At 31.2% G+C, this 277,288-nt stretch overlaps 1 protein-coding gene across 1 annotated transcript; it reads right to left on the bottom strand.

Annotated features, from left to right (window-relative positions):
* Positions 1-36,813: 36,813 nt before the first annotated feature.
* On the bottom strand, positions 36,814-210,984 carry LOC129005230 (lachesin-like). The gene is made up of 9 exons (XM_054434066.1): positions 210,864-210,984; positions 55,471-55,577; positions 44,652-44,859; positions 43,470-43,631; positions 41,866-41,994; positions 40,375-40,659; positions 40,026-40,085; positions 38,596-38,742; positions 36,814-37,378 (listed from the first exon to the last, which is right to left on the bottom strand). Exons 1-9 carry the CDS (start codon positions 210,931-210,933, stop codon positions 37,296-37,298), a joined length of 1,251 nt encoding a protein of 416 aa, XP_054290041.1. The 5' UTR covers positions 210,934-210,984; the 3' UTR covers positions 36,814-37,295.
* Positions 210,985-277,288: the final 66,304 nt, after the last annotated feature.

The raw sequence follows: 277,288 nt of genomic DNA, 5'->3' as shown, positions 1-277,288 counted from the left end.
TAAAACGGTTAATAAAACTTGTTTTAAAACAAGTTTTTCAATTGTTTTAATACAAGTTTTAAAACAAGTTTTTCAATTGTTTTAATACAAGTTTTAAAACAAGTTTTTAAATTGTTTTAATACAAGTTTTTCAATTGTTTTAATACAAGTTTTAAAACAAGTTTTTCAATTGTTTTAAAACAAGTTTTTTAACTGTTTTATGCTTAATAAGGCTTAGGGAATGATGGAAACAGGTTTACGACGTATAGGAAATGGAGGGAAGTTGCAAAGGCAAAAGGTGTGGAGTGTGGTAAATGTCAAGTGACTATGGAATTATACAACGCTTTGCCTTAACAGGTTTAACCCTTTATTAATTAGGTTATTTTGAATAATAACACAATAAGAAAATATAAGAGAAAGATAAATCCCGGTATTTGTAGTAAACATTAAATGAAACTTAGTTTTTGTTGTAATTTGTCTGGTTTTCCTATAAATTTTTATGTTCTGATAGCATTATTTGAAACCGAAATCTCATAAAATCAATAGACATATAGTTTACAATGTAATATTGAATTTAACCTTGATTTAGTTAGACGAGGTTATCGTAATATAGCAATTTTAGGGAAACTAATGTTTTTCAGTAAAGTCTCGGGAACACATTTATGATCACTGTTGTGTTTAAACTAAAAGATTTTATCTAAATAGTCCGTGACTAAATGGTGCTGCTACCTAGTAACGCATTGAACAACCATCTGCAGCGCTATCTGTTCGCAATTGGTGGCCTCAGCCTAAATACCGGTTTTTGACTCCTCAGTCTTCAAGCACAGATAGCCGAGAAGGCTAGGGCGTTTTTATAAAATGTCCAAAAGATATAAATATAAGATAAATCCCGGTATTTCTAGTGAACATTGAATAAAACTTAGTTTTTGTTGTAATTTTCATGGTTTTCTTATAAATTTAAGTAAATAATAAATGAAGTTGTAAGCATTTTTTACAATGTCCCTTAGCCTTTTTAACCATGGCCATGTATTATTCTCTAGTTACTTGACATTTCCCACGCTAAAGACTGTTTGCCATTTGCAACTTCCCTTTATTCCTCTACGTCGCGGACCTGTTTCAATCACTCCCCTAGCCTTTTTAAGCATTGCATTGTATTATTCTATAGTTACTTGAAATTTCCCATACTCCAGACAGTTTGCCTTTGCAACTTCCCTCCACTTCCTCTACGTCGTGGACCTGTTTCCATTATTCCCTAAGCCTCTTTAAGCATGACTTTGTATTATTCTACAGTAAATTGACATTTCCCATACTCCAGACCCTTTGCCTTTGCAGCTTGCCTCCACTTCCTCTACGTCGTGGACCTGTTTCCATCATTCCCTAATCGTTTTTTTAAGAATAAAACATTTGTAAACTTGTTTCATAACAGTTGTAAACTTGTTTTAAAACTGTAAAAAAACTTGTTTTAAAACAAGTTTTTCAATTGTTTTAATACAAGTTTTAAAACAAGTTTTTCAATTGTTTTAATACAAGTTTTTCCCATATTATTCCATTGTCACTTGACATTTCCCACACTCCGGACCCTTTGCCTTTGCAACTTCCCTTCACTTCCTCAACGTCGTGGACCTGTTTCCATCATTCCCTAAGCCTCTTTAAGCATGACTTTGTATTATTCTACAGTTAATTGACATTTCCCATACTCCAGACCCTTTGCCTTTGCAGCTTGCCTCCACTTCCTCTACGTCGTGGACCTCTTTCCATCATTCCCTAATCGTTTTCAAGCATGGCGTTGTATTATTCCATAGTCACTTGACATTTCCCACACTCCAGACCTTTCCAACTTCCCTTCACTTCCTCAACGTCGTGATGTCACTTAGACATTCCTCTATATCCCTTAGACATTTTATAAAATGTCCGGAAGATATAAATATAAGATAAATCCCGGTATTTCTAGTGAACATTGAATAAAACTTAGTTTTTGTTGTAATTTTCATGGTTTTCTTATAAATTTAAATAAATAATAAATGAAGTTGTAAGCATTTTTTACAATGTCCCTTAGCCTTTTTAACCATGGCCATGTATTATTCTCTAGTTACTTGACATTTCCCACGCTCCAGACTGTTTGCCTTTGCAACTTCCCTTTACTTCCTCTACGTCGCGGACCTGTTACAATCACTCCCCTAGCCTTTTTAAGCATTGCGTTGTATTATTCTATAGTTACTTGACATTTCCCATACTCCAGACCCTTTACCTTTGCATCTTCCCTCTACTTAATCTGTGTCGTGGACCTGTTTTCATCAATCCCTAAACCTTTCTAAGCATAACTTTGTATTATTCTATAGTTACTTGACATTTCCCATACTCCAGACCGTTTGCCTTTGCAACTTCCCTCCACTTCCTCAACGTCGTGGACCTGTTTCCATCATTCCCTAAGCCTCTTTAAGCATGACTTTGTATTATTCTACAGTAAATTGACATTTCCCATACTCCAGACCCTTTGCCTTTGCAGCTTGCCTCCACTTCCTCTACGTCGTGGACCTCTTTCCATCATTCCCTAATCGTTTACAAGCATGGCGTTGTATTATTCCATAGTCACTTGACATTTCCCACACTCCAGACCTTTGCAACTTCCCTTCACTTCCTCAACGTCGTGGACCTGTTTCCATCATTCCCTAATCCTTTTTTTAAGAATAAAACATTTGTAAACTTGTTTCAAAACAGTTGTAAACTTGTTTTAAAACTGTTAAAAAACTTGTTTTTAAACGAGTTTTTCAATTGTTTTAATACAAGTTTAAAAACAAGTTTTTCAATTGTTTTAATACAAGTTTTTCCCATATTATTCCATTTTCACTTGACATTTCCCACACTCCGGACCCTTTGTCTTTGGAACTTCCCTTCACTTCCTCAACGTCGTGGACCTGTTTCCATCATTCCCTAAGCTCTTTAAGCATGACATTTTTTATTATTCTACAGTTAATTGAAATTACCCATACTCCTTTTTTTTTAAGAATAAAACAGTTGTAAACTTGTTTTAAAACAGTTAATAAAACTTGTTTTAAAACAAGTTTTTCAATTGTTTTAATACAAGTTTTAAAACAAGTTTTTCAATTGTTTTAAATAAGTTTTTTAACTGTTTTAAAACAAGTTTTTAACCGTTTTAAAACAAGTTTACAACTCTTTTATGCTTAATAAGGCTTAGGGAATGATGGAAACAGGTCTACGACGTATAGGAAATGGAGGGAAGTTGCAAAGGCAAAAGGTGTGGAGTGTGGTAAATGTCAAGTGACTATGGAATTATACAACGCTTTGCCTTAACAGGTTTAACCCTTTATTAATTAGGTTATTTTGAATAATAACACAATAAGAAAATATAAGAGAAGGATAAATCCCGGTATTTGTAGTAAACATTAAATGAAACTTAGTTTTTGTTGTTTTTTCTGGTTTTCCTATAAATTTTTATGTTCTGATAGCATTATTTTAAACCGAAATCTCATAAAATCAATAGACATATAGTTTACAATTTAATATTAAATTTAACCTTGATTTAGTTAGACGAGGTTATCGTAATATAGCCCTTTTAGGGAAACTAATGTTTTGCAGTAAAGTCTCGGGAACACATTTATGATTACTGTTGTGTTTAAACTAAAATATTTCATCTAAATAGTCCGTGACTAACTGGTTCTGCTACCTAGTAACGCATTGAACAACCATCTGCAGCACTATCTGTTCGCAATCGGTGGCCTCAGCCTAAATACCGGTTTTTGACTCCTCAGTCTTCAAGCACAGATAGCCGAGAAGGCTAGGGGGTGTGTCACTTTGCCAGTGGCATTCGTCTGCTCGGGTTCGAATCCCGTCCTGTGTGGCAAATAGTTGGTGACCTGTGTGTTTGTAGCGATATACTACAACCACTGGGGCATAGTGAGGTGTTCATAATCCTTGGTTTAGACATACACCTCGAAATCATCGGATTGGGCGAATCTTTTAGCTAAGTGGTTGATAGTGTATCCTATGAACATACAGGTCACCAATGGCCGTTTTGCTATTTTTTTTTAAATAACCTTCAAATTTTCAGATTTTTATTGTTCTTTAGTCTATGTATGTTTCTAAACATCATTTCGTCCAGTATACACTTGCCTTTAATGTGGAACGTGGTTAATTTTTTTTTTCAAACCCTTGCAAAGTAGGGAAAAGGGACCTTAACTTCCCCAATGCTATTTATATGGTTGGAAGTTAAGGTCCCTTTTCTTTGAGCGTCCTATTACACAGTATTATCAGTTAAACTCTTTAGAAACAGCTGTTTTGGCTTCCAGCCAACTATCTCATCTTATCTTTCTTTTCCTTATCTTGTCTAGTGTGAGACTTTGTTTCCATTAGTCACTGTTGTCCTCTTGCTACAGTAACATTGTTCTGTGCAACTATGGAGGATAACATAGCAAAAATTGCTAATGATAGTATTTTTACTGGCGAAATAACTGATGATTTACGTCAAGTATGTAATGATTATTTTGCTAGCAATGTAAGTTCTGATTAATCAGATTCTGAACCTGAAATCCAAGAAAATGTGGAGAAATTATTTAATAATGATTACGTCATGGGAAAATTACATAATTTACAATAACTTTTGAACCAGACTTTTTATAAAAATGGGAGTCATACCATTTTGTTCAGAATTTAAAGGGAGACAACATACTAAATATTTAACAAAATTGTTTGGGGCATTTTCGAGAAAATCCTATTTCTCGTAATTTTTTAGAGCGCTGGTCCAATTGAAGCTACGCCCCCCCCCCCAAAAAAGGACCAGAAGGGCGAAAAAATAAAATACCCCCGCCGCAGCAAACCTGCCGACTAAGCGAATTTCCATTTGTCTGAATTGATTTTCAATTAAATATATATTAATAACATTAGGTTTAACGAGTACCTAGGTTTGCTGCTACAAGGAACCTAATAAAGTGTGTTTATGAGTAAAATATTGATAGCTTAGTACTGTAACCCGCTTCCGGGTGTGTTTCGTTAATTTGTCGGGTCGGGGCGTTACGCGTCCCTGATAGCCTAGCCGAGCTGGGTTATTCCGGGGGTCAATTTTGGTCGAGTTTCCCGCTTTTGTCTCCTAACGTCGTTTTCCTGGCTCAGGCGGGAATATTTTGCCTCTTGGCTTTATTCGTGCCTCATCATTGCCAGGAAACGAGTGAATAAAAAAGGGAGGGCGATATTTTGTTTCGTAGTTATAGCTTCGTGCGCGACTCTGTTCACAACCTCCTCGGTGGAGTGTTAATTATTTATTTAATTTAATACCCTACGTCCATGCGCCACGGACCGAGCAGAATTAGTTTAGATGCGTCTTTATTATTTAAAATAATACAATGCGTTTCGGGCGAGTGGACTAGTTCAAAGCCCCGTGAGAGAGTAGGAATATGGAAAGGTGCAAACGAACATACAGAGTAGGGCGGAAAAGGGTCGTTATAGAAAGAGTAACATACGAGACACACACACACAGACAGATTGAGCACACAAAGACTTATTTCAAATAGATTAAGCCTAACTAAAAACTAACTTATTCCCAGATTTTCCGGGATAGCTTACGTCTAACTTATAAATAACTTATTTCCGGTGTGCCCGAAGTAATTAAAGCTAACTTATAAATAACTTATTTCCGGGTTTTCCGGAATAGATTAAATCTAGCTAATAACTAACTTATTTCCGGGGTTTCCGGAATAGGTTAAAGCTAACTTATGACTAACTTATTTCCGGTGTGCCCGAAGTAATAGAGAAAGAAGAAAAGCTACTTAGCAAACTACAGCTAACCAAAGCAGTTAGCTGCACACACACAACACATACGATACACAGATCACTCAATTAGCAACAGTCCAGGAATCAAGGAAATGGTAAAGAATGGAAAGAGAAGTTGGGGCTTAACTGTCTAACGTCACGGCGAATTAAAATTCCCAAAGCCAATACGAATCCTCAAAGCCTTGGTTAAGCGTTAATAGTCAAAGGTTAAGCAAAGGTTAAGCGTTATGCTAAGATTTGAAGCAATTTCTAAGGTTAGTGTGTTAGTAGCGGTGTCGTATCATAAGTTAGAATATTTAAATGCATATGGTTCAACACATCAATAATTAGTGGAAGGCTACATGAATAATTAATAATGAAGTGGCAAATATAGTAAAGCAACTACATAGAACATTAACACTTAATAGCGGCTAAGCAACGACATAGAACATAACTACTGTGCACTGGTTCTAGTATAAAAGATAATGAATAGCTACAATGGTTAGTACAGTTCTGAAATATGTACAAGCAAATTAAAGCGTGTTAGTTAGTAAAGAAGCCAACAAAGTATTAAAATCACTCTAATAAATCCACTATTAATTAACTCTTATTTAAACGATACCCTTCAAGGTATGGGCGGAATTTCCGAGTGGCCCACACTATACCTAAACATTCCTTCTCCACAGCTGAGAATTTCTTTTCACTGTCAGAAAGCAATCTACTAGCGTATGCTATCACCACTTCTACGCCTCCTTGCTTTTGAGTCAACGCGGCTCCTACTCCTTCATTGGATGCGTCTGTACTCAATTGAAATTCTTCCCTAAAATCAGGGCATGCTAAAGTTGGTGCATTGGTGAGATTTTCTTTCATCTCATTAAACGCTGACTCTTGTTTGTCAGTCCAGTCCCATCGAATATTTTTCTTCAGTAGTTTGGTCAGTGGGGCAGTAAGTTTAGCAAAGTTTGGTACGAACCGGCGATACCAGGACGCGAGTCCTAGGAAACTCCGCAAATTCTTTACAGATTTCGGCCTGGGGAACTCTAATACGGCTCGAACTTTTTCGGGGTCTGTGCTGATACCACGATTATTAACCACGTGACCTAGATATCTAAGTTCTGTTTTACAGAACTGACATTTCTCTGGGTTGATCTTGAGGCCCGCACTACGTAGCCGTTTGAAGACCTCTGCGAGAAGATCTAAATGTTCCTCAAACGTTGGAGTTACTAGTACGATGTCGTCCAAGTAGCTAAATGCTCTTGGTTCTAAATCGGGTCCAATGACCGTGTCGAGTAGTCTTTGGAAGGTCGCTGGCGCAGAGTGTAATCCAAACGCCATTCTTTTGAATTGGAAAAGGCCTCTTCCCGGAATGGTGAAGGCCGTTACGGGTCTACTGTCAGGATGAAGTGGTACCTGCCAATATCCATCCTTAAGGTCAATAGTCGATATATACTTAGCTTCCTTGAGCTTTTCTAATGTGGCATTTATTTGTGGGAGGGGATAAGCATCCTTTTCGCTAACAGAATTGACTGATCTGAAGTCAATACAAAACCTATATTTGCCGGAAGATTTCTTTGTTAACACTATGGGGCTGCTCCAGGGACTCTTGGACCGTTCAATTATGTCCTGAGCTATCATGGCCTTAAGGTGTTCATCCACCACACCTTGCATGTGGGGGTTTAAAGGACGATGCCTTTGCTTTATTGGGTCGATTGTTTTGAGCTTGATTTTATGTTCAGCCAAAGTGGTAACACCTGGTACTCCGTCAAAAAGTGTCAACTCCTCTTTTAGGAATTCATCCAGCTCCTTTCGTTCGTTTGGTTGCAACTCAGCAATCGCGTTAAGTGGTGACTCTGAATAATTCAATCCCAGATTTTCCGGGATAGCTTACGTCTAACTTATAAATAACTTATTTCCGGTGTGCCCGAAGTAATTAAAGCTAACTTATAAATAACTTATTTCCGGGTTTTCCGGAATAGATTAAATCTAGCTAATAACTAACTTATTTCCGGGGTTTCCGGAATAGGTTAAAGCTAACTTATGACTAACTTATTTCCGGTGTGCCCGAAGTAATAGAGAAAGAAGAAAAGCTACTTAGCAAACTACAGCTAACCAAAGCAGTTAGCTGCACACACACAACACATACGATACACAGATCACTCAATTAGCAACAGTCCAGGAATCAAGGAAATGGTAAAGAATGGAAAGAGAAGTTGGGGCTTAACTGTCTAACGTCACGGCGAATTAAAATTCCCAAAGCCAATACGAATCCCCAAAGCCTTGGTTAAGCGTTAATAGTCAAAGGTTAAGCAAAGGTTAAGCGTTATGCTAAGATTTGAAGCAATTTCTAAGGTTAGTGTGTTAGTAGCGGTGTCGTATCATAAGTTAGAATATTTAAATGCATATGGTTCAACACATCAATAATTAGTGGAAGGCTACATGAATAATTAATAATGAAGTGGCAAATATAGTAAAGCAACTACATAGAACATTAACACTTAATAGCGGCTAAGCAACGACATAGAACATAACTACTGTGCACTGGTTCTAGTATAAAAGATAATGAATAGCTACAATGGTTAGTACAGTTCTGAAATATGTACAAGCAAATTAAAGCGTGTTAGTTAGTAAAGAAGCCAACAAAGTATTAAAATCACTCTAATAAATCCACTATTAATTAACTCTTATTCCCATAGATAAAATACCTCACAGCTGAAGTGCTGCTACAGTAATTACGAACAACATTGACTACAAACTAAACACCACACATTATATTTAGGTACCGGTAACACCGTGTTCTCACGGACCTACGCGATAAACAAAGCAAACAAAAAAAACACACGAATATGAAAAGCCACCTTGCGTGACCGAAACCGATCGAACTTGAATAGATTTAAACAATACAAATAAAACAACACAATTAAAACAGAAAGGAATTATAACCGGGCGGATCTCGTTCTGACCGTTACTTCTTTGAACTCACGGTCTATAAATTATGTATTGAACGAAATTAAGATATTCCAAAAATCAAAGCTGATCGTTATATATTTACAGAGTTATTTTAACAAAACAGATAACACTCTATGTTATAGTAAAACGATAAAGATATTCACCGGTTTAAATAAATCGATCTCTGTTAATAATTCAATTAAATTTAAGACGAAACTTCCCGCGGACGTTTGACTTAAATAGCGTAATTAATTAACAGGAAATAAACGATAGCGAGTGAGGTCGAGTTATCCTAGGCGCCCTAGGATATTAACAACGGCGAATGGCGTCCACTTACTTGGCGTGAGCGAGAGTGTAGGGTCGGGCGTCCGTCTTCTGCCTAATTGCTCAGGCCTCTGCTCCTGCTTCCTGCTGACTGTCGACTCTCGCCGACCCCGACTCACTGTCTCTGCGAGCGCCGCGCACATCCAGCGCTGTGGCTGGGGTTCCTGCGCAGGCGCGGGCGACTGATGCGCGGCCTGGTGGTACCGCGGTGAACCACAAGATCAGCTGTTGCTGAACTTGTGTCATCTGCTAATTTGTTTTGTTTACGTTTTTGAACTTAACTACGGCGAATTGGCGAGGTGATTATGCTAGTAAGGGTTCAGTTTGATTATAAATATTCACGAATAATATGAACCCTTACACTCCCTCCCCACTTCGGAAAAAGTAAAAAGAAAATGACCAAAAAGAAAAAATACTTGTTCTTGGGCTTAGAGAATGTTCAGTAGGATAGGTAGGCCTACTTCTATACAACCTACTGCTGGCGTGAAAATAGTGTAACGTGAGGTGCTTTATGTGTCGTGAAAAAGCTTCAAATCCTTTACATGGACATGCCCCGCGGGCTTCCCCTTTTCGTCTGTTAACATGAAGATGTTTGCGCCTATTTTGTCTGATATCACGAACGGACCCTCATATTTCGCTGCTAGCTTACCCGCAACAGCGTCTACTGCGGACGAAAGCACGTGATTTCTTTTTAAAACCCTCTGGCCAACTCTGAACGGATTGTCACGGCAGCGGAGGTTGTAGTATCGAGCTTGGTTCTGGTACGCTTTCTCCAGATTCTCCTTTACCTTCCTTATTAGCGCGTGCATACGAGCATTTCGCTCCAGTATGACCGCCTCAAGTGGGGGTTCGAGTGGATCGTTGCTGCCTTGCAGAGTATCACGATAAAGTGCCCGCGGCATCTTTATTTCTCTGTTCAGATTCAGCATTGCGGGAGAGTATTTAGTGGAGTCGTGGATCGCCGAATTCAGAGCAAAACGGAATTCGGGGAGCTTCTCGTCCCAAGCGCGATGGTCGTCTTTCACGAACTGCGATATCATCGTTTTTAAGACTCGGTTTGCTCGTTCTGTCGGGTTTTCCTGAGGCGAGTACGGTGCTGTGAACTGAAGGCGAATGCTCCATTCTTTTGCTAAATCGCGAAAAAGGTTGGAGGTGAATTGCGTCCCATTGTCACAGATGATCACATCTGGTGCCCCATACCGAAATAATACCAGTTCTCGGAAATGAGTTACTACTTGTTTAGCGGTTGCTGATCTCAGTGGTGCGACTTCTACCCATTTTGAGAAGTTATCCTGAATAACTAGGGCGAAATTGTTTCCTTTTTTCGAGCGCGGCAACGGACCGATCAAGTCAAGGGTTACCGTGACCCAAGGAGCCTGAGGTCGTCGAAAATACATTTTCCCTGCAGGTTTGCGATGTTCTACCTTGTACTTTTGACAGGACAAACATTTCCGGACGTGTGACTTGACGCTTGATTGCCAACCAGGCCAGTAGTACCTTGCGGCTACCCGTGCCAAGGTTTTCCTAATACCAAGATGGCCTGCTTCAGGGCGATCGTGGTTTTCTTCCAATACCATCGGACGAAGGTTTGGTGGAACACAAAGTTTCCACTCTGTGGTAGGGTCGTAATTATTGTTACGATTTCGCGTCGACATTTTACGGAGGAGTTTGCCATCCTCAGTTAATCTGTAGTTCTCAAAATCATCAGGGGTTTTCTGAACCTTGCCAAGAATGCGGAAGTACCAGTCTTTCTGTTCTTCGTGAGATACGGACGGTTCCTCTGGGTCTTGTGTATTAATTAAACAGGTCGGGGAAATCTGTTTTATCTGAGCGACCTCTTCACTCATTTCAGTAGTGTCGATTGCAGGGAGTGCGTTGCGAGAAGGTGCGTCAGCCACTTTATTTAGGGAACCTTTCCTGTAGCGCATCTGAAAGTCTAATTGTTGTTGCTCATCGATCGCGTCAAATGGCGAGTCTAAATCATTTAATCCTGACCCATATTCAGGATTTATTAGAAATTTCACTAATTGGAGTTTATTTACAATATCCATGCCTAATGCCACATCGACTGTTAAATTGGGTAAGTACAATGCTGATAAATCATATTCTGACGACGGAAATTCAAATGTAAAATCATATCGTCTTGTGGCAGACGTTTGGACTCCATTTGCCAACTGTAAGAGTTGACTTATTTGTTCGGGTACTATGCCGGCGTTTTGAAGATGATCTTTTACTTTTTTCCCAATTATGCTAATCATAGCTCCTGTATCTATAAGAGCCTTGAAGGTTTCACCTAGAATTTTGATATTTACAAAGGGCCTATTGTCTCGCGTGCTCAAATATCCACAGCTTGCCATTGGTTCTATCGTTGGAGTTGGTTTGTCTAATTTGACTGGTGATTGTTGGACGAAGTGGGCCCCAGCGGTCCACTCGTTGCTGGGACCCTCCCGGCGTTTCCCTGCCTACATGGGCAATTAACTGTTCGCATGCCTTCCTTTTGACAATAAAAACATTTTATTATTTTGGGCTTTGGACAATCGTTGAACCGGTGGCCGTTTTCACGGCAGTTCCAACAAGTGGGAACTCTATCATTGTTCCTTGCATTAGGAACCGGCTTTTGCCAATCCTTACGAACTGGAATGTCTGGGGGATTATTGAACCCTCCCGCGCGTGGGTTTTGGGGTCGAGGGCCGCCCTCTACGTTCCTACTTTGGAATATGTTTGTGGGAGTTTGTTTCCTCACCGGGGAAAATTGTGGTCTCTCTGGAGTGGCGACTGCGTTCACGTTTCGCGGATTCCTATTTTTAGCGTAATAAGCAGTCTCTGGTACGAGAGCTTGTGCGGGGTTCGGTGGGGGTCGGTAGAGATTTCTATCTCTAATGTAAGATTCGTATCTTTCGGCTTCCTTAATCATGTCGGCTAAGCTAGAACACGAGTCTCTTCTCAGTGTCAGCTTATACTCGGGTCGCATGTTGAGGAATAACCTATCAAGGGTTTGATCTAAGCTATAGCCACCACATCGTCGGATAAGAGTCGTCAGTGGGACAACAAAGCTGCGAAATGGTTCATTTTCGCCTTGAGTTCGCGAGCGAATTTCGTCTTCTAGATTTCTTTTGTACCCCGGGGGCAAGAATTGTACCTCAAAAGATTCTTTGAAGTCCTCAAAAGTTTGCCAGAAATCCTTATTATTTCTGTACCATAGAAGTGCGTTTCCACGCAACAGCTCAGGAAGAGCTTTCAAAATATCAGCGGGCGCTATCTCGTAACACTGTCTTAATTCTTCTAAGCGCTCTAGAAAAGATACGGGGTTACGGTCTCCGTCGTAGTGGAGGTTCCACTTTCTAGCAATGTTACAAATCGCTGCTGCGGAAAGCGGATTAGCGAAATTGGTTTCCCTTGAATACTGCAGAGGTGCGTTATTTGATTGGTAATTATATTGAGGACGTGAAGTCATTTGCACATTCGTTGCTGGGGACACACTTGTGTAAGTATTTAAGTTCAACGGGTAATGGGCCTCATGACATGTCATTGGCGGAAGAGCGGCGTTGTTTGCCATGGAAATGACTGAGAGCATTCGTTTTACCGTGTCCAAGCTCGCGTCAGGCGGCAGGCCAAGCATTTCTCTTACAACGACTGATTCGTCGCTGGTCGCGTTTCTGTCGTCGTTACTATAACTAGTAAAGTAATTATCACCCCCACGTCCGCTTGGAGGTATAAATTCACTAAATTCCGGCCCGGCTTCTGTCGCTGGCAGAGCTGATTGTCTTAAGAATTCAACAAAGCGGCTCCTGAGAGTATCGCTGTTACCCTCAGTGTCTAGACCGTATTCGCTAATCTTTTCTTTTAATTCGTTTTTCTTAAGATAATAGACCCAACCCACTTTTCGCGAGGTTGTAAGGTCTGACAAGTCGCGCCCTGATTCCATTCTTTGTTTTGGGATCACGCCGGTACTCGTAAACGTTGGTAGGGGTTGTCCTATTGAAGGTACGGAAACAGCGGTAAGTGTTTGCGTCGTGTGCGTCAACAAGGTCGTAAGTGGACCCGTAGTCGTTTCGGGCGTACTCACGGTCGCGTGCGTTACCCCGTCGTTTTTCTCATTTGCGCCTGCCATTTTTCTCTCTATTTCAAACAATATATTATGCGATAAGTCCCTGTTCGGGCGCCATTTTGTAACCCGCTTCCGGGTGTGTTTCGTTAATTTGTCGGGTCGGGGCGTTACGCGTCCCTGATAGCCTAGCCGAGCTGGGTTATTCCGGGGGTCAATTTTGGTCGAGTTTCCCGCTTTTGTCTCCTAACGTCGTTTTCCTGGCTCAGGCGGGAATATTTTGCCTCTTGGCTTTATTCGTGCCTCATCATTGCCAGGAAACGAGTGAATAAAAAAGGGAGGGCGATATTTTGTTTCGTAGTTATAGCTTCGTGCGCGACTCTGTTCACAACCTCCTCGGTGGAGTGTTAATTATTTATTTAATTTAATACCCTACGTCCATGCGCCACGGACCGAGCAGAATTAGTTTAGATGCGTCTTTATTATTTAAAATAATACAATGCGTTTCGGGCGAGTGGACTAGTTCAAAGCCCCGTGAGAGAGTAGGAATATGGAAAGGTGCAAACGAACATACAGAGTAGGGCGGAAAAGGGTCGTTATAGAAAGAGTAACATACGAGACACACACACACACACACACAGACAGATTGAGCACACAAAGACTTATTTCAAATAGATTAAGCCTAACTAAAAACTAACTTATTCCCAGATTTTCCGGGATAGCTTACGTCTAACTTATAAATAACTTATTTCCGGTGTGCCCGAAGTAATTAAAGCTAACTTATAAATAACTTATTTCCGGGTTTTCCGGAATAGATTAAATCTAGCTAATAACTAACTTATTTCCGGGGTTTCCGGAATAGGTTAAAGCTAACTTATGACTAACTTATTTCCGGTGTGCCCGAAGTAATAGAGAAAGAAGAAAAGCTACTTAGCAAACTACAGCTAACCAAAGCAGTTAGCTGCACACACACAACACATACGATACACAGATCACTCAATTAGCAACAGTCCAGGAATCAAGGAAATGGTAAAGAATGGAAAGAGAAGTTGGGGCTTAACTGTCTAACGTCACGGCGAATTAAAATTCCCAAAGCCAATACGAATCCCCAAAGCCTTGGTTAAGCGTTAATAGTCAAAGGTTAAGCAAAGGTTAAGCGTTATGCTAAGATTTGAAGCAATTTCTAAGGTTAGTGTGTTAGTAGCGGTGTCGTATCATAAGTTAGAATATTTAAATGCATATGGTTCAACACATCAATAATTAGTGGAAGGCTACATGAATAATTAATAATGAAGTGGCAAATATAGTAAAGCAACTACATAGAACATTAACACTTAATAGCGGCTAAGCAACGACATAGAACATAACTACTGTGCACTGGTTCTAGTATAAAAGATAATGAATAGCTACAATGGTTAGTACAGTTCTGAAATATGTACAAGCAAATTAAAGCGTGTTAGTTAGTAAAGAAGCCAACAAAGTATTAAAATCACTCTAATAAATCCACTATTAATTAACTCTTATTCCCATAGATAAAATACCTCACAGCTGAAGTGCTGCTACAGTAATTACGAACAACATTGACTACAAACTAAACACCACACATTATATTTAGGTACCGGTAACACCGTGTTCTCACGGACCTACGCGATAAACAAAGCAAACAAAAAAAACACACGAATATGAAAAGCCACCTTGCGTGACCGAAACCGATCGAACTTGAATAGATTTAAACAATACAAATAAAACAACACAATTAAAACAGAAAGGAATTATAACCGGGCGGATCTCGTTCTGACCGTTACTTCTTTGAACTCACGGTCTATAAATTATGTATTGAACGAAATTAAGATATTCCAAAAATCAAAGCTGATCGTTATATATTTACAGAGTTATTTTAACAAAACAGATAACACTCTATGTTATAGTAAAACGATAAAGATATTCACCGGTTTAAATAAATCAATCTCTGTTAATAATTCAATTAAATTTAAGACGAAACTTCCCGCGGACGTTTGACTTAAATAGCGTAATTAATTAACAGGAAATAAACGATAGCGAGTGAGGTCGAGTTATCCTAGGCGCCCTAGGATATTAACAACGGCGAATGGCGTCCACTTACTTGGCGTGAGCGAGAGTGTAGGGTCGGGCGTCCGTCTTCTGCCTAATTGCTCAGGCCTCTGCTCCTGCTTCCTGCTGACTGTCGACTCTCGCCGACCCCGACTCACTGTCTCTGCGAGCGCCGCGCACATCCAGCGCTGTGGCTGGGGTTCCTGCGCAGGCGCGGGCGACTGATGCGCGGCCTGGTGGTACCGCGGTGAACCACAAGATCAGCTGTTGCTGAACTTGTGTCATCTGCTAATTTGTTTTGTTTACGTTTTTGAACTTAACTACGGCGAATTGGCGAGGTGATTATGCTAGTAAGGGTTCAGTTTGATTATAAATATTCACGAATAATATGAACCCTTACAGTACAAAATAAATAAATTTGCCAAGTTTGATCAAAATATATCCATAAACAAGCAAATTACAACATTTGACAATATTCTCCTTAAGAATAACATGGGAATTTTAAATTTACAATTTATTTAATTTTCTCCGTTACTAATAATCGAACAAAAATACTTTTATATACTAAATTATTTGTTTTTTTAAGGTCTTTAAAAAGGTCTAAAGAGAAATTGGGAAATTTTGTTTTTTGAGGGTCAAAAGTGAGAAAAACCAATTTTTACCCCATAAAACCCCCCCTAAAGCCCTGTTCCCATGGTCCGATCATGCTGGTTCGCGAACTCATTCAAGTTTATCTCGCTTTACACCTTTAAACCAAATTTCATCAAAATCGGACCAAAATTACTCAAGTTATCGTGTTCACGGACGTATATATATATATATATATATAAATCTATATATATATATACATATATAAACATTTTAACGAATGGTGTTTTTGGCCTCTGGGGACATCAAAATGAAAAAGTAAATCGGTCCCAGGTCTAGGTCTTACCGTGCCACCTACGGTAATAGCTACTTCCCTATAGGGAAATTCGCTAAAAAGAGTACATAAAGCTTATATGATGTATATTAATATTAAAACTGATTTTAACAAGTTTTCCATCTCATTAGTAAGTCTCATAAATAAGTTTCACTATTTTTTTGTAAATTTATGTAGTATATACTTTGTTTTTAAAATTATCTGTCTTTTTTACCCACCCCTATCCATTAAACAGAGTTTGGACTAAAAGTGCACAGAATTTTCTCAAATATAATGGTATATTTATATTCCCCTTTAAATTTCTGACAAAATGATATGTTAAAGATGGTATATAGTACTTTGGGGCAAAAAAATATTTTTGTTCCAAAAATTGGAAACTTTGGAACGCGATATCGTAAAATTACTAGTTTTAATATTTTGAATTCAAACATCCATAACTCAGCCTTTTTTCAAGATATCTTGAAAATTCTTTCAAACCGTGTGTTTGGTTTTTAAGGTAGGCTACAGATATACTAATATCGCAATTTCGAACAAATGGAAGTTAAGGTCTCTTTCCCCTTTGGCGGGTCACATATACTATTGGTTACAAAATACGACAATATTACATAATGGTCACTCATGAGGGAAAATGAAAGACAATATATGCATTTTAAAGAATTGTAAGAAAGGAAATGCAGTGGGTATATTGTACATTTACATATTATTATGGAGAGAAGAATTGTATATTTACAAAGAAAAATTTAAAAATATAAATAAGCTAATTAATGAACAAGTAAATTTTGACAGATACACTAATAGACAATTACTGACCAGTACTTCCTGTCGTACTGTAGCCAATAGTGTTTAATGGTCGCGATTTTGATTATTGTCATTTGCCTACTGCATTAGAGAAAAAGATACAATATCAGGTAGATTTCAGCCTTTTATAGCTTTTTGGTACTTTTAAGGTTCTTAAAATTTGCCTATAAACACAAACAAATAACAACAAATCTTATTTATTACGTTAAGTATAAGCCGCTTAGTACAATTTAGTAGAACCTTACATTCTTACTATTATGTGTATAATTATCTTACCTAAAATATGAAAAAGCAATCAAGAAACTACTTGCATACTGTCTTAACTTAATAAAGCTGCTCCCCTCAAACGCTTAAATATTTAACAATGCAGTTGATTGGTCTAGTAACCTTATATTACTAAAAAAAATGCTGCTTACTTAAATTAACGCCACAGAAGATGTTCATAAATATCAACTGAAAATTCAAATCCTGCAAGTATGATTTTTTTATTTTAGATATTTTAGTAACAGAAAAGCACCAAACAGCAATGAGAGTGGAACCTTTAAGTCAATCAAATCAAATCATTTATAAGCCAGAGTTAACAAAACAAGTTGAATAAGTATATGAAGTAATGTCCTGCCTCAATCATTGACAAAGTTAGAAACTGTCCACGTTAAATAATGAATTGGTAAGAAAGCTTAAATGTGTTAGATATGTGTTAATAGTCCTTGACACCATACATAAACTGAAACATAACCAACAAACATTATGAATGATGGTTAAATGATAGAAAAATAAAATTACACGATAAATATTAAATTAAAAATTTTAATGAGCCTCATTTCGTGTAAAACATTAATGAAAATAACAATATTTTACTCAAAACCTACCAAACATAAAAGATTTTCTTCAAATATAATTTGATTCAGTTATGCTATGAAACTGATTAAATTTTGCATAACTAGCTTCGAATACTGTCAGAAATGTGTATTACATTTTAATAAACTATGAATTTACTTAATTAGTACCTTTACTTGTAAATTCGTGTTACATTTTTATAATCTAACGTTAGAATAAACAAATTTTGATCATGCAAATTATAGAAATTATGCACAAGTAGTTTTCGTTTTTAAATGTTTGTGTAAATAAATTGAATGTTCTGTTTAGGGATTTAATATCCAAAGTCTAGCAATATTAAACAATGTTTATGGATGAATTTTAAATGAAACAATCGTCTGCCTCACTAATGCCCCCACGCTGCTTCGCCACTAATGTCTGTCGTTATGTTGTTTTATGGCTTTCCAATACACAGACTCATTACTGATGTCAGACGCAATACTTTGTCATCGCCCCATACAAGCCTCATATTTCATTGGGTATTTAACTTGTATTTTTGCAAAACAATGCTAAGGGTTTGGAATTAATATCTACAATGTTTCTGTTAACCACTTGAGAATGCCATATTTGGCTAAGTACACATAGTTCCACTACATATAGTGGAATTTGAACGCTACAGAGTGAATAAGACCACCTGTACACATACTTCACCGGGAAATACAGCCACTTGTGTAACTCACTGTCTCGCTGATCAGGTATACAAAAGTTTACCCTACTTACCCTAGCAAGTCTAAAAATGTTACATTTTCAAATTACAACCACCCCCAAAAATATCCGTAAATCTCCCTTCTTTGGAGAAAAACACGTTTGTTTTAAACGGCTATTCCTAAAAGACAGTTAGAGCTAGCAAGGATTTGAAAGGATATTCATGGCTAGGAATTAAATGTTGTACAAAACACTCGTAGGACTTTTTCGAAAACGCACTCCTTCTCCTTCAAAAACCCGTCCTACTCCTATAATTTGTAAAATCTATTGGATTTTCGACCTTTTTCATTTTTTTAACTACTTTCCGGACATATATTTGCACTTTAAATGATCCCAACATTGAAAGAAAAGTGTCTAACAAGACATGTCAAAATTGTAACCCACAAACAAAATTTTAAATGGTACATTTGGAATAAAAATGTGTTTTTTAACGCTTGTTGTGATAAACCGTAGTGCGCGGGTGGTCTGATTCACCCTGTATATCCGTATATCTGTCTGTTGAACTGTAAGACGAGGTACGTCATAGCTTAGTCCTTTTTAATAACCTAAATAAGGTATACATACAAAACAAAGAAACTTGAAGTGCTTTGGAATTGTTTTTGCACTTTTTACTTGTATCATTTTCATTTTTCTATCCTTATATATAATAAGTGAAGGCGATTTCTATGAAACACTACTCCTCCGTTAATAATGGACGGAATTTTACAACCGAGGTGTCAAAATGAAGTATTTTTTTGTGTAGACGCCCGCTTTCACCAATTCCTGTAATAAAAGTCTTCGGGCTTTGCCCCACAGGTCATAGAAATCCCAATGTATTTCTTTCATTTTTCTATTTGTTTATCATACCCATTATAATAAGGTATACATAACATTATATTACTCCTAATTATAAGGACTGTTTTATAAGAACTGTGCAACATCATTGTGTGAAAAAGTGGCTCAATTAATTGAAGAGCTTTTATTATAATGAACTCCTCGGATTGTTACGAAAAGAAGTATAAAAATGGAAAATTAATCTCTTGTCAACGTTTAGACTGTAACGATTTTCTTCGTCAAACTTTGCCAATCAAAATGAACCACTTAACTTAACTTAAACAATTAAGCTTCTTACTATCCGCTATTTCAATTTTTTAGTGTGCTATTAAATACATGTTTTAGTGCATTTTAGCTTAATTATTATTCCTATTTCAAACTGTTACAACGTACTACTAATTAACCCAAGTAAAAATTAAAAATGCTTACCATCCTTATTGGTTAATTTTAGGCTGGAAAATCTCTATTAGGCTATGTACACAATACCATTATTTATGTATGAAAATTAGTACAATATACACTTAAACACAGAAATATAATTAGATTCTACTGAAGTAGAAGATAATAAACATATCATTTCATGTATTATGAAAAGGGATTGATATAATTAGACTGATATTGGTATTATATGTGTTTTTTATATAAATAACACCACAGTGGAGACCTAATAATAAGCTGTAATGCTTGGAAATATGTGTTTTAGAACATTGTTGTAAAGTAAGGTTTATTTGCTCAAGTCTGTTCAAACGTGTGAAACGTTGGGTGGAAACCTTCAGCATTAAGTCATGCCGGGAACAGGTGGCTTTTAGGCGAGCTGTGAAGAGAAGTAAAACATTGCCAGAAACTTAGGTATTTCTTGATTTTCCCTAGAGAACCATTTTTAAGAAGCCTTTGCTGTATAAATTAGCCCTAATATGTACAATTGATTTTATGGAAATTTTTACGTGGGAATAATACGTGTTGAAAATACAGTAACTTACACGTTAAAATGTTTGATTTAACTTTCGTGTATATACTTGAAGAAATTGTATTTATAATGTTAAGCAGCGTTGTTAAGCAAACATTTTACGATTTAATGGTATTGTATTAAGTTATGTTACTCATAATAAATAATTTTATATACTAACACAAGCATCTAGGGTAATTAACTAAAAATATTATGCGATTTCTATCAAATGTAATATTTTCCCAATCGTCAATAAAAAAACAATATGGGTAGATTATAAAAATTGAACCCGTTTAGTTTGTAAATAAGAAGCAGTGTATATTTTTATTACACTTTCATAAAAAAAAAACTAGTAATCGTTCAATTATTTAGACCATTTGAAGATAATAAATTAATTATATTTAAACACGCAATAAACTACAAAACTTTTATGAAAAATTACACCAGATTGATAAAATAATCCAATAAATATGAATTTTTCGAGAGGAAATCATATTCCCAGGATTATTAAAGATGATGTTTGAAACGAAATATGGAATTGGTCATTACCAAATTGAATGTTTTACCAAAACTGCCAAATAAGATTGTGATATTCCTCGATCCACGATATTGGCGGGTATTCAGGAGATAATTAATTTATTAAACGTCATGGGCTAAGTTACTTAGCCTACATTTTGCTATTCCGCCAGTGCTATTGAGAAAATAAAACAGTCAAAATGTATAACTATATATATACAGCGAAGAAAATAGATAAATCTGTATTCAAGTTTTAAAAATATAAATTTCTTAGTTATTTAAACGTTTTATAAAACCTAATGAATTGATGTTTATTATAATAATAAAAACAAAGCACCAGCATACGAATTTCAAAAGCCTGTATATAATTTAAGAACAAGTTGTTTGAATGCTCAGATCTTTAACTAGTGAAATGCTTCAGTAAGTACTAGATTACTAATTAGTAATACCGTAAATTTCATAACGTGCATCGTGAATGAATTGCACTGATAAATATTATACTGGAACGAAAAGTTATATCAGCTTTCGAATTTTAGTCTGCTTGCTAGGCTACCGACTGAGACAACGACACCCATTAAATGTCACGTCGGCTTTGCAGCACAACAAATATAGTTTTTTTTACATATAAATGCTGGCTTTATTCATTGTAAATACAATAGATAATTTTACAAACATTAAAAATATTAATATAAATAAACACTATTAACTATAATAACCTATGCAAGTATTTCCTACTAAAAAGATGCATAAAGCTATTAAGCTGGTTAATGTACAATTCTATCAGTTATAATATAATAAAAATTAATCAGTAAGACATGAGGGACGTTACTTTGGACATAATTTAATAAACATAATACTAGCATACTTTCTTTATTATCTATTATCTATTAAATTCTTACAACCTGTTTTGGTCATTATGGATGGACGTTATTAGTAGGTATTGAATTTTATTTTACTTCAATTCATAGCTGGATTCTACATCATAACAATTACTTGGATTTTTGCATCTCTTTTTTTTTCTTTCTAATTGTGTGGTAGTTTGAGAGAAGCTGCAAGACTTGACCACCAATCCCTACTTTTCTTAGTTTGCAAATGATTTTTGTGTCTATTATGTTTCAATTTATTATTTTTGTCTTACAGTATTTATAACATGAATCTTATGTGATTACATTGGACAGAAAAGGGATAAAACAAGATTGAGGGTGAAGTTTGGGTCCAAGCTGTCACATTGGATTGAGTTATTCCTTTGGTTACAAAAGCGCTTTTGTCAAGCTTTATGCTAAACCCAATAAATTGTTGGCTATACAGTTTATAACTTTGTATATGTGACTTTTGATATTATACCATTATTACTCTTATGTGGTAGGAACTGTCGAAATTATACGATTTATAATAAATTATGAGCAACTGCTGACATAATATCCCACCCTAAACAAAAATAATGCATATTGTTAGTCTTAATTTTACGCTTGGCCTTTTTTTTTATATGAAAAAATATACTTCAAATTATAACTGAACTCGGAACCTACCAAAATGTTGATGGTAGATTTAGTTTTTAACCTTGACTCTTAAGCGTAGTGTTTGTTATCACAACGTAAAAAAAATTAAAGCCTTTAACATAACTTGTGTCCACGGGTTGGTTTAGTCATATTATCGTAACAAGAGAGTTAGGGTGTGAGATCTGATTACAGAGTATTTTCTAGACTGTGAGACAATGTGTTTTGGAAAATATTAGGAGATATCCTAACATCTAAAATTACAAACAAACGGTGGAACATTCTGCAAAAGAACCTATACAATCCAATCAATAAAAACCCCTTTTTAGTGTCAAGCTTAATAATTACCACACGGTAATAACTAAAGGTTAAACTCTAATGAAATAATATAACATACCAAACCCAACCAGTAATATACAAATAGCCAAAACCTAAAGCTGCGAAGGGTAAATTGCCAGATGCCTGACGTGGAGCCAACTTGTCAATCAGTTAGCAATTATTGCAAATTCGTAGAGAAGATTGTTTGCTGATTAGGTTTGATATTACACCTGTCTAGTAACACTGTTGTTTAATTGGTACCATACAATTGTAATTGTGGCGTTGTGTATATTTGAATTTAATTTACAATATTCTAATGAGATTATTTATACCTTTATGTGTTTTACTAAATAAGAATCATTGTGGAATATTGTACTCTTTTAAATGGAATATGGAGATTTATATTTTTACGCTTAAACCTCACTAATCAAAATAAATTAATTTCAGAAATCTAAAAAAAATTGCGTTTTGAGAGATTTTAAAAGTATTTATCATAATAATGTAGGCATAGGCATTTTGTTGGTGAGTTGGTAGTACCAAGGCAGCGTTGTCATGAGTTCGAATCCTGGTACCTGCTACTACTTAATTTGATTAGTAAAGTTCACCCTCATACTGTTCTGTCACACCCCTTGCTTTGGCGTATACGTTCTACGAACACTACACAGTGCATGTGATAAAGCTTACATAGACACAGCAACAACAAGTCCAAACATTCTGATTTTTTTCAATTAACTCGCACGTAACCATAGTAAGCTTAACATTTGCAAATTGTACAACACTTGTTTAAGTTAAAACAAAAAATATATAAATATTAACTTTCACTTGTTCAAAGTACATAAAAACGTTATAAAAAATAGTGTTACTTTCCTGTTAAAGGGAACATTCATTATTAGCGATGATTTTTTCTCGATATATCGATGTTAACAAATTGAAACATATCACCAAATTGAAACATATCACCTGACAACTATGATAAATTTATTGTTCAGTATCAACAAACAATAATGGAATAAAACTGTTCTAAAAGAAACACCAAACATAACTAACCAAACTTGCTGTGTAACATTCCATGTTTAACTTACCTTTTCTGCTATCAAAAAGAATTTTTAAATAGTACAGCAAGTTTGGTTGGTTATCTTAGGTTAGCTTAGAACAGTTTCATTACTTAATCCATATAATAGACTATTTTAGCCTAAACAAGATCAGTTGTCAATATGTAATGGATCGATAAACAAAAATATCGATATATCGAAAAAATCATCGATAATAATGAATATTCCCTTTAACAGGAAAGTACCAAAATAGTTCATACCAAACAGAGACTGTTTATTAAGGGTACAGATTAAAATAGGTTAACTTTATAAGAAACCAACTGGATAAATAGGTAGGAGGTAATTGACTGGTGCTATCTTAAGGCTAAACCCCGATTACCTTGGATCCGGAGAAAGCTTTACAATGTAATTATTGTAGTCAAATTACTCAGTTAGTGACATTTCAGACTTAACACTCAACTAGGATACTTAGCTTTTTGAAATTTTCTTTTATATATTTTTTAGTTCTTAATACATATATAACTAAGTATATCTTATTAGTTTTTAGCATGTCGGTAAATATTTTAAACCCGCCTCTATATGAAAGCAATTTCGCCTTTTAAACTTCAACTTATAGTGTATGTTAATATTCAGTTATTAATCGCCATTTTACACGTAGTTCTGGAACTTAATGAAGACCTTGACATTGTTTATATTATTAGTTATTTTGATATTTTATTAATTAAGTCAAATTAGTTATTAGGAAAAAAGAAATTAATATGGCTTACATAAAAGTAGTAGAACAAAAATAATATAATCATTGTCTATCAATTATTATTCAAGGACTGACTATGTGATAATTGGGTCAATATTAAGATACAGATGAGAAAGGAATCATCCTATAACGAGGTAAACTATATTATTTTCAGAATCGAAGCAAAAAAAATTACGGACACAAATTAAATTTTCAAATTTAAAACATAAGATCTGTCTAGAAGTTGCTGATATTTAAATAGAATCCAACATTTTCATAGCTTTTATCTGACAAGCTAACTGTTCTTACAGTTTCATCACACTATGATTCACAAAATTGCTTAATTCACTTGTGAATATAGAATAAAAGGAGTTTGCATTTAAATATTGATTATATGTTAATGAATTGTTAAACGATAGCCTAAAATGAATACTAACTGGTGGTTAGTAAACATTAGTCAGTATTAGTCACGAATTGTAGTAGTAAGCCGTTGGCATAGGCGGTACTGCGACGGACTACGAAGTGTAGTAAACGATACTAATGATATGGGTACGTGTTCTGATTCCCGCAACATAATTTTATCAAAACTATATTGGCAAGGACTAGAGGTCTATTATCAAATCATTCTATAACAGATTATATTCAAGCGGCACTGTTAGGTTGTAGATCATATGCTTTAAGTTAAACGAAAATAGATTAAATATAATTGTAAAATTAATTCTTTAGTGTTGTTCTTACAATTAATTCTTGTGTCTTTATCATTAAATTAACCTTCCTTAATAACTACTACTGATTGTTTGAACGATCCTAACACACATTTAGGTAGTCGAACTATTATTTACTCTTATTACAAAAATAAATAGTTTTAATATATATATTTGTGAGCAAAGAGTATACTATTATAAAATAGGTCATACTTCTAAATTAAAGTTATAATTCTATAAGAGTCTAATATCAACACCAACAATAGTTTCGGATTTAAATTAAATGTGGTGAATAATTGTATTACAAATCACGAACAAATGTTTTTTCCAAACGTTAATAAAAGTTATACACAAAATATTTATGAACAGGTACAAATCGTAATAATGCACGAACATATGAACATACATGGAAGGAATATTCAGTCATGCCGCGTTTTAATGAAGTTGAATACCAAAAATGTTTCTCTTTGTTAAAACCAGACATGTAAGTTTATTTCACTTTCCATTTAGTTACTTGGAAACCTTTTCAACACGTCTCTTGTGTCGCGTTGCTTTGGAGAGAGTAGATAAGGAAAGCACAAAACATTTGTAGTTCGAACGCACACATAAAAACATCTGAATCATTGAATATTTATGTTTATTTTGACAATCCTAACCCCGTGCGATATAGAATAGCCTTAACCAATTTTAATATTAGGACTGCATAAATTACTATTACACTACATATTATTAATTTATAGTAATGGTACTTAAATGAATATTTTTGTAATACAAATCAAGCACTCTAAAAACTGTGCACTAGCACATTATTATTTCGGCGCCTCAAGTTTTAAAAATTGAAATTTACATTTAAATTGGAATTAAAGAATTTGAATTTAATTTGTTTCAATAAAGTTGTTTGTGGTAACAAATATTAACCCCTGAAAATGATCGTTGATCAAATCTTATCTATGTTTAAGTATTAAAATAGTTAAGAGTGGCCATCCTATTTAGATAACTAAATTAGAGCAAAAAAATTAACAACCTTTTAACCTACGAACCACTACAAAAACAATTGTATGTGAAAATCTTATAATAATCTAAATACATAGCAAGAATATAGGGTGTAAAAGTAAGCCTTGTTTGTAATTATACTTTATATAGGTAGAAATAATGCGTGAATGAATACAGTAACTAGTATTACTCGTATTTGATGTAATTGCACGAGTTTTGGGAGCATTTTTAAGAACGATAACGTAGGTATTAAGTTTTTGGTTGGGTTTGATGTTTACCTATTTAGTATAATATTTCTGGGAATGATGTATATCACATATCTCGTTACATTATCACTTATGTCAAGAAATGGAATCAAGGCAAAAATAAATAAAAAAAGAGCTTAAAAAGCAACTATAATAAATTTCAAAAAGTCTATATATATTTTCTCCGTATTTCTGTTCTTGATATGCAATCGTTATCCTGAGTTCTCGTGTTACAACATAAGTTGCATTCGGTAGGAAATTTGTAGTTATGAGCATAAACAAATATGCTTTGAATATAAACTTAATCTTTGTTCAAGTAGGATTTAACTGTCGCCTTACGGCTTATTGGTCACCTAAGGATGTTTTATTTTAAAACTACAAAAAAAGCCGAGAAATTTACTTTCTAAATATATATTTTGAGGAAATGCCAAATCTTATGTAACATTCTAGCACGAAATGAGCGAAGTCGTTACTTAATACCAATAGTGAAACATTATCACTGGCATTAATTAGTATACTTAAACCATCCTTACATATTATAACAATATAGCAGCAAAATATAACTTTTGTGTAGTTAAGTAAAGGTGAGAGTGCTTCGTATTAAACGAATTATAAACTTACCTCAAAGGTTCTTTGTGACTACCTGTAACTTTGCTACACCGTACTGATATCCATTTATGTATTGTTTCATTATTTTTACCAAGCATTGAAAATAAAAATCTATTCGTAATATAAAATTTAATATCCCTACAACCTGCAAACGCTACTCTGTTAAATAAGTAAATTCCATAAAAACACAATCATTGCGTTTTTAAATTAAGCATACAACTGTATTAATAACTAATAACTTATTGGTAGTATGCAATCAAACGTTATTTGGTTTTTAAAAATGCTACTGATTATTAAGTGCTTATCAGGGTGTATACAATGAGTAATAAAACACGGTATTATAAGTATTATAATGCATCAAGAGATGCAATAATAAACATTATTTTTAACTTGTAAAATTCAGATACAAATCTATGCAGTTTTGAAAAAATAATGTTTCTTTAGATTTTAAAGGAAAACGTATAAGAATGTTTATAAAATATATAGACAAAATAAATTTACGAACTATATGCCATTAAAAACGCTTATTTCAATAGACTATAAATTAACGACTCCGTGTGTAATCCGTAAGCTTAATTGGAAACATTTTTATCGGATCCATAAAACTATAATATGTAAACCAATTTTACAATGACAAAAATTAAAGAATAAAGATTTTGATGATAATATATCCGGCAAAAAATGATTTGCCTTATTTACTGTTCATGAAAAACTTACCTGATTTACCAAAAAATACAATATAGTTCAATAGTTATCTCTAATTGGTTTCCAATTTATTAAAGTTTTCTTTATATATTCCATCCTTCTGCCACACATGATGGTTTTAACATTTTTCAAAGTTATAAAGGCAAAGTAAACATAAAAACACTAAACAAACGTTTGCAATTTGACATACTTAAAAATAAATAAGACGATTGCCTCAGAACATCCTCAATAGTAGTCTAAGATAGTTGGTTGTTTTAAGCAATCACTCATGCTAAAATAATAAATTACATCCTGGATTGTTGCTGATTCGTTAAATAATTAAGAAAATCTACCTTTTGTGAATTATCGTAAGTTAAAACTATTTTATTTACATTTAAATATTATGGAAAAATATTGGGAAATACAAAAGGCATTAATTAATGGTTTTATGGAATTTAGCAAATCAATTGATTTTATCTGGATATTATCACTTTATTTGGAATGCGAAATAATCCTAAATTTAAATAAGCTGAAATCTAAAGGCAATCCAAAGTCCTATTTGACAGTACAAACTCTGTTACTCCCTACTTTGTTTTGTGAACTTAACAAAACTTATCTTTTGATCCCTCTCTGACACCTTACTTGAGAAACAGAAGATAAAGTAAATGAATCTAAATTGGCTTAGGGTTGGAATACAAAATGAGAAACAGACTTAAGGCTTAACTGAAATCATCAGCTATTTGCCATAAGACTAAATGCATGTAATATTTGGTTTGTGTGATAAATGTGAAAAATTAGTGAAATTTTTTACCTTTGCAGACTGTTAATACTTTTTTTCTTACTATAGTTTGGTGAAATGTTTATTCTTATACGTTAATGTTAGGGCTATAGGTATGACTGTTCAAAATTTGTATACTGCTAGACTATCAATCAGTTTTTTTATTATTTTAGAACTACGTCTGGTAAATATTTTTTTATAAAACTATTTTTTATATATTCTAACAACACTATTATAGTAAACAAAAAAAGTACTTGTGAACAACTATACTGTTTAAAAACAATTATTTTGCTTAAGTGGGAAGGCTCTCTTAGTCGTTGTGTTAAAATAGTACAACTCAATAACTATATTGAACTGATATGGACAAGCACAATATACCAACATAAATTCTTAAAATTTTTGTTTAATCTAAAAAATACCATTTATGGTTTAAAAATAAAACCCATTAAATAGAAAATTCAATATTGCTTAGCAAGTAAACGTTTTTTATAACATATTGCGATACAATTTTCTGAATTTAACGTTAAGTGCTGAGTCGTCTTAAATAGTCTGATGCTCTCTCTCTCTCTGGAGTCTCACACTACAGGCTTACCTGTGTGCGTAAATGCATTTCCCATCATTTCCTAGAAAAAAGGCTTGTAGATGAGTGAACGAAGTGAACGAATCTATGTATCGTGTATAGCGGAGTCGGAGAAAAGTTGTCCGCTTGTCTGTGAGTCCGTGAGTGTGTTCGCACCAAAAACTCAAGAACCGTTGCATTTATAGCGTTCAAATTTTGCACAAACAATTATGACACCAGTGGGAAGACCTCATTAAAATTCTAGACGATTCCGTTCAGTAGTAATTATAAAATACCTAAAAACATTTTAAAATTTGTCCCATAAGAATAACATTAGGAGCTACCTTCTTCTTCTTTTTATTTGTTTACATTTTGCGACCAACAATTTTTTGTCTACTTAAGACAGAGAGAACGACTTTTACTTTAAGCTATTTCATTCATGGAGTAAACAGTTTGGCGTCTATGAATATATATCATTATAATTTCACAGGTTTCAGAATAATGTTGTTTGAGTTAATTAAATTTCACAACTTTCTGAATAATAAATTGAACTTGAACTACAATATTAATCGGCAGTTATATACCGTTTATGTTCAGTATTAAAATTCAACTTTAAATTAAAAATATATATGTATATATTTAGAACAAAGCAGCTTTTTACATTATTCAATTTAATGTTGGCATTGAATATTAATTATCCAAAGATGTTAGTAATAATAAAATGCTATGCGAAGGGGGTTAAACAAGTCCACGACGTAGAGAGTGGTAAAGGAAGCGGAAAGGTGGGCAGTGCGGAGTGTGGAAATCCTTTGTGACTGTTAAATTAATATATCTGTAATACTTAAATGCTATGGAAAGAGATGGAAACATGTCCACGACGTAGGAAGTAGTGAAGGAAGTAGTCAAGGCGAGCGCTCCGGAGTGTGGAAAGCATTTGTGACAGTTATAATAATGTATCTACAATTCTAAAAACGCAATGGGAAGGGAGGGAAACAGGTCCACGGCGTAGGAAGTGGTGAAGGAAGTAGTCAAGGCGAGCAGTCCGGAGTGTGGGAACCCGTTGTGACAGTTAGTAAGATTAATGGATCTGTAATTAAAAAAATGCTAGAGGAAGGGAGGGAAACAGGTCCACGACGTAGGAAGTGGTGAAGGAAGTAATCAAGGCGAGCAGTGCGGAGTGTGGAAATCCTTTGTGACGGTTAGATTAATGTATCTGCAATAATAAATCTAAAGGAAGGGAGACAGATCCATGACGTAGGAAGTGGTGAAGGAAGTAGTCAAGGCGAGAAGTCCGGAGTGTGGAAAGCATTTGTAACAGTTATAATAATGTATCTACAATTCTAAAAACGCAATGGGAAGGGAGAGAAACAGGTCCACGACGTAGGAAGTGGTGAAGGCAGGCGGTCCGGAGTGTGGGAACCCTTTGTGAGAGTTAGGTTAATGTACCTGCAATACTAAAATGCCATAGGAATGGAGGGAAACATGTCCACGACGTAGGAAGTGGTGATGGAAGTAGTCAAGGCGAGCAGTCCGGAGTGTGGGAACCCGTTGTGACAGTTAGATTAATGGATCTGCAATAAAAAAATTCTAAAGGAAGGGAGGGAAACAGGTCCACGACGTAGGAAGTGGTGAAGGAAGTAGTCAAAGCGAGCAGTGCGGAGTGTGGGGACCCTTTGTGAGAGTTAGGGTAATGTACCTGCAATACTAAAATGCCATAGGAAGGGAGGGAAACATGTCTACGACGTAGGAAGTGGTGATGGAAGTAGTCAAGGCGAGCAGTCCGGAGTGTGGGGACCCTTTGTGACAGTTAGGTTAATGTACCTGCAATACTAAAATGCTATGGGAAGGGAGGGAAACATGTCCACGACGTAGGAAGTGGTGATGGAAGTATTTGAGGCGAGCAGTCCGGAGTGTGGGGATCCTTCATTAGTTAGATAAACATATATTGGATTTTTAATAATCATTAGATGATATAATTACGATATCGTTGTTTTAAATCATTATTGTAAGCCATACGATATTTTTAGGAGATTCCTTACATCGTGCTTTGGCAATTAGGTTAAGTTAGATTAGTTCAGTTTGGCTTAGTTTTGTTTATGATGGGCCTTATAACAAATATGGAAATAGGCTTCATTTAATCAAAAGACATGTTGTACAGGAACGATGGATTTACCTCCTATCGATAACTGTTGGAAATCCATTACGTATATTACCAATGACTTTGGTTAATTAATGGATGAGAAGTTAGGATTGTTGTTGACTAAGATTTGGTTGATTTGCCCATACAAATAACATTGTGTTCACCAGTGACACCGGTAAGTAGGCTAGGTGTGGGTGGACTCTTTCATTACTGCGCTCATGTTCACTCATCCCGTTACGCGCAGAATAAGCGTACTACTAGTTTATTCCTATTCTAGACTTGTTTATTGGTAAAAATATTAACTTTTCAGTTTTTACTCATGCATTGAAACTCTATAGTTATATTACTACAACACAAGAAATATATTTTATAGACACGCGTTGGAATATTAACATGCATGGGAATGTGGAATGTACAGTATAATTGGATTTTTGCAGGACGAACGATATTTGCAAAGTACTTCTATCATTTAAAAGCTACTCAGGAGAGCCCATCTGTTTCCATTAGTTGGAGTGCTCGCTGCTCGTTTTACTTGAACACTACAAATTGATTACAATTTAAAGCTTTCTTTGTTTAGAAGTCTGTCCGAAGTTTAATTATATTTTTAATGCTTATCCATCTATATATATAATACGCTAAGCCGATTTTTGTAAACAGAACTCCTCCCTCATTTTTGGACCGATTTTGATGATTAAAGTGTCAAATGAATGGCCCTGATCTGTAGTTTTGCAAAGTCTTTTTCGTTTTTTGAAATCTTTATTAGTTTGGGCAGGATCTTAAATTGATTACAATTTAAAGCTTTCTTTGTTTAGAAGTCTGTCCGAAGTTTAATTATATTTTTAATGCTTATCCATTAAGCTATATTTGTTGAACAGTTTTATCAAATTGATCATCTTGAGGTTAAATCTTACAAGTATAAGTATAAGTGATAAGTTATAAGTGATTGTTTGAAAAAAAACAAGCTATTTTTAGTGTTTAGAATATAATATGAATAATTTTTAGACGGGTTCAGCAACTGTGTAGATGTAAAGGGTTATGTCATAGATAAACAAAATAATCTCTAACCTCACAAAAAAATCACATCGTTGTTCTTAGCTAATCTTATAAATATTAACAATAATTCTTTATATGTTTAACGTTTTACATTACTCTAAACCTTTTAAAATATTATGAAACATATGTATGGTTAAAGTCTCTAACGGGTTCACCATCTCGTTTATAAAACATTTAACTGTAAAATATTTTGGAGTTTTCTATTTTCAAAAGATTATAACCTACTTTGTTTTGATATTTTATGAAAAATGTTAATATTAACACACTTTATATAAATAATTGTATTGAAACAATCCATATTAACATTTTAGGAGCAGAGCCTCAGTAGATAATTATGATCCTTATAGACAAAATGTTATAATCATGAGTTTGACTAAGTAATTTGACTAAGTAAGTTTTTTTACTAAAAACTTAAAAATCATAAAAGAAATAAAAATAATAGTTTTACAAGGGAAATATTTTCTGCATATTGTAACGGAAGGGTACAAATATTGTAAGCAAGAAGTGTTTGGCAATGTTGTGCGAGTAGGCTGGGAGTGTTGTAAAACAGTAACATGTTGTGCTGTCCTACTGAAGGCTGTTGTTTTAAGTAGGCCAATGCATTTGATCAGGGGTCAGTTTGGTGGGTAGTGTTTGTGTGGTGCACCAGAGGACGGGGTCCTGCTGGGGGAGCTGGAGCTCTGGGCCCTAGCCTTGGGTCCAGGTAAGACTATGTTGAGGGTTTTCAAAATTGGGATTCATAGTCTTTTCCAAATTGGGGATTCAGTTTCTAAATAAATTATTCATACAGTTCCAGTCTGCTCTATCTACTCTAACTTTTTGGTTCTTAGTTTATCTTTGTGTTCTTCTTTGTGTCGTTTTGGGTTTTAATAAAGTTTGGTTTGGTATGCGAGTGCTGAGTTTCTTTTTCTGAGCTACGCCACCCAAAGTAACAGTGGGTATTTCAAGGAGAGAAATGCCTACCGTTACAATATTATAGGATACAAAATTTATTCTTACTTTCTCCCCCTATACATAGTACAGTTTATTGAGAAAGTATTGTTTTCGTCAAAATTTTTAAAACTAAGTTTTGAGTGGATATTCCCGTTTTGGGTCCTCCTGGACCTAGAAGAGTGGTTTCAGAAGTGATGTTTCTGGGTGTGAGTCCGTCTGTATAGGTGGTCTGTATCGTACAGAGTTAAAGACCACGCCTGAGGTACGATTTTAGAGAACTTTATTATGCAGGTAGGTACTAATCCATGCAATAAACAGGCGTTTTGTTAAATTAGTTTTTTAATTTTGATTTTGTATGGTCATTTTCCCATCAAAACTTATAAATTAACAGACACATCGAAAGTTGATAAACATTTTGTATGCCATAGCCCTTTAAATTATGAACAAAATGGTATAACTCATATCGCTGTAAAATTACAGTTATTGAAGCTTACGTTACTGTCTCATAAAAAAACTCAATAAAAATGGAATATTTTTTCAGATTTTTTAAAAATAGCCGGTTTTGATAAAAATGTGTATGTTATGTTCTTATGGTCTAAAATAGTGCAAACCCCTATTGCTGTAAAATTTTAGCTCAAAGCTATAAGATATAGTTACTCCTACCACACATAAGAAAGGTTGTTTACATACTTAAGAGATAAAGCATGTGTCTAATTGCTGATACCTTTTATTTTGTCCTTCGAAGGTTTTTTAGCAGCTATATCTTTAACACAAATAAATATAAATTAATATTCTTCAAACCATATTTGAAATAGTACAAAAGGAATCTATTATACTGTATCTTCTTTATATAGTTAATCAACAAAAATTGTGGTTAATCGATTTTATATGTTATGAAACTTAATACATATAACAGCAAGATTAATAGTGTATACACCTAATAAAGCTCTGTTCCCTCAAATGTTAATATTTAACAATCCAGAAAGCTTGTCTGTTAAACGTCAAATCACTTCTACAATCTAGATTGCTTAAATCATTTTCCGACAGGATGTTGAAATTGTCGAGCTTGCATTACAAATCACGTACACGTAATTTATAATTTGATATTTTTTAGTATAAAAAGGCCTAACCCATCGGTAAAGTTAAGATATTACCAAAATATTTTTCTTTAATTATAGAGCGTTTTTTTTAGTCAGGGCAGGACTCTGGTTAATTCTGTAATTGTTTTCAGGAAATTTCTGAAAATTTCATAAAATGTACTCTGGATTTCCGGCCGAGGTATCTTGTTGAAAAAGTTTCCGCTAGACGATAGAGCCGTTTTACCATCATCCAGACTTGTTGTTCTGCTCAAGATGGAGTTTCCACTATCCATGGGTACGTAGGAAATGCTTGGCCTAGCCCTCAACAATTTCAGTTTTGTTTTACTTTTCAACATTACTATTGCTCAGAAACGTTTTACAGAGTTGAGTTAATGGTAATATAGTACGGTAAAATGCCATTTTCCATGAAGCCCATTTTCATGTTGTTAAGTAACAAAATCAGTTTAGCATTTATAATTATTTTAGTGTCATATAGTAAATTGTGAGCTAAGCTTGACTTTTAATGTTAACCGTTTCTGGTCTAGCAATAACTTTGCATGTGCTGAAATTTCAAAAAAGGGGATTTTCCATTATATTTACAACAATGTTTGAAACAATTTCAGTTCAATTTGTAGTGTTAAAAGATTTTATATGCCAAATATAGAATAGATTGCATAGTAACATGACGTTTATATTTTTTTAAATAACTTCTCATTTTATATCATATATGCAAGATAACTTATGCATTGTACATTTATTAGGACGGATAAGTAATATTATATAAATTTATTTTGAACTGATTTAGAGGAAATATCTTAAATAAATATATTTTATTCTACGAGATAAAACAACTGTACTGATGTAAATATGAATGTGGCAAACATGTTTAAACATTTTAACGGCATCAGGCACCGGACAGACGAATAACAACTAAATTTTAAAAATTGCTTTTAATTTTGTTTGACTGGTTATAAGTTCATCTAATCAAATAATCATGCCTACGGTTTGAAATTATTATGGTTTTATGGGGAAGAATACCGAAAATACTATACGCAGAGTATATTCTATAAGAATATGTTTATAATGTTTAACTTCTTATTCAAAGGATAAAACATTTTTACAGCCTGAACGACTTTCCGGTGTTTGATCAATTAATCATTTGTGTCTTTGTCACTATCGGATTGCAAACTGATCTTAAATTTAAATAAGCTGAAATCTAAAGGCAATCCAAAGTCCTACTTGACAGTCCAAAATCTGTCCCTTCTCCCTTTGTATTGTGACTTTACAAAACTTCTCTTCTGATCTTTCTCTAACGCCTTACTTGAGATACAGAAGATTAAGTAAATGAATCAAAATAGGTTTCAGGTTGTAATATAAAACAATGAAAAGACAATGGCTTCGATAAATTTTGAAATGGCTAAGTTATTTCTCTCGACACAGTTTTACAATTTTCTTGCATAATCACTCTGAACAGATCAAATATATAAGATTACTTAAAGCAGTTTAGGTTTAATAATATATTAACACACTTTAAAAGTAAAGTTCGCAGTTTAAAAGTAATTAGTAGTAACATTCGAAAATATTTATTCCAAAAATTGATTTGTTAAAAATATTTAAAAAAAATATTAAATTAAAGTTCACAATACTTTTTCATAATAAGTGAGAATTGTCAGAATCATAATCTTTTTAAATCGAATTAAGATACAAATGAAGAATGTATTTCAACTCATAGAGAACATTGCACAGTAGTCAATGTCAAAGGATTTGTATGATTAACCTAGTTCTCAAATACACTTTTTAAATAGTTGTATGCTTAAATTGTGTCAATTTTATCAAAGTTTACTCATATTGTATATTATATACTGTCCGAAAACATGACAAATTACAATAGATGATGACAATATTAGTTCTTTGTATTTTTCAAACATTACTTATTTTATTCAAACAAACGCCTTCCGTCAAATATTACTCGTTTTTCCAACACAGGGACTTGTAAAAGGTGCATTAAAATTAATGACCCTCAATGTTAAAGATTTTATTAATTCAATAACAATTATTGCACTAAATTAACACAAAATATTACGCACCTTAGCCTATAACTGCATTTGTACACTTATGAACAATAAATAGATTTTCATGATCATTGAAACTCTTTATCATGCAACGAATCGTAGGAAAGTATTGGTAAAATAAAGTTAGGTGTTGGCATAGTTATAGCTGGAGTAGATAAACTTGGGTGACCTATATACAATAGGTATTGTAAATATTATAGATAAAAGTAATGTGCAGTACATTTAATAATTCTTAGAGCGTTTTTATGTAACTTTATGCTTTTTAACAATGCTAACAAAATATAAAGATTTTCTGTGAACGATTATGTCATGTGAAAACAATTACTATTTCATCGAACAACAATTGATAGGAAAAATGGTTCGGTATTACTACTATTTAATATATGTTTCGTTTTAATAAAAACAAAACTCAAGAATCATAATAAATTTAAGTAGACAACTATGAAATTTTCACACAAAAATTACGATATTCCATTTTAAGGTAAAAACACATAACAAAATTTGCAATCGTTTAAAAGTTCAAAATATAAACCTATAAAATACAATAGGTAACAATAGGATTATTTCTTATAAACGATCTGTTTTCTACATCATATCTTCGTTATAATTCCCTCATTTTAATTTTTGTTTTATTTTTTTTTTCAAAATTAAGATACTTCGCCTTATTGTGTTGTTCATACGAGTAAATGTTAGTTAAATCGTAAGTAGATGTTTTAAATCACAATGTGCTGTCCTTTACAAAGAATTTGTTAATAAACCTATTTGAACTACTAATGCTTTAAGTGACAATTAAGTAACATGTAAATACTTTAATTACTCTTTTCACAAAGGTAATATTTAAAATAATATATATATTACAAATCCTTTACTTCTACACAATCAATAGTCACGTTAAGTAATGATCATTTATTTCATAGTGTTTTAATAGGAACGTTAATTTACCTAAGCCAATAATTTATAAACGCTCTACTAATTAACAGTTTACAAATTTACTACTCAATTATTTACATATAATTGTGAGCTTGATATATCGTTAGTGTCATATTGACAATTTCCTTATTTACAGAATGTACATTGTATGTACAAATGATGAATTTACAGCTTGATCACATACACTTTATAATTAAAAACGTAACAAACTAAATCAGTAACACGATGTGATGATTGTTAAAGTTGTTATCTGTAGTAAAAGCCTCCAGAACTCTGCTTTGTTGGTGTGGCCGCAATCTGAAAAATATTTAATCAATATGTAATCTTTTTGATTTCGTTAACAAATATTATTAAAATCAGTTTCTTGAATATTTCCTCGGTATAATTTATATAGGAAACATGAACTTAATGGTGGATATAAAACTAAGTTGAGGTTTAAGATTACTTAAAAGTTTTATTCTAAGATAGGTTTCTATCAATTGCCTTATGTCAGCTGTCTCTACAGAATCACCAAATTAGAAATTTTGCAATCAAATTTCTCAAGGCATTTACGTTATTTGTAACAGGTGTAAATTTCAGTAAGCATTTCCCTATAATCTCGTCTCTTTTATAGACTGTAGACTAAATAGAGATACTTAAAATATCAAGAAAATGCAGCCTAACAGGCTGCAGAGTTCCAGAGCCTTTTCCCCTTTTTATTAAATTTCAATTACATTGAAGAAGCATCAAACTGTGTATAGCTTAAATAAAGCAGCAATACCTGTCGTATTGGTTGGATATCACCTCCAAACATGCTCATACGAAAAGGGATTGAATGTTTAATAAAATATGTAATTAATTATGTAATGAGGGATTTGAACGATTAATTTATAATGTTCCTGTTTCTTTACACCCTCTGTATTTCCCATAATTTCTTTTGCTTTAACCTTTCGTGTTGAAATGCAGTTTTTGTAGTTTACGGTTGAAAAATAAATATATCTTTTGCAATATTTTGAGGTAGTATGTTTAATATGTTCATTTATTTTTTTTCTCACTCATCTACACATATTTAGAATATGTAAATATCTGCTAGTACACTTTATAGCAGAAATTAATATGATACTTTTGGTACGTTCGAAGTTAATTTTTAGCGATGATGAGTTTATTTACGTAAGAGATTAATACAGATATACTCCATCACAATCGGCAAAAAAGAATGTTGACACTCAAACTTCCCTAGTGCCCAACCCAAGTTTGCATATTTTTTTTTATGCAATATATCAGAAATAATCTTTTCAACAACATAGTTTTGTCACTCAATAACAATTAAAAGTTTACCATAAGCTCACAAACATATCTTTGAATATTTTTCTATGTTATAACGTTCTATGTAAAGGTAACTTCCTTTACCACTCAATAACACCAGGGTACAAAAGAAACTCGCTGTTTTGGGCCTGATTGTTCAATGAAATGGGAGGGGGAACTTGATGAGTCCCTGGGGAAATAAAAGCTATCCAGTGGCAATCTAGGCCTACCTGAGGCGGAGAGCTGGTTGTGGGGGGGCGGGGGCAGGTCTCGTGGGGGAAGAACTTCCTCTATGTTGAACTGAGCGGGGGTGAACGATTTAGGGGTGACTCCAAGCTGAGATTGCTTTGTGTCGTTTGAAGCCACTTGCCTCTCGACTGAAACAATGTCGTTATTTTTTATCACTTGTTTCATTTGGTGTTAATGAATACAGAAGTGGTCTTTAATTTCGCTGTGTTTAATTAAACATGCACAGTGTTGGAATTAAAAATAAACAAATTCTTATCATTTTGTGAGTTTGAAACAGCTTTGAGTCATTATATAATCGCTATGTCTTTGAGTTTTTGGATTCTTTACAAATAGTTTTAATTAATAACATGTTGTATGTGATTGTACAGGGTGATTCAAAAAGGACTTTACAACTTTGAAAATTCATATAAATCTTATTAAACAAGGTACAGAGCTGGTTTTGGTGTTGTTTTAAAGAAAAACACTTCAAGTTTTTTTTACCTTAAACTAAAGATGTTCTATGTGACTTCCGTTGGATTTGGGGAAAATAATTATTTAGGTATGAAAAAATAGTGAAAACCGTTAAAAATTTGAGAGGAATTTACAAAATTTTGAAAGTAGGGCGTTTTTTTGATTGTGAAGGAGTGCGATACACCCACTTCTAGATGTGCTAGGGAGTTGAAATTTCGCACACTTGTAGTTACTGGTCCAAACCCCCTATAAAATTCCAAAAAGTCGCATTTTCAAATTTTAACCCCCAAAAAATCCAAAATGGCGAACCTCTGAAAACGACAAAACACGTTTTTTTTCTTCAAACGGCTATAGCTCGAAAACGGTAAGAGCTAAAAAAGATTTGAGGAAAAAACGTAGGTTCGAAATCAAATTTCCTACAAGACATTAATTGTGCGTTTTTCGAAAATCGCACTCCTTCACCGTCAAAAAACGCCCTACTTTCAAAACTTTGTAAACTTCTCTCAAATTTTTAACGGTTTTCACTATTTTTTCATACCTAAATAATTATTTTCCCCAAATCCAACGGAAGTCACATAGAACATCTTTAGTTTAAGGTAAAAAAACTTGAAGTTTTTTTCCTTTAAAACAACACCAAAACCAGCTCTGTACCTTGTTTAATAAGATTTATATGAATTTTTAAAGTTGTAAAGTCCTTTTTGAATCACCCTGTATTTCAAAAACTTTGTAAATGTCTCCCTTTGGAAAAAAAATACGGAGAGCTGTTTAACAATATGCATAATATAAGTATACACTAGTTGTCTTAATTTGTCAATATATTGCCTCATTTTCTTTGCATAGCTAATATTTCTTAAATAACAAAAGCTAAAATAATTTTTCTTTAATTTAAGTTTTGTATTACACTGTACCAGATAAAGAAATTTTTACATTTCAAACTTCTTATAAACTAGAATAGTATTACCTTCTTTGGTTGTAGTTTTTTGTTCAACGCTTTTGGGTGCTACTGACGGTTGTGGTATTTCTGGAAAAAATAATATAAGCCTAGTTAGCATTTTTTATTATTAAAATATTTCCAATTTACAATAGAGTAAATTCATTGAACAGTAAATGTACGGACACATCACGATGCGGTACGTATAAATATATGTTATTTTATTTAAAATATATGTATAGTGAATAACGTCTGTAGTCCTAAATCTAGCAGGAGTAACTTTGATGAAAAGGGTATCAGTTTTACAAATTTAGGTAAATTAATTATTATATTTTTAAATTCACATAGAAGAATGTTCCGATTGTGAATTTTAACTCACCATACAGCCTGATGGATCCTTCCGTCTCCCCTAAAGAGTTCTTGCTGATGCATCTGTATGTCCCAAAGTCCCTCGGCTGAAGGTTGTTGACTGTTAGTTTCATGTGAGATCTGTAGCTGTTCTCTGAAGTTTCTGTGCCATACTTGGACGTAGGCAGGAGCATCACGTTGTCGTACACCCAGTAGCTGATGGCCCGCGGGAACGCCTCGATGTGACAATCTATGGTGACGCTGGTACCAACTGGAGCCCCCACCAGCTGGTTAGGTACCCAAATCATAGGGGAAACTGAGGAAAAAGGGGTTGTTTATCGATAAAGTTAACCATGTGTTTTTTTAATGTATATTGCGGTAATCTTACCGCAGTCTTTGAATTACATTTTAAGCTGGGTTTTTATTTGTATATATTTATTAAAATTAATTTGTTAATTTTGAGCACATTTTAATTGGAATTCGTTAGAAGTTATACTTTGGTATACTAATGGGTTATTTCTCCTCATCTGAAATACATGACAATTTAATATCCAAAATTTTCTTAAGATTGCAGCTAAACCTGGGTTTGTAATCGTGAAGTTATGTTTTTGCCACTTAGCTGACATTACAAATGTCAAGACAAGACTAATCTCTTATTAAATTTGCTAAATCCTTTTTATATTTTGTTGTCCTCGTTGCTCTTTATTGTTATCTTCGTCCTTATTGTTACTTCATTGTTATTTATTTTGTTATTATTTATTGTTATTTTTATTACTTTTTGAACTTTTATTATTAGTCATTACTTATTAACTCAATAGTTGTATCACAAAAAATTTTAGTTTGTAATGGTTTGTCCGTTAGTAAATAAATTACAGGAAATAGATGCAATTCACACTCGGGCCTCCAGTATGATTAATACAGTAGACCGCTGAGTATAAAAAAATAAATATTTATTTAAGCCTCTACATTATATACTACAAGAATCCAGTCGATAAACACTACTACAAATTGAGTTCGTTGGATTATCAGTTTATTTCTATTGGAAAAGCTATTGCAGTTTCCATGGGTTGGTTTTATTATGAATCGGTAAAAAAAATTGTAAAATTACGTATCCAAAGATTTGACATTCAGTTTTCGATTCTTATTTTTTTACTAGATCACTTTTGCAAATCTTAAGTGGCTAGCAAATTATTCTCGTAATTTTACACATTTACATTTTGCCCTTTATTGTCCTCAAAAATCTTATAAATAATTTGTTATACTTTACTAGGCATAATAATACGTTAATAATGTGTTGTACTTTGTTTATTCTTTATTTCGTGTCTAATTGTTTTTTTTATTTTGTATATTGATGTTTGCCTATTTGCACCTTACACCGTTTTTTTGTTTGATGATATCGATTATAAGTATAATGAGCTCTATATAATGAGCTCTATCAAGAAAACTAATTGTCAATTATGTCCAGAAGAATGATATAAAACCAAGCCATAGAGACAAATAAAAGATACTCCTTACTACTCACACTCAACATCTACTATAATTCTCTTGCTGACAGACGGTGGTACTCCGTTAGTTGCTATACACAGATAGGCTCCCATCTCTGTCCGGGAAATTCTTGTCAAGTTCAAGTAGTCTCCGTCAAATACATTCACTAGAACATAAAAAACATATATCGTATTATTGAACCAATTTAATGGAATTATAATTGGATCTAAGACCTTACATGAGTCTCGTTAAGGTGCCAAAATTAAACACATTTTTGAACGTCCATTATTTTCTTCTTCATTACAAGATTTTAAATATTATTTGTTATGGAAAAATCTAAAAAAGTAGTTCGCATATGTCTATCAATACACGTACATGTTTGTATGATTGTTTATCAAGCGAATCAGACTTCACCAATTATATCATTATCGTTATTAAATCCAACCTGTGGGCAGTTTACAATAAAATATAAAGGCGTTTGCACTTAAAACGATTTGATTCTTATTAAAGACTAGCTGTACCCGCGGGCTTTGCCCCGTTTAACTTCTTAATTTTCAAGATAAGCTCGTTTGAATGGTTCAATCACGTCCTGGTTGAAGTTCGTTCGCTACTCTCACTCACTTTTAGGTTGGAGCTCGTTCGCTGCGCTCACTTGCCTTCAGGTTAGCTCGTTCGCTACGCTAACTCGCCTCCAGGTTGAAGTTCGTTCGCTACGCTCACTCACCTTTTGGTTGGAAATTAGCTGTTGTTATAAATAAAAAAGAATTATAGTGCTGCACCCTGTTGGTAATCCTTGTAACTTTAATGCTATTGCACATCATAGAACAGAACCAACTTGTTTAATTGAAACAGCTGTTAAGATTCATTAATTCCATTTAAATTTGAGTACTCATAAGGTTAACATGGGAAACTCCAGAGCCACTGGGGCGGAGCCCGAGAGTCCGATCAGAATAAAAACTACTTAGTTTTCCTATTTAATGCCTAAAGAGTCAGTTTACCAAATTTCAGCCTCCTAGGTAAATGGGAAGTGGGAGAATTAGTGATGAGTGAGTGAGTGAGTCAGTCAGTCAGTCAGTCAGTCAGTCAGTCAGTGAGGGCTTTGCCTTTTATATATATAGATGTTCATGTATTGACTGATACAACCATCTCAAGAAAGGTTTAGTTTTTCAAAGACCCTACGCTATATATCAATATGTATAGTCGATAACCAGGTTTTCAGTTTTTCCAAATGAATATGCTTTCATTCCATTTCGTATTTTAATTCTTTCTCTTTCTAATAAGTAAGGATATGTTTTCATATACGGTATTGATATAAGCTTTAATGCAGTAGGTGTTTATATTAACGTATGTCGTCTTTATGTTTTTTTTATTGAAAAAAAAAACAATGATATCATTTTATTTCTGCAAATCAATGAAAAGTAACTGAAATTCTAATACAACAAAAATTTTGAAAATTCCTAAATTTAATGTAGTTAGATATTTTACCTATTGATACTTTTGACACTTGTATTGTTATATTTAAAGGTTAATTATAATTGAAGATAATATTATTGAAATTTATTCCGGAGAAGGATATATATCACTGGAACTCTTTTATATAAATACCTTGTTTTCTATCATGACCGTACTATTTACATGTACCTTTTTTCCTACGGTCTATGATCATGCTGCTCCCATCCTCTCTTCTCCACATTATCTTTGGTGCAGGGAATCCCTTAGCCCTACAGGTTAGACTGATGTTCTGATTCTCCCTCACTGCTACTGAAGACGCCGTACTGTGCTCGTCAATGATGTTCGGGGGGACTGAAAGGTAAAATAAATACCCCTGAGTTAAAGGACAAGCTGGTTGTGGGAAATGTTAGAAAATATCAGTGTTGTGTGGTTTTGAATCAGTTCCACATAACAATTTATTAAGTTATTGTGTAATTTATAACATTTGAAACATCGCGGTTAAAAAAATATTCTAATACCCTCAAAATGAGTAATCTAGTTAACAATCGTGCTCAGAAGATGCATAAATTGATTATGTATTTTTTTTACTAATCAATAGCCTTAAAAATATATATTTTTTATTTCAGAATACATCATCGGGGTTGAGTATTCAATTTATTTTTATAACAATGTATAACGATATAATAGTTTTATGGGAAATTTAAAAGCATATAAAATAAATAAAATAACAGTTCTCTTTTAGCAAAAAATTTAGTAACTAATATAACCACTTTATATTCAAAACCCGATCCAGAACGTGCATTCTAGTAACAACTGCTTGAATGCTGTAAACACTTTTTTTTTTTAAATGTCTCTTCAATTTACAACCAGGACCATACTGAAAGTGTTGGCTTGGAAGGTACATTTATCGATAGTGTAACGTTATAACTTAACAAGTTTTAAGAATTAATTGTCTCAGTATCCTCTTTAGATGATATGACAATTAATAGTTTTTTTGTTTGGTATGAGTTTTAAGGCACTCAAGGTGTCATAAAGAAAGAGATCTTTACGTGAACATCGTGTAAACTACTACTGAATCGTTTGTCTGTCCAGCTTATTTTAACCAGGGTGAAAGGTATTGTACAGTTGGTAAACATATTTTACTCCTGTTTAGCATAATTAGCCATTAAGGTAAAGAAGATATGGTAAGTCATTAATAGAAACTTTCAGTTGCACTTAGCACGTTCTTAAGTTTTTCGTAGGATTCACATCTTGGTTCGTATGCAGTAAATATAACTGCTAAGTACTATTTGCATCATTCGGTCTCTACGATTCCCATAAGACGCTTTAGTACAAAAATCTTTGTAGCGTTTTTATTTAAACAATACCTACCAACAACCTGCAAGAACCCAACTTGGCTGATCATCGGGTTTGTGTTGACTTGACACATGTAGAAGCCTCTGTCTTCTTGCTGAACGCCGCTGACGTGAAGCAGCCAAGTCTTCTGGTTGTCATGAGATACACTGAACCTGGGTACCCTGGATATGACGTGTCTGTGGATGGTGAGGATCATCTGACGATCGATGTGGATCCAGGCAACCTGTCAGAAGATACACATATTAATTTTTACAGTCAATATATGAGCCCATTACTTTCACACTGTATAACTTTCATCTGTATGGTCAACAAACAGCTGTTTTCGCTGTCTTTGATGTATTTTATGTATAGGGACAAGTTAAATCTGCAATTATCTATAGGTAGTGATGAAAATAATATTCTATACATGTACCGTTGAATTAAACAATGGTATAGTCCGAGTGACCAAGCGAATGGCATCCGAACGTGTGACAAATGCCACAACGGGCTAAGCTAATCTTCGTTTATCTTTCATCACGATGCTACTACAGACATGATTATTCTACGGGACGCATTTTTAACAAAAAGTATTTTTAATTCTATAAATTACAGCCCAAATTTTAAAATATTAAAATATAGTTTATCTTTTAAGAGTGAAATATAAATTTATCATATAATTACAAAATAGAAATAAGTTACATTTCCGTTATATAATTCCACATACAAAGGAGTTACAAGGTTACTCGGTGCATTAAACGCGTTGAAATATTTCAATTATAACATCGCAATAAATATTTGTGGGTTACGCCATATCTGATATATCATGAAGAACATTGACCCTAAAAGGACATAATTTCTCAAAGTAGTAAAAAAATCCGCTTACCACTTCATTATTGTTAGAAATTTTTTGAATATAATTTAAAGGCTAACGAATTCCAATTACTCAAATTAAGTTAAACGTTCTAATTCTTAAACGTAAAATGTACTAAATTGAAAACTGAATAAGAAGCTGAAAATTAGGTGAAAGCAGTAATGCAGTCTGCAATTTACTTAGCTTTTAAAGGCTTTTACGATTTGACAGAGTACCTACTTCCATTTATTTCCTTATTGCCATTTAAAAAATATTCCGCATGTTATCTAATTTAAAATGTTTATTATAATTTTATTAAATAGTTTTTGGTTGCGATTCAAGGTATAATTTTTAGTACACTCTTATGTCTTTTATTTTTTAAATCTGTATATGTAATTTGCATGAGCAGCTTTTTTATTTAGAATGACTAAATATGTGGGCTGTATCTAGTCATCGCACGCTGTGGTTTCTCTTTAATCTCACTTTAACTGGTGCATGGGGGGAGGGGGGGGGGGCGATGTATTCGGAACCAAAACTTGGGCCGGCCAAACTAATGTAAACCACTTGTTTAACCTATGCGGAATAGAAGAAAGTCTCTGGACGGTAAAATATAAAAGAAAATACAGATAGAGCTAAAAAGCTTAGCACAAAGTTAGTGGGCATCAAAATCGTGTACCACATAATAATTGATAACCATATCCTGAAGTTGTATGGTTTAGTAGATACTTTATACTGTATCCTTAAAACGTGAAGTCCTCAAAAATCGGACGTAATGCATAGAGCAAAAATAAATTTAATTTTAATTTTGTTATCAAACGAGATCACTTGTACTGATTTATTTAGCCGTTAACAAATAAACCACATTTACCTTTTTTATTTAAAACATACATAGTCTTTCAACTAGTTTGATAACTACAAAATGATTTATACCAAGATTATAAAAATAGTGATATTTTTATCACTATATGTGATGTTCTTGTTCTTGATCTCATTTTTTACATGTCGTTAGTTTATTTTACGTATAAATTAAAACTAACGTTTCATTGCTATGACACACTAAGTATATCCGATACACACGTGTTTACATATTTACATGAATGGAAATATTAATTGTACCGTAATTGGATTTTTGCAGGATGAACGATATTTGCAAAGTACTTCTATCATTTAAAAGCTACTCAGGAGAGACCATCTGTTTCCATTAGTTGGAGTGCTCGCTGCTCGTTTTACTTGAACACTACAAATTGATTACAATTTAAAGCTTTCTTTGTGAAGGAGTCCGTCCGAGGTTTAGTTTGATTATTGTAAATTTTGAAATTGTCTTACCACTTGACCATATTTTATTGTTGAATGAATCTATTGAAAACTATGATCGATCAACGTAGTATTTATTTTTAACTTGGTATTTTTTAGAGAATATGAATGTAAGTGAAAAGAGGGAATCAACTGTCTATATATTGTGATAATGCCATGTTTCAAAAAAATCCCTTTAAATACACATGAACACATGAACACATGAACATACAAAAATACTGAATACAATTACGATAAAAAATGAAGGTAATTTAACATTTAATAATATTTTTATACAGGATGTGGCAAAAAAAAAACTATATATTTTGTGTAGCACACTGTTTAGAAAAAAAGGTCGTCTGAGAGTGGTGGGGTTAGCTTCGGTGGAGAGCCTACATGATGCCATTATCTTTAGTCATAGAGCAGTTGTCACCTAAGCATCGTGCGTTTGTTGTCGAGTTGAATTTAAAAGTTAATGATTCAGTCATTGCAACTCAGTGGCAGTTCGGTGATTTTTTTTTTTTAAATTAGGGTGACGTCGATTCCGTCAGGTGGCACAATCATGTGGTGGGTTACAAACTTTAGAACAATGGCTCCCGAGTTTAAAAAGAAGCTGATAAGCAGTCCAAAGTCAGATCGGACGTCAACTAACATTCGATAAAGTCCTTGCTGCTGTGGAAAACAGTCCTCGTATGCCAGCTCGAATACAAACATCTGCTTAGAACATGTCTGACCGCTCAGTTACACTTATTTTGAGGTTCGATATTAATCCTTATCCCTTAAGATTAATGTGTATTATTCTGTTCAGTTTTGTTGATTATCCATACGGATAATTGCACTGGAACCTCTCCATATCGACCTAATTCAAACAATGCATGGAAATGCATGGAGTTGCAATGACTGAATCATTGCTTTTTGAAAAGACTCGATAACAAACACGTGTAAATGGCATTGAATAAGCTCACCAACGAGCCTACCTCCATCTCCCTAAGACGACCTGTCGATGAACAGTGCGCTGCGAAAAATAGATCTAGTTTTGGAAGCCGTGTCCACAACTGGAATACTACGCCCCCTAGACAAATCATGCTATGTAATTTTAATTTAAATTCGAGTAATTCCATTGGATAATAGAAAAGGCATGTGGTTAATATAAAACCGATTTTCGAAATGTTACAGCAAGTTTGGTTGGTTAGGTTAGATTAGATTAGAATTGTTTGACAACTAAATTTGAGTGTCCGTGACTGGAAAACTTCCCTTCCCCGGTCTCTGACGTCAATATGACGTAGGAACCTGTTTGGGGGGGGGGGGGTAGTTTTCCGGGGGGCAGTCTTCCGGCGAACCGTTTTTTTGCTGAACCCTGTATTATTTAAAATATTTTTAAAGCTGTAGTCCAGTTTAAATCTTTATTTAATGTTCGTGATTTTTTATTAGCTATATACAAATCTGCACATCTATTGAAAAAATAATAAGAAAAATATAAAGGTTGAACTACTGAATTGTAAAAAAATACTTATATAAAATCTCAGAAAATTTTTTTTGTCCACAAATAAACTTCCTTTTTTCTACCAAAAGGAATTTATTTTGTTTCTTTAAAATCAAATGAACATTGGTATTATCTTTGGTGACTTTATAACAAAACATTTCTAAAACCCCATTCAAATATATATTTACAGTTTAAGTGTATAATTACTTGATTCAAAATGTTAACAATGTATAAAGGAGAACAAGTAGCATACTGCCTGAACCTAATAAAGCTCAATCCACTCAAATGCTTAAATATTTAGCAATCCAGAAGATTGGTGTGTCAAACGTCAAATTACTTAAACAATCTTGATTGCATAAATCATTGTCAGAGGAGACGTTGATATCTACCAACTGGTATTTTAAATCCTGTAGACATCTTTTATCATTTGCTTGGACATTTAAGTGGGTGAAACGATTGTTTAAAATTCTTTAAATATAAGACGGATAAATTTTACTAAATCTCATTTTTCCAAAGCTCTTAACGTGAAAAACCTTTCGATTGTTGACTCCCTAAGGTAAATAAAGTATTAATTTTTATTGTGAACCATGTATTAAACAAAAAGTACCTATACTTTAAACTCCTAGTAGTTTAAAAGTAGCTTAAGAGTAGCATTAAAGTCCCATAAAGAATACAATCATATCCATACACTCATTTTTTTAAATCATTAAACATGCTATTAAACATTATATAATTGATATTTACACAAATTCCTAAAGAAATATTTTTCGGAACTCTTTTTATAACAAACAATATCAACCTTTATTTCATATTAGAAGAGTTTATTATACCAAATCCAAATATTAAACAATGATTATGGATGTACAGTATTTTAAATGAAACAATCGTCTGCCTCACTAATGCCCCCAGCAACACGCTGCCTCGCCACTAATGTCTGTCGTTATGTTGTTTTATGGCTTTCCAATATACAGACTCATTACTGATGTCAGATGCAATACTTTGTCATCGCCCCATACAAGCCTCATTTTCCATGCAGTATTTAATTTCAATACGGGATACAGCCCAGCTTGTAAACTTATACATGCAGTTGTAAATTGTAGTTAATTATTTATGGTTGGGCACATAAACATTGGCAAAGTTAAGGATCAGTATTCTTTAAATTACTTATAATTTTTAAGTCGTTTTCTAACTATCAACTCTTCTGGAAAAACGTGGTATACGTATTTCATATTTATTTTAATTTCGTGTGTTTTACGCCAATGGCATTTTTTAAGTTTTAAAAGAGAACGGTTGAAACCCTGGTCTGGTTACTAGTCTAACATCGACCTGTTCAAGGATTATCCACTTTTTATAATTAATAATTATTAGGTTCAATGAGAACTTTAGGTTTGTTTTTTACGACCCTAATACAGTATGTTCCGTAAAGAGTTAACAGCTACGTATGAAGTTAGTAAATTTGTCAAATTGGAAAAAAATATAACTACAAAGAAGCAATATTATTAAATCTTGCGTTTGTAGATTTAATTATAGTTCGGCCGCTTAGAAAGCGACCTCCTCCAGCATTGGTTTAGCATTAGCGCGCAGGTCGTTTTCTAAGCGGCCGAACTATAGTAATGAATTGCAATGTTAATACGCAGTTTTATGCAATCATGTAAATATGCTAAATTGCAATTATGCAAATATGCTAAATTGCTATTAATAATAAATGCAAACTTAAACATTTGTCGCTAAAACATTTTAATTTACCTTACAAGATTATTTTCATGTTAATTCTCTCGAGTCATATGACGTTAAAGATTTGTGAAGACATAACTGATGGCCTAATAAAGTCTCGAGCGCAGTAGTAATTCATCAACTTGACGTATTTGACGTTTTACAATTTATTAAATATATTATTATTGTATGGGAAAAATACATAACAAATAACAAGGAGGTTTTTTTATTGAAGAAATAAATTATAACCTTACGAAATTATAATGGAAAACACACATATAGGCTAAAATAGGTCAGTTTTTGTTTTTAACAAAACTATTCCATAAGTAGATTTATTCATCTACCTTAGTACTACCATAGATAAAACATAGTCCCTGAGATAAAACATGAATGTATTCAAATGTGAATTGTAACTAAATTACTTTCAATATTTATTAATTACTGTATTTTCAAAAAAGTATTTAAATTCAATTAAATATAAACTAGTGTACCTGTTGCTCGAATTCGAGCAATTATGAAGCATTACAGGCGTCATTTTAAAACGAATAACAGTCATAATTTCCGATGATTTTATAAGAGTCGACTCAAAGATTATGGAAATACTCAAGATGTACACAGCAGTTAGATATAATCAAAATATTTTGTAAATATCTTATCTTTTTTCAAAAGCTGAACTTGTTTTTTAGTGTTTTATACAAATTTTTCCCACTCATAGACGCATTAGGTTGTCTATAATAGAATGTGTTTATTATTCAACAAGAGTCATCATCACCACAACAACAAACTAAATTATAAAACATATGTTAAATGCAAAGGCATATGAATGACACTACATCTCCCCTTCCTCATTATATTTACTCATATCTTATTGGTGGTATGATAGTTCTGCTCGATCTTCTTATTCCATCATTGTGGTTTGGCTGCACCCTCCTTCCACGGTAGACATCGTCAGAATCATCATTCTCTTTTCTTGGTAGGGGAATGAGATGCCATCTGTTTCTTCTTACATCATTCCCATTACTCAATGATACTATGTAGGATCGAGGTAGATTGGTTGTTGTTCTTATGGTTCCTTTCGCACTTATATCTTTAACCCAGACTCTCTCTCCTACTGCTAAAGGTGGAAGTTCTTTGACGCCTCTTCTGTTGTCAAAGTTTTTCTTGACTCTGTTTCTGTTAATGTCCTCGATGCAAATGCTAATGGACGCCAATCCTTTCCATCAAACTGCTCGATCACTGCCCCTAAACCATAAGATGACGAATCTGCCATTACACGGGTTTTCGCTTCTCTGTTGTAGTTGGCCAATACAGTATCATTAGCTACAACCTTCTTCAATTCCTTAAAAGCTTGTTCTTGAGACTCATCCCAAGTCCATTCAACTCCTTTTTTAAGGAGACTTCTGATTGGTGCTGTTTTTTCAGCTAGATGAGAAACGAACTTCATTAATTGGTTTATCATTCCCAAAAACTGTCGAACCTCCGTTATACTCTGGGGGCTTTTCATGGCCAGAATAGCTTTAGTCTTCTCTGGGTCAATACTGACTCCCTGCGATGAGACAACGTGTCCGAGGAAAATCACACTTTCTACTCCAAACTTACATTTGTTTTTGTTTAACGTGATACCATTTTCTGAGAGTCTCTTTAGTACCAGTTTGACTCTGCTGTCATGTTCTGTTTCTGTCTTCCCCATTATCAAGATATCATCCGCTTGATTCACTACGCCTGGGATATCTGAAAGCATTTGACTCAGTCGGAATTGGAAAACCTCCGGTCCAGAACAGATTCCAAACGGAAGTCTCTTGAAGAAATATCGCCCGAATGGTGTAATGAACGTGGTGAGTTTAAATGAATCACTGTGAAGTGGAACCTGCCAGAATCCATTGGCAGCATCCAACTTAGTGAAAAGCTTACCTCCTTCAAACTTAGCTAGAGACTCATCCACTGATGGAAGCTGCAACGATTCTCTTTTTACATGTTGGTTCAATTTTGTGTAATCAACACAGAGTCTAATTCTGCCATCACTCCTTGGAACCACTACTACGGGAGAACACCAGTCAGTAGGTTCATTTACTGGTTCTATTACACCATCAGCAAGCATCCTGTCCAATTCATATTTAACCTGTTTGTGGAGTGAGAAAGCCACCCTCCTCGGTGACATAATAGCATAAGGTTTTGCATCTTCGTGCAGCCTAATCTTGTATGGATGATTCATTCTACCCATGCCCTCAAACACTTTTGGATATTGATTCTGGAGTGATTCACCAACACATTAATAACAAGATTAACGTTAAACGTAAGTAACTCCAGTTTCAACAATGAATTTCTACTCATTAGAGGTATACTTTGGGACGGCAAGACATATATGTCTTCTAATATTTGCTTATTGCCATACATAATTTCAGCTGAACAGACACCCACAACAGTCAATTTAGTCTGGCCCGGCCCAAAAAGAACTTTATGGGTTGGACGGATTACAAGTTTGAGGTCAAGTGCAAGTGTACTTCCCATAACAGAAACGTCTGCCCCAGAGTCCATCTTAAACTCTACTGGTTGACTATTTACCTTTACCACTACACTCGGACATTTACCCTGCTTAAAGTTTACTTCACCTAAATGTCCTTTTTTTGAATCAATCGAATCGTCTGAGTCAACTTCCTTAATCTCTTTTACCTCCTTTGGTTTGTTTGGACAACATTTTGCAAAGTGACCACGAAATTTGCACTTGGAACACTTTTCTCCAAAAGCAGGACATTCCCGAGGGCCATGAGTTGTTCCACAGCGACGACAGGAAAATGTTTTAGTAGTTTGAGCCACACGTTTATTATTATCAAAAGGTTTTGAACTTACCCCAAATACATCTTCCCTGGATGGTTTATCTCTAATTACAGCTTGCTGTTTAGACATTGCTTCTGCTTGACGTACTCTCGTGATTGCCTTATGAAGGGTCAATGACTCGTCTAATTGTAGAGACTCTGATAAGTTTTGGTTATGAACACCAATAACAATTAAGTCTCGTACCAAACTGTCCTTGAGCTGTCCAAACTCGCAACATTCCGCGAGTTTGTGCAAGTCATTGACAAAAGCATCCACCGGTTCACCTGCACTTTGCCTACGTTTTAGAAATTTAGCTCTTTCGTAGACCAAATTTCTTTTAAGGCCTAAGTACCTCGCAAAGGCATTTACTACATCCTCATAACTTAACTCTTTTTCTTCACCTAGTCCAAATGTTTCAAAAAGACCTTCACCTTCCTGCCCTAAAGTATATAAAAGGGTGCTTATTTGCTGGTGGTCCAGTGATTTAAATATTCAAAAGTCTGTAAAATTAACATTCAGAACATATATAAATAACAACTTATAAAGAGACATTAAGAAGGAAGATAATAACTATTCAACAGAAATTGGTAATATCAACTTCAATAAACATTTTAAAACCCATCATCAATTTCCAACCACCATCACACCATTGTGAATAGACTAAATTCAAGTGACTTTTTCAAACTAAGAACTTATAGCCTAAATATTTTTGACTATCATTATTATATCATATTATTTAGCCTACAATAGTATAACTTAAATTAAGTTAATTAGCCTATCAGAATTTCATACCCGGCACGAACCAGTCCCTAGATTAAGATCATTGCTCTCCAAATTGTTACCTAGCCCATCTATAAAACCTAGACCAAAATCAAAATCCATGAGATTGTTGTAATATAAGTTATAGAACCTAAATATATCTTATTGTAACTTTATTGGAATTTTATTATCTATTTTAAGTAAATTTTATAAAATCCACAAGTAAAGAGGAGTAGGTTGCATCCCATAGTAGGTTTCTAATCCTTATGGATCAACTGAAGGCAATTTTATCGTTTGTTCCGTCTGGTGCACTGTAGGAGCCCTTTTTGTTTACAAATTTTTTATTGTTATTTCAATAATTTAAAATCTTGTTTGACCAAATAAAACAATCTTGTTATAAACAATAACTCGTCTCCTAGTTATGTAACCAAACAGTAAAGTAAAATCATGTAATTAACCCTAAAATAATAGAAACAAAATTTCGTCTACAATAGCGGTCAGTGTCACCGGACATGAACTGGACAGGAAAAGCGATCTTCAAAATTTACAATGGGATGAGAAGTCTACTTATGTTAGTTATTCTATGGTACTGACTATGTTTAAGGATGGTTGATCCTTAAAGGATTTTACAAGTATCTCCTTTGTATGAAGCAATCTATAAATATTAGTTTCGTAGTAGTTTTTATTGTCACCAAGTATAATGAATTGCAATGTTTAAATTTTAACTAATCACTAATTAAAACTGAAGGTAAGAAACAAAGTTATATCCAAATAAAAATTCCTTTAGTGTCTGGTAGCTTAAAGCAATTTTTGTTGCACGCTATAGAAAAAAAAATAAAATTTAGGCACAGTTTGAGATACAAATAGCTATAATCATAGTTTCACTGCTTCTTAAATTAACGTTTGCATAAAATAACTTAAAACGGTAAATTTGTTTATTTGTATTAGTTTTCATAATGTTTACTTTATATTTTTCTGATCTAATTTAGCATTTCTTAGCTTTGATTATGAATGAAACTAGACATTCCAATCCCAAAATAATATTCGAGCCAGTTCTTAAAAAAAAATATATTTATTTTGAACCACAGTTATTATTCAATAATTTAAATTGATATTCCCTACTATTTCTTTCCAATTCACCATATTTTTACCGAACCTAACCAAAAGTAAAACTTAAACACTATGTAAGACATCTTATATTTCGTATTAATTTCCACGAATTTTTGGCGATTAGCACTTTATGAGTGGGTCACTGATCTTTGTTTGTTTTTTAATGAAAGCGTTACAATTGCTGGTGTGTAAGGATGAAATGTATACTTTTTCTTGCCTGTGAAACTATGCATCATAGAGACAATAGCTAGTTGCATTACAAGTGTAGTAACAGCGTTTTTACATCACGCAGGTGAATGTTGTGCAACGAGCGGAAGCGAGTTGCATAATTTTCCTAAGTGATGTAAACACGGTCTTGCGTAACGTGTAACTACAAGATTTTACCTGAGCTGACAAAATACAGGAGGTTACGGACAATATTTTTCATTATCCATTTCACTCATCTTCTAACAGTAACGTTCATTTACAAACAAAAGCTAGGTTAGGAAAATTCTTCAAAGCATAAAAATAAAATTCAAGCGCACAGCTAATTTGTAGCGTTAAACGTCGTTGGCTCCATAGAGGTATATTTTTTAAGTTAAGCACTCAATGTTTTTTAAATGGGTTTCATTACCTCACCGAGTCAGTTTTTTCAACTTTACACCACTCGTGAAGTAATGAAGTTGTATACATCACGCTTGGGATAGGAAAGTTTAACATGGTGGGTTAGGTAAAATATTTATCTTTACTGTAAAATAAGCAATTTGATTTGTCGTTGGTATAAATATCTACAATCTCTATCCAACATGTGTTTAGTGTCTAATATATAATAAAAAATAATGTATCCGACTCACCTTGTAAGTGCCAAGGTTCTCCACAACGCACGGTAAAGAAGCATCTCTACCCAAAGCCACTGTCACATTCGGTATAGGTTCAACGAAACGTGGCTCATCCGTCAATGCTGAAACAAAATTTAACATTTAATAATTGTAAAATCTTATAAATATCTCGTTTCGGAATAATACCTATGATACGTTTCCAACTTTATATTTGTTGATAATGGCAGTTAGATTGAAATTGAAGCTGTTTAAAGGCTGTATTTATTTCAATCAGATAATTTGGATTAAAAACAAGGAAAAATAGATCACTTGAGTAACAAAAAAATCCCGATTCTAGTTATATTATTTTATAAGAAGAAAGTTGTGCTTAAACTGCAAAATTTAGTTTTAGAACAAAATAAGCTAATACGTGTTATTGCAGAACCTTCCGTATACCTTTTTATATCCATACTAATAAAACTAACTTTCAAAAAATCTATTGAAATTTGGTCCGTATTTAAATTATGTTTACTAAAAAGGGTTAAGCTTTGAACCTTATTTAAAAGAGATGACACAATTATGATACACTTTTCCTCGCAAAAACAAATAATAGAATACATTCTGAGTCCTCTACTGGGGTCCCTTATGAAATAGATATAAGTAAGCTATTTTGTAAAATCTTAACTTATACACTTTAAATATAGTACGCTTTGGCTCGTCGTGTGTTGGTCCTCTTGCTGTTTCCCATAAATCCACAACTATATAAATACTTAAAAGACCGAAGCAACCCTTGCTATCTACTTTTCCAAAGTTGTTCAGTCCTCACGTCAAGAAACTATTCTTAAAAACAATAATAGCCTTTCCTAAAATGAACAAAAGCTAAATTTTCTCCGACTCGCTACATACATAACACCAGATCTAGAGAACGCATAGGCATATCCGTTCCTAAATTAAACAATAAAATGCAGCTTCTTACCCCTCACTATCTGGCCCACATTATACGCACTAATCTCCATATACAGATAAGAGAATAGTAGGAAGACAGTGTCGCTGTTTTCAGCAGGAAGATCGTGCGTTGGCTTCTCTGACTGAGCGATGATGCTGCCGAAGAGCTCATCAGATCCCAGTGCAGGACGCACAATTTTTATTTCAGCTGCAGTTACTTTAATAAGAACAAAATGAGAGCATTCTATTGGCTGAGGGAACACCATTATCGCAATAAAACGGGTTGAAGCCATCGGCCTCGGTGGTCTAGTGGATAGCGTACCGAGCTTCGAAACTTATTGTACCAGGTTCGAAACCCATCGTAGGCACAAACTTTTTGTCTAAGATTTTTGCATTATCAGCAAGTTTGGTTAGTTTTGTTAGGTTATAACAGTTAAATTTTATAATTAAAACCTTATAAAATTGAATTTGAGCTATTTATAGTTTTATTTTATGAACAGAACTATTGTTTCGATTAGTAAACCTTCATTAAATTGTTTCATTATCAGCAAGTTTGGTTAGTTTGGTTAGGTTATGACAGTTTTATTTTATAATTAAAAAATATAAAATTTAATTTGAGGCATGTATAGTTTTATTTTACGAACAGAACTATTTCTTCTATTAGTACACCTTCGTTCAATTTTGTCATTATCAGCAAGTTTGGTTAGTTAGGTTAGGTTATGATAGTTTAATTAATAAATTAATTATATATTTTTTTTAGTTTTAGGCCTACAATAATTTTTTTTTAATTTCTAATTTTTAAACTCTCATTTTGTCCGTATTAAAAAACTGCAGCTGAAATAAAAATCGTGCGTACAGGACATAAGAAAGTCGATAACAATTTCAAAACTAAATTAGACTAATAAATTAAAAATTACTTCAGTTTTGGAGGGTTATTCAAGTATTTTTAGTTTTTAGTATTTCTTTTTTTCATTCTTTTCCCTAGGTTATTTAGATCTTTTTAATTCATTATATAGCAATTTTGTTCATGATCATTTTAGTCTTTATTTACCAACGTTAAGGCAAACAAAAATATTTTTTTATTTTTTATTTTTTGTTGTTGTGTTATTTTGTCCGTGTTGTGTTTTGTGTGTTGTGTGTTGTGTGTTGTGTGTTGTGTTGTGTGTTGTGTTTTGTCCGTTGTTGTTGCGTTTTGTTGTTGTTGTGAAGCGGTTAGCAACAAAGAAGACTCTCCCAAACGCAGATGAACAGTCTTTGTGGGTTTTTTTTCTTTGTACATTTATTATCAAACCATTATTGTAATCTCTGAATTGTAATTTTGAAAAAAAATTCTTTTATCATATATTAACCTGGAACTATTCGTTCTTGATTAATTTCAATAATACTTACATTGTCTCAATAGCTTACATTTATTGAACCTTGGTGTACCCTTGAGTTAACCACGAAATGAACCATAATATATACTCTTCGCCACAAAAAGCACAGCACTGCTCTAACCGTATTTCGTTTTTATCAGAGACGTTTAAAATTGAATTATGTAGTTAAAAGTGTCAGAGCTTTGTCCCAAATCGAAGCCTCATCTGAGCAAAGGTACATGTTGGAGCTAAAAGCTTCGCCTTAACTAAGTGCTGAAGCAATTATCTTTGAAAGCTAATCAAGTTACTTTAGCTACAGTTCACAGGAAGAACTAAGAGTAAAAGGTAAAAAATAGATGGCCTACTTTTGTAGTATTTTAAATTTAAATGTATACCACACGAGAGACTTTGAAATAACAGTTTAATTTTTTTTCTACTTATATATGGAAAAATACTTAAAATACAGTACTCACGAAAAAGCATTTCCAGTAATTACTACAAAACTGTATATGAATAATGAATTTTAAACAACTTCATATAATTGCATTAATATAGGTATCAATGTTTAAAATTATATTTTCCGTATTGTTATCAAAGTGTTGTGATTTTGTTACAGATTTGTTTACATATAGACCACTTTATAATGCATAAACAAAACAGAAAAACTTTGTTAAAGATTTACAATTAATTATTAACATTTCCTCATTGATGAATTGTTGTATAGTTTTGTTCGTTCATCACACAAATTGAAAATAAAACAAACTTTCTTTCCTAAGTAATGTGTTAAGTTATTAGATAAACAACTATTAATTGGACGGATTTTTTATTATGATCCCCATGGATTCTTAAGAAAGCAATACAAATGTTAAAAGTAATCTCTTGCCAACATTCAGGAAATAAAAATTTACATTGTTAAATTTGCGAATCAGAAAAAAAAACACTTGATTTAACTTTGACAATAATCATTTTTTTACTTGTTTTAACTTTTTAACCAAATAATCTGTCCAAACTAGGTTCCAGTACTTAATTGTTTAAACTATAATTACATACAAATAATATAGAAAAAGAAAAGAAAATGGATAGCTTTCTTACTGGGCATCTTGGATTATTAAATCTCCAAGATGTATAAGATAGCCTTATCTAGGAATGGATGTTAGTTGAGACATCATATCTAAAGCTTGAGATATTATTCTAAAGTAAGGTTTATTTGCAAAGTCTGTTCACACGGGATCTTCGTTGGGCGGGGAACACTTCAGCATTAAGTCACGAAGGGAACATTTGCTTTTAGGTGAGCTGTTAAGAAAAGTAAAAACTTTCCCAGTAGCTGACGGATTTCTTGATCAACTCATAAAAGATTTATATTAGTTGGATATATTCTTGAAATATTCACAAATCTATCTTCAATCAATAATAAATTAAGAATTTTGGGAAATTTATTTTCCCTAAACTCTAAATCTTGTTATACAAAATATTTTATAATGCATCATTTTCCTATCTCTGTTTCTCAGATACGTATGGGCATCAAAAAAGAAAATTTATGACATAGAATGTTATTAGTAATTTATTCTATAGAAAAACAACATTTACTATCTCAATCATTGATTCAATTAATTGTCAACTAACATATTCAGAATAATCGATGAGTAAATTGTTTGCAGCTTGTAAAGTAATGTAAAGTATATTCTTGGTGAAATTAAGGATTTATCATTTATAAAAACATACAATTCCTTAATAGAATGGGCCAGCTTCATTTAAAACCTGGTGTGATAGTTAGCTTTACTCGTTGGGCACGTTGGAGAAATATTATTCAAAAACACATTTTGCTTTCGTCATCACACATTTTGAGGTTACTGCAATGACAAGGGAATCTAAGTAGTAATAAAGTTAATGAATATTCAGTTAATCTTACCTTACAAAAATGACCAAATGTTTTTACTCTATTTAATGTGCCATGTTTAAATCAATGTTTTTAAGGCATTGGAGACCGTTTGAACATTCTGTGACCATTGGAGATAATACAGTAATCAAATCAAATATTTTACTAAATGTAATTGGAAAATGAGATGAGCATGTTCAAATAATCCAGTGAATGGGAACGTCTCCTTTAATGTTTGAAACTGAAGATGGAATAGGACATTACTAGATTAAATGTTTGGGCCAAGCTGTCAAATTAGATTGTGGCTTTCCTTTAGCCACAAAATGTTAGCAGCGATTTCCTAGGAGATATATAATTTATTTAACGTTATGGATAGATTTTTCAATAGTTTACTTTACTACATGCACGAAACAGTATACAATTATCAAAACTTTTATTCATGTAAGGAAATAGTTTCGTTATTATTAAGTTTTTTTTATCATTAATACTCAAATTCAAATAACCATACGGACAAAATTACAAAGATCGTTGAATTTTAATTGAGGATGAGATTATACAATTATATAAGATTATACAGGGTGGCCCGAAAAAAGTACTCAGCATTTCACGGAAATTAATCCTTATATATAATACGTGAAGGCGACTTCTAAGAAATACTACTCCTCCGTTAATAATGGACGGATGTTTACAAGTGATGCTCCAAAATTATGTATTTTTGGTGTAGACGCCCTTTCACCAAACCCTTTAAAGAAGTACTCGGGCTTTGCCCCACATGCCATCAAAATCCCAATAAAGATATTGTTTTCTTAAAACACAAAAATTATTTTTATTAATTAATTACATACTAACAAAGCTGTTCATAGTAAAACATGATACACACAAGAGTTCGTTTTCAGAGTGAGTTTGTTTTCAGTTCGATAACTGGAGTGGAGTGATTGATTACATTTACCTTTTAATTGACTCTTTTAAGTCATCGGAAATTATGACTGTTATTCGTTTTGACATAACGCCTGTAATACTTTGCAATTGCTCGAATTCGAGCAATGGGTGCACCAGTTATTATTTATTAGCTGTACAAACTTACTCTTAAAACTAAGTGCTGTACATGTTTACACGATTGTTGATTAGATTCCATTCGTCTTTGTATGATTTCAGCCATTCCTGAATAATGTTTTAGAGTGAAGTCCTTTAAAACATAAGTTAAGTTAAAGCAGCAGTTTGGATGAGTATTTTTTTTTAGCTACCCTGTATTACTATACTATAAATTACTATACAATAAATTTTTAAGTTATAAACATTTAAGACCAAGTTTGAGCTGTTAAAGCTAGAACGGATTTAGGCAAATGACATAGCCTTATCTGGGAGAAAAATATAATTTGAAACGTGAAAACTATGAGCGTATTCAAAATCCAATAGCACTATTGCTGACCCCTACTTGGTCTGGCAATTTTAAATATTGCATTTTCATAAAAAAAAATGTGATTAACTCAAAACGCCAATTTCCATAACATTAAACCAAATAAATTTACATAAAAGAGTAGAAAAGATCCATTAAGACCTCGAAAGATTTCAAATGAATGTCTTATTTCCAATGAAGCAAATACACGAAAGTATGAGCATAAAAACACAAACAAATTTAATATAACTAAAAGCTCAAGAGTATTCAATGTTCTGTTAATCAAAATATGTTCACCGCTAAAAGTCAACCAATTCAATATGTTGAGAGAAGACGCCATCTGATAACACATATATTCTCCGTGGCTTCTCTTCCTTAAGTGAAATCAGAGTTTATTTGGAAAATTCTGAGTAGCATTCTTCATAATGCAATAATTTTTTTCCCGAAACACAGTTTATTAGTTAATTTCCTTTTTTTCATAAATTTGTAAGACAATACGATGGTGTTCTGAAAGAAAAATCCATAATACCATCTGATAAATCAATAAATAATTTATTTCTTCAGAATAGTCTTATTTTTTGTGTATTTAGCAATACAAATGTTAAAGGTGAGCCGATACGAAAAAAATAGCTAATTTTCCTGATGAATATTAGTGTCCGAGACGTGAACCACTGACATCATTACGTTGAATTCTCAGCCCGACACGCTATTGACTAAGCCCAGCACTCACACAATAATAAGTGAATAAAAAATAATCTGATTTTCGCCCTAACGCTACCACCAAATTACTCCATTGTAAAAACAATAATATAACACAACACTATCACAATTGCAAACATTAAATGTCTAACTATACAAAATCCTAACTATGAGAATACTATTCACGGTTGTTTTGCAAAAAAGATAAATTTATACATTCTTTACGCCGGTTTAAGTAGAATGTTTTGGTATATTGTGGCAAATATGGCATCGGTAAGCTGACACATAGGCTACTTTTTCCCATTAGCTTGTCAACAACCTTTATCATGGGTAAAAGGTGGGTGTAACTCTGATATTTTATCGGGAAAATTACAAAGGTTGTAATAAATTTTGAACCGCAAGTTTTACGGCAATTAACTAATTCACTAATTTGTTTAGTATTAAGGACCATAATAATGTCCTTAATACGATGTCATAACAATGTCATAGACTACTAATTTTAATCGAAATCAGATTTTTCTGAAAATCTTTTTTGTTTGTTTTATGGGGCTTTGTAAGAAAATAACATGGTTACAATCAATTTTGAACGGTAATTTTAAAGCAATTAATGTTATATCATATTAGAGATACGACAAATTTTAAAATACCCACCAAACAAATTTTAATATATGGTAATACTAATATAAAAATGTTCTCTTTTTTAATTATTTTTAAATAAGTTTTAACGAGTAGTATTATATATTACATACAATATTTTTGTACCATAAACCTAGATACCACCTTGATATACGTGATTGCATTGAATTCACACAGATTGAGAGTGAAGTTTGGGCCCAAGCTGTCAGATTAGATTGAGTTATTCCTTTGGTCACAAAAGAGTTTGTGTCAAGCTTTATACTAAACCCAATAAATTACTGGCTATGTTTTAAACTGAAAATGTGGCATTTGATATAAATACATAATAACTCTTTTACTTAAAACAAATTATCCATTAGTCATATAAATAAATATAATTACGTAAATTATGACGATATCTACGTAGTTTTAGCCATAATATGTATATTAACACATTAGAACCCACTAGTAATGTAAGTATTCATTTTATACTTATGATTTTTTTTTTTAATGCAAGATATATTACGGTACACAGGATGCTCTAAGTTATTATCTACATCCTAGAGTAGTGTTAGTTAAAACACAAATACACCAGGATTTTTAAATGTGTGAGGTCTAATTACAGAGTTTTTTTTTTTTTTTTTGCTTCTTCGTGTTACATATAACGTTTTCACGAAGAAAAAGTTGTCTCCATGCTTGTGAATAGTACGGAAAAATCTGGGAACCTTCTGCAGAAGAACTTAAAAATTATTCAATTTTCTAATCGAATCTTAAAATCGTTAAAAAGTTAAAATCTTGAAGGGGAAGTTTATGCTATCTGCTATGCAGTGGTAACGAGCTCGATTTCAGAAATATTTAGCAGGACTTTTCTTTGACATCAGTAAGGCATTCGACCCTGTTGATCACAGTTTGCTACAGAGAATGAGTGAGGTGGGAATACGTTATACGTCCTCAAATTGGATCTCCGGCTACCTTGAAGAGAAAAAAAAACTGTTTTTGGATATCCGTCCAGTAGATGAGACCGGACTTTCATTTTCATTCCCTCTTAGTGAGGGGAGTGCCCAAAGATTCTGTATGTGCTTAGAGCCTGAAGAAAGATTAATAATTAAATTCTTGTATCATTTCCCACCTGTACTGCCAAGCTTGCTGTAGAAATCGCCCTCAATCAGCCCCGATCCCAGGACAGCTCCTCTAAACCGAACCATACAATTCTAAAATGACGCAGTATCGGGTACTTGGCAACGAAGTGGTAAACATCCTCTACTTCTCCCAAATCGCACATTGAACACTTATGATTTTGATTTTTTTATCAATGGGTTATAATTTTAATATAATAATTCCCCTCTACACTTGAAAATCCATTTAATTGTATTAAAATCTAACTTTGAAAACATGTAACCATTATCTTTCAAATCCGAACTAAGTGATTTATAAATAGCATGATAGCGAGCATACATGATGGCTGTCTGAAGGACACGCTGGCGATTGTTATCACGGACCGCAATCAACGGTTGACCCAACTGATATCTTGTTTCGCTAATATCATTTTGTTCTACTGATAAGTGCACTGATAAACTTTCTGCTAAACTCTTCCATTACCTATACCAAAATATCTGTTTTCCTATTACTTCATTAGCTAACAGTTTGGGTAAACGTGATTCGGGCATATTTAATACTTACAAAACATAGTAAAAGTGAAGTTTCAACATATGAATGGAAATTGGGTCTTGGTCTGTTTCTAAGTATATAATGTAATTAGGTGTACATTGGGGTAAACAAAAAACCTTTTTGACAAAAAAACTTAAAAATAGTTCAACTTCATTATACAGTTTAAAACCCCAAACTTGGGCGGCATAACACATTATCGATCTTACTACGAAGTAAAAACACTCAACTTTTAACAATACTAAAATATATTTATTTGCAAAAACCTTTGACCATAATGAATTTAATGCATTTTCGAGGACGTTAGCTTTTGTTCAAAGTGTTTTTGTAATGAAAACTTTGATGAGAAAACTGCCCCAAGATACTTGTAAATGTTTACACACTATTAGTTACGCACCCGAAGGTTCTGTAATTGAGATTGTTATATTCCTATTGTTTTATAACTTCACTTACTGCATGCTCTCCATCTACAAACCTATACTCTTCAACTAGGTCACCTCTATTTTAGTTTGGCTTGCAGCTGCGATATCGAAAGGTTAGAGTTGAGTGTCTTTTCTGAGGTAAAAAAACTTAGACCAATGGTTTGATGACAACTTGTTATACCATCTTGTTAACTCATAATTGTTTCTATAACAGACTAATATCTCAAGATATTTAGCATTTTCATAGATGGAACAGTGGCACGCCCTACTGACAGAGTTAAGGTTTTGAATCGATCCTAAACAAAGGTCTTAGTAGCAAGAGTCTTCTTTAGCATTTTAGGAAAGATCAACTCTGGAATATTTTCATTGAGCAGCCTGAAACACGCAACAAAACTACGATTTTCTGATGTTAGTATATTATGGCCTTATTTCCCAATTCACCTATCTTTATTTTTTATTTGTAGTATCAGATGAATCTTTAGCTTGTCCATACTCTTTGCAAAATTGAGATTTATTTTCTATTCCAAAATATGCTACATTATTCTTCAAATAAGCCTACACTATAACACAACGAACACAATGGTATTGAGTTACCCAATCACCTATCTCTGTTCCTGGAGCTGGAATCATACCATTTAAGGTTTAGAAAAAGTTTGAAAGATCGTCAATTCAATTTCTCATATTTCAGCGTCAAGGAATTGTTTACAATCTGTTGTGAACAGATAGTAAGCCTGTCGTGTTGATAAGCTGGTTTTTATATGTATATATTTTTATTAATATAGCCGAACACAACTTTTACCTTTTTCTCACTTGGCTAATGCTATTATTTTGTCCATTTTATGCTACATAAACGAATTTAAATTTAAATTTTAAGATTAAGGAATAAAAGAATTGAAGAATATGCATGTCACAGTTGAATACTAACTGAACATTTATCTCATAAACTATAAAAATCCAAAACCAGATGCATCAAAGGGTAAATTAGCAGATGTCGAACGTAGAGCGAACTTGTCAATCAGTTAGCAATTGAAATTCACCGAGAGAAGATTGATTGTTTGCTGATTAGGTTTGATATTACTTCCACTTAGTAACACTGATGTGGAATGGCTAAATTGTAATTGTAACTGCCAATAATTTGTGTTTATATGAATTTAATTAGCAATGCCCTATTGGAATACGTGTTATTCACATGGGTTAATGTGTTTTATTAAATAAAATAGGTCATTAGAAGTAGGTATTTCTTTCATAGGGTTGGGTGGTGTAAATAAATATTATGGAAGACAATAAAACTGAAATTGTTGGACAGTAAAAATAAATTGTTACCATCAAATGGTTGCCATCGTGGACTGTATAGTGATTAAGTTGATAAAACTTACAATCTACTAATCTCAATACCAAAACTAATAAAGTACGTAGAGGCATTTCTATTTTTATTAAAACTGAGTAAATTCATATTTAAATTATACAAACCGATTTGTGAAAAACGAAAGATTAATTCTCTTCATCAAAATTTTACAATCTCACAACATCAACGAAAAGAAACTCAATAGATATTTTCCCCATATGTAACTCAATATACAACAGTTAAAACAGTTATCCTCTGTTTCTAAATTATTTGTGAATTATATTCCATTATTTATCGAATATTTATTTCATTATTTGTGATTTTTTTAACCCGTGTGATTTCACCACCTCATCCTGTATAAAAATAACCCCGTAAAATAAACACAGTGATATACTGCGTGTCCATAAAACCTGTATCAGGACCTTGGAATATGGATCATCATACAAAAAGAAAAAAAAATATATATAAATATACGTCGGAGTATTTACCAAGATATCGGCAGTTTTGTTTTTTATACATAACATTTTTTTACCATGGTATGTATGTATATTAAAAACAAAGAGAAATTAAGTTTGTCAAATTAAAATATAATGCCACAAATTTAAATTCAAACAAATTTAAACAGTCAACCGAGTCAACAATTGCAGCCCTTAAAAATATTTTTTGAATCTGAAATATTTCATCTTCGAAAGGCTGATGTTTTACACTTAGTTTTTCTTATGAGCTCAAACTTGTGGCACTGTATTTTACTTATAAAGGCCTATTATTTTGATGGGCAAATCAACCTATGTCTACATTTATGGTATTTCTCCGGCTTCTAGCGGCCGCTCCCCAAAGGAGGTAGAGTATAATAAGAAATATAAGGAACAGCTTTAGTTGTTGACTCTATTGTCCGTTTGAGTTAGGGTTTTGCGGTATTATACTTTACTAACAAATACCTTTAATTTGATGCGCATATTAAAATTATATTTTTAATTAGCATTTTATTACATTTAAGACTTTTTTCTGACTCTTAGCTGGACGTCTCTCTATCTAATAATAACCGTCTCATATCTTTTAATAATTTGTTAAAAAAATGTTAATGTACAGTGACCTTGTACAACGTTTTGTAGTTCAATTTTGATAGTTTTTTTTTGTTTGACCGTCCCGGGACCTTTTCTACTCTGTATATTGCTTACTGTATATTACAAAATCTACTGTGAAATAACCTGTTTTCGTTACATGTTTGTTTTTCGCCTGTGAAAATTCATCATTACATTGCTTACTGAGAAAAAGGAATGTTTAATATGCGAAAGTAATATTTACTACCTTTTTTTAGATTTATCAGACGTTAACCATCAAATATTTGCTATCGTTTTATCAACTGTTTCAATTTGCAATAACCAAAATTGTTCAATCAGTGTAAATATTAACTTTAAATTAAATGCATAACATGTAAAATGCTATGCGTTTTAAAATGTCCCTAAATGTAATGAAAAATTACCCAATGTATATATAAAAAAAAATTCTACAGTGACCCGACAAAGTGGGCTTCATTGCACAGATTATTGTACAGAAAGCCTTCCTTCGGCGCACAGTTTTTACTTTGGTGTACAGTTTTTACTTTGGCGCACACAGTATTCCAACCAAACAACACAAAACAGCGCGCTTTTATTATGCACGTTATCCGTGTACTCGCCTATGGCTCATGCGTAAACATATCTTTTGAGTGCAGCAAAGTGCCACTTCTCCCACTTTTTACACAAATAACTAATCTTTGTAGTGTAGCGAAAAGTAATGTTAAAAACACGAGTGAAAGTGGGTCTATACATATTAATACATATAAATATATACATATAAATCTCGCACCTACTAATATTTTAAAGCATAATATTATAAGAATTATGCTTTAATACTATAAAGCTCATAAGAAAAAGAAAAAAAAACTCATAATATAAAACATAAATATGTAAAGTGAGTCTTCATATGACTTAATCTTTTATCATAATGCAAATCTTCACTATACAACTGACAACGTTCCGAATAACAATAGAATTAGGTCCATGACTGTAACCATTTATTTTTAAAATATTGTAACAACTATTTATTCCGTCGTTGAGGAACAAGAATCCAATTTTAACTTATTAAAAAATAATTCTGTTGCGTGAGAAATTACTATTTTGAAATATTAAAAAGGATATATTAATGCTTTGTACCACTAGCTTGGAGCTAACCTAGAAATGTTAATACGTTGACTATCTATAATAAAATATATTATTGGTCTTTCATATACGATAAGTCTCCCTAAATTTTAAAATACCTTCAACGAGGTCTTCAAGAAATTATTATATATTTTAATTCTAATAGAAACTTTCCTAACATTTCAATAAATATTAAAACTGTCTTATAAACGATAAGATATTGTTGTCAATGCTAATTAATATAGAAACTTAACAAATTGATCAGCAAAGTGAAGTGTCAGGAGACAAATTATTCACTTGAACAGTTTTCAATCAGCTGTGATTGGTCTGTGTTCTCGGGTCAGTGATGATTGTATACTGATTGGTCCGATGCAAACTTTGTTGAACTTAGTCTCCACTTCCATCGTTACAGCTGATATCGTCCATTTCACTACTGTGAGTGTTTTATTGAATCATAAATTGAATCAGCCATTCACAATTCCTGTCAGGACAAAAGTAGGTAACTTTCAGTAGGTTTTATGTTTACTGCAAACGAAACCGAATTACAGACTGTACCTCACAATTACAAGAATTTTCGCAGTAATCGTTTCTTTTTTCCTTAATATTGCCATAACGGGCAGTACAACGACGCTCGCATTGTAACTGGTAGATAGCCATTGATGTCGCAAGCAAGTCTGCACTATAAATCACATGATTACCGTGCGTGTTTCGACGAAGAAGGAAACGTTATTAATATCCCACATAGTTGAGGTGATATATTATATTTTTGGAATAGAATGACAGAGACTTTAATATCTATGACATTGATGTGTGAATAATGTACGTAATGACATTATTGCATGATAAATAAATATTCATTACAATCTTACTAATAGTATAAATCTGAAAGTTTATCAGTTTGTGCGTTTTGTGTGTGTGTTTTGCTCAATCACGCATTAACTACTGGACGGATTGGGCTGACATTTGGCATTATGATAGCTCACATTCCAGATTAACATATAGGCATATTCTTACCTCAAAAATCCTTCTGGGCTCCGCCCCAGTGGCTCTGTAGTTCCCCATGTTAATCTTATGAGTATTCATATTGAAAGAGAATTAAAGACTTTAGTCAGCTGTTTCAAATAAAGCCGGGTTTTCCTAGGCGCGGAGTCGGCCAGCGGAGAGAGGAACGCGGAGAGCGGAATTGAAATTAACATGGCATTCCGCTCCGCTTCTAGGAAAACAGTAACATTAAATTGCCTAAGACAAGTGGAGTCCGCTCTCCGCGTTCCTCTCTCCGCTGACCGACTCCGCGCCTAGGAAAACCCGGCTTAAAAAGTTCATTCTATGATTTCCAAAAGGCATTAAAAGTTACAAAATTTACCAACAAGGTGCAGCACTATTATTTATTTTTTTTTATGAAAACAGCTAATTTAAACCAAGCAGCAACAAAAAACTGTGATATGCAATGAGAACTGTCAAATTAGGATTCTTTAAAATTATGTTTATGTTTTTAATTTCATAAATAATTTGCGATATTTTGCGAATTTAATAATTTATTTTTCTCTGTTGTTTAGGTGAAGTAGCAAATGCTATTATATACCTTAAATTTTAAGAAGCAAATTTGATCAAACTGTGCATCCCCTCATTGCAAACGCAAAGCTTGAGCATAACTGCAATAAGCATTTATATTTATATGCCAATCCCGTACGAAAGACGGGTACTCTGCTAGTAAATTATATATACGCATACTATTAATGCATATTCTATTACCACCTGGAATCATAGTTTTATTTTTTGAATTGTTAAACATTATTATACTGTATATTTAGGCAAGAGCACTATATAGTTATAAGCGTACAAGGGGGAGTTACATTTTTAGGTAAAGTGTATGTCAGTTGTAGCCTATGTTACGTATGCTATCTATATTACTGACACGTATGTTGACTAAGGTAAAGAATAAGGTTACAACAATAATCATTCATTACAATGCTAAATTACTAACGATTTCTTTTAGTAATGTTATAAAAATGACTATTTTAATATTCTATTATATCAATCCTTCAATGTTTGGTCTCTGGTAATATTTACCAAAATCATTAAATACCATGGTTTCTGGAAACGTTGTAAAATTATTAGGTGAAAAAATGGCAATAACAATAGTGAACCAGACATTTAATTTTGAAGGTAATACTGTACATTAAAATCCCTCACAAACATACAATCTACCTGCATTCAAGTTATAATTTCCTTAAGAGGTAAATCTTTTTCATAACAAACATGTTTAAATGGACTAACAAACATGTTTTTATGGACTACCTTTATATACTATAAAGAAATTTTAGTTATATCACAAAATCAAAAGGTATTTATACACTTTATAAATTACATTATATTGGATTCTTACCACAGAGCCTGATAAAAACGCTGCTGTGTCCACAGGAATTACTCTATCTAATCTGACAGCATTGACTGAAACTTCACTATCAGTCTTGAACTAGCTCTCCATATATCATTCAACCATCTGAAGATATATTTTTTTTTAATACAATAAAATGAATAGTATACATTTAAATTAATATAATGATGTATTCATTTTAAAATTGTGATATTGTTTCGTAATAAAAACTTCCTGTAAAATACGTTCTCTTTACACGCACATAATATAATTTAGTTATTAACAGTATTTCAATTTCCAAAGGATATTTAGGCCTATTAATGTATTTCATACGATTATCGTACAAATGTCTATGATGTAAACAAAAAAACAAAAAAATATTTCTTTGCAATATTTCGCCTCTCAGCGCAGCTACACCGCAACACCGTCATGTTTTATTCTGGCAGTAACTTACAACCAGCACGATATTTCGAAAACGTGCGGTTCACGTTTAACAGTCTCATTGCCCTGTTTAAAACACAAGATTCTTTTTGTTTCGTATATAAGTGACCTGTTTATTAGTTAAGGATTTCCAACATATTGGTACAATTTGCTACATTCTTGGCCCAGTATAACCAAGGATACATTTAGTGGAGAATAATATTTAATTTTAGGATCATTGAGTGTAGAGAATATAGCGTTAAATAATACAGACAAGAGTAGGATTAGTTTTTAACACAATCTGTGTTCGCACTCTTCTCAATTTTATAAACAAACGAGGTCTATTTAATGGGGTATTGATTTAATTTAATGGTGTTAGTCAATACTACATACATCTTTTATGTAATATCTCAATGAAATTATATTGAACTAAGATTATTAAAAGTGATGCAAGCAGCGTTTAATCAAAGAAAAAAAATAGTTTCATTTTTCTACCAAGGTGGCCAATTAGGCAACTTATACAGGGTGTCTCACGAGAGGTGTCTCAATTTGATTACGGAAAAACGGCTTAACGTACAAGGATGAAACAAAATTATTTCCTGCTAAATCGACCCCAAGGAATAACGTAAAAATATTTTTAACTTTTTCCAATACAGGGTGTGCCAAAAACTGAGGGTCACTAGTTCGAATCTCAGAATTTTCAATTGTAAACATATGTCATGTTATACATCATTTTAAAGGTATTTGATAGACAAACATTTTGAAGAAAACAGAAATAAGTTATCATTTGGTGCCAGTTTTTTGGAAAAAATCTATATTTTTTAATACTCTGTGTTTCCTATACCAATGCATTTATCCCTTCTCCGGTTGAATTTTCTTACTCGTTATGAAATTAGCTTTACTTTGATATGCTACAAGTAACGGTTTTTTGAAATTATAAAATTTCCAAAAAAATTTATTTTTGAAAATTTGCAAATGCTCATTTTTCAAAAATTTTAAATAGCAACATATGTCAAGTGGCCCATCATTTTATAGGTTTTTTAATTCTTAACAACTTTGTAATTTAAACTTACTTCGTATCTCTTTTAGTTTTTGCGTAAATAACAAAAAACCTAATTTTCCTATATCAAACGCATGTTGTTTGGGTTTAACACTTAAGGCCCAATTTGATGAAGTGTTAAACCACGTCAAACCCAAATTACATGCATTTGATACAGGAAAATTATTTTTTTTTTTTTGTTATTTACGCAAAAACTAAAAGAGATACAAAGTAAGTTTAAATTACAAAGTTGTTAGGAATTAAAAAACCTATAAAATGATGGGCTACTTGACATATGTTACTATTTGAATTTTTTTTTAAATGAGCATTTTACAAATTTTCATAAATAAATTTTTTTGGAAATTTTATAATTTCAAAAAACCGTTACTTGTAGCATATCAAAGTAAAGCTAATTTCATAACGAGTAAGAAAATTCAACCGGAGAAGGGATAAATGCATTGGTATAGGAAACACAGAGTATTAAAAAAATATAGATTTTTCCAAAAAAACTGGCGCCATTTTGAAACGGAAAAAGATAACTTATTTCTGTTTTCGCCAAAATGTTTGTCTATCAAATACCTTTAAAATTATGTATAACATGACATATGTTTACATTTGAAAAATCCGAGATTAGAACTAGTGACCCTAAGTTTTTGGCACACCCTGTATTGGGAAAAAGTTAAAAATATTTTTACGTTATTCCTTGGGGTCGATTTTGCGGGAAATAATTGTATTTCATCCTTGTACGTTAAGGCGTTTTTCAGTAATCAATTTGAGACACCTCTCGTGAGACACCCTGTATATCGTTCGAAAGCTTCACCACGGTATTTGAATGTTTGGGACCATAATTACTCACACGAATATGAACTTTTACCAGTTATAATAAGTATTGGCACGTACAGTAATTTGTTTTAAGGGGATGTTTAGAGCGTTTTCAATTTGGTTTTGAGAATGAAAAGTGCATGTTGACAAACACCTTATTTTGTGCTAGTACGGACATAAAATATTTTTAAACGATTCGGGAAAAAGTCCGAGAGTAAAAATAAGCACATTAATAGCTCAGCTGCAATTTTATTAGATTTTTTTACGATAAAATCACACACAATTACGACAGAAAAAGGTATTATTTTGACTTAGTTTTAAATTTGTTACTTATTATTATACAAAAATTCTAATTAATTATGTATTTATCAGTGATCAAAAGGCGGTTTTAATTGCAAATCAATCCAGGTGCATTCATGCTATGTGTATCCGCTCAATTTAATGTAATTAGGACGAAGAACAGATCATTTAAGTTGATCTTGTTGACGTTCAATTTCATGCGGAATCTAGCAACATACAACTTTCAAGATATTTTACGGTTAAACCCAATTTAAAACGAAGGAAATCCCCATACAAGTGTTACATACTTTGTACAACTTTGATTAGCACCGGTACAAATTATATACGATTATGTGATAGCTTAATTAGCTCACAATCTCTAAGGTGATTTAAAAATCATAAGCTTTGGGCAGCGTGAAATGAAAATATTAGTTTCCACCACGGAACTGAAGATGTACCACAACATTGTGTTTTAATCAAACAGAATGGATAATAATATTTTTTTATCACTTATGTTTCTAAACAGCTAACGCTCTTCGAACTACGAATCTTGAATTTTTAATACATTTATGAAACATTCAAATAATAAAGTGATAATATCTTATATTCAATTATACATTAAAAGAGCCGTATTGTAAATATTCAATGATAAATAAAAGTAGTAGTTGTACATGTTATTTGGTTAACCAAAACACACATTGAATAAACTAGGTTTATATTTAAGAAATAAAAGAAATTCATGGGATTAAAAACCAAATAATAAAAAAAATTCCTGTTGAAGAAAATGGACCAAATTACAGATTTAGCAATGTAAATATTATAGTTCCCGTTGTTAAGATTCATATTTATTACAACAGTTAGATATAATGCAGCAAAAAACACATAAATATCAGCAGATGCACAAAACCTTTAATATTTTTTACAGATAAAAATATTTTAACCTGAATAAAATTTCCAAACCCATCTTGAGGAACTTCCCTAATAAATTACAATTCTCCAACACAAGCAGAACCCAGAGACCATCTGTGGTATCAGGTGGTTGCTGCTCTCAACAAATTGAAGTGGTTGACTTCCAGTGGCGAATATATCTTGATTACCCTACATTACTTACTCCTTACTTTGTGGTTCCATCTTCATAGAGTATTTTTTCCTCAATGTGTGTTTGACTTTATAAAAACATCAAGATGTTAATGGAGTTAAGAGGTGTACTTCAATGTGTGTGTTAGTACCGTGTACACTAAATAGTTATTACGTTTTACTGGTACGTCCGTGTTTTCACTTGAGCTATGTAGGTATAAAAGGGGCTAATAATATGTTTGTAAATTTTATAGTATCAAAAATAACTCTAGAAATATAACGTTATCATGATAACTGATAGTATAAATGAGGTATAGTAATTTACTTTTCAAAGCAGGTTATTTATAGACTTTGGAAAAGCGTTTCGTAAGCGTAACGTGAGTAAAGCGTCGGATTTATACGATAGCATACTAGCCACGTGCTTCCAACTAAGCACGTCAACAAATAATTAACTCTTGTTACAACGCAAAATAATATCTACAAAGGTCAATAATATATATTTTTTGGGCTTTAGCGCCTGCCCAGACCCGTCAGGAATATACTTTAATATTATCCCTGACACCTGTAAACCCTAGCTACTTTATCAGGATTATATCAGCACAACTCTAACCCGTGTAAGCCTTCTTGTTTTTTTTTTATCAGGGAATGTATATTCTCTAGATATTATTGTACCACACTGATACCAAAATATTAAGCCAAGTCGTCACTCATCACTAGTGGGTCTATACCCAACTTGAACTCCGACACTCACTGTCCACCAATATCACCGCACCACCAACCAGTGTACACCCGTCGTCCACACGAGACACGAAAATCTACTCCTCACTGTTCGCGATCCACAACTCGAATGTCCGCCCTAGACTGTCCTGAAGTTCCAGGATACACGAGGCTTATCGGAGCTCATAAGCCGGGTCAACGGGTACTAGCTCGCATAGCCGCTACAGCTTGTTGATTTCAACAATCGGTGCGTGGTTATAAAACAATATCTTACCCCACTAGGAAAAAAAGGCTCTTTACAAATAATTATTTTTTTTATTTGTTGGTTCAGTGGGTTTGGTGGATAAAAATAAGGCAGCAAGCTTAACATTACCCGCTGAGTTAAATAGTAAAAAATATATCTCATCAGAAATAAATTCTTTTAACATTTTAAATAGATTACAAATGAATGAAATGTAAAGGTATAAAACACAGATAAACTAATATTTCAATTTTACCCTTAACATAGCTTAGATTTATTTCACAAAGAAAATGCAAACATTAGGAATAAAAGTTATTTATGTTAATAAGGCCATATATTAATAAGATCATAGTTTATTATTATTTCTGTCGTATAATTTTACTAGCTGTTGATAAGTATTGTCCCTTTGTGTACTTAGTAACTAAGTACACAAAGGAACAATACATATTATTTACTAGTATATTTGGACAAATATCTCGATGGTTGTTGTTTCAGTTCTATACATGTATCTGACAATCGTCATTCAAATGTAACAGAATACCACAGGTAATTTGGGACATCTAGATCACGATACTGCCTTTAGTCAAGAGCGAGCAGAAATGAAATATACACGTTATGTTTCTAACACATACCTAGGTTTCATTCGTTGGTATCAATCTTCAATTATGTCTGCAAACGGTGAATACATTCTAGCGTAGTGTAAGACAGAGTGTACTAAGTGGACCATCTGGATGAATGTAAGTATTTATATCAACAGTTCAGAGTTTGCTGTAGGTTACGTGATGTATTGAGGCACTTACGAGGACTTCACTAGGATCATGTTGATGTATACTGGTGTGTAGGGTTAAGTGAACGTAACTGGTGGAATGTTAGTATTTATCACCATAGTTTGGAGCTTAGTGTAGGTCACGTGATGTATTGAGGCTCATACGAGGACATCACTAGGATCATGTTGACGTATGGCAGTGTAGAGGACTAAGTGGACGTAACTGGTTGATTGTAAGTATTTATCACCACAGTTTGGAGCTTAGTGTAGGTCACGTGATGTATTGAGGTTCATACGAGGACAACACTAGGATTATGTTGATGTATGCTGGTGTGAAGGGTTAAGTGAACGTGACTGGTGGAATGTTAGTATTTTATCACCACAGTTTGGAGCTTAGTGTAGGTCACGTGATGTATTGAGGCTCACACGAGGACAACACCAGGATCATGTTGACGTTTGACAGTGTATAGTACTAAGTAGACGTAACTGGTTGTTTGTACGTATTTATCACCACAGTTTGGAGCTTATAGTTGGTCCCGTAATGTATTGAGGCTTATACGAGGACAACACTAGAATCATGTTGATGTATGCCTGTGTGTGTGAAGGGTTAAGTGAACGTGACTGGTGGAATGTTAGTATTTATCACCACAGTTTAGAGCTTAGTGTAGGTCACGTGATGTATTGAGGCTCATACGAGGACAACACTAGAATCATGTTGATGTATGCCTGTGTGTGTGGAGCTAATTGAACGTAACTGGTGGAATGTTAGTATTTGTCACCACAGTTTAGAGCTTAGTGTAGGTCACGTGATGTATTGAGGCTCATACGAGGACAACACTAGGATTATGTTGATGTATGCCTGTGTGTGTGGAGCTAAGTGAACGTAACTGGTGGAATGTTAGTATTTGTCACCACAGTTTAGAGCTTAGTGTAGGTCACGTGATGTATTGAGGCACTTACGAGGACTTCACTAGGATCATGTTGATGTATACTGGTGTGTGGAGCTAAGTGAACGTAACTGGTGGAATGTTAGTATTTATCACCACAGTTTAGAGCTTAGTGTAGGTCACGTGATGTATTGAGGCTCATACGAGGACAACACTAGGATTATGTTGATACATGACAGTGCTCTGACTAAGTCGCTGTGCTCTAATTTCTGGTAAGTTATATGATTCACACACATTATGTATTATAACTTATTATTAGTTACATAAAGTATTTATAAATTCTTACATTTCTTAAAGTCCTACATTCTTACTTTTAGTATATTTTAATAGCGAAACCTGGCTGTGCACTTGTCAAAAAAATCCACAATAATTATATTTAAATTTATTTAAAGGCATCAACATCTTGACTATTGCAAATTTATATTGTGAGAAAAGCCAATCACACTATCCAAGCTTATCATTGTTTACCGTAAATAACCGTTTATTTTACCTCACGGTTTTTTATATAAATCAATAAACTAATAGTTAGAATTAAACGGTTACTTCCAATAACTCATCACACTTTGAGCATAATGTAGTTTGATCAAGATTAAATACAAAACCGCTTATTAGTTATATTTTTAATTTGTACGCAAATGTAATTTTGTCATCATCGAATGTTCGTAAATTTGAATGACTAGTTTGTACTGCAACCAAAGTTTTTTAATAAATGTATACATAAAAAAAAACATACGTTCAAATATATTTTCTAAATTAAATACGGAGGTTAGGGTTAATATGTTATAGTTCCCAGATCAGGTGGTGATGTGGTTTAAGGTTAATTAGCTCGCCAGCCGACGGTATCTTATAGGAAATTACAACAGCTGATATCTCTACCCAGTTGTACTTTAGGTCCTTAACGCTAATTAAACGTTTATTTTTAAATAATATTTTAAATATTCCAAAGTTGTAGAGCTGTATTATATAACTTAGTAATTTGTCAATGAACTTTATATGAGGATGTTATAAAGTAGAGTTTAAAATAAACACAATGTTACCATTGGACTCTTTACAGATTTTATTAAAATTGTGCTTTGTTCCTTCAAGTACTACTGTATTGGCACTTTTTACATGCAATGTTTTTAAACAAATTTAATCACCACGTCAACTTTGGAATTTACATCAAGGAGAGAAAAATTTAAGTTACTTAAACTAAACAGTTCGTATATTTATGTAAAAATTAAAACACTTTAATAATAGATATAAAAGATCTTATGAAAAATGTGTATTCCGTCAAGATATGATCATTCAATGTATGTATCATAAATGTATTGTTATATATGTATCTATAAATGTATACATTTTAAGTACATTAGAGGTTACTTTGTATATATTTGGTTTTATTGTCAGTTGTGTTGTTGTTTAAAATGCGATTAAAGCATCACTGTTTGTAACGTATCAGTTCTACAGGGTGACAGTTTTTTTTTTTTTTTTTTTTTTATTAAGTCTGGAACGATTTGTTTAAATGTTTAAACCACAATAGAAACAAAATACCAAAGTTCACAAGTGCTTACTGGTGATAGTAACACACATCTGATCAATTACACCTTTTGGATAACCCCTTTTGGATAACCCCTTTTGGATAACCTCTTTTGGGGTAGGGTCTACAAGGAGTCAAACAAAATTCTTAAATAGCAGCATAGGTCGAGTTTGGTATCAAATTAAAAGTCTTTATTAGTAAAATACAATGCCACAAATCCCAACTCAAACGGACAACCAAGTCGAAAATGGCAGCCGGTCAAATATTTCAATAATCTGCCATTTTGAATCATAGAACGGCTGCCATTGTTTACCCGGCTGACATTTTTTGTCAAAATTTGCGGCTAATGGGATGTGCATATCAACCTGTGCTTACGTTTATGATTTTCATACGACTTCTAGAGGGCGCCTCACAGTATTAAGCATTGCAAATTCAAGGAATAATTGAACAGCTGTTATTTTTTACTCTATTTTCCGTTTGAATTCAGGTTTGTGGGGAGACCTTTAGTATTTTAATACCAAACTCGACCTATGCTGATGTTTAAGAATTTTGTCTGACTTCTTGTGGACCGTCCCCAAAGGAGTTATCCGGTCAATGATTAATTGGGCAGATGTGTGCTGGGCTATCACCAAAAAGAATATGTGAACTTTAGTATTTTTTTCTCTTATGGTTCAAGAATAAAAAATAGGTTCCAGACTTAGTTTTCAACCTGTATATAGTGCTGTAATGTAAGATAACTAAGCTACTATTTATTATGTACCTAAAATTGGTTTTTACTTTTGACAAATTATTAGTTTAATGTTTATAGCCCACCTTTACAGCGAGTTCCTCAGAAAAATATCACTCGCTACTAACTTTTAAGCCTTTTAAGACTTTAAATTTACGCTTAATACAACATCCCTATTAAGTTTGAGCCTAGTTTTTTTCCTTTTTTCTTACGATGTTTTTACATAAAGAGTTAGTTTAATGTTTAGTAAAATTTTACATCTTCAATAATATTACTTAACCTTTATTTAAATTTTTATAACTATAAAATTCCAATAATTTGATAGTAATATTTTTGAAGATAAAAAAAATTTAACGTACCATAACACTTATAACTTTTGTGAAAACATTGTTCGTATAGAAGTATAGACAAAAAACAAAAAACAAAAAACAAAAACAAAAACAAACAAACAAGGGTCAAAGTTAATAGGGATGTTATATTAAGCGTTAATTAAAATTCTCATGTTTGAGATTAAACGGGCAATAACAGTCCAATAAAGAGTTCCCCTGAGCAATGCTTTGTTTGTTAATCACATTTTGTACAACACCATTGTAGCCTTAACATGTGTTGATTGTTGCGAACTAAATTAATTGACTAGCTTGTATTAGAGATTGCTTAAATTAATTATTATGTATACATTTTAATTTATCTGTGCAAGTGTAAATATACAGCGTAATGTCTACATTTTGAATGACGGTAAAATGAACGTTACATAATTAGCTATTATATCTTTGGTGGTCCGTGGCTTGCACAGTAAGATAATATTATTAAATATCTAAAATAAATTATTATATCCTATAACATGTCTTACATACATTTTCTATATTTGTTCTATTCTATTTTTTGCCTTTCATACTGATTGAAGTTAAGACATTTTGCATCACTGTTCAAACAGTACAACATTTTCTCTTCAAGAAGGGAAAACATGTTTTAAATCTTAGTTTCATTTCGGAAAACTAAACTAAATAAAATTGTATTTTATTTAAATAAGTCAAGCCTGCAGTTAAATACGTTTACATAGATTAATTTTTAACATCTTTTGTATTTGATTGTGTATCATTTTCTGTATGACTTTAAATAAATAGTTAATTTATTATACACATATCTTGTCAAGGGGTTTTGTAATCACTTATCCAACCTATTTAGACTTAAAATTCTTTATTAACTTAGACGAATTAATTTTTTCACACGTTTATAACTATATTTGTTTTTCTGCTTCTATATAAATCATTCAATAAAAGCTTACAAATGAAACATAATACCATATTTAGACAAAACGAATTTAAGATAACATTTTGCTTTTAAACAGGTGCATATTTTACTATCCTGCATACCAGATATCATTATATAAAATAAAACTCTAATTAAATTTTAAAGATTCCGCTAATATCTTAATAAATTCATGTATTTATAATACTATCCAGCATTATTTAATGTTAGTTGATGGCTCAAATTTGTACAAGTGACTTAATACGTGTAGTTTCGTTAAAGGTTTTAAAAAATGTTTTAAAAGCTAAATATTTTTGTTTACTAAACATGTGGTTGGAAAATGGAGTAAAAATATGAAAGGAAGGACAACACTCATATAAAAACAAAGGATTAAAAATGAATGCAGAGCTGTGACTGAGACAGAGTGTTTGCATAAATTACAGACAATTTCAGTTATGCTCTACAACGATATCACATTGTTATTTATTTAACAGTATAGCATACATCGAATATATTCACTACTCTCAGATAAATAATGAACACTATATATGTAGAAACATTTTAACTATGATACAGTAAATATGATTGGTTAAATAATTTGAATGTTGATCTTAGTTTAAATTTTTGAGAAAAAGACAAAGTGAACTAGGAACAGAGGCGGTGTGGTGTATATTGGACGATCAAGACACAACATCGTGCGTTGCAACGAGAGCCCCTAATGGGGACCGACCCAGACCTACCATCTCCGCAGTGGCACCTTCCATGACATAACGAGAATATCTGGAATTTCTAGGTAAAAAACTTTTAGCCTAGGCTCCCGGACAAGAATTTAAATCGTCTCATCATAAATAAATACATATATGTATTTTGTGTAATTTATGTATAACTAAATAATTAAACTTTGTCACATTATACCAATAGTCCGCATTCATTTGGTTTGTTTTTAAAAGTCAATCAGCCTTACATTCAAATGTTATCTGAAACTATGTCTAAACATGGTGTTGTTAATATTAAAAATAATAAATATATTTTGGCTCAAGTAAGAAATGTATACCAGGTATATCGGAAATAATAAAAATTTATGATTATGAAATATTATCAAACTGCTTGTAGCAAACACTGGCTCATATTAGCATATTCCCTAAATTTAAACTGCAGAAAAGATTTAGAGAAAAAAGCTTTGATGTAAATTTTACTCTATATTATCGAGTAAAAGTTTCACATTTTTTGTTGTAATATAAACAGTCTTTATCAGTCGGTTTTTATCAGTTTAGGGTAAAATTTTCAATAACATAAACACCAAGAATGTAAACAAATATATGAGCATTCTGTATTGTACTGTGTACAAGGCAAACTACCTATGTATTTTTTAAAAGATTATACATTTTTTACAATATTTTCCCTTAAAATCAAACCATTTTCGAGAACAGCATTATTTTCAATTTACCAACAAAATTCAAATCATCAAAACTATAAATATATATTTGTTTAGTTAGTAAGTAATTTTATCATAAAAACCTGTTATTATAATATCAAATAATATTGTATTAACCTATGCGAGGATCTTCATAGGAAGAGTAGCATCTCGTATATTCAAGTATAACCTCAGAGCTTGGCCTAGTATGTCACGTGATGTATGGAGGCTCACACAGGGACAAAACTGGGATTAGGTTGATGTATGGCATGGAGTAGGATTATGTAGACTCAACCACCTATTTTTATTTGTTTCAAAACATTTTTTTGTGTCGTTGGCAATCATTTATTGTATATATTTACCAATTACTCAACATAGATATAATTCCCACTTATAACTCCAACTTAAACTTGTACACAATGTTAATTAAATAGTTTTCATATTCAGAAAGCATTTTCAACCTAATATTGTCAAAAAAAAATATAGCATAGGCCCCACACTAAAAATAATATTTAATATTGAATTCAGTATAAAACGTTTTTCACGTTTATGTTTATGTGATGTTAAAAAGCTTAAAACCTTTAATATAAATATCGTTTCTTAAATCTTAAATTATATATAGAATTATTGATTTATTTAATCACTGGGTTAAGTGAAATACTTTCTTGGTTTAATACTATTCATTGTATTCGTTCCTCGATATTTTTCAATAAATTATTCAAACTTAATTTTTTTTTTAGTTTACTTAATTTTTTACCATATTATAAAAAAATACTAATGGTTTTAATTGTCAATGGTAAAGTTTCAAAGCAGGCTGAAGTTGATTCGTTTACATTGTTATTTAATATACAGTACTATATTATATCATGTATTATTCATTATTTTTAAATATGTCATAAAATGCAATATTTAGTATGAGTATGGATTAAATATGATTATTAATGTTATAATAAAATGATATTGTTATTTTTCTTCAGATATTTGGAACCTTTAGAAAAAAAATCATACATTGAACTCATAATTCAATAATTTAAGCTTATCTTTGTGCTCATGACTCATCAATAAAAGGAAGCATATTTGCGTTCCGTTGGTCAACACTCATGTTGTTATTGCAGTTAAATTGTGTAGTAAGATTTACTAAAAATATATTAATTTTGTTGTATGAAAATTTTTTATACATGTTTGGAAAATGTCTTTTATTATATTGACGAAAAACTACTATCAACTATCATTATGCTGTAATATGCTTAGTAAGTTAAACAGCTATAATGTAATTAATTGACTTCAGCCAAAGTAAAATAAATTTCCTAAGTTAATTTTAGAACTTAGTAAAACTTTCTTCCTTTGTGTAATTCCACTTCAAAGACCACACAACACTGAAGTAAACTTGAACTGGCATAGGGCTAATGTAAGTAGTGTTTTATAATAATTTTCTGTAAATAAAAAAAAATTATTATACATTGATGAATATGTAAAATATTTATTCATTCATATACAAATCTGAAAATGAATCTGTAAATATACAATTTACCATACTTTGGAGGGTGTTATATTTTTCAACGAGGAGGACCTGCTGGGAATTACATCCCTAACATATTCTAGTTATATATCACCATGATCTTAACCATGGTCTTAAGTCAGTATATTTACTATCTTACTGCCTGTGGCCATATTTGAACAGTCTTCAGGAGGGCTACAGACTAATATTAAATTTCTAGTTAGCGAGAAGATCGAATAAATAAACTGGTTCCTATAATTTGCATTTTATTCTACTATTTTTATACGTTTGTCCTACTACGCTAGGTAATCCAGTGGATAGAGGTCTGTTAACTAACAAATGGTCCGGTATTTCCAAATTGTTATATGCTGGTATAGTAGGTAGGTGGAATATTAAACCAAATTTCTATAATGAATTTGGAAACAAGGAAATACTACAATACAATTTTATTTTTATTGAAATATCTAATATCATCTCGAATTTTTAAGGGTGCTACGTATGTTAAAGGATTGTATATAGTTGAATTATGTTGTTATTCCCTATAATAATAAAACCATCCTCTTTTTTAAAAATTTTTTGCGTAAAGCCAAAGTTTTCCGACTCTAAAGTCACTTTTAGAAGTTTAAGTCAGAATTTGGGGTTTTAAACTTCCATCCTTCCTAATTACTTTCTAATTTTAACTTCAAAGACTAAATAACGCTTCTCAAACCCTACTGAAAGCAAGTTTACTTTGTGTTCTTAATTTGCTTATGATATATTATCTTTAAGACATTAGACATTATTGATCTGTGTACGCAATATGATAATAAAATAAAGAGTTTATTCTATGAACTGAATGCAAATAGGTTCTTAAAAATTAACTTTATTAAAAATGTTGTAGTATGAATTAGGCTTTATAATATGCATTACACTATCAATATTCTTTAATAAAAGTGAGTAGATGATGGAATCAAAATCGTAAAACATGTATATAAAATACATCCAGCTATACTTATGATTTATCAAAGTATACTGCAATGACATGAATGTGGGTTTGTTTGAATCGTATTCAACTTGTTTTTATTACTAAAAGTATTGAAAATACTATGCATATTATAATAATTTAAGGGAAACACTAGAAGATTATGTAACATATTTATTTACTTTCCTATATTTTGACAAACTATACTACGTAACATATAGTTTTATGTTATTATTGTCTTAAAGTTTTTACTGAGTGTGACTAGAAGCACAGAAAACGTACTACTCTAGAAGTCACAAAGTTATATATGTAGAGCGTAGTTACGTTTCCATTACAATAAAGCAAGTGGCAGTGGTAAAAAAATAAAAAAAAACGTTACATTATTCAAAAAGTTTAAGAATTAACTAGGTGAATCGAGAATGTGAACTAAAAGACATTAGGCATCGCTTTAAATGAAGATGTATTATTCTCATGTGATGTTTACATTCAAGTTGTAAGACTCAAATACTATTTTTTTTTTTACTCACAAAGGTAAAAGAAAGAACGAAAAAAGTTCTGAAAAGACTTGTTATCTTATCTACATAGGTCTAGAATACACAAAGAAACTTGTATCATTGTAAAAGGATATAAATCTGTATCTAGACCAGTGGATACAAAGATCAATCAAGATCGATTTTTACTCAGAAAGTCTGTTGTTTGTCTTTAAATTCTCCTAAACGTCAGCTTTTCTTACTGCCTTATGTCTAAACTATTTTCAACAACCCTTGGCCATTTTATACAGTTCTAGTATTATCATAGAAAAGTATTTTACATTTCCTTTTTAAATAAATTAAAATGTAAGTTTACTGATTTTAAATAATGCATAAACACTATATGTCAAATCATAATATCAAATGTGCAAAACTAGTAAAATAACTTATAAAGTGAGAAAGGATCTAGTCTTTCCATCTTGAATAAGTAAACAAACACGCAAAGAAGACATCACTTTGATCGAGTAGGCTTTCAAAGGGAATGAATTAAATTATTTTTTGAAAATGCGTTTTTTATACTTAACATAGAATATTTTAGATTTTAATATTTTATTCATTAATGTAAATGAATTTTTTTTCATTTTATTTTATTACAATGTTGAACTGTTCTCCATGAATCTCAGTAAAAGAACCTTGTAATAAAGTTATTAAAATGTATAAGTAACATCAAAAGGTAAAAAACTTTTTATATTTAAGTCGTGGATTTTTCAACTACTGAGCTCTTCAAAATAGGTGTTGGGATAAGATGTAATAAAATGTTGATTTATTTTTTTAGGCCTAACATTTTTTTTCTCCAAAAGTGTGTCGTCATTGTAAAAATATTATTTCGAAAACAAATGTTTATACTGTTTTGGAACTACCTTTGCAGTTCAGTTTTTTTGGGATTTAGGTACTGTATTTTGCATTTTCTAAGAAAAAAATGAAGCTTAGAAATTATTGATAATTTGAAATTGAAGGTTGCGGAGACATAAGGGGGAAATATAAAGAACAAAACATTTTCGTGGATACTTAATACATATAAGTAGAAGAACATATGGGTAGAAGAATGTATCTTAATCTACCCACTTTAGGAAATAAAATTCTTCAAAATATATCTATGTATATATTAATAGGCAAGCATGTTTCTTTAAAACCTTTTTTCTCAGCTTGTGTGCATCGTGGGGTAATTCTGCGCATACCGTTAGAAAGCAATTTTCCTGTAGGTGTGCAGAATCCCTTTGTAAATTTAAATAGGCTCAAAGATAAGCACAAAAAATTAGTTTAAAAATTTGAAAAAGTTAACATGGATCTTATGCGTTGCCATGCTGGTGACGAAATAACAACGAAATATAAACAGAAAAGCAAAACAAATGGAAGAAACTCCAATCACGTGTTTTATTTACAGTGTGGAGTGAAAATAGAGAAGTGAGTACATTACATATTTTTGGTCGAGTTTCGACCACTGGACGACCTCTCGTACTTATTTCATACGCAAGCAGGATGTTTGTGACAATTACTCCTCCGAAACTACTGAACCGATTGACATGTTTTTGGTGTCATTGGAAAGAGCGTAACGTGAAGTTGTGCAGGAAACTTTCATTTTAGGGAAATAATTAGAGAGTGAGGCCATGGGGCCTTTTAAAGTTTCGTATTTCTCCATAAGATTAACATGGGAAACAAAAATTGTTTTGAAACTCCAGCTGTTGTCAGAAATTAAATATTCATAATTGGTCTCCATGGAAGCATGATAAAATTCACAATGTTTACATTTGCTTTGACATTTACATGTAAACAACCAGAATTGTCAGATGCCTATTTCACAATTTCAGACAGCTGATAAAAAAAATAAAACAACTGTGTGGTAGGTTTATTTAATCTTAAACTTTATGAAAGATTATTTATTATAAATCTATTTCAATGATTATGAAACAGACTTTTCCCGTTGCGAAGCAAAAATTAATAGTTAGAAGAAGTACATATGTTAATTGTAAACAGTCAATCTGTAAATTATCTATGTTGTATTACAAATGTGTATAGTTTTGGATGGTGGTTTGTGTTTAATGATATAAGTTATTAGTTATTAAATTTTTATTTTAAGGATTTGACATATGTGTAAGCCTATGATAAATAACACCATTTCAGAGTTCTACCAGTTTTCGCCTAACTCTGTCCTGTAGAGTTTAAAGTAGCCTACACCTTATTGTCTACAAATTGGCTAAATAACTTAGGTACGGTACTTTACAAAAGCTGCCAGCCTTTTTAAGTTGACTTAAATTGTAAGCTTACCTTTTCCCGTCCATGGGCAGTGTGATTGTTAAAAATTCACCCTTTAAACTGGAATAGGACTGTGAATTGTGAGTATTTCCATTGGTTAATAATCTTTTAGTTGACTCTTTAAAAATCATTGGAAATTATGAACGTTATTAGTTTTTAAACAAGTAATTTGTTTATAAATAACTCCTGTACTTCTTTGCAATTGCTCGATTTCGAGCAACATGTACACTAGTATATATATAATATGTACCATTTAAAGCAAATTGTATAAAAATAGATTATTCTGTTTAAAATATATAACATTAATTGTCATTCAGATGTTTTAAGCTTTTAACTACACCAAGGACATATTTTATTTTTAGTTTTGTTTTTAATATTCATTACAAATTTACTATAGTTAGATTTATCAATAATCTAGCAATATAAATTAATGGATTTAAATCACCGTAAATTCATCATTGGATGAATGGCACTGTTCATGTTTAGTAGCCTTACTTACTTTTGGCAATTTTTTGTATATACCAAAGTAGTTAACTAAATTTTTGTATTGTATGTAAAGTCTAGTAGTACTACAAATTTATGAAGAATGTCCGAGCTTTGGGTGGAAACGACCATTAAGGGATGCTTTTGGTTAAAATTAGAGCAATACTTACGATGGTGTTTGTCTTTATGGACTCATGCATTACATACACAATAAGCAGATTTAACCACATTTAAATATATTTTTTTAAATTTTTACCCAGGTTTAAGTACAAAAATTAATTTTTGTCATAGTTTATTTTATATTTAAATCCCTAATAAAAATTCTTACCATTTTAAAATGTTCTGCAACATAAACTTATAACAAAATGTTCATGATCAAGGATGAACCACAACCAGCTTATGGTTGACAAGTTAGGTTTATTTTAGCAAACATTCGGCTACAAGGATTCCATGTAATGCTGTTTTAGATGAAATAACTGCCAACATCTCACCAAGCGTACGTCATCACATCTCAATTTCTCTATATACTAGGCAACATCTTTCTTAGTAATATGCAAAATCTTAATTTTGAGTGTCACATGTTGGAGTAAAACGGATATTTTTTACTTTCTGATATCACAAAAATTACTTTTTATTTGAAATGCAGGTCCAATTTACGAACTTAAAAACATATGATTACGATTAATTTGTTCTACAAAGATACAACAGGGAAATAAAGTTATGTTTTAGAATGTGGATATATCTTGAGAACAATCCTCTTACCGTTATTTTTACGATCACATTTGACTGAGGATAGATATCAAAATGCTATTGTTCTGGCTTGTAGTTCCATACACGTTTACTCGTGCAACAAGGGCTGCACTTTAATTTACGTCCTACACGCATTCGAATAAAAAATATCGATATCTTAGACTACTTTATTTGGTTAGTTAGTTTAGGTTAACCTAACTAACCAAACTTGATATATCGAATGAAATAATCTATATATTAATCGATAATTTCATTCGATCGATTTCCGGACGTAAAATCAAGTGCAGCCCAAACAAGATAAAAATATTATCTGCCAATATTGTAGCTTAAACTCAGAATGTCGTTCAAATCAATTTGATCTGAATTCAAGAAAACCAATAACTATATCACAAAAGCAAATGAAAAATCGGGTATATTTAAAAAGTATTATACATTTATTACATTAAGAGTAATTTGCTATATTTTTCATAGATATGTTTTAAATGCATAACATGTTTTGCAGGAATATACATAACCTTAGTAAACTTCGAATGTTAATATGTTGTAATGCAACAAGACAATACAGTTAACTGTTTGACTACTGCGAATTTATTGATTTCAACATTAGCCTAATATTATAAGTATATCCGGGCAAGAACTAGGATTCCCAGCCAACGTTATCATTGGGTTATAAAGGGGCCAAATATTTTTTAATGCCTTGGATAAACTTCCCTTTCTTTACCATCTACCTCTGTACATTATACAGGGTGACAAAAACGTCTGGAAAATGGTTTAATATCTTTTTAACTAAATTCGTTAGAAAATTCAAACCTTTTACATCAATTTATATGTATGAAAACTACTTTTTGCAATCATTGCCATTATTTGACCTTCACCAGGGGACGGCCCACGAGGAGTGGGTACATAATCTTTAATGTAAGCATAGGTTGATATGCACATAATTTTAAAGGTCTGGTCAAGTGGAGTTCATTGCCGGAAACCGCGTCAAAAAAGGTTCATTTGTTACAAAATGGCGGCAGTTCAAAGTTGTTGCGGAATATACCTGCAGAGGCCTTAGTATTGGTAAATACTCATAGTCAACATTAGCAGGGAAATCTGAAACCCGGTTAAATTTGTTTTGAAGATTGAATACTATTATTCTATGAGCTAGTTGACTTTAAAATACAGTTTAAGCTCTCAAACTAATGTTTAATACGAGTAATTGCCAATACTAAGGCCGCCATTTTGTAACAGATGAACCTTTTTTGACGCGGTTTCCGGCAATGAACTCCACTTGACCAAACCTTTAAAATGATGTGCATATCAACCTACGCTTACATTAAATATTATGTACCTACTCCTCGTGGGCCGTCCCCTGGTGAAGGTCAAATAATGGCAATGATTGCAAAAAGTAGTTTTCATACATATAAGTTGATGTAAAATGTTTGAATTTTCTAATGAATTTAGTTAAAAAGATATTAAACCGTTTCCAGACTTTTTTGTCACCCTGTATAAATAATGTTTGTTGAGCTGTTAATTAATAATCAATAACTGTGTTTGAAAAACATCAAGTAGTATAATGTATTATTTTTCAGTAAAAGGAATATCGACGTATATCGTTGGAACAAAACTAGATTCGGATAACTTATTAAGCTTTAAAATTATATTTCTTAAAAATAAATTTATGTATTTACAGAACAAGCACTGAAATCATTTGCAATTAAAAGTAAAGTGAAAAACTATTCCGAAGGAATGACTGAGTAAAAATATTTATTAATTGCTACAGTTTTTAATGTTAGGGATTAGAAAAAACCCCATATTTTTTTCAAAAATACAACTTAAAGACACTTGTTTCCAGATTGTTTTTCATTATAACTAATACTAAAAATTAAATTAAAACACTCTTTCATTAGCTTTTAAATATTTACCTAACAAGGAAACAACAGTGCTTAAATTGTATTCAAATTTAATTTTAATCTTAGATTACAAATTTTTAGTCTGGCAAACACACGTTTCTTGTTAAAATATATATTTTAACATATTAAATTCGTCCAGTCGCATCAAAATAGAGACATTCATACTACGAAACTGCGATACATTATAACAATAGTTTAAAGTTGTATGTATTGTCATGTTTTTTATAATTCAAAATGGAAAACAGATTAATATTCCTCTCTGCAATAATGCAAGTACAAAGGCAATCTTCTTTGTTGTATCTTAGGGATAATAACGGCATCCAGCTTCCAAGCCTGTTCTGTTACTTTCAGAAAATATTAAATTTTTCATTAATCTGTTTGAAATTTAAGTTATAGCCAGCAACCTTTTTCTTTCCTATGAAAAAACATCTATTTTAGTTTGGGAGAAATTTCGTGAAAACATATAAAACTTAACAAATAAATTATTAAAATTACAAAGAATCCCACGAAACTCTATTAACTGGTTTTGTGATAGTGTCACAACATGAATGTAGGGAATTAAAACTATGTATTATTATTTGTTTTCATACATAACTATGCAATTCTATTTTCATAATTTAATTTTACTGACGACGTACTGTCACTGACATACGTGCATCTTCCGCTAGTGGTGTATCCGTTATCTTTTCCTCTAAGCATTGCCTTTTTCCCATCTGATCAAACCAAAGTCAAAGTTTGAACTAGACTAGAAATTTTACTGTTCAAATCAGTAAGCGTACAAAACATTTTGTTTAGCGCATACATTAGTTGAATTTAGGTTGTCCAATGTAAAGACAAGTTGATTGTCTGACTACAAGAGCAGGACCGAGACCACACTCGACCAAAGTTTCATCACAGAGGATCAACACAAGTTTACCAACTGGGCAATTAACAGCTTTACAATTGTACTACTTGTCCAACTAGACTTCTTTATCATGTTCGGCCCTAAAGTGTAAACTAATTGTATTTTTTTCAGCCCTTCAAATGATTTTTTACTCCAGGCTAATCCCACTTTGTCCATGTAATTGTAAAGATTATTCTTTTGTGGATTTTTTAATGTTTTATAGGTTGTACATTTGATTCATGGAGATGGGGACTGTGGAGTTAAAGGGCATTAAAAAGTGAAATGACAAAATATTTTCTTTTCTAGTATAAATTTTACCTCATAAGTATGCTTTGCGATCAAAAAAGATTTTAAATAAAAAAATAATATATTTTGTAACTTGGTTGTTTTTTACTTATATGACAGTACCGTAAAATATAGATTTAAATGAGTTTAAACTAGAAGTTGAAGCTAGAGTTCGAATTAGACAATGTCTTATGAAAGCCCTAAAAGAGAGCTTTGACCTCTTGGTAAAATAATAATCAACCAAGGAGTAGAAGTCTGATAGGAGTAGAAGTCATAGTTTGATTAAAACTTAATTATTCAATACAATCTCTAATAACACAACCGTTGGCGCACCTTAAGTTTGTTACGGAAAAACTACTTCGAAAATTAAATATAATTTTAATCGGCAAATTAATATATATATATTTATGTTTTATAAACTTAATTTAGTCAATAACAAATTGTACGAAAGCAAGTAATATTTTTCAGTTACGTTTTATTGTATAAATCGAAATTTTATGTTTCATAAATTAAACACAGTACATTTTTGTAATGTTATTTTTTTATCTTGCTATTTAATGAATCTTTAACGTAACCCTTCTCTTATTAATAAATACCTTCGCCGCAGCAAACCTGCCGACTAAGCGAATTTCCATTTGTCTGAATAGATTTTCAGTTAAATATATTTTAATAACATTAGGTTTAATTAGTAGGTTTGCGGATTCAAGGAAACTAATAAAGTGTGTTTTTTTTTTTTGTAAAATATTGATAGCTTAGTACAAAATAAATAAATTTGCCAAGTTTGATCAAAATATATCCATAAACAAACAAACTACAACATTTGACAATATTCTCCATAAGAATAACATGGGAATTTTAAATTTACAATTTTTTTAATATTCTCCGTTACTAATGATCGAACAAAAATACTTTTATATACTAAATTATTTGTTTTTTAAGCTCTTTAAAAAGGTCTAAAGAGAAATCGGGAAATTTTGTGTTTTGAGGGTCAAAAGTGAGAAAAACCAATTATTTCCTTTATAAAACCCCCCGTAAAGCCCCGTTCCCATGGTCCGATCGTGCTGGTTCGCGAACTCATTCAAGTTTATCCCGCTTTACACCTTTAAACCAAATTTCATCAAAATCGGACAAAAATTACTCAAGTTAACGCGTTCACGGACGTATATACAGGGTTAGTAAAAAGTGTGGAGACCCTCTGTTATTTTTTAACGGCCCATACTAGAAAAAATAAACTCGGCACACCTTTATGACTTTTATGAAGTACTTTTTGGGCGTAACCGTCACTTGGTGTACATCCCCAAAATGGGGGATTTTGGGGGAAACTCAAAAATTTCAAATACAAAGATCCATTGAGTGACCCCTCATTTTGAAGGTCCTTGTAAAACAAAACTAACAACGCAAACTAGAGGTCTTTATCTCATTTAAATAAAAAATGGCAGCTGATTGAAATTCTCAGAAGTTAAATTTAACTTACAGCTTTCCAAGTCTGGAGACCCACTGTAAATTTTGTAGCGGCTCACTATAGTATAACTATACTCTACACACCTTTATGGCATGTTGCGAAGTACTTTTTAAGCCTAATAGCCACTTGCTTACCAAACCCAAAATGCGGGATTTTGGGGGAAACTCAAAAGTTTTAAAAGATAAGCCCCATCGAGTGACCCCTCATTTTGAAGGTCCTGGTAAAAGAAAACTAACAACGAAAACTAGAGGTTTCTATCTCAATCCAGTAAAAAATGGAAGCTGATTGAAATCCTTAGAAATCGGAATTAACTTGCAATTTTATATTAAATTGGCTGCCATATTTTACTGTGTTAAGATAGATACATATAGTTTGCGTTGTTCGTTTTATTTTATTATGACCTTCAAAATGAGGGGTCACTCGATGGGGCTAATCATTAAAAATTTTTAGTTTCCCCCGAAATCCCCCATTTTGGGTTTGGGAACTTATGAGAATTTCAATTGGCTGCCATTTTGTACTGAACTGAGATAGAGACCTCTGATTTGCGTTATTGGTTTTCTTTTACCAGGACCTTCAAAATGAGGGGTCACTCGATGGGTCTTTGTATTTGAATTGTTTTAGTTTTCCCCAAAATCCCCCATTTTGGGGATGTACACCAAGTGGCGGTTATGCCCAAAAAGTACTTCATAACATGTCATAATGTTGTGCCGAGTTAAGTTTTTCTAGTATGGGCCGTTAAAAAAATAACAGGGGGTCTCCACACTTTTTACTAACCCTGTATATATAAGTCTCTCTATCTCTCTCTCTCTCTCTCTCTATATATATATATATATATATATATATATATATATATATAAATTTGAACGAATGGTGTTTTTGGCCTCTGGGGACATCAAAATGAAAAAGTAAATCGGTTCCGGGTCTAGGTCTTACCGTGCCACCTACGGTAATAGCTACTTCCCTATAGGGAAATTCGCTAAAAATATACCTTTAAAGTGCAGTTTGAGTTTATGTATTATCTTATATTATTATAAATTATGTACCAATACTAATATTGCTTACTAGGTGTACAATACAGTTATCTGCTTGCAATATTGAGCGGATCTATCATATTAATCCAATACGTTTCCAAAGTCAGTGCTACATCTGTTTATCGTAAATTGGCCGTTTACTTACAGTTTGCAGTATCATAAGTCAATGCTAAATCTAGATCACGTAAATTAAATCTTTACTTGTAGTATCCAAGGCCAATGCTTTATCTCTTTCCGTGAAATGAGATCTTTACTTGTAGTGTCAAAAGTCAATGGCAGGTCTAGTTAACGTAAATAGCATGTATACTTACAGTATGCAAAGTTAATGGTATCATGAATTAATTGTATAGGCTACTTATACAATATCAATGGTCAATGTCCATGCTATATTTTATATCACATATATAAAATGATTTATGCCAAAGTCAATAGAACATTTGGTTCACATCAATGCGATGTCTACTTGCAGTATCTTAAGACAATGATACGTTTATTTCATATAAACATAAAAATAAAAGCAGGAGTGTAGTTAAAGAGCTTCGCTCACCTCGCTCTCTTATAAATTTTTAATGATATTTTTAAATCGGTTGTAGATGATTCAACTAGTTAAAAATCTTATGTTCCATTTAAAGTCAGTATAGACGTAACACGTTTGCTGAAAGCATTGAGTTTGTATGCAACCGGCGTTGCAACATGGTTTATTTCACAAGTAACTTATGACCTCCCACAATATTTGCGGTACGTGTTACGAATAAAAAACAACCCTACACTTAGGATATTTTCAGCGGGTAATACTTACAAAACATTTTATATCCCACTTTGTTTTTATTTATCCATGGAATGATTTGAAGAATGACAGTAAAAATATACCTTATACGTTTCATTAATACTTGCAATACTTTTGAATTGTTTCTTCATTAGTGTTTATATATTATTAAATTTACGAAATGTATAATTAAATAGTCTAATAGCAATTTAAACATAAATTTACACTTAAACTGTTATATTACTAAAATGTCAATGAACATAAAAAATTTTAAGTAGTGATAATTTAAATTAGACACTCCAATCACGATTAGACCCAAATGGCAAATAGTATAATGATATGATATGAAATAATATTATATATATATATATATATATATATATACTTTTTCTCGTGTTAGTAAATAATTTTTTGATCAGAATTTTAGGTCTACGTGTTATTAAATGCTCGGAAATTAAATAAATATTAACAATATTGGTAAACTATTTAAAACAAAATATAAAACTTGGATATTTTACCAAATATACTTTCCCACACGCACACATAAAAGGTAAATTAGTAAGTGACAATCATAAAACCAGGTTGTCAATCAGGTGGGGATTGAAAATACGTCGTCCAAAGATTGATTGTTTGTTGATTGGCTTTGAAACTCCTCACATTTGTTACCAATGAAAACTAGAGATCAAACAAATTATTTGCAACGATGATTTATTTCTTTATTTTAAAGATTTATGCTTAAATAAATCTTTAAAATAAACAAACTTTTTGATTTGTTTTAAATATTAAACTAGCAACCACTGATCGTTATGCTACTCAAATGCGATGGTAATTTACTAATATTTTTAACAGCTAGCCAGAAATATGTTTTATTGATAAGATTACGTTACATTACAAAAGCATACACTAATGTGTCCAAATGGATATTTATGAAAATAGTGAACATACTTGTTGCAACCTTCTTTGGAACAGCAAATACAAAAAGTGTTATTCAAAAGTCCTAAATATGAAAACTATTATTTAATCGTGTATCGTTTTTCTGCTGACAGTTCATTGTCAAATATTCACGGAAAGCACTGGATTTATGCATCAAATAAAAACATCGAGCTTGCTACGACTTACTAAAATGTTTTGTATAAATACCGCTCTAAACGAAATATTTATCGCATATTCTTCTTTCACTAATAATTTCAATCACATCAGCCTATTTCATGCATCCAATATTATAGTATAATACCCCGTCAATCGTACTTATTGAATGGAAATGGAAGTTTGAGTGATTGCCTGCTAGTATTTACATGAAATTTTCCCAATTCCTAGAACAATTTGATACACACATAAGTTTGAAAGTATGAAAATCAATACAAAGTTAAAGGTAATCAGTCAACAGCACCAGATGGACGAAATGATACCAAACTTACCCAAAGTTCATTTTGAACCAATCAGTATACAATCATCACAGACCCGAGAACACAGACCAATCACAGCTGATTGAAAATTGCTCAAGTGGATAATTGTCTCTTGACACTTTACCTCAGCAAATCGATCGGAATTTGTTTTCTGATGCTGAATCAGTAATTCTTAACTATTATTTTGAGTTAAACATAGTAATACTATTTATTCGTAGAGTTTTATTTATTTTTATTTGTTTATTGTTTTTTAAATTAGTTAATTTTTTTTTAGTTAAACTGGTAAGAAACCACTGAGCTCATATAAATGTCTTTAATATATATCACGATACATACACTGTGGATTGCGAAAATAATTTCACTTTAAATTTATTTTACTTACCTAATATGACTACTATTGTATTATAATATAACTAAATATATTATACAGTACCGATTTTGTACATTCAATGTTAATTTGCGAATTCGAAAATGTAGTCTAAACAACTTTATAGGAATTTTAAAATTAAATATTCAAAGTTAAAACAAACATGGGTGTATTGTGTTTAATTTAAAATATTATATTCTTGAGTGTAGCAGATTGCATGAAAATATAATAATTTTCAATTTCAATTTGTTTATTTCTCGCATGCGAAAATTTGTTGTACACTGCAGCGCCTTGTATACCTCTCTAGCTGCAAGCTATTAGAGAGGAAAACTTATATCTATTGCCTTATTATACTATCTTTTACAGGTACATCGTATAAATCCATTTATTTTATTTTCGAATTAAATAATCTTTAATAAATAACCATAATTTGAACAAAAACATTTTTTTTTCTTTTTTTTCTTTTTATGTTTTTTTTTATTATTATATTTGACTATGAGTTTGTGTGTTTATTATATATGCGTGTGTGTGTGCATCATAGTAGTATTATGGAAATAGTTAATCCTGGGCCGGGCTGGTAGCCCCGTGTTAAAACTCGGAGCCGTCAATGCCTCTGTCACCCAGTTTCACCATTCCATATCATGTATAAGTTTACATATACATGAGACAACCAAACACAATAATACTCATACTCATAAAATACTCATAAAACAACGAGTGATTAGCATTTTACAATACCAAAAGACTTTATGAATAAAAACTAACAATATTTCCCCTATCCTGTCTCCTCACTTTGGGAAAAAAGCAATACCAATAATCCATTCCAGTCCAGTCCAGATCAAAATAGATGGAAGTAAAAAGTGAGGTTATGTAGCTCAAATCTTCATTCCTCAACTCATGCTTGGTTAATGACTACATTATACATGAAAATGTTGATAAAATTAAAATAAATAAATACCAAGTCCTATAATATTAGCCTATAGTCCCCCCAGTTTATGTTGTCGTGTTCCCTTATGTGATACTAACATTTTTCGTTCATTGTGACTAACTAATGTAAGTATACTAACTAACTAGGCTACTGTAATAATCAATGTGATGGGTAGTGGCTATGGATTTTCTATAAAATAATTCTTCAGTTTAACTTTAACTTCGTTCTTACTTGCTATTGATCTTAAATCTAGTGGTAGTGTATTTAACAAAGTTGGGATTCTGTGTTCTAAAGTTAATGTTCCATAGTTATTGAAATGCCTTTCGGATCTAAATTGCCTATGCCTAAGATTATATCCTACATCATTTATTCTTCTAAAATCATCGTTGAAGTAGTGTCTCCCTAGGTCAGTATATTTAGCCAATGCATCAAAAGACATTATTCCTAAAAGATTGATTGGTATTTCATTAAACAAAACTTTAACAATCCTCTGTAACACCTGTCTAAGCTTTACTTTGATGTATTCAGGTGACAAATAGTAAATAGAGATCCCATAGTTAACAATACTCTGTACTAGTGAAAAATAAACCATTCTCTTAATACTGACAGGTAAAAACATACTTAATCTATAACATTTAAATAATATTACTCTTAACAAGTTAGATATTTTTGTAACATGAGTGTCAAATTTCATATCTGAATCAAGAAAAATGCCTAAATGCTTGATCTTGTCATCGAACGTTACAGCTTGACAATTACATTGGCCTATGGGTCCATTTAGAATTTCCAACTCTACACAATCTTTAGAATGACAATACAGCTTAATAGATATGTGTCTGCCTATAATTATTCTTGGGTTCTTAAAAACTATTGCTTTGGTTTTTTCTGCATTCAATTTAATAGAATTGTTAAAGAAATATTTGATTGCGAGATTTAAATCATTTTGCACATACTCCAATCCTACTGATAGATCCTTATGAATTACATATAAAACATTGTCATCAGCATATTGCAGAACATTACTTTTAAATTTAAGGCTAGCAAAATCATTTACATAGATATTAAAAAGGGAGGGGGACAGAATACTTCCTTGAACCAAACCGCAGGTTTGGTCATAGCTTGAGCTCACAGTATGGCCAATACTTACATGTAGTTTTCTCTCTGCAAAATAATTTTTGAAAAATGCTAACAACTTGCCCCCAATGCCAATGTCTTTTAACTTTTTCAACATTATATCATAATTTACCAGATCAAATGCCTTGGTAAGATCGGTTGCAACTGCTACAACAAACTTATTTTCATTCAATGCTTTATTAATATCATTTGTTAGAAGTTCTACTACATCTACTGTCGAGCAAGTAGGTCTGAACCCATACTGTGCTTTATTGATGATTTCATTTTTGTATAAATAATTTTGTAGCTGTGCACATATACAGGGTGACAAAAAAGTCTGGAAACGGCTTAATATCTTTTTAACTAAATCCGTTAGAAAATTCAAAACTTTTACATAAACTTACATATATGAAAACTACTGTTTGCAAGCATTACCATTTTTTTACCTTCACCAGGGGACGGCCCATGAGGAGTAGGTACATAATCTTTAATGTAAGCATAGGTTGATATGCACATCATTTTAAAGGTCTGGTCAAGTGGAGTTCATTTCCGTAAACCACGTCAAAAAAGGTTCATCCGTTACAAAATGGCGGCAGTCCAAAGTTCTTGCGGGAAATACCTTCACAGGCCTTTGTATTGGTAAATACTCGTATTAAACATTACCTTGAGAGCTGATATTGTATTTTAAAGTCAACTAGCTCACAGACTAAGTTTATTCAATCTTCAAAACTAATTTAACCGGTTTTCAGATTTCCCGGCTAATGTTGACTATGAGTATTTTACCTGTGCAGGTATATTCCGCAAGAACTTTGGACTGCCGCCATTTTGTAACGAATGAACCTTTATTGACGCGGTTTCCGGCAATGAACTCCACTTGACCAGACCGTTAAAATGGTGTGCATATCAACCTATGCTTACATTAAAAATTATGTACCTACTCCTCATGGGCCGTCCCCTGATGAAGTGAAAAAAATTGTAATGCTTGCAAAAAGTAGTTTTCATTTATATAAGTTGATGTAAAAAGGTTAGAATTTTCTAATGAATTTAGTTTAAAAGATATCAAGCCGTTTCCAGACTTTTTTGTCACCCTGTATAATGCTCTAATACTTTTGTAATTGTTGATATTGACCCCACTGGCCTATAACAGTTTATGTCTTTCTTCGAACCCTTTTTGAATATAGGCCTTAGATAGGTGACTTTCATTGGTCTAGGTATAATACTTGTTTCTAATATATTTTTTAAGAGGTGAATCAATACAAGCTTTAAATATACAAAATTATTTTTTATGTCTTGAGGTCTTATGTTATCTGGCCCAGAGCATGATTTCGGATTGAGCCTATTTACCGCCGCAAGCAGTAAATCTTCATTGATTGTTATAAGATTCATGCTCATTCTATTTCCAATATTATACTTGCCCTCATTAATGTTTTGTGCTATTTGAAATGGGTTGCCTGTCATTTTATGATTTACTTTTTCAATACTTTCTTTGAAATTATTTTTAAATCTTTCTGCAATGGTTGTAACATCGGTGTGTTCTTTTATTTCAAAATTATTCTTAATAGTTTCTATTATTGTAGGCCTAGGAGTTTTATTCATAAATTGATTAATTACTTCCCATGTATTTTTGACGTTACCAAAGTTTTCAGACAGTAACCTAAAATAGTGATTTCTTTTCTCCGCTCTTATACTTGCTGTCAGTGTGTTTCTGACCCTTCTAAATGTGTTTCTAAGTTCTAAATTGTATCTGTCTCTTTTAATTAGTCTCCATAAATATCTTTTTCTATCCACTAACCTTTGAATGTTATTATTATACCAAGGATTCTGAGAACATTTTTTATCTAACCTAACCTTGCTTGTACTTTTCCTATATATTTCTTGGAATGTTTCTACTATTTTGGTATATATTTCTTCTGGGTCTTTCAAATCTAAAATTGGCCACCAATTTATATTTCTTATTTCCGTATTAACCTTTTTTGTTACTATTACCTCTTTAAAACTATTGATCTCCTGGATTTCATTGTCCATACATAGGCCTAAGCCTAAATCTACTTTTAAGCCTGTCCAGTAGTGATCTGCAATTTTCTCTTCTACAATAAATTATGTAAATGTTATGTTGTGCAATCTGACATTGACATGATCAAGGCATGTTGATACTAAATTGTTATTATAGAATTCCACTCTTGTGGGTGCCTTAATTGTATTGGCCATACCTTGAGAGTACAAAACATTGACATAATTATCTGCACCATACATTTGAGTTAGGTAACACAAATTGATATCCCCTACCATTACTAAATTTGCCTCATTTTTCAATTTCTCTGATGATAAGAAATTTTCAAGTTCACAATTGAAATCATTAACATTTAGGCTCGGTGGTCTGTAGAAGGCAGCAATAGTTATACTTTTATTCAATAGGAAAGTTTTAATGATTAATACCTCTGCAGAGTTAAAATTCACATCTAATACCTCTACTTTAATTGTTTTCTTATAAAAGATCATAATACCTCCCCCATTTCCTGACGGTCTACATTTCATCACAGTTTTGTACCCTGGGATTCCATACATACTACCTTCTTCAGCCGTTACATTTACTTCACTTAAAACTAGCACATCTGTATATTTTAAAACATTTTTACATTCTAACAACAACAAATCCCAATTTTTCCTTATACTTCTTATATTAATACATAAAATTAACATTTCCCTTTCATTTACTTTGTGAGTAAAAAAATTCACATTCTGGTCCCAACCTGCAAATGACAAAAAGTTCTCGTTGTTGACATACTCATTTTCTTCAATCTGAAAAATTTTTAATCGATTGATTAAATTTAGAAATAGAGAGAAATAAAAAAAATTGATAGTTAGCCTTTATTATGTTATGTGACTTAAGATCCTATTTGACTAGGCCTATACAATTTTGTTAAGGTCTGCCTTTTTAATAATTTGAATTGCTTTTGCATCTTTATGTTTTTTTGCCATTATTTTGTTTCCATTCATCCACAGATATTCGTACCCCTTACTCTTTTTCAAAACTTTTGCTTCCTTCATTAGGTTTGAGAAGTACGGTGTTAGATGGTCGTTAAAGTAGATAGCTCTGTCTGGATATTCCGAAGTTATCAATGACAACTGTGGTTTTTCTTTCCTAGCCTTATGTACTATGCTGTCTCTTTTTGCTCTTGTACTACACTGCACAAAGATAGGTGGTGTCTGGTCCTTCGAAGGTAGTCGGTGAGCCGTGAATTCCTCTTTTTTGATGTCAATGTCGAGAGCCCTCAGCAGTTGTACGACTTTTCCACTGACATCTTCTTCCTTAGTGGGAGGAATGCTAGTGATGATAAAGTTCTTGGATCTTCCATATTGTTGTTCACATTCCAAAGTTAGCTTTACTTTTTCTAGGTCTTCACGTAGCTCTAACGTTTCTTTCTTCAGGCTGTTGACATCTTCGGTGACATCGCTAATTTTTTCCTCTAAGCCCTTTATTGAATTCTTTATGTCGTCAATCTTCTCTAGAATTACTTTCTCCTGCTTATTAAACATTTTCTCAAGGAGTTTTTTTAACGCCAAAAAAGTTGGATCTGTCGGTTCATCTTTATCACAGCTTAACAAGCGCCCTCTAGTTCCATTATTTCTACAAGTAGAGCATTCCCATTCTGCTTTCCTTTGGATACTCTTACCTTTCCAAGTGTTTTTAGAGACACCTGAACAGGTATAGTGCATATCTTCTTTACATCTACCACATGTCACATAGTCCCCATCAGTAGGTAAGTCTTTATCACACCCAGGACAAGCCATGATTGCTATTTACTAAGATATTTATATTTAAGAGCTTTTATTTATTATGTTAGTCTATTTACTGAGGAACTAATTTACTTTGTATGTATTTATTATATTCAGTCCTATAATTTTAGCTCCAAACCTAACCTAAAACTCACATGGAACTGGAGGTGTTGCTTGAATATTTATTATTTTCACTTTTTAAGACAAATCTATTTACTTATCTTGTTCCAATAGGATCTTAATGCATTTCTTGATGTATTAAAACATTTATATTTGAATAAATTAATTAAAAATTAGTTAATTAATAAGAAGTCCAAATTTAACCAGTCTAAGCTTGGTACTGCCATAGAGTAATGATAGAGTAATAATAATAATAATAATAGAGTAATAATAATAATAATAATAATAATAATAATAATAATAATAATAATAATAATAATAATAATAATAAAAATAATAATAATAATAATAATAATAATAATAATAATAATAATAATAATAATAATAATAATAATAATAATAATAATAATAATAATAATAATTGATCACCAGGATTATAATAACAATAATAAATGTCCATAATTTAATAGGCAAGCATGTTTTTTAAAACCTTTTTTTCTCAGCTCGTGTGCATCGCAGGGAAAATCTACGCCTACTGTTCGAAACATATTTTTTTGTAGATGTGCAGAGCCCCTCTGTATAAAAAATTACATGGGTCTTATGGGTTGCTATGCTGGTGACGAAATAACAACAATGTATAAACAAAAAATTTAAACAAATAGAATAAATTACTATCACATGATTTGTTTACAGCGTGAGGGGAAAATCCATAAAACAACTGTATTGTACGATTTTTAATTGTAATTTGCTTCCTTTAATCAATGAGGGGTGTATTTCATCAGTTTTAACAGTAGATTTTGTGCCGTGTTAACCCTCCGTAGTCTTATCCCGTTGCAAAGACAGAGCAAACTAGTTATTATTATAATTTAATTAATATTCTGTTAATTGTTAAAACGTACAACTTGTTGAATCCTCACTGATGAGACTTAGCTCAACAGACTAGCTATTGTAGTAGAACAATGTACTTGGGTTTACTTAGGGATCCATAGAAACAATTGCAAGTCTGATCGAAAATTTTTCTTAAAATATACGGCTAATAAATCTAGAAACTATTATATAAGTGATAATATTTTATAATGACGTTGTATAACATCTTAGTAACAAATAGTATTTAATAATTGTAAAACATTTATGGAGGTTTGGTTTAATTACATACGATTTAATTTTTGTATTCAATATTCCTTTGTGTTAAATATTATTGATAAAAAAAAATTAAATCAATAAACGATAAGGCAAATATTACTCCAATGAAATCCAACAGATGGTCATTATTTTCTACTATACCAACTATACCTCGTTCTTTATGGAATGTAAAATAGAATATAGCATATAAGTGAAAGGCTACACCATTAGAAAAATACTAAAATCGAGGTTCTAATTACAATACCTTCCTTATAACGTGTGGGCCTTTTTACGGATTTTATATTGAAAACTTGGCTATCGACTTACAAACACAATATACATAATTTTGTCCTATTGTACCTGTTTACAGTGCAAATATAAAATTATTCAAGATTCTTATTCTACAACTTGAGTTTATATTTCTTTATTTCTGTGTTGCGCGCAGGACCTAAATTACGGCTCAAATGATTTTTAAAGTGTTAAAATCTTAACACACAGTTAAAACATATACTTACACTGAGACGTACTCAAATTCAAACTTGAATATATTTGGAAAATAATTGGAAATCCCCGATTTGGAAATAATTGAGACGTAGGAAAGTCATAGTTTGCCAAAGAAGGAATACAGATAATGTTTTTTACAGAATTTATCATCGTTACAAGCCTTTATGATAATTTAAAGACCCCAACATTGATTACTACAAACAACAGCTACTGTCGGCTAGGTTCGTCATTTACACTCCATGAACAAGAGATAGGATGGAACCCTTAGGTCCTTAGCACAAATTACTTTGGCAATCCATTCTGTGGAACTATATATTTTTGTTTTGTCCAAGGACGCTTGGCACAAGCTCGGGATTGTTTTTCACATTACTTCAAGATAGACCTAGGGGTTTTGCATTATCACTTGAAATCCATTGGTGATTGGTGGGATTTTAAACCTGGACGTCAGGGACCAAAGTTCTGCGCTCTCCTCCTAACAAGCTCGCTCCTCTAGGAACAATATTAACAATGCATTAATTTAGAAAGAAACAGGCCAATGCCACTTCAGGAAACACAACGCATTTAAACGATCTCTTTACGTATGAACTACAGTAGAGGAAATGAAGTCTTACACTTATCTGTAGGGTCAACTAAAATATGATAATGTTCCTATAATGTTTTTTATAAAGCTATGGTGGTTAGAGGAGTACTTACGACATGTCAATTAATTTACCGTATACTAATTCAGTAGATGTAAATACTAAACGCTTTTGAGAACATAGGATAACAACATTCACAGAATGCAAATGTCATATGATTACTACAACAACAAAGGCTTAGAGCAGACAAAGGTAACCTTTATACAACGTCGTCGTTGTTATTGCTGAATAAACAGATGTTGTTGTAGTGTCCCCATTGTTACCGTTACAAACAAGATTGATAATCATACAACATTTCACAAGCATTCTAAACTTAAATTATATACGACCTCATTTCTTGGCAAAATATGCTATTAAGATACACCATAATCGATTGTTTTGATAAAATATTTTGACCTGTTGAATCTTAAAAATGTACATGAATCTAACATATCAAAAAAATGAACATCCTTACAAAATCTCAGATTATAAATGTTATATTTTATAATGACTATCCTTATCATTACTAATCCTCACTGTCAAATCCATTATCGTCAATTGTATATCTTCCTTATATATTTATTTATCTTTGTTGCCACTTGTTTATTATTTTGTTAAGTTAACACGTTTTCTCCTCCACTCTAAATAAGAATGTATGAAAACCATGGTGCAGCCAGTAGACTTATACGGTTCAGAGACTTGATAATTAAATAGGTAACCAGATATTGTGAGAGTGGTAAAGAGTAGAAAGTTTAAATGGCTGGGTTACATTCAACAGAGAGCTGAGAAAGTTATATTAGCAGATTTTATTAGTTTTATTAGTTTATTAGGTTTTATTAGCAGATGCCTAAAAGTACTCCCTAGGGCAGGAGACCATTGAGGATAAGAGGATGCGATGGGTTGGACCTAAGAAGAATGGGAGCAGACTTAGGGCTGGCATATGACAGGGGATCCTGGAAATAGTTGGCGAGGCCAATTACCATCTATTTTTAATGGCCACAGGTGTAAGTGTAAATAGGTAACATACAAGTTTATCCAAGACAAATATAAATCTGATTCATCTAAATAAATATGTTTTTTACAACATGGTTCCATAAAAAAACCTTGCTTTAGTGACATAGTACAATGTATAGAATATGTCATGTAAAAATAATTGAATACACTAATAATGAATCAATGTACAAAGTGAGGACTCCGGTTTTTAGATGAATATTTTTTTGGTTATTGTGACGTAATTATGGCAAGATTGTGATGTAAAGGTGCAATAATGATGTGACATGAAATAAGTCAATTCGATTCATCTCTAAAGCCGTTTATGTATATAAACAATTAAAACCACAAAAAAGGAGCTTAAACAGATAGAACAGGTGTATAAGTAAGCATGGTAACGAAAGAGCTGTTACTAATCTTGAGAATAGTAATTGGATTTAGTTTTATACAAATTACTAAACAATCTTAAGAGATTAAATGTAAAATATATTAATTTAATGTTTAATTGTTGATACGTGTTAAGGACAAACATGATAAAGTAGTCTAGTTGGGCAAGTAGTACAATTGTAAAGCTGTTAATTGCCCAGTTGGTAAACTTGTGTTGATCCTCTGTGATGAAACTTTGGTCAAGTGCGGTCTTGGTCCTGCTATTGTAGTCAGACAATCAACTTGTCTTTACAGTGGACAACCTAAATTCAACTCATGAAAGTGCTTAATAAACAAATCTACTGTAAAGCGGGTTTGTTGTAGAATCTTTAATGCAATTAAAATATAAATTACATGTCTATAAATTGTAATGGATAATAATCTGTTGAAAAACTTTTTATCGTGTAATTTATAATACTATTAACATACTTAATGTATTTTTCTATTTGTGGAGAATTATATTTACCCTTAAATATTGTTAAAAGCGTAAACCTTATGGCGAAATAGCGTTACTATTTCATACTAAAGACAAATTGCATCAATACACTTCCCATCTATATGATAGGATAACGTTACTTCTCTTGCGATTGAACCGACAACCCTCAGATTGGAAGGCTTGCACTAAAACAAGGTTGGCATACCCATGGTTCTGAACAATTTAAAATTATTATGGTTTCCCCAATAATGCTAAACTGTATGAACCGTATACGACCGTTTAATGCATTTAAATGACGTTGGTTCTTATTTTAAACTATTTATTTCGTAGCCCCATAGGGACATTTTCCGTTTCACTATTACTAGTAGAATGTGTATAGGTTAGGTTTTTCTGACTCTGTACTAACCTAAACAAAGTTCGATTCACAACCACATTGCTAATAATCGAATGCTCTAAAAATAGTGGTGATGAATTAACACAAACAGTCCCTTTTTCTATTTAGATATTTTTTAAAGTTAGATTGATAAGGTGATATATATAATGTATTACTTTAAAGGAGTCGTTATTGCTAAACTTGCTAACCAAACCATTATATAATTGCATTACTATAAGTAGTGGCAATCAGCAGTTTTTAGACCAGCCGTTATTATTAAAATTATCAATTTTACCATAAATTGCTACAGTTATACTATTAAATTTGAGTTAACAGTATTTTTTATATAATAATAAGTTTATAAATATCAATATAAGTGAAGTTTTAAACTTATATAAACAAAATGGGGGTTTTACCTATTAAACCCAGTCGCATAATTATATATTTATTAATTATTTGTTTGACAATATTTTATAAAATTCTTGAATGTTAATGTGTAAGGTTATGTAGATCGTGTGCCCTACGCTGGGCTATAAACTGCAGTGACAAAAGTCAGACAATTTCCGAATAGACTTTTATATATAACCTCCTTGTTGGTATATAACCTACTTTTCCTCAAATCCGTTAGAATTGAATGGCAAAGTTTAATATATTCATAAATTACAGTTTAAGGTTGGCTTCATAATCTGTAAAATACATCAAAGAAGATTGCTTTAATACTTGCGTTATTAAAAGGTAGATTCTAATAGTTTAGCTGTTATTACTCAGTAATTGTTTCATGTAAGTATTTGAGTAATAATATTACTTTTAAATATTGGTGGTGATTTAAAATAACAACTATGACAGTCATTTGCATTTTCGTATCTTCATAGTAATACAAAAATAGCAAATTACTGTTTCATTCATTCCAACTAATAACAAATATTATTTTACTTATATTCCTTCACAAATTTAAACTAATAAATGTTTAAAACTATTGTTAAGAGAAAACCCTTAAAAGCTTTTGATAAGCTGTTGGTGTTTATTTCTTATTCTTACCATACAGTAAGGAATCTCATTTTTTCCTAATATTAAATATAGCTAAAAACAATTTTTTTATTCGAATCTTACATATATGGGAATCTACTTATAGTTTTTACAAATTTTAATTGCAATCTTTTGAAATAATAGTTATTTATAAGGTGAGAAACAGAACTGGGACCTAAGAACATCAATTAACAGTTATAGTGCGGTCCTGAACATAACAGTTAACAAGATTGTTCTCACGATTCCTCTCCACTTTATGCCATCTTTATTGTTCCTTGTGATGCCTTGTCGTGCAAAATAACTGTACATTATACTTTTATTTAACAAATTGAACCTTTATTTGAGGTATTATGTAAAGTAAAAAGGTAATGAAAGAATACGATATACAGGGTATTTCCAAATTGTCTAGACTTATTTTTGTGAACTTGTTCCTTAGGCTAAGACAAACATAAAATGCCATATAAGTATGGGTCTAAAATGCCTAGATTTCTCTATGTCGGTCTGTTTGTGATTTATTTAAATTATTTTATATCTTGTGCATTTCTCAAGATAACATTTCAGATCAAAAAGAAGGAAACTTAAATTTGAATCAAATGAGACCTTGTTTGTTAAAATCGTATGACAAACAACCGAGTTTTTAGTTTTCTTCCACATTCGGTTACGCAATTTAATTGGACTTCCATATTGTTTATTATTTGTTATTTTAAGCAGTATGGTAGTCCTATTAAATTGCGTTACTGAATGTAGAAGAAAACTGATAACTCAGTCGTTTGTCATCCGATTTTAACAAACAAGGTTTCATTTGATTTGGATTAAAGTTCTCTATCTGTTTGAGCTAAAAACAATTTTATTTATATTTACAGTTTTCATCAAATTTGGCATTTAAGATTTTAAAACTTCCGCCATATTGAAATGGCTAGATACATTGGAACGAAACTATGTACGTTTTTTTGCCTACTAAAATACTCATTTAAACAATTTTGAATTTATATCTTGAAAAATGCCCAAGATATAAAACAATTCTTAAAAATCACAAACAGACCGATAAACAGAAATCTAGGCATTTTAGACCCATACTTATATGACATTTTATGCTTGTCTTAGCCCAAGGAACTAGTCCACAAAATATGACCAGACAATTTGGAAACACCCTGAATAGCAGTCATATAGCAATAGCAATATTTATATAGCTCCATGTATGTAAATAAAAAAACTTGAATTGTGAAAATGTGATTTATTTTTACACACTACACGGTACCACAAAAAAGATTTGTTGATCGTAATGTATAAAAAACTAATAAGTGTGTGGAAAATTTTGCTTTTGTTCAAGAAACAAAATATATTCGTGTATGTGCGTGTGAGTAAGGACGTGATGAGGTACTAATGGTGTGATGTCGACAGTAACTTGAACTTTTAAAGGCGATCCTAGGAACAGTCTGGTTGCTAACATGGACTTAAATTGTCAACCAGAAGCGTTTCTGACCATCCACAATCGTGAACATTTATCGTTTGTCGGCGCAGTTTATTTTGTAAATTTATATATTATTGAATGGTATAAACGTGTAAATAAAAATATGATTAATATGAACATGTATGCATTGACAGGTGAACATGTTATAGCTAGATATATAAACTTCTTAAAGTCATAATAAAAATACGGATTTTTCAATGTTTAAGGTGCATAAGTCTGCAAAGAACGCTAATGATCGTTGGAATCCTTAGAGTTCTACTTAGTTTTTTAAAAGGAATTTGCTAACCCACACTTTATAACAACCTAACAAAAAATTGTTTTGGGTAACAACATAAAACGTGTACGAAATAGTTTTTGATAAATATCCTGTAGTCCAAAAAAATATTGTATAAATCACCCCAACTGATAATTGAATCCCTAATCTTAACATTATTGATTCTTTTGAAATTGTATTTCTACAATATTGCAAATGTTTATAAGGAATATAAATCCAATAGATATTAACATAAATTAAGAATATTACTAAACAAATCTTTTTCTTCAACATATGATTGGACTCAATATTGTTGAAAAAACCAATGGCCACACATATATTTCAAACATTCGTAAGAGGCTTAATGTGTTTACTTAACGTATGTTTTACATAGGCCTAGTAAGTTTTCATAGGCAAGTATAATATGTATGGTCTAATGCAACTTTGGTTTTGTAAAACTACATATTTACATCCATACAAAAAACATTATAAAAACTGCATTGATAATAGTTTAAGTACAAGAAAACATTTTCAAGAGATGATTGAATTTATTCCATTTGAAAGCCTACTCGATCAAAGAGATGTCTTCTTTGCGAGTTTGTTTACTTATTCAAGGCGATAAGGTTTGGAATTTTCACTCTACCTAAAAGTTCGCTTAACCATTAAATTGCAAATGTAATATTTGAAACTTTTATATGTGTAGTATAAAAATTGGAATATGTTCACTAGATTTTTGTTGAAATGGAAATTTTACATGTTAGAAGTTGACTAGAATTAAAAAGAAGCAAATACAAGACACGGGTAAATCCTATAACATATTCCAGATACGCCAGGTGGGTTATGCAAGGATATAAAAACGAGAACACACTTCCTGAGGTTAAAACGTATCTTGAATATCCGAAATCAGTATCGACTGGCGTAAGAAATACAACAACAAAACAAAACACTCTTGTTAAAATATTCAAAGAAAAATTCTAAATCTTCCAACAATTAATTGCGTACATAAAATAAAGCTTTAAGTCAGCGGTTATTTTTTTTACGTAATAGACAAAGTTAACAAAACCTATCGATTACATAATTCTGTTTTCAATTTGTCATGTTAGTTCCTACACTTAATAGTTTATGTTTTTATTCATTCTGCTTCTTTTAATGGCTTTATGCAGTGATTAAAATGTAACTTTTTGCTAAAAATTATCATTCATTATTTAACTTTAGGAAAGTTTTTTTTTATTTTACCTGATATACCTGACTTGCGCATTTAAATTGCTAAAGGATATAATGTAGGAAAGTTTTTAAAATTTTTTTTTTTTTTGCTATGTAATGGTTAGCTACGTTTGTAGAATCTTTGCAAAATATTTGAGTAATCACATGGAGTCGAAAGAAAATACAAGGAAAACATATTTATGTCAATATTGTATGCAGGTTTTTTAACTTAAACTTGTTCAATCTATTTTATTTTATTACTACAAATAACCTAATCTATTTACTTGTGTTTGTTCACTATTCTGTTGGAATTAATGTGTAATCTTGTTTCTCATTGCTTTCTTGGTACTAAGTTTAAAGCAGCTGTCATGTATGATATAATATGCCATGCGTTTGCTATGTTTATTTTTTGTTGTAAATAAACTTCACTTCCACTATGGACTTTAGAAACCATACTGTGTAGTCATTTTACTCTTAATTATTATACAAGAAAATCAATTAAACAAGTTATTCCTGTTTTGTTTTACAATGTGTACAATTATTAAGGATCTCTCACACATAGTTAAAAATTAAGTTAAATTTTAATAAGCTATTAATTTTTTGCTATAATATGATGATAATCTGATATTCTCAATAATATTGCTATACACAAAATAAAAAATGACTTGCGTCCTTCGATTCGCTGATCACATTGTGTGTATTAAAGTGAGTTCAAAAGGCAAACTTGTTATTAGTTGGGGCTTTTAAGCTTTTTTCAGCCTTTGAAGTTAAATTTCAAAGTAAATAGGGTCAAAGTTTAAAACCATGAATTCCGGTATACATTTTGTTAAAGTACTTTGGTATTGGCTTAACTTAGCACTTCCTGAAAATTAGCTGTAAACAATATGTTGTTTTGTTATTATGTTTGAGATAATATCACACAACCCTCGAAAAACAACTAACATAATTAATTTAACACAAGAACAACTAAATTAATGTCCCTTGTTTTAAAACTAATAATAATGGCAAATACACCTGACACCAACCGTAATCAACTATACTTATTTACAGCTTACAATACAATACAATACAATACAATACAATACAATACAATACAATACAATGCTAATCAGCTTACAATAATTACAATAATAACATGTAAAACCAACAAACGTGTTAAACGTTCGAGTTGTTTATTTTGCATATTTTTTGTCGTTATATGGATATTTATTCTCACAAATAATTTTTCAACCCTAAAATTATACCTCCGATTATATTATTAAGATGTTAAAACTCAGTTAATATTTTTTTTATAAAAAATAATAAAGAGTACAGTACATGATTCCCCGGAAGGCTGTATTATTATCATGTTCTCGTGCTCCTCTGATTATCAATGACAAATTATAAACAACAATGGCTCCTATTACATGGTTAGGAATTTTCAATTTCTTTCTTATCATCCACCAATTAAAGTAAAAAAAAAAATAAAATTATCAAGCATACTTTCAAACAAACAATAATAGTCCAGTCAATGAATGCTCAAAAGGGGGGTGTAGAGGACATGGAGAGGGGGAAATTTTTTTTCTGCGGGAATGTGTTCGGGGTAGTTAGAAGATAAAAATACCAAAAGTCCCCGCCCCTGGCCCTGCTGCTTCAGCGGGGGGAGGGGGGGAAAGACCCCATTTTTTAGTTTTTTAGTTCTACACTGAAAACCGTGCATCGTACGGAAAAAATGTTAATTATAAAAAGAAAGATGATGAAATTCTCTACAAGAATGGTCATATTCATTTCTTCTGTATATGCATTGGTTTAAAAGATATTCTCAAAATAATATAAAAGTTATCAAATAAATTGATTTTTCACGCGTTTTTTGTCAAATAAGTTTATATAATCCATTAGCCTGTTGTTGTTTCACATTAATCAGGATAGAAAACAGGTTTTTGAACACTAACCTATATAATATAATATATCAATCATATATATTGTGCTAAAAACAGTCTATATAAATTTAAATATGTTCTGTATATTTGTCAAGGAAACAAGTAATTTTGGCCTAATTATTACACTAAAAATTAAAAAGATTATGTTTGTAGCTATATTTATCCAGGTTTATTTATATCAATTACCGAAACCAAGACTTAATACTATTGTTCATGGTCTCTCCATAATCTAATTCTTGTTCATTAGACTCAATATCTGCTATCGATGTGAGAGTGCAGTGTATACATTCATCATCATCCTCATTTATCAGAATTGGCATTCTATTTCAACGGTCCCCTTAGCAGTTCTGGCATAACGGCCAACGAGGAACATTTAATGGACATTTCATTGCATGCACATTTTTCATTGCTACAATCTTCAGTATATTTGCAAAAAACAAGCCCAACATTTCTTGTGGGTTAGGTGGTTTACTTCTGTCCCAAAAACTGGTGCCATCTGGAACTGAAAACCACCATCTAGGACATCTCCATCATTCAATTCTTGTTTATTAGACTCAATAGGTATTGACTATCAAAGTGAGAATTCGGCGTAGGCCTGTATATTCTTCATTAACTGTTCCTGGCTACTATGATTTCGGTGTCTCTGTTAAAATGAATATCTACTGACCAGTGGCGGTCCCTTGGGGGGGGGGGGGAGTGGGAGGCATATATCCTCTCCGAAATATTTTATTAGTTAACATAAATACTATTAGCTTGAAGATATTCAAATGCAGATCTAGAGCTCAAATGCATATACAAATATGTTATTGTGCTTTAAATTCCACATTTTCTCCAGGGGGGGGGGGTTAACAACCGGAGGCCCCCCCTGGAAATTAAATCCTGGGACCGCCACTGCTACTGACTTTTTCAATCTGTAGCGTCTTTCTTGGTCTGCCATCGTCGTGCTGTTTTCTGAATTGCTATATCCGTCAAAAACAACAATGCTTTACCTTGCAAGGTAATAGGTCTCCACGTATCTCACGTATCCATCACATATCGCAGACACTGAAGATCCCCTTTGTCATATAACCTTATGCGTGAGAAATACCCCATCGATAACCAAATTAAAAGTCGTTAAAACTGTTGTTGGTTGGTTCCGAAGAACTTGAACAGTGCAGGCATTTTTGGTCTTTACTCATACCACTCATTAAATAAAGGGAAATGGAGCAAGTTCAAATCGTTAACAATCCTTTAAATTTAAATCTTGATAACTTGTTTAACTTATACAAATTCTTTGAAACAGAATTAAAGGTTTTGCTGCAACGTTTTAATTATTGATATCGATGATATCGATGGTTGAACTCACAGAGGACAAAGGTAGAGCCATATTTTCCCGTGACAGATTGTTGTCTGCAAATGATTACAATTTGATTAATTACTCGCAGACTACGTAATACAGCATCGTAACAGTTAAGGGATTCATCTCCTACTACCCCAGATGTTGTTGACATGATGTCTTGAGTTTCAGGGAAGAGTGGGTGATTTTCAAACATTAATGTCAGTTTAGAAATATATGACATTTCATCATTTGTATCATTTAATCTAGGACAACTCTGTTTGGAAAACCAACTACCCTCAGAAATGTGGGATTGGGAGCGCAAAAAAGGTAATCTATTCCCAGTTTTAACCAATGAACCACCTAACCCACAAGAAATGTTGGGCTTGTTTTTTGCAAATATACTGAAGATTGTAGCAATGAAAGATGTACATGCAATGAAATGTCCATTAAATGTTCCTCGTTGGCCGTTATGCCAGAACTGCTAAGGGGACCGTTGAAATAGAATGCCAATTCTGATAAATGAGGATGATGACGAATGTATACACTGCACTCTCACATCGATAGCAGATATTGAGTCTAATGAACAAGAATTGGATTATGGAGAGACCATGAACAATAGTATTAAGTCTTGGTTTCGGTAATTGATATAAATAAACCTGGACAAATATAGCAACAAACATAATCTTTTTAACTTTTAGTGTAATAATTAGGCCAAAATTACTTGTTTCCATGACAAATATACATAATTTATTTAAATTTATATAGACTATTTTTAACACAATATATACGATTGATATATTATATTATATAGGTTAGTATTCAAAAACCTGTTTTCTATCCTGATTAATGTGAAACAACAACAGGCTAATGGATTATATAAACTTATTTGACAAAAAACGCGTGAAAAATCAATTTATTTGATAATTTTTATATTATTTTGAGAATATCTTTTAAACCAATGCATATACGGAAGAAATGAATATGATCATTCTTGTAGAGAATTTCATCATCTTTCTTTTTATAATTTACATTTTTTCCGTACAATGCACGGTTTTCAGTGTAGAAGTAAAAAACTAAAAAAATGAGGTCTTTCCCCCCTCCCCCCGCTGAAGCAGCAGGGCCAGGGGCGGGGACTTTTGGTATTTTTATCTTCTAACTACCCCGAACACATTCCTGCAGAAAAGAAATTTCCCCCTCTCCATGTCCTCTACAACCCCTTTATTGACTGGACTATAAGCGATTTTGATATTGTTGTAGAGTTTGTATAACATATGACTGTAATTTGTACAAACAGTCGGTCTCAGCCACCGCGTTGTGTTCACTGTTAATTCTTTGTTTTCATATCAGTGTTCTTTCTCACATATTTTTTTTTTACTGTCTAGACAATGTATTTGTGAACAAATTTGTCAGTTTGAGTAAAGTAAAAAAATATTAAAAATTAAAGCGAATACAATTTTTTTACATTGACCAAATAGTTCTTATTGTTGTAATATCATAGTAATTTCATATAATCGTAGGCTATATTGAATTATTTTATAAAATATTGATGGCTAATCTGAGAAAAAACTAGGTACAACAAAATAGTTTCTAAATATATTTTAAATTTTAGCATTTAAAAAATATAATGTTAACGTCTGATAACATTTCTAGCGATTTTATTTAGTTTTCTTATCAAACCGTAATTCATTGATATCTCGTCTACATACCAGTATTGATCTGCCTAAATGATCTAAACTTATTGCAAAGTTTAAACGTGTTTACACTTTCACTAACATGTTTACTACAAAAGATTATACGGTATGTCAACAATCCGTAATCCAAGTTATTTAAATAATTTATTTTACAACAATCCACACATGTAAGGACTACACTGTGTGTTGTAGACCAAGATTAACTAACAAAGCATTGCTCGAGATAACTCTTTATCAGACTGTTGCTGTCTGTATAATTTAAAAAACAGGCAAATAACAGAATTTAAATGTACACTCTCGGTTTGCATTTGATGACATATAGTAACAAACTTACAGACTGATTAGGTCTATGATGTTATTTTTTACTTGTTGTTTTATACAAGAAACTGTTTTACTGTAAGCTCATCAAAATAGTTACAAGTATTGTCTTTGTGCCCTTGAATTTAAAGTATACATTAAAGAAATAATAGAAAGAAACCGAGTATTAACACATAAATAATCAATATAACAAATAAATATAATCTACAGAAACGATGTTGTGATCGACAGTGGAGTTAACTAACTGCTGTTCTGAGGGTAGGACCACGTGGTCCTAAATTTTTTTTTTTAATAAATATTTTCATCAATGATTCATTTTTAGCTTGGAAATAAACAGTTTTTTTTCCTATTGTATAAAACTTAGTGCAATCCACTAGTTTTGTTTACAAGTATTTACTAACATGTATGAAAGGTTTGTAGTAGGCCCACGTTAACTTTGTTTATTTAATTATTGGAAGGAGGGTGTTCGGTAACGTAGTTGCTTAAATAATGTATACGATAGACTTATAAAAATCCTTTGTATAATAGTTTAAGTCATACTTTTATTAATCACATGAATTTAATTCCCAAATACTAACGCGTTTGCCAATGTTGAGCTGCAAATGTTGGCCGAGAGAGGGAGCGATGATTCATTTCTGATTCGGTTCGTTTATCAATCTACAAATGCTGGGCTTATTCTGGTAAAACGGTCTGATTTTGCACCTCGCTTGGTAAAAAAAGCCCTAAATAGGCAAATATAGAGATGAAACAAAGCTTGATAGTTTTATTTCTTTATTTATTTATTGAGTTACATTTCAGTATATCATAATAACAGGACATATTGTCAATGGTTAAATAAAGACATAAAACTAATAGATAAAACTAATACATCTGTATTTACACAAAATCAACTGAATCTTCCCAAAACACAACATTGTTACACGACAAAAAATTGAGCTGGAAGGAGTGGAAAGGTTTGTTTATACCTAATTCCAGCAGTCCTTAAAATAATCTGCCAATGAAAAAAAGATTTAGTCTTGAGCCATTCTTTTAAAGAAAGTCTAAACTTATAGGGATTTTCTAGAGTAATTAAGCTTGTTGGTAAGTTATTTAAGATTTTTGGACCAATGTATTGTGGTGATGACTCGAATATTTGTAAATTATGTGCTACAGGTTTGATAATATTCTTTTTTCTTGTATTGTAATTATGTTGAGTTTGGGTCTCTGGAGAGGTTTCTATGGACCCAGCATGCTATTTCCAAAATATAGTGATCGTAAAAATTAAGAACTTTAAAGTTTTGAAACAGTTTTTTACTGGGGTTCTAGGGGGAACTTTGCCAATAATTCGTAATACTTTTTTTTGTAATTTAATTTTTTTTTTGGATAAGGAGAGTTACCCCAGATCAAGATACCATATGTCATTAATGATGAGAAATATGCATGATATATTATTAGCTGGGTTTCTAGATTCGTTACTTGTGAGATTATTCTTATTGAGAAAATGCAAGGGTCTAATTTTTTACTTAAATTTTCAATTTGAGATACCCAGTTAAGATTTTTATTCAAAATTAATCCGAGGAATTTTACATTTTGTTGTGGAGATAATGTGGAGTGCGATAGTATTCATCGTTTAAGGAACAAGGCTTAGATTGTCTATAAACATGTTAAGGTGAAGTTAATGAGTTATAGTTTATAGTGAGTTAAGTTATGGTGAGTTATAGGATTATGGAGAATAAGCTATTACCGTAGGTCTCATGGTAAGTCCTAGCATTGAGACATATTACTTTTTCGTTTTTAGATCCCCACAGGTCTAAAACACCATCCAATCAAAATGTATAAGTGTGTCTATTAGCACGATAACTTGAGTATAAATAATCAGATTTCAATTAAATACATTGACATTATAAATCGACTTTAATTAGAATAGTTTCGCAACTAGGATGATGGGGCCATGGAAACGGGGTTCAAACGGGAGGTTTGTGGGGTAAAAACTGGGGTTTATTATAGTTTACCTTCTAAACACAAAACCCTTCAATTTCCCTGAAAAACATTTTCTAGAGATTATAAAAACAAATAATTAATTATATTGAAGCGTTTTCACACGCTAAATTGCTACGGAGAACAGTAAAAAACACTTATAATAAAAAATCATAATTTAATTTGAATAGAGAAAACATTTAATGTTATTGTTGCTTATTTGTAGATTTATTTGGATCAAATTTGGTGAATCTATTTATTGAAATTTAACTGTAATAAATTCACTAAGAAATATACACTGTATTAATTTACCTGTAGCAGCAACCTAAAGTACTCCTTAAACTTATTGTTATTAATAAAGGGATTACATCTCTATGCAAAAAATCCAACCAGGATAATATAATTTTGCTTAAGTTGGAGGTTTTCTATGACAAGGGTATTTTACGTTCTCTAATAATAAGTACATAGCCTAATTTTAAACATCTAGTGATGAATTTTTATACAATTAAGTTTTAATGATTCAAAAATAAAACATTTATTTTTTTACATAACATAATGGTAACATTTCACATAATTATGAATGAGTAAATCATAAACGATATAATTTAATGTAGAGTTTTTTTTTTTTTTTTTTTCAAGAAATGAAGTGTGTTAAAAACAAGTAATTTAACGAACATGTATTTATTAACAAATCTGTTCATGAAATATGTATTGTAATACATATCATGTGTTATACATCTTTATTTGTACATGTATATAATTGTAATACATATATGTGTATACAATTTACTTTAATGCTCGGCGAATGCAATTTGTTCTACCCATAGCTATTCCATATCAATTTATAGTAAAACTTTATATATCAGCCAAATTACTATGTTATTATGAACACTTTTAATTTACTACTCTGCAGCAATACACGGTGTTCAAAACATCGCAATATGAACGTCTACTTGTTTGCAAGAGGTAAATATTAGACACCTTTAATATCAGGTGATATTTGCACCGGTACGGATTGGCGTTTTAATTTCGTCCAAACGCGTTTCGCTATGAGAGCACTAACTACATGGAATAGAGTTAGGATAATGTAACATTAACTTTAAACAGTAGTTAATTATTACCTTTAGAAGTTTTATACCAACAGTAAACTACAGAATACAAGAAAAAAAGATTTCACCGCATTTATATTTCCATTTTCATATTTGTATGTACTTTTTAATTATTTCTAATGAAATAACTAAACATTACTCGAACTTGTAAATTAGATAAAAGATCTACCAATTCAGAACTGCTGCAAATGTTATGTAAGGACATCGTGATACATATTTTCAAAGTCAAAAAACTACAGTTTCTTAAAATAAGTAATCTACTTAAGAAAAGGGTTGAAAATGTTGGTAGTTTTCAACTACTGTACCTAATACCATGTTAAAATTTATTGTGGCCCTTAAATGGGTTAAAAACCTTTAGAAATTATTTTGACAGTATATCTACATAAACATATATTTACCAGACCGTTTGAAGTATTGAAATATATAGTACATAAAAAATGTTTTATGGCAAGAGATCTTCAACAAGAAATAGCAAAATGTACTTACTAGAACGTATATGGCACTAAGTGCTTGTTTAGTTAATATCAACAGTGAAATGATGTAATATCTTAAGATGTATTGTTTGGTTCAGTAATCATTCGTAATAAAAGCAACAAGTGGCAGGTGTTGGTGGGGATGGTTCATATAACTACACCTTAAATGAAGTATTATAGGCAGTTTATTGAACATGCGTGATATTATTGATTATAACGAAACATTGAGTCCTCCAGCATGGATATAATTAAAGACAATAATTTCCTTACAATGTATGCTTTTCCCCAAACCACAGCTGGGGTAGGATGTCAGCTGTTGTAATTTCCTGTAAGGGACCGTCGACCGTCGAGATAGTTAATCCTCAATGCCATCATAATTTTTCCTGCTAATTCGAAAATATCAAATGAATATATCATAAATTTCTGATAAAATGTATTAAAGACGTCATTTCAACCTAAACGATAAAATATGGTTCCTTATAGAGTTGAATAAGGCATCATTTATAGGTTTATGTTGAAAACAATACTTTGCTGTTAAGTATATATGAACTTACCTATAGACGTCAGTGATTGGAATTAAGAAAATGTGTATACGGCTTACCAACCTGAAACATAAATAATATGTAAAATTCCTTATACATTTTTAACTAGGTTTTATCCTTATAGAAGTAAATTTTTTTATTACAGCTAGCATAAAGTTGTACTATGATCGTTTGACTACAAATACAGGATAAAAGGTAAAACATTAGAGGGATTTTGTAATTCTTCTTCATCCTAAATTTTCTGCTTCAAAAATGTTCAAAAACTTTATATTTAAAAACTAGTATACCACTAAACATATGTTATAAGTTATGATTTTTTTATGGTACGGCTACCGAAATTACAAATTGTTCATACATTACCAAGCAACCCATCTGTGCTTTGCTTTGGTTAAGACTATTTTAATTGAGTAGGTACAGATATTATTGCGTTTACTAGTTAAACGAAAAAAAACAAATCTGAAATAAACGTTTGTTTGGTAATGGTTTTTAGGAAACTTCACTTTATTTTATAAGCATAGCTAAGCACTGCTGATTAAAAACTAATAGTGCACACATTCCAATGTTTGGAACTCTTAAATGTGTTTAACTGCACTCACAACGTTATTAAAATTGTAATATAAATCTGATTGACGGTGCAAGTTTTTACTACAATCTGTTGTTGTTTAATTTTTTTTCAAAAACTTTTAATGCCTTTCAACGATAATGTTGTAGCAACACCAGTAAACATTGGTGACCTATGAAAGTGCGAAAGGGAAAGAATAAGAAGATAAAACGAATCAGTGAAGAAAGGGGATTGATGGACTATATTAAAGAATGTAGAAGTAAATGTCATTTTGCAAGGAGATGATATTGTGCGTTCATGAAAGCAAGAAGGATCGGTTGGTTAGGCCATGTGGAGAAAATGCCTCAAGGAAGAAAGCCCACAGAACTATTGTGCCAGAACATGGAAGGGACTAAGAGAAGGGGTAGGCCGAGAAGAAGATGGTTTGATGAAGGATGACCTGAGGATGTTGAAAGTGAGAAATTAGAGAGCGATGGCGCAAGATATTCTAGCGGAAGCCGAAGGTCACCAAGGCGTATAGAGCTGCGGAAGTAAGTTAAGTAGAAGGTTTGACCGGATGTATTCACAGACACATCTGTATCGTAGATGTGTTTATAGTGTAACGGCAAAAAAATGCATCATCACTTTGTAGCTCAACCAACACTTGTAAAATAAAATGGAACTGAGATATCTAAAATATCTGGTTACAGTAATTTAACAAATCGTGTCTTTTATGTAACTTGCATAGACAATTTTTGTAATAGAATGTAAATGATCATATGTGTATGCTCATACGATTAATTTTGCATTTAATGGCATTTTACTTTTAACTTATTCAAAAATATCACAAAAAAATATTTATTTTGAGAAAAATTAATTGAGCTGGTTTCATACATAGTATAGCCTAATAGAGGGCAACAGTAACCACCAGCCAATTGACGGGCTCATAATCAATTCAATGAGCCGGTAATGTAAGTATATCTACTTTATGCGACCAACAAACTCATTTTATAAACAAATATTCCTAACTAATATTTTTATTGTTGATTTCTGTTTTGTTTTTTTGAGGTTTCGTTTTCCATTTTTTCATGTCGTGCAACAGTGTTTACAACCTTTTTAATCCTAAACTTAAACAAGGATATCTGAAATATTTTAAACCCACTTATTTATCCTAAACTACATTTTATTGACTCAGCAAGGATAAAAACAATCGTTATGGGAATATAATTTTCTTATAAAAGGGTACAAGAAACATATTTAGTAATAGAAAAGTATATTTTGTGATACATTAATAACTCGATTCTCCTCCGTAGTAAGCTATCAAAATTTAAAATAAAAACTTTCCTTGTCCGGGACACTTGGGGAGAGATATCTGGGAATTGATCTTTAACCACTAATGACTTATTTCTTAACAAAACATTTATTACATTCGATTGTTAGTGAAAAAGATTTATTTTGGATGGTTCAGCAAACCATTTTTTTATCAATAGTTTTGCATACTTCTAATCCCACTTTAAACTTATAAGTGATAATAATTAATTTAGATTTTATTAATCAACTATAAATTTTGGGTGCCATATTTTAACATACACATTATTAAATTTACATACAAAATTATTAATGACGATATCTATTAAGTTCTACATTATGTAACAAAAAAAAAGGGTTTTCACGTGGTAAGCTGCTGTGAACAATGAATAATTAAAGCAATATTTATTAGAGTACATTATTAAGGTAACAAAACGTGTTATTTTTTTAAGGGATTTCGAAGTTAATTAAACTTTAAATGTTTAACAATTTTGTAAACGCAGTTGACACATCATTTTCATAAATGAACAACTATAATGTCTTTACCATCGTAACAAATTGCAGACCAACATGATAAAGAGGTCTAGTGGTCCAAGTGGTACAATTGTAAAGCTGTTAATTGCCCAGTTGGTAAACTTGTGTTGATCCTCTGTGATGAAACTTTGGTCGAGTGCGGTCTCGGTCCTGCTATTGTAGTCAGACAATCAACTTGTCTTTACAGTGGACAACCTAAAATCAACTAATATACTAGCTAACTAATAGGATTTTACTGTTTGTAGAATTGAATCATTAGTATAGTTACTACTATATATTGTGATGGAATATAAGCCCCCAAAACAGTGTATTATAATTTGTGTGGCGTAAGGCCATAAGAATATGCTCTGAGTTTTTGTCGACCTTTATTTGGATAGTGCTAACTAAGTATCATTACGTTCATCATTGACGCTGAGATCAAAAGCATTGCTATTGGTTGCACAAGGGCAAATGACATCTGGATCTAGAGTTGTCTCCACTCGAAAATACTAAAGATTTCACATTAGTATGCAAATACTAAAACTAATTGGCTCTCACAAAATTGAATATAATGGCAAAACTGGTTATGCCTCTGGTTAGGGAAAAACACAATTTTATGCGTTTCGTAATAATGAGTTACTAATATCATGAAACAATGTCATGTGTTTTTAAGTGTACTTATTTATTTAAAGACAATGTACGGGTTTCAAAGCGTTTACCACAATTGGACATTATCTCAATTGCGTGCCTGATGATGGTCCAAAGTGAGCCGAAACCACAATGACAATGTGTTTACCACTTTTAATATGTTTACAAATGTGTTTACCATTTGGTAACCCATCTTGATAAAAATGTATACAAATGCCAAACTTTAAAAAAAACGATAAACTTAGTGATTTGTAAAGCTTTTCATAGTATCCTTTTTAAAACTTAAGTTATCCAGCTTAACTATCCTTCACTCATTGTTTGATTTTTATCTGTCCGTTAAAATTGAATGTAAATGTTTGAGTCATACTGTTTCCTAGTTCTATAAACGTTAGACAGCTATTTCAATAAATACGAAGAATAACTGTAAATGCTTCTTATTATTTAATTATTATGCCCATTGGATACCAAATCCAAAAACTAGTATCTATTTTTTAGGATAATAGTTGTGACAGTGTAATGTTTTTGCCATGTTACTGGCTGGTTATAATATAAACTTTTACACAAAAATAACTTGATTTGTATAAAGATAGAAAGCCTTAAGCATACGTCAATGCGAATTTCACACACTAAATATTTTTATACTTAAATTAAAACTAGTCATCAAAATAATTATTTACATACAATTTTATATTATAATTTATGCTTATACAGTATGCAACTTCTTCTCTAATGAAATTAAATAATGCTAAATATATTTATTTTTCTTACAAATATTACCATATTATGTAGATACGTTCAGCTTAAACAATTTTATTTACATATCTTTAAGAGCGAAGTGCATCAACGCGAAACGTTCTTTGAAAGCACATTTATTTATTCAAGGCGGGAAAGGATTGACATTTTCACAAGTTTATGGATTAGTTTTTTCCTAAATGAATATTTCCCCTAATGTTGTATACTAAGGAAATCAATCTATGAAACTTAACCCTTGGGTTAATAATCGGCTTAATATTAGGACAAGGATTTATAAATGGTGCAAGATCTTATTACTATGCACTCTTTATAAGATTTACTCAAACAATAACAGCAAATATTACCTGAAAATATAACAATCTTGCCTTCAATCATCAATTAATTTAAGGCTTTTTTATTTGGATTTCTCTCTAACCACTCACTGAAATTCTTGGTAAAAATATGTGTTAGACATTTTAATCTTAATTAGTGTAGGTAAACCTTAAATCAAGTTGTTCAGCACGTATAAAGGTTTAGCAGAACAATAACAAGACTGTCTCTTTCAACACGTTAAAAATAAATTGGCGAATAAAACTTACATAAAAATATATTATGGGAATTTACCATTTATTTAAGCACGCACATTTTATACTTTTATGGTGTTAGGAATAATGCAGGATGTGGGGTATTTAGTTTTAAAATGTGAATTGCATGTAAACGAAACAACAATAATTGACCATCTAAAATGTTGATTGCTAAACAAAGGCAAATTTACCGGCAAGATCCATTAGGTTTCCATTAGCAAATAGTGGCAGAACAGTAGTATAAATAAACTAGGCTTTAACTTAACAAAGTGCCACTACTACTACTACGACTACTACTACTATTATTATTATAAAGCTTAAAACAATTTGAATGTTTAGAAAAAGGTTTGAGAGGGATTTTTTTTAATATGCATAAAATAAATGTAAACAGTTTATTTGTACGATGGAAAATATTTAATATAAGTTTATGAGCAATTATTTCTTATGGTACCTCTATATTCTATCACAACATTAATGATTTCATGCTATGTTTTTTGTAAGATACTTAACTGTTAATCCTAATATGGTTTAAAATTTTAATCTAACTGCAATACTACGTTAAAACACAAATTAGGAGTAACAAATAATACAAGGATAACCTATAAAAAATACATATTGTCCCATGTAAAACATAGGTGTCTCAAATTGATAAGGGAAAAACGGCTTTACGTACAAGGATGATTTTTTTTTTTTTTTTTTTTTTAAGAATAGCAATTTTAAAATATTGATTTTTTTTTAATTTGCAAATACCCAATGTTAAAAGTTTTCAAATAGCAACATATGTCAAGTGGCACATCATTTTATAGTTTTTTTTTGTTCTTAACCACTTTCTAGTTTACTTTGTGTAAAAAAACTAATTGTTTTATTAAATGCATGTTATTTAGGTTTAACACTAATGGCCCCTTTTCATTGTATTCTAACACATTATGTGTTACATGGTATAAGCATAGATAAAACATACTCCCCTCCCTTGTGCTAGTTAGTTAATGGTAATGGTATAACTATCTATCGCATTTATTTGCAGATTGCATTTTCAGAGAAGCTGTATCTTGTATTAGTTGTTAGCAACTGAACGTGATTGGGTGTTGTGTGTGTGTTTGTGAAGAACTTGCAGGTGTTGTGTTTAGGTGAAAATGATGTGATGTTGACAGTTAGTGGGTCTTAAACAGAATTCCGTTTGAGCCAGGCAACCGTTAGCAGCGAACATGGACTTAACTTGTCATTCAACGGAGTGTTGTAGTTTACCCACAGTTGGTAACACTTTTCAAATTATTGAAGAAGTTTTATTTTTGCTAAAAGCAATACATATCTCTTAAGATATAATAGTTCCTTAGCTTTATGCACGAACAATGTTCAGCAATAGTTAAGTAAGACTAAAAACATATTGATAATTTTTAAAATATTATTTTTATTTGATATTTCTAATGCAAAACTAGAAACGAAATTAGAGCTTAAATTATGTGTGCTGAAGTGTATTTTTTATGTATTATTTATAGGCGTTGTACTTGATCCAACAATATTTATTGCAGCATATTTTTTAAGTGTGGCAAATGCAGCGCTTTTTAAGTACCATTTCCGTAATAAACCTCATGAATTCCTAATTATATTAGAAGCATTTTTTTCTTGTTGGTTAAACAGGGACGATACCTTGAAAATAAAGTTCGCAAACAAACCTGCTTAACTCAACCGCAACAGATAATTACATGCTAAATTATTATTGAAATAGTAAACTACAACTTTAAAATAAGAAAATTATATTTAGATGTACATATTATAAATAAAACGTGTAAACGTAGCATTTTCTTAGTTCAGTTCTCTGAAAATATTCTCAAATAACATTTTTATTTATTCCATTTGAAAGCCTGCTCAATAGAAACCATGAGTTCTTTGCAAATTCGTTTACTTATTCAAAACAAGAGGACTTGGAATTCCTTTACTGCTTTAAAGTATATTTATGTATTATTGGTGCATTTGTAAATTCAAATTTATTGATATATTATTCTTTTAATATCCAAGATTTTAAATTAAAATAAGTGTTAATAAATCATCTTGAAAGGAAAATGATATCATGTTTTTGTATAAAATAACTAGGATCATAAATAAATCATATGTAAGAGGTAGTTATAAAATCTTTAGATATAAGCTAGGAACTTTAGGGGGCTTTAAATATAATTGTGTAAAACAAGAGACTTTCAAAGGTTAAAACTTATTTTGATTGACCAAACTCAGTGTCACCGGGTAAAAAATATCTCTGCTACAAAACTTTTGCTAAATAAATACACGCGTGGCCGTCGTTTGACCTTATTTCATCCGTAAAAGCATATGTTGTGTACGCTTATTTATTTGCGTATTATTTTTGTATTAAGCTTTGAACGACGGTTTGATATTTGCAGTTTTCAATGTTTTTCATATTTCATGCTGCAGGCTACAATTGAAGAAATATGATAGTTACCAAAGACTATTTACATATATTTAGACAGCATTCAAATACAAAAATAATATAAACAAGTTTACATGATACATTTGCCTACATACACAAATTACGTAAAATAATTGTCTTAATTACATGAATTTTGTTTACGTAGTTCCAAATGTTAATGTGTTGCATACTTTTTCATTATGTGAATTGGATCTTTGCATAACATTTTGATACCTATCAAATTACTTTCATTCAATAACATTTTCAGGATCCATACTTACTTCGTTAAATCTAGAATTTATTTCAACGAGCTAATTGCATACTTCACATATTTCACTCTTCATGCTGTTATAAGCTCAAACACACATTGTTAATTAATTAAGTCTTACATACTTTGGATATATTTTTAACACAAGTAATTAACGAAACTGGTTTTCAGACGAGTCCGGAAGCTTTATTGATCCTTTGAAGTTAATTTACAAAGTAATTAGTAGAGTTAAGGTTTACAACAACACATTTTGGCATAAACTTTACAAAGTGACTTTTAAATTGGGTAATCTTAGCTTTACCCAATACTGTGTTAAAGCAGGATATTGAAAATATATTTAATTATTTTGACAAAAAATATCTTACCTCTTAATAAACTTTAAAGTTATATGAAACAATTAACCAATAGGATTTAATCATAAGATACTTAGTATTTTAGTATTAAAGAAGCATTCAACTAGTAATCCTAGCAAAGTAAATGAGATGCTTGCTAAAGAAAAATATGTAAGCAAGTATAGAAAATATGACATTATATGTGTACTATACATGTTTTCAAGAATGACCATTTTAGGTTTTTAAATATGACTTAATATGTTTGAATCGTTGGCGAAACACTGAATAACAGCTTTATTACGTGTAAATTCATTAAGAACCCAGACAACCATCACATGGTACTTCTTATCTTTGGACTAACCTCATCCCAAAATAAATAACAACGTCTAAAGATTATTCAATTGTTATTGCGTACAAATGGAAATTCTATACTCAATGTTTATACAATAATGCAAGCTGATAATTGGTATGAAAATATAATGCGTTTTATACAATTCATCATACACTTTGGCAATTGCAGGATCCCGATTACGTTCTACCCCATGCTTAATATATACAGAAAGTTATGTTTTTTTGTGAAAATCTTAAAGTAGTTCGATACATATTTTTTAGTTTTTTTTTTAAGTTGTAACGGACATTATTCAATAGTTTAATACCATACAACTAGTCAGTCGTTTCCGCAATTCTGGGTAGAGCTGACTTATGTTTATGGGTAGGGACCAGTATGTTAAAATTACTCTGTTATAATCAAATTACATTAACTAAAAATAAAATGTTCATACACAGATAACTTAAAAATGGTTAGTTCCCTGTAGGTTTATTTATAAAAAATATTCCATTCCAGAACTTGCAGTTTGAAAAATATTAAAGTGTGTTTGAGATATTCTTATCATTGTAATTAACATATATTGTATAGGAAAAGTACAAAGCTAAGAAAAAATTACTATATTCTAATTATATTTAACCTGCGATACAGTAAGAATGTTGGCAACCAACTTGGTCTTAGAACGTTATCCTTCTTAACAAAAGAAATATTTACGATGTTATAGAAAGTAAAAGTATCGCGAGAATAGTCCTGTGTAACTGTTTTGTTTATAACAAAATTTTCTTGTATCATATATTTACAATTTTTATATATTAGATTCCTTTCGTATTGTTGGCATGGAAATACACATCACGGGAGTAAAAATAATTCACTATTTTTCTACTTATTATTTTATATAAGATATCTATTTCGAATTTTTTTCTAATTGATGATTAAACATAAATGTATCACTATGATTTCAACTAACTTTAGTAACACATTGGGGGAAGTCCACTTAAATGATATGAAACAGATTTATAATATAAGCATGTTTATAGCATTTGTGTTGAAAATACTGAACGCTCAGTACACGTTTGATTTACTATATAGTACCAGGAGACCGAGCTTAGCTCGGATTGAATTAACCATTGAATTTATTAAATAGGTAAATTAGCTAAATTAAAGATAATTATGTATGGTAATCAATGTGAACTCATTTCAGATGATATACAGAACAAAATTTTAATACACCTTTATAAATACTACAACAAATTTATTAGCGACAGAATGGGCACTTTAAGGGGCTGTAGGCTGTAATCTGGATTTTTCCAGCCTTGTGACCAACTCCAATCGAGTTATAATGGACAAATACCCTATAAAAAACAAACAAACAAATCCTTGAACGAAAATAAAAGGTTGCTCGTAAACGCGCTTGTTTTAGATTGTAGGATAGGATTTTTCAGGAATGCATTAAAAATGCACCAAATTATTTAGTTTCTACACACACGACAATGTAATAACGTATCCATCCGTAACATACAACATACAATAACATACGTTTATAAACACCACATGCGGTAGAGGAAACAAAAAACTGAGAATCATCGACCACAGTTTAAAAAATGCATTGGTTGACGCATTGCACCTGTTACGTGTGAATATGAGCCGACTTGGTCACTTTTGATCGAACCAGACTGTACTCTGACGATATCGTTTACGTCAGTCATGTAGTTAACCACGCAACAAATACTGGTATTAAAGTATCTCATAGCTGTATCCTATTTTAGGGTTTTTATCCTTTCTTACTAATATTAATTTGTGACTTTATGAAAAATGTGTTTTTTATGTACCGGTAACGAATTAATAAAATCTATAACGTTAGATGGTGATACATCTAAACTTGTAGGAAACAGCTTTGTTGTAAAAAAATATAAACTCACGTTTAATAAAGTATTATTTTTTGTTTATTAGTCCTCTACTGACACATTTTGTAAACACATAGATACTGTTATTCCTATAGACACGTACAAAAACAATTAATATAGTTGCAATCAATGATGTAACGTATTAGTGGTGTTGTAATTGGAATTTATATTAAATCCACTAATTACTATGCAATACTATGCATTCATGCAATATATATGTTGTTTTGCTTGCGGGCAGGCAAATTCTCACACAAAGATAGTTTAATTATTGCTGCAAGGTAAGTATGCGTTATTCTAATTTAATAATAAACTGGCTCAACATTGCATAAATTGATAAATCTTAATAAAAGGTTAGTCGTTAAGTTTTGCTGTTATTCCGGAGGAAGTTTTTCTCAGACATTTAAAAGATAAAACATTCAATGCAGGTTATAAGTTGTTCTATTATTTAATTATGCAGAATAGTTGAAAGCTTAACGATAGTGACATCTTTATTTTATTATATATACATATATAGTTTTAAATATAGTATGTGTGGTTTTAAAATGATTGAGTCAAGTTATATAATACAAAATCATTTTTGCTTGCATTTATAAATGATTTGTTGGTACAATTATCTACTAGCAGATAAACAAACTTAGCATACTAAACATACCTATGGAGGTGTATGTTATTGCCATTATATATTATAACGTTTAAATATAAGTTGTAATTTTTCATTGCATACGATAAAATATAGGGTGAGGCGTATGAAATTAAAAAAAGGTATCTGTCTATCAACTAAAAATACCACTTTGGGACACTGCTCATTAATGTTTTTACAACGGGAAACATCGTATTTATTGAAACTTAACTAATACGATGGAGTTTTGGAGTACGGAGTATTTTAATGAATTTTTTCCTACGAACGAGACAAAAAATTTAAAATACTAGTTTATAACTAATAGTATATTATACTAGTTTATTTTATAGTTATCTTAAAAATTATCTAAATTAGCACTATTTGCATTTAAAATTAAATATGATATCACATTTGTAGCTGTAAAAAAATATTGTATTTTTCCTTTGATTATTTTTAAATGTAACTCATTGAGAATATGGTTTAACAACAATTATCATTGCATTGAGTTTTAATACTAAAATGTATGTTTAAGAAAATAATACGCCCTAAATAAGTACGCCCTTGTAAAGAGAAATTTGATACAATGTTTTATTCCCTTATTCTGGAAGATGGTACAAATATGGCCACTGGCTGTAAGATGATGTATGTGACACAATGTAGACATGGGATCATGGTGATATATGACCACAATATGTTGGGGATACTGTATAATGTCCAGTGTACCTTCCTTCTTGTGAAGTTGACCCTTGGTTAATAATTTTCTTTCAAACGTATAAGAAGCTTATAAATTTTTTTTATATTTTTTATTATTATTGTTAATATAGCAGTCTTAGATATTTTTAAGAAAACAACAGTAAACAATTTAAATATGTTTACTGTATTTTGCTTTTAATAAATTAAACATATTCTTGTTAAAAAATATATACGCGTAAAATATTACTTCGTAACACAAAATACCACAAAAATATGAAAAATAATTTTATTTTCATCCCGTCATTAAACATCAAAATTTGTTTTTCAAAATTAATTGCTAATAAAATAATTACTGTTTATAATTTCTAATTCATCGCGTACATAAATATTTTTTTTTAATACAGAATGATTGCTTAATCATTACAAGCAAGCTTAATTTTACTTTTATATAAGCGAAGTATTTAATTGTTGAACTAGAGTTTATAAGACATTTGCGAAAACTACGACGATAATAATAAACGGTGTAAATTGTAAGTAAAACTAGCTCTTATAAATATATGGTAAAAAAAAATTCTGAGGGAATTAAGTGTATTCATTAATATGTAAAACTAATTATCATATATGTGCATACATCATACTGAAGGGTTTCTTCAGTAATTACATAGCTAATTGAAAAAATACTCACTAAGTAACAAACAATTTTTAATCATATTTTACACAATGAACAATATGCAATAACACGCTGTATATGTAATACAGAGAATGGCTTAAATAATCTTTTTTTATCCATAGAAAATAACTCAGATTTAACAGAAGAAATTATTTGCTATTTGATGTTCCCAAAAGAGATGTGTGATCTCATCGTAAATAGCACAAATTATTACGTTTATATTACCAAGTCTAAAATAAATTGGCCAAATTACTTTAATTTAGCTTAGGGGTAGAACATGGTTATTATATACTTGCATTAATACGTTCAAACTAATAAATAGTTAACAATGTAAGCAATCTGTAATCTATTTATTCAACCAATTTAGTTCGCAGCGATCAACATAAGGGCTACTGTGTTGTACAACAGATTAACTAACAAAGCATAGCTCTAGGGAACTCTTTATTAAACTGTTATTGTATGTTTAATCTCAAACATCAGGCAGTTTACAGAATTCAAATGGACGTTTATTAACAAGTACATTCTGCACTTGGGCTTTTATTGTTTCTGTCGTCTTCGGTAGTTTTTTGCTACAGTAAATATTTACTACAAACATGTAATATACTTGTATATATGTGTTATACCTAATCATATTCCTTTGATTTTTTTTAATTTTTTTTTTTTAGTAAACCATTGACAAAATGTTTTTTTACTACATCACAAATAAAAACAAGTAGTGGCTTAATTGACCTCTTTCTTTTAAAGCGTAATACATAACCAAAGTTTTAAGCAGTAATCCTTAATTAAATCTATACAGGGTGTATATAAAGTCACGCACGGGCTTAACATTTTCTAAATGACAACAGATAAATCAATAAGATTTGGTACATCAACACCACACCTAAAAATTTACTTTTTCAAGGAACTATAAATTTTCTGTCATATCATGGGGACGTCCCGCAAGGAATCAAAAGGAAATCTTAAATAGAAGCATAGGTTGGCATGTACATCAAATTAAAGGTCTTTACTAGCAGAATACAATGCCGCAAATTTGAACTCAAACCGACAACCGAGCCAATAATGACAGTTGTTCAAAGATTAATTTAATTTGCATTGCTTTTATACGCTTACTCCTCAGGGGGCACAGCCCTAGGAATCGGAAGAAAATTGTAAACGTAAGCATAGGTCGATATGCACATCAAATTAAAGGTATTCACTAGTAGATTACAATGCCGTAAATTCAAGCTCAAAAGAACGCTTGAGTAAAAAATGGCAGTCGTTAAAAGATTCAAAATGGCGGATTCAAGAAATCTATGAACGGCCGCCATTTTGCGCAGGATCAACTTTTTGAAGTGCGGTTTGCGGCATTGTATTCTACTAAAAAGGAACTTTATTTGATGTGCATATTGACCTATGCTCCTATTTAAGAATTCCTTCTGACTCCTTGCGGGACGTCCCCATGATATGACAGAAAATTCATAGTTCCTTGAAAAAAGTAGATTTTTAGGTGTGGTGTTGATTTATCTGTTGTCGCTTAGAAAATATTAAGCCCGTGCGGGACTTTATATACACCCTGTATAGAGAAACAATTAGATATCAAAATTAGTTAATTTAACACGCTCAATCCTGTATAGAAAAGGTATGTAATTGAGTGAATATTTCCAAATGCATATTTATATATAAGCATATACAATCTATTTTATATTGAAACCATTACGACTTCTAACTTATCATAGCTAAAATGTGTCATACGAAAAAGGAATATTCAACCAAATGCAGTTTTATACACAATATCATAAAGGGTCAGTAGATCCGAACCATCCAATGGATGAGATTATATTCAAGTCAGTGAGCCGGTAATGTCAGTACATCCATTATGAGTGCATACTGTCAAAATTACTTAAAAAAATACAACTCAGTTTATATAATTTATTCCTCTTTATTTTTAATTTCTTAAAATTTGTATTTCTGATTGTAACATTTAGTTAAAAGTGGTTTAGTGATAATAAAAAAATAAACGATTGAAACTAAAGATTTGTTATTAGGGATCCTTCCTTACTTTTTAAATAAGTTTGGCTGACGCAAGGATTTGAGAAATATTTTTGAGCTAATATTTCTTCATTGAGAAGTATTGTTTTTTTTTTTATTTGTAGGAAATTTAATTCATTCAAAATTATATGCCCCGTCTTTGCAACGAGGTCACATTGCGGAAGAGACAATGATGGTTCTTTGAAAATGCCTTTAAAATGTGTTTCACATCTACCATTTAATTTAGAAACGTATTTCAACTGTAACATTTGCATTGATAATACCTAGTCCGTTTTTGTTGACTCTTTTTATGATTATTATAATATTTTTTATTAACTACATTCTTCTCTGGAGTACATGATACAAAATAAATTACCAAAGTTAAAACTTGCTCGTCCTAAGACACCTGGGAAGAATTATCTGGAAATTACGCTTCAAACTCCAATGGCTACTTTCTTAACAATTCTTTGTAAACAATTTCGTATATTGACGGTATTTGTTTCTTAAATGTTTTTTTGGAGCCCAATAAAATCTTACCAAACTAAAAATACATTATCTTCTTGCAAGGACTACATAATAATAGTGAATTATTTTCGAATACTTCACTATGAGTATTTATTATTAATATAAATGTTATGAACTTATCGATACGAGATCGCAGTTTTCGAAAACGAAACCCGATTTGGGAACCCAGTTCATTTCTTGATTGAATTAAATATTTTTTATTTGCCATATGCTTTTTAGTTCCAGCTATTTAAACTTGGTAAATTTAACTAATGTTAACGAGCTATAAGACAGCTAGATCACTATGATATTTGACTATGGTGGACTTCCAAATACTTATTGACATCGTAAAGTGTGATAAATTTATATTATGAACTAAAAAAAAAATAGTTTAGAAAAAGATTGGCTAATAAATGTAAAAAATTGTTTAAAATCATTGTATTTTCATATTTAAAAGAATATATTTTTTTACATACATACATTTTCTTTAAATAAGTATGTAAAATAAAACCACAGTAACACATTAAAAAATATTCGTATAACTAGCTTGCTCCTCGATCACTCTTGTTTACTAAATTGTATGTCAGTGGAAGATTGAACATATTTTGAATTATTTTTGTACGATGTCTGAGGTCATTTTTATTACAAAATTGTATTATAATTTATTAGAAAGCATAGTGCATCAAAGCAATATGTTCTTCAAAAGGAAATTTAATCATTCAAGCCAGGATAGGATTGGAAACTCTTACACGTCTGAAAAGTATGACATACATTTTCTGCATTACTTCAAACCTGATTTAAAAAAGTTAGATAATACATTACATGTTTTTAGATCATAGAATAAATGTATTCGTCAGAGTTTTTATACAGTTGTTAAACTGTTTACCAATTTTGTTGGCAAATGCGTTGTGTTTTGTTATTTTTTTGTATAACACTTGATTATAAATTTCAACAATTCAATGTATTTATTTAATTTGTATTCTTCGTTTTTGTTAAGAAAACAATTTTAAACGTGAACAACAATAAAACTAATCAAATGCATTAAGTAAAGACGGAAAATTGAGATTCCTGGTATTGACATCGATAAAAGCACGTGGGCCTACTAACCGAAAAAAAAAACTGTATATCTTTCAACGGAAATACAAAATGGTCCTTAGAAATATAAGATGCATTAATATGATTGGTTTTAAAATATTAAAATCATGATAAAGAAAAGCTATATTATTTATGATTCACACTAATGCTATACTTTTAACACATTTTAAATAACATCACTTTTATTATATTAAAAACGGAAACTTACCCAAGCCAAACGTTCCCGATTAGGGCAAAATCTACTTTCATCAAAATGTTACTCTTTCTTCAATACAATAAGACCGACTACCAACCTACCCTACTGTGTTAGAGGTAAAGAGAATAGAAAAGGGGGATTAAAGATTTATAGTATCTCCAGGAAAGTGCAGTCGTAAAAATAACCGTTAACAGGATTGGTCTAACGATACCTCTACATCCTATCACATCATTAATGTTTCCCTGTGTGAAGGAAATAAGTTCCCGTTTAACAATATTATCTCCTTCAGTGAATAAAAAAAAAAAATTACAAGTAGAGCGAAGATGAGCAAGTCTTTGCAAATATGAATGGTTCAACTTATTTTGAACTTAATTCTAGATTTTGTAATTACTTTTTATAAACCTACATAATACATTGAATATAAAACGTATTTTTAAAAATCCAATGGTTACCAAAGGAAGCGTTAAGCCTTATGCCTTAAACTAAACCCGGTATGTGTGTATGTGTGTGTGTGTGGGGGGGGGTGCGTGTGTGTGTGTGTGTGTGTGTGTGTGTGTGTGTGTGAGGCGTTGAGACATCATGAGGTACAAATTGAGTGAGAGTTGACAGTTAAAGGGTCTTAAACCGTATTACATAGGATCCCGGCTACCGTGTATCTGCTGGCATAGACTTAACTTGTCAACCAAATGTTTGTTGTGGTTTACACACAATCATAAACAAAAGTGTGTTTATCCTTTTGAAATATTATGTTTTTTATCAAACCTAAACTAACAACATGAAATATAAAGTAGAACACTCAATCTAGTAAGTAGCAGCATAGTGAATATGTTGTTTTCAGATTATTGTCAGTATAAATCTGTATATCTTTAAGTTCTATATACTCATCATATGAATGATATATTTTATACTTGGATAATATTTCAAGCATAAAAGATTACGATGTATACTAATTTCATGCCACTATTACGGCTAATAAAGAACCATTATGAAATTGAAAATTTGGGCATATTCTTGTTTACTAAAATATTAGGCAAAAAAAAAAGAAAAAAACCAGATTTAAAGTCATGGAAACACAGTTTTAATGACATATTTTTGTTTAAATGTGAATTTTATTTTAGTTTTCTATTGGTAAAAAATTTTAAATTCCAGTCTACTTTCATTCATAAGTTATTGAGTTAAGTGCACGGAAAAATGTTCATGCAATAATTTAATCTTTCCATTTGAAAACCCACTCGTTCAAAGTGATGTTTTCTTTGCGAGTTTGTTTACTCGCATAAAATGAACAGCCATAGAATTCTCACAGTTTTAATAATTTTTTTAGAAGTTTCAAAATATATCAATTTTAATTTCTTTAAAAAAATCAATAAATGTTGCTATAAACTCGTTTAAAATCCAATATTATGTTTTTAAAAACTGTTGATTTGATCGCAAACATCCGGCAAAAGGACGTTACCTGTAGACAGATTTTAAGGCAAAAACAATAACGTTCTGGTTGGAAAGCTATCATGATATAATGTTGTATAATTGTATATTTTACTTAAAAGTTCTTTAATTTGAATGTGAGGTTCATCTTAAAATAAGAGTTTTATGTGATAAAAATATTATTATTGTTTCTGAAAAGATCCATTAGCATTCAGCTAAGACTTTGATAAAATGTTGAGAAAATTATTGATATGAGGAAGAATACAACATTTTAAATCAGAAGTATTTTTAATCCTTTTTCGCTCCAAAGCTGCTGCTATACAAATTTTCTCTGAAAGTTATTTGTAGGCAAATAACTTTAAGGGAAAAGGTAAAAAGCAGCATCTTTGGAGTAAATCTTGAAACAAATTGTTTAATTGGAGTAATTAATAACTATTTGTGTATTAAGAGCGGAATACACAAATTAAAAACAAACTACATACTAATGAGTTAGTTTAAGGAACTACAGCGGTATATTGCCGCTTGAGAACTGTGTAGATGGCCTCACGAACTGTAGATGGCCATATATTTCGAGAGTGGCAATGGCTGATTGTGCTCGTAATACACACACGATTTTTCTTACCACCATCATTACACATAGATTAACTTTTAAATATATAAAACATCGAGTTTAAGTATAATTTTGTAGACATTTTTATGTTATGTTATTTACTCATCGAATGATATTGTTTTATAGAAACGCCAACTATGAAATTGACTGGTTAAGTGATTAAGCGAGCGGAAATTATCATTCCTGCTCTAGAGCGAAAATAAGCTATTTTACGTACTGTTTATAAATAGGTGTGACGATGCGATCATTTCGATAAAGTAGTAGTAAAGCTATATACAAATAACTAAATTTCAACTTAATCTGAATGAATAGAATTGGGTTTTAATTTTTGAAGAACCTTGTGCCCATGTCTCTGCACAGTAGAAGATGCTCCGGGGTTTGGGTGAGACCACAATCACACTTGTCTTCATCTACATATCCCCACTTCTTGAGGTTACTTTTGCACCTTGAGACGCCCGTCTTTAATCTGTTGAGAGCCCGCCATTCATCATACGGAAGCCAGTGCCCAGGTGCCAGTTCTTCCTTTGCCGTAAACTTCGATATTAGGGGGATTTCCTCCTCCCATAAGGAGAGTCGCCTTATTGCCTTCTTCTTCACCAAGACCAGCAATGTCGGATAGGTTGTGTCAATTAGAATTAATAAAAATAAAATAAAATACTGACTGATACGCTTGTATCTTACTATTTACATATATGTACACGTAACTTATGGCGGTGGATGTAGCCTCAATTTAGTTTCGGTTTAGTTTTTAAAAAACTCATCCAGGCTATAGAGTGGCCTTCCTACTAGCCATGCCTTCAACACTTTGTCAAACATCCTTGTTTCAAGGTTCTTGATTTCTTGGGGCAAATTGCTGTAAATCTCTTGCCTGGTTTCTGCATTGGTCTCCAATGGCCTGCATCTTTTTAGAAAGCTCCTTCGAGAACGTAGACGTTGTGGCACTATTACTTGGTTGAACATTGGGTGCCTTGGATCTGTTTCCTGCTTCAGTTTTTCTTTTTCAGATTCCACTTGTCTTCTAATATGGGGAGGGGCTATACCCGCAATTGCATATACTTTGTGAATGGGAGCTGGTTTCAAACAGCCTGTTACAAGTCTGACCGTCTCGTTGAGAGAAACGTCAACCTCCTTAGCATGAGTCGAAGCTCCCCAAACCGGAGCGCAATACTCACCAGCTGAAAAACATATGTACATGTATTAGAGGTTTATGAACACAACTACCTCATTAACTATTGACCAACCTAAATGTTTAGAATGTCAAAAATCATCTTTCGATATCATGGTTAATTGCATAGTTACAAAATCATTTCCAACTCCAAAGTAACACTGTGGAAAGTAATACCATAAACATCATTTTAAGACTGAATCGTATTTAATCCTAATTTGGGCTGATCATTTCAGGTCGCACTGTTATCGGCAAAAAGCTGATGCACCTGGTTAGTCATAAGGTGTAAATTGCGAAAAATATTAACTGATTTTGTAAACTTGACAAACAGTGACAAACTACTGGATTACTGTTTAATGTCAAACTAACAAGTTGTCTATATGATCCTGGGTTAGTTTAACTTAGACCCAGCCTATGCCAAAACCGCATCATTAATTTGTACCCCATGACGTAAACTAACAATGCCATGGCAATCCTAAATTTAAGTATTGTAAGACATAAGATTTGTACTTCAATAATAGTAGGGCGAATGTTTTCGTTTTATACAAGTAATGAACACAGTGTCGAATTTGTCTAAAGTAAGCAAAACTTTGTTACATACCACCACAAATGTTGTTCTTAAACGACATTTATTAGCAAACATTAGAAAGATACAAACTCTACAAAAGCCTCTTATTTAGTGGAAACATTCAGTATATGAATCAAAGATACATTATTAGGAAAATACTCATTTGGTACAATGTGTCAAGTGAGAGTCATAGCAATACTATGTGATCTTGGCCAAATCCATTAACGAACAGAACTTGTAAAATATTAACGATGTGAGAGAAAGTAAAAGTATCGCTAGAACAATCCTGTGTAACTGTTACGTTTACAGCCGTACTTTCCTGGATTAATGTTCTCTGCACTTAAAAATGTAATACTTCCTGTACTGTAGTGGTGCACCCTCACAAGGCGAAATAATAGTGCTTTTGCAGGAATCTTATTTTTAAATTTTGTAAAACATACAAATATCTGTTCGTAATTAATGCATTATGCATTGGCCACGAAAACGCAGATTTGTCTACTCTACTGGTCACAAAGATATTTATATGTAGGTATTTGTTATTTTAAAAGAAACGGGTCTAAACATTTATTTAGGCTGGTCACACCTTACATGCATGTACATAAAAACTGAAACCATATTAATAGTTGTTAGAATTTTAATGTTTGCACTACACAAAAATATCACCGCCTCAGCAATTTGCAGGATAATCAAATTTCTGTTTGTGTGATTGGATTTTTACTTAAGTAATAAGTATTTCCTTTAACATGTAAGAATTATTTCGAATGTTACTATGTTTAACAAGTACATAGGTTTTCTGCTTCAGGGAGGTAAAATGTTTGTACAATGGGATTAAAACACATTCATAAACAAGGTAACTACAACAGTTTACTTTTCTTCAGGAGAATGACGAAGACATTTTATATTTAGGGTTGTTGTAAATTTCCCTTATGTTTAATCGTACAACAATGCAGTAATGTACAAAATAATTTAATTATCTGCAACATTGACTGTATAATTATTTGGGAATCTTCATTACACATATTTGGGCGAACAGTATTTATGAGCTTTGGGGCCACCATAGCAAAAAAATCTGTCCCATGCTTAGCTTGTGTACTGTCTTACCTACTATTAAAGGTTAACATAAAAGACATTCACTAAAATTGGAAAACCAGCTACCAAAGATTATATAATGGGTTGTTTGGTCACTCTTTAACCAAATAAATCTACTAGAATGTTTGAAAATTAAACACTCTTGTTAAAGAGTTTTCCCCTGGTACAATTGCATTTAAATTACCTCACAAGTTCTAACTGTAAACGAAAGTTATAAGATAGATTTGTTTATACTTCCTGAATAAAACACAATTATGCGAGGAGTATTTTAGTTAAGTTTTTCACGAAGCCTTCCTTTTTCAGGTGATCCAATTACATTATCCACACGGAAGGACGAAAGCTTGTAAGCTCCAAAAATCTTACGAAATGTATTTTAAGCTCTTCCCAATATGAAAATAACGACAACAAATACAAATTAATAATATTAAAAAGATGTAATACATGCAAAGTAAAATAATGATGTGGAATTTCATTGATGTATTTTTTTCTGATATTATTTACATGTATGCTTTCGAAAAAGAACTACTTACAAGGAAATGTCCCCACAAAGGTAACTTAAAAATAGCTGCAAGGTTCTTGCCGATTATCGTTACCAAGGAGACCAATAAATATTCAGTTTATAAATCACTTATAATAGTTATTAATAATTAAATCCATTTTAGATGAGTGCTTTCAAAAGGGGGTTTCTCCTCGAAACAGTTTTTTTTTTTTTTTTTTTTTTTTCAACGCCAGTGGCATTTTACAAGAGAGTACGACAAACAAAAAATAAAAATTAAAATAATTACTGAACAACTGTTTTATCCTTCAGGTTGAAATTAAAGCTACCTGTTACATGCGTTTAAAGGAAAGCCTAATTTCATCTTTGATCCCACAATCTCAGCCCCATTATCAAGAGAAATCAGCAATTCTAGTTTTTTATACAACCATTTGACGTTCATACAGGGTGTCCAAAAAAGGTGGGGACATGATTTACGTAGCGATTCTTTTGGTAAATATAAAGAGAAAATCTAGAATTGTTTTCCAAAATTGCTTGATGACCAGATATTCACCATTTTGTATTTTTTACATAAACATTTCTATCATTAAAGTGTTTCAATAACTGATGGTTGTGAAAATTGGTATGCATGTTAAAGTAAAAAGACCCATGTTACCTCTATACTACTTAAAATTTCAAAATAGCAGCCATTTAAAATTTGTAAACTTAAACTACTAAGAAATGGCTGGTTTTAAGAAAAAAATAATTCAAGAATAATTTTGTTTAGCATTTTTAATTCCCTTTCAAACGATATCAAGTTCGACAAATCGATAAAAAATTGCTAAAATACTACGATCATTTGTTAAAAATGAGACAAACCTTATATTATACCCCATTAAACAACAACAAATCTTTATATATTAGTTATTTCTTTAATCGATCTTTTCAAACTTCGTGTTTGAACCTAGATCAAGATAAATTGAAATTAAGGTCTGTTGGTATTAGAGACTCAGATCGGTTTGAATAGTAGAATGATTTTAAGTTTTGATTGTAAGTTTGGATTTTTTAAATCGTTTTTTTAAAGATAGCTTTGCAAAGATAAATTAATAATTCTAACAATATGATTGTTTACTATAACAGCTAAATAACTATAAAAACCCTAAGGTAAACAGCACTAGTAATTATATGTTTAATTTTTTATTCGGAGGGAAGAGATATAGTATAGTCGTAGAGCTCAGAACTTCGGTCACCAAATCCCAATGTCCAAATCCCACCAACCAGTAATGAATTGAATTCACTGTATAATGTCACTACTCTCTAGGCCTAGCGTAAGTAATTTGTATAACGGTTATGGGTTGGGGGGTTGGCGACGTAGAATTAAAAGAAGGACATTGAAAAACATGTTTAGGTAATATATTCAAACTTTAAAGCTATAACCTTACCCAAGGCTTGTTGTACAAAGATGGCTACTGTGGTGATGAATGTTACGGACTGTAGACAAGGGATTATAGAGATATATGACAACAATATGTCCAGTGATAATGTCCAGTTGCTGGGGATATCTTCCTCTAGTGAAGAATAACTTTAACATTATATTTATTCCTTTAAAATGTGCAAAGTGTTAGGATCAAATGGTAATAAAGATATAATAATTTAATACATCTTAAGAAATTACGTACAAGTGTTTTCAAGTCATTCAAGGTAAGTTCCAAGTTTCAGCTGGAATAAAAATTTTCAAGTGGTATGTACCATGACGATTCATAAACTTGTTTTCACTTTTACCAAAATCGACTCAGGTGTAAAAATTAGTTCAAATAAAATTTAAGTATTTGATATGTTTCAATCTACCTAATAGCGCTAATAGATAACAAAACTATTATAACTATCAGACAAATTAATAAATATAAATATAAGCACCAATAAATTAATGAGTGTTTATATCCATAAATTTGTATTAGTAAATCTAAGATGTGATTTTTATAACATTGATAGAGTTTGTCTATGTGTTGATCCGTATTTTATACGAGAAGGAAATTATGGAAGAAGCCTTTCAATAATTAAAGTTATATTTGTGTAAGCCTATAGATAGTAATAATTATAAAGAAGTATACTATTTTTATGTTATCAAAACAATAACTATGAAGCAGTTATATCAAGTACTTAGTTATATCAACAAACTGTGTGTCTCACAAAAAACCACATTTAACTAAGCACTGAGTTATTTTAATTTGGATGTGTTATATTGTTTTCATAACATCAGATTAATAGAGAAATACTAATTATGAAAGATCACCTACAAATTAATACATTTTGTTACAAATACGATTTCGTGGATACGTTTATATGATGATCTGCCAAGTAATATTTCAACGTAATTCTAGTGTTGTCCCCGTGCGAGCCTCTATATATCACGTGACCCAGACTGAGCCTAGCTCTGAGGTAATACTTTAATTTATCCTACCCTTGCAGCAATCCTACCCTTCCGCCCACGCCCTCAGAATGTCTTCTGTCTTAGATTGCACTGGCTTTGGTTGTCGTCACCGACATTCTTTCATCCACCAAACAATCTTGTATAAATTAACAAGGCTTAAAAATCTTCTCAAATTCAATTTGTCCTTTATTTTTTTAGACTGATAACAGCCAGGCCTACGCACAGGCACCCGCCAATGTAGGCCTATCCCATTAAGTAAACTTACAAAATTTGTATTTAGTGTTGTACTGTTTGGTGTATAACTACTCTCTATTTTAGTTTAAATTTCTTTGATAAATAAACGTTTTTCATTGTCATTTTCATCTTACAATATAAAAAATCGCATCAAGTTGCATTTAATGTAACTGTGTTTTTTTTTTAAGTGCTTCAGGTTTGATATTATATGATAATAGGTGAACATAATGTTTTAGTAAAATCATTTCAATTTCTTAAATTTACCTTATCCTTAATTTTTTTTCATATTGAATATGACGTCAGTGGTTGCATAGGATAACTGTTTCTTGGGAATGAAATCCAAAACATGTATACTGTATAACCTTTTTTCTTCATACTGCGTCAAAAACTGTTGTTTTTTGTACTTGCGTTAAGGGTTTAAAGTACCTCTTTTACTCCCTTAGGGGACCCCAAAGCCTTTTTAATTCCTCTTGAGTAAAGTACAGCTGTTGTTAACTCAGTCGTTAGCTTCAATGTAAGCTTGGATGTAAGCATTCGCATATATACAAATTATTTGTCAATAATTATCATCGGTTGTAGATGATTGTTACGTTTTGTCAAAAGTTTGATAGTACGCCTTTAATGTACACTAACACTGTAGGAATAGAAGGAATAATTAAATAACTTGCTGGTTATTTGTTGGTTGGTGCTTGGTTGTTTGGATTAACAAAATTGAAAACACGATGGAAGTTGTTTTCAATGATTTTCTAGCTTAGTTTCTTAAATGATGTTGGACGAAGCATATAGTTCATATTAAACAAAAGATGTCTTTTCAACCCTCGATCACGAAACTCAAACTCGGGTAAAAAGTCACTTTAGTGATGAAACGTACTATTATCAAGACATTACAATAAGGGTTCGTTACAGAAGTCTTCTGTACTCATACAAATGTTAAAATGGAGATATAAATCCTTAAAACATCTCTATTCACATTGTATAAGAATGTGATGGTGTCGCAGAGCATAACTGAAATATGACTGTAATTTGTGCAAACAGTCGGTCTCAGTCACAGCTCTGCGTTCATTGTTAATCCTTTGTTAAAAGTGTATAATGTTTCCCTCTTTGTATATTTTATTTACTACGTAAATATATTTTTGAAATACCTAAAACTGTTAACAGATGAACTTTAGCTAAATCCTTATGGGTTAAAATATTTGAATAAAGAATTTAGAAACACGCCCGGATATTATACTTTGTAAACAATTCTTGATGATAAGAGTTAGTCTAATGTTTTGTAGGTGTATAATACGTTCCACGTATAAAAATATACATGCAATTATGTGTTCATGTAACATTATTTCTTTCATATTTACTATGAAAACCCCCTTTGTAGTGCGTATAATAACAGGAATTATTTCTTGGTGTTTTTTTGTGGTTCCATTTTTGGTGACATCAATTTTATTTGGCCTCCACATACTTCAGGCCGAATTTTAAAACTCTAGCTCAAATATAAGTGTGTTGGAATTTGAATGTCTTATCAGTGAGTTAGTGAGTCACACATGTAGCTGTATAATTAGATTCTTCTACATGGACTTTTTATATACAGTTTTCATGTTGACGCATTTTTAGTAGAACTCATGTAATCCAAAATAATCATTTGATTTAGTTCGCAGCAATCAATACTTAAAAAGGCTACAGATTTGCTGTACGACAAGCGATTAACAAACAAGGCAGTTCTAAGTTTAACTTGTTGTTGAACAGTCATTGGCTATTTAATCTGAAAAATATGACACCTCCAGATTTAAATGAAACCTTAATAACACTGTCTGAATATATTATCGGCCTTTTGATTTTTTATTTATTGCGACTGATTTTCCATCAACAATCCAGTTTTACACAGTTAAAAACATAGCAAACGTATTTTTTTTTCTTGTATCTCTTTAGTTAAAACAATAATAAACAAGCTTATCCACATTTGATATATGTTTAATAACCGATTTATATGCAGTTACTAGATTTTTAGATATATAAAAAAAAATTAAAAAATTGAGCAAGGAGCAAATATTTTATGAAAAATGTCTTAGCCAGCATTCCCCCCCAGTCAGATAGACCATGCAAAAATATTTTTAAATAAATATCCCTAAGAAATACTAGCTCTATGCCAATAAATGCTAGTTTACTTAGGTTTTAAACCAGTTAAATGATTAAAGGGGTTTAATTTTAATTTCTTATTATAAAAGGCTGTCAACCCTAACGGGTAAGTAAGCTTGTTGCCTGAACCTTCTTTAAGTAGCCTAGGCTCTAATCATAAAACTGAATTTTAAATCTTTATATTTAGATATTTTGAGCAATTGAATCTCCCTACTTGGCGACTCAACCTGCTAAAAAATAGCTTAAAAAATAATTTAATTGTTAAAAACTACGAGTAAATTAGTTGAAGTTATTGCGACAAATGTCACCCACATTGTTCACGTACACAACATAGCAGCAACATGATACCAACTAAAACATTTATGATGTGATAGAATGTAGAGGTATCACGAGTACAATCCTGTTAACTGTTATTTTTACGACCACACTTTCCTGGACAGTGATGTTCTTTCCTCTTGAAACTGTAAGCCACCTTGTTGTAAAAAATACTACGTTTAGTATAAAAAGGTAGACTCTAGTAAAAAAAGTAGATACACCAAGAACACTTAATTACATAAACATTTATTACATAAAATTAATCGGCAGTTATTACAAATAATTATACTTGTACTACTAAAATTATCATTAAAAGATTTTTTTAACAGTACATGTTAATTTGTTAAGTAAAATGTTATAGTCATTTTGTGGTCAAACTAAATTATTTAATAAAAAATACCCTTGATTCAGTATTATGGAAACAAATCAAAATCTCAATTAATGTTTCACTCTCCTATTACAATATACGTATTTATGTTACTACACTGGTGCATCAGTTGTTTTCAGGTAAAAAAAAAATGTTTACAAAATGTCTAGATCATGCCTACGCGTTAAATAACTTTTTAAATTATACTAATTCAAAATTGACAGATCGTAAGCTATTTAGGGTACTACCCTTTTATCGATACAAAACCGAAAATATGTTATACCATGAAGTCAAATATTTAAGTTTGGTAAACAGGAAATTTTGCTTACTTTCATAAGCTTGTATTTCTTTGGATTCTTGAATATTATTCATATGCATTAGCCAACTACAACCTAAAACCTATTCTATTACTATAACATGAACGACTTAGAGTTAAGTTTATTACCTTGTTTCAAAGTCACCATAAAGCATAAAAAATTTTTATGTTCTTCTCTGGAGCAATACACGATGTTTAAAACATCGCAATATGAACGTCTACTTGTTTGCAAGAGGTAAATATTAGACACCTTTAATATCAGGTGATATTTGCACCGGCACGGATTGGCGTTTTAACTCTGTCAAAAGCAAGACGGTTGAGGCTAACTAGAAAACGCGTTCTTCTGAAATATTGATTGCAGTAAATACAAATTTTAAATTTTTATAATTAAAACCTATGAATAAAGGTAAAATGGTCAAGTTACTTGTCATGTCAACGTGGACTTTGTAAAAAAAAGATTTATCGACCAAGTACGATACACATTCTGATATAGGGTAGTTACTAAAAACGAGAGTTGGTTAGTTTTGACATGACGTTTGATGATTAACGACAAAAACTAATTATAAATTTGTATTTTATGAAAGGCTACAGCATTAGAGCGTTCAATAATTTGAAAACAAGATTTATCTTTATAAGAATAATATTAAAATTTGTTAAAAAATATTTTTCAACAATCGCACAAATTTATTTTAAATTAAATTTTGAATTTATTTCGAAGCACACGTTGAAATAAATAATAATACTAATAAAGAGGAGTAATATTTTTACGTATGAATATGGTAAATCAAAACAAACATTCAGTATAGCCTAAAAATTGTTAGGTAATTTAACAAGATTTTATAAAATCTCTTAAACAAAATTTAAATTAGCAGTAGTGTTGTATGATGCTTTCTTAGGGATAAAATCTAGTACCTAAAGGTACGCTAAAAATAGTTGTTAAATAAAATTTAATTTACCTGTCATTGAAAGTGAATTGGGTTTAATTTATCTTTCGATGAAAGTGAATTGGGAGATGAATATTATACATGTTTTCAATACACATTTCATTAAATACGTCTTTGGGTCATCTTGTCAAACCATTTTCAAGCTAACATTGACCGTTGGATTACATAAAAACTGTTTATTTATACTGTTAAAAATATTTTTTATATCACTTGAATCAGTAACTATATATTTTTGTATTAACTCATATTATCAGCTACGATTTCCTCAATGTTGAACATGCATAAAATATGTCAATTAGGTTTCGTACAACAAATTTGTATGGTTCATAGTTAATTGTAGATTGTTTCCAGATTATTTTTATTAATTAAGAATGATAAAAAATACTTGTCACTTGTTTAATTCCAATATGTTAAGTAGGTTAACAGTAAAAATAGAAGGTTATTATAGTTATCTTTTCTTTAAGTCTCTTCATTGTACTTAAATTGTCTATCTCAATTATCTATACTCAGGTCAAAGACATAATAGGTTGTAATAACTGTAAAGAGGTCGCATTTAGTGAAATATGCGGTAGGGAAGATGTAGCTACTCTGGTAGTTGCATCTTTCAAATGGACTTGCATATCTGGGAGATTGACAGCACAATTATATACGATTGTATAATCAAGAATACAATATAAGACTGTAAACTAAAATTGTTCTTCAATATGCTAAATTGTGTAAGTGCAAATCATAAACAAATAAAACAGTATTAGATTTATGCACACATATTATATTATTTTGAATAATCATCATAGCATACAAAAGCAGATTTGTTGAATATTTATAAAGAGATAGTTCTTTTCTTGTTTTTAGATTTTTACGGTAAAAAATATATGCATTTTATAAACAGTAAAAATTAAATTAAGAATTTATTAGCAAGCTAATAAAGTTAAAAGAGAGAATTTAAGCTAATAAAAGAATATAATCATTTATTTTTCATTGTCTACATAAGTTCTTTTTATTTAGAACAACAGTAATAAGATTTCAATGCAATGGAGAATTAAAAGTGCAATTCCTAGATACGTCTACAATCTACTAATTCGTGCTTGTCCCTTTGTTAACATCCACTTTGCTAATACAACGGACCAAAGCAAATATACTGGCAAGATCCATTAGGTATCCATTAGCTGTTGAAATGACCAGTACAACAGCTTTTAGTGCTCAGTAGAAACTATCTAGGCTTTATCCAACAAAGTGATGAGTACTGGAGTGCATTTGTATACGGCTAGAGTTGTATGGAAAGGGAATGAAACGATTTTCGTTCGGTAGTTTTTAATGTATAATACTTCATATTTGGGCAGGTAACACTCACAAACCTTTTGGAACTTAACACTCTAGTAGATACAGGTAAAAATACATGTTGTGGTTATAAGACTCTTTGGATAATATTTTGCAAAGAATAGAATAACGAATATGGACTACTATCAGTATGTACTTACAGGTTTTTGCAGAAATTAGAAGATCTTTGCAAAATTGTTTATCAAAGATCTTCTAATTTTTATATTTAAAAATGTCTATCCAATTTTTACTTCCATAACCCACACTCATAATACAAGATATGCAAATAGAATTTGTAATTTCCACTATTCAGCAAAGTTCTTCTCCACAAATCCTTTTCAAAAACAAATTGTTTCTACATATGACATATTTTGTTCCGGAATTATTTCACTACGTATAAAGCAACTCAGTTATTTAGTTCCCCTACATAAGGTGTATTCAAAAATCAAGTTAATAGATGGTTATTGGATATCAGCGTTGAAATATGCAATCTCAATATAGGTTAGTTTTACAGTTTATTCTACAGTTATAAGTCAAACCACTTATTTAACTTTAACTTTAGGCAATTGCCCTGTTACAAAGTTTAGATGGCTTCAAACCACTGAAGTTAAACTTCGATTCAGTAATCACTAATTTGTTTTTGATCAACCCCAACAACCTAAAATCGTTATTTTGTTATGGACCAATAATGTTGATGCTGGTTCATTTATCGTAATTTCTCATCTAAAATATTTTATCAAAAGCTGCTTTTAATCGGTAAGAGTTATTTTACAACCTCGTATTATTGGATTACCCGGATACAGGATAATTATACTTTAAGTGACCACAAATAATTACTCATGTGGACTATTACTTATACACTGAATGTGTATGTAAAGTGTAATATTAAAGTAAAAAATAACTTTTTTTACAATTACATTAAACTATGTAGCCTTAAGATAATTTTATTTCTGTAATTGCAAGATATTAGTTTATACGATGTCTATGAGCTGCTACTAGTTTGCAAGAGGTTAATATAAGAAACGTTTGATATTAGGTGATGTTTGCACCATAGCAGTTAAAAAAGTATTTCAGCATGAGTTCACTAAAAAGAAAAAAAATATGGCCATGGTGAGTGGAACATTGATTGCAAAAATTCTTTTAAGTTGTTAAGAACTTTTTTGGTTACACAAATTGTAAAAATATGTTATGCAATAACTTTGAAATTACCGTATGGTCAAAATATTAAGGTTCATTGTTTTAACATGTTTTCCAGTACATACCACTATTAATCAATGTATGTACAACAATGTATAATAATTAATAATGTACAAACCACGGAATTAAAGTATTCAAACAGTAATATTATTGATCATACCCGAAACAATTGTATTGCGATTACTTACAATGCCATAACAAGGGATGTGTAGTTTATGGGTGTTTATGTGAGTGTTAAGAGAAAGAAGTTTAAGTAAGTACTAAATTATCTATTCAAATAGTTTTTTGTTCATCCCAATATTTATGGACAAGCTTTGGCCCACCAAACACATTTAATTTTCCAAGTTGTTTATGTAAACAAAGATTAATTGCAGATTTTTTGCATACGAGTATATGGCTAAACTTGTAAGAAAAGTGTGGGTAAATATGTTTTACATGACGTTTGTCAAGAGTGTTCACCATTATAATATAGGTAGTCCATCCGTTCTTGTAAAATTCCATGCTACAGTGCATAACATATTTGTTTTCCTGATATTTTAGTTATATCTAGACTAATATATGGGAAATTTGATGTGGCAGCTTATGACAGAATGTAATATATTAATTTTCTTAACTCAGGTTCTTCTTTCAGTAAGTTGTAAGGGTAAAGTGGTTGCATTAGTTAAATATGCGGTAGGGAAACTGTAAATCGTTTGTTTCATGTAGCTTTCATATTTACTCTTAGGTAGGCCGGATAGATTAGGATCTTATAAAATGTTTGTATTATTAAATCTAAAAAACCCAAGAGTAATTTCGAGTATTTTGTATGATTTAATTTTATGTTCTTGTTCCTTTATACTTTTTCTCGTAAAATAACTTTAAATTATTCATATCTACAATTATATAGGTTGATAAAAGTTTTATCCATTAAGAAGCCTTATATAGAAATATGAATCGAGATGTGTTATTCAGCCGATCCCATTTTTCCGTTATAAAAAAAATATGAATTAACTAGATATGTACCCATAGTGCAATTGTTTCCAATTTTTAATAATGACAAATAATAATACCAAACATTAGTTATTTTTATCTGAATCATATTCAAGTAAAATATTGTTATTCTGTTAGTTAATTCTCTAAAACTATAAATTAAACGAGTTTTTATTATGATATACACCAATGTGTACACCAATGTTGTACACCAATATAAGTTATAAGAATGGTTTGCTTTTAACACTTACAACTATACATCATTTTACGATTTACCAACCTGAAACAAAAAACTATTATTAGAATATAAACTACACAACTACAATTCTAGATGATTAAAAAAATATATATTGCAACGCAAAGATAGTGAAGAATACATTTTTTTATTCCCAATATTATATATCCGAATTCCTGAATTTTTGCAACAACGGAGTTTAATATTAATAATATCAACCGTGCCCTCAACTATTAATTTACTGTCTATAAATGTTTAATTTTTTCCTTAACAACAGAATTATTAATTGGAGGAAAATTAATAAAAGAACTTGGTAACCAACCCCCTACTTTAAGGCCATTATAATGTTTAATGGATCGCTAATGACACCAATCAGATTGAAATTGGTCCTGTTTCAATAAAATTACCATAACCTTTTTTACCTTGTTAGTAAGATTCTTACAGTGTTTTGTTATAAAACTTACAAAGAAGCATATACTTGTCTAACACATGCTTGTGCTTTTGTTAGTACCCACTTTGCTATTCAATCTTTACCGTCGTCTTTTAAGTTTCTTAGCCAAAATATTTAGTAAAATTTCCAATGATATACAAGATCAAGGGCCAGTTTCAAACCATCAAAAACATTTTCACTTTATTTCAGGAACCGGCGGTTACTCGGCGAGCACTGTAGCAACTAACGATATAAACAACTCAATAACGATATAGTTCTTACCATCGTTGGTAGCCACTGAGCCACCCAGCTATAATTATAACTTTAAACTGTAATAATATTTATTAACATAACAATGCATACGTTTGTTTGTTTGTCACATATTTTAAAAAAACCGTATAGTGTGTCACGATGATGTATCTGCGCATTCCTCCAAAGATCATCACATTTGATCAAGGATACAATCAAACACAACACTTTTAGTTAGATAATCCCGTTTACTGTGTTAATTAATTGTTTCCAAAACTGTAATAAATTCGGGAAATACATCAAATCACTAGTTGTATAAGATGACCTTATGTCAAGACTAAAGTACAAAAGTTTTACATTACAACATTCGTCAGGTTATTAATAGGAGAAAAATATTCACTTCTTGATATGTGTCATAAGTATGGGAAATTTATATTCGTATTTCTGGTCAAACACAAAGTATAGGATTTTTTATTAACTTTGGGCATGGTTCAAATGTGACTGTAATTTATCCAAACAATTGGTCTTAATCACAGTGGTAAGTTAATTTCTAATGCTTTGTTTACTAATTCACTAAGTTTTTCTTGAATTTACAAATGGTATAATACTATTGATTCTTTTAGGTCAAGAAATCTATGTAATTAGTCTTTTTGGATATGCCACGAATTGAACCTGTTGCTCCCACAACCGAATTAAGTGACGCTATTAACTCTGCAAGAAGCATTGTGATACCATAACACTAATAAAACACCAGTTTTCTGTGTGTATTTTAATTTATTGTTCTGAGAACCAAAATATACTAGATTAAAACTCGTATTTTTATGATTCACAAGTATTATCCACGAAAATATTAGGTTACATCTTACTATGCCAACAAATAAAGAAATCTTATAATATATTAAGTTTATGAAAATATTTAGTATAAACCAATTGAACTAGTAGTTTTGTGATTGTAATAAATTAATTATATATGTTCGTTTTATCCTACTAACTCTCGTGAACCCTAAGCGTGCACAGTAATGTTTATATCCAGAGATCCATAATCCAATCCATTCAATTTTGTTTGCAGCAATCAGCACATGTAAAGGCTACAATGTTGTTATACAACAAGTGAATTAACAACAAAGCATTGCTCACGGGAACTCTTTATTAGTCTATCATTTTCTGTTGAATCTCGTTCATGTACTTATAGAAATTTTATTAAATGTTAATAACTTTCCATGAATAAATGTTAGCCATCAGACCATATTTTTTATTTTATCTACAATATAATACATAGGTAATGCCAGGGGAAAATACGACATTTAGTTTAAAATATTAATGGTTTATGTAACAAATAAATAGATTAATTACTTGTTTATGGAATATATTTAAGACGAATTTTCCTTTGGTGAATTTAAACTAAAGTTCAGGACTTAAATCAACAAATAGAAGTTTATTTTTAGATGTTTTAAACCACTTTTGTTTATTTTTCTTGCGTTTAACATTCACTGTCAATAAACAACGAGTTTATTTCCGTTTTGACAACACATTAGATGCAAATTTCCTCTATGTTTTTATCCGATTCTATGCCGTTGTAAATATTCCCTTTCCTAAATATCTGTTAGTGTAATATAGGTCCAATAAACGTATTACAAATAAATTCCGAATAATATAATTAAATTTTATTTACTTTGAGTTATTAAAATACCACAACAATACTGATTTTGTAATTAAAATCAATACAATTATACCCATACTAGTAATTTAGTGAAGTAAGTTGGCCAACTATAACGTTAAAACCTTTACTTATTTATATAAAAAACTTTTCCCGTATTCTTTTCATCATTATAATAGCTCACATAATGTTCAATACCATTTGGATGAAGGGTATAGTAGTAAAATACTTAAAATAGTTGTAAATAATTATATGTAGGAAAAAGAAAATTAAACTGTTTTCTATTGCATTGCTAGAACAAAGTAAGCGATTGTGATAGTGTCACAGAGCATAACTGAAATATGACTGTAATTTGTGCAAACATTCGGTCTCAGTCACAGCTCTGCGTTCATTGTTAATCCTTTGTTTTTCAAATTTGCTACGTCACTTTCTGGGTCTTTTTTTATTTACCAAGCAACCGAACGTTTCATAAAACAAAATTATCGAGTAGGTATAGTTTATATCAGGTATAAACTATAACCCATTAATTAAGAAATAACTATTCATTGTGTATACAATAGCTTACACTTAATTGTAAATTTTCTCGTTTTCTGGAAAAAATTATATATTGTATGTTCTTTGTTAAATTATCCACGAGTACTCCCCACCACCACACTACTCAGTACTACGGTGATAAAAACTATCCGTCTCGCGTGCGTCATCCTGCACTACTTTAATCTACTTTTAAACTTAACTTAATCTACTATTTAAACTACTTAAAAATTTCACTACTTAAACATGATTATTCACGTTTTGACAACAAATAAGATGTAAATTTACTGTTTCTACTTATTTTTCATTGTTTTTTTATCCATTAGAACAAACTCAAAACATTTTATTTTTTGTACTATCCAATTTCCAACAACTTGATTTATAATGATTATAACTGTCTGTTGCCTTCGTTTTTGAGCAAGTAGTTTGTACTCACCGTATGTATTTTGTCAGATTGTGTCACATATTAAGGGAGTATTTTTATTCTATCTTAATATCACTGAAAACAATACTACTGTCATTAAGATACAAAATATTTACACGTGTCACTGATATCTTGGTGTAGCCAAACTAGTGACGCCTCGATGGACACGTGAGTGGAAGTCTTCACTCCTCTTCAGATCAATGGTACACATTCCCGAATACCCCGCTAATAAGAACAAAATCCTCTAAAAACCGCATGTCATATACAAACATATACTTATTAACTCAATACCTTCCAGAACACCAGCTCCCCTACTTAGAAATCAACATACAACGATGGAACTAACAAAATTGAAAAAACAGACATCAAAGCACTAGCCTATAAACCTGGAATATCCTTACCGTCAAACGTTAATAGTTCCAAATTCTTGGAGCATCCCCAAAACAATGAAACACAGGAGGGACACCTCCCACCAACATGTCCCCGCCAATGACATGTAACTAGACAGGTAAAACAGTTGCATAATCCCTCTAGCCTACATAACAACATAATGTCTAGACTTGCTAGTGAGGTAAAGTCTTCAATCAGTAAAATAATTGGTAGGCTCAGAAAGTGAGTTACATTGATAACAGTTTTCTTATACAAACGTTACTATATAGTTGTTAAGATTGTTCCCTAAACCTAAAATAAGTACTATGCAGAATGCGATTTTTCAAATCAACATTAAAAATGCAGTATAACTTTTTTATTATTTCCTTTCCATTGTTCACGTAACAAATAATAAATAAAATAAACTGAAACGTTATGGTGCGATAGAGTTTAGAGGTATCGTGAGAACAGTCCTGTTAACTGTTATTTTTACAACCGCACTTTCCTGGAGATTAATGTTCTTTCCTTTTGAAACTTTGATCCACCTATGTAATGCTAAAACTTATTCAGTACAAAAAAGTGCTCACATTTATATAAACATAAATTGCACTAAACATCGAAATAAAACATTCTATATTCGTTTTCATTGTTGATGAACAAGGAAATAGAGTGTTTTATTTTAATCATTAATTATAAAAGTGGATTAATAATTGAGTATTTGATTACAAGTAAATAAGAGGTATTTAATAAATTCAAACATTCACTATTACAAACAAGTTGACAATGTTCAAATGTAACGTTGGCCTATGGAGAGATGGAGTGATGATTCATTTTTTATTTTAATCGTTTATCAAACTTGAGATTTTTGGCTTATTCAAGTCAATTGGTGCAATGGTTATACTTCACTTTCATAACAAAACATACAATAAATAATTTTCTAAAACTATAAGTAACATGAATACGATAAGTTTTTTCTAAAAAAATACATTTGGTTCAAAATCATTTCGATGCTCCTGCATATAAACAAACTATATTTGGCATCTATATAATTAATACGCTATATGAAACTTTGTCGGTTGAACTCTTCCGCCATTTCTTTGCCGATTTTATCCATTGACGTCTCATTGGAAAGAGCGTGTCGCGTAAATTTGCAAACTGGCCTTACATTTTTTTAAAAGTCCCTTGGGCTCTGCCCCAGTGGCTTTGAAAGTTTCCATGTTATCCTTATGAAGAACATAATTGTTTACATTTTGATCAGCTGTATAATTTAATTGCTGTTATTTATCTTTCAATTCATTGAAACGCATTGAGTACATTTATTTACTATTTAAGTTTGTGTAAACATAACCTCCAAGACGGATCGCGTTAGTATGGTTGTATCTTAAATTTGCGTATTTATCGTTGTTTTTTGTCGCTATGGCGGATCGTGTTAGCATGACTGTAACTTAAATTTGTGCATTTATCGTTGTTTTGTGTAGCTATAATTTGTTTATTTGTTGTTTTATTTTTTCTTTTAAATGCTTTCGACGTGACGACAACGAAACATAGACAGGAGGCGTAATCGTGATAACGACCGCAGCTACAGAACAGTGGAGCGGGACAGTCAGCACCTGACCCTGTACAATCTCAACTATTAGGTTACAAATGCGCTACCCCAAAACGACTTTTCTTTCTCAATTGGCCCTCTATCAATGACCTGTGTTGCCTGTACAGCGAGGCAATTTGAGAAAGAGAAAACCGGCCGGAATGCTTTAGGTTTATCAATAACGAAACATGGACAACCTTATATGGCTATAAGTCAGGAAATGTTTGTAAAAAACATTAAAAAGCAATACCAGGTTATGAAATATGATATAAATTTACAGGAAATGTTGATTACTGTTATATACATCGTGAGTATCTCCATGAGTTACACACCGGTAATCTTTGAGTTGACTCTTTAAACTCATTGTAAATATGACTGTTATTCGTTTTGAAATAACTCCTGTAATACTTTGCAATTGCTCGAATTCGAGCAACATGTACACTAGTATACACTAAATAATTAATTAACATTTTACTCTATTGTTACAATGAAAGTGTTATGTAATTTGCATTATATTAGTTAATCTCTTCTGTTTTAAAAATCATATAAATAAATTTCCTAATATATTACCTAGTGAAAAATAAAATAATATAACTGTTGATTCCACTAATTTTAGTAATAAAAGTTCACATTTTGTATAAGAAAATAGAAGGTAAGTTTTTATTAAACCACAATCTGTAAGTAAACATAACAATTCAATAAGTAAACAAAATAATAATTTGAACACATGTTAGAAATAAAATGTAAATAAAACATATGCTAACACCTCCTCCTCTATTTACTGTGCTGCGGCACTTTACGAAGAATCAGCTGGTCAACATGTCTTCTTATTATTCGTCCATCTTCCAGCTGAACTACGTACATTACATGTCCTTGCTTTTGAGTTATATAGCCCGAATACCACTTGGACGAACCATTGACATATTCCCGCGCTTGCACTTTATCTCCAACTTTGAAATTCCTTTTTATACCGACTTGGACTCCCTTCTTCTGATATTTGTTCGGTTCTAATGTTGGAACAATTATTGCTAGGTTTGTTCGTACACTCCTTCCAAACATTAGGTGATATGCTGATGTACCTGTTGAATTCGGGGATTGCCTGAGTTGCATTAGAAGTCTTTGGATTTTATTTTGCAGTGTACCCTTTTCTCCCTCCATGGATTTTAAGGCCTTCTTGACAGTCTGCACGTACCTTTCAGCCTGGCCATTTGAGTTTGGATGGTATGGTGCCGTTGTTCTGTGAATAATCCCACATTCATTCATGAAGTTTTTGAACTCTTGAGAAACAAACTGTCTTCCATTATCTGAAACTAGGATGTGAGGAAACCCAAAAGTTGAGAAGATTTTCCGTAATTCTTGGACTGTCCATGTACTTGTAGTTGTTTTCGTCTGTATCACATCCACCCACTTACTAAAGGCATCCACTAATATCAGGTACTGTTGGCCATCTGTTGGTCCTAAGAAATCAATGTGCACCCTCTCCCATGGATTAGAAGGTTGTTCCCATGGATGGATAGTTTTTCTCGGGTTGTTGCATTTTTCAATGCATTGTCGACATTCAGTTACCATATCTTCAATATCCTTGTCTATACTTTTCCACCAGCAAAAACTGCGAGCTAAAGCCTTCATTTTTATTCCTCCTAAATGAGCTACGTGTAGTTCTCGAAGCACATGAGGTCTGAGAGATTGAGGTATCATGACTCTCCAGCCCTACAGTACACAATCATCTTGAATGGACAGCTCGTTATCGTGAAATCCGTATTGTTCAACAGATTGTCCTGATTTCAAGGCCTGTAGGACTGGACCCAAAACAGCATCGTTGAGAGTTTCCTTAGCCACCACGGTACTGTTGATATTGAGTGTTTCCAGTTGATTTATGTGGTACTTCGAGAGGTCATCTACAGAATGTTCTTGTACAACTTCGATAGGGAATCGAGAGAGATAATCTGCATTGCAATGATGAGCAGTTTGCCTGTACTCTATGTCATAGTCGAACCCGGAGAGAAAGTGAGCATAGTTGAATATCCGTGTTGCCGAGATTGTTGGTAAGGTCTTTGCTGGATTAAAAATTGACACCAGCGGTTTGTGATCAGTGATCAAAGTAAATTTGCGGCCATAACAAAACGGGAAAAACTTTTTCAGGCCCCAATATATTCCCAAGGCTTCCTTATCGATCTGAGAGTATTTTTGTTCTGATTTTGATAAAGATCGAGAGGCGAAGGCAATTGGCCTGTCTGTTCCATCCCTATAGCAGTGCGAAAGAACGGCTCCTACACCTACCGGCGAAGCATCAGTAGCTAAGACCAGTGGCAAGCTAGGATCAAAGTGTACCAACACGTCATCACTTGTAATAATTTCTTTAATCTTCAGAAAACTCTGTTCACAAGCAGAGCTCCATGTAAAAGTGTTTCCTTTTCGTAGCAGCCGATTCAAAGGATGTAGCAGTGTAGCCAAATTCTTTATGAATTTGTTGTAATAATTCGCAAGGCCTAGGAAAGTTCGGAGTTCAGTTACGTTCTCTGGTCTTTTACATTTTAAAATGCTCTGTATTTTAGCATCTGACTTGTGTAGTCCTTTGCTATCGATCACATGACCTAAGTACTCAATTTTGTTCTGGAAAAACTTACACTTCTCTCTATTTAACCTCAAATCATTTAACTTCAATCGTTCAAACACCTGTTCCAGTCGGCGAAGAAGCTGTTCCCTGTTAGATCCTTGGACAATTACGTCGTCAAAGAAACATTGTACGCCTTCTAAGTTATGTAATGTTTTGTCCATGAATCTTTGCCATAACAAGGGTGCCACTTTTACTCTAAACATTAATCTGTTCACTTTAAACAGCCCTTTGTGAGTACTGATTGTTTGCATGATGGCACTGTCTTCGTCCATCTCCATGTGCAAGTATGCGTTACTGATATCGAGAGTACAAAATATCTTTCCACAATGCATCTTTGACATGATATCATCAATCCGAGGTATAGGGTAATGTTCGTCTTTAATAACTTTGTTCAAAGTCACCTTGTAGTCAGCACATATTCTGACTGAACCATTGGGTTTGACAACCGGCACAATGGGTGTGCCCCAATCGGATGATTCGACACGTGTGATTATACCCAAAGTCTCCAGTCTTTCAAGTTCCTTCTCTACTTTTTCTTTTAATGCATATGGCATGTGTCTAGGTTTGATGTAAATTGGCTGGGTTTCGTCTTTTACATTAAAATGACCCTTTTCTTTTGGTATTTTCCCAATGCCTTCTTTGAAAATGTCTTCGTATCGAATCATCAAATCATCTAGTTCTTGGATGTTTTCGTTTTCACTTGAATTTAATGAATGTATGTCAGCTGCATCAAGTTGAATCTCTCTTATCCATTCTCTTCCGAATATAGAGTCTACACACTTGTTAACAGTGTACAGTTTTCCAACAAAACTTTGATCTTTATACTGAACATTTACAAAAACAACTCCTCTTGGATTGATTATTTCCCCAGTGTATGTCTTGAGTTGAACGTTTGTCTTGAAAATCCTTTTTGGAGAGTTTAAAAGCTTAAATGTATCATAGGATACAATGCTGAGAGCCGCTCCTGTATCTAACTCCATTGTCATGAGTCGTCCTTCCACTTTTACCTCGAGCATAAACTTGTCATTTGATTTTGAATGAAGTTGGTAAATTTCATGAGTGTCATCATCGCTTGTATTTTCTGCAGTTTCATCTGATTGTTTTACTTCTTTGTTTGGTTTTCGTAGACATACTCTTGCTAAGTGACCAAAACGTTTACAAGAGTTACATTCTGCATTTTTGAACTTGCATTGATGTGCTCTATGTGAATCATCACCACATCTATAGCATTTGTTTCTCAGTTTCTCCAAACGAGTTTGATACTCAGAGAGTTGTATATTGTTAGATTTACAAGGTTTCCTATCTGGCTGTTTGTTCTTGCTTGATACTTGGTGTACTTCCTCTTGATTTTCATTTGTCTTTACTATTCTGCTCTCACTTTTCGCTAGTTCCAATGTAGCAGCCTTTTCGACTACTTCTTTAAACGGTTGCAATAGTTTATCTTGAAGAAGTTGAAGACGTATATCAGAGTCTTTTAATCCCCTGACGAACTGCATTCGAAGTAGAATTTCAGATACAGATTCATTACAACTTGTACAAGTAAACTGACATTCTACACTGAGCTTTCTAAGAGCATTAGCGTAAGCTTGTACAGATTCATTACACAATTGGGTACGTGTCGTAAATTTGTGCTGACGTGCCCAAATACTGGGTTTTGGTTCTAGTTGAGCCATTAACATGTGAATCAATTCCTCATATGGCTTGTTGTGTGGGTCATCTGGTATGCAAAGATCGTATAGCTGTTCATGTATTTGTGGGGTGATTGTCTGTAAAAATAAATCCACTTTGACTCTTGGACTTAAGTTTCCCCGTAATTTTGTGTAGTTTTCAAAGCGTCGAGTGAAGTTTTGAAAACTTTCCTCTGGTGTATACGGCTGGAAAGGAATATTAGATACATTTTGACATGTTACAGAAGCAGAAATTGCTGTATGTGTATCGTACTTTTTCTTTTCTGCTTCAAGGAATGTCCGTATCTCTCTATATATTTCTTCTAACTGCCATCGAATTTCTAATTCACTTTCTACTGAATTTGTGTGAAGTTCAATATTTTTTATTTGACTGTGTAACCTCAATTTCAGCCCATATTGCTATAAGTTTATCTGTGTAGTAAGTGCATGTATCTTGAGAATGTTCACAGGTTGGTAAATCATCCTTGAGTTTGATCAAGCGTAGTTCTAGTAATTTCCTTTTCTTTAGACATAAGTCAAATTCTTTTCTACTTACCATTTTACTCGTCGCCATTGTTGATTCCACTAATTTTAGTAATGAAAGTTCACATTTTGTATAAGAAAATAGAAGGTAAGTTTTTATTAAACCACAATCTGTAAGTAAACATAACAATTCAATAAGTAAACAAAATAATAATTTGAACACATGTTAGAAATAAAATGTAAATAAAACATATGCTAACAATAACCATTTATAGTATTGCGTATTGCCCTTATAATAATACAATGCCGATTACATTTTATATATGTAGTTTAGAACACTTTGCAATAAGGTGTAAGTAGATTATTTATGAGATTTGGAATATCGAAATATATCAATTGAAAAAAGATTAAAAACATATTCTACCTTACTTTCAAAAACTGTCTTTTCTTTGGGATGTGTTTTTCCTATTCTTTCCAAAAAAAGTCGAACAGAACGATAATTTGCATAAACTTTCCTCTGAAGCCTCGGGGCCAGAGCCTCAATTTGTATACATCATTAGTTATAGAATCCTATATATTTCCTATAATCAATGGCAAAATCACAGAATAATAAACTAACCTGATAGTTCTATAGAATATTTTTATATTCAACCAGCTGTTAGTTAAAACAAATTATACTTAGTTACCATCAAACTGACACATATCTTGGAGGAGAAATATCTGTTATTATTCATTTAGATTAAACTACAATCTAAATATTAAAACTGTATATACAACTGATTTGATGAGTTTAAGCCACCAAAGATTAACTTGGATCCAGTTACTGATCGATATTTCTTTTACTGATTACTCAGATAAGCGACGAAATATTATTTTGTTGTTGGATAATCCTTTTACTGGCTACCGTACTAAGCAGTAATTTAGTAGGAAATATATTGCAAAAAGTATAGATTTTTATTCAGTAATGGTTTTGTTTTTAACTATTTGACTTTACCTTATCTTTATAAATTTCACCTTTGAATGATAATATTATTTTTTTCACGATCAAAATTGCTTATTTTGTGAATAATTATTATTACTAAGGAAGATATCGTGTAACATGTATATTTTAAAATAGATTTTTCAAAGCTTTCCAATAACTAAAAATTATTTTACGTAAAGGCTTAAATTGAAAACATATTTTAAAATAATTTAAACAAAATGCATGATTTATGAAAAAAACCGTTTACAACGTAATATTACCTTTATTTTATTGGAATTTTATACTTTGTTTCATTAGGGAGCATAACATCTTGATAATCTTAACATTATATATGTCTTTGAAAAAATATCTACATACTATACATTTGCAAAATACTATACTTGCTTTGTAATAAGTCAATAATGCTTTAATCCATAAAATTTAAGGTGATTTCTTTACTGATAGAAATTGACGCTTTCATTTGATATTGGGTACCGACTCGATGAACCTGTCGCTACGTTTCATGTTTTATAATTTTTATAAAGCTATGGAAATCATATGACGCACGAAAAAAAATTACATTAAATAATTTTGTAGCTAAAGATATAGTGTACCAGTGCAGAATTAATTTTCCTTTCGGGCCGAAACACAGCTGGGAAGGGATATCAGCTGTTGTAATTTCCTGCAAGGGACCGTCAGCTGCCGAGGTAGTTAATCTTTAACCGCATCAAGACCTGACCTGGTTACTAGAGCATATTATTATATCTTCCAGACATCAAAATATTCATATAAGTTTTAGCTTAATAAAACAAAAAAATCTAAAACTTTGTACGTTTTTTTATGTATTTACAGTTTTCAGTGGTTGATTTGCTTAAAATTGAATTTGTATATTGTTATAGTTACTGTTGTAGTGTTAGCGAATTTCCCATATAGGGAATAAGCTATTACCGTAGTACTCATGGTAAGACCTGGACCCGAGACCGATTTAATTTTTCATTTTGAGGTCCCTAGAGGCCAAAAACACCATCCGTTCAAATTCATATATATATTTATATATATATTGATATATATATATATATGTGTCCGTTAGCGCGATAACTCGAGCAAAAATGATCCGATTTTGATGAAATTTGGTACAAACGTGTAAACCTACGTTTATTCGAACGAGTTCGCGATCCAGCATAATCAGACCATGGGAACGGGGGTTTATGGGGGGTTTTATGGGGTAAAAATGGGTTTTTCCCATTTTTGAACCTAAAAACAAAAGATTTTGCGATTTCTTTCTAAACCGTTTTGTAGAGCTTAAAAAAAGAAATAATTTAGTATATTGAAGCGCTGTTGTATGCCTAACGGTCACGGAGAAAATTCAAAAATAGTGTAATTAAAAATTCCCATGTTATTCTTATGGAGAAAATGAAAATTGTTGTAGTTTACTTGTTTATGGGTATATATTAGAATCAAATCTAGCAATTTTGTTTATTTCATCCTATACTATTGACGTATGGTCAAAAAACACTTTTTACCTTCCCCGTAGCAGCAAACCTAAGCACTCTTTAATCTAATGTTATTTAAATAGGGAATAATATGTCTTATTTATGGAAATATTTTAGTAAAAATGTAATCAGACGAGTTGAAATTCGCTTAGTCTGCAGGTTTGCTGCGGCGGGGGTATTTTTGTACTGTGACGTAACTTAGCAAAACTAAAAAATGAGAACTTTAAATTTTCGATGTGATAGAGTTTAGAAGTATCGAGAGAACAATCTTTTCACTCGTTGTTTTACAACCTCACATTCCTGTAGATTCATGACCTTTTCTCATAAACTTGTAATCCATTACCGTAGTGATACAATATATGTTAGGTTATAACAAATTATGCTGTGATCAAACAAATATGAGAGAAAAGTTAATTTCACTGTTCATTTGATACTAGTGTTTGATATATAAATATATTATGCTAATGCCATACTCACTGTGATTGTACACACTATTCTATTAATCCATATTAAAAGAATAGTGTGTAACATCACCGAAAATGAATTTAGGTTCTCACTATGATTAACGCGTTTGCCAATGTTCAGCTGCAAATGTTGGCCGAGAGAGGGAGCGATGATTCATTTCTGATTCTGATCGTTTATCAATCTACAAATACCAGGATTACTCAGGTAAAGAGTTTAAATGATTACACTTCAATTTGAAAATAAATAATCTATATTCGTTACTTTCAGTCATAAATTAATCAGTAAAATGGAATATAAATTAGAGATTACAAATATATTATATTATACAGTGTATTTTGTGCCTCGCTACACACCTTAGGTATAATTTCAGGGTCTATAAAATTTAAAATGTTGCATTGAAATCATTTGCAAGTTAAATTTTACTCGAAAAGTCACCATTTTTTATATATCAAAATTTTTTTTTTCTTCATAACCATATAAAAACTGAGAAATGTTGCATGATTCTTCATACTATCGGGTACATACATTTATAAAAGAAAAAAAAAACATGTGAAAAATTTTGGAAAATGTTCAAAAACGTACACTTATTTCGTGCCTAATAAAAGCACTCGGATTTTTGTTGTTTCGTTACAATACTGGAGTGCGTCAAAATCAAATAAGTGCGAAAAACGTTAGTTAATACAGCAATTAACTACTTTGTGTGCTATAATGAGTGCAAGGAAGCCAACTCTCAGGTTACTGTTGGAAACATTTTTTATGTACGTATTGTATAATTTCCTTATAAAACCAGTATATTGATTCTGTGACTGTCACATTTTTGCAGACGATATATCCAGCGTACAAGGATACTTACTTGGAAATAGGCCTACTTATGTACAAATATTAGGCATCAGATATATATATATATTTCATATTCCCCCGGAACAGTTAACAGACTAAAAGGTACTTTGTCTTTAATATATGTATTTGTATGCACCATAACATAAATTAAAACATCACTGCATCACTTGTAGACCAGTTCTGCTAGAAATTCTTCACAAAATATAATCTTACGACAAAAGACAGTAATTAACGGCGTAATGCTCATTACGTAATAGGAAATAACTCAGAACAAGGTAATAGTATATTACGTTACTAGTCCTGAAAATACATGTTTACCGGACGAGTGTGTTCGTTCCCATGCGAGACGAAGTCCAGTACGGAATTACCATACGAGTCCGGTACACACATTTTGGACGAGTGACGTACGATAGTTTACGCCATACTACTAAATCTGTTCAGATCCATATATATTACTAGAAATCAAAGGACTAACAATAAGTAGTCATTATGTTTGTTCATAACCACTCATCGCCAAATACAGTATAATCAGCTGGTTGGTGTCCGGTAAAACTCATTATAGTACAGTAGTACGTAATGAAACCCCTTTTGATTAAGCTGGCAGCAAACAGCTGTTTTCTGGACTAAATACTTGCAAGGGAATTTCGTCAAAACAGTGTAGTGAGGCGTATAATATTTATCTTGGGATAATGCTAGTATTAATGCACGGCTAAAAATTACGTTGAATCGATATCAATATATATATTAATATATCGATATAAATCAAATTCAAAATTATAAATATCTTGGAGTTGTGTTTGATTCAAAATTGTCATGGGCAGATCACGTGTCATACTTAAACAAAAAGCTAAGAAAACTAATTTTTGCTTTTCGCCAACTTCACCATTTTCTTGAAATAGATGAAACTAAAAATGCATATTTTGCTTATGTACAGTCACTGCTTGAGGGGGGGATAATTGCCTGGGGCTGTGGTTACAGCAATATTCTACAACCTCTTGTTGTGACACAAAAGGCAATCATAAAAGCGGCACTGGGCAAGGGTAGGCAATACTCGTCGGATGCTCTGTTCACCGAAATGAATGTACTTGATTTAACGCAAATATACATCAGAACAGTTTCGATGTTTATTTACAAACATCATGAGTCACTCTTTGATCGTCCACAACATGACCATTGACCATAATACTCGACATGCACTAGGCCAAGGCATACGCTTACCAAGACTTACAAAGACATTTTTTTCTACAACAAATTGCTATTACGTTGCACTCATCATTTACCTTCCACTAGACTTACGAGACTATGACAGACACTCAATTACAACGTACAAAAAACACATTGTTCATTGGCTAAAACTCAATGGGAGGGATGGATTGAATTCAGCATAAAAAGGTAGTTGAAAATGATGGGTCACAACACCACCTTCATATTTAAATTAATTTGTCACATTTCAAAATGGCGGATCCAAGATGGCGGCCGAAAAAAATACATCCGTCATAACCAAGTGAAAATAGGTCGACAATGAATGGTGGTGTATACTTATCTTTATCTAGCACTATTTTGACATTATGGTCTTAGTTTGTAAATGCACAATGTTAAAATGGGCTAAAAATAAAGTTATAAAAAGTCCTTATAACTTTAGAACGGATAAAGATTTTTAAAAACTATTTGCGGCATTAAAATCAGCGTAAAATTTTAGTTTGGAATAATGGGTCACAACCCTACCTTTACATTTGAAAAAAAAACTTTGTATCCAATATGGCAGATCCAAGATGGCGGCCAAAAATGTATACCCAGTCAAAATTAAGTACTTACTACTCTACAATGATCTGACGTGGTCCGGAGTTGATATCTTAAGAAATGTAGAAAAAAGTAGGGGGGGAACTCATTTAAAATTCACCCTGTATAGTTAAACGCATACCACTATAATTACAGATTAAATCTAATGTCTTTTTATGAATAAAAGCAAAACAACGCAAGCTACCTTAGGCAATTGCCTTGTTCCAAAGTTTGGATGGTTTAAAGCCCCCGAAGTTAAACTTTGATCCAGTTGTTGCTATTTTGTTCTCGATCAGTTACGATAATCTACCGGTTAATATTTTGTCATCAACTACATTTTTTTGCATTCGCGCCTGTTTATAATTTATATATAATTTTAACACTGTTTTCGATTCAGAAACTTTCTTTAGAGTTTTAATCTTTATGTATATAAACTTACTTTACAGAATTTATTAATATAACGTACATTAAAAGAGGAAAATTACTGTATTTAACACAAACAAATATATAGCCTACTATAATGATTTATAATATTATGTAAATTAATTGTTTAAAAGTAAATGATCAAGGGGTTCTAATTACTAAGAGCTATTGAATATAAATATAAAGATCAATGATATTCACATTTAAAGGCTAATTTATAAAAGTGTAAACACGAAGCATACTACTCGAATATATATATTTTTACAATGGCTATTTGTATAATTATTTCATGATATTTTTAGTAAACTAAAACTATCGTTAGACCTTAATAAAAATAAAATGCATTAAATGTATTTACTACAGGTAAAATATGTAATCGGTCTTCTTACATTTCCTAAAATGTAGCAGAGAAGTAAGAAAAAAACTGATTGTATATGTATATACTTTGCATACTCTTATTATAGAATGCCCGTTGGGTCTACAAGTAAATTATACAATACGCTGTAGCAGCACTGTTTAATTTGGTTTAATTGCTTAGTATTACCTTATTTAATCCAAAATTAAAAGCTAAACCATCCAACAAAGCCATATACATATATTTCATTATTTTACAGGATATTTTTAGCCTTTAATTTTTTCCTTTTCCCAATCGAATTTGAAATACACCAACCTTAAACTTAACCAAAGCATACACAAAATGTTTGAATATTTTAAAGTAAAAATCTTTGTTTTAACAAATATTTATTTCTCATCCCTCATTACTTTATTTTATACGTTGTCGTAAGCCTTCAGGCAATACATAGAATGCTTAGTAATACTATAGAATGATTGAAATAAACATTGTGCAAGTAACTTCAATGTTACGCTCAAACTCCGAGTTCGGACATTGTACGAAATTGTTACCCTATTCGCGATGTGGACAGTGTGAAATACCCGGTAAATAAAATGAAATTTATGTTTGAAATTGTATTTATTTAATGCATAAATGACCTTTACGAAAAATTATAAAAAGACCTATTACAAATACACGGATATAGAAGTTATGTTTTTCTGCTACAAGAATAACTTTAAAACGGCCAACATTACACAGTTTTGGTAAAATTTGTATTTTACTTGTTTGCACAAGATGTGCTGGTGTGACGTTTAGCATTACATTTTATTTACATGATTTATACAGGTTGGCCAGTGAATACGAGAATGCGGTGTTTGCGAAATCTATTAAAATATCCACAAACCAAATTGGAAAATCACTTTTGGTCATATCACGTTGTGGGGATTTTTTGGCTGAATTCCCAAAAAAGGGGTTTATCTTCGGCATTTGAGTTAATCAGGTTACCCTCAACGGGATTTGGGTATTTCTCATCGGCCAATGTCTGAATAAAATGCCCACTCCACTTCGTGGGTATTTCACACGGTCTACATCACGAAGTGGGACAATGTCTGAATTCGCAGTTTGAGTGTAACACATACTGCACCAGTACACGACGTTCAAAATATCGCAATATGAAACTCTACTTGTTTGTAAGAGGCAAATATTAGACGCCTATCAGGTGATATTTGCACCGGTACGGATTGAACTTTTAATTCCGTCAAAAAGTGTTTAAGTGTGATCAGCTTTGTCCAATAAATTAAATGTTGAATTTAATATTGACTAGTGGAACACTCAATATCAAATATAGATTAATATAAACGAAACAAAATACTAATAACTGATAGCGAGAGGACGTTTATTTTAGTTTAGCAATATTTGTAAATACACTACTGTGTATCGTTAAGCCTAAGAAGAAGAAGAAAAAAGCTGTATAAATTGTATACTGTATCATGGACTTAGCTAATGCAATTTTTATTGACAACATTAGCTCAATACAACTATTCGGTTTGATTAGATTTTATTTGAATATAGGACATTTTCAAAGTTTATTATTGTGAGGATTTGGAGAAAATTAGATACTTGTGTCCCTGAACTCTTTACCAACTAACACTTTACACTAATATAGAACACGTTAAGGTATATTTCCTCGACCAAAGACCAAGATACAAAATATTGGTAATTTTTGTGGTTAGGAAATTTTTAACTTGATATTTTTGTTTGGCTTTTGTCCAGGAATGATAGCCCTACCTTAATAGGTTTTTAGAGAGTTCAGAGACACCATTTACACATTAACAAAAAAATGTATTGGAAAAGAGCTGGAAATTAAGTTGTGCTAGTAATGTCAATATTTTAATTATCTATAGTATTTAAATTTAAAAAATGAGTAAACAACTTCAGAGCATTCAGCAATAAAAAAATAATACTTGATAGTGTTGATCTGAACGAAAGGGGAATAAAATATCTTATAATTGAATTCGGAAATCTATTTAAAAACTTAACACTTGTTATTATTTATTAGCTTTCTCTTAATTAGCCATTTGGGACCCAAGCCACAGTTGTGGAGGGATATCAGCTGTTGTAATTTCCTGTAAGGGACCGTCAGGTGCCGAGGTATTTAATCTTTAACCGCATCAAGACCTGACCTGATAACTATATTTCTACATTTTTTTGTTTTTGTTTTTATTATTGTGGAGTTTTTAATTTTGCTCGTACCTGACACAGCTTTAGCTAAAAGGAGTTTCATCGATGGTCCTATTTTTATAGATTTAGAAACAGTATATTTAAAGGGAAGCAAATTGATTTAACTTGTGATTGTTTTAAATTATCTGCGATACAGTAAAAAATAATTGAAATTTATTTAAGTTAGTTTTACCAACATTACTTACGAAAATGACTTTTGCGGCTCGTTTCACCAACCTGAAATACAAATAAAATAAAATCATTAGACTCTTTTCGTAAAACTTCCATGTACTTCATTCAAAGCTTACATTAATTACACACAATTCACTAGTATAACACAAGATATAGTTATTCCTCATTTTAATTAACTTGCATTATAATTGGAGTACTTAGTTTTGTTGCTACAGGGAAGACAAAAGTGTTTTGGCCAAATGTTAATAGATCAGGAAGAAATAAATAAATTTGCCAAATTTAATTAATGCATTCCGATAAACAAGCATACTAAAATATGTTTTTTACATTATGAGAATAACATAGGAATTTTTTATCTGATTAAGATATATCCAATAAATACACTTTTTCAACTGGCATGGCTAGTTTATACCATCGTCTTAGTATCGTACATAAATATGTACGATACTAAGCACAATTATGTTTTGCATTTGTTTTAAAATATTTTCATGTCTACGGTGCATCGAGAACTAGGCGCCCTTTACTTCTGGGTTTTTCTCACAAGTAATTATCTTTCTAAGTGTTATAATACAAAGAAATTAAATAACAAGACTTAAAAATTGATTTAATGAGAGTTTCAATATTATTCTTCAACTTTCATCAAACATTTTTTCCAATAATTAATACAAACGAGTATATAAAATTTTCTATTTCTCAAAATGGCAACTTATTTAAATACTTAATTAAATTTCTGTACCCTTCTCGTTATTTTCTTTGTCTAATTTAACATTTTTTCACATCTTATAAGCAGTAAAAATTCAAATTAGCCTATTTTGTCTAATACATGCTTGTGTCTTTGTTAACATCCACTTTGCTAATACAACAGACCAAAGCAAATATACTGGCAAGATCCATTAGGTATCCATTAGCTGTTGAAATGACCAGTACAACAGCTTTTAGTGTTCAGTTGAAACTATCTAGGCTTTATCCAACAAAGTGATGAGTATTGGAGTGCATTTGTATACGGCTAGAGTTGTATGGAAATAGAAGAAAACAGTGATATCGCATTCGTTTGGTGATAAAAAATATTTTTAAACATAATCGCTTCAACAAATAGTTTTGTCTGAAACATATATTTTACACGAATACGTATTCACCTGAAATTCAATTTTGGTAAACGAATCATTTAGTTTTAATTTTGACCATTTGGAAAAAATTATGATTGAAAGATAGGATATAAAATATTTCTAAAAACCTTTCTTTTTAAATTGTTCGAAAACTGTTCTGATAGTATGAAAAGAAACATATTTTATTATGAATACCTGTAGCAAGTTTATAAAGATACAGTAGTATTATTGTATGATTTTTTTTCAAAAATAAATCCATTTATAAAATATAAATTATGTATTTATACAACTTTACACTAGTTTTTAATGTTTATATGTTAAGTTACATATTCTTCACCATATAATTCCTAGGAGTAAATGATTCAGGGCAAAATAAAGAAGTAAAAACTTTCCCAACCCAAGACACCTGGGACGAATTATCCAACAAACGATCTCTAAACACTAATGACTATTTTCTTTACACAACTTTATTATCAAAGTTTATGTGCAGTGGATGATTTCAATTACATGGTGGTTGTTATCATATTTACCTATGAGTAGACCTACCCAATTTTGGTGAGGAAATTAAGATTATTTAGAAATAAATTATAGGGTATAAAATATTATTTTTTGTTCTGATTACATTTTTGTTACGTCATGATCCTTTTTCAAATAAATGGTATGTATTATTGAGTTACAACAAACCGTGGTTGATAAAATGTTTAAAGTTGTAACTGAAATGAGAAAATGACTATATTTGTTACTCAATAATCTGTAGTTTAGGAAAACAAGTCTATAAGTCAAGAAGGCAGGTAATCATATAATGTAATGAAAAGGATACATCCACACTACTTATCGCTGTTACTCCTAACATATTCACAAAGTTCAGAGTTGTGAAAAGAGTTACGTCAAGTGGATGATGAGCTTTGTGGTAGTTTTGAAAAAGAACTATTTTTGTGAATGGTTCCTTGTTTTGACGTTTAATGAATGCGCAATGGAAAAATAAGCTCATTGGCCTGAGTATAATCCAATCTAACGGGAGGTTAGGTATTGTTAACTATATACGGACATGTATAATATATATTATATATATCATATATACATTATATGTATATATATATATATATATATATATATATATATATATATTTGTGTAAGTGTGTGACTGAGAATCTGTATTTTACGGATAGTTAAAAAGCTATCGGTCAATAGCATGGAAGAGCCACTGAGTGGTTGGTCAGAAATAAGAATTCTTTACAATAATTTGCTTTTCAGTATAATTCTTATATGTATATTTAATAAAAAAAATAATAAACCTGTATTTTTCTATTTAATTATTTATGTCATTGCTTTATTTTACTTGTAATTAAATATCAACTCAAAACTAAGTATCCAATCTTAAAACTGCATTAAGAATCATTATTGTTTTACAAAGCGATAGATAGATTTTCTGTTGTTTCGTTTACTTATGTAAGTAAATTTATTACGACTGTATTTGAATTTTCGTTTGTTTCTGTAACATCAGTTTGTTGCTATTGAGAGCTTTCAGTTTGATATTACAACAGAAACAATTAAATATATTTAGAAGTTCCATTTGGTATCCACCAGATGTTGAAATGACGAGTACAACGGCCTTTTGTGTTCTGTAGAGACTGCAATGTATCATTGAAAACTTCACAATATGTACGTTTTTCATGGAGATAAAAAGCAAAATTTTTATATTGATATAATCAATTTAAAACGTTTTTGTAACATTAAAACAAGATCTTATCAAATGTAAGGCTTTATAAATTGCCATGTGAGTTTGACATTGAAAACCTCGAAAAGGTATTTCAAAAGAATCACATAGTCAGACTGTGAAATTTAATAAAGCTACTCATTTTAAATACAAAAATTATATATTTCTCTGGTAGAACGTTGATTTTGGTTCATAAATCCCCGCCCTTGTAAGCGCAACTAAAATATTACTGTGATTATAGAAACAGCTGGTCACGGTTACGGAGATGCTTCTATTTTTGCTTTAGCTGGGGATAAAATGGGGATATTTTCTTAGTCAGATGAGGAATTTTCACAGGTCCAGGGTGGCAACACTGCCTATATGTCAGGGTTTAACTGGAGGGTTAAAAGAGGGATCGAAAAGAAAACCAGGTTAATAATCAAAAACGTTTTTATGGATCATCAACGTCATTATGTTCTATCATAACAATTCCTTACACATAAATACTTTATAATAGAACATTATTAAAAACAAATTTTAACTCTTTTAACTCCCAATTTTAAATATAAATGGAGCCACTTCATGACTTGTTATTACTTAATAATAGTTTAAATATATGAATTATGTTTTGAAAGTTCTGTTCACTTTTTAGGGCTACTGGGACGGGTGGCGTCGTCCTGTAATCCAGCTACTAGGAGGTCACGAATTGTGGATATTTATAGGGATGCACTGTGGATGCGATGCTCCCTGGTGTGGATTAACGTCCGCACTAGTGAGTACTACGACTATCCGCAGTACTATCCTGATAATTAGACCAATTCGTAAATTACAAGGAAAAATGTGGTTCGGATTCCACTATAAACTGTAGGTCCCTTAGTTGCCATTAGCTGTATGGGCTATTAATTAACAGCTGTGTCTAAGGAACATGTCGGCCTTAGTCACTAACAAGACTACAAGATCGCGCCACTCATCCTACACTCACACTTCACTCATATTTGGGTTAAAATACGCACATAGTGGCGTCCCCATCTTAACTAATTGATAATTGATAATTGATTGATTGATTGTTTGCTTCTGTTGTTAGTTACATTGTTTAAGTTCGTCACTCATTGTATTAAAATATAATTGGATGTTTCTAATTTTTTATCTGGATTGAAGATGAAGTAAATTGATATTTTGAATTCGTAAGAATGGTTAATTATACTTTTAAGGTATAGTAGGTATGTAATTCGACATTATATTGATTTATTTTTCCTTTAGCCTGTCTCTATCAAATACTAGTTTTGACATCTGAACATTTGACATACTTTTCACTTAATATTGTTGTTCTTGATTTTTTTTCTCTCCATCAAAGTATTTAACAAGGCTTTTTTATTTTTTCAGGATAATTCAAAATTTCTAACCTCATTACACATCAAAATTTACAAAGAAGGAAATTTTTCAAGGTAAAATCTCTTCCTTAACAAATACCATTTGGTACTACTCAAACCTGATGGTAAATGTTATTCTAGACCACTCTGATTCTCTCCTTTCTAATCATTTCAGATTATGATGTGCAAACAATTATCTAAGTGGGCACACAAAGTAGATATACTGCCTTGACCGGATCACTGACTCGATCATAATTTCATCATTCGGATGGTTGGTTGTCGTTCACCCCCTGTGATATTGAGTATTGAACGATTCAATCTAAGTTTTATATTTCCTTTTGGTATAAAACATTTAAAACGAAAATGATGTGTATGTGTTCGGAAGTAAGTTTTGCTTAAGTTGTCCAATTTGATCCGGCACTATTGTTGCGTGTTTAATAAGACAGTTTTGTATTTTGTAATATATTTGAGCTATCATCTATTTGAGATTGTACTAATTTAAAAAGCTCTACCAATCTGCTTAATAAAGAAGGCTCAGCAAAATAAATATGAAAATAAAATTAAAAACGTCTCAAGAAAAGAAAACCAAGTTAATAATCAATAACGTTTTTATGGATCATCAACGTGATTATGTTCTTTCATAACAATGCCTTACACAAAAATAATTTATAGTAGAAAACTTTTTTTATTCTTAAACTTTAAGTATAAATGGAGCCACTTTTTTACTTGTTATTACTTAATAATAGTTTAAATATATGTATTAAGTTTTGAAAGTTTTGACGTAGATAAAACGGTTTTGTTCACTTTTTAAGGCTACTTTTTCAATAAATACCTAAAGTAAAAAACCCGAAGTACCCTGAAACTTGGTAATTCTTTTGAAAAGAACGTTAAAAAATTAGTTTCAGGGTACTTTGGTTTATATTGTTTCACATATTTATACTTATTATGATACCTAATAAACTTGTTTAAAAACACAAGCCTTCTAATAACTCATCTTTTAACGCGTACAATAAATGTTCTGAGAATTCATTATTTAAAATCCAATCTTATTCATCCCTAGCTAGCCCGACAGACGTCGTCCCGTCCTAATGTGCTTTTATGTCAAATGCTCGTTTATTTTCAAGATGAGCTCGTTCGCATGGCTCAATCACATCCTGGTAGAAGTTCGTTCGCTACGCTAACTCGCCTCCAGGTTGAAGTTAGTTCACTACGCTCACTCACCTTTTGGTTGCAAATCAGCTGTTGACATAAAAAAAATGATAGTGATGCACCCTGTTGGTAAACCTATTAACTTTTAATGCTATTGAACATCAAATAATCAAATTGTTTAGTTGAACCAGCTGTTAAGATAAAATATGAGTACTCATAAGGTTAACATGGGAAACTCCAGAGCCACTGGGGCGGAGCCCTTTTGACGGATCAGCACTAACCTTTACACAAACCATCCTTGAATAATGCTTAATAATGCCTGAAAGTTTTATTACAATCTGTCGAGCGGTTTCGGAGTCCATAAAGGACAAACAAACATGCATTGGATTATATATATATATATATTACTAATATACTATGAGTAAGGGTTACCATGTAAGAACTATAAAACAGCTACATGTTATACTCTAAATGTTTGTTTATGAAGTAACGAAAGTTAATGTTCAACAATGGAACAGTGCACCATTCTTGTAAAATGTACAAAACATGACATTCTCTGGACACGATTGCAGATGGCGATTTTCAGCACACCATGTCATGTGTTAAAAACGATGTTTTCTGTGATGGGTTTGCCTCTTTTTGTCACTGCCATATGCTGATACTTATTTGTATTTTCATTCAATTATTGAGATATAGGTATATACGAACAAAAATTATAAAAGGTAACTTTAAATTAACAGATGGACCTAATACAGATTCATACTTTTATACTCTATAAAATTATAAACAAACTGTTAAGGTTGTACAAGTCATCTGTGTCACCATTGGTATCTCAGAATCTGTGATATTTAGAGAAAACATTAACAAAAAAAAAATATAACTATTTTATTTTGACATATAAATATATAAATACAACTATTTCATAAGAAGCCTACTTTAAAGTGAAGTGTGGTGTATAGCCTTTACATTTATTATAAACGCCTTGTATTTCATGTTTGTTTTGGAATAAAAATGCTTTTTTAAACGTTTACAACGCAACGTCACGTTGCCAAAAAATACCTTATAGGGAGCTACAGGGTGTTACACCTAGGAAAAAATGGCTAGCATTGTACTTTCTGCATTCTTTAGCTTCCAAACGAGTAAAGTTTTGAGAGGAAATGCTAATAACAATAATAATAAATCATAAAATTGAATGCACGTAAACATCATTAATTAGATTTAAATATGAATTTCACTTCTTCAAAATTGATGGCTAACGTTACAATTACTGTAATTAGTATAGAGAACTATGTGCTTGATTTGTTTGTATATATTTTGATCCGTACCACACTGAGAAATAAATTGTTAACGAAAAAGGTTAAATTAAACTTATACTTTCAGGATTTTACAAAACTTTTATGAAATAACTTTATCTCTTACTCATGATATTTTACAACCGAAATAGTTTTTCTTATCACTCAAAGTAACGTCTCACTTAGCTCTAGGGTTAATATTAGGCCTACAAAATTAGTGTATCTGAGCAGCAAATACTTGACAGTCAGTTACTAAAGTCGATGCAGTTGTATATTCTGAAATAGGCAATGGCCAACTATAGTAAGCATTATTTGAAAACTATTGTAGTGAGGTGTACAAAAAGTATGATTAATTTGTAGATGAAATATAAATTACAATCTAGACGTTGACTATTCTTAAAATTCACTACTTAGTTTAAATGGATCGTATAGGTTCTATTTATTTAACACCAACGAGGAATTAGACAACACAAACGAAACGTCGAGAGAACAGTGTGAACAAGCATATGTGACGGTGGGGGATGATATATAAGACAATGTGGAAATGATACGGAAACTCGGTTCTCAGGTGATAAATAACAGCTTCACAACCGTTCCTGCTGGAGTAACGTGTTACAAATCACGTAAATCAGAAAGTCAGAAAACATAAAAACTTTATTGTTTCATTCGGTAGTTTTATTTTATGCACATTAGTCAGTGTGTTTGAGAATTTTCTTTGATTAGTTTTAAATTAATCACTAAGCACTACTAACAAATTTATGTCTAACTCAAAGATATTTTTGGGATTCCCTATTCGTACATTTACATATCATAAAGATAAACATAGGATCACCGGCAACATCGAATAAACCAAACATAATGCGAATTGCAAAAGCATAGTAAATCATTAGGTTAACCATGTAATAAATTGAGGAACGTGATGAATAAAATTAAAATAAATGTCATTATTTATTTTCTAATAATTAGTTACATAAAATGGGCATTGCCATAAAATTTAATTATACACGTCATAGATTATTAGGCAAAAAAGAATCTTTGAACTCGTTTCTAAATTGAAAACATTGAAATTAATCCCAACAGGTGCCTAACCGTTCCTACTGAGCTATGTGTTATAATTGACTGTTTTATATTGTTGTAGATAATATAACAGGTTGATAGCCGTTCTGACGGAGTAACCTGTTATAAACAACAGAAATCAACCAATTATACAGAATATTTAGGCATACGTAAAAATATCGGAAACCCGATACACATTAAACAGGAAAAAATAAATGTTATACATACAATAATTTGGTTTCTGTATATTATTGTCTACACTACTGCAATGTCTGTACATTTTCAACATAATGGCATTTAAGATTACTCTTCAAAAAACTTTTGAAGAAATGTGATTTCTAAGGGTCTGAGATTTTCATTAATTTATAGCCTCTGATCGACTATTTTTGTACATTCCTTACAGTTACCTATGTCATGTTATAATATTCTCTGCATTTTTTTTAAAGGTGCACATACTTAAAAGTATATTTCAAAATTAGGATTTTTAAGTGAAACCTTTTGACAATAGCTCCAATTTACCAAACGAACAGAGTTAAAATTTTAAACAAAGCAGTGGCTAGAAATTGCGTTGTAACTTGTGCTGTGAACTCTATACAAAAGCCTTTGACTGCATAAGTTTCTTAGGGGATATTTTTGGTGCAATGGGAGAACTTTGTTATGAACAATAATTTTACAATAACAAGGAATATTGAGCATAAGATTACGAGGAACCTATTTAGGTACTGCTTTACCAAAAATAAATGTGGCATTTTATTATAGACAAAAACATTACATACTCACGATGGAATACATGAAAAGCATTAGACGGAAGACTAAATAAAATAAATCTATGCTGAAAACACTTTTTTTGTTCAAGAAAGGGCAATTTGGTTTAGTGTTCCTTATTACTAAATCAAAAAATGAAGAGGTCTTTTTACAAGTTTTGATAGAAATTGACTGTTAAAACCTTTTAAAATTAGATTATTTTGTAGAAACATTAATTTATGTTAAATACCGTGGATAGACTGACATACAACCAGTACAATACACAGTAATATAAATTTTTAGACACACCTTTACACACTAATTTTTCTTTCTTTTTGCATTAGGATCCATAAAGCAATGGCTTGAGATGTTTTCAACAAAAACTATAGTTTAGTCGTCCGTAATAACGAGAAAACTTTTCAAGAAAAATATAATGTAATTCATGTTGCTTGAACACATTTATAAGGGCTAGTTGTAAAAAGTTTAATTATTCCAACTTCGTTTCAGTACTGTATTTCTTGGGTATACCGCACTATTTCAAATTGATATGTGTGACGCTCGTTTATTCTTTCGTACGAATGTACCTGGTGTATTTGTATATGTCATAATATTTCAGTGTTTCCTTAAAAATATTTAAATAATACAATGTAGCAATGCGAGTACATGCCACGGAATCGCAAATCCATAACACAAAACGTCATTTATCACACCAGGCAAGTTATGACTGTTGAAGTTTACCACCTGGAATTGAGAATGTCATCCTTTATATTGTCTACATTATAAAGAAGATTGTATTTACTATCAAATTCCTTATGGAGAAGGAAATTCAGCAAATCACATTTCTTGTTTGGAACAAATACCTCGATTTTACCTTCAGCGGTATAAATAGCGTAAGCATTAAGAATACAGAACCTTACTGATTAGATTATACCCAAGTCATTGAACTGATTATCATGTTGTGAGCTGCAATAACTGAATTATTTATCCATCCATAGAATATGCGTTGTAATAGAATTAACCCAACCACAGAGTAACTTACACCATTTTTGTGATTAGGCAGTTAATTTAGAAAGCCTGTTGAATCTTAATTCAGTCGTATCTCTAAAATCACCATCAAAGATTTTGAGGTATTAACTACACATGAAAATAAATCAGTTTAGTTCATAAGATCTTAATATATTTGCCAAAAGATTAATATTTGCATTTTTTTATGTTATGTTGCTAAATATGTAATTTTAATATTCTAGCAAGTATTAACTGGATGGTAAGGTATAGTGGTATTTTAAAATTGTGAAATATGTCTTTAATACCGAGTTTCACAAAGAAAATACGATTTACCAAAAGTGCAATTATTAATTAAAAACGTATTTAATTATAGGAATAACGATTAACGGATTTCCTTTGTATTTATTTAAGAAATTATCAACTTTCGAGTAGTTTTTCATCTAAATTAACGTTGTGATTATTAATTACCAAAAGCGTTGCACGACTAACTCCTTCCTGCTTATTTATAAAACAAAAAGCCTCTCTCTTAATACAATGATTTGAGATAACTAAATCATCCCATATGCACAGAGGTTGACTGTTTGTCTGTTGCAACCAATATTCATTCAAGCGTCCCTAATGGTCAACTGTTGACAAATATTTCCATGTAGGTTATAATCTATGTAGGATTTCATGCAGATCATTTGAATATGTTTGATTAGCGTTGATGCAACTTTACCAGATTTCTAAAAAGTTTAAATTTTTCTTATGGTCAAACTTAGTTTGATATTGATGATATTGATATGATATTTTAATTACTACTCATTTAATGTTCAGAATTAAATCTCACTGACTCATATTTTGATGTTTTGTTGAATTAACAGGACTTTAGGTATCGTATAACCTGATGTGAGTACATAACCGTATTCTGGAGGTTGTCCGTATTTTTTGCAATTATTTTGGGGACTTTTTTACCATGCAATCTTTATATATACTGGATGGTATTGCCTCATATGAATCAATAAATATAAACTAAATAAGCTACTTAAAGACCTTTTTGTATCTAATTAATTTGAATACATATGTATAATTATGTATGTAAATACAGAAATGCCAACATATTCTAGCACTTCCTCAAAAGTCTTTAACACAGTTTTAAAGAGCATCGAATGATTCACGAGTTTTGTATAAACGTCCAAAATGTTTTTTTATTTATAGTAAAAAAACATTGTGTTTTAGTGAAGAACATAAGTGACCATCTTAATTAAATGTATTACCAAGTTGTTGCTCAAGATCAATCTAAACATTAAAGATTGAGATAAACGAGAAACTGAAGTATTTTTTTCATAAATATATATACGGATGTTCTGAATAAATAATGCCAATAAATATATGAGGAATATAAAATACATTTTAAGGTTTTTTCCATTCTGTTTTATACAAATAACGTTTGTAAATTGTTTGCATGCCTCAATTATTTGTATTTTAACAATCCAAATAACAATACCCTTACCTTCAAAAAGAAAGTTTGAGCAGACTTGTAAAGTTAAGCCGTCCCTCATAGTGATAATTTCGCTCACCAAACAAATGACCTAATCTCAGTTACTTGAGCTCATTTGAGAAGAAAAGTTGGAGATCTTAATAAATTTAACTAAAGTATTTTTCTCGTTGTGCCAATATATCCTCTGTTGTAGTCCAGTAATATTTAGGATAATTTTTTTGCCGAATTAAATTTTTACAGTTTATATGGATATAACTTCAAGCTATGCACTAACATTATAGTAAACAAAGTAACCGGTTTCTTAAAAAGAAGACTTGAAGAGTCCTACAGAGTTAGCGTGTATAATTTAGTTACCGTAGAATATTTTATTGTAAACATTTTTTAGAATTGTAATGAGATCATGGAGTAGTTGTATTTTTGGTAGTTTGAATCCTTACCTTTATAAAAGTAAAATGTAAAAATACAGCGTACTCTGTTTTTTCAACAAGCAGATTAAACAACAAACAAGTCTCGCACGCAATATTAATGAATTATTAAATCAAATAAACACACAGACAAAAAGCTACATTTTTGAATAGTGTGTAAAGTATCCTTTAACATTTTACAAAACAGCAAGAGCAAACAATAGAAGCATCTCCGTAACTGTGACCAGCTGTTTCCATAATCACAGCAATATTTTAGTTGCGCTTACAAGGGCGGGGATTTATGAACCCAAATCAACGTTCAGCTAGAGAGAATTATTTATCAACTTCTCTTTGCGTTCGTTTTTATGCTAATTTAACTATTAGCCAAGCATAATTAGTTTATTTCAAAAGAGTAACTTACATTTTTGTTCAATGCCAGATTATTTATTGCAACAAGATTTGGTGTTAAACAACTGTTTTCCTCTCAAAATACAATAGGAAAATTGACTCCAAGTTTTGCGTAAAAAGGTATGATGTAATTTGCAGAAATAAATCATTATGAGAAAATCATAATAATAATAATAAGACTATTGGATAAAGATTATCATTAATTATATGATCAAAACCACCCAAAGCACAGCTATTATATGCACCTTCACAATAATTTATGTACTTGAAAACAACTGATAGCAAAATTATAAAAATGGAAGTTAGCAACAACAATGATCTTATCAATAACAATGACCGTTATATGGAATAGTATTTACAATCTTCAAAATTAGAGCATATAAAACATAGAATTTATACATAAATTAGATGTAATAGCTCTTTTTCTACAACTGCATAGAAATTATCACACTGCCACGCCTGTAAACAGATTCAGGCAAGGGACGACAGTGTAAAACTAAATTTGGCATGATATACGATTAATTCGTTGATTTTAAATAAAAGTTAACTGCAATCCTTTATCACAAACCAACTAAAGGATTCAATACAAGCACTTGTTAATAAACTAAATAAAGCATCAACAATACCCAGCCCAGCTGATTAGGTTATACCCAAGTCAGTGAACTGATTATCAGCTTGTTTACATTGTGTGCCAATCACTGGTACATTGAACCATGAATAGAATATGCGTTCTACTAGAATTAACTCTACTCTATAGTAGAGAGATATAATTAAGCTTATATTTTTGTAATGTATTTTTGTACATCATTGTTATAGAAGCTTGTTTTGTTTTCCTTTTTAAGTTTGAGATTTAAAGATTGTATGAAAGAAGAATATTAATTACCAACTATTGACAAAACATATCGTATTAAAGTACAGTGTATTTTTTTCAGACAGATTTAATAACTCTCATTCGTCATTGTGCTTTTAGAATTCCAAACGTGACAAACGTTATTATGTAGGATATCTTAACATTTGTTTTTGATTGTGCAAGTATTAGATGAAGGTTAAACTAATAATATATTCTTGGGTATAAAATATATTCAAGGACTGTCAGGAGGTTGTTTTCCTTAAGTAATAACTTAGTTTCTGCCACAGTCAAAGCAACAAGCAAGTGCAGTCCGTTTGAAGGATTACCTTTGGTGGTGTTTAGACCCTAATGGCTTGAGAGACTTATTAAAACACATAACGGATTTTAGTTCAGCAACTAAGACCTGTTGATACTGTCTGAATATTTACCACCAGTATGTATACATGTTGAGGAATTCATACTCCGCATGGTTTTGTGATTTTGTGAAGATTTGGAAAACGTTCATACAATTTTGTACTTTTATAATTTGAAATGGAAAATCTGTTGTAAGCCTTTTGTCTAATTAAAAGTTACATCATATAAAACCTATACGTTTATAGTAGGCTAAAATAAAAATAAAATCTTTGTATTGTTCAAATAAAATTGTAATTTTAACTTTAATAGTGGACATCTGTAACAAAACGAAATATATGCTACACGTGGAATCCTAATTTTTTACCAACATAATTATTATCTGTTTGAAAAAAAATTCAAATACTCATTTGAAACAAAAAAGTACTTAATTTAAAACAAATGATGATATTAAATATAACTTTTTTATTTAAAACGGACTAGTGCTTAAGAAACTTATTTTTTTGCTCTGAATAAGCTTTGGGATTGTCATGGAGAATTGCCTACATCTCGTTTATATTTATTCTACAAAATTAATTTGTTCCTCTAAAATAATCGATCCCTGATAACTAAATAATTTCCTATATGCACAAAGGTCTGTTACTTGTCTGTTTCAACCGATATTCACTCATGAGTCTCTAAAGGATACATGTTACCAAATATGTCCACGTTGGTTAATCTAAGTAGGATTTAGTATTGTTGGCCAAAGGAAAACAGGCTTACAAAACTACATTGAATGTTTTGAATTGTTATGCTATTTGTCGGGATTTTAAAACTGTTGTATTGGTTCCTATTGGGGTTTTTGGGCAACAATAAGCATTTTTTCATACTCATCACATATTTAGTTAAGTGAAACGTAATTTTTCTGACTCAAACTAAACGAATAAATTTTAGTATTGATTTTTTTCAAATATGTATTTTATGGTTTAGGTATCATGGAAAGAAGAAATCCTAGTTACATGATAAAAATCTTATGACAAACTCTTGTTATAAGTTATAAAGGCTGCAGTCTTCACATTTTATGCAACTCTATTATCTCTAAAGACTTTACTACACCAATATGTCCGACAATAGTATAATTTCCTATCTAACTGTGTTTTTCCTGTTTCTGTTTTGTGACAAATGTAACAAAATCGTTTTATGGGAATATGAAACTACATGTAAGATACATATAGTCATAACGATTAGGGTTTCATACTAAATGTTGTTTCGTAAATGTTTACCAATAAGTTATCTTAGTCCATTTCTTGGTAATTATTTCAATGTCATAATATCTTGTTTTAAATAATTTCTTGATGAGCATTGTACGTGTTATTACATTAACTCATAACTCATAACTCTCATAACTCATTTATTGAACCAAAATAACAGATACAAAATTTGCATTGGTCATGTCAAATAATAGAACTAAAATTAAAATAAACAATAGACAATGTTGCTTCAATAAAACAATATCAATTACTTCTTACAACAAAAAAAACTAACTAACTAAACCCATCAGCGACACAATCTCGAACACTGTAGTAACCCTTGGCCAAGAGTATTTTTTTGATTTGCTTTTTAAAGCTGTTCAAGTCCGACTCCAGCTGAAGGGAGGGAGGGACGAGATTAAAAAGTTTAATGCCATTGTAATGAAAGTGTCTCTTGAAAAATGTAGTTGAATGAGATGGTAATTTAAGATGAGAGTTGTTACGTAGTGAATAGGAATGTGTAAGTGAAGCTTGGTATTGGTGTAAGTTTTTTTTAATGAGAATCAAAGTTTCCAAAATGTATATTGAGGGAAATGTTAAAATTTGTGATGAAATAAAGTATTGCCTGCAAGATGATCTTCTTTTCAAACCAAAGACTGCCCTAACTGCCCTCTTCTGGAGTCGGAAAAGGAAAGACGTTTTCCCACACTCACACCCCCACACCGGCACTGCGTATATCAGGTGCGGGAAAATCACTCCATAATATGCTGTATTTAGAACATTACATTTTGCAAACTTAGAAAGTTGGCGGAGAAGAAAGATTCCCGAAGAAATCCTTCTACACACAGTGTCAATATGGGAATGAAAGCGCAGGTTTCTATCGAGCACCAATCCCAAGAACTTAACCTGATCAGTTGCCTCGAGCTCAACATCATTCAAAAGGAAATTGTTTTTGTTTTTCCCAGCTGAACTTATAGAAAAATTTACAAATTCAGTTTTTCTGGCATTTAGACTCAATGAGTTGTTCTCGAACCACTGCATCATGGAGCTCGCTTGCAAAAAGGCCTTTATTTCGAGTTCATCGAAATTTTGATCAGAAACCGAGAGCGACGTGTCATCAGCAAACAGACAAATGTTTCCAGAATTTACAATTGATGGAAGATCATTCACAAAGACAAGGAACAACACCGGACCGAGGACTGAGCCCTGAGGCACGCCACGAGCAGACTCGCAATGGGGTGAGCGGTAGGTATTCAGATATCCTAAGTCATCCACCGCCTGAATCATCACAAACTGCTTCCGTCCTGTAATGAATGACTTAAACCATTGCAGTGCCAGCTCTCGCACTCCAAGACAAGAAAGCTTATCAAGAAGCAATGCGTGATCCACCATATCAAAGGCTTTGCTCAGATCGAAAAAAAGCCCATTGTATGTTCCCCTGCATCCAATGAATTTACTAAATTTGAGATAAGGTCAGTCATTGCGTCTGTGGTGGTTTTCTTTTTTGTGAACCCAAATTGCTTCTCTGAAATAATATTATTTTTTGTAAAAAATTCTAATAGTCTCTAATAGTCATTACGTAAAGAAAATAAAACAAACGTCTTCTAACACATATAACCACTTCAAAAACCACATATCTGCGTGGAGAAACAACAAACTAGAAAGATCAAATGTTGTAATGTAATGATATGTTGCACAACACCTGTTACAAAATGACCACGCAATAGGAAGAAAGGAGGATAGTCTATATATTTTAAAGAAAGGATTGTATATGTATAAGGAAAAATGTCAAAATAGAAATAAGTTTAATAATGAACAAGTAAATTTCAACTCCAGTGTTGTACTTATAAAAACGTATTGGCCGGTGCTTCCGGTAGCCAATAGGATATAAGTAGGGACGCCATTCAAGATTCTTGTAATTCGCCTATTGGTTCCGATGCTGGTTGGAGTGTCCAATCGAAATCGATCACCACTCTTTTATATCTTATATCTTTTATGTATATTTACCATCTTGTGAGTAACAGTATAAGCGTAAATATATGTTTTAGGTGTTATAAGATGTTTTTTATTTACCTTCCGTAAATCTAGTTTTAAACCTACGTGACTGTAAAATAAATTGTGTGTGGTACACTGTAATTATTATAACTTACAATGTTTAGTTTATTTATGCCTTATAAATTACTTTATTTTTACGTAGCATTATGTCAAACGCATACATTTTATAAAGGTAAGTCAATTCAAAGCAACCTTGAATCAATCCGTAATTTAGTTTTCGGGAAATGAACTGATTTCATTTGGAGATATAGCCTCTGGATCGTTATTGAACATAATTAAATCACATCCCAACTTCGGAGGTTAGTTTTGATAAAGACGAAGATCATTGCCATGTATCTATGTTGTTTCCATTTATGTCTTTGTAAATATTTATATGTGATCAATGTGTGTACACATTATACCAAATCGACAAAATCTCAAGCAAGAGATGGCAAACAAGTAGTTTAGCTAACCTATGAGACAAAGGACTGACGATAACGTTTCGACGTAGAAACCTAGGTCTCTACTATAAATAATAAATTTGATCGTAAGGTAAGCCTTAGATTTAATTATATTAAATTAACTGAATATATTCCCCATATAAATGAAATACTAATAATCGCTAAACATAGTGTGTCAGAATATCCATAGAAATACTAATGTCACTCCAAACTAATAATATGGGTTTTATACGGCGAACAAATGTATTTAGTTGATAACTCGACGCGAAAATGGATTTTGACAAACTTTAAATTTGAATGTTTCTTGGAATTATTGTAATACATTTATTTGACATTTAATGCAATTTTACATATCATGCCACTAGTTATTTGGGTTTATTTTAGTTTTGAATAAGTATCAATATTTGAATTAAGAATTTATTTGAAACTTTTTTATATTATTGTAGGTAATATTATTTATCGAATCCAAGCTTAGCTTAAAATAAATGCAAACTATTTAACAGTGTTGATATATCTGATTTATAGAAAAAAACATTAAGTATATAAATCAGTATATAATTTTGCACAATAAGAGCCAAAATTCTTAGGCGATTATTGATAGACAAATGCTAATTTCATAATTTTTTTAACAAAAGCATTGAAATTATAACATTAAAATAGACAGACCTCTGGTTTTGGTAGGCAACACCCTGTATTTAAAAAACACAAAAACACCATAACATGTCTAATTGACCTATTAAAAATTTCTTTTCAGACTACAGGACTTTAAAATAAAAATATTATGGCATTTATTGTATAAAAAAAAGGATTAATATAATCAAACTTAGGTCTTATTTTACTGTTTTGTACTCAATTAAGTTTTTATTCAACGTTAAAGTAAATGCAATAATTTGTTCAGCGTCAGCTGTATTTAAATAATCTTAAGTAAAATTATCCTTTAACTTCAAAAAGAACAGTTGAGCAGACTTGTAAAGTTAAGCCGTCCGTCATAATGATAAGTTTGCTCACCAAATAAATGACCTAATTTTTGTTGCTTGAGCACATTTCAGAAGAAAACTTCGAAGAGCCTTGTCCTTATAACTAACTATAGAATAATTTGTTTGAATGTATTTAATACATTTGTTTCTATTTTAGTCTTGTAATACTCTTGTAACAAATTTGTAAATATGATTTATATATTTTTACTGCAACATTAATGTTATATTATAAAGTTATCAAAAATATAACCTTATAACTAATTATAGAATCAGTTGTTTGAATGTATTTAATACATTTGTTTCTATTTTAGTCTTGTAATACTCTTGTAACAAATTTGTAAATATGATTTATATATTTTTACTACAACATTAATATAATTTTATAAGATTATCCAAATCGATTCAAAAGATGCCTAAAATTGTACCGAAGAATTTTAGGTTCACATGGTTATCTTGTTTTCGCATTACAGTTCATTGAATACTTCAGCACAATATCTATTGAGTGCACTGTTTTATCACCATGACCATAATCACCATAATTGATATTTTTTATAGTAAATTTATATTTGACATCAAGAAACATTGGAGGGCCAATGCAGAGTACAGTTATTAACAAGGTTTCGGGCGCAGAAAGAGGTAAAAGGGTATTTATGTTCATTTATCAATTGTCCATTAAATGAATTTCCGGTTTTACTGTTATAAGTTCTATCCGTATGTGTTTTTTTACAATTTTAAACCAAACAAAGGGTATTTCATTAACAAGTAATTCGAACACTGTTATTCAAACTAAAATTGGTTTTGCCCTATATACCCCAAAATTAGCAAAATTTAGTTTACATAATCAGATAGATGTATGGTAGGGATCTAGGCTAAAACCCGAGATAACTTGGTTTTAATGCTTTGATACTGGATCTATTTATGTTACCGTATGTACTCAGCTACAATCTTTTTTTAATATGGTTAAACATATGCAAAGTATTACGAAAACTATGCCTGGTGTTTTTTTTTATTACCTGAAATGAAGCTACTACATTGTTTCAAGTACAAATAAAAAATACAAATATACATCCTTAATCATTGCGTACCATATTAATTATGACCATTTATAAGTAAATTATAATCGGCTTTGACAGTAAAGAAACTAAACATAGCTTTTGTGTTGGTAATGAATTTGCTTGGTTTATCTCTGCTGTTCATCTTATTTAGTTATTACGAGCTACTGTATGATGAGGCATTATTGTTAGTAATGAACGCTGCCACTTAAATTGTCAGATTATCAGACGTTGTAAGTCTTCCCTTTTAAGTCTTAGTTTTAGAAAGAAGACGCCTACATGTAATGTTATAGCCATTATAACAATATTTTGCCAGACCTGTCGAAATATAGCGCAAAATGTAGATGTCATCATTAGTCATAATTGGCACATATTGAGAAAATCTAATTTCATGTATAACTTGCAATTATAAGTAGTAAAACACTGTTCAATTAATCATGTGAATTGTTTGTTAAACATTAAATGTGAGTGTGCGAAGGGGAGAGAGAAAGAGTAGAGCCATTATGGGAAAGATCGTTTTTCACACATGACACGAGCTGGCTGTGGAAATTCAACATCTGGAATCGTGTATAAAGAATGTCATCTTTCATACCATCTACGACATTTTAGCACTTGTCTTTTTTAGTGTGCATGTTTTTATAAAAAAATGAGCTTAATGAAAAATAAATCCAAACAATAACAAACACATGTAGCACTCACTTTACAATTGTGTGACAATGTATTAGTTGGAAATATACATGGTTGTTCGTTTTACTAAATATGGTATAAGAGAAATTAATTGTTTGGCAAATTGTTAAGTACTTTATGTTAAGACATATACAGAGTGTTTTGAAACTCTCTCCTGAAACTCCGTGGTATCAGGTCAAAACAAACACAAAATATTAAATTTTTTTCAATGCTTAATAACTAAAAAACCATAGGATTTATGAAAAAGATAAATTTAGCCGAAAAGAATGGAAATTTATTCACTTTAAAGAAATTTAAAGTTTCTGTAGAGTCAAAACACAAAAACTGAGAAAATCTCTTTTTTAAGGTAATAGCTGCTAATTTATTAAATTTGCCTATTTTTTTTGTTTTAACTTCGGAAAGTTTTTTTTGTGTGTTATGGTCATATAACTATTTTACATTTTTGTAAAGTGAATTAAATTTCTATCCCTTTTGTCTTTTGTGACACTTTTATAAATCCTATGTTTTTTTGAGTCATTAAGATTTGAAAAATTAAGATGGTCGCCATTTTGAAATTAAAAAGTAGAAACCTGATACTTTGTAAAAGTTTAGTTCCTATTGGTCATCATACACGTACCAAGTTTGAAGTTGGTACCTCAAGTGATTCTAAAGTTATTGGAAGCTATGTAAAACATACATACATACCGACAGACGGAAATTGATTCGAGATAGGGCATATGTTTATTTTATTTTTTTTTTTTTTGTTTCGTCCTAAGGAACATGACAATAGAGTTTCGGGAAAGAAAGTTTCAAAACAACCTGTATATACTTTAAAATTGCCATTTATAACTATACGTGTTAAACTTATATTGCCCTAACCATGATACAAATTAAGAATTTTCTATATATTTTGTACACCAAAACACTAAATATACGAACAGTAAGTTAATATTTTATTTTATTTCTATTCTCGTTGCCCACATCCAGTCTCAAAACATGATATTAGCTACCAATACATAAACATTGAATTTAGGTAGTACAACCTTCATTTTGTACAAAACTGCAGAATTAGCTTTATGATTGATAATCTAACATTATTTCCCTTTGATATAATTTACCTTTTGAGCAGTTGGCTAATATGTTTTCTTAGAAATTTTAAAATTATATTCTAACTTGATTTTATAATTCGTAATTTATATCAAAATGAAAACAAAGTGATAAGCAATTGGCTATGTAACACGATAGGAGAAAATTATCTTTAACATTTCAAACAAGAGACAAAGAAAAAATAACCCTCTGCAGGAGATTTTTTTCTAATCGGTTTTAAACTATGCGTTTTTAAGTATAAATCCTATAAAATGCAAGAGATCGGGTATATAGTATATCCTACGCAACGATTGCGATAGTGTTAACGACACGAGTAGAAAATTTAAAATACGAGCCTTGGCAAGTGCCTTAAAAACTTTTACTAGTGTCATTAAAACTATTTTTGTGAGTTGCGTACACTACTTTATGAACAACTGATAAGATGAAGTTCAAATCATTACAATTTTAAAATTCTTCTCCTTCAATCCTTGAATCTCATTGGTACGTTACTTGTGTTGTCATGAGTAAAAATATGCTTTTATGAAAGTAAACACTGCTGTTATGAGATACTTTTGAATTCTAAAAAAAAAAAAAAAACAGAAAAGGCTACTTTAAATAACGATCGTAAGTAGATTATTTTACACAATACATTTAACAGTATTGTATTTCATTTATTAAACCTTTAACAAAATATAAACTATTCGGTAATATAAAAAAATAAAATTAAAGCCGTGCACCTATTTTATACAACACCAAATACTCAAGAGATAACCAATGTTGTTTTTAAACTGGAATTAAAAGGACATTCTATTGTTTGTTTTTTATAAATTATATTTTGTCGCAAAATGAAATCTTACTATATTTATGAGCTCTATTGTGTAAAAAATATATTTTTTTATACTTATATTTCTACTATTTCTTGGTTGTATACATGAAATCAGTATTACCGTAACACAATGATACAAGTATGAATAATGTATTGATGAAATGAATCAATGTATTAATGTATTAATAGACTGAGGAATAACCAGCATTTATTGTATTATCTTATTGCTCTAAAAATTGATGTATGCAAGGTTCAATCAATAGTTTTCCATCCAAAACAATAGATTTACATTTATTTTTTTTAAACCTTACCTAGAAATGGTTGGTTATTTTAAATATAAAATCATGGAATTTTTGTATCTACAATAAAGTTTTCCAAGATTGAAGTTATATCCAAACAAAAGCTCTATAACTAATGGCAATGTTCAACGTTGGAGTTTTTTTTTTACTTTCATAATTTGGAACGTGTGAAAAATTGCCATTCCATTTATGGGTCTGCTCTCTCAACATAATTTATTTCTGTTAGTTATTGCCGGCTCGTACTTTTATTTTAGAAAATGTTTTACAATGGCATTTAGAGAAAATGTTAAAAAGCGTATTGTGTTTTGCTTGTACAAGGTTGTGATATAGTTTTTTTATGTTAAGTGTATTTAAGTACAAATTATATTATATAAACTATTTGTAAACCTATTTTCTATCGTGAAAAGTAACAATTAAAAAACATTAAACATTAGAATCATCTGGTTTCAATATTTAATGTTGTTTATTTATACTTTTGTTGTTGTACTTTTACTGTCCCTTTTTATTGCTTTGCTTTATTTTAAGAAGGATAGATTTCTTATTGCGCTTACTTATCATTTTTGCATATCCTTTTGGTTGAATTGACAAATATCGTGTAGATTTATCACATAATATGGCAAATATATCGAGAATGAAGCTGTGATGACGCAATTTAAATACAAATGTTACTCCCTTGGTTGCCCTAAACCTTGTATTCAAGTAGGCGAAATACAGAAAAGTAGTTCAATCGTTCAATGCATCGTTAAATAATTTCCAGATATGTTTATATCTAATAACCTTTCACAAAGATGTTCGATTTTAATATCTAATATTAATCGTACAATGGATCAAACAAAACTCACGATATCTTATTAAGAATTTTCATAACCTCACTTTTCTATACGCATTATTTTGGTCAAGGAAAAATTAATTACGGGATGAATCCAATGAATAGAACGCAAGATTATAAAATCCTTCATTTGCCCGCACTCTCCAGGTTCTGTCCACCTCTATAGACTACAGATATTGCTGACGGATTCCACATTCAACCGTAGAACTTGTCCCTCATTAAGGGAGGATATTCACGCTATAATCTCAGTGAGTCTTTTGGTTCCTTCCACCTCAAGAGTCGTTATATTTCAATATCAACGCCGTCAATGTAACAGCGTGTAACCCACTCTGCCTTGAATATAAAAGTTAAAAATGTATGAAAAAGTATTTTAAATGAATTTCAGTAAAAATAAAGTATTTAATAAATTGTTTTACTAAACATTTCTTATGTTATGTTATGATACAGACCTCTATTTGCTGGTTTTTCGTTAGGATAAGGTGTTTACATATGAACATTTGATTTGAAATATTTTTTATGAGATTAGCACATTAGGATATTAAATACGTGCCATTCATATATGATGCAAACAAGGAATATCTTGTTGGTAATTGAATCATTTCCTATGACCGAAGTGTTTCTTTTTCTAAATTTCACCAGAGGGCATTATTTCAGAGGGTTTACCAGAGGGCTTGTTTTGAAATAGTAACTTGTAGATTTGTTGATAAAACAATTTGTTGACATTCTTATTTCTGTTTTCTAAGACTCCAATTAACTTTTAATTAAGAATTAATTTTCCATTTTAGTTAGCAGTTGCGAAAATAATCGTACCTATTCCCGTTTTTAAACTGATTTTTTTTATTCAGTTCTTACAAATGAAAATATTTACATTCCAGCACTGTTAGCCTAAATATCTGTATTGTTTTGTTACTTTGCAGTGCAAGTTTAGACCAAAGAGGTTTTTAATACTTTGAGCGTAAACTTATCAGCTGTTAAGACCAATTTAATTGATCACACGAGTGAGTGGTTGGTACAATGAGTCGTTGCACCAACATAAGTGGCAATGAGAGATTATATATGAAAACAACCTGTCTTAGTTTTGAGCAGTGATTTTTTATACTAAAAAACGGTCGTAGGTAAAGTAGAAGTTTTAAAGGTACTCACGAAGGCTCGTACCCTAAATTTTCTACTCGTGACGTAAATACTATCCTTACGTAACCGTTGCGTGAACTGTTATTAAATGCCACTTTTTGCAAACTATAAATTAACAGCTTTAGCAATATGTTTATATTATTTGAAATCATTATATGTAAAATACAAATCAGGATAACTTTTTATAAAGCAACACTTGCACTTCTATTAATATTGTTAAAACTCGGTGTTCTGACATGAAAGAGAAGGAATTAAGTAACTAATCTCGTTTCGGTTGGTTCGTTCTATGTGTTACGATAAAGACGTGAAGTAAGTCAAAGTTTTAAAGATTGTATGTACGATAGGTAAATAAAAATCACAAATGCTGATGAAATATCAATTATCACTACCATGGATGCATTTCGGTGATATGCTTTAAATGCATCATTGTGTATCTGAAGTTTTAGAACTACAAACGTGGCTTACACACAAGTAGTTATGTAATGATTCCTTCGGGCGCAGGGTGAGGGTGAGAGCCCTGAAATAGGGTACAACCCTGAAATAGGGTACAGCCTGAAATAGGGTACAGCCCCGAAATAGGGTACAGTCCTAGAACAGGGTACAGTCCCAGAACGGGGTACAGTCTCAGAATGGGGTACAGTCCCAGAACGGGCTACAGTCTCAGAATGGGGTATAGTCCTAGAACGGGGGTCGTCAAAGTCCGACACTCAGAGAGCGGTCTTCTGCAGTTCCTTTTCATAGAATCCGCCTATAATTTCTTCCCCATTTTGATCGGCAATCCTATAAGTAACCAGTCTAGTGTTTAGAATTCGTGCTATTGTAAATATCTTTGAAGTCCAGTTTTGTTTATATTAATTCGCAAACACAACTTTTTTGTCGTGATACGAACTCTATCACCGAGGTCGAACTTGCTGTTTTTACGAATTTTGTGTTCGCGCTCAATGTAGATTTGTAATAAATCTGCCTCGTTATCTTTGTTGACCTCTACTGGTCTCATTTTAATAGTGTGGTGATAATCGTGTTGGTTATACTCATCTGTGACTTCTTGTAGTATATCGTACCACTTGTGGGATTGTCGGACTTGGAATTTTACTTTAAGTTTCTCATTCAATGTCCTATGATATCTTTCAATTATTGCGGACTTCTCTTCACTCTCTGTATGGTATAGTTTGATATTATGTTTCCTCAACATGTTGTTGAACGGTTTATTTTTAAAGCTCTCACCCTCACCCTGCGCCCGAAGGAATCATTACATAACTACTCACACATACCACACATAATAATCACAGCTGGTTATTGAGCTGATATTAATCGTTTGCAAAGGCTGTAGAAACATATACTAATTGTAAGCAAAGTATATTCCTAACATTGGAGTTGTTATCCTTAAGGAATAACTTAGTTAATGCCACAGTCAAAGCAAAGAGCAGGTACAGTCTGCTTGAAAGGCTGACATTATGTAGTGTTTAGAATGTTAATGTTTAAGGGGCTTATATTAATTGAGGACCTATAAGCTTTTGGTTTAGTAAGCTCTACCTATTGGCAACACAGTATCCTCTAACTTCAATCTAACGTTATTAATAATTAAGGAAATTATACTGCACATAAAATAAAACCTATTTTTATCTTAAAGTTTTAGATAGCTTCAATTTTTTAACTAAAAAATTTAACTTTAAAATTAGATCGAAGCCAAGTTATTATTAAATTTAGTATTATAAATATTTACTCTATGTTTATTGTAAGAATTAACGTTATTGTTGAACGAATAATCGTGATAACAAAATAGATTATGATTATTACTTAAGGTTTCCTAAGTCCCGAATTTTAACATAACTCGGCATATGGTTGTGCATTATAATATAATACCCCATTTTTACGTCTGAATTTAACTGCGTGATTATTAATCAACAAAAGCTTGTTCAAAACTATACCTGTTAGTTTATCAAACACAACGTGATTCTCTGTAATAAGTTATTCAATATAACTAAACCATCCCATATGGACAGAGGCTATTTGTCCGTTACAACCAATATTCATACAAGCGTCCCTAATGGTTAAACTGTTGACAAATATTTCCATGGTGGTAATAATCTGTGTAGGATTTAGTAGAATAGATCACGTGAAAATAGAGTATAAACGTTGCTGCTATCTTACTGGATTCACATAATGTTGCCATTTGTCTTATGGTATAATTTAATAAGATATAAATATTTTTATCACAACAATTTTTTTTGTAAAACTGAGTTTTTTGGCTCACTTTATTTTTATACCTTAAGCTGAATCAACAAGTATTTTAAGTACTGTATGACCTGACAAGAGATGGTAATCATGTTGTTATATTTGATAGTTTTTTCGTATTTGAATAAGGAAACCAATAAATATTTTTAGGAGAGTTTTATAGTTTTTATCCAACTTTTATTCAAAAGATAAACTTTTTTCCACTTGTTGGCAATTTCGAGTTATAAGGTATAAATTTAGTACAGAAGTGTACGTATACCATATTGACACGTGTCTCTTTGTGTCACTGTAAGCTTATTTAACTACTTAAGGACCTCAGTGGGTGTAATCTTTTGAGAACATACAATTAGAGTTGTATTAGTGCTCAAAATGTCCAGTACAATCCTAAAAGTATGTTAAACGAACTTGGAAGCATAGCGTTATTCGTCAGTTTTAAATAAACAAATATTCCACTACATATCTGTTTAAACAAACAACGTGTTTCAGTTAGGGAACATGAGTGAACATCCCAATGGCATTTAATTCTAAGTAATTGCTCAAGACTTCACTCAAGTTAACATTACTCTTCACAGAACACCACTTTAGCTAAATTAGGACGCTTTGAAGTGGTAAAACTATAACTAACTATATATACTGGCAACGACTAACTTGACCATTAGTAAACATATAACTTAACTATTTTAAAATTGATCTATTAGGTATAACTACCAAGCTACAGTTTTGGGATAATACCGTTTAATAATTAACTCATAAACAAACTTAAATTAGTTTTTAAACAGGTAAAGAAATGTAAATTAAAATATATATCTGCAATGCCGGTTATTTGGAAATATACGTAACTTTAAATTCATTACAGTGTTTATTAATTTTTTTTCTTTAGAAATAAATCGTATACTAAGCCAATAAATTAGTGTTTAAAAATTTACTAATTTCTTATTATGTCAGTATATTTATGAAATGATCTACAAGTACTATTCATACATTGTCTTTTAAGGTGTTTTTGAAATTTGAGGAAAAATAAAAAAAATAATGCGTCTAGTTCAATATGACTAATTCCGTAACTAAAAATGATGATTACCTACGTAAGGTTTATAATTATTTCATGTTTAGAAATAAGTGAATTAATCAACATGTCATTTTTCCTTTCCACCCTGTACATAAGTACTGATTTCAATGTTAAATTTGTCAAGGTTGACTGTGTAGTGTGTATTTTAATAAAAAACATTATAAAAAAAAAACAGAACGGTAAAGTTACGTTGTTCGTCATAGTGATAGATGTTCTCAGCAAATAAACTACCTAATTTCTGTTGTTTGAGCACATTTATTCAGAACAAGTTAGAGAGCTAAATCCTTTTCAACTAAATAATGTAAAACATTAAACGTTGGTAAACCAAATAATCCTCTCTATGATCAGTTATATAAAAAAAAATAATGTTTAGTGTTGGAGTATTTTAAGTATTAGGGGTCTTGTTGAATACACTGACCACACCATTAATCATGGCTATTAAATAATGAAACGATTGTTTTTTTTCAAACTTGTTCAAAAAACCACAAAGAATTTTAAGTTTGGACCGTTAATATAGAAATCGTAAAATAGTTATCTGATCTTGATTTTAACAAAAGTTTAGGAATAATCAAAGCATTCATCTTTTAGCGAATTTCCCTATAGGGAAGTAGCTATTACCGTAGGTGGCACGGTAAGACCTAGACCCGGGACCGATTTACTTTTTCATTTTGATGTCCCCAGAGGCCAAAAACACCATTCGTTCAAATTTTTATATATGTATATATATATAGTCATATATATATAGTCATATATATATATATATATATATATATATATATATATATATATATATACGTCCGTGAACGCGATAACTTGAGTAATTTTTGTCCGATTTTGATGAAATTTGGTTTAAAGGTATAAAGCGGGATAAACTTGAATGAGTTCGCGAACCAGCACGATCGGACCATGGGAACGGGGCTTTACGGGGGGTTTTATGGGGTAAAAATTGGTTTTTCTCACTTTTGACCCTCAAAACACAAAATTTCCCGATTTCTCTTTAGACCTTTTTAAAGAGCTTAAAAAAACAAATAATTTAGTATATAAAAGTATTTTTGTTCGGTTATTAGTAACGGAGAAAATTTAAAAAATTGTAAATTTAAAATTCCCATGTTTTTCTTATGGAGAATATTGTCAAATGTTCTAGTTTGCTTGTTTATGGATAAATTTTGATCAAACTTGGCAAATTTATTTATTTTGTACTGCGCTATCAATATTTTACTCAAAAACACACTTTATTAGTTTGCTTGTAGCAGCAAACCTAGGTACTCGTTAAACCTAATGTTATTAAAATATATTTAACTGAAAATCAATTCAGACAAATGGAAATTCGCTTAGTCGGCAGGTTTGCTGCGGCGGGGGTATTTTACTTACAGTTCAGTCCAAACGTAAATTTTCAACAAATATTACGCATTTTTCAATAGTAAGAAATAAACTAATACTTACAATGTTAAAGAATGTGCTAAAATTTCAATTATCCTTGCGTTATGTTTAAGGTTTAGTGGTCTATTTTGTTATAATCTAATCATAGTGCATTAGCTGATGAACTCTGTAGCAGGATGTCAGATCTTCATCCTTATAATGTCTCGAAATAGACTGTCGGATATTTGCTTGAATGATTTAGGCCACTGTTCTCTTAGAACGTCTAATTGCTCAAAGCATTTATTAGGAATTTCAGAAGATTTATAACATAAACATTATTTCGTTTGCTAGCTTAGTTTGTTAACTAATGATGCAATATGACGAAAAATATAGTTCACCACTTGGGCAAAAAAGTCACTTTAGGTCCTTGTGATGAAATATACTATAACTGTATACTAATCGATTTTTTGAAGCTATTTGTAATTTGTCAATTAATGTATCTTTGTCCAAATAAATTAGACTAAACGTCAACCTACAGGCCAAAGAAAACAAATACACATTACTATAACAATTGTAAAATCTAAAATAGTTAGTGAAAGTGTGCGAGAAAGAGAGGGAGAGAGACATTACGGCAAAGTTCGTTTTTCACACATGACACGTTCTGGCTGTGAAAATTCACCATCTGGAATTGTGTATAAAGGACGCCATGTTTTTACTGTCTGCACCAATGTTTTCCTTATATTTTGTCGTGGTTATAAGTTTCATCAAAATTAAAAATCTTGAGACATCCTAAGACTGCAACTAACGAACAATTAATTGTAAACGAGCAATTGCAAAGGCCAACCTATTCATTAGTTCAATGCTTCCAGTTTTATTTTTTATTCTTAGCTACACATATAATAAAAGTAAGTATCAAGAGCAATAAAATAAACATTACACTTCATAATTTTGTATGTTAATTTAATCAATTTCTCACACAATTGAATCAAAATGCGATTTTACGTTTCAAAGTTGTTTCATAACTTAATGCAGTAGGCTATGTTTTCTTTCTTTTGTCTTGATCAGACCTGGATGCCTACAAGTGTTATATGGCTTAATTCTTGTGTGCGTATGATTATTTTGTTTTTCCCTGATAATTTATATTAGCGTAATTATTTATAAGCCTTGCATTTCAATAAAACGCAAAAGCTTTTAAAATTATACGTTGGTTACCACTTTTTATCACGAAATTGCAATTTATGAACAATCCAGGATTTTTTTACAACATAATAAGAAACTGAGGGTTGTTGGTAAAAAAACATTTATCCTGGATAAGTAAGATGCTTAAGTAATATATAAATAAAAGTGTCATAAACATATTGAAAATATCCTAAAAATCTCAATGTTTAAATCCATTTTAATCTAAATAAAAAAGGAGTAAATTAGGTTTTTTTCTCAGGGACAACAAAAACTTAGACAATTACACTATTCGAGTCATTAGCACATCTGACAAGAGAGTGTTTGGTATGTAACAGTGGTGGAGTGGTTAGTGTGTGAAAGCCTTTAGTAATTAGCACATTTTCCTACTCTGCATCCAAATGATTATTTTCCTGAGGACACCCATAACAAATTGATAACACATTAATAGCTATGTACTGTAGGAAAATTAACTATGCTAAGTTTAACTAAGTAACTTCTTGGTCAGCATCGTACCAGTTTTAAAATTACCAGAAAGTACAACAAGTATTTCAACAAATGCAGTAATATTTTTAATGATATATTTACACTTGCACTGTTGACTCACGAGACGGTAAACACATATGAAAGATGGTATGTGGTGGTCGAATTCAATTGGACACGCCAATGATCATTAGATCTTTAGATAAGTTTTATTGTATATTGAACATTTTAATTCATGAAATTTCAGAAAAGCTTGATAAATTAGAAGTGTTTATTTTAAATAAAATTTCAATGCACATTTATGTAAGAGTATGAAATTCCAGTGATGTAATTTGATTATGATGACTTGTAAAAAAGCCTTTTTAGTAGATTTTTAACATTTTACATTTCCATTCTGTTATATTTTCTCGTGAGCCAAGGCCTATATACTGTATTGAATACGACGTCACAGGACTATTTAAAAGAGTCATGATCCAAAATACATATAAGTTGATTGTTAATTGGGGAAAATATAAAGATAGTTGTATTTTTACATGTTATTGTGTATATACGTTGCATACACACGTATATTTAACCTTATTTAATAATCCTATCTACATTAGTGATCTCTCATAACAAGAACATAATTACAACATCAGACGTTTATTGCTTAGCTTCGATCAACAATAGCCGGAGCATACAATTTGATCAATACATAATTTTTTTAAGTGAGCTTCTTGTATTGGTAGATTTATGTAATCTAAGAAATTATTGCATATATTTCCACGTGAAAAATACACTTTCTGTATTTTTAAGGAAAACCAATAAAAAGGACTCATATCAAAAATATCAATATTGATGAAAAATTGCATTTACTAGTATGTGTCTAGACAAACACTATAATATTTAAAACGTAATATTTAGGAGTATGTATAAATATGACTATCTTATGACTCATTTATATTTAAAAAATTCTCATTTTGACGATACCTTAAAATGTTATTCTAATTTCTATGACGAATTTATTAATCGTTCTCTCTGATTAAATGCGTTTCACTAATATTGCCCAAACCTCTATTTAATTTTAATAAAAACGTTTTCATTTTGTTTAACCACCAACAAAATTCTATTGTGAGCATGAAACAGGGAGTAAATGTTTTTGTTTAATTACTATTCTCGGTGTTCATCTCCAGCCTCCAGCCTCAAAACACTTGTTTGGCTACCAATATACAAATATGTATTTGTTTCACTGTATGTACACGAAAATTTGAATTTATTATTGGTTAATGATTATAACTTATTAGACTATGATAAAATTGTGGATTTTATCACATTTCTCAACAGCTATACAAATGATAAACGTCTACAAAATGCTTATTTAGATTTGGATACTATTAATGTTCGTCAAGGCTCTGTTCTGGTTCCCATAATTAATTGTTATTCGTTGTTTTAATGTTATTGGGGGTAGCCGAATGTAATGCTGAATTGCGTATAACACTTCTGTTCTTGTAAAATCTGGCAGAACTAATGATCTTGAGATTTTATTAAATTACATCTTAAAATTCAACATTGTATTAACGCTGGTTTATTACGCATATCATGGTTAGTTATGGCTGTTTCCAACCAAACCTAGTTTATGCTGTAGCCATTTTGGGATATGGAAATTCCCAAACTGAATACATATTCACTCTTTAAAAGCGTTTAGTTAGAATTTTCCATGGACCGAAAAGAAGACAGTCTTGTATGGAATCCTTTCGCTTATAGACGTGTTTCGGAAACCATTTTGCTCTTGATCAAAAATGGGCATCTCATTTTCTTAGAAACTTAACCAATATACCTGTCCGAATCGATCTATTCTAAAGTAAAAAAATACTGTTCTTTAGGAAACATCTACCATTCTGCTATCAAGCTCTTCTATTGGTTGTCTAACTGTGTAAAGGCCAAAATGTGCAAGGTACGTTAAGGGAGAGAACTTAAGAATTGTACACTGGGTGTGGTGTAAGTGTTTCATACCGGCCATGAAAAAAAAAAATTGTAAGAGAATTCTGTTTTGTTTGTCCTTGTTTGTATCATATTTGAGTATTGGACTCATGCCAAAGTTTAAGCTAAATTTTATAACAACAAATGGTTACTTAATTTGATTTTATCGAACTTATACGTTTTCTTAGGATATCCTCAAGCCAATTGTATTAAGTTACATACACAATGTGTGAGATTTTAGTTTTATTGTCAACAATTAATATTGTATAAATGTTTTAACCGGCAACTAAATATTGTGTAGGGAGGGACTATTGTATTTATCTGCAATGTTTATTGCAAGCAAAGTTTAATATTTATATTTTCCACCTAAAACGTTAGTTCACACTAACATAATATACAATATTGAGTTTCACGTAAACATAATGAAATAGTGTATTTGTATTTATCATAGAAGTTTCCGATTGGAGTGTTATTCAAATTTGAACCACTGTAATTAGCAACAATATTTAACAAGGTTATTTTTTATATTTCATAACTTGAAAAAAAGTAAAACGTTATGATTCACTTAAGGATTTGATTCATTTGTTGGATGATTTAACTTTCCGATTTATTGCCAGTTTTAGGATATTTTTGTCGTATATTTTACAATGGCAGCTACAGGATACGTACGAAAAGAAATAATTTACCTTAAAACCTCCATTATAAACTTATACCGTAGGTCTAATAGAAAAACTTAGAAGACTCTAGGCCGATTTACTTCTTCGTTTTGATCTCCTCACAGGCCAAAAACACCATCCTTTAAATTGATACATATATATTTATATATGTGTCTATAAGCACGACAACTTGAGTAAAAACCAACCGAATGGATACAAATTGGTAGAAACGTGTAAATCTGCATTTATTCTAAAGAGTTCACAAATCAGCATGATTGGACTATGAGAACGGGTTTACGGCGGTTGTAGGAGGTAAATCTAATATGAGTTTTTGACCCTCTAAACATGAAATCTTACATCTTCTTACTGAACCATTTATTTCGTTTTAAAACCTAACTAATATAGTATATTGAAGAGACTGTTGTAAAATTTACGATTATGGTGATAATTAAAAAAGTATACATTTAAAATTCCCAACTTATTCTCATGTGAAATAAATAAATAGTAGTTTGCTTGTTTTAATATAATTAAATCAACTTGGACCAATACATTTTTTAGCTCATAATCTCTTATATTAATACGTGAGGGCTGTTTTAAAATATGATTCCGCAACAAAAAACTTACTAATTACTCGTATAATTTTACCTGTCGTAGCAACGTTTTAAAATAATATAAGGAATAAACCTGACATTTTAAAGGATATATTGTAGTCAAAATCCGATAAGGCAAATGCAAATTGCTAGGATGCAGGTTTCCTGCTGTGGGGGAATTTATAATTAGGCTTAACTGGTTTTGGATTTTGTTTTTTTTTTATTAGTAATACATATTTAAATGTAAACCTTTTGTATGGACTATTTTACAATGTTTTTTCATCCTAAAATTATAAACTACAATAATCTGCTACAGTATGGAGTAAGGAGCTGTGGATGGAGTGCTGATAACAACATTTAAATACAAACGTATACCTATTGGTTGCTCTATTTAAACATAAAAGTATTTCAATAACTTATTGTCTGCTTATACTTATTTTAACTAAATAGTTTTTTTATTATAACGCAACATGGCCAATACAGCAAATAATAACAAATATCAACCAAACGAACGATAATACAACATTCATATATATTTTGTATTATTACAAAATTATGTAATCCGACTTACTTATCTATACGTATTTTTCCAGAGGTGAAATTGATAATGAGACGAACAGTATGAATAGAACGCAAGATTATAAAATCCTTCATTTGCCCGTGCTCTCCAGGTTCTGTCCACCTCTATAGACTACAGATATTGCTGACGGATTCCACATTCAACCGTAGAACTTGTCCCTCATTAAGGGAGGATATTCACGCTATAATCTCAGTGAGTCTTTTGGTTCCTTCCACCTCAAGAGTCGTTATATTTCAATATCAACGCCGTCAATGTAACAGCGTGTCACCCACTCTCTCTTGAATATAAATTAAAATACTACATATTAAAACTATTATTTATATTTTTTTTTAATAAATTGTATTTAAGTACTTTTGAAACCAAAACATTATTGAAAATTATCAAAGGCACCTTCAATCCGTGTAATATCTTGTTGTGTATGTTGATTGTACCGGGTGTACACAAAAGAAGTAAACAACTTTGTACGTTAATATAACAAAAACTACGTGTTCGACATCGCTGTGGTTGGTATCAATGTGTTGGAAAACACCTCAAGTTTTGTTCCACACAGCTGACTGTTGTCAACAATGCCAACAATGTGGCAAAAGTAGTCGTTTAGTGATTTCGTTGAAATTGGTCAATACTCTTACAGAAAAGTCGTTTTGTGTCCTGGAGTTTGAAAGAACTCGATCTGCTACCACTGTTCAGCGTCGTTTTCGGACACGATATCATAGAGACCCTCCAAATAGGAAATCAATCTACGATTGGCATCGGAAATTCAAGGCCACGGGTTGCATAAGAAAAGGAAAGAGCTCTGGAAGACCAGCGACGTCTGATGCTCAGGTTGAGTTAGTCCGTGCAACTGTTGTACACACTCCGAGGAAATCAACGCGGAAGATGAGTATGGAGCTTCAAATGCCGCATTCCACGATTTGGAAGGTTTTGAGAAAACGTCTGAAGATGTTTCCGTACAAACTGCAGTTGTTGCAAAGTCTGAACGATGGCGACAAAGTGAAACGCTTTGAGTTTTGTAGTGATCTGCAGGAACTGCAGGAAGAAGATGGTTTCTATGAAAGACTCATTTTTGGCGACGAATCAACGTTCCACATAAGTGGTAAAGTAAACAGACACAATGTAAGAATTTGGGGGACCGAAAATCCTCGAGAGTCTGTTGAACATGAGAGAGACTCACCTAAGCTGAACGTATTTTGTGCTGTATCAAAGAAGAAGGTGTATGGTCCATTTTTCTTTCAAGAAGCAACCGTCAGAGGAAATGCTTACTTAGACATGCTGAGTGAATGGTTGATGCCTCAACTCGAGGAAGACAGTGAAGACTTTGTTTGGGTGCAAGATGGTGCACCGCCACACTGGCTGCACGATGTAAGAGACTACCTTGACGAGAGTCTACCGCAGCGCTGGATTGGCCGTGCTGCTGACGACAACTTACACCTCTTACGTTGGCCTCCACGAAGCCCGGACTTAACCCCGTGTGATTTTTTTTTGTGGGGTTATGTGAAAGACAGAGTTTTTGTTCCTCCTTTGCCGTTGACTCTTTTGGAGCTCAGGAATCGCATTACTGCTGCAGTACAAAGTGTTAATGAAGCCACTCTTCAAAAGGTTTGGTCAGAATTTGATTTTAGAATAGATGTCTGCAAAGCAAGCCGAGGTTCACATATTGAGCAATTGTAGTATATAGGAAAAAACTTGAGGTTTTTCTCTTTCTAATGGTGTATGTTAGTCTTTATAAGTTAGTAAAACTTCGCTATAATTTTAAAACAAAGTTGTTTACTTCTTTTGTGTACACCCGGTATATACATTTCTGATTTATTACCCTAAATCCTGGTCTTCTAAAAACTCAAATATTTTATATTTACAGATCCATCATCAAAGGATGCACACTACAGTTATGTCAATATATTTTATAAAAGACTTGTATACTTATTTGCGTTTAAAGTTATTACAGTTGTATGCCAGCCGGGTATATACTCGAACTCTGACTATCTATGTAACCTATCGTATCATGTATTGTCTATTATTTGACGAATCTGTTTAAAGAATATATTCTTTTCTTTTTATACGATTTATTTAGGAAGACTTGATGTTGGGTAAATTATCTCGAAAAATATACTTAGTCAGTGTAAAGGCTCATATCTAAATTTAAATTAATTAAACTACGTGGTCTAGATTATTTTATACCTCAGCAATTTTAGGGGCTCCAAACGAATACAAATATGCTATTTAATAATGTCATTTAATGTTATATATGGTTTTAATATTTGATGCCTTCATATATTTAAGACTGTAAATGGAGGAAAATAACCATTTAACCAAAATGTTTTTATAAAAATAATAAATGTAATAATACTATTGTAATTTCATTTTGAAACATACCTTATCTAACTTGACTTTATCTTCATTTTTTCTAAATACTAAAAAGGACATTAATTTCCCTAATATTACTAATTTATTTTGTAAAATCTGTGTTAGTATTCTTTTCATTTAGTTGAAAAAAATCTTATTTCATCTTTCTATGTTTTTTTTATACACATATAATCACATTAAACCAAAAGACAGTACAACTCTTAGTTATTGCATTGAAATTCTTAATAATGATTCATGACTTTGAGTATATAGCATTTAAACACAAAATGTGTTAAGGAGAATGCATTTACAAAGATATATGCATGCTATCCGTACCTCAGTCTTGTTCAGTGTCAACTTTAATTTCCTGGAATATCACAAATCCTGTGATAATATTTCCTTTGTTTTCAATATCCTTTGTCACCTTTTGTCGATGAATTCCAATTTCACACTTTATATTTATAAGGGTGATCTTTTATGTTTCCTTATAAGTAAAACATCGAGTTCGGTAGGTACACTGCACTGGTTGAATGATTATATTTTCAACGTGAATATATTATTTGTCAAATTTAAAAATTATATTCATTTTTGGTAAACTTTTAATTGGTATACTGTCATAGTAAAAAGGTATACACAACCATGCATAATTTTTTGTAGTATGCCACAAACTACGTACTTAAACTCAACATTGACAAAACACAATCAATGATTGTCCGTAATTTTATTTACAAAGTAGTGAGGCCATATTTTAATGGCTAAAGACACTCTCGCCAATCCAGTGAATACATTAAAATGACTTGGATCTTCATAGGTACTCTGGTTTTCATGGAGAAGATTGCGTAAAATGCCATCTTGAGTGTTACAGACAGACAGACAGACAGAAATAGAGATAAGACTTGTTTCTGCTTCTTTAAAGTATAAAACGTAAAAATAACCTAAAAACATATAATTCTGAGCAATGTACAGACAAAACTCTAATTTTATTTATATGGATTAAGACGACACTGGCCTACACTAAGTTTTCAAGTGCAAAGTTTCATTAAAATGGTATTGAATTAATAAAATACACGTTTTTTTCGATGATTTATGTGTTTCACAATGCAAATATTTACTAAACATGTTCACACTTAACGTTATTGTTGTCAATTCAAAATTCCCTTTTTGCATTTAAAACCCCAAATTTTAGTGTTAACATTTTCAAAAGGTATCACTTCATATATCGAGTGAATTTTAAGGAAGATAGTTATATACGATTATATCATATCCATGAATACCAGCAAGAAAAACACCTTCTTTTAAAACCTACGCCATTCCCTAGGTCCTTTGAAAACGGTAACTTTATTTTCAAGAGTTGTTTAAGATAAGATAATATAACGTATAAAACTATAATTTCAACAGCATACCGTAAATACAACGGGTATAAAATGACGCATGCATCACGGGAATAGTGGATATTAGGAAAGATATTCAACGTTCAAAGTCTTTGCAATCCAATGAAGCGGTGAAAATATTCATAACTTCGACCCAAGCTTCTGGGTTAATTAAGAAAGGTCTTTGAAGTGTGGCTTACAGAAGAGAAATGCTGCTGCCCTTTTGCAAGCCTTCCGTAAAGAACTGGTGAAAAAGGGTTAGCCTTTTTTTCAATTTTGCAGCTCAAACTCTCATAATATTTTCACTTTGGTTATTTGTACGGCTTTAAAAGTTCTAAGAGTTGTCAGTGTGCTGTGATGTTTAAAAGCAAAATTATATAATATGTTTTAATACTAACAAGCCCTACTTCAACACCTTTGCTTTCAGAATAAATTCTTTAAATACATATATTGTATCTTATTTTACCTATATTTAAATACTTTTTTAAACCAAGCCAAGTAGGATAGTTAAATTTTCCTAAACATATAAAACTATGTATTTATATGTTTAGGATTATACCCTGACATCTTTAAACAACCGTTCGTTAAGCTGTCGTGATATTTTTTACTTATCTTCTAATAAGACTTAAAAATATCTTTCAAGAGTAATAAAAACTATTTGATGTACTGTTCGTACAATTATTAATAACTCATACTATGCTGATTAAGAAACTACTATGTTACATTATAGCAAAATTTTAAAATTAAATGGCTACCTTTGTTAAAATGAGTAATTTTAAATTACCATTTAAATTATATTCACATGGCTTTGTTCACAATACATACCGATGACATACTGATTTTATACGTAGGAATGGACATACCTTTTAAACCTTAGATAATTTTTCTTTTAGTTATAGTTTATTACCTTTACACCTACTTGCAACGTTTGAAAGGTTATACGAAAAAATGATATATTATGGAACATAACTGAAATTTAAATTTTCAGAAAATACCAACATGAATATTGGAAATCAGAAAACGATTTCGATGCATGCCAAGAGCCACCCTGCCGGGCCTGGTAGGGGGTAGACCTCGACATTGTCACTTTGGGTGCCTGCGGTGTACCGGTTTTATTTTTCTTCTTTAAAATATACATCAGCACTCTTTCCAATCTACGCTTACATAACGTATTTAATTTAAATAAAATAGATGAATAATAACAAAGTGTTGGAAGTGTCAAAAAATAACCAGGTCATTCAATAAACACATGAAAAAATGTATAATTTAATATATATTTGACGTCGTATTTTATTTAGCAAGGATGCTAACTGTTTAAATGATTTCTTAGTGCCATTCTAAGATTTTTAAAAGATTAAATCTTTTTCTTAGTTAGCTGGTTCTATACACCATCTTATAAACATCCTTCATAACTACATCTTGAAGTTAATATAAAATCTATACAAGTAAACACTTTTTGTGATTCGCATTGTTTTAACCATATTCTAGACGAGCCTAAAAAAAAAATACATCTTCCCTATAGATTACATTTTAATTTATCTTTAAAAATCTGTCTAAACAGTTTCCAAGTCATTATATAGTAACACATAAATATACAATTTGGAAATTATAAATTATTTTTGCGGGAGAATTCCGTTTTATTTTTCATTGAAAGACTTTTTTGAGTTCAAGCCAAGAGGACAAAAGACTGTTATAAATACTCTGACAACTTCTAAATAACCCTTCATTAAGAAGGAATTATAGTGTCGTAATTAGACATTAGCTCGTCTTTCTTCTGTTTCAAAGGTTTCGTCAACATGTTTCTTGGAATTTTACGATTTTCTAGTAAACAAAACCCGTAATTACAAAACCTTCAGAAGGAAAATTTTAGAATTTCCTCAAAAAATAATGCCATATACAATGAGATTATTGGAACCTTATTAACTCAATGCCTTTGAACGATATTTGAAACTGAAATGGTAAATAAAATGTGGTGTATCTAAGGCCCATATTTGGTACATTGGTGTTTTTAATTAATCACTAAAGAGTATTTTTCCATTTGAAACGCATTTTGTATAGAAGTTTGATAATATTAATATTTTCAGATTATAGATTTTAACTGATACATTAAAGCAATACTGACTTGAGTATTAAATTCAGTGGTTACTACACGGTTTTTAATCGTGAGCATAATAAGCTTTTGTGTTACGAAATTTCATAACTTTGCAGTACAAAACTTACCAATCAATACAATGAAAATTTAAAAATGTATGTGTTCCATAGCAATATTTGATACTAAACACAACAATGTAAAAAGATCATATCAAATTGCGAATTTATAGTTTATATTCATTTATTTCATACAAAACTAATTCAATATGCACCAAATCAGAATATCAATATTCTTGTGAGCATGTTCCGATCCGCCACTCTAGGAGAGGAGTTAGTTGTTGCAAAGTTAGTAGTTAACCGTGGGTAAAGGCAGACTCTTCATTGATGCTTAAGGCAGACTTTGATCCTAAGGAAATTAACTTCCTCTATTGATTTCCTTAGGGAGACTAACTCGCTGTTCTTGAATAAAATACCCTTTACAAAGTCAAACACTTGGAGAGTTTTCCATATCAAAGGGCACGACCTTCAAAGAATATCTGGGTTGATATTGTAAAGAAATCTACTTAACTTTATCTGAAATCGTTTCTAGATAAATACCATAATTTTGTTTTCAGATGAAAAGTATAATTATTTTTTATGGAAATTTTTTTTTTAAATATTTTTTATTGAAATAACAAAAATGTTGTTGGTTGTAAATAAATGTATACTGAACAAGGTGATGATACTCTCTGAAAGGATACTTTCTAAAACCATTTCTTACAACATTATCTATTTTGGACCCTACAATTGCCAAAGTTTTACTTTCCCTTCTTTATAATCATATTGTTTTTTAATACAGTTAAAACTAAGCGTAAAACAAGGTACGCACAAACTTGTACTATCGAATTTTTGTGTTTATTGATTAAAAATAATCTGTGGTATTATTTGAAGAGATGATTTAAATCCATTGCACATCATAGTATTTTAAGAAACATATGTATATTATTCGTTTCTTGGTAATTACTCTATTCTTGGTTTCAAAACAAGTTTGTACTATAGCGATGTTGCGTTCACGTATTTATGTAGGTGTTTTAAAGTGTTGCGGAAGGGAACTCCTTTTTTACTTCAACTTTGCATTTTAAATAACTATCAGATAAAAAACAAAACGTTCCAAAGCACATGCGATAAACTTGAAAACGTGCTTCACTATCTTTTTCTAACTATAGTGAATTATTTCAAGCATAATGTACAACATATATTCATCTAAAAGTTAAAAGTCTTGTCACATTAAAAAGTTAGAGAAGTAAACGTGGAAAATTAAGTCACGTTATTTCACCTTTCGCATTCCAATCAGCGGAATGTTAAAAAAATGCCAATTTTATCGATACTTCATTAGGAATCTTTCAAAACTCTCGTCATCGAATACTTACTAATTGTCTGTTGCTTGGGACTTAGTAAACACTTTCTTAACCGGAAACAGTAACCCTGCGAAGGTATAGAGGTATCCATGCTCATTTTTATCCAACTACTATATAAGAAATAAAAGAAGCAAACATTAAATACAATAATCTTTTTTTAAGGATATCTTAGCCTTTTTCGACTTTTCACAAACAAATTAAAAGGTAACTAATCATGCTAATCCTGGTCATCTTGCTAATTGACGCCATCTACAGCGTCGGTGTAATGTATTACCTTGATTACAGTACTAAACAAACAATTATCTAAGGTCCTGAATTAATTTCCTTTCTGGTTTCTCAATTGCACGGCTAACCAGTAATTATATTTTCAAAAAAAGTTTAAGCAAGTTTAAAAGAAACAAAACATAAATTTGTGATCTTACCTTGACACATGAGACTGAGTACGTAGATGACACATATAGCCAGACAGTAAGGTGCTGTACAGGACTCCATGTTACACTATAACACTCACACACGCACGTGAACGAGAGTGCGCAGGGGCGCGGTGATGGTGTCGACAGTGCGGGTGGTACTGGCGTTCCGACGCGCTGCTCGCCGCCCCCTCGCCCACCACAGGCCGTCTCTAGCTGCCCCCGTGAACCACCCCTGTGTTATCAAAGGTGGTAAAGTTAAGGCTACAGCAAGTCTCACCACTGAGCATCGTCGTAAATTTGTTTTTTTTTTTTGGATTGTAAGAGTGTGTTGCTGGCCAAGTGGATATAGTGTCTAGGATTTTTATGTGAGACGGACGGGGATTCGGGCCATATACGTAAAAGACAGAGGTTTTGATCATTTATACTTGCCACCGTTTGTTGTTCATTTAAAGTTCCACTGATAAGACACTATCGAACAAAACTGTAAATATGTATTGAACGTTACGAATGATCAATCATTGGAATAGGGACGCCACATAGGTATACTTTAAATAAAAGTTACTAAAAACAATTACAAAGGGATAATATCAAATCCTCTTAAATTGTTGGGGATATGTCTGAATCTAAAGAGTCCTATTCTCAAAAAAGTTTGATTTGAGGCACAAATATTTAATCAGTATTGATAGACATTACTCTAGCAACATGCACTTTGCTGAACACTGGAGGGGTTCCATACGTCGGTTGTCTATTGCCTGTAAGACGCTGTAGGTTTAATTATCAAGCAAACAAGGAAATAATAGTATTATCAAGGCGAATAACCGTAGGAAATGCTTCCACAAATGTCCATATGAAAATGATAACGAATCTCAGTAAAATTACCTCAAATATTCACATATACCTACAATATTATCTTCTTAACTTATTTTGTCTGGTGCTAACTGAGTTATTGTAAGTTGCCTTCAACCACTATATTAGTTCTTCGGACCAATCAGTCATGTATAAACGCATTGTGTCATCTGTTATGTTTGTATTTTATACTTCCTTCATTACAAAATTTTACAAAAGGAATTATTAAAATATTTATTCTTTTTTCACCGCTTTCAACAACGGTTGTACTTATCATGATAAGTTTTAGATATTCGATTTAATTTTAAAGTAAAATTAGTTATTTACCATCCCAATTTTATTATAAACCGGTAATTAAATCTTTTAGAAAGTGCAAATACGAAAAGTCTGATTCTTGAGTTAAAATAAATAATTACAATGATAAACTATAGGTGAATAATAATCATCGGTAGATAATCAAATAATATTATTTGGCTTGTAAAGTAACGAGACGAATAAAATATAGAATAGCTTTCAAAAGAATATTTATGACTAAAGAAACCATTGGATAAACCCAAATTGTAAAACTTAACATGATGTCCTGTGGTGGATCGATCCTTCTTTACGAGGTCGGATTTTGCTGAATGATAAACTGGAAGACGATCTTATGTGGTCATAAACTTGATAGCATGACACCACCATAATTTGGTTTACGATATACAACCTATTACGTTTAAGTCTGGATTACATGTAACGGAATATACTGGACTGAGCATAGTAAATTTTGGATGACAAAAATTACTTTTAAATATATAAATTTGTTTCTTCAAAAATGTTGAATATCCCAAAATATTTGTTTATTTAATTTAAAGTTCGGTTATATAAGAAATTATAAACGACATTCTTTATTTGTAAAACCATAAATTACCCAAGAGATATTTCCCGATTGCACGTACGTTTTAAAAGGTAAACCTCAATTATTGTTTGTAATAATATAATAGTTTTTCTTTAGAAATGTATCTGTGTATAAAGGTTTAAATATATTTGTTATAACAAACTGTTTAAGTATATTTCATGCCTGGACATGAACTTGGACTCGGACTTAAACGTAGGTAAGAAACTTTTCAATATGCATTTTTTTTATTTGGGATTTTCGTTAAGAATTTAGAATTGAAATTCTTTTTGAAATTAGTAAAATTTTATTGTAGAATATCAATTTTGGAATCAGGTATTTCGGATTTCGGGATATGAGACATATTGATCTTCGACGTGGACTTGGAGCCGGTCATGACATGAATTTGGACTTGTACTTAGATAGTCCTAGAATTTTGAGTTTAAATTTTTTTAGTGTTTAATTTTAGGATTTTTAGATTTGGAATTTTCGGATTTTGAGATTTTTGATTTATTATTATAAGACTTTAGATTCTGCTTTGTGGATTATGGGGTCTGAGATTTTTTTATTTTCGACGTACGCTTGGGCGTTCTCTTCGAGCTTGACTTTGACCTTGACTCAAAGATAGACGCGGATAGGATTTTTTTTTTTTTTTTTTTTTTTTGATTTTGAATTTTGGATTTTAAGTTAAGAGTTTTTGAATCATGCATATAAGATATATGGATTTTGGATTTTGTGATTATGGATTTCGATTTTGACTGTCATTTGGTCTTGAAATTAGACAAGAATTTCATTTGTTAAATTCTGTTCTTAATTTAAAACTTTGGGATGTTGGAAATCTGGTTATTGAATTTTTAGGTTTGGCGTGGTTTTTTTTTACATTGAGACTTGGAGTCCTACTTTGATTTGGACTGAAACCTAGGCCTATACGTGGATGGGAACAATTTTAAATTATCAAATTTAAGATTTTGAAGTTTTAAGTTTTGAATCCAGATTTTTAACTTTGTTTTAGATAATTCTATTTTATTATTTTTTCAATCAAACAAATCTTCATTAAAGACGTATCGGCCTATGATTATACAGGGTGTCCTTTAACCAGAACAAATGATTCAGGAATAGGTTTTTTGGGTCATCTTATGACTACACTACAATAGAACAGTTTTCAACTTTTTGATACAAATAATTTGAACTAATCTTAAAATAATTCTAAAAAAATATAAAACCGAATATTAAAACCTTAATCAAAATTACATCTTGTACAGCCTTTAAGGAAAAAAGGTTTCAAGAAATACAGGCACCTCACCTGTGTCTTGAATAAAAGTTTGATGTAGTCATGTTTACTGCCACAATAAAGCCAAGTGGCAGTTAAAGGATGAAACGATCCACACTGCAATATCCTGAGTAAAATTTATTATTTATTACAGCCAGCTCTCATCAGTGTTTGTCATAAAACGATATAATGTTTAAACTTATGTGAAGAACTTTAATCTCATATCAATTGTTTTATGTGATTGTTTCTCACTTTTTGTTTGGTTAAGAAATGTGTCGTTACATAAAACACAATACAAGACTGCTAAAAAACTGGTTTCTAGTAAATCTGGTTCTTTGTTAGTTTCGTATTTATACGTATATAATATGAAGGATGGCTGGTGGATGTTATTTATTATTTGAGAAATAAAATAAGTATTTGAGATAGATAAAACAAATTTCAAATAGTATAATGGGCCAGAGGAAATGAAGTTTAAAACCTGTATAGTAAATAAAAGACAAAGATAAGGAAATAAAGATAAGTGCACATTTTAAAATGCACAGAACCACAAGTTTTTTTTTCTAAATGGGTTAAAAAATGCAATACGGAGTAGTTTAATTCAATAGTAAGCTAATTTAGTAAGTTTGATAGTGTTTTTTGTATTACTAAAGTAGAGTCAAGAGCTGTTTCGTTATTGCAAAGATAGATTTTAGGAAGTACCATATTTGATTTATATAGCAAAGTGGCCCACCGTGTTCACTTAAGGCCAATTTGCTGTTGGAGTGTTTCAGTGACCATCTCTTGTAAACTTTTAACGCCCTAAAATACCTTTCCAAAATATCCAAGTTCTTTCAGAGTTTTTGGAGAGAGGAAATCTTCATTATTTATGTAACATAACAGATTAGTTTTAAATCATATTTTTCTTATTAGTATAAAATCATGTCCAATTATAATATAAGTAAAATAAACATCTGTTACTTTTTCACGGACTCGGCACCCAGAAACCCGCTTTTACTTACGTTGTAACTAAATAGTAGTCATAAGAATATCTGCTAGATCAGTGGAAAATCTGTTTTCACTATCCCTACATATCAAATTTTTAAAATTTAACATGGACATTATAGTTTGCTATGAGGTTTTCACGTTTTAAAATAACGTAAAACAAAAGAGTTGAACATATGTTGAAACAGAGCAAACGTTTTGAACCAGATTCCATGGAGTATAATATAATAAAAAAAAAATAATAACCAACTAGACATATGTCAAGTGATATGTCTCCAATCAATATTTATCACTACTTACCGTCCGTTATTAATCCATTTGTCTTGTGAATAAATAGTATAAGTGTAAATATTATTAAGTGTTACTTGACGTATTTGTTGTGCTTTCAGGTAATTTAATAATATGGCAGATGCTGATAAAGAACTTATTTATATTCAATTATTAAAACAATTATATATGAAAATTATATCCCAATAACCTTCTGTTTTTAAGTTGCTTACTCCCTATTGGTTGAACTATAATTTCTTCTAGTACTGCAAGTAGGAGTTTAACCCTGTCATAATATCCTTTGTGCGATTTTTATTTTTCAATAGCTTTAAAGTACTTATGTCTACCACGTTTGAGTGTGGCCGTTTAACTTTTGAGGTTATATGACAATGAGTATTTTTGTGAAAATAAAACAGACAACAAATAACAACTAACAAAATGACTTCTTGCCGTATTTCTTCGTCGTAGTAGTTTTGAGGTTTTTAAACAAAGAAGAAATTAATAATATAACCCCTCAAACGCGTCCTACATGTGATGATAACCTACCTTAAACCATCATCAAATATAAAGAGGATGATAGACTTAGAAGGTTCAGTAGTTTGGTTATTTTAAGGATCTACTTGAATAATGACTTGCTCGGTGACTCATACTCGTAATAAGAACATGTTGACCTCAGTGAAGATAGAAAAATGTCATTAGATATCTTAATATCAAGTTAAAGGTGGTGGCACGATTTTTCCCCGGATACCACTGAATTTTAATCCATGGTATTGTATATTATATTATACACGATTTTAGCGAATTTCCCTATAGGGAAGTAGCTATTACCGTAGGTCTCATGGTAAGACTTAGGCCCGGGACCGATTTACTTTTTCATTTTGGTGTCCCCAGAGGCCAAAAACACCATTCGTTCAAATTTTTATATATGTATATATATATATATAGGTATATATATATATATGTGTCCGTGAACACGATAACTTGAGTAATTTTTATCCGATTTTGATGAAATTTGGTTTGAAGGTGTAAGGCGGGATAAACTTGAATGAGTTCGCGATCCAGCATGATCGGATCATGGGAACAGGGTTTTATGGGGGGTTTTATGGGGTAAAAATTGGTTTTTCTCACTTTTGACCCTCAATACACAAAATTTCCCAATTTTTCTCTAAACCTTCTTAAAGAGCTTTAAAAAACAAACAATTCAGTATATCAAAGTGTTTTTGTACAGTTATTGGTTACGGAGAAAACTAAAAAAATGGTAAATTTAAAATTCCCATGTTATTCTTATGGAGAATATTGTAAAATGTTGTAGCTTGCTTGTTTATGGATACATTTTGATCAAACTTGGCAAATATATTCATTTTATACTAAGCAATACTTTTTTTTACTTAAAACACGAACTTTATTAGTTTCCTTGTAGCAGCAAACCTAGGTACTCGTTAAACCTAATGTTATTTAAATAGATCAATTGAAAATCAATTCAGCCAAATGGAAATTCGCTTAGACGGCAGATTTGCTGCGGCGGGAGTATTTATGTTTAACACCGTAACCCGAGAGGAGATGGAAAAGGCCTCCACAATTCCTGTGACTGGATAAGCAATGAAGGTTTTACATTGTTTGGTTTATGGGGCCGTAACAGCTGGTGCTTGTGTTACAGTGAATTTCTCTTTCAACCTTTCCATCCTATTCTTTGAATTGTAGTAACATACAGTGAGATTCAAAATGGTTACGTTTACAGTCGATAAATCAAAATATTGAAATTTGTGTTAAAAATATTATAAACACCTCTGGTGTAGTTAAAATAATCAGTCTGTATTTAATAGCTTTAAAATTCCTGCTTGGTTTGGATTCTTTTTATACGTTCACAAATTATCATAATTAAATAGGTAACAGAGCATAATCAAAGTGTATTTTTGAGTTGAACATAACTTTGTGTGGTGATAGCTATAGGTTTGAATCTAAAATATAGCATACGTTAAGTAAATCTTTGTAATTTCCCCATTAGTGGGAAGCTAATACGGTATTGAAAGCGTGTAATTATATAGTTGAATGTGTCAATCTGTATAGTTATATTTGATTTATTAGTTATTTTATAATATTTATGATTCCAGATACTTCATATTATTTATATCCATATTACTTTCTGTATCAATCATAATGTGTTCACTTATGAAAACTGTGAAAATGTAAAAATATGAACTCGTTAACGCCTTAAATAACTTGCAGGTATGTGGATAATGTTGCCTAACGTTTTGGTTTTATAAAACTATCTGAATCCTTATACATGTAGTTATTAAAATTATAGGCTAGATAAAACAACAATAGTCAAGGAAAGGTAAAGTTGCTTTTCATATCGATATACCAATAGGGAAATGTTTTTATAATATTAATCCACAATATTATTGACGAGGTTTCAAAAAAGGCAATTACTCAAGGTAAAAGGTAAATTTGCTTTTCAATTGATATAACATTAGGGACATGATTTTATAATTTTAATTTACAATTTTATTTGGTGTGGTTTTAAATGAGGCAAATATTTTGTTGATTTTTTTTAATTCCAGCATTTTCCCTAATTATAGTATTTGAGTTTTTAAGTATTGAGACAATTAGAATTTGAGATATTTCAAAACACAAATAATAAGTTTAACTGAAGTAAAAAATTTATGAAAAACTTATCTAGAACACAACATGACCCTCTGAGTTCAAACATCTAAATATTGGAGGGCCCATGCAGCCCATCCTGCTAGATTTGTATGCGCATGTTTTATGTCTTGTTTACATTACAAAGAGGACCTACCTTCTCCTAAAATAGCAAAGACTTTACATTCCTCAACTAAAGACACAGATAAACCTCTACTTCATCAATGTTATGCTCTGTAGTGATCTAATTTTTCACATTCACATTTCACATTTTTCACATCTTTTGTATATTTTATACAAAAGATTACATTTTTGTATAAAATATACATATTGTCAATATTTTTTATGAATTAACTGTTTAAGTTTAATTTTATCTAGATATTCATTTTTTTTTTATCTCTGTTGACATATTCAAAATACGTTGGTCGTGATACAAAAAATCTTCATGTTGTACGTCTTAGGTGGAATCTATATATTTAATACGCGACATGAAACTTTGTGAACAATAAGGCTTTTTTGTTTTAAGATTTAACCCCACATATTATATACCAAAATGTTCGTCTAGGTGTGCAGATGTGCAAACTGGCTTTAGATTTTCGAAATGTATCTTTTTAATGGCGTGGGCTGCCCTCAAAGTTCCTTCCATAAGGATAACATTGTGATTGATTTGAATGTTATTATATTCTGAAACAGATGTAATAAGCATCACTTATATTACAAGTTAAAATCAGTAATCAGCATCAGTTATTAAGTTAAAAAAATGAATTCCAGCTGTTTTGTTTGGTTTTGAAATGTAAACAGTTTGCATGTTTTTAAAAATAATTAGAAACCCAGCTAGGAAATGTTACCTATATGAAACGACGGGAGAAATGTTTTATTTTTTATTTTCGTTTAAACATGCCAAGGATCTGACGACAAAGAAATATTGCTGGTCGGACAAGGCGATTCAACATACGACAAGCAATGCAAAACGTAAGGAACCCAGACGAGGAGCAGGAACAGTTAGTGGCAACGTGTACTAACAAAATTACACTGGCAAATACAAGAACTCAGCAGCATTCACTTGGCGAGATAGCATTAAAATGTGGTGTGCTACATTTTATAGAAGAACAAAGAGGACGAGGCGAAGGATTTTCATTCTGCTGCCATAAAGGAAAAGTGAATCTACCACCATATCGAGAGAGCTATTATATCCAGAGCCTACTAAATGGAGCAAATCATTTGAGCAGAAACTACAAAGAGAACATTAGATCGTACAACTCTGCGCTCGCAATGGTCAGCACTCGAGCTAAAATTGAAGAACATGAGTGGAGAGCCTTTCATGATTAAGGTGCACGACACAATTTATCACTCAATTGGCACCTTACAACCGTCAGAAGGGGAGCATCTTACATATGCCCAAATTTATGTCTACGACGTTGAAACCGCTGTTCAAGAAAGAATGCTAAACAAAGCTAATGGCTCTTGCAGCACTGAACTCATGCACATTTTGACTCAACATTTGGTTGATATTAATCCATACGCGCAAGTTTTCAGCATCATGAGCTCCGTTCTTCAAAATACTCCTACTGAACAGCAAAAAAAACTTAGAATGAATATAGCCAACGATCGAGCTCAAGACCAACGTTGATGCAACGACGCAACTTCTAAGGACGTTGCTATTAATATCCCAATTTATTATTCGTGCGAATTCGCACGGGTTCACCTAGTAAATATTATTACGTGTTATTTATATTAACTAAACTAAACTATTATATTATACATCCTGTTATATTTATAGTTGTTATATAGTTGCATACCGATAATATAACCTTTTTGTTACTAAAGCCTAGACACCTGTCAATTATTCAGTATGATTTATCTTTTTTTTCTGCAGAACTCCAACTTTTGACACCTTAGGCTACCGAAAAAAGGTACAAAAATTACACTGAATAATAATATAACGTTAACACATAACAAACAAATTAGGACTCCATTATAAAATTCTAAATATTATATTCACAATAGTGCAAGATTTTCAAACGCTATAAAGTAATTAGATTTACTACTTTGAAAAAATATAAAATTATTTTTTCGTTGAAGGATTGAAGAGCTATAAAAACTTCTTATTATTGTTGTTGAATTAGGTTGTTCGTAGTATTTTAATTTGGATTTAAACATATTTTAGGATAAACTCTTTAGAATAAACTATTTACACATGATAAAACACTATAACATGTATTAACTATCAACAAAACAAGATACTTTAGGCCGCTTACAAATGTTCATGCAATCATTCTAGTTTCGATTTTTAACATTTAAGATAGATATGATCTCTAAATAGCCGTTCTGAAATAACAATTAAGAACCTATCTAAACGCTAAGCACAATATTTTGTAAAAATAAATAGATTTAGTATTGTACTTAGATCAGATCAGTTCTATACAAGCAGACAAAATAAATCTAGAGTCACGGCCTGTGTTCCATTTGTTCCATTTTAGTGTTTTAACTAAAGAAAACGTTATAAAAGTTGGTTTTATGGAAGTTTTTGTTTTAATTAAATGTAACCATTATATTTCATAGGCCCGTAAATTTTAAAACAGTATATTATGTCTAATCCTTTGGTGTATTTAGTCTAACGTATAATTTCGCCTTTAGACAGCAGGTGCAGGTGCAGGTAAGGGCGATTGTATGATAAAATATACAACTCTGAAATAATTTTACAAAACGTTTACCTGACAAGTAGCTGAAACCGAAGAATTTATTCTCAGCAACAATAATTAAAAGAGAGATATTTAAGATTATAAATAAAATTATTAAAAATGATTAAACAATATTTCTGAGGTAATTTATTGTGATTACACAGTGATGGCAGCAGTGATCTAAATATTTAGGTATTAAATTACACATTTTTCAAAGTTAAGTTTGCCAGACTGTTTGGATGGCAAAACTGGAAGTAACAGATGTACAGGACAGCTACAATCATAAACATAACTATGTGAGATTTTATTGTCCTCCCGGTTGCACAAGCTGTAAAAACGAATCTTTCATATTCTTTGTACTAATTTGTTGTGTAGATTGTCCTAAAGGCTATAGTAGTAGAAAGCATAACTTTTTAAGTAACATCAGTAAAATTCCATAACTTAATTTCGGTCAATAAAAAAAAAACTTATTCTTATAAGTAGCCTACCACTAATCGTATCCTTACAATGAGTTCAGTTTTCTCACAGAATAAAAAACATCATTTTAAAAAGCTTTTCTCTAGTCAAAGGTATAGTAAAATGTTTGTGAGTCTTTCGCGTTTGGGTTGTGACTTCCACTGTATTTTGTAACATAAAATAGTAAACATTTAATATATAAATCTTATTGGAATAATCCCATGTTATATCGATGGTTTGAAAATGTCTAATTTATAAGATAGTTTCTGTTAGAGTGACTAACAATTACATTACTTACCAGGTAATGTTCTTTGCTTTTTTGTTCATTTTATTCAATCAAATATATAACTAGAACTGTTTCATACTATTTATTGACGTATTTGCATCATTCCACTCATTTCACACAAAATAAAACAAAATGTTTTCAAAGAAAAAGACGTGCTGAATTATCGAATACCAACGATTAGTTTTACATATGATACATTCAGTACGAAAATGTTCTGTATACAGTCTCAGGTAAAGCGGTGTTTTAAATTACATCACGGAGGGAGCTACGTAGCATGAAACCGACAAAGTTAGTTCAAAATGAGATTTGAAATACGTGACGTCCATTTTGATGACAGTCTTCTGTCTTACTTGCTGTAGGATGCTTCTAGGCAAGCTGAGTTTTGACACATTAATAAAACTGATCTTTACACTACCTGTATACACATTGTTTGTGTTAAGTAAGTACTTTGTTTGCATTATTTTTATACCTTATTATTTACAAGTTTTGCAAACTCTTTAGTTTTTTTTTTTCAATGTGAAAATGTGCAATATTTTTACTGTAATAGTTTATAAATGGTGAAAAAAGTCTGAAAACGGAAATAAATCTGTTAGAAAATTCAAAACTTTTACATCGACTAATGTATGAAAACTACTTTTTGCAAGCATTATAATTTTTTGACTTCCGCCAAAGGACGACCCATGAATAGTAGATACATAATCTTTAATGTAAGCATAGGTAGATATGACATAATTTTAAAGGGCTGGAGTTCAAACGGCGTCTCAAAATGTTCATCCGTTACAAAATGGTGGCAGTTTAAAGTTCTTGTGGAAAATAGTATTGGTAAATACTCGTTGTCAACATTAGCTAGAGCTGAAACCCGAATAAATTTGTTTTGAATATTGAACTATATACTTTAAATTACAATTTTAGCTGAATACGAGTATTTTTCAATACAAAGGCCTGTGCAGGTATTTTCCGCAAGAACTTTGGACTGCTGCCATTTTGTAACGGATGTACCTTTTCAGATGCGGTTTCCAGAAATTAACTCAACTTGACTAACCATTTAAAATTATGTAAATATCGACATAAGCTTACATTCAAGATTATGTAAGCTACATACTCCTAATGGGTCAACCCTTGGTGGGAATAAAAAAATTGTAATGCTTGCAAAAAGTGTTTTTCATATATATGGTTTTGTGTAAGATTTGAATTTTCTGAGGGATTTAGTTAAAAAGATATTAAGCCGTTTACAGACTTTTTTGTCAACCTGTATATTGCGTTACTAGTCTAGAAAATATGTGTTTACCGGACACACACTTTTGAAAAGTGACGTACGATATCTTTCACCATACAAAACTAACATAACAGTAAAAAAATTGTATATTCCCACCAACTAAATAACTTAACAATCTCTACTCATTACCTCTAAGTGAGGTTATGTTTTGATTTATAACCTAGATGCCTGTCACTGACCATCAGTTAATGATGTTGTGCAATAAGGTCGATGTTAGATACAAGCCAGTGTTTGTACCGTTACCTTGTACTAAACCGTTTACTTTTATAGTATTTATAATTTTATGCGCAATCTACCAATACCTATCATATCTACGCAATATGAAGACTTCATCTATTCTAATGAAACAGATGGATATTAAATGTATTTACAAAAAAAACCTATACTGATCCTTTAAAAAGCTTTAAAAAATATATACACCTGTTTTTATATAATGTACTTATTTTTTTCTTAGCGAACTATAATAGAATACCTAGAATTTATCGCATTAAAATTTGTATGCAGGGTCAGATTTTTAATGAATAATTATGTCGTTGGATGTATTAAATTTTTATGATTTTAACTCAAATAGTTCCTTATGTCTACATTTTTCTCTTACAATGTCTTTGAGCAATTAACATTTCCTCTATCCAGTCACTCTTCGCGATAACTAAGGTACTAAGGTATGTGGCCTCTGCCCTCGCCGCTATACCTTGCAAACGACACAGTTCACTGCCATCCGCTGTCGGAAATCATCCTTCTATCGTTTAACCGCACCATTTCTTCCTAATCCCACAACTTTCCAATCCATATTTCATTTTCAAATTGATCAGTCTGTACGATTCAAATAAAGGTGACAACTATTTTATTTGTTTTTTTAAGAAGATATTACTTTTTGATTATTAAATGGCCAAAATTATTTTTGATTAGTGCAATAGTATTTCAACATGGACATGGACACTCGTCAACGCCGCCATTGCACAGTGCTTCAGGTCAGGTGGGGTACCCTATACCAAACATCTCTTCAGCTTCACTAAGGTCTGTGAGAGTATAGCTTTAATATGGCTTTGCACTTAACAAGATACTAAAACCAAGAATCAAAATTTTGTAGCCTTAAGACTAAATTAATATTTCATCCAAACATTACTAGGAACAAACTTTTTCACATTTTGTCCAACATACGTAAGCTATTCATGTTTATGAATGAAATCCGTAGTACAAATAACATTGTTTAAGCTTTCCTCACTAAAAGATAAGTTGTACGAATGTATTACAGACGTAAAACAACTTGTTCCAAAAGGTTTACGACAATCTTATACAATATGCGGGTCCGGCAACCTAACAAGCATAGAATAACAAGCAAGATAAAGAAGCTTGACATGAAATGCTGCCTCGTGACTTACACGTGGTTGGGTTGTAAAATTCTTTAAACTAAGATACATGACCAGCGTTGACTTTTATTGTTGTTTATTTCAACGTTTAAAAAACAAAATATCTGGTTTTTTGCTTATCTTGTTCTTTTACTAATAAAACATCGTTTACGAATCTATAATGATGGAAAAACATTTTTTATATAGTTACATGAATATTTTTATTTATAATCGTTCATATATTTTGTTGTTTTATTGATTTATTTTACTACAATTTTCACATTACTAGTAGTATTGAATGTCTACGGATGCAAATGTAAATTGTAAAGCAGGTTATTTTAGTATCCCTGCATCAATTAGTTAAGATATAAAACTTTGCTCAACTTTTACCGACATATATTGATAGTTTCTTATATGAGTAGAAGATGTTCTAAATGTTACCGATGTATAAATATCAGTGATAGACGTTATGTAATCGGCTCAGTTATTGTATTTTTTTTATATTGCATAATATTGTAAAGAAATAATACCAAGCTTCTCTTTGTAATTTATCAGCAAAGTGATTTTAATTTTAATACGTTCTCATTGTAAGGAATGTTAATATACATAGCTTTAGAGATTCTAGGATGATAGTTATCCTTGAGCTATACTCTCTTTCCTCCCTTAACAATCTACAGCATTATGAATAGCAATTACAAAACATTTCTTAACATCTTTAACATTTGAGGCTTAATCAAATTCAAATCGTTTGTACTATGTATTTCATATGCGATACATACAATGTTAAAATACGTTACCAACAAAATATTTATAACTATTACAAATACATGTTATGAAATCGAAGGTAATGTTCACTTAGAACTAAGTAGGATTAAAGTTACCTTATCCAACCTATAATAAGTAATCTCTTACAAAAAATGTTTCAGATTTTCAGGTGCTTATGTTTCCTCTGATTAGCACATAATATTATCAAAATCAGCACATTAACTATATACATTAACACATAAACAGATGTATTTTTGTAGTGGACAAATTTGTTGGAAAGGGGACATAAACATGAGTGTGTATAAGTATAACCATAAATTATAATGGTTTACCTTATGATTGCCAGGTTCTTTATGAATTTAGAAGTTTAAGCTCTTTGTACATTTCCCCCCAAGTGTGGCATCTTCAGGAGCTGATTTGAGTTTCTTGTCATACACTTAAAATCATTAAAAAACGCTATCCTATTTTTTTATTTATGAAATGTACATAGAGCTTAAACTTCTACAACCATCAAGAACCTGGCAATCATAAAGTAAACCAACATAATTAATCATTTGTTCTTGAAACTGGGAATAACACATAAATTATACCAACCATAACGTAATTAAATGTCGAAATTGTGAATTTTGAACCATAAAATGAGTTGGTTTTGACTTCAAAGAACGCTATCAAAAAAGAAGATGAGAGTGTACGAAATTGATCACTACTTTCTTGAGAGAGATGGTTTTATTGCCAGTTCATCAAGTAGCCTACTTGACTTAAAACTTCCTTCCTTGAAGTTCAGGATTACATTGGAAAATAACTTATAATTATATCACTAAAGGAGTTAACTGAATTCCATACGTTTTCTTAAGTTCAAATAGGGTTTAGGTCCTTATTTTTCAAAACATACAAGTCATCTACCTTTTTAAGGTAATTTTAAATTTATGTATGGGAGGATAATGTGTGATATAATGAGCATTAAAGTATACGCGTCTACTCATAAAAGTGTAAAAAAATCAAATGGATCCGTTATACCGTTGACTATTGGATACTGAAGTTTTATTAACTATCATCGTATCGACTTAACTCATTCGTAAGCTTATGAACGGAAATGCGACATATCTAAAACAATAAAATGAGCGTTAAGTGGTTTCATAAATTATTTACAGAGCAATTTCAGATTTAAACTTTATAATAATGACCGTCTTTTTAAACAATTACCATAAGATACAATGACCTTAGTATAATAACACCTATCATTACGTGGCATAATTATCTTGAACAATGTCAATCCTAATTAGAACTACTTCACACTACTTTGTGTAGGCCTATTTCTCATAATGATTTAACATTTTCGTTAATTTATAGAAATAACATAAGGAACTAATAACTTTTGGGAAATCAATTACAATTTTTTGGATCGTTTCTTGCAAACGGTTAATAATTGGTTCAATAATCCATCACTATGATTACCATCGTAATACAATAAAAGGTAGAGGAATTCTATTCTCCGGTATTTATAGTCATAAGTTATACGCAGTGCTGCATTTTTATTTGAAATTAGATCTCTATAACTACGTTTTTTTTTTATAAATAATTAAATAAAATGTGGCACAATTTCTTAAGCACGTAGATTATATTGAGAAGTTCGGGTTAATTTTATGGTATACTTAGGTAATATTGAACTTCTTACATAGTATCATTTTACTTTTATAACTAACGATTTGTTATCTCTTAAAACTTAATTAGAAAACTTCAAACACAATTTAAATTTACTTCGAAAATTCTAAACACAAAAAAAGGTTGGTATAACAAGTTTCTAATTTTAAAAAAACCCCTATGTACTAGTAGGAAACTAGCTTGGAGCAGGTGTAGGTATGAGTTGTATAATTGTAATGTATGCGAGATTATCATTTCTGATATAAGTAAGGATCAGTTGAAAGCGTTAGATTTGCAGCATCATCACTTTGGCTCAGACCCGGTCATCCCAGATATACATAAACTTTGGATTTGGATCTTGGATGGTATTGTGTGGGTATTCTATAATTTATTACTTAGGTAATATCAACGAATAAGATGGCTCTTAAATTTCAAAATATTTGTTAAACATAAATATATATATAGTTTTTATACAAAACATCAAGTTACGCAGGAGTGTTTTACCCATTTACATACAACATTTTTAATATGTGATTAAGGATACTGATAAAATATTTTATGGAAAAACCACAAGATAATAGCGTTTTCATTTTTTGCAGTTATATTGGGAAAAAAATAGTTGGAAAATAATTTTAAAAATATTCCATATAGCTAAAAAAATAAAATATTTGTTAAAAAACCTAACGTTTTCCTGGAATGTTCTCAAATGAGCTCTCTTCTTCACTGCATCTATTATGATATTTATTTTTTCAGAATGTTGCATACGTAAAGTGTTTTACTTAAATTTAAAACAAAATTGAATATCCGTGTTAAAAATAAACAACAATAAATGTCAACGCTGGTCATGTATCTTAGTTTAAAGAACTTTACAACCCAACCACGTGTAAGTAGCGAGGCAGCATTTCATGTCAAGCTTCTTTATCTTGCTTGTTATTCTATGCTTGTTAGGTTGCCGGACCCGCATATTGTATAAGATTGTCGTAAACCTTTTGGATCAAGTTGTTTTACGTGTGTAAGATATTTAAACGTATGTTTTAGTAAGGTAACCTACAGATTGTTGAATTTCATATTCAGCAGTCAGATCACTGATTTTTTTCTAAAATCCTACAGGTATCTTCCTTTTATCGTGGAGTAAGTTTTATTAAAAATAAATTTACATCACTAAGACATACAATAATGTAAAGACATATTTCAGGAATAGAAAAGATGCTGATGAAAAACATAAAATAATTTAATTATCTTTCGCATAGGGGAAATAGATAAAAAAACAATTTAATGGTTGAATTATAATTAGGTGAATAATAATTATACTGATACCTTTACTGATAGCTTTATTAAATAGTAGTCTCTTTTATACCAGAACTATGTTATATTTATATCTAAAAAATATTACTTTCCCATGAATTAATCGTTTTGTAAAATAGACAAACCACTTATTCTGAGCATAGAGTAATTAATTACTACAACTATTAAAGATGCATTATTTTATGGTCAAAACATTAGTTTGTTTAATTTTTCAAAACATGCTTCCCTCAAAGTAACCGGCAAGAGAGACTGCCATCAAAATGGACATCACGTATTCCAAATCTCATTTTGAACTAACTTTGTCGGTTTCATGCTACATAGCTCTTCCCGTGACGTTACAACAATATTTCACCTCAAATGTATATCTATGTATACAGGGTGTCTCACGAGAGGTGTCTCAAATTGATTACGGAAAAACGGCTTAACGTTCAAGGATGAAATAAAAATTTTTCCGCTAATCTGACCCCAAGGAATAACGTAAAAATACTTTTAACTGTTTCCCAATACAGGGTGCGCCTAAACCTGAGGGTCACTAGTTCAAATTTCTGAATTTTCAAATGTAAACATATGACATGTTATACATAATTTTAAAGAAAGACATTTTGGCGGAAACAGAAATTAATTATCTTTTTCCGTTTCAAAATGGCGGCAGATTTTTGAAAGAAAATTCTATATTCTTTTAATACTCTGTGTTTCCTATAAACCAATGCATTTAGCCCTTCTCCGGTTGAATGTTCTTACTCGTTATGAAACTAGCTTTACTTTGATAAGCTACAAGTAACGGTTTTTTGAAATGATAAAAATAAAAATAAAATATTTAAAAAATTTGCAAATGCTCACTGTTCAAAATTTTCCAATAGCAACATATGTCAAGTGGCTCATAATTTTGTAGGCTTTATTGATTCCTAACAACTTTGTAATTTACGCTTACTTCGTATCTTATTAAGTTTTTGCGTAAATAACAAAAAACCCAATTTTACTTTATCAAAACCATGTTATTTGGGTTCGACGTGATTGAGCCTTTAGTGTTAAACCCAAATAACATGAGTCACCCTGTATATTACAAGTATTGATTTCTTTTCAGAGTCAGTCTGGCTCTTCTACTCAACAAAAAATTATAATTTTGGTCTTAAATTATAAGTTTGCAAGCACAGATTTGCCATCTAGCAACGCTATTCATTTATCTAATGCATTACTAGACTTTTTTTAATTTTTATTTAATCAAATATTAACTTGATCATCTTGATATTATAATAAACATTGTCATAACCAGCACGTTTTGTTTGTGACCAAGCATTGCTTTTTTATTAAGAATTTACTACTTTAAACACATAGAAATATATCCAATCCAAATCTAAAGATAAATGTAAATTTATGACAGTTGTGTCATGAGATTGAACAAATTAATGATAGGTTAACATGTGCGATCTATGAAAATATAGGTAATGTAATGTTACACAAAGTCATGGCATTTAAAAAAATAAATTAACTTCTTAATTACCTGCCATTCACAACAATATGAGAAATTCACAATAAGTTATTTTTGTTTACTTAAAATGTTAGGCCTGCTAAGCCTGTAGCCCTCAATAAGTTCCACGTGAGACATAACAGTTCAAAGAAAATGAAAGTTTCGTCTTTACAGCTTGTGCAACTGGGAAGACGATAAAATCTCACGAAGCTAGGTTTGTAATGGTTGCTACACCTGAACATCTGTTGCTTCCAGTTGTGCCAACCAAACAGCCTATCTGTTTCAATTGTGTCACTCACTGCTTACAGTAAACTGTAATATGTTTTAGTTACAACTGCTAAATAAGTGCGGTCTTTTATCTATGTTTTTAGTTAACTATATACAGGGTGTCCGGTCATAAGTGTTAAATAAAATTTTGCCTCAAACTACATGGTAATGGCTACCTAATGACGCACATTTGAGGTTCCCAACCTCAACCGTTAGGGAATAACAAATAAATTAAGGTTTTCCAAAAATTATTGTAGTTGTCATGAAAAAGGTTATATTACTCTGTTAAAAATGCACTAATTGTTAATTTAAATGTCATTTTCAGAATCCTCACAAAATTTTAAATAGATATAATACATAATCGTTAGGGTACGGAAAAATATTCTGCTTAAATTTCTTCGTTAAACAATTATTTTTAATATCGACAAAAATTTAAATAACATTCAGCAATTTATTTGTCGGTTACAGAGTTCCGCTGAGTTTAACAAATATTACTAAAAACTTCCTTATTTAAAGGGCTTTACAATGGTGTATAATAGTTTTTACCAAGTTTCAAATTTCCTAATGTAATTCGATCATTGTTGTGAAAAAACATGGTAGGGCAAAGAAAAGCTATTGTGAAGAATAATACATTTAAGTGCAGGCAACGAATAATTTGTATTTTTTCTCGCATGCAACGCTTTTTTTATAACTATTAAGCTAAGAAAAGAAACATATAGTAGTAAAATGTGTTTGTGGTTAAAAGTTACGGTTATCTTATATTTTTCATATTTCAGATAAGATTACAATTAACTCGCGGAAGTTCGGTTGTGGCTATCCCAAAACTTCCTGACATGGATTGGGCGTGGAGGAAGTGTGACATAGCCTCCTCGATCTCCAGACTTGAGCCCGTTAGATTTTTTTGTTTGGGGTTACATGAAAAGTCTTGTTTACTCGACTGTTGTAAACTCTGAGGTTGAGTTACGGGAGAGAATCTTTGAGGCTGCTGGGAAAGTAAGGGAAAAATTGACGTATGAGGTCACAGTTGGCGCGATTCACAAGCGAGCTAGGGCCTGCTTGCGGGAAAACGGAGGGCACTTTACACCCAAACTGTGATTCCACCTTAATAAAAGTTGTGCTTCGGACAAAGTATGTCAATGATTTGATTTGTATTGTGTGTTTTTACTAATGTATTGTGTTTTTTTTTTATAAAAAAATGTCCAAAGTCTAAACAAAAACACTTTAGTATGATGAAAGTGTAGTCTGGTCAATCATAAATTACACAAACCCACATCATCAGTGGTCAGCTCATAAAATAGTAAGTAAAATTCATTATTTTTTACAATATCTGTTTTGGATTAACCGTGATTTTTCACAATAGTGCGTAAAATTCACCATAGATTTGACGGTAGATAAATGTAGTTATACATCATTGTAAAGCTCTTTAAATAAGGAAGTTTTTAGTAATATTTGTTTAGCTCAGCGGAACTCTGTAACCGACAAATAAATTGCTGAATGTTATTTAAATTTTTGTCGATATTAAAAATAATTGTTTAACGAAGAAATTTAAGCAGAATATTTTTCCGTACCCTAACGATTATGTGTTATATCTATTTAAAATTTTGTGAGGATTCTGAAAATGACCTTTAAATTAACAATTAGTGCATTTTAAACAGAGTAATATAACCTTTTTCATGACAACTACAATAATTTTTGGAAAACCTTAATTTATTTGTTATTCCCTAACGGTTGAGGTTGGGAACCTCAAATGTGCGTCATTAGGTAGCCATTACCATGTAGTTTGAGGCAAAATTTTATTTTACACTTATGACCGGACACCCTGTATATATGTGTGTATATATATATATATATATATTAATAAGCGAAATAATAAAAACCAGAGTACCCTGAAATTCATTTTTATTTAAACAGATGTAACATTTCCATGATATTATAAAATATAGCCTAAAAATATGTATAAAACGAATTATATAACATCATTTAATCTGGATCACATATTAATGCTGTTTGCGCAACATTTTGTGCACAGCCCTGTCGTCTCAAGTCATTGAAAATAATTGTAGGTCTAAATAAACTCGCATTACGGAAACAGTAAAGAATTTCTAAATAAAAAAATCTGCATTTTAAAATACATCTAGTATCATTGCAGTATTGTCATTTTTTTAATCTGGGCTATGTATAAGAATAAATGTTATATGTTATGCAATGGTAATTTTTTATCTTCTTGATTAATTTGTCTATTAAACTATCCTTGTATCCATTGTGTATCCATTAATTAATAGACAAATTAATCAAGAAGAAAAAAAAAATAAGAAAAACCAAAATTTAAACATAGAAGAGAAGAAGGAGTTTATTTGTCTTCCGTACAGTTCGGTATTAAACAAACCAATCAGGAAAACATTTCAAGCATCTAAATTCAAAATTAGCTATAGATCTACAAACAACGCATTCAATTTAATTAATAAACTATCAAACAAGAACTCACAAACAATTAACAAACATGAAAAATCTGGAATATACAAAATTAAATGTCTAAATTGTCCCAAATTGTACATTGATCAAACTGGAAGAGCATTTTCATGCAGATTCAAAGAACATATCCAAGCCGTAAAATCAAACAATAAAACATCCCAACGCTCAATGTATGCAGAACACATATTAGAAATAATCATAATTATGGCAAATTAGAAGAATGTGTCAAAGTTCTAAATTATGAAAAAAGGGTGAAAAAATGGATATAAAAGAAGAGCTGCAAATATACCTACATTCAAAAGAATATGGCGACCAAATTCTCAATGTAATGCAAAAACAAAAGCAAAATCCAATACATGAAAAAATCAGACAAATCAGTGAAGAATCTTTCACATTTACATGTTAAAAAATACACCTAACCATTTAATCAAAATTTAATATGAATTCAAAACATATATTATTAACTATTTATTTATTTTATTTGTTTACATACCCTACTTTTATATAGCTCATACTGTAATCATGGCCTTAGTGCCGAAATACGTATCAGTTTAAATAAAAATGAATTTCAGGGTACTCTGGTTTTTATTATTTCGCTTATTAATTGAAAAAGTAGCCCTAAAAAGTGAACAGAACTATCAATATATATAAAAAATCTTATATATATATATATATATATATATATATATGAATTTGAACAGACGGTGTTTTTGGCCATAAGGGACCTCAAAACCAAAAATCAAATCGGTCCCGGGTCCATGTCTTAACATGAGTACTGAGCTAATAGCTTATTTCCTATATGTGAAATTTGGTAAAACAGCATAACACCTAAAGAAAAAGCAAATTTCGGTACAATGGTGGAAACAAATCTGTACACCAATATCAAGGTCCTAATCATCCAGTAGTTCAAATCGTACGAGGCAGTTAATAACTACAATATCTTTTGCTCAATAATGAATCTCGCACTTTAAACATATGGTCTTAAATATGTTTCATATTGACTCACTTTTAAATCCTTTTATGGATTAAAACGATTTCTTTAGACTTATATTTACATAGTTTTTATATAATTTCTATGCTGCGAAAGAAAGATCTAAAATAAATCCTTAAACTTAGGAAGATTTAAAGACTTCAAATACTTACGGTGCCTGCAGCCAATGGACTTCTGAACTGCAAGTAAGGACGTTTTAAGTCAAGTACTTGATGAACTGGCTATGGAACTTTCTTCATTTCGTACAGTTTCACTTTTTTCATGTTGATAGGATTAAGTTTAAAACAACTTGTATTATGGCTTATGATTTAATGTCCCATTGATAGTATATTTTACCGGTCGGTGTTTACCCATTGAAAGGTATCATATTTACTAAGTAGGCCTACTGTAGAAGTTTAAGACCGAATTCTGTCTTACTATTATTATTAATTTTTGTCCTAAGACGCTCGACACAAGCCTGGAATTGTTTTTCACATTACTTCAGGCTAGTCTTAGGGGTTGCGGCATTATCACTTAAAATGAAATATAGATAAAATCCATTGGTGATTTGGCGGTATTTGAACCCGGGACCCCAGTGAACAAAGTCCCGGGCTATAACTTTTTAACTAGTCAACAGCTTTATTCTTCGGATACAGCACGAACAATTGCTATGAATGAGTTAGGTACAATTATTATTAATCACAAATTAATTAACAAAATAATGGTAATAATGAGCATCTATTTAGGGAATAAGCTAAAAAGTTTGTTTTGTAAAAGACTCAATAAAGGTTTATACCAAAAAATTAAATTAAATAAAAATAAACTAATCATAATGGCTTGAAGGTTTTGTGTTTTTCAACCGCTTCAATGCTGGAACATTTGATTAACTTTCGTTGTTCTTTAATGGAGGCTTTGCTAAAATTTTATCTTTGTAGGTATATGTGTAGTTCATACATGTCATATATTTATGTACGTCATGTATATATTTGTAATTATCTTCGATTAGGATTCCAGAATAAAAAAACTTTATTATGTTAATGGTTTATTTATGTTAACGACTGCATGTTTATTCGTAGTGTGCCACTTCAGACACATGTTACTTCGCCATATTTACACAATGTGTTTACTAAGCAAATAGTCCACATGGCTGTCATAAGTGTGAGGTTGTGAGCGTAAAAGACAGGCTATAATCAACCCTTCCTCGTATGGCATTTCTGACAGGTAAACCGATGTGTGGACACACCGTTCTAACTATGAAAATCTTCTTCCACAAATTTTTTTGGGGATTATTATTATAATTACGAGATGCAAAGATTGATCATACAATAATTGAACATAAGATTTCAACTATCACCTCTTTAGAATGTCATTTTTTTAGTAAAATTGTTTTTATTTGGGAAACTAGGTGTAAAATACTTTGAACGTAATTCTCAGAGCAATTATTTTCATCATGCCTTTTTAAATTTAAATTTTTAGACCAATAGTTAATGGTTTGTGTACACCATAATAAATTAGTTCAATTCTCGATGACTATTATGTATGTTTGTGTTCGGTTAAAATCCCTGTTTACCAACCATACCAACAATCAATTGTTAGTTCTGGGTAACCGAGTGGTTGTAGTGCTCGCCTTCAAATTTGAAGGTCGCTGGTTCGATTCCGAACGAGATTGTTTCCAGACCCAGATGCCATTTATCATTGGGCTATGATGATATCTAACAACAAGGATGATAAGGACAACGTTAGATAGTTACAAAACCAGGTTTTGGACCGTTCCCTTTCAAAACGTAAAAAAGGCCTCTGGCGTAGAAACACATAAAATAAACAATTAAATAAATTCTTTGAGATAGCGATGCACACTTGGATGCGCATTAAGCTGAATATGATTGCAGTATGTAGAATAGAGTTATTGATCCGTGTAGCTTTGTTACTGACTGAGACCAGCTCTTTGAATTGGTCAAGGTATTTTATTAAAAGTCCATCTTTTAATAGCTGAGCCCTGTTTTTAACCATAAAAAATCTCCTGAATTTCGTCAACCTTTTGATTACTATTAGATCACTGTGATCTTTCGAACACCAATCAAAGTTACCATTACTTCATAAACTAAGAAAAACGTTTTCTGTTATTACAGAACTCTATTTTTATCTATTTTATTATTTTATGTAAATATTTTATTAGAACCATTCTTAAAAGTAGGTAATGCAATGTTTTGTTAATTTTCCTTAATAAAGGTATGACGTGGGGAACTATGACTTAAATTCTTATAACACGTATATTACTAGAACAGATTGTAATAAAAATGCAAAGAAAAATAAATAGGGTACATGAAGTCGAGACCGAAGTCACCATAAACATCAACATCAATACATCATCGTGTATTGTTGCTACACAGACAAACTAAATGTCGGTCTACGTACCCTGCTATTTTTTTGGAGTGTCTAATTTATTTTAATTACTTTCTTCTTTTGGTCCATTTTCTTATTAAGAACCACGCTATTGGCAAGTGGGAGGTGAGAACTAAAATGAAAAGAAAAAGTTTACATTAGTTCATAATATATTTAAAAAGGTAATTATAAGCTTACGTAAGAGGTGGGTTTGTCGTTAACTGCTCAACTTAATTTGGTAGTTTCACCCTAGATCTGGCGGTCATTTTAGTCCTCAGTGGCGGGTGTATTTTGGCCTTTTTGTAGTGGTACCGTATATTTCGCCACAGAGCAGTTATTTGTAAATATAAGTACAAACATTTACGTATGTTCTGTTTCAGTGATAAATGTAGAATGTAATGGTATAAAAAAAGAAATATTCTAGCAATGCGTTTAGGCGTAGTGGCTAGTGGTTTGGAAATTTTTGGATTATGCAAATTATAAATTTCAAAAGCAACCCACAAGAAAGCCAACAAATATTTTTTTTAGACATTTGATCTAAATGTAAATGTTGTGTGGAATATGATTCCCTACGTAGAAATATCAATGTTTTTTTAAATACTCCTAAAAAAAAAAAACAGCTGTTTTTGTTGCCATGCGACTAAAACTTTCCACCGCCAAAATAAATTTTGAACACTCTAGTTTTTCAAACTATGTTTTTTCGCTACATAATTCTCGCTCAATGATGTTTTATACATGCAAATTAATCCTCAGAATCTCATCTTTCTAATGGTATAAGATTCATTTTGGTTTTAAACTGTTTCAGTATTATAAAAATAGAAAGTTCCAAAATATGTCGTTCTGGTCCCTAGCGGACCACCGCCACTGAGAACTCAACATTTTCTGGTCCCCTAGGGACCAACGCCAGATCAAGGGTTCAATGATATATTTGGTTTTAGTGATATTTATATATATGGTATATTTGGTATTGATATAGTTTGGTATATTTTGAACAACTTTAAAGGTTTTTTGTAGCGTAACAAATACCTTAAGAGGTCATACGGTTCTTTTAAAACAATAAAATGCAATTCAATTAGGAAACAAGTAACAAATAGTAGCACGCCATTTATTGCCATTATAGTTGGGTTTGATTGGACTGTAAAATGTCCAAAATGACATTTGTTTGGTTGTAAATTTTATGGAAGTATAGGTCGATTGGAAAAGTTGATACATTTACGATCTTCAAGCATTTCTGCCATAGGTTAATCAACAATGTATGTCTTTGTTACTCTATCGTACCTCAGGTCATAAAATCAATGGAATGTATTAGTTCATACATTAAATTGTAGTTTTATGGTGTAAAGAAATCAAACAAACAACATTTACGAGATCAAGAGGTCGATGCTAAAAGCAAATGTACACTTCAGGTTTACAAGTTTTATAAAAAACTCAATCATGAGATACAAACAATAACCAAGCAGGTAAACTAAGGAAGCCTTTTCGGAGTGTTGTTTAAAATAAAATAGCCGTTTCCGTTGTGAATGAATAAATAAAATATACTCTTAATTTTTTTTATAATTTTTAAAGTAAAATAAATTGTTAAGCATATTCAAAAAAAGTTTAGATGTTATTATTTCAACATCAGTTTGGAACTTGCCAATGAATATACAAGTGTACTGCATGAAATCAGTTTTAATCAGTGAAACTAAGCTCGTCATCATTTAAGTCATACATTTTTTCGAACAAAATAGAACTGAGATATACAACGTCAACCCATATACGTCATTGACACTCTGGAAGACAATGTCCCATTTGAGGTTACCTGAGAAGACAACATAAACGTTTCAGAAGTCCCGCGGGATGAGTTGTTTATCCCATCCAACAAACTGCAAACTATGTTGCTACCTGGAGCTGTAACTCTTCCAAAAGGTTTTATGAACAGGATTTTTCGATAAACTATATCACAAGACATTCATTTTTAAAGGGGTTATTATTAGTTTTTGAGCATCGATTTCATTTATGTAATAACAAGACAATCATCACATTAATGACATGCCGCAACCAAAGCCATTTAATTGTTTTATTCTTTATATATATAAAACGATGTAAGTTTTCTGTAAGTAAAGAAATCAGTAAAAACCTGGTTTGTTAACTAAAAAAAAATAGGTACAATAGAAAAACACACTCCTCCAACTACTACTACTAATACTACGCTGTCGATATATCAATAAAAACCCCTATTTTCTTCCCTGTCGCGAAAAACCTACTCATTAAGTACTCATTGAATTATTGATATTTAAATATGAAATAAATCTGACAACTTTAAGGGAATAATTAAGTGGAATTCCACTCAGGTAGATGGAAATTCGCTTAGTCTGCAGGTTTGCAGCGGCGGGGGTATTTTACTCATAATAACGTTAGAATATCTATCTAACTAATCAATTGCTAATTAATTGCGAAAATTTCTTTCTTGTACGTAGGACAAAGTAACTATCTAAATATGCGGTTACAGTTTAGATACAATTTGAATTATTGTTATGGCACAATGTGAAGATCCTCTACTACCGGATGGTTCTTTGTTTTACCTCAGCATAGAGACTTAAGACAGGATATGTCATTTGGAGCAGTAAATTGATAAAATTTGTATTTACCTCATATCTTATTTTCCAACGTATAAATTAATTGCTTCAAACCGCGTTAATGCGTGTAAAAATCAACTATAAAGGTAGAGTCTTCGAAATATATTTGTTTATTAATCATTCCAAACCAACAATTTACCGGATAAATTTGTAAGTTTAGAATATAATTCAACGTTACTACAACAAAGAAATAATGAGCTTTCATTAACAAAAAAAACACTAAACATTTCTAAAGTAATTGGTTTACTCTGAGGTTTAATGGTGCGTGCGTCGATTAAGGAGTTATGAAAATCACTCAAACACATCTAATAATATACTTTTATATAACACTATTCTCTGCTAGTGAAAGTCTGTATTTTATTTCTAACATTCAGCCTTGTTACAAATATGTCTAAGGATATAAGTATTTACTATTATTGTAGACATTTTTTAGCAGTAAACTATGTTTTAGGTGGCTTAGCAATCAGAAATGTGTTGTCAAAATCATCCTATGAACTGAAAACCACAAAAACTTACGTTCCATTTGTTATTTTCGCTGTCTGGGAAGTATTATATATAAGTCGTGTTATTTACTTTTACATCATATATAATCTAGAAGTTTGGTATGTAAATTTGATATTTTTTGGTCTGTATATTACATTTTTAGTCATGAGAATTATTTCTCTCGTTCATTCAAAGCATATCGTAACAATGTTTCAAGATTTAGACAGACAAAGACATCTTTTAAATAACTTGTTCCGATGTCGCCAAACACCTTATAGTGTGAACTTTTGCCGTCTAATTTTCTCTATGTTAATCATTGTATATGTGCTTTATTTTTTATTGTTGTTATCAAGTGGGAAACAAAATGTCTTCTTGGTTCTTTTATATTTAATGACAGTAAATCCAATCGTTTTTCCGCATCGATTGATACTTATTCTAATACTTTTAAATGAGTGTTCGAGCTTTACATTCAAAAGCATTAATATTGTTCAAAATAATTGTGATCAGTGTACAGTAAGATTTAAAAACATTGTGACTTTCTGCAGGTTTATCTTAAAGCAGGTGCCTATATTTAATCGCCACCGGGACCTATTTAAGTGGCATGTGTTTACAGTGTTATGTTATTGTTTGATTTCTGCTTACGGAAGGGTTGGTGGGATTGCATGTTTTCAAAACTTTGTCTTATCCAATACTTACTACACAGTTATGTGGTCACTACCACTAAGTGGGTTTATCCTCACGTTTGAAGAAAGAATTCAAACGGTAAGTTAAGTATATTTCCCTACAGGTAATAAGCTATAATGAAAATATTTTATTGTATGGTTCTATTAAATGAATAAATAAAAAAACTCTGTTCATGAAAAGTGTGGATAATAAATTTAAGAAGACATATAACAGCTGTTAGCAGCCCCTTAAATGTAAGGTGTCTAATTTGCCCGGCAATGCACAATATAACCTTAGCTTTACCAGAGTCCTTTGTTAAGGTAACATTAAAGATTGAAAATTAGTTTTTCTACCATTTTACAGAAATTTCAAATCGCCACACCTGTAAACAGTACGCAAAAATCTCATTTGCCGCGCTCGAAATGTATCCATCTTGAAAAATGACATCAAAAGTTTTCGAGCGGCAACAATTACTTTGCACTTTTAATACACAACATTAATAGCTATTTTCCTATGGTTACAGATCTATAAAAAGTCATCGAATGTTATATTTTATTATCTAACTCCTCAAATGCTACCGATTTGCCTCATATTTTTATTCAGAATTATAAACAGAGTACTTACCATCCAGTGATATGTCATTTAGGCAAATTTATAAACGGATATTTGTAATGTAACTGTCTAGGAGTTACGTCAGAAATACATTTTTGTCATATTTTGAACTGTTGTTAAAATTCTTTTGGTAGTTTGTTTTTCTTAGCTGAAAAATCAGATGGTTTATTATAGTATATATACAGTTAAAGAAGGGCAACCAAAGAGGTATAAGAAACACTCAGTCAGTTTTACCATTGTTATGTTCTAAGGCTAGATAATTAAAATATAATAATAATGTTACTGGTGTATTGTTTTTTACAATCGTGATGGAAAATGTCCGCAATTAACTTTTGAACAACATTAACTCGCCATCACCAACAATGAACTTCAAACAAAGAATTAATATAATAATGTAATACTTTTCAGCTTAGAAAACTAAGAGTCAACGTATTGTCAGTTGTGACTACTGCGTTTCCTACTCAGAGACAACAGTTCAAGGTAAGCTTCAGATACAAGATCTAATAAAATTAAAAATGAACTTAAAATAATTTTTACCTAACCAAAATGAAGAAACAGTTTTACAAGCGGAAGAAATATATCGAGAACTATTTCTCTTCCTTAGCACAATTACACATGGTTTACTGAAGGATTGAAGGAGTTTTTATAATATATACTAAGAACATAAAACTCGTTTCTTCTATTATACTTTTATGAACAAGTACCTGAGTTTTTTATAATTTTGTTAATAACTGCCGTTACATAAAATATTCTAGTTCTGTATTATAGAACAACTATCCTTTGAATTCAATTTAAGAAAATAACAAATACAAATAACGGCGTCCCTCATGGGTAAGTAACCTCTCAAAGGTAAATCTCAGTATATATAATTTTTTTTTATTTGAAAAATCACAAAATCTTACAACATTTTATAAACAAAGCTTGCTGAAAAAGCCAGGAAAATTTGGCTTGTCTGCAACTCATAGAGATAAACCTGTTCTAGATAACAATGTACTTTGTCCCTTGGTCAGTCCTTCTCCATATTGCACTTTGGTTTTCCTTGTTTCTTGTCAAGATCTGCTTTCATTGTTGTTTTGACTTATTCTCTACCTTTCTATATAAGACTAACTTGCTTTAAAAACAACTTGAAACAATTAACTCAAATAAAGGCTTTAAACGTAAAAAGAAAGGTTGTTAGCAAACAAAGTTAGTGTAAAAAGTTTGTTAAGAAGAACTATTTGTTCCACTTTTTCAGGTCAGAACTCTTATTATTCAGTTGACACAAATGGAAGAAGATATGAAGGATCTCGGCTATTTGAAAATGTCACCAAGACTCATTATTGTGGTAACTTATCTGAAATTATTAAATAGTCTTACCTCAAAGCAGTAAAAGTATGTTGTAAAAATCAACATTCTTTAGACATTAATATATTATTTTTATTTTATTTTTTATTACATTACAAACGTTTTGTCTTAAAGGTCTTCTAATATAGGCTTTTGGTCTTGAGAAATGTAATCTAATTACTAATATAGATTAGTGTGAAGATCTAGGATTTACTAAGAATTTTAAATGTCCTTAATGCTAGAACACAGTTTTGGCAAATTTCAGGAATTGCCTGTGCCATTAGACAATTGGGCAGGAGAAATGTCGTGCCATTCTACTAGACATAATTATCTTGAAGTTTATTTGGGATTCTGTCGTGTCACGTAGTGATAAATTATATTCATCCATTAATGTGAATTGTGGTGTGCATTTGGTGGTTTAGTACTTAATACGTTATTCTGAAATGTCGACCATAAGAATATAGGCATTTTAAGCCAAATATGAATGCAGATGAGTGTAGGATAAGTGACGTGATCTTGTAGTCATGTTTGGTCGTAGCATGGTAAGTGTGGTCTGGTAAAATTTTGCTGGCAAGAGTTGTCTGGGTTACACGTGACGTAAATGACCACTGAACCAAGAAGAGTAGGGAGTCAGCCAGGCTACGAGAAAGGGAAACGTCTAATCTGGGAGTCATGGTAACTATGACCATATTTGCCTCCCTAATCCGGGTACTCCTATTACTGTGATAGACAGAAACATGTAATATTCAAAATGTAATAGTCGTAAATCTAGTATAGGGTTTGAAATTAATTAATGCTGGTCAATAAACTACGTATTAACGACTTGACTCAAACCAACTTCTTTGCAACACACTCCCTGTGCATGGTTGTCTCATTTATAGGTCATACTTTTGAGGAGCGAGCTGGTGTAGTGGTTATAGTGCGGGACTTCTGTCCCTGAGGTCCCAGGTTCCAATCCCGCCAAATCACCAATGAATTTGATCTAAGTGATAAAACCGCAACCACTAGTTCTAGCCTAAAGTTATGTGAAAAACAATCCTAAGCTCGTGCCTAGTGTCCTAGATCAACAAAACTTAAATAAAAAAAAATGAATTCAACAATACTCACCTTATACTGAAATATTAATAGTTTGATAACATATATGTTTATTACTAATGGTAAAAATGTTCCCAAAAGATGTATTTCTATTCATGTTTGGCTTACAAAATCTACATTAGTATGGTAGCCATTTCAAAGTAAAGTATCAAAGTATGAGTTGGTATATTATATAGAAATGAGCATACCGTTCGATAAGTCATATTTACAAGTTAAAATATGGTAAATATCCATATTTACTGGATGTATTTGAAAATATTAACTTTAGAAATTTGATATATCTTTTTTCTGTTTCAGTTTTTGCTTCTCGGAATCGAAAGTTTCATCATCATTCGACAAAACATAAATTTCCTCCGTCGGTTTTGTGAATAAAATGAATAATAGTGTATTTTATTATAACCAACAGACATACAGTATTTGTACACCATAATCAACCAATTAGTAATATTATGATTCTATTCATTATTTCAAAAATTCTGGTGACATCAAATCGATCAAATTAATCGCTCATGAGTCAGAGTCTTATCGAGATCTACGGTAGCCTAATACTGTAGCTTATTCCCCGTAGGAAATTAAAAAAAATTAAGGTAAAATATTAGTTAATGGAAAGATTAGGAAAATACATAATAAAAAATTATGCAATTCTTATAAAAAACTAAATGATAATTTCAAAAAGTTGTATATATTGAATATAACTCGATGTTACTACAACAAAGAATAATTTAGGGCCCATTACCAAAATTTACGTTGAAGCTAGTCAAGTTTAAAATGTTTAACGATGCGTGCGTCGATTATGGTATTGCGCATACTTCAATCAATCAAACAATTCATATAATCAACTTAATATTGAAGAAATAAATGTTAATGAGTCACGATTTACAATAGGACACATTATTTCCTGCTAGAAAAAACTGTCATTTTAATTAAAAGACTTACCCTGGTTACAGTCATGTCTAAAGATATAAGTATTTACTATTATTGTAGATGGTTTTTAGCTGTAAACTATGTTTTAGGTGGCTTAGCAATCAGAAATGTGTTGTCAAAATCATCCGATGAACTGAAAACCACAAAAACTTACGTTCCATTTGTTATTTTCGCTGTCTGGGAAGTACTATATTTAAGTCGTGCTATTTACTTTTGCATCCTATATCATCCCACAGTACATCTTGAACATTTTATCATTTTTAGTTTGTACTTCATGCTTTTGGTCTTGAGGACTATCTCTTTCGTTCATTCAAAGAAGATTGTAACAATGTTTCGAGATATGGACAAACAAAGAGATATTTTAACTAACTTTTTCCAGTATCAGCAAATATCTTATAATAGGAACTTTTGCTACGTAATTTCGTTTACATTAATCATTGTATATGTAGTTAATTTTTTATTTGTATTTTTAGCTTATACTCAAAGTTTTACCATGTTTTTGTCAATTTCATTGACAGTAAATGCAAGCGTCACTCCACATCGACTAAAACTTATTTTATTGCTGTTAAATGACTGTTTGCACTTTACGTTGAAATGCATTTGTAATGTCCAGAATAATTGTGATCAGGGTGAGGTCAGATTTGACGCAATTGAAAAATTATGCAAGTATCTTTTAGAGCAGGTACTTATATTTAATCGCCACCGGATATTTTTGAAGACCCATGTTTTGACAGTGTTATGCTATTGGGCTATTTCTGTTTATGGAAAAATTGGGGAACATGCATGTGATTCGGACTTTGTTCTTGCTAACATTTACCACGGAATTGTGTGGATACTACCCCTAAGTGTGCTCATTCTAACCTTTGAGGAAAACATTCAAACGGTAAGTTTAATATTTTGTATAAATGATTACATTCGGCAATCTATTTGGTTTTATTATAACTTCTTGATCAGCATCGTACGTTTTATTAAATTACCTGAAAGTGAAAAAAATACGTCAAACAACACTTGTAATAATATATTTGCACGTATACTGTTTACTCACAATATATGATAACTTTTAATTGTTTTATATAAATTTAACCTGACCAAGATGTGGAACAGTTTAACAAGTAAATAAAACAATATCCAGGATTTTTTTTCTACCTTGATCCAAATACAACATCAAGGGCAACAGTCCAAAATGAGCGCTCACAAGAAGTTCCTACGCGACCGCGGTAGACCCAGAAGGGGGTGAATGGGAGGATTCACTGCTAAAACTGACTTTACACTGGTTAATAAAATTAATTTAATTTGTAGAGGTGAAAATGTTATGAGTACTGTGTAAAGGGGCCACGGACTAATCCGAGTGGCTAACCTAGAGGGTAATTCTGAGCAATTACTTGGTCAACCCCAATTTTTTTCATATTTTACTACGGTCATCAGGAGGTTCTCAGAAAGCAAGAAACATATAATTTAAGCCCCGCAAGGTTAAGTTAGGTTAGGTTAGGTTAGGTTAAGTTAGGTTATTAATTAACCTAACCTAACGTAACCTAACGTAACGTAACGGTACTGTTACAATTGGCCTTAGAGATGTATTTGAGACTAAAAAAACATAATAAGTTAGGTTAGGTTAGGTTAGGTTAGGTTAGGTTAAGTTAGGTTATTAATTAACTCAGTAATCGCCGGGAGGATTGTCGGAGGAACCACTAGCCATAGCCATAACGGTACTGTCACAACTGGCCTTCCGCGCGTCTCCCGCAAGCCACTGTTATCGCTTAAACTTTGAACCTTCTTATCGCTCGGCAACCTGTAATATGGCCTTGCGGGCCTTGAATTATATGTTTCTTGCTTTCTGAGAACCTCCTGATGACCGTAGTAAAGTATGAAAAAAATTGGGGTTGACCAAGTAATTGCTCAGAATTACCTAATAGAGAATTAAACTATGAGAGGGAAAGCCGCAATGGCAGAAAAAATGAATTATGTCAAAGTGACATGTGTTTGGTAAAACCGGCAACCGTCAGACTGGTCAAGCGTCCCAATGCGACGCTAAAATTTAGCAAAAATATCCTTCCGCCAAGTTAACCAATGGGCATTGTGCTGACCCCACTAGGTTGAATTGAAATCCCCTACTCTCTCTCTGTCGGCGGCAAATACAAATGCATAAAATATATACAGTACAAGAAATAAAAACATTTTCCTTAAAACTTACTTAACAGGAATCATTGAATTTAACCTAACAGAAATACATATATAAATAATAAAAAACTGATTCCTCATATTTAAAGTATTATATAATATGGAGTATAAATCTATGTTAGTACAACAGAAAATAATTTAGGACCCATTAACAAAAATTACATTAAAAAGGGTCAAGTATTAGGATGTTTAACGATGCGTGCGTCAATTATGGAATTGCGGATATTTCAATCAATCAAACACTTAAAATAATATACTTTTATACTCAAGAAATAAATGTTAAATAATTACAATTCACAATAGGCAACATCATTCCATATAGGCCTAAGGGAAACTGTCCTTTCATTTGAAAAGTTAACCCCAGATACAATCATGTCTAAAGCAATCAGTATTTACTATCATTGTAGGCTGTTTTTAGCAGTAAACTATGTTTTAGGTGGCTTAGCAATCAGAAATGTGTTGTCAAAATCATCTTTCGAACTGAAAACCACAAAAACGTACGTTTCATTTGTTATTTTTGCTGTCTGGGAAGTACTTTATTTTAGTCATATTGTTTATCATACAATCCAATACCACCCAACAGTGAATTTCGGACATTTTATAATCTTCAGTGTTTATTTCATACTTTTAGCCATGAGGATTATTTATCGTGTTCATTCAAAGAGGATCGTTACTATGTTTCAAGACATGGACAAACAAAGAGATATTTTAACTAACTTTTTCCGTTATCAGCAAAAATCTTACAACAGGAGCTTCTGCTACGTAATGTTGCTTATATTAATCATTGTATATGTAGTTCATTTGTTATTTTCGTTTTCAAGTAATAGTCAAAGTATTACCTGGTTTCTTTTATTGTCATTGTCAGTAAATGCAATCGTTAGTCCACCTCGATTGGTACTTATTCTGGTGCTGTTAAATGACTGTTTGCACTTTACGTTGAAATGCATTTGTAACATTCAGAACAGTTTTGAACAGTGTGAAGTCAGATTTGACCAAATTGAAACCTTCTGCAAGTATATTTTAAAGCAGGTGCCTATATTTAACCGCCATCGGAACTTTTTTAGGAGTCATGTTTTGTTAGTGTTATGTTATTGGGTTATTTCTGTTTATGGAAAAATTGGGATGCATGCATGTGATGTGGACTTGGTCCTCACTAACATTTACCACACAATTATGTGGATACCTCCCTTAAGTAGGCTTGTTTTAACCATTGAAGAAAACATTCAAACGGTAAGTTAAATGTTTTGTATGGATGGTTACATTAAGCAATCAATTTGGTTTTATTATAACTTCTTGATCAGCATCGTACGTGTTATCAAATTACCTGAAAGTACAAAAATTTGTCAAACAACACTTGTAATAATATATTTGCACGTATACTCACTAGATGGCAATAACATATAAAACATGGTAAGTGGTGATCGATCTCGATCGGACACTCCGATCATAATCATTGACGAATATTGGGTCTGATGATGATTGGAGTTTCCAATAGAAATCAATCACCCGTTAGCATCGTTATGGCCGTCTTGTGAGTAATCATTAAAAGTATACAATATATTATTGCAAGTGTTAATGACTCTTTTGTACTTTCAGGTGTTTTATAATAGATACTGACTTATGTGGCTTATGATTGTAGGAGATTTAAAAGATCAGAACCTTAAAAAAGATCAACTTAAAGTAGTAACCTAATTAAGGTTCTATTTAGCATTTTTTTATGCTTTTATGTTTGTAAAATGTCGTCAAATAATTTTAAACAATCATAAAATGCTAAAATGTAATAGGCCGTTTAGGAAACTCTCACTAATATTTCTTATGTTCTTTGTGTTCTTGTATAAGTGTTTAACTTACAATAGACATTGAATAAAACTTTTTTGTTCTTTGTTAAAAATTAATTCGTTTCATAGTTAATGTTTAGTGCATAAATTTAGGTATCAATTTTTTTTTTCAGTCGTAGCTGTTCTTATGGTTCTTATGGTTTTGGATAATTCATAGTGTTAAACATGTAATCGAATTTTTTAAATTAGGATTATGAAAATAGAAAACTCAGACTAAGACTTACAGTAATATAAATCATTTTCAGCTGAAACAACTGAAAGTCAACGTTTTGACAGGATCAACTACTGCGTTGACATCTCAGAAGGACCAGTACAAGGTAAACTACAGACTAAACGTCTGAGAAATAAGAACTTTTAATTGTTTTATATAAATTTAACCTGACTAAGATGTGGAAACAGTTTATCAAGGAAAGGAAAAAATAGCCAGGTCTTTTCCTTTCTTGACCCAAAAACAACATCAAGGGCAACATCAAAAGGCAATGTTATAAAAATGTTTTGATTTTTTTTCAGAACGTAAAAACTATTTCTTCATTTTCCTTTCTTAATTGCAAGTCTGTTTAATATTTGCATATCATAATAATAGAATATTCAACAATTAAATAGACTACGTCAGTAAGGAACGGAATCATTGAATTTAACCTAACAGAAATACATATATAAATAATAAAACAATGATTCCTCATATTTAAAGTCACCTTAATGTCTCCATTACTTTTCAACAAGCTTAAGAGGGCTTAAGCAATCCTCCAATAAAAAAAAATTAAGTTTTGAATACTGGTTGTAAACAATGACACTAAAGTTAATAGCAAAGCAATTTACTTAATAAGTAAAAGTTCTATGTTGAAACACTTTTTCAGGTCAGAACTCTTATTATTCAGTTGACACAAATAGAAGAAGATATGAAGGATCTCGGCTATTTGAAAATGTCACCAAGACTTATTATTGTGGTAACTTATCTGTAATTAATAAATATTCTTGCAATTAATCAGTAAAAGTATAAAAACTCAAGTTTACCCTTCTTTTGTAAAGAATTATTAGTTTTTTTTTACAATTCGATTTTAGTACAAGGGCTTTGGTAAATTTTTTTAATAAAAGATAAATCTTTTAAGATTATGTTTTTGGATTTGGAGAAAATATTGTTTTCTTAAACATTTTTGCGTTTAAGTTTTGGGTGAAAACATCATTTTTGTACCCACTTGCAGTGGGTTTTCAAGTGTGACTACATTTTCAAGTGCAATTTTAATAAAATTTGGTGTGTTGGTACTCTTTCATGATGTCTCCAGGCAACTATTATTATTTCCATTATTATTTTCCAACTATAAAGGGAAAATCATATTTTTTTTATTACGTCTCAGTCAACACACATTAAAAAATATGGTTCAAAGGCCTTTCAAAATTTTGCGATAAAAAAAATCATTTTACTCCCACCGCTTGCCAAAAAGGGGTGATGGCTAATCACTAATAATTGTAAAAAGTATATAACGGATTGCTGATACCCTTTATTTTAGTATATGCGTTCTGATTTTGATATTCAACATATAATCAACATGATCTAAGTCCATCAAAATCAAAATTTATAAAACAATATTTTGAACATTCACACATAAAAATAAGACATGTATTCAACGAAACTCACCCTATAATAAAAAAATTATAGTCAAAAATAATATTTATTATTTATTTTTTTTTATATTTATTTATGTTTATTACTCACGGAACACTGTTACCAAAATGACAAGGGGCTTAATGCCTATTGGTGTGTGATGCAATTTTTAATTATGTTCATTCTCATTAATTTTACCAGGTAACATAAAGCCCAACATGAAGTTTTATTAAGAAAGAAAAATATGACAAATATTCAAAATTTACAAAGTTATTTAGACATGCTGTTGTTACTTGTTTTCTGTTACAGATTTTGCTTATTGGAATCGAAAGTTTCATCACAATGCGACAAAACATAATATTTCTACGGCACATGTTTTGTGAGGACATGGAATAAAAGCTTAATAATTTACAAGATAGCCCATAGATATTTGTTGTGATATTTGTAGTATTTGTTCCTTGTCCTAATGAACCAATTGTTGTTTTATAATTCTATTCATTCTCCCTGATTTGTTTTCATTCAAAGAGCCAAATTAAGCAATTAAACTAACCAATGTAAATATTATAGTTGAAACCATACAATCAATTGATACAATTCAGTTATAACATCACTGCTAAAGGTCAATTGCAAAGCAGTTGCAAAAAGTTAACACAGTTAACAGTAAGTTTGCAGTTGTAGTAAGGTAAGTCACTGAGAGGTATGAAAGGACTGACGTCTGAAGACCAAAAACTGAGTTTAAGTAAAGACTGGCCGGTAAAGAAGGGCGAATATGCTCAGGTGAATAGTAAACTCGTGTTATGGGTTCACAAAAGGTCGTTCAAAAATACGCCTAGAAAGTGTTATGTTTAGTTTTTGTTTAACAAGTATTTGATAATAATAAATTTTCTAGCTTGATACAAATCTATGAACGTTGGTAGATTTCCACTGTCTATTCATTTTTTGGTACAGTAATGGACTTCATGATTAGGATTATGAATTAAATCGAAAAGAATTCGGAGAAAACCACTATAACATTCAAAGGATGCGAGTCCTTATTGACCTTTAACAGGCAGCTCTTAAGGACACCCATATCTACCTCATTGTCTTTAGGAGATGGGATAGTAGAAACCAAGGCACGCTAGTCAGGTATTCTCACTACCAAATCTCACGTAAGCAGAAATTCCTTTTCAGCAGGGAAAATAATATTATTAACACACATAATTTCACCATTCAACCCAAAGTAAAGACCGCATGGGCCTCATACCGGCTCCCATAGTTTAATCATAAAAGATCTGAAAAAATATTACTGGAATCTTTTGTTAGGTAATATAACAATGTAACAATTTTGTGCTAAAAAACTAAGAGTTAACGTATTGTCAGTTGTGACTACTGCGTTTCCTACTCAGAGGCAACAGTTAAAGGTAAGCTTCAGATATGAGGTCTAATAAAATTAAAATTTAATTTAAAGATAACCATTGCCTAACCAAATTGAAGAAACAGTTTTACAAGCAGAAGAAATACATCGAGAATTGTTCCTCTCCCTTGACACAGTTAAGGTTTTAAAAAGTGTTTATGATATTGTAATGGTAGGACGTTTTGTGGAAAAATTTAATTCAATTAGAAATTTAAAAATTCATTTTGTAAATGATTTTCAATCAATCAAACAATTGTAGAAGTATCAGTTACAGCAGTTGGTTGTGTAAAGTAGGTTGCTGAGTGTAAGCAGTTTTTGCTGCTTCTTGCATTCAGTAGGTTCAATATACAACAAATTGCTGATCATGGCCTTACCCTCTCTCTTTGCAACAAAAATTGTAAAGCACCATCAGTGGTGGACCTTCACCAAAAAGCCACTCTTCCTTAGGAACCAGCGCCGGCTGGCCAAGGTAAGGCCGTTATACTCTTTTAATATTTTTGGACTTAGAGCACAGATAGATTTGAAATACTAATAAAGACACTTAATACTTGTCATATTAAATTCATACTTTTAATAACACAGAGTTATTGAAACAATATATATAAATTTACCAATTTCTATTGCCTCTTTGGTTGAATAGTTATTTTGAGAATAATAACATAAACAATTATTTTTGATTGAAAATCATATTTTGTCATTTAGTATTTGCCATTCATTGTTCTTGATATAATATCTATATTCTATTTTTCCCTTTATCTCTGTAATTATTGAAACTACTTGTGTTGAGAATATGATATAGAATTTTGTATAATCGAATCTCGAGTACCTTTCTTTGTGCTCACTGCCAAGCGAGCTCACCCCCCACAATATACTATATAATAATAAACATCATTTAAAAGAAGTAACACCTAAAAACAAAACCGTTACAATATTTTATTTATAAAGTAAATAGTATTAATTTTATTATAATTTTTATTAGTATCTGTTTATGCTATCATTCTGTATATAATTGCAGTTACAATGCATATTCTAGTTATGATTTATGGATCCATCCCTTGAACACAATTTAAGAAATTAACAAAAAGAAATAACTGCATTGCTCATGGGTAAGTCTCAATATTAGTAGGGTTATTAGAAATCAAAGTTACTGTTAAGAATATTTTGTATTTGTTAAATTTTTTTTTGTATGAATCTGATTTTTCTGTTGAGACAAATAGAAGAAGATATAATGGATCTTGGCTATTTAAACATTTCACCAAAACTCATTGTTGTGGTAACTTATCTGAAATTATTAAATAGTCTTACTTTCAAACAGTAAAAGTATAGTGTGTACGCACTCTTTGTACAACCGTATGTATTATTTATTTGGTGTTTGTTTTTCGGATTACTGTACACTGGATCTAGTCTTGTAGTTAAGATATACTATATCTCAACTAATATCAGTTAGTGTAAAGAACAAGATTAACTAAGAATTGTAAATGTCGTTAATGCTAGCCCAGAACACAGTTTTGGTAAATTTTAGGAATTGCCACTGCTATCGGCAATTGTGCAGGAGAAAGTTATGCCATTCTACAAGACAGAATTATCTTGAAGATTATTTAGGGCTCCGTCGTGTCACGGTCACGTAGTCAATAATTCTATATCAATAGGCCTACACCAGATTTGGTGTTATAGTACTTCAATACTTTATTCTGAAATGACGATCATAAGGACGTAGGTATTCTAAACCAAATGAATGCAGATGAGTGTAGGATAAGTATCGTTACAATTGTTTGGTTACAGCATGGAAAGACTGGTCTGGTAAAATTTTGCTGGCAAGAGTTGTCTGGGTTACACGTGACGTGGAGGACTACTGATCCAACAAAGGTAGGAGTCATCCAGGTTATATGAGTGTGGAATTCGTGGTCACAATGACAACATTTGCCTCCCTAATCCGGGTCCTCCTATTTTTGTAGTAGACATAAGTAGAATAAGTGATATTCAAAATTTTTTAGACACATAATGTAGTATAGAGTTTGACATTTGTTTATTATGTTATTCAATAAATACGTCTCGAGTCAACCAAATTTCTTTGATCTCTTCCTTTGCTTGGTTGTCAAATTTTCAAGCCAAACTCTCAAATTTTTTACCTAAAAGAATAAATGCATTCAACAAAACTCACCCGAAACTAAAACGTTTACTGTTCCTGATAACATGTATGTTTATTATTCATGGTAAAAATGTTTCCCAAAGTCCACCATACATAGTGGTATGTGATGGTTAATTGTATTAAAATGATCATTTCATTCATTAAATCATATTTAGAAAATAAAATATCTGTTTTTACCACATCTATTTAGAAATTTACTTTAGACGTACTAGCTGTTACCCACGGGCTCCACCCCGTATACTACACAAGTTATTGATTGGTTAAGTTAAGCTGAAATAAACAAAGCAGAATACAGTAATGGTAATACAAACAAATAATAACAGCTTAGGTATTTTTAACATTAGGTAAATGGAAAGTTCCCTTTGGAAAGCAATTACGACCTTATAGGGCAATTTATGAAATAATGGATAATTTTGCGCAAGGTTTCTCGTCATGACGAACATTTTAAGTATATGGTTTATGGGGGTGTGACTTGGAGTTTTCTCAAAAGTTCATGGGTACTTTTGGCTTTATACAGTTGGGGCAATGAGAACGCCACAATTTGTTTTAGCTGTCACATGTTAATTGTTGCAACAACGAATGATCAGCTGTGCTTAAAACATCAATTAAACTATGCCATTTTAGTAAATATTATGCCCGAGGCTATTAACACTGAGATTTTGATGTGCAAACCTATTTTTAAAATAGTGGTTCTTGTGCAAAAACCCAGAGATTGTTTGGGCTACATTCCATCCTTGGTCAACATGGCACTGTTTTCTGGGGGGTTTCTAATAAGCTACTTGAAGTTCGAGGTTTTTCAAAGTCACCCCATAGATTTGCTTGAACCGAAACTAAGAATTGTCCAAAAACTAAAGTGATTCCTGAAGAAATGCTGGAGGAGTATTTGATGGAGTTTTCAAGTGCCTTATGTCAAGTAGGACAAGGACGTCACTTGCAGGATTTCGTTCTCAAGAAATGGGAAAATGACTTTGTTAAGTTAAAATGGCAAAAGATAAGCTGTGTTTTGATGTGCTATTTATATCCATAGGGTGAATATTATTGAGTTTGTACTGCTTATAAATTGGGGCGCTTTCATTTCCCCACCCTGTATATAGATGTTTGACTTTTTTCTGTTACAGTTTTTGCTTCTCGGAATTGAATGCTTCATCATTATGCGACAGCACATAGTTTACCTACGTCACCAGTTTAGCTAAAATAATGAATACGAGTAAAATATTTTATAGGTAATGATATATTTCCGGTTAACACTAAGACCATTACATGAAAATTCTGGGGATATAAAAAATTCAATCAATTATATCAACTATAAATTATTTTAGATGGGAACGCCACTATGTGACAATTTTAACCCAATTATGAGTGAAGGATAAGTGTAGGATAGGTGGCAAGATATTATAGTCTTCTTAGTCACTAAGGCCAACATATTCATTAGACACAGCTGGTATTAATAAAAGATAAATCTTAAAAAAATCATACATGTGTCTTTGTTGTATGGTAATTGCTTATTCACTATATGGGAAATTCGCAAAACTGGAATGCTTCAATAATTGTTTATGCAAATATTGAGTAAATATAACAATACAGTCTATGGTTTTATGTTCTTTACTTAAATTTTTTTTCAAAGGAGCTGTTATTTTCTACAAGCATTACTACAACAACAAATAATTTAGGATCCATTAACAAAAATTACTTTAAGGCGAGTTAAATATTATGATGTTTAACAATGCGTGCGTCGATTATGGAATTGCGGATATTTCAATCAATCAAACACTTAAAATAATATACTTTTATAATCAAGTAATAAATAATCAATGAACATTATTCCGTGCTAAGTAAACTGTCATTTTATTTCAAAAGTTAACCCCAGATACAATCATGTCTAAAGCAATCAGTATTTACTATCATTGTAGGCTGTTTTTAGCTGTAAACTATGTTTTAGGTGGCTTAGCATTTAGAAATGTGTTGTCAAAATCATCTTTCGAACTGAAAACCACAAAAACGTATGTTCCATTTGCTATTTTCGCTGTCTGGGAAGTACCTTATTTAAGTCGTATCATTTACTATACAATTCAATATCACCCAACAGTGCATTTTGGACATTTTATAATCTTTAGTTTGTATTTCATACTTTTAGCCATGAGGATTAGTTGTCTTGTTCATTCAAGGAAGATCGTAACAATGTTTCGAGATATGGACAAACAAAGTGATATTTTAACTAACTTTTACTGTTATCAGCAAGAGCTTTACAACAGTAACTTCTGCTACGTAATTTTTCTTATATTCATCATTGTATATGCATTTCATTTGTTATTATTGTTTTTAAGTAATAGTCAAAGTATTACCTTGTTACTTTTATTGTCATTGTCAGTAAATGTAATCGTTAGTCCACCTCGATTGGTACTTATTCTGGTGCTGTTAAATGACTGTTTGCATTTACGTTGAAATGCATTTGTAATGTTCAGAACAGTTGGGAACAGTGTGAAGTCAGATTTGACAACATTGAAAACTTCTGCAAGTGTATTTCAAAGCAGGTGCCTATATTTAATCGCCACCGAGACTTTTTTAGGAGTCATGTTTTGTTAGTGTTATGTTATTGGGCTATTTCTGTTTATGGAAAAATAGGGGAGCATGCATGTGATTCGGACTTTGTCCTTGCTAGCATCTACCACGAAATTATGTGGATACTACCCCTAAGTGTGCTTGTTTTAACCTTTGAAGGAAACGTTCAAACGGTAAGTTAAATATTCTGTGTGTGGTTAATTAATCAATTAATGTTTTTTTTTTTTTTTCATTTTAAAAACTGACTTATGTGGTTTATGATTGAAGGAGATTTAAAAGAGTAGTTAGGAGAACCCTTAAATTAGTAACCTTATAAAGGTACTACTTGGCATCTTTTTTCTTTGCTTTTATGTCTATAAAATCATGTTGATTAGTTTTAAAGGATCAATGAATGCAAAAAATAATATACCCACGTTTAACTTTCTTTCCAAAAACTTTAATAGGTCGTTCTTTGTAAATCTTTAGGTATTTTCTCGCATATATTTATATTAGTCATAACAAAACTACAATTTGTTTACAATGTTGTTGTATTGTTTGACTTACAACAGAAACTAAAAAAACATTCCCTTCTTTGCTAGAAAATCACTTAGTCTTATAACTTATTTTATTCTATAAATTGCCGTACCTTTTTTTGTTAGTTGTAGCCGTTCTTATTGTGTTGTATAACAAATGGTGTTAAACATGTAATCGATTATTACTGAATAGTATTTTTAAATTGAAAACAAAAGACTTATGGTAATAAATATAATTTTCAGCTTAAGCGAATGAAAGTCAAAGTTTTGACAGGATCAACTACTGCGTTGACAACTCTGAATGACCAGTACAAGGTGAGCAACAGATAATAATAAAATAATAATAATAATAATAATCTCAATTTGTTTATCATGCATGTGCAAATTTGCTGTGCACTGCTGCGCCCTGTATACTTCTCTAGCTGCAAGCTATTTGAGAGAAAGACTCGTATTCATTACCTTTTTATAATATCTTTTACTGGTAAATAGTATTAATTTGTTTGAGTTGTTTCAAATTAAATAATATATAATAAACAACTATAATTTGAACAACATATTTTTTTCTTTTTTTTTGTATGTGTTTTTTACTATGTTTGATTATGAGCTTGTACATTTTTATATTTATGTTTGTATCATGAGAGTACCATGGAAATAGTTATGGGCCGGGCTGGTAGCTCCGTGTTGAAACCCGGGGCCGCCAATGCCACAGTCACCCAGTTTCACCATTCCATATTATGCGAGTTTATTACATTGGGTTTGAATTCACACAAAATATATGATTTAGAGTATTTATAAATCAAGAAGTAATTAGCATGCTGTACTACCAAAAGTCTCTTAAAACAAGTGTTTATGTATACAAATGTTAAACAACACTTAGGTATGGAAATGTATCTTTTATGAATAGAAACTAACAATATTTCTCCTAGCCTGTCTCCCCACTTTGGCAAAATCAATTTAAGATCCAGTCCAGTCCAGTCCAGAGAAAATAGGATGGAAGTAAAAAGTGAGGTTATGGAGTTAAAATCTTCACTCCTCAACTCATGTTTGGTTAAAGGCTACAGACATGGAAATGTTGATAAAATTGAAAAAAAAATACCAAGCCCCATAAAATTACTATATACTCCCTCTAAGTTTATGTTCTCGTGTTTCCTTTTGTGATACTAACATTTTGTTTGTTCAATGTGACTAACTAATGTGAGTATACTAACTAAATAATAAAATTGTAGTACCATTGGTAGTAGGCTATGGAATTTCTATAAAATAATTCTTCAGTTTAACTTTAACTTTGTTGTTACTTGCTATTGATCTTAAATCTAGTGTTAGTGTATTTAACAAAGTTAGAATTCTGTGTTCCAAAGTCAATCTTCCATAGTTATTGAAATGCCTTTCTGCTCTTAATTGTCTATGTCTAAGATTGTATCCTACATCATTTATTGTTCTAAAATCATCGTTGAAGTAGTGTCTACCTAGGTCAGTATATTTAGCTAATTCATCAAAGTACATGAGTCCTAAAAGATTAATTGGTATTTAACTAAATAAAACTTTATCAATCCTCTGTAACACCTGTCTAAGCTTTAATTTGATTTATTCAGGTGAAAAATTAGTAAATAGAGGTCCCATAGTTAACAATACTTTGTACTAGGGAAAAATAAACCATTCTCTTAATACTGACAGGTGAAAACATTCATAGTCATTTATATCATTTAAATAATATTACTCTTAACAAGTTAGACATTTTTGTAACATGTGTGTCAAATTTCGTATATGTATAGATGAAAAATCCTAAATGCTTAGTCTTTTCATCGAACGTTACACCTTGACAATTACAGTGGCCTACGGGTCCATTTGGAATTCCCTACTCTACACAATCTTTAGAATGATAATACAGCTTAATAGATATGTGTCTGCTTACAATTAGTCTTGGGGTTTTAAGAACTATTGCTTCAAGTCAATACAAAAGAAACAAAGTCTATAAAACTATTTTGGAAAATTCGAAGATAGGCCTACATTTAACCTGACCAAGATGTGGAAACAGTTTAACAAGGAAAGGAAACAATTTCTAGTCAAATTTGTATTCCTTGACCCAATTACTAATAGCACATCAAAGGGTAAGATTTGACAAATCTAAAAATTACTGACCGTTTAACTTTCTTATGTACATGTCTGTTTAATATTTTATAATTACAAAATATTTAACATTAAAATACATTTGAGCATTAAGAAACAAATCATTAAATATAATTTAACAGATATACGTGTAGGAATAGCGTATCTCTTATTTCTTAATGAATAAAATCTTATAGTTAAATATACTTTAATGTCTCCATTACTTTTCAACAAGCTCTAGAAGGCTAAAAGAAATAAGTTTTTAATACTAGTTATAAACAATTTTCAAACACTTTTTCAGGTCAGAACTCTAATTATCCAGTTAAGGCAAATAGAAGAAGATATGATGCATCTTGGCTATTTGAAAATGTCACCAGGCCTGATTATTATGGTAACTTGTCTGTAGTTATTAATTAGTCTTACTCTTAAATAGTATACAGATAAAAATTTACCATTCACTTGAAACAAATATTTCAACTTTGCCATTGGGAGTTCAGTACAAGGGCTTTAGTATTGTGATACATGATCAAATCGCCAAAAAATTTCAAAGAATTATATATTATGTAACAAAAAAAATATTGGTTTACATCGTTTGTCCATTATTAAAAAAAGAAAACTTTTCGCTAACGCTTAGGCCATAATGGGGTTTGATACTATATTTCTTCTCCCTATACAGTATATTTGAGTAAAGTATTTGTCTTCTAAATTTTCGAGTTTTAGTTTTGGGTGAAAATATTCTTTTTGGATCCTCCTGATTCCAAAACAGTTTCTTTTTTAAATTATGTAAGCATAATTAATAGTCACATAATTCATAGTAACAACAGTGCTACAGAAATTTGGTGTGTTGGAGGGGTGTTCACTTTACTAATTGTAAGAAGTACGTTTAACGGATTACTGATTCAGTTTATTTTAGTATGTGCATTCTAAATTTTTACATAAAACAAATAAGTCTTAGGCAATCATAAAGAACATTTATGAAAAAAAAATTATATTCATACTCTAAAATAATTATTACATACGACGAAAGTCACCCTATAACAAAAGTTGTACAGTTTACAATAACATTTATATGATTATTATTCGCAGATCTCTTTTACAAAACATATTAGTGGCTTAATGCCTATCGGTGTGTGATGCAATTTGTTATTTTGTTCATTCTAATTTCACAACGTAACATAACGCCCAACATAAGCTATATTAAGAAAACATATAACAAATTTTCAAATTTACAAAGTTATTTAGAAATTCAGTAGTAGTTTTTTTCTGTTACAGATTTTTCTGCTTGGAATCGAAAGTTTCATCACAATGCGACAAAACATAATATTTCTACGGCACATGTTTTGCGAGAACATTGAATAAAAGCTTAATATTTTACAAGTTAGCCCATAGATGGCATCTTGTTGTGAATGGTATTAGTTCATTGTCGTAATAAACCGATCGGTCATTTTATGATTCTATTCATTCTCCCTGATTTGTTTTTATTCAAAAGAGCTTTATAACCAGCAGAATAGTGTGTGGTGGTACATTTCGTTATGTTCATTCTGATTTCGCTACGTAACTTAATAAGTCCAACATAAGACATATTTAGGAACAAATTTTGTTAATAGTTATTTACAAAAATTACTTAGAAACTCAGTTTAGACATGTTTAATTTTTTTCACAGATTTTACTGCTTGGAATCGAAAGTTTTATCACAATGCGACAAAACATCACTTTTCTACGGCAATTATTTTGGATGATGTTTAATAAAAGAGTAATATTTTACAAGGTAGCCAATGGACATATAGCATTAGTTCACTGCCAAAGATAAAGATAAAGAATATAAAAGATAAAGACAAAGATAAAGATTGGTAATATTATAGTTCTATTCATTCTCATTGATTTTTTTTAAGTCATAACAGCTTTATGACCTTCCAACAAAATAAAACAATTGAAATACGATTATTATAACCATAAACTAATTTAATCAGAACAAAACTCAATAAATAATATCAGCACTGCTAAAGATTATTACAATCTTTATTGGTTGGTACAGTTATTGACTTGTTTATGATCTTTAGCAGGAGGTTCTTGAGGAAACCCATGTCGCCCTCTATTGTCATTAGAAGGATATATGACAATAGAAACCAAGGAACGCATGTCAGGCATTCTCACTACTACAGGGCAGAAAGTCATTTCTGGCAAGGAAAAAAAATTAACTCCTGTTAACCATTTTCCCGACAATAAAGACCGTATAGGTAGCACACCGGTTCCAAAAGTTTATAGGCCTTCTACAATATAATCTAAAATAATCCCAATTCAACTTTGAGACCCCTTAGGGAATGATCTTTTATTTCCTCTCTCATTATTATTTTAATGCCACCTACCAAACAATTGCCCAATTTGTTCTTTCCTTTCATGTAGATCTTAATTTCATGTATATGTAAAATACAAAAAATCTCACATGTATAAACTCATGACAATGACTGACTATTGACAGTAAACTACAAATATTCATAATAAAATGACAGAACAAGGTCATCTGTTAACTAAGTATGCGCTCAGTAATTGCAGTGAAATGTATTTTTAAGTCCTATAGGGGCGGCATATTAGTGAGTCGAGAAAATAATTCTTTTGAATTTTGTCCCATCTCTTTTTTCTCATTTACTGCTGCAAGAAAAAAAGGTCGTTAGGGTTAGGGTTAGGGCCGTAATAATCATGTCTTAGCCAAAAGTATTTATTTTTAGTCACTTGACTCTTTGATCTACTAGTATTGTTTCCATCTATAAGGCAAAAGTTCCAGGCTCATCTGATACCGTTTCACGGTGAAAGGTAGCAACACCAAAACATCAAAGACCAAGTTCCGTTAAATAAAAATGGAACTGACTGAAAAAGCTTCATAGTATGGTTCACCGAGACTATGTCAAGAAGAAAGACCGAATACCGTCGAACCTCTAAAAGTAAGACATTGTTGGAGAGTAACCCTATATGAATTCTTATAACTTATTATATTTTTTTGGATGTAAAGATGTAAGTTACATAAGGATTAACTTAGAATGAAAGGGAAGTTAATTTATAATACTGTTTGAATGGTAGTAATTGTTTTTATGCCCAGCCTAAGAGCAAATTCATTTGAAATAATTACTGATTGTTTCATTTTAGTTTTTTTCGTCAATATACGCGGTGTAAGATATATGATATCATGGATGATTTCTGCGATGAAATTTAATGACAAAATCCAGGATTTATTTTAGCAAAATAAATTAGCTTGTGTGCTTGATGAATCAAAACAACAAACTATACTTGTTTTCATTGTTGAAACAATTTAAACACCTGAATATAATATATTTGAACAATTTATGAAAATAAAACAGTCTTTAAACAATAAATAAAAAAAATAAATAAGTTTCTCGGAAAAAGATCAAAGATATTTAAGTCTTAAACTAATAGTTGTCTATGCCTAATACGGCAGTTTTTTTGTTGACTCTATTTATTAAGTTAATGTAAAGCATGTCGAGAGGTTAAACCATTACCAACTGAGCATATATAATGAAATTACACAAAAAAAATTTTAATTGGTGTAAATAGGTACCTGCTTCTTAGTAATCCAAATTGTTGCAATGGCACAACTAGTTTCAACTTCACGAAATCATTATGCGTCCAGGGGATGTCAAAATGAATTCATCAGAAGTTCGTCGATACACATTTTGCAAATTTATACACGAAAACGAATAACACGAACATAGATACGTTAAAAAGGTACATTTGACGATTAAAAATGGTAACCATGGTATATAGGGATGATGCGTCAAAGCTGGATGGATGTAATATCTAGACTGTTTAATAGAGTAAAAAAGTAAAAATTGTACTTTAAATTACTCATGAATTTGTTATAAAGCTTATAGTTAATGGTCAGATTTATACGCGGCTCTTAAACATTCAATTACATCGGTTCCAAATACTATTTCTTAAAATTCTTAAAATTATATTATTATATTATTAAAAAAAATTATATTAAAATTATATAATATAATTTTAATATACAGATTAATACTTATACACTGTAAGTATTATTTCTTATTATTATTATTTCTTATTATTTCTTATAATTAAAATTATGTTTTCTAAAATGAATTGTTACAACTGGTTACTGTATTAAAAAAGTTGTTGAAGTTTTGTCACACAGTGATAGCTTAGTCTCTATACAATATCTCATCGTTTCACAGTCAACAACTACATAACACCTGTGACTTATGCTGAAACTACAATATGTTGTGTTAGTTTCTACTTCGCTGGACATCCATTGTTGACACACCAACAGCTGTAAGGACAGCACCATGTGTAATGTTAGTTTGTGTGTGTAGCTGTGTAAGCTAGTCAGTTGTTAGGATTCATTTGATCAAAATAAAAGTTAATCGCAAAAATCAGTGTCCAATTAAAAGTCAACAAACTGTAATTGTAGGAAAGATTATCAACTAATAACGTGTTATAAAACATGTTTGTTCGCTCGTTATACTTTTTACAAAATAAAATAAAACTATTAATAAAATAACTATTGAAGGAACTTATCCTTTCAAGTTTGGATTGATTCTTGTATTTTAAAGACTAGTTGTTATTCCTTCTCATATAAAGGTTTTTACATTTTTTTCTCAGAGGTTTTATAGCTTAATTTTATATTCTAATTTATTTTTGTCAACTTTCCGATAAAAGTTGCCACATTTTTGACGTTTGACTTTTGATTGATTGATCAAAATAGACTATTCTTCTGCAGGGAGATCAATCTAAAAGGTATATAGTGTGTTTGTGTATACCCATTGTACATTTGCTTTGTGAAAAAAATGATCGCAACTTTAAGTACTGAAAGTATTTATCGCAATCTCCACTTTTGAAAAGTCAGATCCTTCGGAATAACACTGTTGGAAATTTTTCGTACCGATGACCTCAATGACTATGTTTATAAATACACACCATAAGACAAATATTTTAAACTGTATACAATTATTTTTTATATTATTAGGGTGTAGTTATCTTTTACAGTTGCAGTACTAAATAAGTTTTTTAACTGCACTTTTTCAACAAAATGTTTAACCATTAACTGTTAAAAGTTTATTTTGCCTTCTTCAAATTGTTTGATAAAAACTAATCACTCCTATAGAAAACACAAACAAAGTGACCATCTCAATATATTAATTATTTCACCCTTTGTAAAATATTAAAACGTCTGTTTTATAAACATAATACACCTAAAATAGAATAATGCATAATTGCAAATTAGTGCAGTTTTAGAACACATAGATAATATTATCGATTAAACTTTGTTGATTTGAACTCTACTCTGTTATGTTTATAAGTAAAATAATAAAAAATCTTGAAACAAATACAAACATGGATGTATGTTACGTTAACTTAAAAGGCGTAGTTTTGAGAAGATAACACAAAATGCATCTAATATTAACACGTCCGCCTCGCTTAGACGTTTTATTTATGGTTATGCATTCGCCTTCTTCGTTCTTTCTATCTAATCTCGTGATGGCTTGCAAGAGAATGTTACAATGTCATTCGTTTAAAGTTTAAAAATAAAGTCAACGGACATTGAAACATTTTTATTTTATCTGTAGAAGAATAATGAATAACTTGTTTCATACTCCTTAAAAACTTCTAATACTGAATAATCATTATTTTATGTATGAAGAGGGGAAAAACAGGTTAAAACTCACAGCTATTTGGGGACAAAGAGCCATAAAAAGGAAGGAAAAAATATTACAGTTATAAGGATAAGTATTGGCATTATGCACGAGAACAATTACAATTATTATTTACAAGAAACTCTTATTGTAAAATAAGATTCTTTTAAAACAATAAAAATAAACTAGCTGCTTTATTCGTCACTGATATATTATACTTGAATAAATCACAATTTCGAATATAATTTAATAATAGAAATCTGGCAAGAGTATAGGAGCGAAACCTCTCCTTCTCAACAGCTAAAAGTAGTTGTAAAATTGTAAAACAGGATACAAAACGCAAATAAAAGGAAGACAGCTATTGAATATTTAATTAAATCATCATAAAATCAATGAAAATATATTGGTCAGAAGATACTATTTTATAGTTCAAAACAACATTATTTACTCACAATGTGTAGGTTGTTGTTGTTTGTAAACAATATCTGAATATCTAAATATTTGTTTACGTTTACTGCGTACATCAGTTTGTATTTGGAACGGTTCTAATTAATCAAACTAATATTGTTACATACAAATACAATAAAAACTTAAATGTAATATACTCGTCTAAATATAAAATAAACATTGATTTGAATTATATTACTTATATTAATGTTTAGAATAATTGTTTTTAATTCGTAAGGTTTTACTTATATTACTTTTTTATCACGGCTAAAAGTTAGATAGGAACCGGTTATCCATTTACGACTTACGTATGTTCATTCACGTAGAAAATGAGAATAGCTATAATAAGTAAAAGTGGCTAAACTTATTTAAAAGCTTAAGTTTCTAAAATATTTTTTGTGTGTTTTCTTTCCGATGGTGGTGGATATAATTTAGATCTTAAGAATACCGTTGTCGTCAAAGAAATTGCTTTCTTCCATGACTTAAACATTTTTTATTATTTTAGAAAAAGGCTTTTTTTGTAAATCGTATCCCCGTTAATTTTTATAACTACGTCGAAACAATATCACACTTTTAAAAAACTAACAAATATTTAGTTAGCTTAAAACCGGAATCCAAGGAAACAATACATAGAGTCCTTAGATACAATTGGTATATTGGAAAAAAATAATTAATAATAATGATAATTAAACACAAGCCTAAATTTTTTATGAAAATAGTTATACGTAAAAATGGCAAATGTTATGAAAAAATAAAAAATGTCATTAAAACCCAGCATAAATAAATTTCCTGAAAGCTAAAATATATATATATATTATTCAACTTTAATACTTTACTTTAATACTTTTCGTTAAAATGGCGACCATACAAAGTAGGTATTTTAAGCCAAGTATGAATGGAGATGAGTGTAGGCTGAGTGGCGCGATCTTGTTGTCTTGTTAGTGAGTAAGGCTGCAGTATTCCTTAGAAACAGCAGTTAATTAATAGCCAATACCACTAATGGACCCTAAGGGACCTACAGTTTATAGTGGAACCCAAACCAAATTTTTGCTTTAGTACGAATTGGCATAGGATAGTTTGGCGAATAGCCGTAGTACTCACTAGTGCAGACGTTAATCCACACCAGGGAGTATCGTATCCACAGTGCATGCCTATAACTATCCACAATTCGTGACCTCCTAGTAGCTGAATTACAAGATGACGCCTCCGTCAAACAAATTATAAGGCCGTTAAATCACTTTTTTATTCGTGTAATTTTGAACTTGTTAGAATATAAATTGTTTTTAAACCATGGTAAAATGTTACGGAAACACTGAAAATGATACTTAAACCGATATACGTAATACCTATGCATGGCGATGTAAAGAACTACTGAGTTGTTTATATCGTTGCCTATTCAGGACGTGTTCTTCGCATACATCGCATTTCTTACTAATGAATTTCAGGAGGATTTCGAATAGATGAATCTAACAAACACAAAGTGAAAAGCACAATAATTTTGTTTAAACAACTTTGTAGAATTTAAAGGTATACAATCTAAATAGTTGATCAGTGGAGCTGTACAATAGGTAACATTGCCTCTAACGAAGTTATTGATGTCCCCAATTCACACTTTGATTTTGACCATCTTCCATACTACTAGATTATTGTTTAGCGAATTGCCCATATAGGGAATAAGCATAGGTTTCAGAGTAGGACCTGGACCTGGAACCGAATCACTTTGTCGTTTTTAGGTTTCGAAACTAGGTAAATGAAAAAATTAAATTAATCTGCACATTTGCTGCCACGGGGTTATTTTTATTTATTAAATATAACAACAAGTTTATGAAGAGGGTGTTTATGATTCAAATATTAATCTAACGTTGCATTAAAGAAGTCATAGTGTTAAATCAGTAAACTTCTCGAGATGTTTTAAGTTCTATGGTACAAGTTATCATTCATTCTTGGTACGTTTGGGCAGTTATGGAATGTTCAGATGAAGACTTAATTTAAAAGTGCATTGTTTCTATTCCAAGTGAGGTCATTACTAGATCCAAATGACATTCGTCATTTTGCTATCAATAATTGGTGTTATGTATCACAATATCGTCGCTAACTACTATCTAAATAGTATTAACACCACGATTCTTTTCAAGACTGTTAAAAATATCAATGGCGTCGATAACCTACACAAACGAATTGAATTTGAAAGTAAAATATAAATTAAATAAAAGATAAATAAAATGCCAACTTATCATACAAAGAAATCCTATGATTTATCTTTCACATTTTAAATATATCGGGAATTTTTTGACGACCTAAAGACGTTTCATTGCATTGATAAAGCTAAGCTCTTTTTGTTGTTAAAAAGCACCAATGAACTTATAGCGAATGAAAATTTAATTTTGAGACTAATTTCATTCTTCACTTTGCCTTACAAAGAAGGGAAGTTTCGTTTGTTTATGTATTTATGTATTTTTAACGAAGCACACTAATTTGCGTTTGGAGGTTACTATACTTGATACTTGATACTTGTGTCCTTAATCCTTGACCAAAAATGTCGGATAGACTGCGTCAGTGGCATATTAACATACTATTTACACATTGATATTACATTGTAATTATATGACAATTTGAAGTTATATTTATTTTATTTGTAGTTCTTAGGCGTGATAGCCATTATAAGGCTTTGTTAATTGGTTGTTTTATCGATAATAATTCAAACTAGTTCTATAATTAAATTGCACACATAAATATACAGTAAACTATGCGAGATCCTTAAGAGGATGAAGAGTTTTGATCGTTTAGTAGTAATCCACAATTTTTAAAATATACATTTATCTAAACAATGTTTCCTAATATCTGTCTTAAGGGAAGCGAGCTGGTGTTGTGGTTAAAGCACGGGACTTCGGCCTCTGGGGTCACGGGTTCAAATCCCGCCAAATCACCAATGGATTTTATCTAAGCTATAATGCCACAACCCCTAGGTCTAGCCGGAAGCAATTAATACAAACCATTGTCTGAAGTTATGTGAAAAACTATCCCGGGCTCATGCCTAGTGTCTTAAGACAAAAATAATATATGTCTTAAACCAAGATATTATATCACCTGATGTGAGGTTAAAGCGATCAACTTTGAAGCAAATTACGTATTTATAACGTGTCTTGCAATAACCGACGTTGTAAACAATGCTAATGTGAGTTTAGGAGTTAGCTCGAACCAAGAGCAGTAACATTAACAAAAGTACAGAGTTGTAACATAACAGTTTAAGACGAGAAGCATGATATATTATTAATGTCTACGTTTTCCAGATGATCGTATGGTTATCTTCACTTTAAAGATATTTGGCCGAAGAATGATATTTTGGTTTATGATAGTGTTTTACAAGGCAATATTTTATTAAACAATGACATTTTACAGAGATTGACGTTTCACTGAATCTACTACTTTTAACGACAAAAAAACCTAGAATGCTTGGAATAGTTTTAAACAATTCAGGGATTGACGTGGACGTGAAAATTGAAAGAGGTTCGATGGTGCCGTACAGATTATATATTTATAAGCTAAGAATCCAATTTCACCACACTAACCACCCTCGAGACCAAACCACCTTTCTTTTATCTACGTTGCTATTTAAATCTAGTGCGTGTGAAAGTCATAGACTAGAAGTTAGCTTATTCTACTCCTAACGGGATGAGTCATGAGTGAACTCAAAATGGGCGAGTCCCTCCCGCTCGCAACGATGGGTGGGTTGAAACTCATCAACCAACAAATTCAATTTTGGGTTAGTCACTGGGATCGTGGAAATCGTCTTCATCTGTTTTCCATCATTTTTTCCAAGCTAGTTAATGGGATTGCGGAACACCAGTGCCGCGCCGACAACAATGATTTTAAAATTGATCGTGGTGTAGTGGTAAGAATACTTGGTTGATGAAGACATTTTCACCTGATTGTTTTTACAAAGATGTTGCTTAGAATACGATTTCTTCTTAACTGGACATCTTTTCTTTTGTTGCAAATAACAATGTAAAAAACCTGTTAAAATAAACTCTTTCTTGCTATTGTTACTATTATTTCACACTAAATTATTCGTGTTTATGTGAAAAATAATTATTATCTTACTAATATATAATGTTAGTTTATCTTTTAAACCTATCACAGGGGAACATATCAGTTAATTGTTCTTTAAAATAAACAGCATTGCCATAAGAACTCAAATAGAAGCAAAATAACTCTAAAAAATGACAATACAAATTGATTTCCTCTTTTTTAAAATGGGTAAAGAGATTTGTTCAGCTGCCACAAAGGATTGTGACACAAACATACACCTTGCCTTTGTGGAGGTTCTATCTCATTTGTCACACTGCACTTTATCCAAGAGGATTGCCCCACAAAATACTGCTTATCATACAGATAACCATTTTTTTGTTAAATCATAAAATGAAATAAATCATGTTTAGCTATACATTCAGGATCTTACCAATCACGATCAGAATAAAAATCTTGTACGATCTTTTTATAAATTTTGCTGTGAGAATTAATCTTTATGGTTATTTAAGTTTTGAAAATTAAGTAAGTGCTCAATACCTAAAGTTGTTTTATCATCGTGATTATGTTTTTTTTATTTCCCATTTCACTGCCAGTGGAATTAAGTTGGAAGACCTTTTAGGTGATTATAGACAGAATTTTCATTATCACGTAGCCTGACTTTGGCATTTATATTGCTATATGTAAAGTTTTCTAAAATGTTTCAAGCAGAACATAAATTAATTTATTTTTCACGTAAAAAACATTTAAATAGACTCTAAAAGAATATATATATATATATATATATATATATATATATATATATATATATATATATATATATATATTGTAAGGTTCGTCTGAAAACTTGAAAGCTTAAAAATGTTATCACCTAATCGTATCTTACGTTAAGAATAAAAACTATTTCATTGCTGATACGTCAGTATATGTAAATTCAAATCGAAGAAGCATTAAAAATCTTTCAACTCATGTAATTCATATTTTTTTAAGTGTTATTTGGATGAAACTTAAAGTTATACAGTTAAGTATATTCTTAAGTATATACTTAAGTATATACTTAGTATATATTAAGTTATATATACTTACGTATATACAGTTTAAGTTGTATACATCACATTATCATTACACCTCACAGTTTGGTCTTTGGATAATGCATGAAACAGTGCTAAAGCTTACACGGAATGTAATTAAGTAGTAACATATAACGATTACGCAATCATGCCTGTATACTGCAAACTGCAGTCTAGGCTCGATGCCTATTGCAAGCTTAGCTGGTGTAAGCTTTTAAGGGTTTTGAAATGTGTCCAGTGCATTAAACTGTTTATTTGTAGGTTTGTCAGTGAACGTTACCAAGATTCAACTATAACAGGTATATCTATCGTGATCTATTAACCTAGTATTTATTTGCATGGTAATATAGATTATGTAAACCTGCGTATATTTTGACTTTTCATTCTGAGTTATCTCCTTAATACATGGAACAAAAGGTAAAGATTAACCTTTGAACACCATGTCAACGCTATATCAAATCATAAATTTGCATTGGGAACATTCAAAATAAAAGCGAATCGACAGAAATCTTGCACCCTAATCACCGGAATATCATATCCTTTGTTATTGATATTTTGTCATGTGTTATGTGTTTGATATATGAGTTGAAAACATACTGTCGGGAACACATAATTAGCAAATCAATAAATTTGTGATATTTCACCTCGTGCTCAATGTGAATTCTCCTTTAGAAAGTAATGATGTGCACGTAGTCGCCATTGTAATGAATTATTACATAATAGAATTAAAAAAAATTACAGTTAAAGGTAATATAACAAAAACTGCTTCTGCAGTTAAATATCTATTGCACACTTTAATTACAAAGCTATGTTTCTTCCCTAACCTTGAAACCTTCCCTCACACTCCATTAAAACTACGTTTGTCAAGTTGTAGTCATTTAAAATATCCTTTCGTTAAATTACGGTCAAAACTGTAATTAGTTACTTTTTTACTCCATAAAATCAACTTGCTGCTAGAAAACCCAGAGGTAAAGACAACAAATTTCGTCCAAATATGAAGATTTTGACCTGAGTTTTCGTGTCAATAAATATTTCTAGGCATACAAATATGAATCTACTAAAACCTCATGGATTTAAGGTGGGCGATAAAGTAATATATAGTCTATTACAAACATGTAAAAATGTATTTGATTTCGTGTGTAGGTAAATAAAGGCACAGATACAATTTTACTTACATATGGTAATGTTTACAAGACTTACCTACCCTCTAGGAATATTCAGTGGTGGATCTGAACAACATGTTAGGCAGAATTATAATGAGTGTTGAATATTTAAGGAGGCAGGATGTTGTACCTGGTTTGGCGGGAGAAGCGTAAGATTATGGCGCGTGAATAGGCTTTGAATCTGTATACAGACGATGTAGGGAATAAACAGTACTTATTAGAATCTAACACATAGTGTATTCCTAAAAGTATAATAGCCCGTGTAAGAAATGTTTGTTGAATGTATTTTTCCAAATAAGAAAAAATCCTGTTCTCTTAATACATATATATAATACTTGATAAGTTAATAGGCCTACAAATATTTTTTTACAACGATAATCTTTTTTATAAATAATTGACAAACGAAAAATTAAATAACTATAAATTTTTATCTGAACCTTGTCGAATTTCACACACGTACGTGCTATTGATATTTGTTTTCTTCTACATGAACCCAACTGATTTAGCTTAAGCTGATTAAAAACGTGAACTATAATTAAAGCGCTTTAAAGGCCCCTTTACCCTAAACATTCTTACACTTTGAGGCTTGGGAGGTGTTCAACATGCCAATGGTTTAAGCTAAACAATAATTTAAAATAAATGTTACAAATGATACTTCATAGATCAACAAATGATACAGTCTCGCAGTAGTCAATGGCCACTTTTAAATGTAGACCACCCATTGAATATCCAACACTTACAAAGGTCACGCGATTCAACATTTTCTAGGTATTTTTCTAGACAGTTTTTACCATCAAAATACTAATGCATTTTGCATTTTTGAATTTCTTTTCATCACTTATAAGCGACTTTCAGCCTGTTAGTAAATAACTATAATAAGCTTTGAGTTTATGCTGACATGTACCTAAACGAGTTTCTTTCTCTAACAAATGTTTTGTGGGACCCCGAATGTTAAATATTCCATTTGACGTCCGAATAGATTCAGTACAAGACTCAGTTACCTCGGTGACCAAGACCCTCCCAACTTGGTGAGAATTCAATTTGTTCTTCCTGGAGATTTCTTTACACAATTGCATTTTAGAAAGATTGATTTTGTTTCTACCAATTTTTCACAATCAGTTGCATTTTCGAAACCTTTTTGAACAAATTATTAGAAGCCTAACGATAATGTCATATTCACACTTAATACTAGGATTTGTGCTGCTTTACCTAACGCTGTTTACTTTATGTATGATATTCTTTAAAAAGTCATATTACTTAAATAATTTTACGAACGCCAGGTGTTGATTATTTATGTCAAAGCTTGCAAATCACACATATATTGGAGTAAGCTAATCAAATTATAACCCCGTAAAAATAATTTTCAGACAAAATTGTAAGATGTCATATTTATTGTATGACGCCATTGTATTTTCAAGAAAAAAAAACTACAAATAAACAACATTTTGATTTGATTTGATTGAGTACATATATATTTTAAAACGTCTAATTCATATCTAACTATACTATTTTGGTCCTCTTCTTTCAATAAATATTCTTACCAAATCAAGTACATTAGTAAAAAATACTTCAATAGTTGTCAGAAGAAAAAGATTATAAAAGTACTGTATACTGTATACTGTATACTGTATACGGGTAGCCTCCGGAATAAAACTTTTAGTATTGATATAAACCGTTATATAACTTATATAAAATATAACGGTTTATATCAATATTAAAAGTTTTATTCCGGAGGCTACCCGTTTGAAAAATGAAACATAATTATGTATATGACATGTATATGACACAATCGGGCTTTGGTATTTCAACTTCTTTGCATGTATCAGATTTTACCTTACAACCTTAACCGTCTAGGAAACCGTTGTAAATGTATTCAAAATCATGATATCTTAGAGTGATCATATGAAACAACACACTTAAGACTTTTAAAACATTCTCACACTCTAAACTTTCATGCCTTTTCAATATGAATTACCCGTTATAACGGTGCAGTTCGCATACAACATTACAGTATAATTAATAAAATAGTTATAAAAATTATTTATAAAAATATTCCTTTGGAAGGATAAAAATATCCCAGATAGCTATTTAATACTTAGACGTGTTGCGCACTTTTTAAATACTGCTCTAGCAATAGAAGCAGATAGAAATTTCATTTACATACAAGGGTAAGGAATTCTACCTTATCTTGCGTTTTATAAAAAAGGTAGTTAGGAATATATTTATCATTCTGAACACAAATACTATTATCAGCCACAATAGGACAACAAAAATTGCTTAATACTTTTTGATAATGTAAACAACGGTGTAAACATAGTCATATCCATATCAATATCATAACGGTATTGTCTATTGTGTTCGACAACATGTGGTGCAACGTGTACAAAAGAGAGCTTAGCTTATCTACAATCAATATCATCAACATTATTCTCTTGAATCACTTATTAGACAAAAACACAAAAACCAGGTTGTTTGTATGCCCATATCTACATTATAATTATACTTTGTTCAATAAAAAAATATTGTTTGGAAAACTGTAAATCTCTATTTTTTTCGTTCGTTTGTTTTTGTGTTATTTAGTTATATCAAATTATAAGCATCTCAACACCATTAAACATACATACGGATATTTCCAAATGTAAAGAAGACAGATTAAATGTTTAACATGATACATTTATTTGTATCGATGGATTTGAGGGTTATTGTAAGATCTGTGGGTCTAATATCGTAAGATATTACATAATTATGTTGCCGAAATGTATATGTGATTCCATAACAAACGAATCTACAAATTTTAATTTTTAACAATATATCTTCGTTTTGCATTTATTTTAAACACAGCACTCATATTTTTTTGTAACAACATATATTTGTTACGACTGATTTGCGAATAGTATTGGAAAAGCATTACAATGTGTTTTGGAATACATAGGGGTTTTGTCTTCGGTTTTTACGTCTTAAATAAATATATTTCAAATTTAACCTAATGAAAAATCCACACCACTGTATATTTCCACTAAAATTTGTATTGAGGTTGATGGACCACATGAATACATCTGGCATAAATGCCACAAGACAGTAAAATACCTGCAATTTCAGTCAGATCAATTAAAAGCAAATCTTATTTGTTTATAATATAAATTTAACTAACTGAAAAACAATGGCACGCCATTACCAAATTGGCAAAACCAGGAATGTTTGATTATACAAAATGCTAGACATTGTATCTATATACGTTTCAGATGATAATTTTATCCAAACAAAAAATGCTGGAGCAGAGTGGCTTCACCTGAACGCGAAACAATGTTGGAGTAAGCCATAAAAATTACGTAAATTTTTATAACCAACAGACGCCATAAATTCCATGTGATATTCGCTGCGTTGCTCGTATGAATGTAAAACCTTAATATAAAAAGTATACTTTAATTTAGTTAAAAATACTATCATGTAAGATTACATACACTTTTTAAAAGAAATTTTTTTATGGAGCATGACCTATTTATAAAGGGTGTCCCGGAACTCTCTACCAATATTTTAGGATATTGGACTTCGAGAAACATATCCAAATATCATATATAAATTGTCTGAAGGTTACTTAGTTCCTCACACAGCCGCAATTTTTTTTTTCTTATTAATCAGTTTTTTTTTTTTAATATGGTTAAGAATACGAAATTAAAACTTTGCACAACAATTTATGACAGCTAGATAAAGTTTACTAAAATTATGAGAATTTTCCAAAGTCATAAAACAAAATGGTGGTAATTTACAATTGTGTTTCTAATAACTCAAAAACCGTCGATTTTACACAAATTTTATAAGAATAACCTTTTAATGCAATTTAAATCAAAATCGATTGACACTAAGACTTGGTATGCACTGCAAACTAACTTTCAGCGGTCAAGCTGCCATATCTCAGTTAATATTCGTCCAATCCTAAAAAAATAAGGTGTAAATTGGTTTGTATTTAAATTGCCCTAATTAAAATATTCTTGTATTTAACCAGTTTTTAAGTTATTTAAGAAACGAATTTGTAAACGGCCACTATATTGTTTTATCAATTAATAAATTTGTCATAATTTGTTTGTAGCTTTTTCTAGTTGTCATAAATGTTTGTACAAAGTTTCAATTTTCAATATTTAATTACTTTTCAGAAACAATTGAAAAAGAATGGTGGCTGTGTGAGTAAGTAGGAAAAGCTAAATATGCTATTTACATATGTTTTTTACCCAGGAACAATGCCCTAAAATATTGGTAGTGAGTTTGGGGACACCCTGTATATGTGTGCATATGACACAAATAGTTAACTAGGTTAGTAAAACTACCAAGCTAAAAATAATGGAAAATTCACTAATCCTCTCAATACGTTTTATTTATACTTTAAAATTTTGTTTCCTTAAAACAATAAGTCGATTTTTCAGTTAGGACAACTATGAATGTTTATTAATAAACATTTAATAACTGGAACATGTTATGGATTTGAAATACTATGCCAATGTATGTGGAAATAAACAATTGAATTGATTTTACCACCTCAAGAGGTATGATTATATAATGCACTTAAAGGATCGACAGACATTTAGAGCATTAGTTTTATTATACATACACATACAGTTTTCCTTAAATCAAACCGGTTTTGACCAATATCTGTAGAAGTACATCCTGTACATCTAGGTGACTCTCACCTCTAGTGTTGTTTATAAGATTATTCTTTGGTTTTAAGATCAGCTTGATTTAATAATTTTGTGTGAATACGTACAGTACATGGTGAACCTTAAAGTTGATGACTGTGAATATTTGATCTCATAGTGGCAGTGCTCGGTTTTACCTGTTGAACATAAATTCCTCAAGGCCTTAGAAAAACAATGAATATGTCATGTACATCGTTCAACTCTGACTACTCCACAACATCGTTACCAAACAAATAGATAATTGGGTTGAATAAATATTCTTACACAAAAATACCATAATTGGATACCTTAAATGATCAATAAGTTACTTATTAGTAAATTACTTTTGACGCATAATGATCATCAAACCCAGCCAAAGTACTATTTTTGGGTAAACACATATAGTTTGTGATTTAAAAAAAAGAATTATCCAAAAACGACTTACTTACAGTTTATGTCTATAAATAACACTTTGTGATGAAAAAGCCATGCGTTTAGCTGATTTGTGAAGGCAGCAACACACGACATTTCAAGGTTTATGTAGTTGTGGATGTATTTGGAAGATTATTTACTTCATCAATATTTGTAAACCCTGCTATGTGATAAGTAGTACCACTTCCAAATATAAGCTAAACGTTTAAATCTGTTATATGTTAAAACACTGTAATTAAAATTGTACAAGGCAAATCGCAAAATTTTATATAATTATAATTGCTTATTAGACCAGCTATATTCAAAAATAGTTAAAAACTTTAGTTTAACCATCTATTAAAATTGATTCTTATAATTTTGCGTTTTAAGTACAATTTTAATTGTATAGGTTAGTTATTTATGTAATTATTTGTAAAAATTATTATTTAAAAATTTTAATTTTTTCTACTGAAAGAATAGTATGTTGATGGTATTATTATTACAACAAATATGGTAATTTAATTGTCAACCAGGTTGATGTAAAGGCTAGGGACACTAAGCTGATGATGAATTATACATGCATCAGTAGCTCTCCTGGTGATGGCAAATCCTTAAAGTTATCTTGAGCCTTTGAGCGTGAGATGCTTACAAATCAGACAAAGTCTTTGAAATGTATTTACGTGTGTACAGCATAGTTTGATGGAAATTTTTTATAAATTCTGATTTAGATTCTACAAAAAGTCATCGAACGAAGTAACTCAATGAACTCAAAAAATCAATTGTTAAACAGCATTACATTTTAGTTACAGATGCTATAACATTCATACAAACGTAAAATTAATACAAACAAACATTCTCGGATATGTTTATTAAAATATTAGAATCATTTCTTCTGATACGTCCCTTAAAAAATATCTTTTGTTGTTTGCAACGACGAATGCTTTGTTACATAAGAGGTAAAGTGCATAAAGAAACGGGCAACATTATTTCATGAGGAAACGAATAATCCAATCTTTTGTGTTTCGATCGCTGAATTTTCATTATTCATTTAGAAGAAAAATTATAAACATTTACAAATAGACTTAGATAGTTTTTAATGGTAGGACTTTAAGTAAAAATGTCTGGCAACTTACATTTAAAAACCATCAATAATGTGGTAGGCTACCTTATCAAACGTTTAACATATAAAAATACGAAATACGTTGGTTTAAGACGTTACAAAATATATAACGTCCGAATGATAATTTTCGTTTACAAGTATTTTACAATAGACCAATACTAATATTTCAAATATATGATTTGTAAAACCAAATCACTGCTTATTGATAACAAATATCAACAATAAACATGTATAACAACACCATAAGCCCCTTAAAATAGAGTGGCATGTCTTTATTTAACAAACTAAATATAAGGTAAAAATTTGCTAAAAACCACGAACAAAAAAGTGTTGATGACTGAAATTAGTTCTTGGATGTAATCAAGAATGCATTAAAGTAGGGCAGCAATTCTTGTGGGAGCAACATAAGGAATTGAATTTCAGGGAACTGAACTGTAGTACTAGGGTTGGCGGGTGATAAATATATTTTAATTTATCTTTATCAATAAAGTTAACTTTGTAAACCAAGTTCTTTGGCAATAATATTCTTAAATAGCAACTTATGCAAATATGTATATTTTATACGATTCTTTTATTCTTTTGTGGTTTACCTGTAGTTAGTCACTATTTTCTTTATTTCAATTCTAATTACCTTGACCTATTTATGTTTGGACAAATAAATAGATTACGAGAAGAAGAAACAATAAATTACATAGTTTATTTGGTGTACCATTTAAAGACATTCTTAAGGATTGATCCAACATGTACAGTTAGTTATAGATAAGCAAAAAAAACTATAAGCTGTAATATCTATTAGAAAAATATACAATATACGTTGTATAAAAAGTTAATGGGAAATGAAATAAAATTCCATTAATTCATTTATTGATTCAATCATTCACCTTTTCGTAAAATATGAGAGATTAGGTGATTATTCTTATCTCTATATAGCCCTATATCTTTTCATAGCGTCATGTTCACAATTCAATATTGATATGAACCGCCCATCATGTATTTTATAGTATTTTTCAATGTCTATTATATGGTAGGTCGTTGAAAATAGAGAGCAATATTCATGCATAGAAATCTACGTATTTTGATTAGTTGTTTTGTAATCATCATGCGCTTTCTCTTACAAAATTGTTCTGGTGATGAAGCTGACAGAACGTTAGATAAAATATAATGGGGGAGTTTTACGTTTTAAATGAAGAGGGCTTTGCATTACCAGGTATAGCATTGGAGATGAGTGCGATTTGAACTCTGTTCTTCAGGTTGGATGTCATTGGCTCTATCCACCCCATTCTTCATACACCCCATTCGGTACAATGATTCGTTTCAGCTATGACAAATACAAACTTCAATTTTTTTTACCAAAACCTAGTATTTACCACCTCAAATATTTTCAATTTGCGTAGAAGCATGTTGCATCAATGGGCAAGGTTACAGAAATTCTATTACTTCGATACCTAAAATTAGATATGCGATGGTTTTTCATTACTGCATTGATATTAAAACACTTTTATCAACCCCGTATAAATTTAATAATTTCAATACAATTTATTTATATAGTTGTTGTATCATTACTACACTTAATAACGATTGGGTGAGCATATAATTTCCATCTCTAAAACCCCCTTAA

This window comes from Macrosteles quadrilineatus, unplaced genomic scaffold, assembly GCF_028750875.1.
Source record: "Macrosteles quadrilineatus isolate MER2022 unplaced genomic scaffold, UCM_ALF_1.0 Scaffold_17__1_contigs__length_3442018, whole genome shotgun sequence".
Lineage (NCBI taxonomy): Eukaryota > Metazoa > Arthropoda > Insecta > Hemiptera > Cicadellidae > Macrosteles > Macrosteles quadrilineatus.
This window is presented reverse-complemented; position numbering and strand designations above follow the sequence as displayed.

Bases quoted from the DNA above. Each gene is read 5' to 3' on its own strand.
- LOC129005230 (XM_054434066.1), bottom strand. From the start codon at position 210,933: ATGGAGTCCTGTACAGCACCTTACTGTCTGGCTATATGTGTCATCTAC. The intron at 55,578-210,863 runs GTAAGATCACAA...ATTTTGTTTCAG, and splicing joins ACTCAGTCTCATGTGTCAAG to CATTGACGGATGAGCCACGT. The intron at 41,995-43,469 runs GTACATGTAAAT...TTTATGTTCTAG, and splicing joins CATAGACCGTAGGAAAAAAG to TGAATGTATTTGACGGAGAC.